General features: G+C 36.6%; 2 protein-coding genes across 2 annotated transcripts; one reads left to right on the forward strand and one right to left on the reverse strand.

Annotated features, from left to right (window-relative positions):
* Nucleotides 1-30,996: 30,996 nt before the first annotated feature.
* DDX1 (DEAD-box helicase 1) lies at nucleotides 30,997-50,342 on the reverse strand. The gene is made up of 26 exons (XM_069850478.1): nucleotides 50,268-50,342; nucleotides 47,863-47,914; nucleotides 46,818-46,881; nucleotides 46,064-46,093; nucleotides 45,726-45,822; nucleotides 44,193-44,240; nucleotides 43,962-44,045; nucleotides 43,040-43,123; nucleotides 42,535-42,611; nucleotides 41,133-41,205; nucleotides 40,978-41,054; nucleotides 40,072-40,186; nucleotides 39,457-39,595; nucleotides 38,499-38,559; nucleotides 37,735-37,833; nucleotides 36,939-37,028; nucleotides 36,184-36,372; nucleotides 35,141-35,192; nucleotides 34,554-34,700; nucleotides 33,737-33,828; nucleotides 33,185-33,257; nucleotides 32,655-32,727; nucleotides 32,500-32,542; nucleotides 32,187-32,282; nucleotides 31,641-31,761; nucleotides 30,997-31,323 (listed from the first exon to the last, which is right to left on the reverse strand). The coding sequence occupies exons 1-26, from the start codon at nucleotides 50,281-50,283 to the stop codon at nucleotides 31,193-31,195; spliced, it is 2,223 nt and encodes a 740-aa protein (XP_069706579.1). The 5' UTR covers nucleotides 50,284-50,342; the 3' UTR covers nucleotides 30,997-31,192.
* Nucleotides 50,343-53,695: 3,353 nt separating this feature from the next.
* NBAS (NBAS subunit of NRZ tethering complex) lies at nucleotides 53,696-222,956 on the forward strand. Its single transcript, XM_069850479.1, has 52 exons — nucleotides 53,696-53,848; nucleotides 58,771-58,825; nucleotides 59,457-59,493; nucleotides 61,211-61,288; nucleotides 62,372-62,419; nucleotides 63,463-63,506; nucleotides 63,895-64,028; nucleotides 64,755-64,888; nucleotides 65,001-65,099; nucleotides 72,893-73,031; nucleotides 74,202-74,267; nucleotides 77,592-77,720; nucleotides 80,427-80,490; nucleotides 81,834-82,027; nucleotides 83,010-83,270; nucleotides 84,044-84,169; nucleotides 85,178-85,329; nucleotides 86,168-86,302; nucleotides 86,574-86,652; nucleotides 87,392-87,496; nucleotides 87,778-87,914; nucleotides 99,771-99,854; nucleotides 100,497-100,650; nucleotides 101,908-102,093; nucleotides 103,100-103,273; nucleotides 104,237-104,370; nucleotides 105,106-105,168; nucleotides 105,718-105,840; nucleotides 107,220-107,322; nucleotides 109,182-109,405; nucleotides 111,514-111,626; nucleotides 114,363-114,476; nucleotides 122,329-122,442; nucleotides 124,688-124,845; nucleotides 126,963-127,061; nucleotides 134,417-134,584; nucleotides 135,190-135,303; nucleotides 135,539-135,662; nucleotides 138,637-138,713; nucleotides 139,240-139,377; nucleotides 147,877-148,106; nucleotides 154,292-154,402; nucleotides 157,750-158,000; nucleotides 160,003-160,337; nucleotides 167,548-167,766; nucleotides 168,003-168,205; nucleotides 176,212-176,301; nucleotides 178,521-178,716; nucleotides 196,366-196,505; nucleotides 204,193-204,337; nucleotides 211,553-211,681; nucleotides 221,501-222,956. Exons 1-52 carry the CDS (start codon nucleotides 53,696-53,698, stop codon nucleotides 221,774-221,776), a joined length of 7,158 nt encoding a protein of 2,385 aa, XP_069706580.1. The 3' UTR covers nucleotides 221,777-222,956.
* The last annotated feature ends 65,402 nt before the right edge of the window (nucleotides 222,957-288,358 follow it).

The following is a 288,358-nucleotide window of genomic DNA, read 5'->3' on the forward strand; positions in this document are numbered from 1 at the left end:
TACCTATTTGTTTCTACATGTTGGCAGCTCAAATAAACTGTCTGGTCACACTTCAGTGAAGATTTCTTCTAGGTGGAGGGAAGAACAGCAGTCATTTTTATGCCTTTGTTTCCTGCAAAACAAGAGCATCAGTCTCTGATTGCGAAGTGTGCCTTGCAAAGCAGGGTTAATTATTTTGATATTCAAATGAAGGTCATGAAAATCACAGAAATTGGGGAAATCCCAGAATTCATCAGTAAGAAAACATTTTTATTTCAAGGATATCATGAATTGAATAACACTAAATGGGCCTTATGAGGAACGGCTGAGAGAGCTGGGGTGGTTTAGCCTGGAGAAGAGGAGGCTGAGGGGAGACCTCATTGCTCTCTATAACTACCTGAAAGGAGGTTGTGGAGAGGAGGGTGCTGGCCTCTTCTGCCAAGTGACAGGGGACAGAACAAGAGGAAATGGCCTCAAGCTCCACCAGGGGAGGTTTAGGCTGGACATTAGGAAAAAATTTTTCACAGGAAGGGCCATTGGGCACTGGAACAGGCTGCCCAGGGAGGTGGTTGAGTCGCCTTCCCTGGAGGTGTTTAAGGCACAAGTGGACGAGGTGCTAAGGGGCATGGTTTAGTGTTTGATAGGAATGGTTGGACTCAATGATCCGGTGGGTCTCTTCCAACCTGTTTTTTCTATGATTCTATGAAATTCTGTCTCAAAAAGATAATTCGATTACATGGAAATGCCTAATCCTGTCTCCATAAAGATATTAACAGTACAAATAATGTTTGACTAATCTCTAACACATGCCAGTGCTTGAAGAGTTAATAAGCAAATGTGGTGCAAGGAACAATGTTAACAGGGTTTTTATACCACTTAAGGGGACTAACAGAGAATAGAAAACACTTCTGCCTGTGTAATCAGACTATATGCAAGAAGGGCAAAGCTCATATGGATTCTTATTCAAACCTCTGTCAAAAACCACAATTCACATTGATACAGGTGTTTTTTCAGGAAGTGACAGTGCTGTGTTCTCTGACATATTTATATATTTCTTTTAAGGGTTTCTGCTTATAATAACATCAAGTTGTTTGGTTTCAACATAACTCTTTTCTGTAATTATACAAACTGTCCCGATGTTTATACTAACTGTAAGAAGTTTGATGCAAGGTGAAGACAAACTGGTCAGGAGATTTGTTCATTTTATACTTTTTAAGTCCTGCCTTACTTGAGTCTCAGGCTTCTTGGGTTTTCACCTGTAACCCTCCAGCTCTCCTTTCAACTTGTATACATGCTTCTCTCATGCCTCTACCATCATCTTAACTTTCACCTTACATCTACTATCATTATCCATTGATCAGAGAATCCCCATTTTAAGTCTTAAGTAATCACACAGCAGGGCTTTTTGATACTTTAGAGCTGATTTTTTTTTCCTTTCAAAATATGAAATGAAACACAGCAATTTTGCATACCTTGACCCTTTTTCTTAAGTCTGTGTCTTTTTTTCATCTTCTTTTTCTTTTTAAAAGGATGAAAAAGGTTTAATTTACCAGGGAACAAAACCATAACCACATGATTCTCATTAAAAAGACATATGTTAAATATTTCAGAAAACATTTCATAAATAACTTCAAAACTTGAAATAATACTTTTTCAGATTAAGAAATTAAAACTATTCAAGCATATTTGTTGAAAAAGAAAATCTTAATTTATCTCAACCTTTTCTTGTCAGTCCTCCATATTGTGAAGCAGTCAAAATTGCTTATAAATACTGGCAATGTTTGAAAGAAGAAATTGAAATTACATTTGGAAAATTAAATTTACTCCTTTAGAAGGCTGTTGTAGAAAGAGCGAGAGAGAAGTGGATTGACAAAAGCTCAGGACAATGATAGTAAGTGGTTAATAAGCAGTAATAAAAAGGAAGGAAAAAACATAAATGCCCTTTTGTAATCTTTTGTTTTTCACTTTACTCTAATTCAGCTGTGTTATTGCACTCATGCCACCAGATAATCTGCAAAATTGAGCACCAATTCTCCTCCCACTGTGTCAGAAGCTGGCATGTGGAAAATACTTCCCTTGGTGACTTTGAAGAGGATGAAATGGAAGGAAGCTTTATTTTTAATCACCTTTACATTTTTTTAAAGTTTTAGTCAGATTTTCTTAAAGGATGCTGTTTTAGTACTCAGTTTTAGTAATTCCATTGGTCAACCTGTCCTGTTAACTTGAAATTCATAGAAAATCCTTATTAAATATTCTAGACAACCCCACAGCTTCATAGATATTTTTGATTATACTTGTACACTGAGGTTGGCGTGTTTTGAAGACAATAACATGGTCTTCATGGCCCCAGTTTTGCTCCTGTTAAGGCTTCACCTATGCAAAATATCACCCTGGATTTTTTGTGTTTAAATCTAGAGAAAATGGTAATTTGCCTATAAGCACAATGGAAGTAAGAAATGTGGCTGAAAATAAAAGGGATTTCTATCTCCACTTCCACCAGAACCTCAACTACCTCACAAAGACTTTCCAAGTTTTTAATATCCAAGTTGAAACAATATTTTTGTCTTGACTTTTGGGATGCATTTAGCAAAACTTATTGTTGGTCTCTTGCTATTCTTTTTCCTATGCTCTGTCATCAATTTCACCCTTCTGTATAGAATTTCTGAATGACCTTTCAGGTCTTGTTTAAAGAATATCAGACAGTCTTCATTCACAAAATTCTCAAATGATGGAAAATTAAAACATTTAGATAACAGCTCCTGTATGTTTTGTGTATGGAATCAAGTAATTAACAAGCAAAAATTAAGTCAATCAACTCTATAAAGCTCAAGAAAATTAACATTTCGATAAATATACTTCATAGAATATTTAGGATTCCATTTCAGTATCATGGTCATTTTGTTCAAGGAAATACTAATGTCAGGTAAATACCTCCAACATATCTTCAGAATATTACCTATGTTACAAATATTGTTATATAACTCAAATATGTGTTTGTATGGTAAAAACATCTGGCCATAACATGAAATTGAAACCAATACCAGTAGCATTGCTACCAAAATAATTCACTCTAGTGATGGGAGGAAATGACTCATAGTCAAAAAAAGGAACTGCTAGTAAAAATTCTTCATATCCTGTTTCTGATATTGATGTTCTGTGTCATCTTCTGGAAAGTCACTGAATAAGTTTTATAAATGATAGAGCAGAGGTTATGATACTTTCTTCACAGGGGAGTTGTGAGGATGCTTATGAAGTTCTATGTATCTGCAGGAAGTCACTGCACAAGTATGAACTATCAACAGCTTCTTATCATTTCTGTTATAAATAACTGATCTACTTGCCTGTTTCTATAGGATAGCTAATTATTCCTCCTTTATGGGACATAAACTAGTTGTTCTGTTAAATAATGGTAAAATTTAAGTCTTACAGATATTTTGAAGTGCAACAATATGGAAAAGGGGGGGAAGTAGACTGCCCCCACCATCAAAGTATATCCTTTGCACATTCCTGGCACTACATCAAGGTTAAGTTAAAAGCAGCACTTGAAGGCAGTTGCATGTGGTAGATTGTACAACATGGCTCATTAGCCAATGGCAAGTCTTATGTAAAGTTCTTTAATGTGGTACAATGGCATTTTTTCAGCCTCTTTTAAAAGGGAAAAAGTTAATAATGTGAAAGTTTTATTACTTTTCTTCTTTTAAAGAAGTGGCTTTTTGTAGTGAAACATTGTGGCTAGTTAGAGCAAAAGCTAGGGGAATTTCCTTCACTCCCAGAATGACTGTAATTATACAAGGGGAAGGGACCACAGCAGTAAACTGGCAACATACCAAGGTCTTAACCCCTGAGACAGGAGGTGGAGAAATAGGTGTTAGCAGTCTTACACAAGTCCTTAAAGCATAAACATATGGTAAATCCATTACCTAAACTACAAAGAATGGAGCCTTGCTAATAAACCTATTTACTACGTTAAATAAATACTGAAAGTGTTTAAAAAAAGGTGAACTGTGTGACTTTTTAAAATCAAACATTTTTCACTTGTCAGAATTTGTTGTTGGGAATCTGTGAAACATGATGGCCCTTCCAACCCCATGAACACACACAGTCATGTTCTCCCCACCTCCACTCCCAGCTCGGTGTTCACCACCACCACACGAAACCAACAGCATTTATTTGTGAAGTGACTGGACCGCTGTCTGCCCTTGCACTGTTCTGCATCACCCAATTTGGCTGCTGCCACTCACAGTGAAAAATAAAACATAGGATTCAGGCATATTTATCACCTTGTTGTCCAGCCCTGTGTTCCATGGCACGTTTGATTTTAGACAGCATAAACAAGGTCTAATTTCAGGAGCAATAATATTCAGTAGGAAAAAAATACAAATCCTCTAGTGTCTTTAGAAGTGGCGTACTGCCAGTGGCTCTAGCAGCAATTCCAGTGAATATTTTTGCACCACCCTTATTACAAAAATGTTATAAGGCAGATAATAAAGGGCACCAAAGCTAAGGAGAACTGTGCTTAACAGAAGTAGCTAAAGTGACAATTAGTTTTCCAAATAATTGCCCTTCTGCTGGATGTGGGAATGGGATATCTAGCACTACGTTTTAAAGCCTCTCATATTGAATTCTTGGATTTGTAGAAAAGAGGTGGTGTTGATCTAAAACTAGTTGAAGCCAATGGGCTGGTTCCCTGCTTAATTCCCTGCCTTTTGAAACTGGGTCTTGTAAATACATAATTGACATGGCAGTGTGATAGTTTTACAATTAGGTGTCTCCTCAGTGGGGTGGCTGCTCAGTGCCACTCCTCTCTTCTGCAGAATTCACATGAATTTTACCTTCATTTTACCAGCCTATGAACACTACTCCTTTCCTGCTGCCAGTAAGTGACGTGCTTGTGATCCAACTTGTATCACATCAGGTTCAAACAAAGTATTATTCAGGAAAAAAAAGGAAAAAAGCATTTTTAAAATTCATGTGCTTATGAGATTAGCTTGACCTAAACCTGTCTAAATGTATACCCAAACACAAGCCACTTGTTCTTGAGCAGTGTTTATAGCTAAGGAAGCAATGTGGGAGATCTATTACTTTTGCCCACACTCCCCATCAAACCGCCCTCTGTAAATACACAGTCAAACATTAACGATGACCCTCATCTGCTTCAGGTTCATTAATGCCTACATGGAATGCCACTGACATCTAGCATGGAGCCCTAGCACTAGCAGATTGGAGAGTATCAGATTTAAAAGCACTAAATTATTGTAATTTAAAAAGATGTTACTGCAAAAGATAGGTAACAAGCTGCAATTTGCAGAAAGTGCTTCAAATTATGTAATTATGATGGTTTTATTTGGAAAAAGGGAAATGGTTAATATAAAGTTGCAGTTGTAATCATTAGTTATGTGATTTTAAAGAGTGGCAATATATAAATAGTTGCCTTGTGGTAAGTTTATGTTAGGAGTAATCTATGATTTAACAAATACTGGGAGATAATTATTTGGCTTTGCAATAAAAATGTATCAAAGCAGAAAAAAAATCTATGTAGATTATAAGGGTTCATTCTTTTAAACAGTGCCATTATTTGTGATGAACTCTTGTTCAGCTACTGACGTGACTTTCTGTATTAATTGACAGCATCAATAGAGCAATGCACTCAGAATGAAAGAGGTCAAGAGAGAAACCGGGTGAAAGTTTTAACTAATGCCATTCCAGAACCATTTACATATTTTACATAGATAAGTACACCAAGGATTCTACATATACCAGCTGGTATTGGAGAAGACATTTCTTTGCATTTTGAAGTTATTTCAATACCACAGAACAAAATAACACATTTAGTGAAAAATGTGGAGCAGTTTGGAAAAGGTACCTCAGAAAGTTCTTTGATTTTCTCTGCAATATTTTTCTTCTTTTTTTTTTTTTTCATCATTTGCCTTGTTTTTAGCCATCACAGATTCTTGATGCACACAAACCCCCCCCCAACTTGAAACTGTATACAGAACAAAACAGAGCTGTGAAAGATAATTGGTAAGCATCAAGAGTTATAAAGGTGCACATGGCATCAAAGCATCTAAAAAAAAGTAGTCTGTATGTTTTTCATGTGACGTATTTGCAAATGCAATTATGTGGATCTTGCTGATATCTGTCCGAGAGGGCAGCATACTCTTTATTGGTTTCATATGATGCTGAGCATATATGTAGCATCTGAGGGTGTTGGCGGAGAGGGAAGGGTGCCTTCTTTTTGCCACCTGTCCCTCCAAATGTGCACAGGGTGATAGCAGTCATTTGTTCAATAGTCATTTGAAGTTATCGTTTCAGCTAAGCACAAAAGGGTGGGAACCCTCTGGCCAAACACAGGCATTGGCGGGTGAACAAGTTAGGTAATAAAATAAGGTGTGATTCACCAAAAAGATTAGAAAGAGATTAATCGCTAGCTGGAAATGCCTGTCTCTGTGGACTATAAAAAGAACCAGTGTGGGCAGCCCAGAGGTAACTATCTACATCATGGACTTCTAAAAGTGTCATGAAACTTGCTTGGAGCACGGAACAGCAGACTGTGCTTCTGTGAAGCCTCACGAGAACCTGGGGGTTAAGAGAAATTAAGCTCCTCTCTCTCAAGATATGGTCTCCCACAGGCAATGCCTATGGCAGGCTGATGCAGCAGAATCCCCTGCTTGACTCAAGTCATGGAAATGAACAGCAAATATTGTCTGCTGCCTTTATGCAGGGCTAGTGCTAACAGCCAAGAAAGCCCTGCTGTGGCAGACAGCAGAGCAAAAAATTGATGTAATAGTGCATTTAGTTCTGAGGTTGTTTGTAGTTTATTATAATCATGCCTAAAATTACTACTAGTACCTCTATGATATAAATATCCCATATGGAAATGCTGTGAAGGTCTTATTGTTATTATGCATGGTAAGTTGGAGCCAGAAGTACACTACAAGAGATCTCTATCAGGCACAAAGTGTGAACCTGAAAGCAGAAGTTTATCTGAGTGATCCACAAAATAACCACTTAATCACACAGGAACTTGCAAGGTGCCTTAGCTGTTTATATATTCCACATTAAGCAATTGTTGTATAAAAACAGAAATACTGAGGGGATTACTGGAACCCAGACCCATTCTTCCTTCAGTGAAGTAACCTAACCTTTTGTTTACAGAGCTAACCCAGCTCTTGCTTACTCTACTTAGTCTGATAAGATATGGAAGCCAGTCATCTCTGATCCTCAACAAACTCTGTAGCCACTAAGCTCTTGTATGAAAACCCCTTAGCTCTGCTTCCTCTTGCTATGCTCTAAAATACATATAAAATAGCTGCCTGTAAGATGTCTTATTGTAAGATTTCACTTGTTTTTTTTATTTTAATTTAGCCTTCAGAGGGATCTAAGTGAAGGCTAAAGGTAAGTATCTAAGCCCAAGGTGAAACTCCAGACTTCACAGGCATCTCCCTCTTTTACATTTCTTGGATGCCTTAAGTTGTCAATAATTCCACTGGCAGCAGAAGAGCTGCTGCACAGGACACTGTCCGTTTGGATGCACTCAGCGTGTAAACCTATCTGTCTCCTCATGTTCACTGTACTTTGAACTCTGATGTGTAAGTCAGATTGGTGAATTTTTCTCCTGAAGTGAGCACCAAGACATCAGGAGTGGCAGCAATAGGCAATGGCAAACCTGTGGAGGTTTTGGGGAAGTATTCTTAGGTTGATCACTCACTGTCTCTTTTCTTTCTCAAATGGAAAAGGTATTTTCCTTCATAAGACACTTGTGGGGCAGACTGGGTAACAGCAATAAGCCTAAAGCCTGTATGGACAGGCCTTTGGAGAAGTAAGTGGGTTGAGCAAATTAGTTTTCTTTGCCTAGAGCCTGGCTGCGATGTGTCCCACTCACCACTCTGGTCTGCAGCACATTCTTACACTCAACCCACAGGTATGGGGGCTCTCAGCAGCACTGGGGCCTGCAGGAAAACCTCTTTCTTCATAGATTTTAAACACAGCACTTCTGGGGTACTGAGTTACTCACATGTCCAAATGTAGATATGAAACAGTCTATTCCTGGTGTCTTGACAGAAGAGTGACTGGAGAAAAACATCACATGCAATAATCTATATGAGTTTGAGGTTAGCCTTAAACTGTGCACTGCAATAGGTATTTGTTTATTCTCTTTTCAGATTGTTTTCACAAGCACTTTCTAGTTGGTTTTTGGGTTTTTTTTCCCAGTTTCTATATAAAGCCCTAAAGTTCTCATGTCTTTGAATGTGTTGTCAGCTATTGCTGCATGTAATTTTCTGGGAAAGAAAATATGTTTTTCTAGACTAAACACAGAAAGATTATTTGTTTAAACACTTCACATTTTTCAGAAGAAATCACGATGTTAATAAATTCAAATATCGTTGTTTGTATGTTCCAAACAGTATGTCCTCTTTTTCACAAGGCACCTGTGCTATTCATCAGCAGTATTATTAGCAGTGATACGTAGTGGGTGCTAGTGAAGCAGAAATGTTACTTTATTGTGAATTGAAGCAAAATAAATAAACAGATCAAACTGTATGTTAGATAATTCTGGTAGTGTTTAGAGTTTTAGGATTGCTTTTGTTTTCTGCAGTTGCATAAGTTGAAAGTTTGATTACAAAGAAAATCTTTAGCCTATTTTCTCCCTTGTTTAACTCTGTTAGGGACACTGAAGTTAATGCAGAGAGTGTATTTATCTGTGCATTTTTATTATTCTAGTACAGGTGCATACTGTATTCTAGTACAGGTGCATTCTTATTATTCTAGTAGAGTCTTTGATGAGAAAGAATACATATCAATCATAAAGTCAGCTGAAGGCAAAGAAATCCTATTAGTACACATTTTAAATGTTTTTTTTTTAAAAAAAAAAGAAAAAAAAAGAACGATAACTGCAAAGTCTTGGCTCCTGCATTCCTTGCAAAAACAAAGCACTTGCTGTTTTCATTAAGTGTTTGAGAAGTGTGAGGAATGTAAGACTGGATCCTTAAAATCAAAATTATAATCTTGTCTGTGAATGTCATTTTAAAACATGGAAACACGCTCCATCAGTCACAGGGAGTTAAAGGGACAGTCAGTCTATTGATATCCAGTATTTCCAGTGGAGATGATGTTTTTTAGTGGGCAGTTGTTACTGTTCAATTACATTGTTACATAAGAGTGGCAAAGCAGATTTAGCTATTACTTTTTCAAAACAAATATAGCTTTGCATTTTACACCTCAGTCTGTTTTGTCCTTGATTAAACTTGTTTATAAACTTCCTTACAAATGCTTTGGGTTCAGAGACAGCAGCTGGTTCATAATGCAGGGTAATGGAATGAAACTTAGATGCAAAATCAAAGCAAAGATTATGAAACAGAAAAGTCAGAGGATCTGAGGTCAGAGGTTTGGCCTTTAGGTTCATTGTTTTCTTTTGTCATTCAAACAGTGCACTAGACTGCTTACTAATTCAGGCAGAAGAGTCTCTTGAGATTGATTTTTATTTTCTTGTATTTTATAACCTTTCTTGGTGTTTGCTGAAAACCAAATTACACTCCTAGGAGAAAATCAGTTTGTGTTGTAGCAGGAAACCCCCCTGAACTTATAATTAATATGAAAGACCTACTAATAACATGTACTACTCAACGTAGTTTTCTGATAACAAGAATGAAAACTATTACATATTTTTTTTACCCTTTTACAAATCATCATCAATTAAAATAGCAATGATCAGTCTTTCAGAGAAATTGCTGACTCCTAAATGAGAAGTCTGTGTTGCAACTCTGCCTGTTTCAACTATTCTTCAACAGAAGTGTCCATGCAGCACAAATTACACCCAAAGTCCTAGACTGTCAGATTTGGCAGCCAGTTTATGAAGCCTCCATATTACATTCATAAATGGAGGTTTGGAAGAATCCATTTTCAGAGGTGCTGAACAACCAATGTCCCAACTGATATTAGTTTATTCATGAAAGTATTTTTGGATTCAATCAAAGATGAGGTTTTTAATTCCCTTTCCTCAGGTGCAGCTCAGGAGGGTGTCCACCTTCTACTTGTGATTTGAACAAGCATTGAATTACCCTGCCTAACAACCCTGATTCTCCTTGATTTCTAACATGAATAATTCTCTTGCCATTTCAGTCTGCTAAAACTGAGTTCAACAACCAAATGTAATAAGATTAAGGCTGTATAATAAATAATACACCACTGTTTTATGACACAAAACATTATTGCAAATATAATTTCCACCAAGACCTGGAATTTGATATTGCAAGTGAATGTACAGTAAGTTCTTTGTGCAAATTAGGACCTGTGTGCATTCTTTATAAAATGACAGCAATTAAAATGAGAAGGCAATATCTATAGCAGCTTGATGGTTTTTTTTCTAGCAAATAAAAGATCAAGATCGATAGAAGTAGAATATATTTGGCAAAGAAAATCTAACCTGTGTCAGAAGACTGTGTAATCCAATTGCTAATAGATTATTTGTAATTTTTTCTCTTGGCATGCCATAAAATACATGAACAGCTCTCAGTGTACACTAAGGGTAAAAAGAGAAATTCATGTATATTACAGCAATATGCGAAAAGCTACAAATTACTTTACAAAGGGACTAACCTCAGAACTACCCTGTTACTACCGAGGCTAAACTATCCTCAACTCCAAGAAGAAGATTTGACTCAGTAAGGATCACAATGTTTGACTCTAGAAAGAGATGACATGATTAGGATTTGCTGCTATGTGGAATGAAAAATACATACAGCTACCTGAGGGAAAGAACTACTTAAACGCATTGAAATTTGAAGTCAATATGGTCTCCAAGAAAGTAGTTGTTAATTCAGTGGAAAGGGTTTTTTCCATCAGAAAGGTGTGCTGCAAAGTAGAATCACACAGAATCACCAGGTTGGAAAGGACCCACAGGATCATAGAATCCAACCATTCCTATCAAACACCAAACCATGTCCCTTAGCACCTCATCCATCCATCTTTTAAACACCTCCAGGGAAGACGACTCAACCACTTCCCTGGGCAGCCTGTTCCAGTGCCCAATGACCCTTTCTGTGAAATATTTTTTTCCTGATGTCAAGCCTGAACCTCCCCTGGCAGAGCTTGAGGCCATTCCCTCTCGTCCTGTCCCCTGTCACTTGGGAGAAGAGGCCAGCTCCCTCCTCTCCGCAACCACCTTTCAGGTAGTTGTAGAGAGCAATGAGGTCTCCCCTCAGCCTCCTCTTCTCCAGGCTAAACAACCCCAGCTCTCTCAGCCGCTCCTCATAAGGCCTGTTCTCCAGCCCCTTCACCAGCTTTGTTGCTCTTCTCTGGACTCGCTCCAGAGCCTCAACGTCCTTCTTGTGGTGAGGGGGCAGAACTGTCCCTGTAAGAAGCAGTACTAAATTCACCAGTAAACAACACCTACCACCTATTTTTACAAAAGAGAAGTGGGAGGGAGGGAATCTGGGGTGGCTGTTGAAGAGAAGGTGGGTGGGCACAGCCGGTATTCAGTGTCTGCTGTCAGAGGCAGAGCATGAGGTCACATTGGCCACTAGTCTGAACAGCATGAGATTTCTCATAGTCCTGTGGAATATTTCAGATATGACTGGTTTACAATAAGAAGGCTTAACATAGTTAGGGACCACATCAAGGATGTGCAAAGTTTAATATGGTATTTACAATGAAAAGACAATTTGTTAATTCAGGTTTTGTATGGAGCAATCTGTGCCTACCAAATCATAACAATTTTTTGTGAAAAAGAATGCCATATGTGAGACATGGAAAATTACTGGACCACCACCAACTTAAAACAGAGATTGTTTCTACTATTTTGATCAGCTGAATGGATTATTTTATCACTTTTTTACCAGAGGTCCATGATCTTAGAATATCACACTATTAGATTTATAAGGGAGAAGAGAGAATATATGCCTATATCCTTTAGATTTATTTGTCTTGGAGCCATCAACATACAGCCGTAGCCATACCTGTAAAAAAAAGTGCATTTCCTAACTTACAATTATTTTTTCTGTATCTATAAATGCAAAAAATACCAGAATTATGTGGGCATTTCAAAACTTTTCCTGCTAAATTGGGTAAACTACTATACTGGAAGAGTAGTAGAATTGAACATTTCTAAATAAGCATAAAAATTATCAGTAACAGAGGTTAATATCTGAGCATTTACACTCAACTAAGATAACATAATTAAATGTTCCTATTCTGGTATCCAGACTAACCATGAATAACAGATTTTAATCAGTCCTCCCTAGTTTTAGCCAGTGCTTAAAATTTTAGCCTGTCTTTTTCATAGTAAATAGCTATCACAAGTTTTCCTGTGATGCCTAATTTCAGTTGTATTTATTAATTGTTTAAATAATTGCAATTGTGGATGGAAATGCTTCACTGATTCTGTAATTAAGGAGACTGAATTTGGAATAATTTATTAGGTCTTAATTTATGTGCTGTGAAATCTGTTAGATCATTTGCTAGTCAGTATGTTATCTAGAATAAAGGCATTTCTACAAAGGGATTTCAGGGTGAGGGTCACCAACATAATCAGAAACATACTCAGTCTGGCCTCCAGCTAAAGATTATATGCTTTTAAGTGTATTTCTGTTTTGCAAAATGGCCTTTTGAAGACTTAGCCATTTCAACAAAATTGCTTTTTTTCTATATAAAAAGAGAAAGAGCAATTATTTTGCACTGTTGTTTGACTCCCCACCACCATCACCCTTTCCCCTAGATACAGACGACCCAGCTAATCAAGTGTGAGAAGCACATAGCCCTCTGGAGTGACTTGTCTGAACCTCTGGAATGAAATCTTCAAAGTTAGGAGCAGAAGTTGGCATTAAGACTAATCAGGGATTTGCTAAAGATCTGGATTTATGTGCAAGATAAATTGAGCTGAACCAATTCTTGTCTCATACAAAGGCACACTTATGTTTTCCACAATACAGAGAAGGAAGTGACATTGGTTGGCTTTCTATTGTAATTTATTGTATTCATCCACATGCTTATTATAACACAGAGGATTTGTCGGTATGTCCATTATCAAATCAGGACTGGGACTTTTTTATTGCTAAGTTCAGCTGTTACAAATGATATTTGACTGAAGTCTCAAAGCTTGTCTGTTTGTACACGCCATTGTGAAATTGAAACCTCATACTTTGAATGTCTTTAGAAATGCACATGTAGGGGTCTTTAGGGAAATAGTTGAGGCTGCTGAACATATTGCTTTGGGTAGGATTTATCTGACCAAATATATATATCTATATATCAATATAGACATACGTAGATGTCCATACGTAGATGTCAGTTTTTCATTCAATCACATGCCCTATAAAACCAAAGAGGAAAAAAGGTGTGATTCATTTTAACCCAAAGACATCAACTGTGGAGTGAGAGAAATCATGCCATATGCACATATAAGAGTATTTGCAAGAAAGAAATTAAAGTTGAACAAGTCGTAGAAATCTAAAGTGAGTTGAGATGAATTTCACCTTTATCAGTATGGTAGACTGGAATGACCTGAAGTTCAATGCTCTGAAGGTACTTCTTTCATCCTAGTAATGATCTGTTGAGGATGTTTTCCCATTGTTAATGACTTTTCTTTTAATACTCAAGGAACTTATTCTTCAGTAATCTCATCTAAAAACATTCTGTCTCTGGGCAAAGATGAAACTTACCACAGTTGAATCTATAACTGTGGTTTTGAAATGTGTGTGTTCAGATTCATTGTCTTTAGTGTAAGAAACAAAGTACAGAGGAGTGGTAAGAGGCTGAGCTTTTCACTTATCTTTTTGCCATTATGTCTCTTTTAACATTACCTTCTTTAAGAACATCTAAGCAAAGCTACCCACACAACATCACAAGTGGGAGCAAAATGATGGATTCCCTCGGGGCTGACAAGATGCTTATCTGCAGACAAAAATCATGATTATTTCTTTAACATGTCTGCTTGTATTTCCTACTTGACTTGCTGCTTTCTACCCCTTTGCAATAGTACCTGGATTCCCAGGAGTTTCCTAAATCTCAGCCAATAATCCTTACTGAGGAGGAGGATGGAGTGTTACATGTCTGTGAGAACCTTTGCAGTTTGTTGCCACTGAGTGAATTGGAATAATTTAGCTTTGAGGAAGTGATTTATACACACATATCCACCACATATAACCTGCTGTGCTCTGTTAACTCTCTGTTTGATCTCTGGAGGGTTGAGTAGATTAGGGAGGGTCTTCACACGGAGGTTTCATTAACAGCCAATCGGTTAACCTAGCATGACTCCTGTTTGTGCATTTGGATACTTTAAAGAGAGGAAAAAGGGAGTGGGGAGAGAAAGATGTTAATTGGTATCATTATTTCCCAGGTCAGGAAACACCAATCATGCTGTTAGAGAGAGTTTACTTCCTATTTTCTTGGTTTAACATTTTTTTAGTCAGTGTAGAAAACAGAATTCAGGGTTACAAGTTAAACCATTCAAAAACACTAATGGCACTATGTGAATTCTGGCAGCATCAAGTACATTTGTAATCAAAGAGAATATTAAACATTCAACCATAGCCCACAATAACTTGGGTATCACAATCCAATTTACTGAGATAGGGAATGCAGGCCAAGCGGCTGGAATTTATGCCAGGTTAATGGGTCTCTGCTTACTATCACTTGTTTGTCAGTTTGGAGGGGGAGGGAGGAATCTGATTAAGTCAAATGGTTAATTCTACTATGAAACAAAGTTAAAGAACAAAGTCAGACTCAGATAACAGTATGACTGTCATTGTTATTGATGAGCTATTTTGAGACATTAATGGCATACGGTTTTGGAACAGAATAACCAGAGTTGCAACAGTGACTCCTCATGCTAGAACAGCGCTGTAGTTTATATGAGAGGGGTATACTATTAATGAAAGGATTAAATTTCGTACTTCGTTATAACCTTAGAAAACAAATGGCTTGTTGCAAACCAGTGAAGTGCTCACCAGTTTTACAGCTTATAAAATGATGAAAACCTGTGAAAACTGTAGGTTTCTTGTTAGACTCAAAAACTTGGAAGAGAATAGGGATGTATCAATAATTTTGGGAAAATAAGTGGATGAAGCTGGCACAGGAAGTATGTGGGCTTATTAGTTGTAACTATAACAACAAGAAAAACATTTGCAATAGTTATTAATACCTATTTCAAAAACAAAACACAAAGGTTTGATGCTACTTTCTAGACAAGGTGTGATAATCTTTCAATGTTTAAATATACAGCTGTTATTAATGAATAACAGTAGTTCACTGAATCTCAGACTCTGTCCATCCTGTACTCTCTTACCCATCACCTCCCAGATGGCCAAAAAAACAGCAACATGCCCTGATATAACAGACTATTTAGTATAAAGCTTTGTAAACTTACTCTCTCTCATATTAGGGTTACAGCTCAAGCATCACTGTATTTGCAAATGTGATGATTACACATGAGAGAGAAAGACTGCTAAAGGGAAAGTCTAGATTTAGGCCTTAATAAAGATAAAGCAACCTTGACTGTATAGAGAATTTTATTGGTAGTAAGATGCTTTGTCTGATGAATTTTCCTGTATTTCCTTTACCTTTCATTACCTTTCTCTTTTAAGATTTTGCAAGGAAGTTTTAACAGTCCTATCATCAGTTTCCTAAAATGAGCACACATCTTTTCCACCATAGTAAGGATACATGCTTTATATGGTCACACTAGAGATTCATGTAATTCAATAGGAAACAGATAATGTTGAATCCATCACAATGTTTTTATTACTTCTAACAGTCACATCCCTGGATGCATGTTTATTATCCATATATAGGTATCCTACATATCCATATACTCTTCATGATATCTTGAATTTTCCTCTTTTTTTAATTTTTGCTCTGTTGATTAATTCCACTATGTCAAAAAGCAGCAACAGCTAGACTACTCCTCCATGATTAACATTGCCAATACACTGCCACTGTTCCTCTGATTTTTATCTATCTTACATATTATCTGTTGTCTTATATTACAGTTACATCAAAACTCTGTGTACCTGGGGCTGACTCTCTGTTGTGGACCAGCACATTGCTTGGGACAAAAGGCTTTATCCATTAGTAAGGCATAGAATGACTGCACGTAAGTTCATTCCATTTCAGTGAAAGTAATTTTATTCCTGTGTTAGAAGACATGAAAACAAAGAGACTGCGATCTATGATTTCTATATTTATTTTTTACCTCTTTTACAGATCTGTGTGAGATTGAGGCATGCAAGTAATGGAATTTCAAAATCTTAGAGAGTTATTTTAACAGTTCAGTAAAAGGAGTGTATTCTCCCTCAGAGGGTCTTTCCCTGATAATGTGCTTTTCTCTATGCTATATAACGTGCTTTGACTTCATGAAAAGCACATTTTAAACAGTATTTGTTTGTATGTTGGTTTCTTCTAGTGAAATTGAGCTTTTCATGATGATAAAAGTGAACAGAGGCTATGTAACTATCATGTCTTTGGAGATTTTATTGCCAAAATAAGGAATGCCTCCTTTGACCTCTCCCAGCTGTAGCAGGCTTTGGATCAAGACCCTTAGGAAACAGAAAATACATTGTCATGAAATAATGGGGATTATGTTCATTATGAAGTTACCAAAGTTGGATCCTGAATGGCATGTATTTCTGGCAGAACATGAACCTTTAGCTACCAACATTTTATAGTGGTTTGTACAAGGATTGCTATTAGAAGTTAAGCAAAAGGATCCTTTGGCTTCTCAGGTTTACCTTTAACTGAATGTGACTTCACAATCTTAAAAGGGGACTGGGAAAAAGACTGAAAAGAAGCAGTTAAGCCAGCTGGGCAGATGTAGCCTACAGAGGGAGAAAGTTACTGCCACAAAGTGATAAAGGATGCAAGCAATCTGTCTGAAGCAAGGTGGGGTTTCACATTGGAAATTAAAATAAAGATAGCATCCATTTTGTAGGAAAGACGATAGAAGATTTTGCTTTTGTTGTTTTTCAAAAGATACCCACCTTCATCCAGAGCCAGCTCACTGTGTGTTGAAACGGAGATTGATGCAGAGATGGAAACAATCAAGTGAAGCAGCAAACGCCGCAGCCCATTTCAAAAGCATTCCTTTTCCAGGCCATCACCCGCAGCAGCAGCACAGGAAGCCTGCCCTGATTTTACCACTACTGAGCGGCAGCTTGATGGTGTTTATGTATTGCAGGACCCCACCGGCAAGGAAACCTGCAGCACCAGAGCACCAGAAATGATGTTAAGAAAAATGGGTACAATTGACAATGGAGCTGTTCACAACACCAAGACTGCAAGCCCACCAAGCATCCCCTCTATCACTTTTATTGCTCATTACTCAATTTTAAAGAGGCTTTTTTATTCTGGAGAATTTAACTGAAATATTTGCTTTTCTGATATTTTTCTTATTCAGCGAATGAACATCAGGTTCGACAGACATCAGTGGGTCGAAGAGTTCACAGGTTACGTTTATCTTAAAATTATGCTACAAGGCTTACACGACACTTCCATGAAGGCTGTCAAACATGTTTGTCCTCCCCATTACACTAACTAAAACTATTTTGGCATTGGGCACTTTGTGTCCCCTTTTCTACTCTATTATCCTATACTTTGAATGCATCATTGGATGATGAAGCTGTACAGAGACTTAAGTTTTGTTTGTGGCTTCCAAATGAGCCTATAACACCATAGCTATAATTTTTACCTCAAAACTTTATCCTCTTTCACTCAAGTCCTCTGATACTGTAGCTTTAGTGCTAAGCTTGGGCTATTAAAGTGATTTCCAAACACAATTGAATGTCAAACACAAGAGTAAGGTGTTGGTTGATCCTGTGAGGAAGGGAGCCTGGAAATCAGAAAACTTTTCTCAAAAGATTATGAAAAAATCTCCAATAGAAAAAAACATCAATAACAGTAGTGAAAAAGCAGAAGCATTTCCCAAATACTTCCAAAATACATTAATGAAGCTTGCCTCCCAGCAAGTTCAGTTGATAAAACACTTCCCATTTAAATAGTAGCTCAGAAAGATACTAGAAAGTACTTGCTAAAAGCAGACAACAGCATGTCCAAAAAACTTACATTTAAATGTTTCAAAGACAGTTTGCGAGGAAACTCTCTGAGCCACTAATGTTGATTTTCAATCCATTGTGGAATACTAGAGACATTGTAGAGAGCTGAAAGACAGCTAAAGTTGTGCCAATATATGAAGAGGGCAAGTAAGATGACCCAGTTAATTACAGGCCTGTCACACTAACATTGATCTGAACAAAAATAGCTTGCTAATATAGGACTTGATTAATAAGTTAAAGAAGGTTAATATAATTAATGCCAATCAACAGAGGTTTACATCAAGCCAAACTGATATATTTTATGATGAAATTACAAGTTTAGGTAAAAAGAGAACAACAGAGAATTTGTATATTTAGACCACTTTATGGAACTGAATCAGAACTCCCTGATTTATTTATTCATGTATTTATTTATTACCTAAGAAACTATGGTGACACAAATACAGCACAGCACATATCAGTAAAACTGTCTGACTGACAGGTCTCCAAACAACTGCAAATGGACATGCAACATTGAGAATGCAAGGGTATTTTTAATCCCCACAAGTTATTTGTATCAAAAATATGGAAAAACCCAATTACTTTCTCCATAAATATATACCCATACTCACATATGTACATTAAGTTATCAGGATTAGTAACTAATGGAGAGAATGACAAAGTGGTAAAAACCACCTCATAATCTAACTGTAAGCAAGCATTTTGATCCTAAATATGGCCACATATATGTAGCACCTCAGAGATTAATCACTACTTCTAGGTTACAATCTCAGACAGTCTCTGAAAAAAAAGAAGAAAAAGAGAGAGAATAAGAGAGAAAGAAGTATCAGTGAATTATGAGCCGAGCTGGAGTTTCCAGTAGGATTCTCTACCTGAAAGGGCAAATACAATCACTAAGTACAGAAAGAGTATGTTCAAATAGTAAGGCAGGTTGCATTAAAACTTTGCTTGGAAATTGTGCTGCTGAATTTGGAACACTATGCAGCACTGGTACCCAGAGGTAAAGAACCATCCTGGGGAATTAAAGAGGTTGAACAGAAGTCACAAGAATGATGTGAGGATTAGAAAACTTACTTCTTTTTGAGGTACTTGAGAGCTCAGCTAACTAATTCATGGCAAAGAAAGCAAAGATATGACTATATTATATTCCAGCTGGAGGCTGGTCACAAATGGTGTTCCCCCTGTCGAACAGGGTTCTGTACTTGGCACTGGTGAGACCACTCCTTGAATCTTGTGTTCAGTTCTGGGCCCCTCACCACAAGGAGGATGTTGAGGCTCTGGAACGAGTCCAGAGAAGAGCAACAAAGCTGGTGAAGGGGCTGGAGAACAGGCCTTATGAGGAAAGGCTGAGAGAGCTGGGGGTGTTTAGCCTGGAGAAGAGGAGGCTGAGGGGAGACCTCATTGCTCTCTACAACTACCTGAAAGGAGGTTATGGAGAGGAGGGAGCTGGCCTCTTCTGCCAAGTGACAGGGAACAGGATAAGAGGGAATGGCCTCAAGCTCTGCCAGGGGAGGTTTAGGCTGGACATTAGGAAAATATTTTTCACAGAAAGGGTCATTGGGCACTGGAACTGGCTGCCCAGGGAGGTGTTTGAGTCACCTTCCCTGGAGGTGTTTAAGGCACGGGTGGACGAGGTGCTAAGGGGCACGATTTAGTGTTTGATAGGAATGGTTGGATTCTATGATCCGGTGGGTCTCTTCTAACCTGGTGATTCTATGACTCTGTGACATATGAAACAAGGATTTTAAGCCTTCTACATGGAAGGAAAGATGTGCCTTTCATTATCTTATACTCTGGTTAATGTTCTAACCACTAAGAGCTATAGGGCAAAAGCTATCATTGGTGACAATGCCACTGTTTGAAGAGAAAGCAAAGCATACTGCTATGTTTGATGTGGAGCACAGTTCACAAAGAACATCCCTAACGGCTATTTTTAAGAGCATCTGCAGGTAATTTAGATGGAGAAAGAAAAAATACTTCGTGGATCTTGAATATGCACTGAACAGTCTCCAGCTTCTCCACTATTGTCTTGAACTTTTGGTTAATTGCTAAAGGAAAACTTTAGGCTTCTGGAAATTTTGCAGTTCGATATGGAAATTATTTGCAGAACTGGTACAACTTTGGCCTCAGTTGAAAACTAAAAAACACTTTTCAGAACATAAGGAACTTAACTTAAAAATTAAGCTGCACTTCATTGCTGTTCTTGATCTAATCCAGAATCCCTTATGCTTTACTGTGGTACAATTCCTACACAGTAATCAATTCAGAACTGTACTTGAAAGGAAAGAAATTAAATAAAATAAAACCATGTATATTTTCATAAAGATTTGGATGTAGTCTTCTCTTATAGGCATATAGTTTCCCAATAAATAAATAAATAAATGCACATTCATACAATGATCTATAATGTGTCCTTACTATTTAATTAGATCTGATAGGCAGGTTCCTAGAACCTTCAAAATGCTAATTTTAAATCTATATTTCCACTTTTCTCTCAAAAGAAAACAAACAAGCTTCACAAATGGAACTTTCATATGTCTTTTTCCTAGGCCAGTGCTAGATTAGACAAAGCAGCCAACACAGCAGCAATCAATAGCGGTCTTGAAAATCCTGAGGGACATTATATGGAGCACAGTATCTCATCTGAGCTTTACATTTCTTTACTTTTACATTTTAGTCAGACCCTTAACTTTATTTAAATGTTTTTTGATTGCATCTATAAAATATTTAAGTTCTAATATATACAGCATCATTATCCTACACTGTGAGAAGCATAAAGTCATATGAAAGTAATAGCTTCTTTGACATATTAGGGAATTAATATGTATGGATTTAATTTTTCCGTATTCTATGAACTCACATGTCATGAAGGAACCAAATTTATAGTTGGGGAAAATCCCTCTTCCAGTTTCATCTTCCCAGGAAACTATCTTAGAAACATGAGGTATGTGTGATTCTAGTATCACCTTTGAAAATTAAACTTCAGGATGGTAATCATTAGAAAGTATATCTTGCAGGAGTGATTTTTTGGTTTTATGTTAGAATTTAATTATTAAACTTAAGAGTTTGGTCTTTTCTATGCTGTTTCAGAAAGTTACAATGCATGTAACAGAATGAAAGGTTTTAGATAGTCACAGTATATCAAGCAATTTAAGTTAAAGAATGACTACTTTTCTCCAGGAGCATGTTAATACCTTCTAGACTTAAGCCTTCCACTAAAAAAATGCACTACTAAAGTCACAAGCATTTAAAATTGATTGTCGTTAACATCTTTTAGAAAAGTCCCCCATATCTGAAGAAAGAAGAACAAACCAAACCACTGGCATCACTCAGCACTTTTGGGGTACTAAATGCCACCCATGTATAAATGCACAGTAGTATGCAAAGGCTTTTTAAAAAGTAATTATAAAAACTGGATTTTACCATTTGAAATAAATTTTAAAGTGTTAATCCTGTGCTGACATAGAATGGCAACCAGTTTTGTGTTGCTTTACTCTTCTCCCTCAGCATGTTGGCAAGAGTAGGGTATTGTTTTGCTACAATTCTTTAACTAAGGACTAATTTTTCTTAAATAAAATGTAAACAGTCCAAAGGCAATTTTTGAAAAGTTGCCACTTTGAAAACATTTGAAAATATATGTGGCTTTAATTAAAAGTCAAATCCTGTACAACACCAGGACATGAAGCCTAAAGAAGGGTGGTGGCTATAACTCTTCTTGAGAGTCTCTCTCCCAGACTGTCTGCAGTGTCATTCCCAGCTAACATATGGTAGCAGTCAAGCATGTAATCTATCTGGGAGTCTTAGTGGCAATACAAACAGGCTACATCCTCCCACTCTTCTTTAAGGACATATCAATGTGCACTTAGTTAATAAAAATGAGCATTCCTGCAATTTCACCCCACCTGCTCAGGAGATTTTTTTATTTGGCGTGAAGCATGACTGATCTGGTTCGGTCCTGTCCAGGCTGATCTCTTGTTCCTAATCTATTGGTCTGGATACACAATAAAACACAACTTGCCCATTCTGCCCTCAGCTGTTCCTTTTGAACTGTAGACCAAGGGAAAGTATGGAAAACAGAAAGTGTCAGAGATAATATTTACTAGAATGGTAATACCTTCAAGAGCATGAGTTAAAGCAATCAGGTTCTGAATTCAGTTGCATGCAGCTTCTTGTTTTGATCTCTGCTTCAGCATCTGAACTGTAACAAGCTTTGGTTCAGAGCTAAAGCATCTTATGAATCAAAGTTTTTCTTGAAAATTTTATTTGGAGTTTGACCTTGAAAATATTATTTTCCTTGGTACTTTAACACATATTTCTTTCATGACACCTGCACATTATAATTAAGCCCTTGCCAAAGAGGAAAGGAAAAGAAAAAAAAAAAGATTTTTACCAACACCTTAATCAACTGTTACAAAAAAAAAAAAAGTCATAAGGCACTTAGGAACACAAGTTATTTGGAGAAGAAAATTAAAAAATAAATAAGTAAATCAACTTTGCAACTTTGCAACTTACAATGTGCAAACCATGGAAATGTGACCTTTGCTATGAGGGAAAGTGTAAAACAAAATACAGTCCTTGTGTTAGTCATTGACTGTGTGGCAGACCACCTTAGCACAAAAGGGAATTTAGTGAGTCTTCCAAACACAGTGCAACCTCCAACAGTCGCAACTGCACACAGAGTCAGCCAACTAACCCAAAATTTAGGTACTCCCATAAGTTCTTGTCAGGGTGTTCAACTAATGTTATCACCTATAACTGACCACAGGACTTCAATTATGCTGGTAAATTATGCTAGCAATAATTATACATCTTTGCCACCATTCATGAATTACCTCTCAGGGCATGAAATCTGTTTATACTCATTTCCAACAAATTCACAGTTCAGCATGTTTGCTCAGCTATGAGGGTTCATTTGGCCGTAATGATCTCATTCGTTACATGGAGCACATGAAAAAGTATCTTGATCCACTCCTTGGTCTCTCAAAGAAACCAATGTATCTTAAGGAGAGTTTGTTTGGCACAGAAAGAAAAAAAATCTCTCTCCTCCTGGCATGGCAGAACTTTCTCACACAAAAAAAATAATTTCCACTTGCTTGGGAAAGGTTGTGTGCTGGATAGTATAGCTGTTCAGAGAAGTCTAGGTTCATCTTAAATTCATTCCTTTCTTTATTAGACTCACTACTTGTCTACCTCAATGTTCCTGCTGATTTAGTTAAAAGAATGCTTGGTAACCTAAGAGCTCATGTAATTCCCTCCTTGCAGAAATAGAGAGAATGAGCCATTCTTGACAGGTATCAGGAGGCATCACTTCTTTTCAAGACAGCACCCACCTTCCATACTGGCAATACAAGAATTTTCAAAGAATAAAGCAGACTGTGCCATGTGTTTCCCCCATTTCTCTGCCCTCATCAAATCCAGAATGATTTACAGTAGACTGCAGCTGCTCTCAATTTTGTCCCTTTATTAGGTCTTTCACTAGCAGGTTCCCTCAGAGGAACACTTTCCTGTCATAACCCAGCCGCACTGGTCCACAAGCATCTTCCCTCCCTCCTTGTGCTCTATTCCCTATGCTGCAACACGTACAGATGAACTAACAGCAAGGAAATACAACCTATTAACCAAATGGGAGACTGAAATAGGATAACTTCACAGGCTAACAACAGAGGAAAAGGGAGTATTCACATATGCCACATGGACAACAGCACTCTAAGTGAACTCTTTCTTAGCACCTTGTTAGACTAAGCCCCAGCTGGGCTACCCTTGCCCACTGCTGCATCCCATCTCCCTCAATATACCTCTTTTCTTAGCAGAACTAGCCAAATTATTAAAACTAAAGCAAATTCCTCATATTGGTTTCATAAAATGATACATGAATAATTATAGAATGGTTTACGTTGGAAAGGACTTTTAAAGGTCATCTAGTCCAACCCCCCTGCAGTAAGCAGGGACATCCTCAACTGGATCAGGTTGCTCAGAGCCCCATCCAACCTGACCTTGAATGTTTCCAGGGATGGGGCATCTACCAGCTCTCTAGGCAGCATGTTTCAGTCTTTCAGCACCTTAAATGTAAAAATTTTCTTCCTCATATCTTGTCTAACCCACCCTCTTTCAGCTGGAAGTCATTACCAGTTGTCCTATCACTAGCAGCCCTACTGAAAAATGGGCCCTCATTCTGTAGGCACCTCTTAAGTAGCGAGCCGTTGCAATAAGGTCACCCTGGTCCTTCTCTTCTCCAGGCTGAACATCTCCAACTCTCTCAGCCCATTCCACCTTTCTAATAATTTTTGTGGGCCTCCTCTGGACCTGCTCTAACAGGTCCATGTCTTTCCTATGCTGAAGACTTCAGAGCTGGATGCAGGACTCCCCATGGGGTCTCAACAGAATGGAGTAGAGGGGCAGAATCCCCTCCCTCAGCCTGCTGGCCATGCTTCTTTTGATGCAGCCCAGGATACAGTTGACATTCTGGGCTGCGAGTACACACTGCCAGCCCATGCCCAGCTTTTCATCCACCAGTATCACAAAGTCCTTTGCAGCAGGGCTGCTCTCAATCCCTTCAACACCAAGCCTTTATTGATAGCAGGGGTTGCTTCGCGTATACCTTTTGCTATAAAAACTTAGCAGAATAAAACATTTTAAGGCCCGTCTGGCAAACATAACATGAGCACTTGCTGCTGATGTAGCAGAAAGTACCTCACGATATACCACAGATAAATAAAGAACACATGCAATGCTGGTAAATGTTTCTCATTGCAACAACACCTTTGGAAATCAACTCATTCTTCTTCAAAACTTTCTTTTTCCACATAAAAGACTTGTTGGGAGTGCTGCAATTGTTCTCTTAGGAAACATAACCACCTCTGCACAACCTAAAGTCTCTGTGAAGGTTAATTTGTTTAATGCAGGAAATAGTCTAGTGGAGTTGGGGACTTCTTCAAATAAATGAGTTAGAGTTGAATTTGGGAAATATTGCCTGAGAAAGCATGGCTTTTGGATGTCATGCTTTGCACAATTGCTATACTAAAGGAATGAGAATAACGCAAATTCTATGTTAGTTGGCAGTTTATTAAGCTTCTTAATAAAGACAAAAACTGGAATGGTCTCATTTAAGGAGAAGTGGAATTGTTTCCTGCTTACTTGTGTACTATTTATTTTGTTCAGTACAAACCTAGTCTGAACCAAATGTGGCTGGGATTGGGATTTCTGATTGAGTTGCAAAGACTGACATCTTGCCAGAATACAGATGATTCAGTAAGGGGATTTTTTCATCATGGTGTATCATACCACATTATTTTAATTTACTCTAGACAATAGCAGCATGCAAGAGAGTAAACAGAATTTGTATTCACTGCATGTTGATTTGCATAGTCAAGATTATCACATATATTTAAGATTTTAAGACACCAGTCTCTGAAGCTCATAGCCTTGAAACCACAGCTTATTTGGGCATCACAAACTTAATTACTCCAAATCATGTAACTTATGGAAACACTTATTTAGAAGGTTATTTTCATACTGGCAATTTAGGTCTCAGTCAGGATTTCGTTTAATTTTAGGGAGTTTACATTTCTTCCTTGTCTTACTCCAACACATTGCCCCCCTCCCCCAGCCCATGGTTGATTTTCAAGATCTGTAAACTGAAAGCCACCATGCAAACAAATCTGTTTATAAAGGAGTAAAAGTTAACTCACTTTTCATCGGTAAGGTAACAGGAGAGGCAACCGGAAACACATATAGTCTGACAAGTAGAAAGATCACTTTATTGGTTGTCTTCTCAGAAAAAAAAAAAAATTTAAAGGAATATTACATAGGCTTCATGAAAACATTTCATATGCAAACCTATATTTCTGATGCTTTCAGTAGCCAGTGCAGTGTTTATTTGTACAGTTTCTCAGGGATTTCCTGCTTTATTAAGGAGACCGTATCCTAGAGCATAGTATTTACATAAGTTACCTACAAGATTAAATGAGGTAAGTAAAACACATGGAGGAAGCGTCTGATACCATAGGCATTGTGTTGAAAAAAAGTCTTGTTTAATGGGGCAAGATTAACAACTATTTTCCTTCTTTAGCTAAAAAGACTATTTTTAAGCCATCAGGAAAAGTACAAACATACCAGAAAAGTTAAAGCTTAGTCTGAAACTACAGAAAAATTAAGCGTGTTTACCATGTAGTAAGAATGACTGTGCTTTATAAACTTGGACTAAAGGGAGACACTAGTGTAAAGGTAACACCTGGTAAGCATGGCTCTTGGCAAAACTACGAACCAGTATTTCGGCTGCTGACAGAAAGCTTCAGATAACCAAAGATAAATTTAGGAAAAAAAATTGTAAAATTAAGTTATCTTCTCATAGCTTTAGGATGTTAGAAACAGCACCAAAGATCGGTGCTTCCAGGTGAATAGACTTTACTGTAAATCTTAGTTCTTATTAGCCTTTTCAGCCAAACACTGCCTAAACTCTTATTATATGGGAGTGAAGAGTAATTTAAGTGTGTTTTTTTTTTCCAAAAGTGTTTAAACTCAATCAAACCACCCCTACCCTCCTCTCACCCAAACCTATTGCTGCATTTTGTACAGGGCTACTTAAGGCACAATTGTGTACTGCTGTATGCTAAAAAATTATCTACTTCCTATTTTGAGCATTTAATTTAAAAATACCATTACTGTTCAGAGAAACTAAATGTCATAAGCAAATCACAAAAATTATTATAACAGAACATCTTGCTTAAAATGTAAATAACAGATAGCCATTCATAATTCTGACAATATACCAGATAAACACAAATGCCAAGAAAAGCAATTTGGATGCAATGCCTATTATTTTTTAGGATCCTTCATGTTATACTTCATAAATGATACAGTAATTTGAACGAGTTCTAACACAATCAAAGCTGTAGTTGAAAGGATGCTGGTTCTCAAACATAGATCTCTAGAAGGATAGCTTTAACCAGTACCATCCAAATCATCCATTTTGAGTTTTGTGTATTGCAACAATCAGCAGCAAAGAGAACAAAGTCCCCACTGGATAATTCTGCAATACCTCACTGCTTTTACTGGGCCAGAAGACAGTAAACAAAGTGAGACAATGGTGGCAACACAGTTTATGAAACATGAGTAATATGACATTTCTATACCCGTTAGAACTTTTTAATTAAACTTCTATATAGAGGATGGTCTGAGCTGCCTAAATGTAATCTCTTGATGCTGTTTAGATGCTTCAGGCTACCTGAATTATCTGCACAGCACTGGCAAGTAGAATATATCAGGCACCGGTGGGACACCTGTGCCTTTCTGCAGCGGCAGCGTATCCTGTCACTCACAATGGCATTACCTAAATGTTATCTAGAATCAACTGCATTGTAGCAATCTCTTCTCTATTGCTATTTGTCCTTATAAATCTTCTGCCAAATTTTAGATCAAGCAAAGCCATTCAGGACAAGAGAAATATTCTTCTATACACCTCTGGCACTCCAGTAAGCAGCAGTGCTCAGTAGACATAGGAAACGCATCATAAATGCACCTTTTATATTCTCCAATAATAACAACCATGATGAAAGACTGCTTCATTCATGTGCTGAGTATCATGAAAAGCCTTTAATGTATCACTGCTGCAAAGAAATTATGAAAGTTCTTGTCAGTCTTGGCTGACATCCAGCAGATTAGTGCATCCTTTTACCTCAGTTTCTCCTTCTGTAGATGTAGCCGTATTTGTAAAAAAATAGAAACAGTGGATGAAAAGTGTTTGAAAATATCTTAAAAAGTGATCAAATGCTCTCTCGTCATTCAGAGAAAGGGTTAATATCTGCAACTACCAGCAACTCTGCAAAGTAGCAACTTTGCTTTCAAGCAAGGTGTCAAAGCAGTATTACTGTTAAGAGGCTTCCTTACAAATAAGCCGTAAGTTTTCCTCTCCATCAACCTCTGCATATCTTTATTTTATCCATTGGCAAGTTTTTGTGTAGTTATAAAGGGTTTCTTTAAGCATCCCTAGCTTTTACACTTTTCCCTGTCTATAGTGAGGTGCAAGGTAGAAGGGTACATGCTTTGATAAAGTTCAACCTTTGAACTCACCACCTCATTTTTCCCCTTTCTATCTAATCTACTTGAGATGCAGTTATTTTGCTAACTGGCTTAAGTAGGAGCCCAGCTTATTGCATTATATGGGATATTCACATATGGAAGTAACCACAGGCCAATTACCTCTTCAAATAGACCAGGCCCGTTTATTTGTATGCGTGATTCCATAAACCCAAGAAGACTGGAGCATAAGTTTGTGTTGCCAGCAGCAATTTTGTCTGCTTTCACAGTAGCAAAACAGAGCCATACTTAAAGTGTAAGAGACCAGTGAACTCCTGTCTTTGGAGCACACTGAAAGGGGCCCCCAGTTCAGCAGTTTGGATGCTGAGTGGCAAACACCATCTGTATCCTTTTCCCTCTTGTAAAAAGGAACCTTCATAGCAGTGTAAAGGAAACCAAAGCAAGATTCCTAGTAGTAGTTATAAATACTCAAATGAATAGTTAACAATCTAATAAGAATGTGAATTTTCACAAGACACTGTACTAAAGCAAATTAGTAAGAAATACAAAGCTATTGAACAAGAGTGCTCCAAAAAGGCAAACAAGAATCTCTCCCCAGCCCAACTTTATAGCTGTTATTATAACATAACTAAGGAAAAAAAATAAAGCTTAAGACTAAAATTTTGGGTTTGCTCATTTTACTTAAGCTAATCTTGATTTTCACATATTTTCCCCTTTTTGACAAACTGAAACACAAACATGCCTACACAGGATTTGCTTACAGAGTTCTAAAGCTGATGAACTGAGACAAATACTTCTGGGGGCATTTACAAAAAGCTTATTTTTTGTGCTGCTTTACATTAGCCACACCTAGAAATCAACTGTGAAAAGAAAAATAAACACTTTTTTGATACGTACAGTGTTGTATCCAGACAAGGAACAAGATTTAAAAAATAAGTTAGTGGATTAACCATTGCAACAGCTTAAGCTATATGTTTATTCAAGCTTGGACAAAAAGTCAGCCAGTGAAGTAATAGCTCTTCATTGTGCATTTGTGCTCCACACAAAACAGTTCTAACAGCTTTAAGGGGTTTTTTTTTTTTTTTGTTTTTTTTTGTTTAGCAGTTTGTTTGTAAGAAGGAATAGGAAGAACATAATTGACCCAGTTGGAAACAGCACGCTAGGATACAAGTGGCCTCTCCAGCCATACATGAATCATCAGCACCACCACGAGGTAGCCCATGGTCAGTCACCTAACCAGACAACAAACTGCACATTTAGAACATTCACCATCCCCAATCATACACATGTAGTACACGTATGCAGAACAGCCTACAAGTATATACATGTGTACATATAAAGACATAGAATTAGGTCCTCAGTTTCAACAGTAATTTTTTCCATTTTGCCTATCACTTGGAATGACAAGATGTAAATCATCTGATCCAAAGAAATACATTAGGTCACTTTAGTAATTTCAGCTCCTTCATGTAAGTGGTACAAATCTTAAATAAGTAGTGGCATGCCTAAGGTTGTACACCTGGAGGGCTTGCATTTTTAGGACTGAAAAAAAACATGCTAAATAGTTGTAATTTGTAATCAATCATTCACAGAAGTTTGGATACCCAAGAGCTAATCCTGAAAGGTATCAGCACTTTGAATACCAAAGATTTATAGTAAATGTTATACTCTAAGAAAAAGATCAATGCTGCTAATATTTTGATTCCAAGTATTCACCCTTTCTCCTCAATTTAAAAGTGTTCCCCCATAAATACATATATCCTTTTTAACTGTTTTCACTCCTAGCTTCAGTTTGCAAACATGCACGACCCATTTTCTTCTGTATCTGAAGTTATTTTAGGCACTGCAATGTATGAATTTTGGTTCACTTATGGTCAATAATTTCATTACTCTTGCCTGATAAGAGAAGACTAATACAACAAATGGTAGAACTTTTCCTCCCAAGTTTGAATGATAAGCACCTGAGTCCTCCTCTCCCCCTCAAATCTATAAAAGGTTTTAAAGGAAAGATTTCATGATGATCAGTTTAGGATCAGGTAACACCACATATCTTACTGTAAATTTAATACCTAAATTTGTGTTTTACTTGATGAGAAATCTATGTATTTTATTATAATAGTTACAGTTACATATACCTGCCCTCTCCAGGTAACACTATACTAAAACATTTATTTCTTAGCTCTGGTTTTCATTGTTTTCTGCAAGTAGGCTGAATGTTTCATGACTAGAAGCTTTCATAAGGAAGGCAAAAGGTTACATTTATTCTGTGTTGTCTGGCATTCACAATAACCTTTTATATTTTAGGTGACAATTTGCAGGTGAAGCCACTGAAATTTAAGTGCTATAAAGGAGTCGGGAGGAAAAAAGGGAAGCTAAAAAAACCAAACAAAACTGGATTACAGTAACTTCAGCTGAACAAACTCAATCTGCCTGAAAGCAGCACAAGAGGCATTGAGTACTTCAACATATACTCCTGCCTGAAAAAGCTTTTCCTGAACATTTATGAACTTTGATACTACCATGTTACTTTCCTATGAACTCAGGAGAATTATAAAATTCTTTGTACAAGATCAGTTTAAAAAAATTTAAGACATCAACTTGTCCACTATTACAGAATCAAAATGCACTTAATCTAGATTTAGGGGTTTAGGATAACCAATTGCTTCAAATACATGCTTCAGAAACTTCTATTTTCTTCTTCAGTATCTTAAACAGCTGTCTGATTATAGATGCATCTCTAAAAAGCCGAGCATTAAAAATTACAGTACAACAGCTGGTTAAGTAATTTTAACATATATTGCACAAAGAAAGGAATTAAACTCTCTTACTCCCACATTTGCTTAACTATACTTGTATTTTCAGTAAATCAAAAAGCTATGCAAAGAATGATTCTGCAAATTAATCCTGAAAGCAAGGCAAAAGAAGACCAAAAGAAAACAAGTCAAAGATGAAATGGTTTATTTTATCAGGACAACAGCTAACAGAGCTAACAATGTTGAACACACTGCTCATCATGCAAGAAGTATAGTTAATTATAATCCTTTTCTAACTACTGCTACTCAGAGACAGTATGGGACTTTTTGTATTTGCAGGGTAGAGCATTTATTAACTCAAGCCTTGTCTCAAGTGTGGCGCAATCAGAATGTTCTGAACAGCTGGTTAGGAAGATAGCCAAGATGCAAGAAAGATGTCTGAGCCTCCTTTTCAAGAGCAGCCAACTCTTGTACTGTAGGTGCCAGAATATCCACATGGCCTTTATAGAGTCCACCTGCCAAAAGAGACCCAAACTAAATGAAGAGTTCAAAGCCATTTTTCAGCTCAACTAATAATGCTCAACCACAGTCATTTAGAAAGTTAAAGAAACTTGTTAACTGGTTAAAAAACGCAAAACCAAACCAAAACAAAACCATGAGCATACACACACACACTTTGGTCACTTGCCACCCATGGATTGCATGTAACAAATGCAGCAGACAGCAAAGAACTAGCAGGGTCTTTTCATCTATCCTTCTGTAGTTACACAGCAGACAATCAAGAAACCAAGCGCTGCATAGCAAGATAACTCAAGAGTAGCTCATTGCTTACCACCCAAAGTTCTTTTCTGGCCATATGTAACTTTCCCATCAAAATCATCTACTGGTACTTTTATGTCTGGTTCAACTTGGGCAATGGTGCAGTTTAAGTGCTCTTCAATCTCCCCCAGCAACTAAAAAAAAAATAAAAGTTAAAAAAAAAATACAGGTGTCATGAAGTATTCTTATGGTCCAAGATTTCAGTCAGACTAGCATTCGAACAGTCACAGCCAAGTAGTTTCAACAATAACTGTACATAGAAAGCTATTTGCTTGCAGACAGCACAGATTAACACAGTTGCTACACAAATGGACTACCCAAGTTCATTTCCAATCTCAAGTCTGTTTTTACCCTGGCTGTGAATACTAAAATAACCCTTCACAATTAAAGAAATACCTTACAGAAAGTATAACTTTCAAAGCTTTCTAATGTCTTCTTCAAATGGAATCAAAGTTTATAAACATCCCAAAACTACCTTGTAGTTCAACTACCCAGCTAAAATAAGAATCACACAGTATTTCAGAGGAATTAGAACATTCTGGTTAAGCAAAATGTTTACCTGCATCTCATTGTACCATATGGTACAACCTCCTTCTTCCTTCAGTCTAGTATTATAACACCCTTTTCCACGACTACTGCATACATGATACCAAACCTAGAAATGAAGAGAAACAACTTCTAAACTTTGTGAAATAGTATAGAATATTAATTTTGACAAATTATAGCATGAAAAAAGAATTCAGATATCTATATAACTTCCCTTTCAATTAAACAAGAATTTTTTCCAATGCAAGATATTGAAGTCAAGCACAAGCTGTGGACAGAACTTCAGTAAATCAAATCTGCTTGATTTTTCTTTGGAGTTTAATTACCTTTTCTTTCTCTTTTGCTACAAGGGAGATTGCCAAACCCATCCTGAAATATTAAGGGAGAAAAGGCAATGAAGTAACTATTGCCAACTCATGAAACAATATCAACAAAAAGAAAAATCAAGAAGACAAGGCAACTACTGTGAATACATCCATACCTCTCAGCTCTGCCTACTCTCCCAATTCGATGAACATAGTTCTGCTTTTCATCAGGGAGTGTGACATTGATAACTGTGTAAGACAAAGACAATCCACAGAGAATGACATTGTTTTAAAAATACACAAACTAAGATCACAGACCAGGCACCTAAAATAAATGAGATTTTGATTGCTGTAACCCCTCCCCTTAGCTCACCTACACAATTTATGTTCTACTACAGCAGTTACAGCTGTCATTACCTACAAAATCTACACTTAAGGCTTCCACTATAAAACTGCTTTCTCCATGATTAGTTTTTGAGAGGAGTGGAAAAACAAATGAAGAATTCCCAACAATAAGGAACAGCATCAAGTATTTGAGGAGGTACAGTGAAAAATCAAATTATAAGTTACCTAGTTCAAGTCTTTAACACCTACAATTTTAAAAACAAAGCTGTAAGTCACATACGTGCTTTAACCAGTTGACAGGACTGCAAATATATTGAAGCCATATGCAATTCAATAGCTTAGCTTAAAAGTTATGTCTTACCATATGGAACACCATGAATATCAATTCCTCTAGCAGCAACATCCGTGCAGATCAAGAAACGGACATCTCCTCTCTACAGAAACACAGTTGTAAAGAAGCATTATGCTAAGTAAACCAAACAAAATCTTAAGCAACAGAACAATAGTCCTTTGCATTTACTTAACCTTGAAGTGTCTCTGTACACTTCAGAACACTTCAAATAAAGCTCTTCCACAGTTTATCAGTGCTTTTTGAACATGAACAGCTTGTTCAACTTACATTCTTATTTCTTTCCCCAACAGAACCAAAGCCTTAACAAAACTGTACTCTGCAAGAGACCTTAAATTTAAGTTTTAATTAAAGAAAAAGCCCACCTATTCTGTCAACAAAAAGGTCATATTAACTGACAGTACAGATTTCCACCTACAGAAACTGTGCTTCACAATTTTAGGAAGTAGGTAGCAGAGTATTTGAACACAATTTAATTTAAATGGAGAACGAGGAACACAAATTAACGTTCGATTTCAGATACCAGGAAGTGAAGGAAAAGCCTTCAATAATCTGGTGCATCACCTTAAACCTTTCCAGGTTCTGCTTTCTTTCTTGAGGTTTTCTGTCACCATGAAGACAAACACATGAGAACTGATGTCCCTTCCTATCAGGGCCTGAAAGAATCAGTATGCATTAACAACATCACTTATAAGTTATAACACATCATACAGAACTGGAAAAAAGTACATTTTATGGGCAAAAGTCTCAACTCAGGGGCATTTCACTTTATTTATTATCGGTTAAAATCAACTTCTAATTACTCATACAGTCACTGGGGAAAAAGCAAGACAAACAATGAAACAAACACCTTTCTTACCCCTCCCCAGAGGAAGTCTCACTCCTTCCCAGTCTATATCTACTGTTTCTTCAAATGTGTATTCACCTTTCCCCTCACATGCCCCATTTCAGTAGCACCCTGCATCTTCTCACACATCTCTCCTTCCAAATCTCCTTATGCGTGTACTTTGGAACTCTCTTCTCATGTCTCCTGCCCCTAGCAACTGTTACTTTTTTATAGAAGTTCCAGCAGAGGCACTATGTACTCTTCTCATCAGTTCAAATTTAGGTGCATGATGGGTTGTTTCCAGCCATTTCATAGCTGTCTGGAACAGGTACAGGGCAGTTCATTGCCTCCTCCCACAAAGCACACCCCTGCAGCTCCCTTCTACCAAACCCTGAATTTTATGCCCCGTCAATATGTCAAAAAAAAAAATTTAAGCACAATATTATTTACGTGGTGTACGAATATTATATACATATAGGTGACCTCTATCATATAGTCTGGGCTTTGAAACAAATAGGAAAGTAAGCAGAATAAGGTTTTCATTAAAAATATTACCTCCGCCCTGTTGGATGAAGTATTGCTCCATATTATCACAATCTAATTTAGTCCTGCAGAAAATAATGGCTTGGTCCATCTTGTGTTCTTTGATTGCTCGAACAGTGTACTCTCCTTTTAGAATTTTAATAGCTTCAGACCACATTTCTAAGTAAAAGTAAAGAAGTTACTTCTCAGGTTTTTTTCACAAAATATGATGAGCCTTTGAGTAGCATATATTTAAAATTTACTCTAGCCTTCCAGTAGACAATTAAGCTTTTACTAACAGAATAAGTGAGCCGTATCTTCATTTTTTCTTTTCCCTCCCTCCTGCTCCAAGGTAGTATAACACAGAAAGAACAGAACTACTTAGGAGTTTCAGGCTACTTATTCACACCAAACATTTGTTGTCTATACAGCTGCAAAACATACACTCAAGTCTTTCTGTCTACCCCCTAATTATAGAAACACATTTCTCTTCACTACAAAAATACAGAAATAGAAATCTGGAAGAACATGACCCAAGGTCATTATCTACTACAATTTAGCTTAAGTTCATAAAGCTTAACGATTTTTTTCACAAGTTATTACTTGGTGTTGCTGATTACCTGGAGTGTTAGCGCCAGGTCGTGTATTGTCTTTTGCATGTACTTCATCAGTCTAGGAAAAAACACAGAAGGAAAAAGCCCCCAACTCATTAGTCCATACCAGAAGAAATACTTAACTCCAGTAACTTATAACTAGCAGGAAATTAAATAAAGTTTATAAGTAATCTTAGCATTCCATTCTCCAACCATATAAGCCAACGTACCTTTACGTAGAAGAATGGTCTTGAGTGTAAGCACACAAAGCTTGTTCATAAAAAAGGACAATAAAATTATTTATGCAGATAATGGATAGAAAACACTTTTGTTCAAAGTGATTTCAAAGTGATGTATTAAAAGAAAAAAACTCCACCAAACCTGAAATCAATGTACTGTAAACATAGCTAAATCATACACACCTTATCTTTTTCCCTATGCCAATCTGATTCATATAGAAACTTAAAACCCAAGCTAAATAAAATCATGCAAAGACTTAATGAAAAGGCAAAGGGAGGTTAAGGCAACCTATTGACTTAACTGCCTAAGAGCCATTACAAATGAAGTAGAGTCACAAGTTATTCAGAATTCAAAACCTAAAGACTTCAACAACAACCACCAGCTTCTCACATGAATAGACGTCAGGTTAATGTAGAATTTAAACTAGCATCTCACATTTAGTCTAAGATTAAATCCTTTCCTCTAAAATATTGTCCATATCATAGGTTAAAAACAAAACTGCTTTACACAATCATTTATGTTGGAAGGTTTACTGTCTCCTGATCAATCAGAAAAGACAGGTACTAACCACAGTTAGGTCACAGATCATTAGCTGTGAAATGAGTGAAAGGGCAGTGCAGTGCCATTGTTCTCCAGTACAAATTAGGATGTTACTGTACCGAGAACTTCCTCAATTATGTTTGTAAGACTGAGTCATTCAGAAATGGTTTTAAAGTACCAACAATATTTTGATGCGACTACCATTGAACAAAGTATTTCAGCCCCAATTCTGCAGGTTAAATAAGTAAACATGAGTAAATAACCTTATTTTTCACTTACAGACCACTTACTCTGATATGATTCTTGCCGAGTCTTTCCCAGAGTTTGTCAGCTTTGGGATTTACAGGCACAACTACATGGTGTACAGTTTCAGGGACAGAATCTTCTCCTTTCAAATCAACCCAAGTGGGAAAATGCATGATCTTTTCAGATAGTTTTTTCACATCAAAAGAGTGAAGCGTTGCAGAGCAGACAATCACCTGAGAAGAGTAAAGCCACATGGATACCACCGAAGATCAGACACTCCCAGCAAAAAAAGGTGACAGTAGAACTGGAAGAATGTTACGTAGCTGAATAGCATGATGTAGCACAACAAAAGAGTCCCTAACTGGCTTTATGAAGAAGCTAATGAAAGCCAAGACACAAAATAAGTTACTTGAATATTGTCATACAAAACCCTACTCATTTAAAAGGAAGAGAGCAAAACTACTGAGTGCTGATGAATCAACAGAGTACAAGAAATCATAACGTACCTAGTCACTCATTTTTCAGATACATTTACACCTAAATAACTAACACTGCTAAAACACCAGGCTTCAAGATCTAGGATCCTAAAAATACATATTCACATGCAATTACTGAACTTAATGAATACGTGTTAGTTTTGGACAAGACATATTACAAACTCCACTTCAAAGCAGCATGCTCCTGGCTATATAACAGTTAACAACTGAAAGCAGTGTACACCATACAAAAAAACAACCAAAGAAAAACCAAAACAAACAATATCACCAAAAAACCTTCAAACCATAAACAAATTTCACACCTGAAGTCTCTTTCCATCTGAAGTTATCTGAGGAATTTGGCTGTGGATTCTGTTTATGAAATCTGAATAACCTTGGAGGAGAAGGCCATCCTACATAGGAATAAAAGGGAATGAAAAGGAATAAAGCTTCAATTCTTATTTCTCATTTCTCAGTCTACACACTTGTGTTAAATAAGGAATACACTTGTAGTCTCAAATTCTCTCTTAATTAGCTGGACAGGTCAACGCCTGTCTGGGACATTATTCCTAAAGGAGGAAGAAAAAGTAAAAATTTGGAGTGTTCATAAGCACAGCTTCTGTGGTTCACAAGAAACTGAACATCTGTCTCAGGAGGCACATTGCTAATTCCCCAAGGCACTCCAGCTTTGTGAATATTATGCTGTACTGTAATGGATCAGAGAGAGGCACTCACTCCACAGCATACTGACTACAACATTCATTGGCTTCAATACCTGGTGGGTAATCAAGAATGCCTATCTCATATTTGTGCTTTCAAGTTCCCCGTACAATGACATGGACAGACTTCACTACCTTGTGAATACAGCCCAAAATATTTCTCTAAGAAAAGTAATTTAAACAGCTTTGCCAAAGAGGCTATAAGGAGGAAAGAAAAAAAACCATAATTACTATGGTTACAAACCCCCAAGACTAACCTAGAATAGCCTATAGGTATCTAATTGCTGTACTACTAAGGTACCAAATGCTAGAGAGCAATGACATTTCATCGACTCTTTCAAGAAATGTCATATTACATTTAAGAACAGAACTTAAGTATCACTTATAGTTCTCTACATACAGCTTCATCCAGAACCAGGAATCTAACTTGAGATAAATTAAGCTTCCCCGTTGAGACTAGGTCATCCAGTCTTCCAGGAGTTCCAACAACAATATCCACCTGTGAAACACACAAGAGTATGAATTGATCCTGTATCTACCAGCTTTGTCTAAGTTTGAGAGTTACAAGTACGATATCCTATTTTCTATGTATTATAACTTCATAGAATCCTAGCATAATCTGGGTTCAAGGAATCTCTTCAGGTCATCTGGTCTCCACTCCCACCATCACATGCAAATCAAGGACAACTTTCAAATTGCTTTAGGTGGTTGCCCAATAAAATTTTCAGGATCTTCTGGGACAGAGATCCTACAACCTCTCTGGGCAACGTGCGTTTCAGTTCTACGGCCATTTCATTAGTAGAATCTGCGTTAGGCAGGAAGCTTCCCCTTCTGTGTAGTACTGATTTGCAGTGTAGGTTGACCCTGATAATTACAGACCACTTTTATTCATATGAACATGAAGCATAAGTTAACAGGAAAACTGTCCTGTTAGTTACAAACAAATGGCAAGAAATGCACCTTTACTTTAGAACTTTCAGAAGTACTCGGGCTTCAACAGACACTGACCAAGTACTATAAGCATTTATATTGACAATTGCCACGGAAGTAAAGCAACAAATAGACCAATGCAATGTGAGCTTGCTGCCAACTGCACTCCCCAGCAACATCATGAGTTATTCGGAACCCAAACTATCAAATGATACAAACAAAAGTACAACTTACTCCTTGTTCCAGTATGGAGAGTTGATCTCTTGCGGCAACCCCACCAATAATCAACAGTTCCCTAAAATTACATCAAGATATTTTGACATTCGCTAATAAACTATATTCAGAAAATATATTAAGCACCTGGCTGAAGACTGATTGTTTTTTCAGTAGCTGACAATTAAGAGGTCTGCAGAGAAAATTTAAGAATAGTAGAAAAGGAAAAAAAAAAGTAAAAACTCTTCCATTCACATGCAGTGTATTGTATTTTAATTCAGAAATTGAAAGTTTCCTTACTGAGCTGTACTTGCATTTGATTATTTTATTGCTGTTGGTCTGCATATCTTAACCAATTTTACCTTGCTTGCCCCTCCTCATTGCTACTCCTCTGCACTTCTAATAAAAGCACTCCTGTAAACTGACTGCAGTTTAGAATATGGTGGCACTTATTTAAGTTTTATAAGCACAGTCAAAAGAGGAAAAAAAACTTTATCCCAAAGTAGCTTGCAGATGATTCATTTCACAAATAATTGCATCCTCATGCTAACATTTTTCTTGCAAACACACTAATGTAAACAGAGACTTTGTAATAACTATTTGTTGGAGATAAAAAAACCACAACAAAATGAGGGCAGGGGGAGGCGAGGAGCACAGGAAGATGCTCACAAACAAGGACAGTAAGTAGATGTGCTTTTCTGATTAAAAGCATTATCATAGACCTTTGATAATTTGTAGAAAAAAATTCAAACAGGTTTGTCACACCAGAAAGATGTATTCCATAGATAAAATACATGAAAAAAAACCCTAAGTTGTCTGACTGCAGCTGAAAAGTCAGAAGGCTGGCTGGCAGCATATATTTCTGAGCAATACAGATTACGGTCTGCTGAGCTACAAAGCGGATCACTCCCTGTTCCTCCCCCTAAAGTCATGTCCATAGATAATACCACAAATACAACTACAACAGATGTACTGTTACCTTAATTTGGGATTATCAACATATTTTTTGAACTGCTTCACATTGTTCAAGGTTTGTTCTGCCAGCTCCCTTGACGGTTCCACAATCAATGCTTTTGGAGCATTTGGGAGGTTCTGTGTTTGAACCACTTGTGCATTTCCTAAGTGAAAAACAATGCCATTGAGAAAAACTACATTCCTATCCTATTTTTTTACTGTAAGCAAATTTGGATTTTCCACTAATAATCTAAAATCTCATTATTCTAAATGCTCCAGAAAAGAGTGATTAATAGATTAATATTCAGATATTACAAGCGAATCTTGCCATGACAGTAGCTATACTGGCCATGCAGCATAATTATACCGCAGAGATTAAACTTTATTTTTAAGACAACACTGTTAAGTAACTTAGCTAGACTCCTCTTTTTATTTGATGCATTTCTAAATTCAAAATGTTAAATTATTTGTGGTTTAAAATGAAGAAAATAAAGAATACTTAAAAAAACCTCACTAATATTGCTACCGGTAAGATCATAGTAAGACCTTGGTTACAAAAGTAATGAATTAAAGTGATCAAAAAATGCTCTGTAACACAATCTGAATATAAAACTAAGAGAAGTATAGAAATTTGACATACCTGAGTGCTGTGATTTTACAACATTACCATCGGGAGCCTTGCAAAGGCCTATATAGCCATCTTTTGGTGGAAACTTGAAATCTTCTTCACCAAAATTGAATTTCAATTCAGCATTCTAGATTACAACAAAGTTGTGTCATACAGACAGGTTCAAAAGGCCGTGTAAAATGAGGAACAATTTCATAATTAATTTCCCCATGAGAAACCAGCTAGGCAAGGAGAAGGGGAAGGTGCCGTTTTCTCCAAACTTACACATTCCCCTCCCCAAAATAATCTAAAACTTGCCAGACATTTTGTGCATGGTTCTGGCTCTTAAAACCCTTATTTTCTACAAAGCACTCCCACATATACAGATGCACAGAAACCTTTTCTGGAACTTAAGTTCCATTCATTTTTTTAACAACAATCCACAATTTTAAAAAAAAAAAAAGCAAACTGCATTTTTTTGGACTTGTTCTCTGACCACCTAAAACCTTTACTCAGCAAGAGAGACACAAAACCCAGAAAGACATATTACTACACTACTGTAATGTTAGAGTTGAGAATAAATAATAGGAATTTTGGCACTTTCAAGTTATTTGCCTGTATCTGTTGACTCCTAGTATACCAAAGCTTAAAAAAAAACAAGATAGCACTGGTATTAAGAATTTGTTATTCACGCTATTCTACCCTTATATTCAAGTATTTGGACTTGAAGTTAAATGTTCAATATTTAACTTGAATGGTACCAAAGCTAACACAATGTGGTGACCTTCCTCACCCCGTAATGAAATACTAATAGACCAAAGGAAACAGAGTGTACAGGCACAACTACAATAAATGTAGGTGCTTAGGCAAATTTTATACACAGGTACCAGAACTAGAACAGTTTTCATGATCTTACACATATGATTATTCATAAATTACCTTCAGTACACAAGCTGCAAAAAGTGCTTGGTTCCTTATGTGTGGTGGGATTTCAAATGCAAGGCCAAGGTCCTTTCCTGAAAGCAGTTAGCTCAGTCAGACTCCCCCAATACAAGCATCCCAATAAAATGTCTAAGAAAGTGAATAAAACTTACCATTTTTGGAAAATTTTATTTGTCCTTTATCTAGGTCTAGATAACACCCAATTGTATCATGCATAGTGAATTCCTACAACAAAAAGAATTTTAAGCTAATTTTTTTGAGCATTCACTTACGAAAAGCTAGTGCTTACGTTGTGTTAACTTTTACAGTTTTCTCACTTCTTCCTATGAAGTGCTAATTTTCAAGAGAAACTAGTTCAATTTATGCCAATAAAACCTGTTAACAGCATGCATATTTTTATTTGATTACAAATCTTCAGCAAACTGCCCAATTTATCTTAGATATTTAACTGTTTATTGCTCCTTTAAATTTACTTTAAAACCAAACACTTTGTCGGTGATAAATTTAAGCCATCTACTTGGAAGTATTCTGCATTACGGAAAAGTACATTAATCAAGCATTTATTAGTGAATGTGAATCTGAACTTAGAGCACCAAACACAGTTAAGAGAAACGCTGTATTTTGACTATATAAGAAAACTAACTTTTGAAAAAGACTATATTCATGTTATGTATACTTATAAGTACTTCATTTCAATATCTCAATATCATTGTAAAGGTATTCAACAAAAATCTGTATATTATGAAGTGCTTCTAATTCAACAGCTGAGAAGTCACTACTATAAAAAAAAAGCTACACAACTGTCATGAAAGTCGCAAGTTCTATGGCACTGAGAGTTCACTAATACCACAAAAATACGTAAGATTCTGCTGTATTATTCATATTCCTATATGTTATGCTTAGATGTCTGAACTCAACTGGCACACTACACAAAACCCACCACAGATATTCCCGATAGATTTTCAGAAGCGTACACTGAGGTAACAGTTCTAACAGCAAATCCAACTAAATAGCCAGAAACAGAGCATGACTATCTACATCTTGTTAGCATTAAGTGTTTTGACACAGTAGAGTTGTTGGGCTACTTCTAATTTAACAACTAGTAAACAGGATACAATGCCCTCGTTGAAGACATTCAGCAGGGTATACAGGCACATTGATATTGTTCAAGCCAAGATTGAAATGAGTCAAGAAATAAATCCAAGAATCAGTTAACCTTGAACCCATAACACACAGAAAAGGTTTATCTTCTAAATAAGAGCCAACATATTGCAGTCTAGCCACAATCATAAGCCTTAAGCTGGTAACTACTTTGGTTAAATCTATTGATATGCTTTTACCAAATAATGTTTCAATGTTTCACAGTACTTCTACCGAGTGACCTTTCCTAAAAGTCAGCACTATTATGAATCATAGCATCATCAGATTGGAAAAGACCCACTGGATCATCAAGTCCAACCATTCCTATCAAATACTAACAGTTGATTGTTACACCACGGAACCAACATGCAAAACTTTTAATAATGTTTCTAACAATAACGAATTCAAACTTACCTCACCATAGCTGTCAAATTGCTTGTTGTGAGATTTCTTACCAGTGCCACCAAAGCCAAAGCCAAATTTATCAGTGCCTGAAGGCAAGACAGAGTATAGATTTTTACCTTTTGGTTGACAAGTTACATTTCCTTCCTTGTCTATCAGCAACTGAAACCTCTAATGCTACCATTTAAAGAAATAATACACAGTGCTATGTAAAGACTTTTAGCCTTGATTAATGCTACAGCAGTATTTTTGTAATAGTACGTTTATTGACTTTACTAGTCCCCAGTCATCTTCATTAAAAAAAATTGAGTAAAAGAGAGAAAGTCACAACAGACAAGAAACATTGACACTGCCTAGGCACATTTCCTCTAAAAAAGAAGAGCAACAAAAAGTTTTCAACTCCCTGATTCACTGTGCTTCCCAAGTAGCCCGTTCTCTGCAAGACCAGACAAGACAACAGGCGTTCCATGTGAATACAAGATCTGTCTATTGGATTCTTCTTTTGAAGGAAACTCACCCAAATCTAGTGAAGCCTGCATAGTCGACCAGCCAACTCTGCACAAGCCTTGGTCATGACAGGAAACTTCATAGTAGTATTTTCCTTTAAAAGAGAAAGAAAAGAGCTAAAACAACACCTAAATTTCACTTTCATCAGTGAAAGTGTTTCAGTCTGGCTACTTCCAAGACCATGCAAGTCTAACATTTGCACCCCTGCTGAGAGCGTCATAAAATCCCCTTACTGTGTTAGCATGAAAAGGTTCTGTAGATACCGGTGTATGTATGTAATGGAGAAAGATTATCAGACAGCAGCTGGCAAAAGGGAAAAGTACATGCAAAGAGGTGGTATATGAAAGGCTCCAAAGCAGTGATAAACTAGAGAGACCAGTGGCTCTATGGAATCCACAAGCACTGATAAACTCAGAACACCAGGGGTCTGCCAAATCACTACAAGACCACCAGCATGCAATAGCATCAACAACTGGTTCTGCAACTAGAGCCACATCCAACTGCCTGCTATGAACAGACAGACTACAGGATTATCTGCAGACCTGATGAAATGAGACTGAGGATCTTTCTGAATACTCAGCTAGAACCCCTGGAGTACCAGCAGGACTCTGCTTCTGGGCAGAGTCACAGCCGGAACAACCACGTAATCATTAAATTTGTGCATGCAATTGTTGTAATAAATATCGGTTATAATTGCCTTCTCCGACTAAATCCCCTACCAGGGAAAAGGTAATTCACAACATAAGGAAAGCAAAACAGGGGTATTTGTCATTCCAAAGTCTTCAGCTAGCAGTGAATTGATTAATGGCATGTTTACTCAGATGGATACTAGATTTTAAATGCAACCACCTATGCTTACAATGAGTGACAAAAGCATGCAATTCAGTCACAATTTCTAGAAGAGACTCCAAAACACTTAATTTTATATCTACCTTTAGTTACGCCTCTAGTTGCTCTGCATCCATGCCATTCTTTTACCTCTCTGCTTTGACAACACAAACCATCTGATCCAATTGCTGAAAATTACAAGACAGTTTCAGTTAAATAAATTGCCTCTCTACTTTTAAAAGACATTTTCATACATACTTTCTTCTAGTTTATTCTTTTTGCCACCAAAAAAAGATATTCAAGTGAACATTTAAAGCATCATTAGGACAACTCACCAAAAGCTGATCCTCTGTCATAGGGGTTCATTTGCCATTTATTGAGCACTAGGTTTGAAAGACAGCAACAGAAAAAGCATTAAATCAACAAGGTCAGCCTGAAAACTCAAATCATAAGTTTACATTGGCTCTACAACATTTAGCTTAACTTTCTGGGGAGACAGCTTTCTTGCAGTGGAAAACATACAAGGTCAAAATGAAGGTCTATAACATGAAAAAGGGGCATAGATGCATAATGCAAAGGCATTCTATGAAAGTTCATATTACTCCATTAATGAGAGCACAGATTATGTTACTTAAAAATACAACTGAAAACAATGAAGACATTTATAAAATCAGCCAGAACTCCACATAATCACAATCAAATTCAGCCATACAGTATCCAAAAATACAGTAAGAGCAATAAATTTTAAACGCATTTGCTATTTCTATTCCAAGTATACACGAAGATTTTTTTCAGTTAAAAAGTCATTACAGACGAGCCAAGATACACATGCATATAGCACAAAGCTCCTGACTTCTTGTTTCATGCACCTAGTAATGTGTTGCAATGCAGCCTAGAAGTTTCCCAAGGTAAGGATTTTTTTGTAAAACTAGATGCTATTTCACATATGATTACTGAGTGTATTTACATTACATTCCTTAAAAATGAAAGTCCTCCTTGGAAGTTGACCGTACTATTACCACTGCAGCAGGAGTGATAATAAAGCTGAAAAATTAGAACTTCTGTAACATCTTCAGAGTGTTGCTTGTACAGCTACTGTCTCTGACAAACCTCAATCTATAAATCCCACAGACTGGATATGGTTACTAGATTTCAAGTTGAAAGCTTATTTAAACAGATGCATAGTAGACCCTCAAAACTGTGAGAATATTATGGTTACAATACATGTGCATTTCCTGCACAGTTCAGCGTTTACTAGATCAAATCTGCAGCAACTCAAGATAATATTATTTAGCTTCCAAATCTAGCTGCTAGGTGTCAAAAGGAATGCAACAGCTTTATTCAGCACAACAGAAGTGAAATACACACTAGAGTGCTACCACAGCAACAGAAAAATAAGTTTGAGCCTAGAAGAGCTTTCTGCTCAGGTTCACTTGAGAGGCCCAACCCAGCTGTGTGGTGTCACTGCTGCTGTCTTACCCATCCCTGCAACCAGCAGATTTTTTTTAACCTTTTTTTTTTAAGCTGGACACTAGTACCATTTCACATGCTGCAAGGCATTAAACTAGTATGGCTCTCGAAAGGGCACTGAAGTGTAGTACGGATCAGTCAGCCTTAAGCTGAAGACAATGAGCATTTCTAGGAGACTGAAGTCAAATACGTTCCAGTTCTTTCCATGACTCCACCAGTTCATTTACATTCACTGTTTTATAAAATATGGGGTGAAGATATTCTATTCACTTATCCTAAATTAAGAGGAAAAATACTTGTGTACTGTCAAGTTAGGTTAACTTTACTTTGGGAGGTGAAGGAATGGACATGAATGAACAATATTCCAAACCTGAGAAGTCCAGCATATAAAAGCCTACCTGCTCCACCGGTTTTAATAGTTGCTTTCCCTTTCTTGCCTTCCATCTGGTCCTTCAGTGTTTCATAAACAATCTGGATAACTGGAATGCTAAAAGCCTGAAATGGGAAGTTATTTTCATTCCACAATTTCTGTGGCTATTTCTAGATATACAGTCAGCATAGTTTTAAGGCGCAACAACCTGGACCAGAAACACTTTATTTTAAAGACTATTAATAATACCACTTAACTACATATACAAACATACACACATTTTCTCTGTATATATAAGCAGATCTCCCCTAGTCCCTCACCAGTTAAAGTCTTTTACTTTCAGCTAATTTAGATTTGATTACTTACACCAGTTTTTCCACTCCCAGTTTCAGCAGCCTATAGGAAGAAAAAATTAAGAGTTTAACCAGAGCGGCAACTTAAACTGTAAGGATTGTTCTACAGTTCTCTTTTAATAAATCATAAACTAAGTTTACTTTTACTTCTGCATCATACAGAAAATCTTGAGAGTAATGCCACTGCTTCACACTAACTAGATGCAAATACAAACATAAAACCTTTACTATATACTTCAAAAAAAAATAAAAGGAAAAACCAAAAAAGCTCCTACAGTCCACCAGAAGAACTATCTACACATGTCTGATTTCTACAGGTGCTACAGAAGTTTACAGAAAGTGTTACTTTGGTTATGGAATCAAGAACAGAAATCCATGCCTTGATGGACAAGGCATACTAATCTGGTAACTTCAAGGTTGGCAGCAGTGAAGCATTTCTTTAAGCAGCATCAGTCATACTCCATGCAGGTCTGTGTCAGGTATTTACAACAAAAAGGAGAATAGATGAAATAAGATAGCTCTCATTCATGTATCGGTGCCTGTCCAAGTAGTCAAAAAATACAGCCTAAAAAGAATGAATTTCATCTGCAAGAACAGTTGGAAACACACCAGGAACACAAAGAGGTTTTTAGCTGAAGAATATGCTTTCTGTTGAAGGACAGGAGACCTAACCTAACTATATATCCTTCTAGAAAGAAAGGAAATGACTGCAAAAACATCAACTAAGACAACGGCTTTCTAGGAATAGAGCCATCCTGCATACACACCATAAGTACATCACCACCTCCCAGGATCAGTGGGATGGATTCTGCTTGGATATCTGTAGGAAGACTAAAGGAAAGAACGTATTAACACAAATTGATGCTATCAGTATAATAAAAAAAGGATTTTTGCTTACATAAAATCTCACAGAAACCACAGTCATCTGCAAGATAGGAAATAGTAAGTAAATATTATTCTTCCTGTCTTGCAGCTAAGGAAGCTAAAAAGATTCCATTTACAAGGAGAGCTTGGAACAGCAGATGTACCTTGACAGGAAGTGACTAGTGGATGCAGAGAATTCAGCTGCATCCTGACAAGAGGGCTACATCTCACATCGCTCTGTTAAACTATAAGAGAAACAGACCAATTCAATTCTATATTCCCCATTTTCCTTTCTTCAAGTGAGTTTTACTTTTAAAGCCACTTAAACAGCTTGTTTACAAGTTTCCTATTCAAAACTAGAAAAGAAAGTAAAGATAGTGAAATATAAGCAACATTTTCATAGATAATCATAGAAAAATAATAACATCAAAATGAGCAAAGAAGAACTAAATAGACTAAGATTATCCATACTTGATAACATTCTGAATGACAATTCAAAACAAGCTCTGGAGTCAAATATATTAGCTAAACAAGTAACTAAAACCAGGAAGAATAAATTTTGTAGCAGACTGACATGCAAGAATCAGCTCTGAAGAACACAAATTCAGACCACAGTCTGGAAAACACCACTGAACTAGGATCAATCACATGACAGTGTTTAATCCCAAAATCCCACAATACATAATAAACAAACTAGAAGCACAGAGGCTTTTATCAAACAAATGACACTGAAATATAAGCAGTCATACATTTCTTGTCCAAGTATAAATGTTACCACTGCAGTCACAATTTGTGTTCTTCAGTCATCAAAAGAAGTGCATGAGATACAGCAGCAGCTACAAGAAGACATATCTGCTCAATGTGACAACAGAGACATTTTAAGCAGCACATCTTATATTGCTGAGAAGTAAATTACAGTTTGCCAGGCCCAAACACATTGTTACTTACAGCCAGTCCATCTCCTCCACTGCTTGAGCTATTTCAGGCATAACACCCATTTCTGCCAGACAAGAAAAAAGGAACAAGCAATGTTATTTATTCAACACAGCCTAAAAGAACTCCAAGTGTCAACACTTCCAACCACAGGCAAAAATAAAAAGCATTCCTTTCAGCAACAGCACAGGGAGCCTTCTCTTTAGAACTCAAAAGATAGATAAGAAACACACTCCTTTCCCCTCATAGTTTCAACAGTTGTCCCCACTTACAGTGGAGTAAGCCAGGCATATACCAGGCAGAGGCGCAGGTGCTAACAAAGCAGCAAAGCAAACACTGAGAACCAAGTATCCCTTCAAGGGCAAGGTATTACTTATCTTGGCATATTTAAAGGAAACCGCCTATATAAACAACAGGGAAAACTTTGTTAATCATAAATATCCTGACTTTCTCTACAGCTTGAAAGGTAAACAGTTGCTTGTCTTTTTTTTTTTTTTGAAAAAAACAAAAAAACAACCAAATAACAAACTCTCTGTATCACATAAGGACTTAAATTTCAGATGCTGAAATTTATTATCATCAAATCTTGCCTTACATCCTTATAGTACACCTATGAGCTAGACAACGTGCTGATTTTCATACAACTAATAATCACATCTAGCTTTGAAAGCTTTTTTTCCTTAGATACCTCTTCTGGCAAACTCCTATCAAGATCTGATGGTTATACCTCAGTCAAGTTAAATATGAAGCCACATCATAACATTTGTATGTTGATAAAGAAATACTCTCCATTTAAGGGAAAAAACCCACCAAACACTACCAAAACTGCAGCTATTCAATAAAGAGAACAAGAAAGCAGATCTCAGTCAATCTAAATGATGGTACTGAACCATCAAAACACACGCATAGCACTAGTGCAAGTCAATTTCTTTAACTACAAACACGCACCTTTCTAAAAGGAGATTTCACACGTGAGCCGTCACACTACCACATGTTGGATTTCACACATACAGAGAGCTGGGCTGACACATATGGATGTACAGCCAAAAATTATTCTTCTGTTTGCTATAACGCAAATGCTATAAGGAACATGTTTTATTAAAGCTTTCTGAAATTGTGTAACAAATACTTAGAAGTGTTAGCCTGTAGTCCTACAAAACTAGATACTCCACACAAACAAAAAGGCTCTTTCCATAACAATAAAAATAGCTAGTGATTGCAAATTTTACATAAACCCCTACATTACTTCTTCCACTGCTAATATACTTCCAGATCATACTGTTTAATTCGATATACAGTACAAGGGTGTAGACCCAACAATGTCACGATGACATTTTCCTCAACAACAACCAAATGAATCCGCATGTCTAGCGCCTGAAGTCTTCAACAGTACATTTTCAGATTACAGTCTACAGACATATTTCAAACTCTACAACAGAACAGAGCGATGCTTATAAAACCCAGTTATTACCCACTGGAACACACACAGCAGTTATGATGAGCCTTCTCTTACAGCAACCAGACAGCCTGAGGAATGTGCCAGACTTCTAAGTGGCCTCATTTGCTGGATGGAGGCATATGACAGAATCATAGAATCACTTGGCTGGAAAAGACCTTTGAGGTCACTGAATCTAACTGTACCTGTCCACTACTAAATCATATCCCCTAGCACTTCATCTACCCATCTTTTAAATACCTCCAGGGATAGTGACTCAACCACCTCCCTGGGCGGCTGCTCCAGTGCTTGATAACTCTCCTGGTGCAGAAGTTTTTCTTAATGTCCAAACAGAACCTCCCCTGGCGCAGCTTGAGGCCAGTGCCTCCCATCCTATTTACGGTCACTTGGGAGAAGAGTCCAGCAGCCACCTCGCTACAATCCTTCTGTCAGGCAGTTGCAGACAGTAATAAGGTCTCCTTTCAGCCCCCTCTTCCCTAGGCTAAACAACCCCAGCTCCCTCAGCCGCTTCTGGTGAGACTTGTTCTCCAGTCCCTTCACCAGCTTCGTTGCTCTTCTCTGGACTCGCTCCAGAACCTCAATGTCTTTCTCGTAGTGAGGGGCCCAAAACCGAACACAGTATTCGAGGTGTGGCCTCACCAGTGCCGAGTACAGGGACACAATCGCTGCCCTGGCCCTGCTGGCCACGCTGTTTCCGATACAGCACTAAACCCTTTACAACAGGCCCTTCTGCAGGTCCGCAAAAGGCCCTCGGGGCGGGAGGAGCACCCGCAACCCCACAGGCCTCTAAGAGTCCTATGCGTAAGCCTCGCGCCCAGGGCTGGCCAGAGGAGCCGCGCACGGCGCTGTTCGGACTCTTGCGCCGCGGGGAGGTCGGGATCCACCACCCCAGCAAAGCGCCAGCAGCTCCAGAAAGGAGAGGCTCCCCGAGCCGAGTCTCCCCGCCCGCCCCGGCACCACGTACCCGAAAACGCCGCCATCTTCGCTGCGCCAGCACGACCGCGCGGGGACACCCACGGGGCGCACGCGCCGGGCCGCGGCTTTAAGGCCCCGGGTTGGGGCAGGAGGCGCCGCGCCGCGCGTTCCGGCCTCGGCGCGGCTCACGGAATCTATTCATAGAGTGTCTCGGGATGGAAGGGACCCACGAGGATCTGAGAATCACAGAATGGTTTGGGTTGGAAGGGACCTTCAAGCCCATCCAGTTCCAGCCCCCCTGCCACGGGCAAGGTCACCTCCCACCGGACCAGGCTGCTCAACGCCCCATCTAACCCGGCCCTGGACACCCCCAGGACTCTTCTGGTGTAAGTTCTTGCACTCAGCATTATTGAACCTCATGATGTTCACACAGGCCCACTTCTCCAGCTTGTCCACGTCCCTCTGGATGACATCCCATACTTCTGGTGTCATCTGCAAACTAGCTGAGGGTGTACTTGATCTCACTGTCTATATCATTGATGAAGATACTAAACAGCACTGGGTCCAATACGAATCCCTGAGGGCCACCACTTGTCACAGATCTCCATCTAGACATCAAGCCGTTAACTACTACTCTCTGAATGCAACCATCCAACCAATTTCTTATCTAAGGATCCTTATCCAAGGATCATTAAATCCAACTACTGTCCCTGTGTGTGCCTGTGCAGCCTCAGACGTGGCCCTAATGCTGACACATGCCAAAGGCAAATCAAAGGAAGAATAGTTTTTGTTCTATTTGTGGAGTTTTAGGGTATGCTTACCTTCTCACAATTTTACCACTTCTTTGAAAGTCCGGTGTGTTTCCCCCCCGCCCCGTAAATGAAAGCTCAGCTGGGACTGTACATGAAGTATGTGTTTTCAATGAGAATCCACTTTGCATTTGAATCCAGCACTGCCATCTGTTGATTTCGTTGGTGTAATTCGCATTTGCATAGTTTTCTATTATAAACATGTTTGGCAGAAACTATTCTGAGCTTTGTATGTATGAAAGTGCCTTCACATGTAAATAACGTGCCAATTTATTTTTTTCAGATGTATATTTATGCAGTACATTTTTCTCCAGTTTTTATATAAGTTTCCCCAAATTCTTCACAGATATCCTGTTTCCAGAATAACTTCTCGTGGAGTTAAAGGCAGGAATCCCTGGGATGTTATTATAAAAATATAATTAAATTGCAAATGAGTGAAAAAATACAGCTTCTGCAGTTACATCTTGAAGCAATGGTGCATTTGCCTGCTAAGTGGAAGGCTCGGCATAAAATATTACCTGCTGTTTTCCATCATGAAACACAACTTTAATCTTCTGTAAGGCATTCCTCAGCTACAAACACGTCTTGTTCAGAGGCCAAATAAACAACAGCATCTTTGACAATGCATTTTTCTTGACTACTGTGTTGCAATTTGCGTACTTGTTTTGTCCTGGACGTTTATTTCAAGACTGTTTTTAAAACACTTGCAGAGTCCCGCTGACTGTTAACTTACACTGTAGGAACCAGGTGTTGTGCACAGGAAAACATAACGAGTATTTTTATACCTTTAGTAGCAGGCTATTTGCATCACAATGGCTTCTCTTACATTAATAATTTCCTTGGGAATGTCTTCAATTAATGCACATCCTTTCTTTCACTTTTATTCACTATATCTGTAAATCATTATTTTGCTTGCTTTTGGATAAATAACAAATCTTATCATTTTTAGACACACATACGTGAATAATCTACAGATTCAACTGTGATTCTGAGAAAATGTTTGTAGGCAGACCTCAGTATTGACACGCAGTGCTGCTTGTGGGCATGGAACCCAGGGTGCTGGAACACGCCCAGAGAAGGGCGACAAAGCTAATGGAGGGTCTGGAACACAAGTCTTATGAGGAGCAGCTGAGGGAACTGTGGTTCTTTAGCCTAGAGAAAAGGAGGCTGAGAGGAGACCTTATTGATACAAGAAATAGTTACTGTTACAAAATGTGGAATATTTTTTATTTATGCTAAAGTAGAGTTAAGTTTCACCTAAGCAATTGCAATTTTTTGTAAGTTAAACAGAATGTCCCTCTAATTGCATGTTTTCTTTCAAGCAACGTTTTTCCGGACACTGTCCATTTTTTGGAGATGATAACGTCTTGTGTGCAGTATGATCTGTGCTGAACAGATGTCTCTTCTTCTGCAATCACCTCTGTTTGTAGACTTTTCCTATATAAAATGTAAGATCAAGTTGGCTCCAAAGCTCCAAATTAGCAGGAGATTTGACTGTTGTGAAGTTCATAATAACATTGCAATTAGTCCTTGTAAAGTAATAGCGTATGCATAAGATTTCTGGGGAAATTTATTGATATGCAGGTATGTGGGAAATATATTCTGTAACCGGCTTTTGTCTCATTGCACATGATGGATGAAGATCAGTCCTTCATGTTGCCCAGGCCTGATAAAGGATGCTTGACTTTCTAAAACTCCAAAATGAGCCTTAAGAGAGTTTATTTGCAGGCATTATCACTGTCTACAACCAGCTGAAATGAGGTTGTAGCAAGGTGGGTGCTGGTCTGCTCTCCCAAGTGATAGGCAATAGGATGAAAGGGAATGGCTGGGGGTGGAGATTAGATTGGGTATTAGGAAAAAATTATTTCCTGAAAGAGTGGTGAAGTATTGGAACAGTCTGCCCAGAAAAGTTGTGGAGTCTCCTTCCCCGGAACTGCTCAAAAAGTGGGCAGACGTGGCCAACTGGGCTGCATCAAAAGAAGCATGGCCAGCAGATGAGGGAGGTGATTCTGTCCCTCTATTCCTCTCTTGTGAGATCCCACCTGGAGTACTGTGCCAAGTTCTGGAATCCTCAACAAAAGAAGGATATGGAGCCGTTGGAACAGGTCCAGAGGAGGGGAAGAAATATGATCAGAGGGCTGGAGCACCTCCCATACGAGGACAGGCTGAGGGAGTTGGGTTGTTCAGCCTGGAGAAGACTCTGAGATCTTATAGTGACCTTCCAGTACCTGAAGGGGCTACAAGAAAGCTGGGGAGGGACTATTGACAAAGGCTTGTAGTGATAGGACTAGGGGCAATGGGTATAAACTGGAGAGGGGAAGATTTAGACTAGACATAAGGAAGAAATTCTTCATAATGAGGGTGGTGAGGCGCTGGCCCAGGTTGTCCAGGGAAGCTGTGGCTGCCCCACCCCTGGAGGTGTTCAAGGCCAGGTTGGATGGAGCCTTGGGCAGCCTGATCCAGTGGGCTGTCCCTGCCCATGGGCAGGGTGTGTGGAGCTGGGCAATCTTTAAGGTCCCTTCTAACCCAAACTATTCTATGATTCTATGATTCAGCAGGCAGCGCGGGGCTGAGGCTCGGGCTGGATGATCGCAGAGGCTCCGGTTGGGCGGGGCGCGGCGCCGAAGGGGTTACAGGCCGTGGCGGGGGGGGGCGGGGCCGCGCCGGCATGGCCGCTGCCGCCGGGGAGCGCGGGGCTGCCCTGCCCGGGGAGGACGGGGCGGCGGGGGCCGCCGCGGGGCAGGAGGAGGGCGACGGTGAGGAGAATATCCTCTATGACCTGCTGGTGAACATCGAGTGGCCGCCGGAGACGGAGGTGCAGGTGCGAGGCCGGGGAGCGGGGGAGGGGACCTGCCACGTATCACTGAAAGGTTTGGGTTGGAAGGGACCTTCAAGCCCATCCAGTTCCAACCCCCCTGCCGTGGGCAAGGACACCTCCCACCGGACCGGGCTGCTCAAAGACCCATCCAACCTGGCCCCGGACACCTCCAGGGAGGGGGGATTTGATGTTGCTGTGCTCACTGAGCACGAGTCATATTCTCTGTTTAACTAGGAGTATTCATGGTGAAATGTCTTCTGTGGTCTACGTAATGCACAAGTATTGTCCTCCCTTGCTCTGTGTCTGTATTGGAGGTCTCTCGCCGATTGTCTAATACCGTGTTTTGCTAATTCCTAGATTCATAGAATCATAAAATGATTTGGCTTGGAAGGGACCTTCAAGGCCATCCCGTTCCAATTCCTGCCATGGGCAAGGACACCTTCCACTGGACCAGGCTGCTCAAAGCCCCATCCAGCCTGGCCTTGAACACCTCCAGGGATGGGGCAGCCACAACTTCTCTAGACAACCTGTGCCAGGTCCTCACCACCCTCATAGTGTAGAATTTCTTCCTAATGCCTAATCTGAATCTTCCCCTTTTAAATTTAAAGCCATTTTCTCTCATTCTATCACTCCATGCTCTTGGAAGAACTCTCTCCCCAGCTTTCTTGTAGCCTCTTCAGGTGCTGGAAGGCTGCTATAAGTTCTTCCTGCAGCAGGTAGGCACAGGTGGGGATATGGGACTGTGAGGATGGGCTGTTACCTCCAGGGAGACTCAGTGGGCTCCCCTTCTATTTCTATGGGCAAAGGAGTGGGGAGGGCAGCAGGGGCAAGCTACGAATATGTCATTGTGGTCATCCAGCCCCTGTCATGGTCTCCTGTCATTAAATTCCCATCTTGTCGCCCTTGTTTGTGCCACCTGTGATACCTTGAAATCATTCTTGTTCATTTCCTGTGAACAATGTGTGCCAGGTATTGCTGCTAAGCTGATAGGACAGAAGCTGTGATGAGGTCCAGGTCTGATCTGCAGAAACCACTGTGTTGAGAGGAGTGGAAGCTGACCTGGTGAAAACTTGGTCTTTGTCAAGCTTACTGCGTCTGTATTTTCAGGAGTGGGTGAGAGGGAGAAGTATATCACTTTGTGTCTGCAAGGTGCCAAAGCTTAAAAGATCTGAAAATGTTGGTCTTCTGGTTTTGCTGATTTCTGTCATTTCTTCTTCGGGGGTCAGTGGAAAAGCTGAGAAGCTCTTCCATCTTTGCTTTTTCATCTCTTTGCCTGCAGCATGCCAAACAGCTGCCTCTGTTTCTACTCCTGTCTGATTTGGACATAGATGGTGAAAGTAATGTTGTTTTATTTCTTTCTTGTAGTAGCTTTCAAGTCCACCGCACTTAATGCATTTCCAATTAAAAGTAGTTTATGGAAGAACTTTAACCAAGTTTTATGTTCAATGAGACCATCTGAGCAGAGAGGATGTAAAAATATTACAAGTGGAAGAATGTACCTATCCATAACTATTAAAGCCATTCTCATAAAAATGTGGGTTTTTTTATCAGAGATTTTTTTTTTTTTTAATTTTCTCTCTCTTGATCTGTAAATCCTCAGTTGCAGCAACAGGTATGTGTGTTTGGAAAATGTGATTGCAGTGTTACCAGTTACTAACCTGATAGGATGTTCAGGTAGATGAGTAGATAGTTGCACTTGTTATTATTTATCATCTCTCAAAACACAGCTAAATAGTGTTTGTTTCTAGTAACATATGAAAGCAACTTACATGATTACAAACTATTTGGAGGACTTAGGTGTTGTGGCATGAAACTGATTCTGCGAATGCATTAGGGGGCGCATTTCTGACAAGAATCTCTTCACTTCTGCTGCCGTTGAAGTTGTATAGTAAGTAGATTCAAGAACTGCTTAATCTGAGAAACAATTGTGTTATTTCATTTCCTTTTGCTGAGTGGTCAGCTTGGTATTCATCTAGGCACCAATCAGGGTGAATAATGTGTCAGTCAAAGGTTGGTAAAGTGCAAGGCCTGCCTTGGTACCACGTGGGTGTGCCTGTTTAAAGTGGTTGTGGAACCATAGTCTGAGGGTCTTCATCTACCCTGATAGTCAGAACTTCTATACTTGCTCATTTCTTGCCCATTGACTTTATTTTCAAGACAAATCTCCTTTTGAATGGCAGATATAAGAAGGCTTGAAAATAATATACGATGTAGTTTGTTTGGATTTATATCTTTCTTGAAGACTGTCAGTAGCCAAGGACACTTGTGATGTTAGTTTTAGTTTTAGTGGGAAATTGATTTCATATTGTGATTCATAACCAAACAAATTATTTTGTCAGCATGTTTCAGCTTTTGCCTTAAGGTGATTTAACAGTGGTATTATTTAGGTGGCTGTGAGTTTCCCTTTGGAACATCTGTCTCTCTTAATCCTGGTTTATTCACACTTTTCAGAAAAAGTTGCAAAACACTCTGTGTCTTAGTTACTGTTAAAGTAAATGCTTTGGAATGAGTGAGGTGAGGGAAAGTAGAGAGAAAGGAAGTTAAATGCTGCACTGGGAAATGAAATTAAATGTATACAGTTAATTAGGATACAAAGCAAGACCTTAAAACAAACTTTCACAGGCCTCTATTGACTTTGGTTTCATTTTCTGTTATCTCATTTGGGTTGATTCATTTGTAATTACAGATTGCTGAGTGCTTACAGCTGTAGTTGTGGCAGCTGTAAGATGCATACTAACAAAGTCATGTTAAATTTAAGGCAGTAATAAAGCTGGCATGGATATCTTAAGTTGGATCCCCAAAAGAACTTTAATTTTAATTTTTGTTAGTATTCTCATTCACTTGTATTGAATTTCCCAAGAAGAATTTTTTGGGAGGGGCAAACCCAGATATTTATGTGAAGGGTAAACACAAGGAACAGAGAGTGTCAGGGAAGAATGATATGGAAATCAAACACTCTGTATTCAGTGCAGTCACATTGTTTGTGAACCCTGTAGTATATAACAAGAATAAAAGGAGTTACTGAGTAGCTGATCAGTGAAAATAGTGAGCAAGGAGCTGGTAGTGAAGGAGGTTGCAGGGGAGGACTCGTGGACTTATTTGTGTAAATACAGGCAGACTGAACTTTTCCTTTTATCCAGAAGACAAGTACTGTCTGTCTTCTGAAATGAATGTGTCACTTGATTATGTGAGGATTTTTTTGTTGCTATCTTATGTTTTGAGATTTCCCCACCCCCTTAGCCCCTGTAAGCTTGCTGAGTGTGCGAAAATATCCAGACCTAAGTGGGTGTCATGTCTAACTGAGGAATTCACTGAGGTTTTATTTCTGCAATACTCCAGTGAAAGAGAACTGGAAGATTTTTCCCAAATAAGAATGAATTTAAAAAACCCAAATATTGCAGATCTGGTAGCCTTTGTTGATGCTGAGTTTTAGGAATATATTATAAAATATAAAATTCATGTCTTCAAAGCATATGAATAAATCAGCTTTATGAAGGGTTTAAGACATGGAATAAGAGCCTGTACTTCTGCACTTTAGGCTCAGGAGCGAACACTCAGAATATTAAAAAAAAAAAAGTCTAAGGAGAAATAAGTGATTTTTGGAATTTTTTTTTTTCTGGGAACTTTTCTTAATCCAAGAGCTTTTAAAAAGCTCTGCCTTTAACCTCCATAGGAAATTGTAGCTCTCCCTGTCGTTCTGTGATAGCTGTAAGAAATAATTTATACTGTCACTTATTTTACAGTAATGCCTTGTTATTTTTTGGTTTATCAACCTGAAATTGGAATGCCATCTATTAGTACTGCTGTGTTGGCTTCTTACGTGCTGTGAGATGGCAGCCTGATTATTTGAAAAACTGTTTCTGGATTCTGAACTTTGCATAGAGAACTGCTACCTTTACTTCAGTAACTTAAATTTTGGAATTTGGGAGTCCAGTATTTTTTTGGGTTTTTTTTTGTTTTTTTTTTTAACATGGACGTACTTTGGAATTTTGATAAATTTGTGCATCTTTCAATATTTCTGCTTTATGAGTTGGAGTGCGAGGTCTGAATATCTCAGTTAACAAGTGATTATCTGCTCTATATATTCTGTACTGAAGGAAAGAGGAAATTGATTCATTACCTTAGCTAATGCTCAGTTTCATTAGAAAAGTGTAAACAATACTGCTTACTTTCAAGATTTGTGTGTGATGCCTTCCTTATTAGTAAGTTATCTTGTCTTCTCAGTTCAGTCCTTTCTTCCTGTTTTATTATTGACAAATAATTCAGCCTCTTACAGCTAAGAATATACATGCTATGTTTTTTTGTACGTCTTTTTGCTGTGTTTGGGGAGTGCTTTCATTATGTAGTGAGTGTAGTTGTTCCCCTCTGCCTTAAGTAGAGTGCGACTGCTGAAAAGGTTATGTGAGACGGTATGGAGTAGAGACCTGAATGACTGTATTACTTACTACCAATTGACAAAACAAGTTCTTTGTTTTTCTTAATATTTCTGAAACTTTCATGAGTTGTCTTTATGTAGCTTAGCAGTTATATATTAGCATAATATGTTGAACACCAATTGCTTTGACTTCTTCTGGGCATTACAGATCAATCTGGCATTCATTTGGCATAGAAGGAATAGTTTATAATACCTAATAGAAGAACATAATCAGAAATGTATTTTGTTACTACCCAAAGATCAAGGCAAAGCGGAATCGATAGACAATCTATAGTACACTTTGTTTATTATATCTTGGCACTTTAAACAGGCTATGAAGCAAGATATTTTAGCTTATGCAGTTAATTGCTCACTATATGAAATTGCAAATAATAGAAAATACATAAAGAAACTGTAGGCTTGCAGGCAATTTAATCAGTGAATATATGTATGACTATTGTGTTCAAGTTGAAATGTATAACTTAATTTTTGACCATTACTGTAATTGCAGCCCAGAGGCAACAGAAGACATGGTGCATCATTTATCATCACTAGAGCAATTACAGGTACATATGACTTGTTCTTAGGTTCATGACTCCTGAATATGATGGGGACTGCTTGTAAAATTTACGATCTCTACTTTGGGGTGGCAAGTGTGATGCAAGTACAGTGCAGGATGTGTTTTCAGGAATATGTTTTCTGATTATCAATATTGCTGTGTTTATATGCAATTTTTCTGAGCTTTCTTGTCTGTGCTAGCTTTTTGGGACAAACTAATAAAGCATACATTTAAAAAATTCAGAAGCTCTGTTGTGTTTTGTGAAATTTTATTGAGTTGTTTTTTTTTTTCTGTACCAGCTTTTGCATTGGGCTGTTTACTGGTTAGACAGTTCCATAAGTAAGCTTTATGTTTTCATTATATTACATTACCGTCTAGCAATTGGCTTATGCATTAACTGAACTGCATTTTCATCTAGTAGACATTTCTTTGAGAATTTCCAGATATGTGGTGATTTTTTTTTGATCTGCCATTTGCATGTACTTTTATATAAGAATTGATTGGCCAAAGTTAGGGTTTTTTTCCCCTTAATACCTTTTTCTTTTGTGGGGGTTTCTGAGATTCTTTCTGCAGTCAGCTGGAGAATGTTTTAAAACCTCTAGAGATGTAATTTTTGCCTGGTTTTTTTTCCATTGTAGGTCCTGCATTGTTTTTGCTTCGGTACCTCTGGTACAGGTAGGTTGAAAATAGTGCTTAATCTTTTCATTTTGTAAAATTTTTATGGCTTTTTGATGTGATTCAAAGCTACTTTTAATGACAGTAAAATTGAACACTTGTTTAGGATATTGTCCAAGCAGTGCTTAGAATATTCCCTTAACACAAGTTTAAGTTGTAGCCACTTGAGTTGCAGCTGGAGCCTATCTAGAAAAGGGCTAGTTTGACTACTTCGACTCCTGGCTTTTATAAGAAGCCTAAGTAAACTTGTGGTTGGAACATTTATCTTTCTCAAAACATGTGTTTGTCCTTTCCACTCCCAACTGACATATTGCAAGTAAAGCTTTTTTTTTTTTTATCTAAAATCTCAATGACAGGTATGATGTCATGGCAAGATTTGCTTTGTTTGGAGCAATCATTTGGATTTTTTTTTTTTCTCAACAATTCACACTGTTATACAAAAGCCTTGAGACCTTGTTGAGCAACCCTCATGCCTTTTATAAATTTAATTTCTGATTTAAAAGGCACTTAAAATGTCCCAGAAGCATATTGAGGTTAGTCCACTATTCCTGGAGAAATTCAGTTCTATGGTTATACTACTCTGTTGATGCACTTGGCAGGTTTGAAGATACTGGTTCTTCTTTTTTAGGAATATGTTTTTGAGATATATAGAAAAGGGCATTAACATGGCTTCCCATGAAACAATAGCATGCTTAAATGCAGTAGGCAATGTTGTTTTCCCTGTTGCTGCTATTCTGTTTTACTTTTTGTCCCCGCCTTATTTTTTGGGGATGGTGGTGTGTGTTTATGGGCTCCATGCTGTCATATAAGCCTAGTTGTAAGGATGCACTTGAAGACATAATTATCTTAGTTTTTCTTCCCTCACCCCTTGCAGTCAAATTTGAAGTCTGTTTTCTAGCTTTTATAATTGGTTCTAGTTGCTATGTTTAGGTATATAATAAAAATGTATGGAAGGGAGCTCAGGGAGGCCTGTAGTTTAAAGTCCTCTAAAAAGGAGGGAGAACATTGAATTCAGACTGTGTTTCTTAGGACCCTGTCCAAATAAGGTCTTGAAAAGCCCTAAGGATGGAGATACTTAAGACTACCTGGGCAGCCTTTTCCAGTGGTTGACTGTCTTCGTGTCGAAGAAATCTATTCCTTATGTTGACTTGGAATCTCTTCTGTTTTAGAATCATAGAATCATTTAGTTTCGAAAGGGCCTGTAAGATCATGGAAGTCCAACCGTTAGCCTAGCACTGCCAAGTCCACCAAAGGACTGATCATGATTTCTTATGCTCCTGCCGTGCACCTCAGGGCCTTCTAGGTAAACTCCTAGGTCTCAGGGAGCTGCTGTGTGATCCCTCTGAAACCTTCCTTTCTTCCAACTAAACAGTCACCAGCTCCTTCAGCTTCTTCTAGGGCAAGTGCTCCAATCTCCTGACTGTTTTGGTGGTCCTCTAGTTTATTGGTGTTCTTCTTTGAAGTAGTGGGCCCAAAACGAGTTGCTGACCAGTGTATAAAGAGTGATGAGTTCCCTTAATGTCTAATTTTGTTAATACAAACAAGGATGTTGTTGGCCTTCATTGTTGCCAGGGTGCAGTGTTGATTCATGTTTAGTTGCTAAAACCTCTCCGGTGATTGATTATAGTTGCCTTAAAGCTAAGTCCTTTAACTTGTGTGTCTCGGGTACTGCCTAATGTTTTTTAGGATACACCTAATGTTTTTTTTGTTATTTTAGCCCTGCAAAGTTTTCTCTGCCCACTGGATTGGTTCGTCTAGTTAGTAAGCAGATCAACTGGCACCTAGTACTTGCAAGGTAACCAGCTTACATGCTTTTCTTTTCCTGGCAGTAGTGAATGTATTAATACCTCCTTCCCTCCTCCAACCACTCCCTGTGGTAATGATGCTGAGTTAAAACTGTGGCAAAATCACGTTATTCTTTTTGGTCAAGAGAAATACTGGAGGGTTTCACAGGTAGCCTTGGGGAAGTAACGTCAGTCTGCTACTTAGGGGCTTCTGCACTGCTTCCTTTTATCTCTTGCTCAGGTCTGAATGTTCTAGCTTTTGAGGCAAAGTGGTTTACAGTGCTCTTGTTCTCAAACTCAAGTCCTGATTTTGATCAATTAAAGACCTATAACTTGGCAGGATATGTAATATAAATTGCTTATTGTAAAATCTGTAGAAAATGACCCATACCATCAAGACTTGTCTGCTATTGTATGTTTAGAGGAGAAGTGGGAGTTTCAAGGCTAGAACCAGCTGTTCGACAGGAATTTTAGCAGCATCAGTGAATTAACTTGCTTTTAAAAGTAATAACCATTGAAAAATGGTTCGATGAAGGTAGTATGGAATGTTTTAGTTATGTTGTATTGTGGCTGAATATGGTCAGTGGTTCAGCAAGAGCTCTGTACTGTTAAGAGAGATGGTGGTTCTTTGAGGGAAGGGATAATCTGTTTTGATGTGCAGCATGCAGTGTTGTATATTAGGTACAGACAGGAGATCTACTCTTGAGGAGACAGTGTAACTTACTCAAGTGTGAGAGTTGTTTATTCCAGGTAAAACAATACATAGTTTTTGATGTTGCTGTTATAAAAGTATCCATAAGCAACATCTGATTGTGACCTCTGCAGCAAGATTTTAGTTTTTTTTTTTCTGTTTTCTTAGTGCTACTAGAAAAAAGCGACTGCTAAATTTCAGTGACACGAAGGAAGTCCTATTACAGCACTGTGGTGGTTTTTTTTGTGTGTGTGTGTGTAAAAATTTATATTTCCCAATTTGTTTTGATTTATGAAAGAGGAAGATTGTATCTAACCTTGCAGAACAGCACCTAGAGCTCTGATGTGTGTTGTGTAAGGACTGGGCTTAAAATGAATTTTCACACTGTTTTTTTCTCTTTCAGCAATGGTAAATTGTTGGCAGTTGTTCAAGACCAATGTGTAGAAATCAGGTAACTGTGTATTGTGTGTTGTTTGTGAAATTAACCTATGGGATAGTCATAAAATATATTACCACTTAGAAAGCAGAAGCCTTCTGTTTCTTCTTGGTTCTTGTCCACTCCCCATTTAAAAAACCCAAAACAAATCCAAAACCAAACAACCTACCCCTCCTCACACCTCTCCACCCCGAAATTCTAAATGCTATGGATACATTTATGTAAGTATCTTTGTCTGGCTCTCTCTTTTCAAGATATGAAAGAAAAACAGTCGAGATGCTTTGAAGTATTACACTCAAATCGTGATCTTTCTTACCTTTGCCTTTCTGTCCCCTGTTAGGAATTCTTTTCCTAGTATGTGGGCAAGGAGCTAGTATTCTGCTTCTCTGCAGAGCAGCTGTCGTGTATAGTACTTCAACTTATTTTACAAGTAATGTGGATTGCTGTAAAGGCTGATCCTTTCCTTTTTTTCTCGTGCTCTAACAACAAGCTCTTCTTTGCCAGTTCAAGAACACATTTAGCTGTAGAACAGATCTTGATTGAGTGTGTTTACTTGCTTTGCAGAAATCCATTTACTGGAAGGTCAGACCTTCTATTTATATGTAAAAGAAGCAAGTGTATGAAAATTGTTCAATCAGAGTGATGTGAACACCATAAATGTCAGCTTATAGACTATAAGATAAATCTTATATTTCAGCTGTGTTTATGCAACTATATTCTCTCGTTGTCTCTGAAATTCTAACCTAGATAATATTGACTAGTTTTTTTTTTCTGAAGTTAAATGGTAAAGTTCTGAAATGTTGCTATCCTGTTTTGAACAGCATTACTATTAGCTGAGGGATATTAATATTTATGCGTTGGGAGGAGGGTTTCTAAAATACTATTGTTAGTTGCTGTAGCTGCTGAAGGGTGAAGGCTATTATCTGCATTTTTGAACAAGTAGATAAGTACCTGCAGGCCTTTCAGTTGTGCATCTAGAGTATTTTTATAGTGCTCTGTTTATTCTGCAGAAATTGAATAGGTTTTTTTTTTCCTCTCATTTAAATCTTTTTCTGCAGGTCTGCAAAAGATGACTTTGGATCCATAGTTGGAAAGTGTCAAGGTGTGCAATATGATAACCTCTACGTCATTACTTATTGTCATCTGAGTTTATTATTCATGCATTGCTAAATGGTGGTGCCAGTTTAAAGATAATCTAACTTCTTAAAAGCATTAGGAAGAATCTCCTCGTAATTTTGCTTTGTGATCAGCTCCTTTAACATCCCTTCCCCTCTTCTTTTTATGATGATTAACATATAAAACCTGAGTCTGAAATGAAATAATAGGTATATTAATGGATTTGGGAGACATAGCAGGTGGTGTGGGTAGGTTTTCTCTCCTCTGAGATAAACTTATAATGATGGTAGGCACTCTGCAGTTTTGATGCAGTTGTTCTGTTTAAGGGATTGTATTTATATTTCAATTGTTAATAACTTTTTTCCTTTTCACAGTGCCAAAGGATCCTAACCCTCAGTGGAGGCGAGTGGCATGGAGTCATGATTGCACATTATTGGCTTATGCTGAAAGCAATGGAACAGTGAGAGTGTTTGACCTAATGGGTAGTGAGCTTTTGGTCATTTCACCAGTAAGTGCTCTTGTAGATTAAATATGAATATAGTAGAAACTTCTGTAAGGATAAAGGGTATTTCCACTATTATCCTGACTTTGGCATAAAGGTGTACAGTATGAGTACCATGCACAGATATGCAATGAATTGTTTATCCTATCATGGGTATATTATAGTTTAACTTAAGCCATGTGTAATATTTGCAGCTTTAGTGCTGTAGAATCTAGTCAAATCTTCATCTTTCTTTTTTTTTCTTAGAATTGTGGTAGATCTGCAGGCACATCAGAGTGTGAAAGTATAGAATCAATTAGTATGTCTGCAAATAATTATGATTTGTAGAAGTAGATTACAAATCTGCACTTTATATGCACAGTCACTTTTAAATTAAGAAATATTGCTGATAGAGCAATATGAGGATTTTCTTTTTGGTATGAGAACAGATATTTGCTGCTGGTCTGCCATACACAAAATATTTTATTTTTTGCATATTCAAATATTGTGTTAAATTAATTTGGTGGGGCAACTAATGAAGGTGGGTCGAACATAATTGTTTAGTATGTTATCTTTGCAGACTTTGTAGAAATAGGCTTTCTTTAAAGTGCAGATAAAAGGGGAGTGTATTGTGTTACTAATACAAACAATGAAACTATTTTTTAATCCATTTTAATACAATGTAGTAGATGTAATTTCTTAGTTCTTTCAGTAACAAATACGCTTTCTTCTTTTCTTACTTTTTTTGGGTAGACAGCAACTTTTCCAGGAGATCTGAGTTATGCTATTGCTGGATTGATCTTTCTAGAATACAAAGCAAGTGCCCAGTGGTCAGCTGAACTGCTTGTCATTAATTATCGTGGAGAACTGAGAAGTTATCTTGTCAGGTAAGCATAAGTTGTGACTTTGAGGAGGCACAGTGAACTTCAAAGGACTTCTTTCCACTCTTCAAAGAAAATAAATCTGAAATAATGTGTGTATTCTTTTCCCCATACTTAGCGTTGGAACAAATCAAAGCTTTCAAGAAAGTCATAGTTTCAGCTTTAGCAACCATTATGCCCATGGGATAACTACTGTCATTTATCACCCTGGTCACAGGTAAGTGTTCACTACCTGACAATAATATGGACATGATGAAGAAAAAAGGCAAAATAAACGTTTAAGTGTATTGGATAAAGAGGGGTAGAAAAAAAATCTATTTAAATATTGGCATTTAGTGAATCAGTAATAACTAGTCATATATCATTGTATCTATGAAAGAAGTGTTAGTGATCTCCCTTTACCAATGGGGAATGCAAATCAAGTTACGTCCTTGACTGTTTGAGTACCTTGCACAAGCAGCATTTTTTAAAATGTTAGGAATAGTTTCAAAAGGTGTTGTTAAATTTGATGGAGTTAACAGCTGGTGTATAAGTTTGATTTGTTTTTTTTTTTTTCTGTCTGGATTTTTATTTATGTTACTGCCAGGCTTTGGTATTTGGGCTTGTCTAGTCATGTGTTTTCTTCATTAGTAATGTTTTGGGTACAGATACCAGACTTGAAAGATGGACTAATTGACTGCCCTTTAACCAGATGTGCTTGGAACAGGTCTTGATTAGTCAATTACTTATGTTAAATACGTGTCTACCTTTTTAATATCTACTTGTTTTATAGGAAGATAAACTCAGCTGCTTGTTTTACTATTTCTCGTCAGTTGTAGGAACAAAACTTACTTCTAGATATTTTTCTTCTATTAGATATAGGATTGAATTTATCAGCGTATGTTATATCACTGGTGTTTTAAATGGCAATTGGGCTTGGCTGTAGCATATTGGAAGAAACTCACACTTTAAAATTTTGTTCTCATTCTTTAACACTGAGTAAGCTTCCCTATCTGTCAGGAAAAAATAGTTATTAGCGAAGAGTAATGTTCTTACAGCTTATTACTTCAAGAGATTAATTTTGAGTATTTATTTTCTTTCTATCTAGTTAATATTTTAGTAATTCCACATAATTAATAATCATTTTACTCTTAGTATACTCTTATTCAGTTTTGAGATAGCAGATGTGGGTTGTGGATCTTCTGTAGTGCTATCTGACCACACAACAGAACCTACTCTTTCTTTCCTTCGATCAGACCAGGGTTAATATTTTCTTGACTCTTGTTTTCAAAGTTATCTTTTCTGCTCCTAATATTAGCAAGTAGGTTAATTGTAACTGTGAGTGCTGCAAAGAATATTGATTAATATTCAAAGTGTGGTTGAATAATTATTCTGACAATTCTAATAGATAGATGTGCTTACTTTTCATTTTTGGTGCATTTCTGAGTAAATGATGCCAGAACTGTTAATGGGTTCGTCCATTACAAGAGTTTAACAAGAATATGTGTAGAAAATCAGTTGATGCAATTGTCAACCAAATATCATGGACATTTCTTTGTGTAAGCTCATGTCAACTTCTGGCCACGGAGGTTTAAAAGAGGGGAGGGAGGAAAAAAAGCAAAAATGTCAAGGTTTATTTTCCTTTTTTTCTCCCACCATCAAGAGAAGCAATAGCTTTGTTTTTCCAAATATTCTTATAAGGTCTTAGGTTAATGTTTTTAAAACTTGATATTACTCTGAAATAAAAGAGCAGGAGACAATGGTTTTGTGTTTAGAACTAAACCAGTTTATTCAGAATATTAATAATTCAAGTTATCTTTTATGTCAGCTTATGGTTGGTGTAATTTTTTTTTTGTCTATGTTACATATTTTCTAGGGAGAGAAATACCCTTTCCTTATGTAAAATGATGGGTCATTTCTGGTGCTGAAGTAATAGGTTTGTGTACTGTGAATGGCATAAACATTCAGGAGTTACTTGTTTTTACCGGGAAATATTACAACTCATTCCATGAAAATAAAAATAGTCAGGTAGAGTCCCCTGTGATTGTAGTATCTCCTGCAGGGTGCAGCCAGTAAAGTTGAAAAACTGATACTTGAAAGAATGCACAATTACATGAAATGGATGGAAAGTAGAAAGATGTTTTGCCTTTAATATAGGTGAATGTTTTCTGTTTTGGATATATTCTGTGGTAGAAGACTTCCAAATTTGGCGTTAAAGAACTCTAAATTCGTTAGCAATGCTTCTTGCTGAAAGTGTCTTACTATCTGGAAAAACCCATAAGGAGTTGAGGGGAGGCAGTCTTCTTGAATTGTGCATTAAAGAAAATTCTTCATATATATGAAGACTTCCAGGTTTTCATGTTCAATAATGTGAATTTTGGCCACTTAACAAAAGTTCAACTTTGTCATTTTGTGCTTTTTTTTTTTGCATTTTATTTAGTTTCAGATGGTGAAGTTATACTGATGTATCTTCACTGCTTGTAAGCCTTGATTTACTGTGCTCTGTATTGCTATATATTTACTCATTAGCTATTACAGTGCAATAAAATAGCACTTAGGAACTTTTTCTACATAACTTGTTTGTCTATGTGTATGATAATTGCAAAGAGAATATATTAGTAGGTAATGTATCTGAATCTGTAGGAAAACGTGAAACAACAGCTTTGGGGAATAAGTCTAATAATGAGTTTAACTGCTGTTAATAAGTGTCGTATACCTTAATTTAGATGCCTAATTTTGTTGTTCCCATGATCTAGCCTTCATCTAGATGGAATTTATGGTGCATTTCAGTTGACAAAGCTTGAATGTCTGCTTCAGTGTGAGCTCTCTGTAGACTCTAGTGGAAAGTTTGACACTTGCTTGTTACGAGTATCTTAATCTGGAGCTGAATGTCTTTATTTGCAGTTGCTATAGAAAATGTTTTATATTGGAGCCTAAAATTTGTGGTGACTAAGGAGATGAAGATTAGCTGGACTAGATTCAGCTGGAATTTGCTTGTTGTACCAAAATGGCTGAGCAAAGAATTGTGTAGGAGTCTCAAGTTTTTCTTGGATACCTTATTTGAACTTGTTGTTCTTGAGACTAGTATTATAGTAATTATCTTCATCCCAACTTTGTATAAGTCTTTGAAATAGAGTACAGTTGAGGTACTGCAAGGGCAGATTTTTTTTTTTTTTTTTTAGATTGGAGGAATCTCTTCAGATCATCTAATGCATTCTTTTTCATATCAGGGTCAACTAATGAAGTTACTTGGAGCCATGTCCCTTCAGTCCAAGAGCTGCACATCTGTGTCCTCCTATTAAGTCTCAATATATTAAGTTAATGTGGCTTTTTGACCCATCCGGCGTGGCATATAACTACAGTTGATATGGTGTGATTTAAGAACCCAAGTATTTTGCCAGGAAAAGTAGTTTGTCACATTACTGGGACAAAAAAAGTTGTTGTCATGTTATTTTCTTCTTCAGACAAAGACTAATTTAAAAAACACCAACGAAACAGTAAACAAAGAACAAACCTCTCCTGTTGCTGTTGCCAGTCTACCTGTCAACTTATTATTTTGGAGTCGTCTCCTGTCTAGTCCTGAAAAAATAATTGCTAAACAAGGCCAGATCTTTGCTGAGGCTCTCAGGAGTACCTTTCATTTTCTTCTGATGCCAGTTGTGTTATTCATCTTAATAGTTTCTGTCCCTGCTGTTGCATTTTGCTTTCTGAAAAGCTTTTTAAAATTTTAAGTACGTGCTGCCATGGTGAATTTCTTTGCAGTCCTGGGAGAAGGCTTTCTGTCTTGAGTTTGTGTGTTTTGTGTGTGTCTAAACTGATACGACGTTGTCATTCCAGCTGTCAGTGAGTTTCATTTATCCTAAAAGATACTTCAGAATTATAAGTATGTTGCACTGTATATGACAGTTTTTCCAAAATTTCTTTGATAAGATTTATCTTGATGGAGGTTTTGAGAGCTAGTTCAGGCAGTTTCAGAGCTACTGCTGTCACTGTTATTGACAGTCCTTCTCTTGGTCTTTGTGCTACTATTTGTCTCTTAGTCACCTCTGGCACGTTGTGGTCAATTGTAATTGAGTTTGAGTTGCTGTTGTTGAAATTGTTAATTCAGTGGCATGTTGCAATGGAAGTTGGAGGTTAAGGAAGAATTTAGGTGCCTATGGATGGACAAGACTAGATAATTCATCTTCCAGAGGATTGTGCCCCCTGTCTTTTGGTTATTAGGAATTCCCAGCTGTGTTCTTGTGATTTCATTAAGTTCTTTTTTAGTGATATTAAATTTCATTTTTTGTACAGCTTTCCTTATGAAATGCTGTGAGACACTTGCTTTCTGTGCTAAAAAGTTAGGAACTTAATCACTTGATGCGTAATGATCTGTGTAATGTTGATCTTGCCAGCTTCTTTCAGAGTTTTAAGATGGGATTTCATGATAATGTACTGTGTGCCTAGATGTTTGGGTACCCAAACATATTTATTCTTGACTAGCTAAAATTACCATAAACTGCATCAGGTACAACACGGTAGATAATTTATTTTGCCGTGAATCCTGTTGATACTGGAAAGGAATGGCATGCTAGGTCTTTGCTGAAAGGTGGGGTTTTTTTTGGTTTTTTTTTTTTACAATTTGTGTTGGTAGAGATACGTACTGCAAGGTATTTGAAATCCTGCTGCTTCCTTCCTTTTTACTGAAGCCCCTCAGGAGAGCTACGTATTGTGTCTAAAAGATGGCTTTTGTTTGACTTGGGGGCAGCTCTTATGCTTTTTGGTCAGTGGCAGTGTGTCAGGCTTCTCTGATAGAAGAATGGTAGGCAGAGGAAGCTTGCTAAGGGAAACATCAGGCAGAGGGAAAATAAGAAGCATCCAGAGAGGAAGTGGATTATTAATTCTATGACACTTAATCTGTGAAGTTTTTCTTTTCCCAAGGACACTCTTCTCTCAGTAATCAGCAGAAAATTTGATATTAAAACATTTTGTATAGTTCTAAGAATCATGGTGTTTATTGATGGATATACCACACATGTTCTTGTTTTTCATGCTCCTTAGGGATTGATGTTCATCTCTTCAAGCCTTACTTTGTTAAAACAACTTTCTTCATGAAAATGTAACAAGCTGTTGGAGTAGCTTCTTTTTGATGTCCCAAATTTGAATGAAATTAAACTTGCTGTGTTATCCTTGTTGCTTCCGATTTCTTCAGTTGCTTGAGTATGTAATTGCTTAAATAGTCTGGTTTTCAATATTTGCTTTCCCATTATTGTTACTTGAAACCATCCTGTGCAGTCTTTAAAGTCCTAGTAACAGAGACATGTTCAGATGGGGCTCAATCTTAGTATGACTTGCAGAACAAAGTACTCTTACAAGTATTTTGCACTGAAGGGATGTCTTGTTATGTTCCTCTGAGTTCTTGTCCAAAGATTTACTTGAGGATTATCCAGCCAGCTGACCAGAATGAATTACCAATATCAAAACCAAACAGTGTTGATTGGAAACAGTTAAAATGCAAAGCAACTTTATTTCATTTGTGAAGTTTTTCTTTTGCTTAAAAGGCTTAACGCAGTATTACATTACTAGCTTGTTAGGAAAAAGAGGTGTGCGCTGTAGTAGTTCTTTGGTATTTTAACACCGGGATTGCTGTGCTCTTTGAGCACCAGTCATATATTCTCTGTTTAACTAGTAGCATTCATGGTGAAGTGTATTCTGTGATCTACATAATGCACAAATACTATGCTCCCTTGCTGCTATGTCTGTGTTGGTGGTCTCTCACTGTCTAATACTGGGTTTTGCCAATTGATAGATTCATAGAAACATTTGGGTTGGAAGGGACCTTAGAGGTCATCCCGTTCCAACCCCCTGCCAGGGGCCGGGGCACCTCCCACCAGACCAGGCTGCCCAAGGCCCCATCCAGTCTGGCCTTGAACATCTCCAGGGATGGGGCAGTCACAGCTTCCCTGGGCAACCTAGGTTGGTGCTTCATCACCCTCATAGTGAAGAATTTCTTCCTAATGTCTAATCTAAATCTCCCCCCTTCCAGTCTATAGCCATTCCCCCTCGTCCTGTCGCTCCATGCTGTTGTGAAAAGTCCCTCCCCAGCTTTTTTCTAGCCCTCTTCAGGTACTGGAATGTTGTTCTAAGATCTCCCTGAAGCGTTCTCTTCTTGAGGCCGAACAGCCCCAACTCTTTCAGCCTGTCCTCATGTGGGAGGTGCTCCAGCCCTCTGATCATCCTTGTAGCCCTCCTCTGGGCCCATTCCAAGAGTTCTGTATCCTTCTTTTGTTGAGGATTCCAGGACACAGTACTTCAGATAAGGTCTCACGAGAGAGGAATAGAGGGGCAGAATCGCCTCCCTTCATCTGCTGGCCATGCTTCTTTTGATGGAGCCCAGGATATGGTTGGCTTTCTGGGCTGTGAGTGCACATTGCTGGCTCATGTTGAGCTTCTCATCAACAAGCACCTCCAAGTCCTACTCTGCAGGACTGGTCTCAAATCACATCATCCCCCGGCCTGTATTGAAACCGCGGATTGCCCTGACCCAGGTGTAGGACCTTTTACTTGGCCTCATGATGTTCACACAGGCCCACTTCTCCAGCTTGTCCAGGTCCTTCTGGATGACATCCTATCCTCTGGGTGTGACAGCTGCACCACTCAGCCTGGTGACATTTGCAAAGTAGCTGAGGGTGCACTTGATCTCACTGTCTATATTGTTGATGAAGATATTAAACAGCAGTGATCCCAATACACATTCCCGGGAGACTCCACTTGTGATCTTCATAACCCAGTAGCTTTGCTAATTATCTACAGGAACGCTGTGATAGGTGAATTTTATGTCTTGATTTTTTCCTATGTTATTGCAAGTAAAAGTGCATTGTAGTTACTCAAGAAGTATGCTTGCTGCCACACACAGTTCACACATCTTCTATTAAGGAGTCTGAAATATGGTCTGTGCTACTTATGATGAATTTTCTTGGCTCTGATGGGAATCTCTTTGTTCCTTAAATGATAACATGGTTTCTTAGTAAACCACTGCATCATGGATGCTCAGTCAGAAACTTTGCATATTCTAAAGTTAAATGACACCTCCTCAAGGGAAAAATAATTACTCTTAGCTGTGTTGCGCTTTACTTTCTGATCGTAAGAACAATGTGAGATTACCCACTTTCCTGTTAATTCTGATAGTAGATTAAGAGTCTTTTATTGCTGTTTTTGTGGCAAACAGTGAACGATTTCTATTTTGCTGACTTACTTGTTTTGTGGTGTAAAGAGTTGCCTAAAATGTTTAAGAACCGTAACAGACTGTGGGCACCTGTGGTAGAAGTCATCTTACTGCACGTTTGTGAACAGCATGAGACCTGGGAACGTTAAGTAAGTTGACTGACCTCTTAAAGAGGATGCAATGTGCATGGAAAAGTCCTTTTTTTTTTTTTCCTCTTCTCTGCCTGCCCTCCCCCCTTTATTTTGTTTTAGTTGACTTCTGCAGGAAATTGTTTGAATGCAGTTGGATATAGCTGTATGAGTCGGAGAGCTATATGAGTGTCAGCCACTAGGTGGTACAGCATTTCAAGAGTAATGTAGACTTCGGAAATTTGATAAAGGAGTGTTCTCATGGCTGAACTTCTGCCTTTTCCAGTCTGTGCCTTTTTTGCATATACTTTACTTTCTGATGGATTGAGGTTTTTAACCAAAATGATGCTTCCCAACAAATTTAAGCTTAAGCTGTAATTGGTATCATTCTTTGGGGGTAGGAGAGAAACTCAGATTGCAGTTTTCTTTTAAATGTTCAGAATTATGCCTTATTTGTGAAGTTAGAGATGAGAATGGATAGGAATAAATGCCACAAATAACATGTGTTACACACATAATGTTTAAGTCTTTTTGCCTGTGAATAAACACCCTGAAGTTTAAAGCATATTAGGGCTGTTGGGTATCTTAATATACATAGTCTTTTTGTTGCTGTAAGCTAACTGCTATAGTTCTGACTTGTCAATTAAACATTTATGTGGCAGTACATGAAATCATAATATGCCTTTATATATTTTACAGACTTCTACTTGTAGGAGGCTGTGAAACAGATGAAGATGGAGTATCTAAAGCAGCTGGTTGTGGGATATCTGCCTGGAGAGTTCTGTCAGGCTCTCCCCATTACAAACAGGTCACCAGTTATGAAGATGACATTAGAACAGTAAGTATGTTTCCTCATTTTATTTGATGAATATTGTCACTGGCAGGATTATCTAACTGGAAGTTCTATACAAACGTCTTATTGAAAGAAAAATCTAATTTGGTGTTTAGCTATTTTATATGCTATAATGTGAATTTACAATATGTTGTCTTTTCCTGCCCAGCATCTTATGAGGAACGGCTGAGAGAGCTGGGGTTGTTTAGCCTGGAGAAGAGGAGGCTGAGGGGAGACCTTGTTGCTCTTCATAACTACCTGAAAGGAGGTTGTAGAGAGGAGGGTGCTGGCCTCTTCTCCCAAGTGGCAGTGGACAGGATGAGAGGAAATGGCCTCAAGCTCCGCCAGGGGTGGTTTAGGCTGGGCATTAGGAAAAAAATTTTCACAGAAAGGGTCATTGGGCCCTGAACAGGCTGCCCAGGGTGGTGGTTGAGTCACCTTCCCTGGAGGTGTTTAAGGGACGGGTGGATGAGGTGCTAAGGGGCATGGTTTTGTGTTTGATAGGAACAGTTGGACTCGATGATCCGGTGAGTCTCTTCCAACCTGGTAATTCTATGATTCTATGATCTGTGTATTTCTGCTTTTCCTGTAGTACTATTTGTACTTTTAACTTCATGATTACTGCTCATGATTAAAAAAAAAAGGCAAAAAACCCAATGTAGTTTAGAAGTATACAAACTCCTTAGGTGTGTGCTGGGACATGGTTTTATCACTGTTGGAAAAATTCCAGTTATTTCTGTCTATTTTTGTCTTCATAATGTTCACCTGAAATAAATGTTTCAGTTTAAGTCTGACTCTTGATTTCTTTTACTTCTAGTAGAATTAAATGCATGATTTGGTGCCAACTGCTGTGTGGATATACTGAAATCAATTTACAGTATCCTAGGATAAATTCCAGTAATTACTCTTACATAGGTATTGGTTAGTATTAAAAGTGAGCTGTTAATTTCATTCCATATGGGTAGTGCTTTTCTGTGGCATGATGCGTACCTAGTGAAATGGGCAGTTATACAATCTACTTTTTATTATTCTCACATCATTTTAAAATAGACAGTCTTATGGATGTTCAAAGAATCCTGCAGAGTTGTTTCAACCTTTAAATATGAATTAGTTTTTAGTATATAAAACAACATATAAGATTGTCTTCCATTGTGTGATGTGTTTCTGTTCTTACAGGCACAGCGAAGAGGATTATTGAGGATTATGAATTTAAGATTTTACAGCAGGCGGGGAACAGAACAGGTATTAAGGTCTAGATCTAACTCAGAAATTTTACTAATGTAATTATGCATTAATGACTGCCTAAGAGACTGATTGAAAGTAGTTCTTATTTATGCAATTTAAAAATTAACATTTCTATAAAACTTATCAAATATAATAAGCTTTTAACATTGAAAGGAGTAGCTTGCAACTTACTTAGTTTTTTAAAAAATCCAGTTAATTCAACTGCTGAAGCTTGAATCAGGTCTGGATATGTAAAATGTTATTCAAAAAGGAAGGTGCAAAAAGCCACCTAATTGTTTATTAGTGAATGCAATAATCATAGCCTGTTGGATGTGTTATATATTCTACAAGAAGAGTAGATTGTGGCAGTGTTTCTCAAGAATATACGGCAGGGAGAAATGAGGAGCTACAATGCCCAGCCTTCTGCACTACCCCACTCTCTGTAGAAAGCAAGCAAAAAGTCCCTCACCTTGCAGCCCAACATTTTCATACAATGTAGGGAAGAAAAAATGAGTAGATTCAAATACTCAGATTTTACAGTCTGTTCTGAGATTCTATGGGAACGTTTTGCTAAGTAGCTTCAAAGGTATATTATGAGTCAAATTTGTAGTACTAGAACACATGCAAACCCAATGAAACTGCTGAGCAAAACCACCTTGTTTTTAACAAAGCCTGGGTACGAGTCTGTATTCTCCTTTCCTCTGAGTTAGGGAGTGTTAAATCTGAGTGTCGTGCTGAGATGTAGGTGTGTGCTTTCTCTTGTTTCTAAGGCTTTGCAAAAAGTGCTCATGGTTTTCTTCTACATGCTGTAGGAGCTACCCATGTAGTACTGCACCACCTTCTCCTGGTCTACTAGTTGTGTGTAGCCTTTGTTTGATTCCTTTTTCTAATCTTCTTTCTCTCCTCATAAATATCTGTTTTCCCGTCTTTTGCCTTACAAGGAAAGAACAGCAAAGAATCTGTCTTACCACCCTTATTGTGCCCCCCTGAGAGGAAAAATGGCTGGTTTGAAGTCTTTGAAGACTTTGAAAATTACTTTAATAGATTTTGAGGATCTTTAGGTGACTGGTTAAGAAATTGCATGCTTGATTGGAAGGGGAAACCAAACCTTTGGAATCTCTCTCAAGGGTGTAATGGAGTTTTTATTTCACTGAAAATATGAAGGAGAAGGCTTTTTACTGGAAGGCTGGTACTGAGCCTTAGCTGTACTAAACTTTAACTTCATTGCAGTTGCTAAGCCTAAATTTATGAAGGAAAGCAGAGACTCTTACTCATCCTTGAATGTTTTAATCAGCTTTCAGAGATTATCATTTAAATGGTTGGACTCGATGAACCAGTGGGTCTCTTCCAACCTGGTTATTCTATGATTCTAAATATGGGAGGTATAGTTTATATTCTTAGTGGGGAATCATGAACAGTGTTAAGCTATAACAGGCACAGCAGCTAGAGGACTTGTATATTTGAGCTAGCTATACTGGAATTTGATTCTTAGTGTTGCTGCCTTAAATGATACTTATAAAATATGAAGTGACAATGTGCTGAGTCTTTCAGTATCTTCTTCTGCAGTTCCCTTAAATTGACAAACTGTTTACTGAGGCAGCATTGCCTGCTTTGCCAATGGACTGACTAATCTCTAGATAACAATGCTTGGGTGGTAAATTTGTATGTGTTAATGGCCACCCAACATCTAAATTTAACAGCAATGGAATTATCACTGACCGCTGAGGAAATATTTAACCCTTGTTAAGGTCCATGACGTATACCACTGGCCATTTATCTGGATGGCTTATATATTTTAGCTATATAGTTTAACAGTCTTTTAACTTTAACAGTCTTTTGTTCTTTGTCCTCTGTGCATACAACTTGATTTGTAAAGAGAGAATTGCTATTAATACGCATGTAGAATTACTTGGCAAACTATAACAGAAATTGCTTAAGAATATAGTTGAAGAACACGTAAGAATTATTTATATTAAAAAAATCATAATTGGTTGAAAAAAAACCCTAAGAATGAACTTAAAACAGCCTAAGAAATAAAAATCATAAAGGCCCCCAAACCAACCAAGCAACCGACTCTAGAAGAATATTGTTATATTCAGATGATACCTAGCACTAATGTGCTATAGAAACACCATTAAATCTTATTTATATGGACATCTAGCAACTTTTCAGAACTTCCTTTGTGTTGGGGTATTTTCCAAGAGGGGAAGCACTGCCTTAAAAATTTATTAGCTGCAGATTTGGACAGTTCTAACATTGCTGTAGGGTAGATCTTTATTAGGACATTTTAAAAAGCAAACTGCACCAACAAATGTGATTTTATAAACAATAGAATTTTTGAAAATCTATGTCCTGCTTTCTTTCAGTGAAGACTAGTCTCTCTGAGAACCTAATGATCTTTCTGAAAACATAGAATTTGTGTTGGGGACAAAGGGAATAAATTTAAATTGTATTTTCAGAAATTATTATGCATTGCCATTGGCACTAAGTTTGAGTTTAAAATTTGAGTGTATATTTACATGCTTTTATCTTGTGGAAATAGTGTATAGATGCAGTTGTAATCATACTGGAGTTTGTGAAGAATCTTAAGGAAATATTGTGTTTGAAGTACGTTTTGCAGAGCTGAAGGAAAACTTCATCTAGGAGAATTTTTATAGCCTCAATGAAATTTACTTAGAGATGTTGAATTATTTCTTCTGTAGACTTAATCTGATGTTTGCTGTATTGCTGCATATTTTACTGTTACCCAAGAAATTGTTAATTTCAGATTCAATATCCTGTAGTGAACAGTGTGCTTCTTCAATATCTTTTCATCTGTATATTTCTAGTATCCCTTTTGTTTTTAATAGTAAGGACACCCACTCAAAGGTTCGTTTCCAGGAGGAAGAGCTGTACAAAGCTGTTTGTGTAGCAGTAATCCTTGTGTAGGCCTGAGAGACAGGCCCGTAGAAAACTGAGGTTGCTGAGTGTTTTCTCTGAACAGATGATTTAAGAACAACCTGCATTTTTTTTTTGCTCCCACTAGCTCCGCATTGCTCTCTGCAGTGTTCTCCTAGGAATGCCACACTTTCAGATTTGATTTGCTGTATGACAGTGTAATACAGAAGTTTATATTACTGAAGATTTGTTGATGTTATGGTAGTGTTTTATTGTTTTATTTTATTTTATTTTCTAATTAAAGCATGCTCAGTCTTCGGGATGGAAGATTGTAATAATTCTTTTTTTTCCCTTAAAGTAGAAAAAATAGTTTGAGGTTTCCAGGTGTTGGTTTGGGTATTTCTTGAGGTGTGTGGGGTTGAATTATTTGTTTGTTTGTTACTTTACTGTCATAATGTTTGACAGGATGGAGTTTTCAAGATGAATCTTTCTCCTGATGGAGCTCTTCTGGCCGCTATTCATTTCTCAGGAAAACTGACAATCTGGACTATTCCATCTCTCAGACAACAAGGAGAATGGGACCAAACTGATCAGGTAAGGAGGGTGTAGATGTTTAGGAATTTGCAGTTGTGTGTTTTAATCTTCTGGATTAAAATTTCAGGAACACTATAGTTACTTTTACAATAATCTTTCTGTGTTTTAACTATAAACCTTTAAAAAATAAAGAAAAAGAACCAGCTGTCGCAGACTGAATTTTGATACCAAATGGGTAACACTGGTACAGGAACACTGAAATGCTATTTTTAAAATGTAAGTGGAGGCCGTCACAGGTAACTTTGAGTGGTTGAAAGCAAGTTCAGCTGTATGTCTGTGTTCATCTATTCCTTTCTCAAAGTGTACCCTACCTTCTGCCAGATAATGCTACAGAATAGTTTATACGTCAGATTGGTGTTGGTAAGTCACCTGTTTTCTATAGGAACTGTTTGCAAAACCAAGTACAAGAATTTAAGTTAGGAAATACCCAGACATCAGCAAACTTTTACATGACTAGTGTGAATTTAAACACTGGGAACTGAAAGCTAAATAGTTCTCTAAATAGAAATAGAAATAAACTAAATAGAAAATTCTGGAAGGTTCCAAAACCACAGATTTGGTTGTAGACAGTTTTAATTCAGGTTCATGCATTAATACAAAACATAAGTAGGTTTTTTTTCCCACGCTATATTGAATGTCTCTGTAGTCTGTATAAGGTGCAGTAGGTGCTATAAGGTCCACAACAAAACACTTCCTGACATGAAATACAGTCACAGGTTTCACTAATGAGGAAGGGGACAAAATGAAGGCAGATACCTTCCTTTGAGTGTCATGATGACAATGAAGTCAAATGAAGGTTTTCACGAAAAATTACAGAAAAGGTAAGTTTAAAAACTATGTAGGAAAGTTTTAAATTAGTAAATACCAATAGAGGCAATGGTATGCTGCCATCCTGGACACAACTGTGTAGTGTTATCTTTTTCATCTGACTGCAAGAGCAAGACTGCTGACTTGGAAGCAAGACGGTGTTGTGGTGTTGCATTACTTTTGGTTCTTACTGATGAGCTGGTTATGCTGTATTGAATATGAAACTATTCTGAGTCTGGCAGGGGTGGAGTTCATTTTCTTTAGAGGAGCCCATGTAGTGCTGTGTATTGGACCTGTGATCGAAACAGTGTTCATAGCACAGCAATGTTTTAACTATTGTTCGATGATGCTTACAGTGTCAAGACCTTTTCTGCTTTGCACTCTTCTACAATGAGAAGTTTTGGGGTGCACAGTAACCTAGGAGGGGACGCAGCCTGGACAGCTGAACCCATTTGACCAATGGGATATTCCATGTCATGTTAGGCAATAAAAATGGAGCAGGAGGAGGTTTTGGATAGGTAGCCATGGCTTAGAGACTGGGTGGGCATTGGTCAGGTTGTGGGTGGTAGTGAATAATTGCCTTTGTGTTACTTGAGTTTTCTTTTTTATTCCACTTGCCTTTGCTTCTTAGACTGTCTTTTTCTTGACCCACTTGCTCTTCCTATGCTTTCCTCTATCTCACTGGTGAGAGGAGTGGTTCTTAAATGCCAGCTGGGGTCGCACCACTACAGAAATGTAATCTACGCTTATTTGGGAAAGAAATTTTAAAAAATAAATCTAACCAAACAAGAAAATCTTGCTCTATTATTGATTGTGTGTGTATATATGGATCTCTCTCTTCTTTCTCTTTTTAGCCTGTATTTCCCATTTTTGTGAGAGTACAGATTTCGCTCAAGGATGTTTATAGTAAATTGTTTTAATTTTTTTCTTGATTTTTAAAGATAGTGAACTTGTATACTGGACCAGTTTTGGGGGCTTTATCATCTGGTGAGGGTGATCTAAAGGAGTAGTACAGTACTTAACTGTTTTCAGAATTATTTTTGCAGGCAAAATTAGTGTTCATGTATAATGGATATTTTCATAACAGGTGTGATTCATAATTAATTATCTCTTGGACGTTTTTGTTAAGTTGAAATGGCCCCATATTTACTTTTAATTATTAGACTTCTGTCTTCCTACTAAAAGTTTAAGCCTGAAAATCAAATTCTGCATGACCCAAAAAATGCTTTGGTTGTCTGAGTTGTATAATCTATTATACCTGCAGCTAGGAACAGGATTACTGTCATCTGTGTTTGTGTAGTTGCTATCTATTCTATTGTTACTAAACAAAGTTTAAAAAAAATGACACATCAAGAGCTTATCAGTTCTAAATTCTGCAGTGCCTCCTTAAATAATGCTGCTTATCTTACTGTACTAATATTGAAAGGTACTTTATAATTACGAGAATAACCACAGTAAATACGTACAGTACTGTTCTAGGCTGGGACTCAGCACGGCTACACAGAGCAAACAGGGTTGTTTTGGAGATTTGTCTTTTATATACTTGCAGTCCTATGAACAGACATGAAAAACAAACACTTGGTGGGCTTCTGTTTGCTGGAGAGCCTTTATTTCAGAAATTTTTAGGGTTAGTTTGTTGTAATGCTGACTAGACCAGGTCTGATAGTATTCTTGTTTTCTAATACAGTGTGTTAGGAATCCAGTAGTCATTTTTGCTGTGTCTCTGTTTTAATATAACTGTTTAGAGAAAAGTACGGTATCACTACAGTAGCTCTATGTTTTATGATTAGGAGAAGTTTGATTGTGTGGGAGCCAGCAGTAGAGTAAATACACAGATTGTCTGTGTTACACACTTTATGACATATAATAATTTTTTTCTCTTTCACTTTTTTTTTATAGCCAGGTTATGATGAGATCAACCCAAACTGGAGGCTTTCTAGTGAAAAAAGGAAGAAAATAAAAGGTACATGATACAGTTGGATCACTATTTTATACCATTGTGTAATTAAAAATATTCACAAAAATATAAAAAAACCTGAAATAGCTTAATTAAATCTCAGTTAGAATAATTGCCAAAATTGTATGTATGATTTGAATTTGTAGCATGGCATAGCTAAGCAAATGGCACAATAGTAGTTTTTTTTTTTTTGGTTGGTTTTTTTTAAATCTCCTCCTAGGAATACTTTGGTAGCCATAACCATAAATAAGATGATATTTCAGTTATTACAGGACTCCATTTATTATTAATCATGCAATTATGATGCTGTAGAATTCTGAACATTCAACAGCTGTCTCAGCTTATATCAAAAGCAAATGCATCATAATATTGTAGGTGATACGTTTGAGTCCACAGTCTGAAACCTAAACTTGCTTTAACCTTTTCTTTCTAAGAATGTCTAATAAATTTTAAAGGCTAATGTAATTCAAATATATTAGTGTAACATTCTAAACTAAAAAGGCTTTCTCGAACTAGATTTTCCTCATGTCAATGTCTCTATTCTTTTTGTCAAAATTCAGGCCATGTGCAGCTGTTTATCACCTGGCTATTTCCTGGCTCTTCCAAGAGTGCAGAGATCAATAGCTATTCCATGATCCATCCACTCCTGTGAATATATATATTTTAATAAAAGTTCCCTGTTTCTTTATACCGTTTTTCTTGTTAATTCTATGTTAACTCATCAGAGAGGTGGGAAATGACACTGTACTGAACAAACTGAGCTAACTCTCTTTAGAACTTTTTGTCCCAGCAATGTTAGACTTAATCATGATGGTCTTAAGAATGACACAGCTTCCGTCCTCGGTCATGGTGACTTTAGTTTGTTTTGTTTTATTGGTTTAATCTTCTTAACAACCTCATCTTGCAGGCTCTTTCAGGAGCCTTGTTCATAATTGTCACTTGTCTTCAAAATGATGTAAACTTTTATGATTTTCATCAGTATTATGTTTGTTGGCCAGGAGACTTGGTCAAGGATGGCTTGGGGAATATTGAAACAGATGTTTATCTAATGTCATATTTTGTGCAAGTAAATCGGTTTACTGTGAATTCTTTTTCCAAATGGTATTAAAAATTCATTTCATCCACAGTTAAGTGATTTCTTTTGTCTCCTCAACAGCTAGCTTTAATGCAGAACTGATCTAGTAAAATATAATTGTTATAAAATGCGAACTTAGTAAACCAAGGATGCCTATGTGATAGTATATGTTTGTTAAATTAAGCCATCAGGTAGAATCGTAGTTGAAGTCACTGCTGTTCTTATGTTTAAATAATCTTTGTATGGTACTTTCTTATTTATTTGTTCATTTTAGATAAAGAATCCTATTACCCACTGGTAGATGTAAATTGGTGGGCGGATAATTCTGTCATCCTGGCTCGCTGCTCTGGTGCGTTGACTGTGTCATCAGTCAAGACGTTAAGAAACTTGCTGGGAAAGTCATGTGAATGGTTTGAGAGTTCTCCTCAGGTTACTTCAGCTCATGATGGAGGATTTCTGAGTCTGGAGGTGAGGAATGTGTGCAAGCAAATATCTTTCCTGGATGCAGTAGAAACAGTTTGCTTTTGTATATGTGATTCTAAGAGTGTTAGGTGTGTGGCGTGGTTAAAGAAAAGTAAAAAATATTATTACTAATAGAAAAAGTGATTCTCTTTCCAAGTTCGGGGAAATTCTGAACTTGATGCAGCTTAACTGTCTTAATAAAAACTTCATTGTAAAATAACTTCTGAAGAGTAGGGGCAAAACTCATAGAAGGCTGAGTCTGAACCAGAGGAATCTTGCTGCAGGAAACAGTTTGTGCTGACAGTTTTCACTGCTTTGAATGTTAGTGCATTAGAAGAATACTGCAAGCATCCCTTTCTCAGATGCTTCTTACAGAGGGAGCATATTTAAAAGAAATGAGGGGCACATATTTTATTTTGAAGCAAAGAAAATTTTTGTTTCCAAAGGCCTACACTGAAGTAAGTCTTATACATCTTAAACAAAAGTTTAAAATAACATTTATCAGAATATCGGAATGTTTTTGGAAAGATTTATTATTCTGGGATTAAGATACATCCAGTGATGGGCATATTACAGCCTAAGGATGTAGTCTGAGATGGTATTTGCATTGAACAGAAAACCTTGCTTTAAATAGCCTAATTTGAAAACTTTGCTGTATGCTGCAGTAAACTATGTAATAGTGTTCAAAGATGTCTCCATAGTTCCGTTCTGTTTGTGGTGGTGTAGGACCTCTGTTTCGTGTAGTAGTGGGTCGCTAACAAGCCTTCGCTCTTGCTTCAGTAGATAAGGGATGAAGCCTCAGATCTAGGAGACAGATGCAGTCAGGGTTTGTGGAGCATGTTAAGCAAGCTGGTAACTAAAAGGTTTAAAAGAGAATGGGAGGAAGGATGTTGATTCTGAAATAAGAACTACTGGAAGCGGAGATACACTGAATTCTCATCAAACTAGTTGAGGTGTACTAGACGGATGCTTCATATTTTCTATGCAGTGTGAGATAAAACTTGTACCAAAAAGATTACGCTTGGAGAGCAGCAGGCCTGGTGATGAAGATGAGGGAGAAGATGACTCTGACTCAGATGATGAAACTTCTGCTAAAGACAGATACTTCAGCTACCTAAAGCAAGGCCTATACTTTGTGACAGAAATGGAACGATTTGCTCCTCCACGGAAGCGTCCACGTAGTATTACAAAGAATTACCGACTTGTCAGTTTGAGATCCACGACCCCGGAGGAACTGTACCAGAGAAAAGTAAGTATAGAAGGAAGGGTTGTCTCTCAATTAAGCAGCTTTGTTTAGAAAGAACTTTAAATTTATTCTTTTAATTCTCACTATATTGACGGATGGATTTAAGCACATATTTCTAAAGGTCTCTTAGTTGACCATATACTGTATTACCTAACTGGAGGTGTCACTGTTTAAAAGTAGCATTATAACATTTCGTGTGAGATGATGCTTCCAGGTCACTGAGGAGACGCTGTGGTCAGACTTGGAAGTGTACTCGTGTGAATGCTCGCAAATGATGAAATACCTAGCAAATACATTGAATGGACTTAGCTTGTTGATGGCCTGGGAATTGTTTAACTTATATTGTAATGTGAATGTAGTTTGCTTGCATGTTTTTTCAGGCATACATACAAATCAGGCCCTTTACTCACTCTTACTGAACAGATACTTCTTCATTTTTAAGACTACTCTACATGGTGCTTTGTCTTGGCCATTTCAATTGTTCTGATGGTACACCAGCCTACTCTTAGCTGTTAAGAGTCTCCAGTGAGTTCTGGAATATCATACTGGTTACCTAAATAATGTCTTCATTTCACCTAATGGAAAAATCTCTGATTCTCTAGAGATGTCCATCAGATCTGACTCTTACTCATCTGTATCTTGAGCTATTCTCTTTCCTAACTGTATAAGGATACCTGCATTAATTATCTATCTAACTGTTTCAACACACAGAATTAATTCTTTGCTGTTTAATATGGAAATCGGATGACTTCAATTTTCATGTGTTTGCTTTTTAGATTGATAATGAAGAATACGGGGAAGCTTTGTCTTTGGCTCAAGCATATGGCCTTGATTCTGATCTTGTGTATCAAAGACAGTGGAGGAAGTCAGCTGTTAATGTTGCTTCAATTCAAGACTACTTGGTGAGTTTGGGTTTTGTGACATTTAAACTTCATTAGCGAATGGCTGTGTTATGTTTACAGAAATTAAATTGTCACTTATGTTCCAATTTATGCAACATAAATTCGTAGCAATTTGGACAGCTGTCCTGCAAATTCTATTTCCTGTCATGGAAGAGAGTGATCTTGTTAACTGAAGGCCTTGGAAGTTAATGCAAAAATTTCTTTTCATCTATCTTCTGATTTCTGTTAATAGTAGCTTGCTTTCTCTGAACCCACGTGTGGCAGTACAGTGTTGCCTGGTAAATGAATAATAATTGGAAATACAAATATCTTAAATAACTTCCAAGTACTTTAGAAGATTTTGGCTTGAAAGAAAGACTTCAAACTTGCCAGGTAACATTGCCAAAGCTGCACAACCTAATGGTGCTATAGGGTAAGGTCAAGAGAAGGTCAATAGATCAAGAGAAATGTCTAATTTTTGGTTTTTTTCCAATCCAGTGTTAATAGAATGTCAAAATAAGATTTTTATAAATAGCTGTTTTCTGTGTGTTATGTAATCGCAACAGATGATCAGCAGATAAGGTCAGTAATATTTTGTGACCTTGGTGTGTCTTGTCCTTTCACAGGATTGTACTGGCACGTGAAGAGGTTGAGACTGAAAATGACTCTTGTGCTATTGGGGAATACACTCGGTTTATAGAAGCTGCATTTTAGCCACAAAGCATCACATTTTCTTTAGTGTAAGGAGGAGTGATACTAATTAGGGAATATAAATAGAAATTTCTATTTCAGTTGTTTTGAAAGTTCTGCTGAAACATTTGGCATTTCTGTGCCCTTTTCTACCATATATATTCTGAGGGATTTTTTTTTCATAATCTCACCTCTTTTATTGGTTCATGTTGTCACCAATCAGATTTGCTCGACATTTTCTTAGGTGGAAGAAACACTTCAGAAGATTTTAACATCTCTGATTTTGTTGCTTTGCATTGAAACATATAACAGCGTGTCTGTGCTCTTGTTCTTGAATAGAGCAAAATTAAGAAGCGTGCATGGGTTCTTCATGAGTGCTTGGAAAGAGTTCCAGAGAACGTTGATGCTGCTAAGAAGCTGCTTCAGTATGGCTTGAAAGGCACAGACTTGGAGGCTCTTGTGGCCATAGGAAAAGGGGAAGATGGTGGCAGGTTTGGGAAGAGTTTTTTTGTTTATTTTCTTTTTAAAGAATGTTCAATGAAGTCTGTCTTAATAATCTGGTCAGTTTTTTTATTAAACACTAATGAAAATGTTAACATGCTTTTGCAGGACATAAAGAAAGGTAGTGCTTTGAATCAAATTACTCTAAAGATGTCCACAATACACCTTTTGCAACTTTACTATTTACAAAGGGAAAATCACTGTTTAATTTATATTGCATTATCCATCTTCTCTGGGTGCCCTTTATTTTTTTCATCAGAGAGAGCTTCTGATGTCACAGTTTTTCAGTAAGAATATGTTTCTGTTGCCTCTTCTGGAAGTTGCAACTAATACATTTTGTTGTACATCTTAGTTGTCATACTCTTTTGTTGAAGTGAGAGGGGGAGAACAAAGCAAAACACAGCACGTCACTGTGAAAATACATGCAGCAACTGTTCTCTTTGGTATTCATTTTCTGGTGTTAGAAATAGAGGTAGCTGTTCTTTATTTGGGCAGTTATCTCTTACCTTTGTATGCTGTAGAGCTGTTGCCAGTCCTGGTGCTATGTATGGAATTGCAAACTTTTATCAACCATCATCATAGTGTGGTTGCTTGCTTGGGTTTTTTTTTGGTTTATTTAAGGGAGGGGGTGGAAATGAGAGGTGATGCCTTTTGTTGGCTCATGATGTGTATCTGCTGCTTTAAACCTCGATATTATAATTTTTTATAGAAGTTTTGATTTTTAGTCAAGGCAAAAATGAAAGCTGTGTGTTTATTTAAAAATAATTTAATCGTATTTTTTTTTAATTTTATATCAACATTGATTATGTTGTTGGTTTTGTCTTCCAGATTTATCTTGCCGGGGGAGGCGGACATTGACATTCCCTATGAAGACTTTTTGTCACCAAATGAAGAAATGGATACTAGAAAGGAAAAAGAGGCCAAGAAGCGTCAAGAACTACTATTATCAGTAAACTTCTCAAAGTAAATGAAATATTAGCCCACGTTTTATTCAGATTTATAGGTTTATTATAACTACAATGTCAGAAGAACATAATTACTCTCACATACGCTATTTCTAATAGGAAATTGGTTCAAACATTAATTGTTATTATATTGTGTCTAAGTTCTCAATTTACTTAATTTCTTGATATATTCCAGGGTACAAAGTCATTAAAATGTATAACTATTGTCTTCAAATGCACGTGATGTACAAGTGATATTGTAAACATGAAAATTCCTGTTTTGAACACAGGCTGACACTGGAACAAAAAGAACTCTGTCGTAGCAGGCTGAAACTGTTAACTTACCTCGATCGCCTTGAAACCTATGAGGTGAGCAAACTTGGTAGCTGGCTACAGTTCTTTTGAGTTCTCACTCCATAAGTATTCCTGTGGTATTTTTTGTCACAACATCGTATTTTTTTTTGTTACGTATTGTAGTATTGATGTTCGTAGTCTTCTTGAAATACTATGTTCTTTCACTTCAGAAATGTAAGCTGGTTTCTGTTCAAGCTGTTGTTTCTCCTGCTTTACTGTTGCAAATGGCTCATGTCTAGTGTTGAGAGGTATAGTTGGGGAGAAGCTGGCTTTAAACTTACAGTGTCTGCAGAGAATTATGCAGCTTCATGGATTGTGGAGTTGGTGTAGGATTACTGTTATTTCCCTCTGTCAGTCTAATTAGCTTGTCTATTCAGATGTTCTAACAATTTTTTTTTCCAGTATAAACTCACCAAAGTGGAAGTTTTTGAAATGCCAGACTGTTTTGTTTAGATGTTTTAACTTTTAACTTTGCAGTTGGTACCATTCACATTAGGGCTTTTATCACATGTCTTTGTAACTAATGTTGTCTAAAGCCTAATTAAAATGTCAGAGAATTGTCTTAGCAAGCCATTAATCAACAATGCATCTTTTCATCTATTTTTTTTTTGTACTGAAACAAATAAAAACCAACAGCATCTTTTCCAGATATATGTCACATGTTTTGGAAAAACATGTAGGCTTTTTGATGGTTTTACAAATCTTACATAAACCCCAATATTTTACAAGACTTTTTCTATTTCTTTTTTTAAAGGAAATCCTTGGAGGGCCTCATGCAGCTGAACAGCACTATGATGGTGAATTCTTCAAGACATTCAGAAATCAGAATATTGTACTTTCAGCAAGAACTTATGCTCGGGTATTAATATTTATTTTGCTAGATTTTAATTTTGCTTCGGTCTTGGTGTTTTAAATTAAATTCCCATTGTGATTCAATCAAGTTCAAAGGGGAAAAAAATACAGGGGATGTGTGTATTTGATTGTAAATTGATCAAAGCAGTGACCGTGATATAGTTTTCTTTATTGCTAAAGAAAATGTTAAAATTAAATGTTTGCTGCATGACTTAATCTTATTTATTGCTCATTTTCAGTCTTAATCAGTTTTAAGATAGTTTTCTAACTTACTGTTTTGTTCTTTAGGAAAGCAATGTCAGAGCCCTAGAAATCTTGTTCACTTTCCACGGACCAGCTTTACTTCCACACAGACAGGCAATTCTCTCCAATTTTCCAGAGACTACATCACCACATGAATATGCTTTCTTGTTGCCTGAAGCTTGGTAAGAATGTGTCAATGGATGCTTCCACTATTCTAACGAAAAATTATATTATATTATTAAAAATTATTTATTGCTATATACGGATATCTTTTGATGGTTACTACGTGGAATCAAGAGAGCAGTGTTGTCTTTATTTATTTGACTACTTGACATTTTCTTTTTCACTTTGTGTCACGCATGGAAGCTTTTTGGTCTCTTTTTGTTATTGTCAGGAAGGCAGAGACTTTAAATGTTCTTCCTTCAGTTGTTGGAGTGGATCCAGAGGAGGAGGGCCATGTAACACCTCCTCTATGAAAAGAGGCTCAGAGAGCTGAGGTTGTTCAGCTTGGAGAAGACGGTGGGGAGACTTTATTGTGCCCTGTCAATACTTAAAGGGAGCTTATAAGAACGATAGGGAAAAAGTTTTTAGCAGGGCCTTTAGGAATAGGAGTAATGGTTTTAAAACTAAAAGAGAACAAGTTTAGACCAGATGTTAGGAAGAAATTTTTTATGCACTTGAACAGGTTGCATGTAGAGGTGGTAGATGCCCCATCTCTGGAAACATTCAAGGTCAGAATGAATGGGGCTCTGAAGCAGCCTGATCTCGTTGAAGATGACCCTGCGCACTGCAGGGGTGTTGGACTAGATGACCCTTAAAAGTCCCTTCCAATCCAAACCATTCTATGATTCTGTTACACATAAGAGGAAACATGGCCTTTTTTCATATGAAACTCTCTAGATTTACACAGGTGTAAATACAGATCCGTAGTTGGCTTGTAATAACAGCCAGTGCTAGGAAATGAATGATACAAGTGTTTTCTCCCTGGCTATCTTTTTCTAGATTTGTTTTAAAATGTAGTTTAATACTGAAGCCATCAGTAAATTCAAAGTCGTTAATCTTTTTGTTACTGATTCTTATGCAGCTTGCTAAGGTAGAATTATGAAAAGCTTTAAAGCCAGTCTTTCCTGCTCTTTGATTTCAGCATAAAATGTTAGTTTACTCTCAGTTTCTTATAAATTTTAATAAGAGAGTCTTCCTTGAACATCATAATTATGTTCTGTGTATTAAGTAAAAGACTTTTTTTTGCTTCTAGAGTGTTTCTTTCAAACCCTTCAATTAGAAAATTAGTTTTTAAGTCTATTGTTCAGTGTCCATAAAAAATTGGTGAGTTTTCATTATTCAATATTTTACAACAGGACTTTGAAGCCTTGCTTCAGAGGGATCGTTTTTTGAGTAGCTAATAGATTTTTTTTTTTTTTGTATTGTTCCAGTGGTATAGTTTAGTCTTTCACTTCAAAGTTTTAACAGTCCCTTTTGGATAATTCTCCATTTTTATTTAGCAAGTTATTCTCCTGACATTTTGCTTAGCTTATAATGCTTATCAGTTTTGTACTTTCTGAGCAACAGGTAGTCTTTATGTCATGATATCTAATACCAGTACCCTTTTTGATGCGTGGTTATTATTAGGAACACGTTTAGTTATTTAGGTATGGTATAAAAACACTTATTTTATCCTTTTCCTTATGGTAACACTTAGTACCATGAAGAGAAATTACTGTAGTATTTATAGAATTGGTAAAATATATTCCAATTCTTTTCTCTTTTGTTTTCATAAGACTTATAATATGAGAGGGAGGGAAGAAGGATCTTCTTAAATGTGGTTTTGATATTTTGTTGGTGTTCATTAACAGGTTCTCCTTCTTTCTGAAAGATTGGTTGTTGTTCATTTTGTTTTATATATTTTGTTGTTGTGGTTGGTTGGTTTGTTTAAGAAAGTGACTTATGTGCCAGGAGTCAAAATGACAGTTAAAATAAAACATTTTACCAGTGGTCTGGTTGTAAAGATGTGAAGTTATGGGTTAAGAACTTAGTTTTGTCTGTTGTTGAAAAATGGAAGTATGTAATTTCAGTCTGTATTCCTCAGGCAGACAGAACTTTCCAGTGCTAGGATCAGGTATGAGCAGGTTTGCACTTCTCTTTTTTCAGGTTGCAGAACAGATAATACTATGTGTCTTTGAAATATTTGTTTTTGGACAGCTCCAAAATGGGGATGAGAGCAAATCCTATATACTCAAATCACATATACTTATAAAGTTATACTGTTTATTTGATCTAACCATTTTCTAAAACTGTTGTCCTATTACAAAAACAATTACTTACATAGTATCTGTAAATTACTCATATTCCCTAAAATTGTTTTGTTAATGTAATAGAATTAAATATGTATTGATTAAAATATGTATTAATGAGAATAATATAGCAATGAAATAGACTTAAGGTGTACAAAGTAGCATTTTCTTACTAATTTAATTTTTTCTTTTCTGAAATGAGGTGAATCTCTCCCCCCACTCCGAATAACTTCTGGCATGTGAATCAAAATGACAAATCTTTATACAGGATCCTGAGTTGAGAAATGACATAATCTGGTTTTCCTTTTTAAACTTCTCACTGTTGCAGTTTATGAAGTAGGGTGTATGGTTGATATCATGAGGATTTTCTACTTAAGGGCTGCAAAACAGAGAGAGATATCTCGTGATTTCTTTTAGCTGGTTGGCTTTGAAATTTCAGAAAAACAGTTGTCTGTACCAAGAGATTTCAATAGAGTGGTTGGTTTCTGTGGTGCATGTGATGAGACCACAAACATGGACATGGACAAACATGGTATGATAGTGCCTAAGTTAAGAAAGCAGCCTGCCCTGGTGGCCTTACTTAAAGAATGCCTTGTTCATACCTTACTGATGCCTTTGCTGCTTGGCTTCCTGCAACTCAGACCTTCTGTCCATCCTGGGGGCAGGAAAGTTTCTGGTGGAGCAAAAAAAAATACTGTAGTTTGTCTTTTGGGTCTTAATACATGGCTCTGTGTTTGTGTAGGATAAAGTGCTGCTGGGAATTATCCCTGTTGTTTCTGTGTATATGGAGCATTTAAAACTGTAAGAGTGTTGGCTCCCTTTTGGAGCTCTCTGAGGTGTCACCTGTCCTTACAGAAATTCACCATGTTTCTCTGTGTTCTATTAGTCCCTCCATCTGTAGAGGAATCTGGCTGAGGAAATACTTGAGATTGTGTAGTGGGCGCTGTCTTGTTTGGGCGTGGAATGCATGAGGTGGGACAAATAGGAACCTCTAGCTATCGCCAGGGCAAAAGCATTGAAACACAGTTGCGTGCTGTACACCACCACCACCATGAATGCACACAGGATGCTATGTCAGAAGAATTTTATTACCTATGAGAAAAGTTTTTGTAAAGGTTGCATTGTAACTGCCATTTCCTTTTGCCTGGAGCCTCTGGTTCAGCTGCACATAGTAAATTCTAAGTACCTAGTGAAAGAAATGCTTATTTTGCTAGTGTATTTTATAGGCATAAACCAGTTATTTTTCTTGTTCCTGGCACATGTCATTTACATTAGAGTGGCATTTAGATGCCAGTGTCACAAAAATTTTAAGGTCTTACCAGTCAAGGAAGAATTGGCATAAGAAATAGTGGCAAAATATAGAATTCCCTTTTTTCCCCTGTCTTCTGGGCCAGATTGTTAGGAAAGCTATACATATTTATTTTCCTGTACCTGCTCATGAAAGGTCTCAAGTGGTAGATATCCTTTTGTTTCTTGTTTTTGGCACGTATTTTGTAGCTTTGCATCTTTAGAGGTTGCTCTCAGAGCTGTTCAGGAGGAGGTTTGTAATGTCTGAGCAGGGGATTTATGTATTCATGAGTCTCTTGAAAAAGACTGCGAGTTATATAAGCTCAACAGCTCCCTGAGTTGAGAAGGAATCTGAAATACTAAGATGCATTGGTGGCTCTACATGCCTGTCGGCTTCAAATTGGTGTTGTGATAGACTGACATTACTCAGTAATGTGTTTTTGCAGAATTGAGATTGTAATGTTTTCCTACTTCTTTTTATATTATTTCTCAGCTTCTTTTGTAATGATGGCTCCTGAATATCTGCTGTCTCTTTGTCACCAGGATTCATGCTCCTTTTCAACGATCCATCAGGTGCACAGACTTCATCTGTTAAGACAACTAGGGTGAGGTGGTAAAAGCTGAAGTATTCAAAGATGATAGCTCTTTCCAATTTCTGTTTTAATAGCTACAGCTAGTATTCTTAGTCTATAGTTAAGACTGTCGCCCTCAGGTTTTTAAAGGTGATCTCAGAGGAAAATAATGCTTTACCACCATTATAAATACATAACTAGAGTATTTTCCATTTTCTTTTAATTTTCTTATCCTTTTTGCTACATTTAACTGCTAGATTGCAACATTATCATTCAGCATTTTTAACTCGCAGAACCTGTGAAATTCAAATGTATGGTTCCCTCAACAGCCATAAGTCTGCTATATTGCACATTACACTAGTAGTAAAAAATCTTCCCTCTAAGACAGAAACTTTTTATGTTTCTGCTTTTTTACTCCTCAACTTTCTTAAATACTTGTTTTCAGTTGAATTTCAGTTGTGAATTCAGAAAGTGAATTTTTACTGCAGAATGGATGAACTCCGTATGCCTGATACACAAGGGTGGGAACGGAAATAACTTTTAAAATCTTACTGAAGCTTTAAAAACATGAAAACTGCCAGACTTTCATCTATGAATAGATAAATACTACACAACTAAACTTAGAGGTTAACTTTGCCTTTTCATAATGCAGTCTTCTCCTGAACTAGGTTTTTAGTTATTGCCAGTGGCACTGCAGCTTCAATAAAGCTTTTACAGCCTCATCTCTTGTCTTCTTAGTATGTATATGTAAATAGGTTTGATGACTGAATGTCTGCAGAACTAATATACAGTCTTTCTTTTTTTGTGAAATAAATAAGAAGGGCATAAGTTTTGTATGCACTTATGCACTTCTTTTCTTCTTTCCACTAGTGCAATGAAAAAACTATATAGAGATAGAAGGATCAGTGTAGTCTATGTTTGAAGGATGTGTTTGAAAAAAAGACCAAAAAACAGACTTTCAGATCTCACCTTCCACTGTGAAGTAGGAAAACCCCCAAACTTTTAAGGGAAAGATTAACTGGTCATGAGGGCCAGTGTTCCTGTCTGGATTGACTCCTGCTAGGAGCTGGGAAGATTCTTGTGGTCTATGTAAAAGTTAAAGCAGTCGTTTGGAGAAAGGGATCTCTCTTACAAACTGGCCTCTGTGGGGATCTGCAGTAGCAGCAGGAGCAGCTCACTGCAGCCAGAAGGCTGCTGCAGAAAGTGAGGTGACAAAAATACTATAGGCGTTAGTTATGCTGAGTTTTTAAAGTGTAGAATGAGAACTCAAAGCTCTGAGGGAGCCATGGAGAACATGAACTGTCACCAAGGAAGGAGGGAAGTTTCACAGGAGCTACTGCACTAGAGGCAAACTGCCATTCAGACAGGCTGGAGAAATGGACCAGCAGGAGCTTTGGGGAGTTCAAGGAGGACAAATGCAGTGTCTTGCATCTGTGAATAAAGAAACTTCTGCAACAATAAAGGCTGCAGACTGACTGGCTGGGAAGCAGCTCTGCTGAAAAGGATCTAGAGGTCCTAGTGGCTACAAGCCAAACCGGAGACAGCAGTGTCCTGGCATTTGAGAAGGCCGGCAGTATCCTGGCCTGCATGAACAGGAGCATAGCTAGGGGCTGGAGCAATCAGACTGCTGCATCTGGAATATTGGTCTCTAGTACAGGAAGAACATCAGTAACTGAAACAGCTCACCAGAAGTTCTCTGAGGTGACTGGTAAGTGGAGCACTTTCAGGCTGAGGGAACAGGGTGTGTTCAGCCTGGAGAAAGTTTCGGGTGGGCCAGTAGCAACCTTTTAGATTATTCTGTCTAGGTTGTTTTAGGGGGAAAAAAAGTGTTAAAGAATAGCTGCAGCACTGAAACATAGCTCAATTTGTTTATGCAAAATGAGCTAGAATATTATTACCCATGATGGCAGAGATGCTTGAAAAGACCTGTCATTGAATTTCTTTTCAAGGGTGGTTAACTTGCAGCCAAAATCAGCTGGAATACCTTTTCCATTAGTTTGTGTGGTAAGTTTTCCCAAAATCTGTGGTGCTTTTGGTGCATAAAAAATTGTAGAGGAACAGAAACCAGCATTCATTTCCTCATTGCTGTCTGAGAAGATGCAGACTTTTGGACAAAGGAGTTTCTGAGTTATATTAAAAAATAATACATATATGTATTGTAAATAATTCTATGTAGCCTATTATTAATGCCTCCATATCTCTATGTAGTAGGATTATGGAAGTATTAATTTGAATGAGGAGTCTAAAATAATTTATAGTGTACCTATAGTAAAACATGGAAATAATAAATTCTAGTAAGTGTACAAGTGTCAGCGGGAGAAAAATATATTTAAAGGTTTAGTATCTTACATTCCTCTTATTACAAAACATAAATTTGAGATAATTTTTAAAATAAATAATAAACTTGAATCAAGCACATTCTTCAGAAACATTTTGAGTGAATAACAAAAAAAATTGATGGAAATGCTGCCTTATTTTATAGTTTTGTATCTTTCACATATAGCTTTTTCACCTCCAGCAGATCAATATTTGGTGTCTTAAAGGTGTTATATTCAGAACCATTCCAGTATGTAACAAACTTCCAAATGCAGAATTAGTATTCATAGTGCTATTTTTTCCAGACCATGATTAAAAAAAAAAAAAAATAGAAAAAGTAAAGATTCATCTGCTTCCAGAATATTTTAAAGGAAACTCCAAATCTCCTCTTAAAAATGTTTGTCTTGCAGCATAAAGATACTGCCTCATAATCGTATTGGGGCAAATTGCCTTTTGCTGTGGAGTCTGGGTTCGATGTGCACAAGTTTACAAGGGAAAAGATGGTTTTTAAATTTCTAATCCTGAGCTAGATGAGTGTCAGAGACAGGCCTGCTGTATGAAATGCTTGTAGAAAAAAAAATCCCATACACGGAGTTGCCACTGGTAATAGAAAGAATTGGATTCTGACCTTAAAACTGAATTAGACCTTCCTCTTGAAAGCCTGTCCTTGGAGAGAAAAATAATCTGCAGGTTTGAATAAATGCAGCCGCTAGGATACAGAAACTACAATAGCATGGACCTCTTTTGTCAAAGCAAAAATGGGAAGAATTGTCAAGCTAACGTAAACAATGAATTGAAAAGAGCAGTACAGGAAAAGTTGGCTCTTTTTGAAGAAATAGAGTTGAATGCCTCCATAATCTGCCCATTTACTGGGCTCCAATCAAATTTATGCTACTGTTGAAAAGAGAGGAAAGGAAAGGGTGGGGGGAAGCAGTGGCTTCGGAGAAAAAAAAAACCCAACTCTGTGCTAATATTTGTGTAGAGTTATGGCATGGCACCGCTCAATTTCAATTTTAAAGAAGGCCACCTGATTCACTGACTAGTGATCTGTCCTCACATCTGGAGTTTTGGGTCAGTGCCCACCGCTTATAGGCAAGTTAAGTCTCTGAAGCTCTGTGAGATTTCAGTTTCCAGAACAAAACTGCAAAGTTGTGTAACGTAGGCAGAGAGACTGATGAATTCTGGATGCAGCAGCATAGGGTGTATGTTGCATTTATGGTGAGCCTCCTGTGTATGCTACACTGACCACTCCCAGCCCAGTTAGACTTACGCATTGTGCACAAGGTATAGGTTCTAATGTGCCCCAATTCAGCTGGGTTTGCTGCTCACCTGTTGTTAACAGAAACATGGCAATAAAATGGAAGACCGTATCTCTTGGCATACACGGCTTTGTATCTGTATCTTTTTTTTTTTTTTGGTTTGCACACCCACTTCCCTCTGTCTCATGGGTATTTGTGGTTCTGAGTTTGCAGGACGCAGTAATGTTTTGTTACCTGAAGGCTTTTTCAGCTGACTTGCTTCCATTTTAACAGCTGCTTTTCCAAAGTTTTGTTGCTCTGTTTCGTGTGAGTCACTGCAGTTACTGGTATGGAAATTCGAGGGAGGAAAAAAAAAGATCTGTTATGAACAAAATCACCAGTTAAGAAAAACCTTGTGATAAACGTTGATGTAAATACAATGCTTTAATAATTTCTTTACCTTTATAAGGGGCCTAGGTACAAGCATCTCCCATCCTTTGCTAGTGTCAAGACTGATCTATTCCAGTCCTTGTTTTTGAATTGAAATTACAAAGAGTTTTTCGAAACTCTTCATAATGAGGAGAGAAAGTTAGGACAGTTTGATGCAGTTGGGGCAGGAGGGAGTTCTGAATTTTCTTAGTCTTGTAGTGAAGGTGAATGAAGTTAGCAGTTCTGAGTGGTGTGGGTTTCGCTGTTTTATTTTGTGAACTTAGCAAGAGATGCATCTGTTAAGACTGACGTTCTGTAATTGCTGATTTCTGCTAGGATGAGATTATTTTCCAGTTGTTTGCTTCCTTTTGTTGTTGCTTTCTTTAAGCATTTAGATTACTGAGTGCTGCTTGACTTTTAGTGAGAGCTTTAAAAATTGAAAATTCCTCTCTCAACTTATTCCTGTGGTGAACGTGAATATGTTTGAAACGGCAAATAGAGCCACAACAGAAAGTACTTTAGAAAAAATTTTCCCTGACTAATCCATACACCTGACTCAAAATATGTAACTAACTTTTTCTGCTGGGGTGGAGAGGAGAGATAGAGTAGACATTTTCCAGCTGAGATAGCAGTACATGATGATTCTTTCCCATGAACTGAAAAAAAGTCTTCTGTCCAACATTTGGTGATGAGGTCTGTTAATAAGCTTTTATGAAAAACTTTTGAAGTATACTTATAGTATTTCTTGAATTGATGTGCCTGGACAAGTGCAGGTTTTATTCCTGCAAAATCTTTTGCTGAAGCATAAGATTGGTCTTGGTAGATTTGGCCAGAAGGCAGGTGACCCAGTACAGTTGCCAAGGCAAAAAAAAAATAGGTACAGGCAAGCACATTGCAATGTTTGCCTCAAGTCCCTATTATGTTTTCTATAATATGTGACTCGAATATTCCTGAACTAGATATTTTCTAGATACAGTAGGTTTTCATGACACTTCATTGCAAGAATTCATTCTATTTTTGAACTCAAATATACCTCTTTTTTTTTTTTCATCTTCTGTGCTATGCAGCAAGTAGCTAATAGCTTAGCTGCATATGGTGTAAAAGAGTATCTGCTGTTGCTTATTTGAAATGAGGCCCTGCTAGTCATCAGCGCTTGGTGTTGTGGGAAGTTAGAACAGTGAAATGTCCTCTCCTATGTAAGTGAAACAAAAAAGTGAACAATTTTATATCAATCTTACAGTATTGGTTGTTTTCTTTCTTCTAGGATTCTTCAGTCTGTTCTGGCTTTCACAGAGGGATCATCATGCGCTTCTTACCTTTAGTCATTCACATTGCTTGTATCTATACTTTTCAACTTTTTTCTATTGTACTCTGAGTAAGGTTGCAAAGGGAGGCAGAGTTGCATGTTGCTTCCTCATTTGATGGATTTTAGAGGTGAGGGCGAAGGAGGAAAAAAGCAGCTGTCAAAGAGAGCAAAGCCTCTCTCGAGTGCGATCTTTTTTCAGTAAGCATTTTTTTTAAGCAGTAAACTTTCCAATTTAGTTGAAAATATACGTCATGATGGGGTGTTAGAGAAGTTATTTTGGATAGATTCTACACTTAATCCATGACTTCTGTTAATTGTAAAGGATTCTATTTCAAAATGTATTTTTAAAAAATATTTCGGGCACTTAGAATTTAAAGGCAAATACAGGTATATTTTGGTTTTTTTGTGTTACATGAATAGGGAAGAAAATGCTTACTTTTCGATAATGAGAGGGAAATACAGATTATTTTCTGAAGTGGGCTGGGGAGAAGGGCCGGATAGGTGATTGCATCAATCTGCAAAAAGAAGCGTTTTTAGTAACTCTTGGTTGCATAAAATTAAATTGTTCAGTCTCTAGTGATTGTTTGTCGAGGTCAGTAAAGGAACTCAACTGTGTTAAGAGTAATTGAAGGGAAGACACGTGTAATTTATCCTCATGTTCAGGTCGGTTAAGAAAAGCTGCAAGTTTTGCCCACTTTAATTATAAACATTTTGTTCTATTGAATCTGTTGAGAAACATTTTCTTAACTCAAGCTGTGAAATGAAAAAAACCCCAAACTGAAACAAACAAAACAAACAGCCCTCCCAAAATGTCATCTCAAGCCTACTGGGAAGTGGATGGAAAACTTTTACTATGAAAAGAATTGTCTTGGGCAGCAAATTTTTGTCCAATTTCCTTTTATGTTTAATAGACCATAGAAAAGGAAAGCATTATTGATTCTAACATGAATACCTGCTCCTACTGTCCTGATTTTGTATTATGGAAGGGAGCATAATTGCACTTTGGCTCTTCTGTTATTTGACATTTCAACTGATAAAGAGAACTTTTTCACTACAAACTGGGCCTTCTGTAATAACATTCTCTTGTATGACATTTGAAATATGACCTTATTAAATTAGTTTATGAACTCAGTTTTAAATATTAATGTTAACATAATTTATCAATCATTTGTAATCTAAGACTTAAACAAACAGGGTTCCCCTCCAAAACACAGGCTGATGATGAATCTCTCCAAAATCGAAAGGTGACTTTATTCCTGGTGCTTATACCATAAATTTTAATCTGTTCTTTGCTTTGTTTTTCAGTGATATTCCTACGTAGTGCCTAATTACAAAGATAACTGTGGAGCATTTTGTCTGAGGTGGAATTGAACACAGACTTTTCTATAGCAGAGGCACAGGAATTAGCAGTTTGCCATCTTCTCCTTTCCTTTCTTTGCCTTTTATAGCCCACAAATCTGTCTCTGCCAATTTATTGGTGGATTTCTACTGCATGTTTCATCTGGGGGGTTGGAATTGCTGTGATAAAATGGGGTTTTATTGCTAGGAGGGAATGGAAGGGTGGCTAACCCAGGAGAAATGTGTGTGTGTACAGGGTAGTTAGAAGGGACATACTTGGCTGCTTTGAACGTTTTTGGTGTCTTGCCAGATGAGATGGAGCTGCTTTAGTTTGTTGTTTTGACTCTTTATATATTATGAAATTGATTTGTTTGTTGGAGTTGTGTTTCTTTTTAAACTACCGAGTTACAGTGCTGCTCTTCAAGCAGTGAGAAGATGGTGTCAGCTGTTAATTTATAGACAGGGACTGTCTATGTAGTATTGCTCTTGCTGTTTATCATCAGGGTCAGGAGAAAATGAATGAGATTTGAAAATAGTTTATTGCTCCGGCATGCTGGAACCTTAATATGTGTGATTTGTACATGATTTCTTTCTTATTTCTACAAGTGCCTGAGCCTATGTGGCTCCTCTCTTTTCCCTTAGTTTATATTCTGTATAGCTTGACATGGTTTGCTTGGGTTTTATTCTCCTCAAACAAACTAGCCTAGAACAGTGAGCCATAACTGATCTTTCTAGTAATAGTTTATGGTGTTCTTAACCTACGTCTTAAATGGATTTGTTTTTTTCTTTAGCTTCTTGTAGTCAGAAAACCACATTAAACTTAATTGTGAAGATCAGTACAGCAGGGCATATCTTGTTTTGGTTCAGTACAAGGATTTGTGCTAAAATATGAAGAACTTTTTTTTTTTTTCACCTGTGAAGGTCATAGGTTTTGAAGCATTTCAGTCTTGAGTGACAGTGTATCAAGGCAGAATACTTACAGAGAAGCATAAGTTTTGATTTTTTTTTTTTTTGAAGGTACAGTCAGTAAGAAAATCTATTTTTTTAGCGGATCTTTAATGGTGTAGGTAGAATCATACATGCAAAATCACACTTGTATAGCTGCATTAAGAAGTGATAAATCTTAAAAAATTGTAATTGAATGTCATGGTTATTATGCGTTCACTGAAGTACCTGCATATGCTTTGTATTGCATCAATAGAATGCCATCACAATTTAAAAAAAAATAAATGTGTAAAGCTTTCTTCTTCTGTTATACCAGTTACAAGCAGGGGACATTGAAAATTCTTCCTTGGAAGGAGAAGAAACATCGTGAGGAAGACTGGTGTGAAAAAGCGGAATGCAGGTAAGTATATAGACAAAGCAAAAAGTTTTTTCTATATTTATGTAGATTTTGGATAAAGAATTTACTCGCTAGTTCTTATAATGTGGGAAATATCCAGTAAGACCTACTTTTTATTTTTGTGCACACTGACTTGTGTTTTCAGCTTTCTTAGTGAGGCTGACTGAGCAAACTCTTTTTCATGTTATAGCACAATGTTCAAGGTGATTGTGATGAGTGACTTTCACAAATGCATGTGAGTTGGGGGGAGTTTATTGTTGGAAATCATGATTTATTTTTTTTTTCCCCCTTCTGCCCTGTTGTCAACCATAATGTTACCATGGCAGTATTAATGAATCACAAAACTGCCTTTCGCTATGAGGAGCAGATAGAAAGCATAGGTTGGGCATACCTGTGTCTTTAGTGGTGAGGATTCTTCCTTTCGTGGCCTATCTCAGTTTTTGGAATCTCTTACTAGTTACTTTATTGACAAAAATGAATGCTTACTGTGATTTGCTTTTGAGGCTCATCAAATTATTGGTGTAATGTAGGTTGGTTGTATCATTTTCTTTCAGAACAAGCGGAAGTTTTAGGAAAAAGATTGATGTGAAAAAAAATGCAAGCAAATGTATACTTAAGCCTATATGTACTTTTCATTTTTAATAGGAAGATTGTTGAACCAACTTTACACGATGAAGGTGAATTTCTGTATGAAACACAACCTGAATTACTGAAATACAGGACTACTGACCTTTCAATAGATCTCGCTACTGATTGGTATTTGAACAGAGCACAGGAAATTGAAAAATATGCGATGCAGGTGAGAATAGCAGTGAGGAAATGGTGGGGGCTGACTCGAACTGATCAGCCTTCTTCAATAGAAGCCTATCTTAATGTGTATTGATGGGTCACTTTTACCTCAGTAATCTACACCGTGTCTCAATCTTCATTATAGCTTTTGTAGTATTTGTTTTTTCTTTTGCAGTGTACTTGTGCTTGTTTTAAAGTTTAGCTAAATAGTTGATCCGTAGGAATGAATAGGAAGGCAGCTGATTCCCTTTTACTTGGCTTACCATAGCAGACAGTAGCACTTCTGCAGTCCATGAAAAATGTTTTCCATTACATTTTATGTTTGTAACCAAGGGAGGGAATGTTGTGCACAGGGTATCAGGAAACATGTTTTATTATCTGTCACATGATACCGTGCCATATATATCGATATGTGGCAGTCACGTGTCACTCGTATGCCAATATGTTAGTACCGTCGTGATTTCTTCCTGGCAGGTTTATTGTGTGTCTGCAGGACTGCCATGCATCTTATTTTTACTTTATTTTCTCCATATTTTAAAAATGTTTGAAGGTCTGTGTGCTAGAGATAAGCATTGAAAGTAAGAATAGAGCTCATCACTTACATGCTCTTGTATTTTATTGCTTCTCTAGCCAATTTATCTGTGTGAAAAGGAGGTTGACTGGTAGTATCACTATGAGTTAGTTCTGATGGGCAAGCTCTTTTATTCTTCAAGTTTGCAGTCCTCCAAGGCTCTTTAATCGTAGTTCTTTGTGATCTTAACAGCCTATCAGTGAGTGTGAGAATAAAAGAAACTTCCAAGGATCAATTAAATTACTAACATATAAATGAAATTGCTTTCTGTGCTCCCAGACTTACATCTGCCTCACTGAATACGTACAGCCAATATTGCCTTCTTAGAAATCGAAACAGAATCTTTCATATGAAGGTATTGACAGTCTTTTTCCCTGGTGACTGAAATTATCTTCTGTGAAATAAAATGCAATGATTGAAATTATTAATTCATGGGAAGTTAGAGAAGTCATGTTACATGCCGAACTATGCATAGCTTCAGTCACTTAAGTGATCATCTTAGTTTAAAGCTATCATTTACCCATTATCCATTAAGATTATGAATTTAATAAAGCTGAGAAGACCAGTCTGCTTAGGAATCCATACAGACCACAAAAACTTCTAAGAAGTTAAATTGCCTGTTAAGTAAAAGGAGCAGACACAAACAGGATACAGATTTCAAGTTGGTTTTTGGCAGGGGATTTTATTTTTTTTCAGGTGGACTGTGCTCTATCCCTTGTTCGTCTTGGCATGGAGAGGAATATTCCTGGTCTGCAGATTCTTTGTAACAATCTGATCACCCTTGAGACGATAGTTTATGAGACTAATGGTGATAGAACCTTAACTTTGAAGGAACTTGTAGAGATGGAAGACATTGAAAAGCTTAGACTGTTGATGAAGAACGTAAGTATTTTGAATAGATCAGTAAATATACCTGAATTTCCTGTAATTAAAAGTTACACTAGATCCAATGTGTATAAAGATACTGTTAGTGGCGGACATTTTTCTAATGTACCTTCATCTTTAATTCAGCAGGAATTCGGCACTTTTACTGTTTCGTTTATGTTGTAGATGGTTTGAGTTTATTTTCCCTTTGTTTATTTGTGCTAAAATAGCCCAGATTTCTCCAAGACCTGTTTCTTTGTCCTAGGCACAGGACTAAACATCAAGAAATCCAGTATTTTGAAAACTATGAATTGCTTTTTCATTGCCTCTTTCTAAAGGACCTTTAGTGTGGCTGTTGATGACACTGCAGATACAACAACATTGAATATTTCCCTTGGATGTTTTTTGATGTCCTTGAACATTGGCAAAAAAATTTTAATATTGGCCTGTACAGCATATTTGTATTTTTCCGCTTCACTTTGTTTAGCCTGTGCATGATATTTCAGAATAGAAAAAGACCTTTTGGTGAAAAGGTTGAAAAGTACCTAGAGATTGAAAAAGACTCTGAAATTCCATCGAAAGATATGTAAGCACCAGAGGAGAATACTCATGCACTTGAGGCTCCTCAGGATTTTCAGATTTTTGCTAGGAGTTATGTAGCCCTCATAATTTATCTTTCCATCTTGCTTTTTTGCGTACTGAAAGTAATGCTACTCTAACATAAACACAGGCTGACCTTTCACTCGTTCTGAAATTGAAGGTGGAAGACAACTAGGCTTTCCTCATGTAATGGGCTTTACTCCTGTACTGCTTGGTGTCCACAAGCTGTTGAATAGCAGAAAGATGATGGATTGTTTCAGAGCTTCATGATGTAGTGGTCTGTGCAGCACTGGTGAATGTCAGGTTCCAGCTGTTTTTGTGATAGGATGAGATAGTGTTTCAGTTATATTGATCAGAATATGTTCTGTTTGTTTTGGCCAATGAAGCTGAACTTGTTTTTTTCTTTGTAACTCATGCTTTCCAGTCCTCTGATGAAAAATATGTGAAGAATGTTTATCAGTGGATGATTCCTTTTCTCCACCGCTGTGAAAATCAGTCCCCTGGTCTGGCAAACTCACTTTTTAAAGAATACTTAGTAACACTAGCAAAGGAAGACCTGACTCTACCCCTGAAGATATTTCAGAATTCAAAACCTGCTGTAAGTGTAAACCCCTGATGATTCCGCTGGTTTCTTTGGAAATTCTTAGTCTGGAGAGGTGAATTCATAAATAGAGTTAGTTCATCTCTTAAATCACATCATCTCTATAATCTTTCTGTTCTTCTTGCACCCAAGATTTGTTATCTTTTAGAAAACTTCAGTTAAAAAGTATTATAATATAAGCTGGAATGCCACTAAGCTATCTTTGATAAGATTGTCAAGCTAATGTAATTAGGATCTTGGCCTTATAGAACAAAAATTATTGTGAAGAGTCTTCTTTGAGGTGATTTTCTGCTGATGTGTTTAATGTAAATTCCTGGCATATTTGCTTTTTAAAAAAAATGATATGGAAGTGTTTGATGATCTCACTAATCTTTTTTTTCCTGAGTAATTTTACTAGCAGTTGATTCAGTGCCGCCTCTTGTCCCTCAAGATGAATGTAATAGAATAAAATGGGGGCCATTAGGGTGGAGCCGAGAGTTCAGTGAGTAAGGGTTGAAGTTAGCTTTCCATGCGAGTGTTTCATGCTGCTTCTACAGTTTAAATAATTATTCCAAGGCACATAAGCACATTTTTACATACTATTTTACATTCTATATCTATGGACAGAAATCAACTGGTGAAGGAAAACCACAGCTATTTTCTATCTGTTGATACTGTTATACATATTAAAAAAAATCTGACAAATGTTTGCAGCCCTGCACCCTGTCCACCTCTCAAATTCAAGAAGGTTATACTGGCATAGCACTGTTCTTTCCAATGTCTGCAGTGTAGGAAACTACCTGAGTCATGTTTCAGGTTGTAACTTCAACAGGTACCTCACTAAGTTGTTAGCAAAAAACCTAATTACAGCTAGAGACCATTTATTTACCTGGGACTATTCATCTTTTTATATGCAGAAGAAATGTAAATGTTGAATTAGAAAAAGAAAACTAAAAATAATGTGCTTTTTTTTCTTGTTAGTGTCTGCAAAAAATTATTCCTGATCAAGACCAGCTTATGATTATGGCTCTGGAATGTATTTATAGTTGCGAACGAGATGACCAGCTCTCTTTCTGTTATGATATTTTGGAATGCCTTCCACAGAGAGGATATGGGTAAATGTTTTCAGCGAGTTATTTGTAAATATTTCAGATCTGTTAAAGATGGTTGTGAATTAATGCTTTAAAAATAGTTACAAAGTCACTAAAATGGAGGTGATATTACTGGAGTGTTATAATCCTGTCTAAGTTGTCGTGTGTATGCGTGCTTGCACAATGCATGTATTCTACCAAATAAGGTAACAAAACATGATTTAAAGTAGCAGCCTAGACCAAGACTTCTGTATTAGTTTCTCTAGACTTCTATATCCTAGTGAAGTGAGACCAAGTGTTAGCGCTATCTTACTGGTCTTTTTGGTGTTGTAACTTTTAGTGGTGTCTGGCATGTACAGCCATATTGCTGCTTATAAGCCCTGAGAGAGGTCTCTATGTGGAAAGCCTGCGTGAAGGACAAGTAATTCTGGAGAAAGTGAAAGCATGAGTAGGACATGTAAACTGTTCTCCCATAATCTTTTACTTGTAAGAGGGAATGAACTTGAGGAAAGTCTAAGGAAGAAAGGAAAGCTCTGTTTTTTAGAGAATGAAGAGACTGAGGGACCCTCTCAGTTTAGCTGTCATTGTTATCTATATTTTTAGCTATTCTTCCAGCAAGAAGGCAACAGTTTTCTTTTAAAACAAGAATATATTTCATTTTCTTCAAGGAATGCTTATCTTTATATCTAGGTAATATGTGTTACATTAAGAAATTACAAGTAATATGTATTTAATATTAATTATATAATATCTTTGCAGGCCTGAAACAGATAGATCTAACTCTCTTCATGATGAAGTAGATCAACTGGAACAAATTCTCAGGTATTTAATTTAGCTAAAATAAGTAATATATTCTTACAGAAGTCACTAGGCATAGCCAAGAACAACTTAGTGACAGAAAAGCAGCAAGAATATTTAGCTTGTTTTTTAGTGCTGTCAACAAGATAATCTATAAGGCTTTTTATATTCAGAACTTAGAAATTTTGAATACTTTAGCTATTTGAATATTCTAAAACTACACAGATACTCTCCTTGGAATAATTATTTTTAATTTCCTTTTTTTTTTTCTTTGGGAGAGAGGAGGCTACTTTTGAAATTAACAGGAAATTTGTTTTGATCTTTATACTTTGTAATGCTTTAAGTAATCAAAACTATAAGCTGTGAAGATATGTCATCAGGTTCTTGCTGATATGCATTTACCCTATTATATGAAATTTTTAATAAATAATGTTATTCTGGTTAATCCATACTGTTACAGACTTTGTGGAGACTGTGTTTGCGGTACATAGTCTGAGTCAGCTGTAAGACTGCTGCAGCAGGGGTAGTTGTACAACTGTGCAGGATTAAAAAATGTTGACTGTTCATTTACAGCGTGTCAGAGCTGTTGGAGAAACATGGACTTCAGAAACCTGTTTCCTTTGTGAAAGACACAAAAGACAATGTGGAGGAGGCACGGAAGCTGATGATTAGGCTGACGAGGCATACGGGTCGCAAGTTAGTATTCAAAGGGGAGTGTAAGATAAGGGGGAAGGGGCAGTAACATAACTACTTGCCATCAGAGAGTGCACCTGCCTGTTTTGTTGCAGTAGGGAACCACAGTGTTCAAACTGAATAGTGTATATAAATCACATTTGTTAGCCTGATGATTAACATGATTAGGGTTTTGGCTGCATTCTCAATCTCAACACTCAAAATCTTGGTCTGGCTGCAAATGTTTGTGTTCAAGTAAACAAGCCTAAAAAGCATTGCGGCTGCAAAATACTGCAAAAAGAACAGTAAAAGTTTAAGTGACATCCTTTAAGAACTACTTAATTTTACTGAGAGGGTAGAATTTGTAAAATAATGCTTTTTTTTTTTTTTGGCATGTTTTCTTAGGAGCTCTTGTAATAGGGTAATTTATTGATTTTTTTTTTTAATGTATTGATTCTTATTCTTATATATTTCCACTAGAATGTTTCAATTTTTCTGTTTAAGAACTACTTTACCTCATTTAACTCTTCTTTCAATTGTAGATGAATTATTGCACAGCTCTTGGCATAAGCAGATAAAAAGATTGAACCCTAGGAAGAAGAGCCATCACTGCGGATTTTTTGGTTTTTCTTATTTAAAGTAAACACGCACAACAGTTTATCAGTGATGGTAGAGTAGTATTTAACTTGGACATGCTGTGAAAGCCTTTTAAGACTTCTAAAAACTTTTAGGAGGATTAAGTCAATGTCTCTGTAAGGAAAATGTTGATTTTTCAGTTGTTGTAGAAACCCTTTGCTTTTCCAAAATTAAAGCTAATGCCACATAAAGAAATCACTATAAGCTGAACCAGCTTGTGTAGTTTAAGAGTCTTTTCTAATCTGAAAGGCTTAAGATAATGTCAGAATACCTCCATAGTGATTTTACTAGTAGAAGTTTTGATAGAGAACGTTAAGTTGTATAGGAAGCGTTGTGGATAAACAGAGATCTGTGGATCCAGAGAGCTGAGAATCTGAATACCATTCCCATTTAAGGAACCAAATAAACTTGCAGCCCCATTCTCTTGTTATTGCATGTGATTGATTAGTTCTTTGAGATTACCTACAATGGGCAGCACTTGAATGATTCTCAGTTGCTATTATAAAATCTATCCCACAGAAAATGAACAGAAAAGCACTTTGGGTACTGCATTGTTGTCATCAAACTATTTTAACCCACAGATATTGTTTTAATGTTAATATTAAAAGCATTTTGTCTTTAACTCACTTTTGGTCAAATGTCCAATTAAAGATTGAAGTAGCATTTGAGAAATCGTATTTTTTGAGATGGAGCTATAGTATTATCTACTGCTGCATTTCATTAACTTTTTAAATGAAGAAAATATTTAATTCTAAAAATGTTTTTAGGCAACCACCAGTGAGTGAGACACACTGGAAGGAATTGCTCCAGGATATGTTAGACATGCAGCAGAAAGTGTATACGTGCTTACATTCAGATACCTGCTTCGAGGTGAGTTTTTATTTTCCTACTAATATATGTCCCAAGTAAGCTATAAATTTTCATTTCACCCTGTTGCTCACAAATGTAAATGTTTTCCGGTGTTGTGTTACATGATTGTCTACTGGCTCTTCTATGGTATTTTCGTTCAAAGAAACTTCCTGTGTTAATTCATTACGTCAAAAGCCCCTCTAATAAATGTCCTTTATAACTTCTAGTAGAATTCAACTTCTATTAAACCGAGACTTCGTGATTCTATGTACAAATGTGTTTAGCAATAAACAAAACTAATGAAAATAAGCAGTCTTTTAGATAAATGTTTTCATGAGCCAAGCATTTCTTAAACCTGAAGTTCTGGCTTGATGATATTATCCAAGATCGTTAAAGGATTATGGACGTTCTGTTGCTTGCAGTTGAAGTAAAATAATGTGAGATGATAAACCTAATTTAATTGAAGGAAAAAAAAAAAACCAAACCACTGTATATGCATGAACCCCAAATCTATGCCATGAATATTTGCAAAAAACAGCTATTAGGCTGATGTAGAATTTTCTGTGACAAGTATTGTTTGTCCAAATTTTAATTTTAATATTTTGCAGATTATTACAGAAACAGTGCTGTGTTCACTATACTAGGTGTTTAAATAGTCACGTCTTTTAAATGTTTGAGCACTTTATTACAATTTGCAGATAACTTAAAAATTTAGAAATTGCAAATTCTTACTGCCTCGTCAATCACATGTGAAGTTTATATTGGGATCTTTTTTAGCACAATGCTTATTCTTTTCTTGCATAAAAAGTAAATCCTGGCCTCTTGAAGAAGGATTTAATGTCCATAAATTTTGAGGGGTAGATTATATGTATGTGATCTTTAAGGAGGAAGGGTCAGCTATCGTACTTGGCATCTTTCACTGTTCTTTGAAGATTAATATGTTGCAAAATAGAAAATTATCCAATTATGTCATCTTTTTTTTTTAAGAAGCACTGAACTATGTTCCTTTCCAGAGCAGAAGATGGCTTAGGGAGGTTCTGCCTAGTGAGAAATATTTTAACTTGAAGATGCAATCGTACTGGTTGCTAGATAATTCCTTCTATGTCCCCTTTCCCATGGAAAGTCTGATCAGATGATCTTTTGAGGTCCTTTCCTACCTGTGCTCTTCTGTGATTAATTGATTCTATTTAATTTGTTTTGAAATGTAAAACACTTGTTGAAGGCTGTAGCATTGCAGCTGTGATATTTCCTGAAATTATAGAACACATCTTTGTTAGGACAATACTGACTGTTTAAAAAAAAACACCGGTTTTTTTTTGTAAGGTTTTGTGATCGTTTTGTGTGTTGAAGTGGGTGAAACTTGACCTGAAAAGAAGTTAGGTATTTTGTGGCAGATGCAGCATTATGTTAGTATGCGTTCTTTGAAGATGGTCTTGATTGAAACACAAAAAATATATTATATGCACATTTCTAAAGATTTTTAGTTTTTTCAAGGATACAAAATTTCTTCACATATGTCGTTGGTTTTAAGGTCTTACTACTGAACCACCTTTCACATTCTTATATCCTATTAACACCTGCGAATGTAGTTGTAAATGATTTCTGATCTGTAAGTCCTGCTGTAAAAAGGCAATTAATAAGCTTTTTTTCTGCAGAAAGTAGAAATAACTAGCTACTAATCAATCTTAGCTTTACTTAAATAAATTTTGCTGATATTGTCCTTGATAGAAGTTATATTTTCTGCTTGGACTGAATATATTTTTTTGACTTCAAAGATCTTTTTTATTCAAAGGAGTTGATTCCATACAGTGTAGATAAGCTTAGTTGAAGGTGCTGTGGCAGATTAATTTAAAATTATTTTTTTTTTTAATTTATTTTAGATATTCACAGAAAGTCTTCTATGCTCGAGCAGTATAGACAATATCCACTTGGCTGGGCAAATGATGCATTGCAGTACTTCATCAGTGCATCTACCGAGTTCATCAAAAGGGAAGCCGCAGTACAGAGTCAGCTATGAGAAGAGTATCGAACTGGTTTTGGCTGCTGGCAGAGAATATTTCAATTCTTCAACAAGTCTGATGGATAGCTGTATGGATTTGGCCAGGTATATTTACAATAATCATATACATAAGTACATAATGCTCTTTTCATTGAAACTTGAATTTTGTTTTCCTTATAAGAGAGGTTAAACCTTAAATGGGTTTATTTCTCTTCATGTAGGATTACATGGCAAACAGAATATCTGTGGCTTCTGAAAGATATTTTTGGTGTTTTTTGGGGGAGTTTTTCTTTTGTATTATTTTACCCTACCTTGCTTTGTGTATATGTACGCTATTTCTGTCCCTGACTGCTGGAATCACCTGTTACAGAATCCAGAAGAAGAGCAAGTCTTCCTCTGTGGATAAGAAGCTTTTCATATGTTGTTTGAACCTTTTCAACGTTACAGCACTGAACCACAATTGTGGGCCCAAGTTATTCTCACAATAGAAAATAACTTTTTGCCAATTCATTCATTTCTTTTCTTACATTGCTTTTCCTGATACAGAAAGTTCATTTGAGGTTATCTGTCTCTTTGTTATGTTAAGAAATAATTCAAGCATAGAGCAGTCTTGGAGGTTGCAGTGTAGGTGTTCATTCTTGTATAGATTTAGATAGCAAGTATCTTCTTTTACAGTTTAGGTGCAGATAAGTAAAATAATTGGGTATTACCTATGTAAAAGATTGATGCCTTAACTTAACCTAATTTTTTAAAATATAAGTTTGTCTTAATATTCCCAGCCTTTCTCTTTTCTTCTAAGAATTTACAGTTTCATTGATATTGTTATATGTTAATCCAAAAGAGTTTTCTTTTTTCTTTCAAAATGACAAACCGAACATCAAAAATCCCATAACCAAACAAAAATATTTGTCTCGACTACAAAGGAAGATTTCTTTTTAAAAGTACTATTTTCACTAAGACATGGGTGCACAGTGCTCACTTCAGGAGGATTAGACTAGGTGACCTTTAAAGATCCCTTCCAACTGAAACTATTTTGTGATTCTATAACCACTATTTTCTTGTCCAGTCTCCTATTGAGAGTCTCTTCCCTTAGCTCTGGAAATACAAAGGATTGTTGTTTTTAATATCTCATAAGGGTCCTGTGATTAACTTCTATCTTACAATTTTACACGGTTATTTCAAAATATGTAGTTTATAGATTGACTACTTGCTGTGAGTGTGTGACTGTTTTTGTGCTGTTTAATAAGAAGTTTTGGTTCTTTTCCGACTTGTCTCCAATCAGTTGTTTGATGGTAATTTAACTAATTTCCATGAGTGATTATTACACTCTGTAGGTCTCATAGTAACTTTCCCGTATGAGTTGGTTTAGGTGGAATATATTTGTTACACCTTCAGCTAGCTCACCTTCTTTCACTCCTGCTTTAATCCCCACTTCACCCTGAAATATTTGGCAATGCTCCTGAAAAATGTGGTGGGTTCAGGTGGGAATGTAGCTAACATACAATTTTACTTTTGATGTAAGCATGTCTATTTGTAATTAATGTGTAGAGATAAAAGCCAGATGACAAATTGTATGAATAAAATACTTCCTTGATTTAATGTGCATGACAAATTAAGTCATTTTGAATCATTTACTATTTGTTTTATAAAGTAGGTATTACTAAAACTACATATGAACATACTGTACTGGAATGTAAGTTTTATTTAAAAATTGCGTCTAGAAGCTGATGATGTCCATGTAATATGCATAAAACGTTACTTAAAAGAAATTTTAAAACAATGTGTTGTTAATAATTGTGGGCATTAATTAATTTTCAGAGTAGTTTTGTGGTTTGATTTCATGTGCTGAACCAAGCTGAGGAAACTGAACTTGTGACGACGACTCTAACATTTCATTACAATCTCTTTTTTCGAGATTTTGCGTTTATCTTCTAGTATATGGCAATACCACAATACTATAGTGATATGAGAAGTATTTCTCTAAATAATTTCATATTCAAGTACGCGTGTCTTTAATATTTGTTGTTAAATTCATTGCATATCTAAATTCAAGAGGGTTTAGGCAATGTTCATATCAAAAATAGGGAAAGAAGATTGCAGCAGTTCAGGGATAGAATTTGGTTAAAGTATTTCCCCAGCCATCGAAGGAATATTGTGCCAAACACTCACTGTGTGTGTTACAAGACTAGTGAGTATATTTCCTTCCTATTTAGGTGTTGTCTACAACTTATTGTAGACTGTCCAAGTGCTATTCAGGAGGAGCTAGACCTCATTCGTGCTCTCGGCTATCTTGAAGAATTTGGTGTGAAAGTACTACCATTACAAGGTACTGCTTATTTTTATTCTTTATATGATTACTTGAGATGAGGACAACTCACACTTTTCCCTTGCTCCAGCCTGCGGTTCCTCCCATGGGAAACAGTCCTTCATGAACTGCTCCATTGCGGGTCCCTTCCACAGGGTACAGTCCTTCAGGAATAGACTGCTCCAACATGGGTCTCCTATAGAGTCACAAGGCCTAACAGCAAACCTGCACCTGCATGAGCTCCTCTCTACACAGGGGTCACAGCTTCCTTTAGGCACATTCACCTGCTCTGCTATTGGATCCTCTGCAGTCAGCAGGTGTATATCCGCTGCACCGTGGACCTCCACGGACAGCCTGCCTCACCATGATTTGTCCACCATGGACTGCAGGGGAATCTTTACTCCAGCACCTGGAGCACTTCCTCCCCCTCCTTCATCACTCACCTTGGTGCATAAAGGGTGTTTTCTCTCACGTATTCTTACCACTCTCTTTGGCAGCAGTTACTGTTTTGCAGCGCTGTTTTCCTTTACTTTAAATGTGTTATCCCAGATGTGCCACCACTGATGGGCTTGGCCTTGGCCAAGTCTGTCTTGGAGCCAGCTGGCATTGGTTCTGTTGAACACAGGGGAAGCTTCTGCAGCTTCTTACAGAAGCCACCCCTGTAGTCTCTCCATTACCAAAACCTTGCCACACAAACCCAATACACTTTATTAACAAAAAAACTCACTTTTCTAAATGAAAGAAGAGAGCTCATCTACCTGGCTTTCAGTGAAGCTGGTATATGCGCAACTGTGAAACTGCATGAACATGGATATTGAAAGCACTCTGTGAGAGCTGCCTGAGAAGAATTGAGAGTACAAATGAAATGTGCTAACGGCAATGTTTTACTTGTGGCATTGTGCAGAGAAATACTGGAGTTTATGGACTCTCTCTGTAGGTTTATGTAAGATGAAGCAGATATTCTTAGTGACTATTGTTACATTATTTTGATGTTTTCTTTTTCCTTCCAAGTGACCTGGTGCTCCATATGTTATAGTCAGAAATCTTACTGTTTCTGGACTGAGAACAAGTATGGTTTCTAGATCTAGCAGTATTGTACCGCTGACTTCTAGAATAGAGTTATGTTTTAGTCAGTTTGTTCAGCCTGTAGAAAAATAAAAGTATATTTTCTTCATGTTTTTCAATGTGGATGTGAAGGTATCATTTTTTAAAAAACCAGCAACTTTTAGTGTTGCATTAACAGTGTATGTAATACAACTAATATAGATTAATTAGAATATGTGAAATCATGCCTGTAATTTCATTAAGGATTCTGACTTATCCTTTCTTCAGTATCTTTCATGTAAATTGAATTAATCTAATAAGATCAAAATTATGCTTTAAAGTTTTAATGAAAGCCTTTAAATGGTCAGTTACTTTGATAGAACATCATTAAAATAACTTAATGATCAGTTATTCCCACAGTAAGAATTAGCAATAGACTTCTATTTGCACTTTTATGTTTAGTTTTCTGTAGAGCTTTGCCCCCTACTTGTGTTTTTAGCAAACGCAGCAGTTGAGGTTGCGAACTACTATTATGATGTATTTTACTAAGATTTGGTTTGGAGGCTCCTTATTAATACAAAAGATGAAAAAAAAAGTCCGTCTTTAATGAAAGTGTTTGACCTATGGTGGTATTTTAGGTTACTTTCAGTTATGTTAGATATTTCAAAATATCTTGCTAATACAATCAGCGAATGAAAACATTTTACTGCTATATTATTCTATCACATGTATATCAGAATAAAAATGAAGTGTAACCTATTTCTGCTCCTCCAATTTTAAGTCATTTTAGTCTAATTTGATTTCCAGATTAATAGAGTTTTCATTATGTGAGTGCTTCCTTGCTCATGTTGAGAGGCCTTATATATTGTTTAAGCCCAATATGCTAATGCTGAGTTTATCCCCCACACAGACATTAATGGCTTACTGAGTGTTAAATGGAAGATCTACTTGCAGTTCCTCTTTGTTCTGAGAACTTGCGTAGTACAAAAATGTTAACTTTTTAAAGCAGCAGCCTGAAGTTGCCCACCCACTAAGTAGCTAAAAAGAGCACTGAAATCAATTTATTACATTAAATTACACAGTTAAGGTAATTGCTTAATTCTTGGTAAAATCTTTTTTGAAACACAGTACTAATTACAAGCTTCTCAGGATATGGTTAACATAACCTGCTGATTTGCAGGCTATCCTTCCACTCGATAAGAAAATATTTATGTGAGTTAAAACAGCCTCAAGAATTGAGGGAGTCTGTGTGATGTATCATGTCTACACTAAAATAAAACAGAGCATGTGGTATTAGTTAGTTAGAATATTCTGGATGGAAGTTTTCCTGTTTCAGCGGTCTTTCCGAGAATGTTACAAAAATGATATTTAAAAAAAAAAATTATACAAAGCCATGTGGTTAGTCATATAAATTTAAAATACTGAATCTGAAAACGTGAAACAAAAATGAGTTGTCATTGAGGTCAGTCTCCCTCTTTTTCCTCTTTTCTCAGACTAACTTGCCAGCGATTGCAGCTGGATATATTGTAGTGTTATTTTAACTTTCTGTTTAAATGTATAATTGAGGATATGCAAGTAACTTTGGGCTGGTTTTCAGACTGCGTTTGCATTCTTATACAGCCTAGCACTTTTCCTGTGTCTACATTTTTTAACCAGAAGTACAGTAGTAGGGTTCATTTGTATGGTCTTTAACATGAGCTGTTCTTTCAACAGTACGTTTATGTTTGGATCGACTTAGCCTCATCAAGGACTGTCTTGCTCCGTTGTCAACGAACTATAAGCAGTCTGCTAAGCTCCTGGGACTTGCAAATTTGCTAAGGGTTGCAGGTAAGCTGCGATAATAAGATACTGAGTTGCAATACAACATGGATTTGTGTTATGCTTTAGGACATTTGAGTTGTTCATTAGAATGTATTCTCAAGAATATCATTAAAAAGTCATCTGGAAGAGCAGTCATTGGGAGGAATGAAATGTTTTACAAGGATGAAATATTTTATCTGTCAAACAGCTGATATTATCGGCTGCTCTGACATCCCACTAATACCTTAAATAAAAACAGCCTTGTCTAACCTGAACTTTGAGTAAAAACGTGATTCAAATTGGAGGAGTTGTGGCTGAGAATATTAGAATATTTTGTCTTACACTTAACAGGTAGTACTAAAATTCTGGGAAATCTTGTAAAGTGGTTTGATTTTAATAGTAGTCCCACATACATTAGAGGGTAGAAAAGTTATCTGTAATGCATAAACTTCAGCTGTGCATTAAACTCCTTTGTGCATTAAAAATAATGTATTTTGTTGAGTATTCATTTGAGAAGCTGAACATCTTCAAGGATTGAATCATAAAGATATTGAATTTGTTTGTTTTTTAGACAGCCTACTGTGTCTGGCAGGCCTTTTGATTTTTGAAAACTACTTTATCAATGCAACTGCAAATACAATACTGCTATATTTTTATGATGTAGAAACAGAATATAGAAATATAAAATGAATATTTCATGCAGAGTGGTGTATAATATCAATGCATTCTGGCTTTATCACTGATGCATGCCTGGCTAGTTCCTTTCTCTTTCTGTTTTTAAATAATTTAAGCATTTTTTTCTTCCGTTTTCAGGAAACAGTATTGGCTTTTTTTGTGTGGTATTATAGGGAAGGTGGTATTCAAGGGGGTTGAATGAGGTTATGAACAGAGTTAAAGCAGTTAGGGTGTTGGCATCCTGAGATGCCTGTGCCCTAAAGAAAAGGAATCATTGGGAACATGAGTTTAAGCTCAGTGCTCCTGTTACATTTTACCAGTGTTCCTGTTACATAGTACTGCAAGTGGAGGGAAGGGTGCTATATGACGTGGCTGGATCCGTTCTACGTATTTGTTGGTTTTACATATAATCTCCTGTTCCTGTATTAAAACTAGAATGACAGTCATAGCTTCTCTTTTTTTCCTTGCTTGGAAGACTTCTGCAAAAAAAATCTCCATACTTTTTGAGAAGACTAGAGTGCTGTACAGCTCGTTCCTCTGAGCTTCCTCAAACATCAAGTTAAAAATCTGTCAATTTTTCTTCTTGATAATCTGGGATCTTTAGGCTAATGCTGATTTTTCTTTTGTTGTTTTTTTTTTGTTTGATTGTTTGTTTTGCCTTCTTTTTGACTCTAAATTATTTCCTTTGGGAGAAGGAGAAGCAAAAAACCTAAGTATATTGTCCAGTAGTATGATCCTAGTGTCTTAAGTTGTAGATCAGCATCTACAGTGCTCTGTATATATCTTTGAGCAGGGAACAACCTTGTGGCTCCCATCTCCAGAGATTGAAAGATGAGAGGCAATGTGTATTAGATAGAGAACATTAGGAAATTCATATAGACCCTATTGATATGGTAATGTCTGTGTGCTAGTGTTATAATCGCAGTGGCACTTACTGAGGCACTGCTGAAAAGAGACATTTAAGAGGGAGATTTAAAGCTGAATGATGAAATAGCCTCTTCATTTTCGTTTCCATGTGGTTACTGGGCTGGAGAAAAACAGAAGATGAATGTGTGTGGTGGTTAATTTTTAAGCAGGTGAATGATTTAAAATCTACTATACGCTACAAATTACGTATTTATTCTAAGAGTGTTGGGCTCTATCCTTTTATGGTTAACCTTGGGAATAACACTAATGCCTGTTCCCATGTTAAGTATGGAATTTTAGTAAGAAAATGTGTATTTCATGAGTGAATATTGGTGAAAAAAAAGCTACTTTGACACTTGCTTTTCTTGTCCCTTATGCTGAATAAATGAGTAACTAATTCACTTTCAAGGTTATCTTTTGATTATAGAATAATATTTGTTTGAAAGGAAATATAGCAAGAAAACTTTTCCTGTAATGATTTTCTGTAGTGGTGGGTGTGGAGGCATTTGTTTTTTGTGTTTGGTTGGTTGGTTGGATTTTCTTAGATAAGTAATTTTAAGCTTTTGTGATTAAAAACCATTTCACTATCACTGATGGATGACTAGTCATGTTACTTATATAGAAAAACTTTTCTGTGTAGGATATTCATTTATAAGCAAGATATGGATGCAGTACGAGAATGCCATGGTTGTGAATTTTATCTAAGTTATTTATTATAGGAGATGGACTATGGGAAACAGGTTTCTTTCATTTTAAGAAACTCGGTATTTCTTTAATCTTTTTTAGTTATTTCTGGACCTGAAAGCTATAAAGAGCATACCACTAATACTACAGGGTTTTGACGTGCCTGACATTCCATGCCAGTGACTAGTATCCAGAAAAGTATCCAAGAGCACACAAAAGAAATGTGATTGTTATCGTTATTTTGTCATGCATGCAAATGCAATATTTTTTGGACAGATTTCAGAGAGTCTATAGAACTTTGCTCTTTAGTTCTCAATTACTGCTTTATGTGCTTTCAGTGAGTCCTGGAATAGGTAACCTTACACTGAATTTAAAGTTGCATATGATTGTAATGGCTGGGTTAATAATACGTTTAAAAACAGGTTTTAAGTGGAATACTGACATAGCCTAAATCGTAGTCTGTAAATCAAGTCTTGTAAAATTTAATAGTATTTAATTTGGTTTTGGGTTACAATTAATTATTACCATGATGAAGAGTCATGTTAGGACTTAGTAGCCGTAAACATGATAACAAACACTAATCATTTCAGAAATGCAGCCGAAGGCGCAGCTCATACATACAGATTTTGAGATTTGTGTATAAGTATATTTTATTTTAAACTGAATATTAGAAAAGGATAACCTTCATTGCACTTTTAGAACAGGTGCTTTTTGTTAGTAGGTTTAAACTACTGGGAAAGGTATCTTGATTTCTAACAGCTTATGATGAAAGGAAATGATATTATGGAGATATATTTGGATTACTCTGGATATTGAAAAAGAATCTAGGGATTGAACTTTATGGACTTGTTTAATGAAGAATTAGATAAAGTGCTGCTGGAAGAAATAATTATTTTGGTCCCTAATTGGTTTTCACTACTTAAACAATTATCCTGATTTATGAGCCACCTTTGCTGTGAAAGAAGTTCTGATTTTGCCTTGTGGAACATGCTTAGGAGTATTGGTTATGCATGCTTAAATTTGCAGTCACTTCTGTTCCCAATTCAGCATATTTATCTACCAGTAGAATGCTTTCCTGTGCTTTATCTGCTAACTGGAAGAATTTTTTTTAGTATTTCCCCCCTCATTGCTCCCTCTACCACCCCACTCCATGTGATTACTGATTGTGAAAGACCTGCTTGCTACATCTATCCATACCCATATAAATTTTATACATGTGTATATAGAAAGCATGCCGTATACGCTGTTTTATACTACATATGATACAGCCTGTGAAAGTACTGTGAGCATATGTATGTTAATTGCAATTCTCAAAGAATGCATACAAGGGCAGAATGGATGTGATGATCCTCAAAAAGCTTTGGAAGTTGTGTTCTCTGAATTCACTTTGTTCAGAGAGCAGCACTGAAAGTGAGTAATAGAATTTATATTCGTACTTATCAAAGCTAAAATATTGCTTAGGTAGTGATATGTCATCTAGCTTCTCAATTTCTTTAAAGTATTTGATTAATGGCAGTAAACTCTGCTTAAGACTCGTTACTACCTCTGTACATTAAGCACACAAGTGGGCTTCACAGCTGGGCAAAGAATGGAGGGAGAATGTTCTCACCATGATAGCCAGAAAATCTACACCTGCTCAGGGAGCCAGAACTTTTCTACATCTCACCATCCTCACTTAATCCACATTGTCGGTTAGGAAAGTTTATGTATTAGAAATGAACAGCAAGTTCTCTACTGTGTACCAAAAACAGATGGTCGGCATTGCTCTTCATTTCTTGAGTCAGGCTTTCTAGAAATGTTTTTTGTTAAATATTCATTTTCTCACAACTTTTGTTAAGGTCCTTCAGTTAATTTTCAGATCCATAATAAGCTTTGCTTATATTCCTAAATCAAAGCTTATTTTTTAAATCCTCCTTCCTCAACAGTGACTTTCTGGCTTAATGCATGTTGGAAATAACAGTACAGATGGTTGCAGATCTCCTATTTAGGAGACATGGAATTTCTAGAGTATACATATAATTTTGATACCATTTGACTTTTAAGTTTTTATGACATAGTTTCACTCAAGGTAATGTTTCATCTACTCACAAAGTGTGCATCTTAGTCAAAGGATTATCATTAAGCTTTTTTAAAATCTTTATATGACACAAATTGGATCCAAACTTTTAAAGAGTATTTGAACATTTTTCTTTATTCTTACTGTTCATTCTTATTATTTCTTTTTTTCTTTATTTCTCAAGAAAAAATATTTTCTGATTATTTCTGAGCATCAGTATTTTTCCTCTCATCCTTTGTAATTGAATCATAGAATAATTCAGGTTGGAAGAGACCTTTGAGTTCACCAAGTGCAGCCCTTAGCCTAACACTGCCAAGCCCACCACAAAACCGTGTCCTTAAGTGCCACATCTACCCATCATTTAAATACCTCCAGCGCAGCCTGTTCCAGTACTTGGTAACCCTTTTTGTAACAAAAATTTTCCTCCTATGTAGTCTAAACCTTCCATGGTGAAACTTGAGGTCACTCTTTCATGCTATCACTTGTTACTTGGGAGAAGAGACCAACACCCACCTTGCTAAAATCACCTTTCGGGTATAATGGCATATCTGCTTGTATCAACTTCTGTCTGAATGATGAATACCATCGAAAAAAACGAAGGATAAGGAAAGAGATTCAGAGACTTAAATCTTACTGAGTGGAATAACCCTTAAAATATAAGTGCATTTTCTTTATGATCTAAGGAGGCAATAGTCCAAAGGAGCTGAATACTCACAACATTTCACCGCTAATAAAAGGGAAATAAAAGCTAAGGCATCCTTTCCAGTTGCTAAACTTGTTTTGTTTGAGTCTGAATGTCAGATATTAAAATTAGGGCTTAATGAGGGTATACTAGAGAAGGACTTGAGGGTGCTGATGGATGAAAAGCTGGAGATGAGCTGACAATGTGCGCTCACAGCCCAGAAAGCCAACTGTATCCTAGGCCGTGTGATAAGAAGCGCGTACATCAGGTTGAGGGAGGTGGTTCTGCCACTGTGCTCTGGTGAGACTATACTTGGAGTCCTGCATGCAGCTCTGAAACCCTCAGCACAGGAAAGACATGGACCTGTTTGTGCGAGTAAAAAAGGCTGAGAGTTGGGGTTCTGCCTGAACAAGAGAAGGCTCTGGGGAGACCTTATTGTGGTCTTTTACTGTTAAAGGGGACTTACAAGAAAGAAAAGGACAGACTTTTTAGCAGGACCTGTTGCAATAGGACGCGACATGGTGGCTTTGAACTGAAAGAGGGTAGATTAAGACTAGATGTAAGGAAGTGCTGACACACTGACATAGATTGCCCAGAGAGGTAGTAGATGCCTCATCCCTGGAAACATTCAAGGTCAGGTTGGATTGGGCTCTGAGCAGCCCAATCTAACTGAAGATTTCCCTGCTAACAGCAGGGGATTTGGACAAAGATGACCTTTAAGGGCCCCATCCAAACCAAACTATTCTATGATTCTGTGATTCTACTATGTAATATCATAAGGTCACCATTTTAATGTTTCTTCTCATTGACCTTTTTCTTGGTTTTAAATCTTGGATGTATGTCAGAAAGGCAAGGGGAACAATTTATAATTCAAAACTTGCACTTCTATGAGACTTTATTATTAAATGTATCTTCAACTGAGAAATCACAAAGCTGAAGCAGTAATTTTTTTTCATGTTTGACTGTGCCACTAATCAGCAGGTAGTATTTTCAGTGAGTGCACTGTTGAGGCAATGAATTCTGCTTGTGAAAAGGGCTTGGGCTGTGTGTTGCAAGGGATTCACTAGCCACGTCAAAGCTGATGGTTGTTCTTTGGCGTAACAGCATGTGTCAAGGTAATGGAAGTTTGTATGAATGCACAGTGGAGATAATATGAGCAACTGTAACCATGGACTGGATCCTCATATTTTATACTTGCTGTTTTGTAAAATGTGTGAAAGAGTATCCTTCTGCATTAAAAACTAATTGGCCAAGACACTGGCGATTGGGGATTTGTCAGCATACTGCTGCTTGAGCACAGTTAAGAAAGCCATTCCTTGCTCCAAGGGTTCCTCCACTCTTCCCTGAGATAGCGCTGATTCTTAAGTAGTGATAAATAGCAGTGATTATTTATCTAGCTGAAATCCAAGGGACAATAGTTTGATTTTTTTTTTTTCTCTTGCCTTTTGTGTGTCTGCTACTTAGTTAAATCTCTTCATAGTGGTAAAGCTGTCAGGGGGAAGTGGGCATTGGAAGGTGGATGGGAAGTATGGATCTCTTGCTTATGGAAATGACAGTTCACATTTAGCTTGTGTAGATAGAAACACCTCTTTGTCACCTGTAATTGCTCCAGAGGGCAAAAAACCCAAATTTTTTGGTTCCAGAGGGCAAAATTTTGCAACAGGAGAGCCCTGGATGTGATTAATTTGCAGCATCATGTGTTGGCAGTATATGAAGCAGGAGGCCAAAAGATAAAATGATTGGGAAGTCAACCTGTTCTCCCAGCTGAGTTAGTTATGATGTGCTGGGATTAGGGGAATCTTGATTGAGTTCAACAATTACGGTAATTTCACTTTCCTGAAGTTTTAAAAAGAAATTTGCTTTGCCTGCATTGATGGACCTGCAAAGTAGAGTTAAAAATAACAGCTTTGCAATTTAAGAACGTGTACTCTTTAATGGTTTTTGGAGCTGTGTCTGTTTAACCTTCTGAAATATTTGCATTTCACAGGTTGTAGTAATTCAGTTTCATAAACCAGTGCCCTTTTCAAATGACTGTAACAGCAATGACTGCATAAAATTGCTTTTAATAATATGGGAGAGACATGAGCAAGAAGCTTGTATTGAAAAAATCCACTCATTTTTATTAGCTTCTTGCCATCCTTCTTTCCTGAATTAAAATGAATAGCATGAGATTATTTCTCCTGTGTATCTTTATTCACCTTCTCCTATAGCACATGGGCATAAACACTGTTTTCAGCACGACTGTACCAACTGATGTCAGTAAAGTAAATAACTTCTATGAGATCAGTAGTGTCTGAATTGTTACTTTTGACTGGGGAAGAGACATTATCCAGTAGGTCTGGTGGCCTAGATGCCAGTATAGTGTGAGAAAATAACTTCAGTTGTAATCGCTCGATTTATGAGGGTGGGGATTTTTAAATACCTCTGTTTTCTACATCTCATGAATCATTTGGCTCTATGAAATGGCAATTTAAAGTGAGGCTTTGTATACTCTAACAAAACAATTAAATTTCAAAATTCTTTTTCTATTACAGTTCACAAGTTTCTATTACAAGTTTGGGTTTTTTGTTTTGTTTTTTTCTTCTAAGTCAGGCTTTTGATTTATGTCACCTTAAATGTCAGCTTTGATCTGTCTTGGTCATCATATAAATACAGTTTTCAAAACTTTAGATATCTTTGTAAACTAGACATGTTTTTCTTAAAATACATAACTTTTTTTTTTTCTTCAGGAAATAGCAGTTAATTTTTTTTTCTGTTTCCTTTTCAATATGGGCCTTTCATGTTGTGGCATATAGTTTTCTTGAGAAATAGAGTAGCAGGTTTAAGTTGACCATTAGTTCCAATTAACTAATAAAAAATTCGTATTTTTCTTACAGGAGATGATCAAATGGAGAGAAAAGGTCAAGTTTTAATACTTCTAGTGGAACAAGCTCTCAGTTTCCAAGACTACAAAGCAGCTAGCATGCATTGCCAGGAGCTCATGGCCGCAGGTGAAGTGAACAGATGAGGGTGGCGTGGAGTGATGGCAGTAGAAATCAGTGTTGACTCTTGGCTTGCTGTGAAGTATGGTATTTCAGATTTGTCCATTTCATTAAAAAAATCAGTTACATTTTTTTAGTTGAAGTCAACTGACACCAGTAGGTCAAATGCAGGAGGCAGCTGGTATGAAATACGACAAATCCTTTTGTCTTGGAGGTGGAGTTCCAAGACACGGAACTACAAAATACTTAGGCCACAGTGATTTCTGAAGCCGTATGGGTCTTTTTCTAAGTTGGTTTTGTTCATTGAGATCTCTCAACTGAAGTTGCATACTGTCATTCAGATAATCCTCTAGTTTTTTTGGTGTCAGAAGCTTAAAATGTATCCCAGTAGGAATTTCTTTTTTAATTCTCTCCTCAGTACTTTTTTTTCTTGTAAGAAATCAAAGGAAAATGTTTTAATTCATTGTGTTGTTTAAATCACAGTCGTTAGGTTTTCTTATTATGTTTTTGTTAATGAATGTTCATATATCATGCTATTGAGATTAAATGGGTGTTGGTCCATACACATTGTCATTTAGAAATAGTCATGTTTCTTCTCTAAAAAATTCTTTATTGAAACTTAATTCATTACCTTTTCTAAGGTGTGTTTCAGTTTGCAAAAATGAATTCACATGGTACAAAATCTTTTCCTGCAATTGGTATCCGACTTGTTCACCTCTGAAAATAATTATGAGAAATACAATTTTGTTAGCCAGCTGGGGTAGGGGTATTGCATTTAGTTTTGAATCTGAGAACTATATTATAGGATGTAAGAAGTGCTGTCTTCTGTTTCTTACTAAGTTGTGTGCACGTTTTAAAAGACTGTTCATGAATCTTTAAACTGGACCCATTCTTTTGGATAGACATTTACCAGGTCCATCTGGCTATCTCCAAACTTAATTTCTTGGCGTTCTGACAAAAGATGAGTGTGATATATAGGAACTGATGAGATGAGATGACAGCCAGATTCCTGTAATCTTCTAATGCAGGGAAAAATGGATGTTAGCTGTTTGATATTCCTTTTGCCGGACAAAACCATGCAAATGCTTTTGCCATATCTAATGCACAAATACATGAAATAGAGATGTACACAGCAAATACTGTATGTAATAAGAAAGTTACTAAATGATTAGACTTGTAACATAGGGGGCTTTTTTCTATGCCTCCAGGAACCACTATTTGTCATTTGTTCTGCACTGTGCCCCTTTCAAGCATATGTGACTGCAACTGCTAGGAAGGTGCAGGTCTTTTAGATGTCTGCCTTTCTATCAAAATTCTTAAAATATTTGTGGTATTTATGTAATTTGCGTATTTGAGGGTTTGAATGGAGGTAAGTGACATATATGTCAAGATGCTAAGGAATATGAGATTTGTTTATTTTTTTAGCTTTTTTTTGTTTTTGACTTGTGATTGATGTGAGGGAAATCTGAGATGAGCAGAGGTTCTTAAAATTAAATCAAGTGATATATTTTACTCTGCCTCTCCCAGCTGCTCCAGTAAAGTCTTTTTCGTCATTGATATAAATATTTAATTATATTCATACTGGCCTTCCAGTACCTGAAAGGGGGCACACAAGAAAGCTGGGGAGGGACTTCTTACAAGGACACGTAATGATAGGACGAGGGGGAATTGCTTTAAATTGGAGGGAGGAAGATTTAGTCTAGACATTAGGAGGAAGTTCTTCACAACGAGGGTGGTGAAACACTGGAACAGGTTGCCCTGGAAAGCTGTGGATGTCCCATTCCTGGAGGTGTTCAAGGCCACGTTGGTTGAGGCCTTGAGCAGCTTGGTCTAGTGGGAGGTTTTCCTGCCCGTGGCAGGGCAGTTGGAACTAGAAGATTTTAAGGTCCCTTCCAACCCAAACCACTCTATGGTTCTATGAATCTACGCTCTGAAGTAAATTATGACTTACTGCAACATTTAAAAATATAGTGTGTAGGCCTACCAGATACTTATTATACTGATACCTAGAACAATATTATTGTACTGATATCTACAACAATATAATAATGAATCTTCTATTCATTTGGTCAGTTTTATCAGTTGAGTTACATCTCTGTTTTATAGACTCTTGATATCCTTTCTCAGGGGAAGTGAAGTGTTGACAGGAATGGCAGATGCTCTCCATTATCTAATTCGGTGAGAATTATACAGAATAATCCTATCACTTGTGAAGCTTACCACCCTCAGAAGTATGTTTTATGTTCCCTTGTAGGTTATTCGAAAAGCTGGGAAGTATGCAGTCAGCTTGGGCAGTCGGAAGGCTACCATGATTTGGGGATGCGTCAGGAACTCATGGCTTTTGCTCTGACACACTGTCCCCCAAGTGCCATAGAAGCATTGCTGGGAGTGAGCAGTTCGTTGCAAAGTCAGGTTGGTGCTTCTGAAACTTCTTTCATGCAAGTTCAGTGCTTAAAAAAGTAAAAGAGACTTATGCTTATAAATAAGTTTTTTCCTTTAATTTCCACTCCCCGGCAGGTTTATATTTGTTATACTGTATTTTTCTACTTTCACTGTTATGTTTCAAAAAATGAGATCTCTTTTATAAGCATTTCTATATGATGAATAGGCTTCTCAACTACAAGTGCAATTGTATCCTTGATCTTCAGTACTTTTAATTTCTTTGTTTATTGCCTGTTTTAAACATTTTATTTGCAAATGCAGTTAAATAATTTTTGTCAATGTTTTCCAGCTTGTCACCTGTTCACACCTTGTAATGCAACTTCATTAAATGCTCACCTAAATATTTATTAAATGTTTATTCTTAAATTTTTATGCTCTCTACTCAATATACAGTGAAAATCTTTTCACTCGTTTCGACCATGTAATGGTTTTAACAACAGACTTTGTCTGAGCCATGTTTATTAATTGTACTATGACTGACTTAATACAATCAGGTATTCAGCTGATTATGTTATATATGTAAGAACATGTAATTATAGCATTTAAATACAAGTTAAGGCAAGATGTCATAGCAAACCTTTTGAAAAGTTTTATTTTAAACTGAAGTGTAGCAATTCCAGTTGTCAAAATGTTACATTTCTGTTCAGTGTAATTGTGGCTTGGTCTACGTACTGTTACTTGTTTAAGAGCTCATATTTGTCTCAGTTGTCTAAGAGTTCACAATGTTCATAGATTTAACCTTTTGTAATAAAAACAGCTTAGAGGGCTTCCATTCTGTGTCTGAAGAATGAGGGAGAAGGGAGCAATAGCTGCAGTACATATGCAGTCGAATTAAGCCAGCTGCAAGCATGTAGCCTTTTTCTTTACAAAATTGCTTGTATAGCAATGTATGTGACGGATACAGACAACGTAGAAAGGCAGATTGTATTGCTTCAGTAACAGGATATTATCGGAACAAAATGCTACAAAGGATTTAAAATAGTCTAGCTCCTGCAAGCTATTTAGTGGGTTTTTTCATCTTGAAGCACTCAAATTTGAGAGATAAAAGTACAGTGATGAGCTTAAACGCAAGTGGAATCTTTGTAGAATTTATTCCTGTACAATACAGAAATAAAAGCTTGTTTACCCTCTTATGTGACTATTCCTTGAATTAGAATTTGAAGTTAAATAAGCTTTAGGCATTTGTGTAAGCTAAAACTTGTTAAATTTTCTGTCAGTTCACTCACTCTGTCATTCTTGTTCCTTCTAAAGGCTTCGTGTCCTGTTAGTTGTAGTGCAATGCAGCTGCTCAGCCACTGATTATGACCCTCTCACATCCCACTTTTCCAAGGGAAATTATTCTCTCTTCTCCATCATAAAGCTGGAGACTGAATTTGTTGCCTAGGTTTCCTTGTTAGTGCAGTATAATGTGTAATGAAGGTGCAGTGATGATTAATTTAGTATTTGCCCCAGGAAGCCGAACCCGTGTCATGATTTCTGTCAAAGCACATTTAATCAGTTTCTTCTGCAATTACTTTCTCTATAAACTTAGCGTGAACTTTACAGCTCTGTTCATTGATGGTCCTACACGTTAAGTCCAAACACTTTGTATTTAGATATATACATATATACAAAAAATCTTCTATCAAGTCATGCTGACCAAATGATATATACGTAAGTATCTCCTGTGGACCTTTATTGGTTCTGTGGCCTGTGGAAATTCTGCTTCCAAAACTGTTATCTTGCATTACATGGGCCTCTGTGGAGTTGCCCAGCACCTCAGAGGCACAGTTGAGGTAATGGATGATTTTCATGGAAGTTCTTTAGCCTACATTGTGCAGCAGAGTGCATGGAATTAAACCTCCGAATATATTCTTACATTGCAAGAAAAATATCACACAAAAATCACAGAGAAGGGAAGGCCTTTTTCTCTAGGGATTACAATGGTGAGCGCATGTCAGAGGTACCTATGTTTTCTTCTCCTGCAGCCTTGTTTTTCTGTCATGGAAGCTTTGACATCAGAATTTCTTGGGTTTCCTATGACATAAAGTGTAATCCTTATTTGATTATTTTACTGGTAAGAGATTTCATTTATTTTGTGTTTATAGATTCTTTATCAGGCTGTGAATTACCAGTTTCTTCCTTCAGAAGGAGGTGAAAATCTTAATACCTCTGGACCATCTTCATTGATCAGTAAGAATACAGAGGTAAGCTTTAAGGAGAGTTAAAAGTAATAATAATTTTGTTCTACATTATACTGAAGAGCTGAACTTGAGTTTTTAGAAACAAGAAGATAAAATGCACAACATTAAATACATCTACTAATTTCTATTGTTAGATTGTTTTAATTTTAAGGTTTTGCTTCTGTATTTTTACTTAGCATGTTCTGACATTTTGTTGCTTCCTCCAACACGCTCTTAGCACTACAGGGGAAAAAAATGTAAACCCAGAGGAAGAGTAAAGGGCAACAAAACCTGTCACAATCAAATACGTTAATGTTGGTTTGATTTTTTTTTTATCTGTCCAAATTGTAAGACAAGACATTTGAAAATGAACCTGAGCTATGTAATTGCTTAAAAAAAACCCTCTTAAATTGAATTTATTTTTCCATTTTGTTCTGTGCATCATGAAATTTCTGACTTCTTTGCCATTTTCTAACTTTCATATATTGCATGCAAAATAATTTTTGTGTGTAAGATTGGAAGGAACATTGAGTGTTTTGTGGGAAATAGGGACAGGAGCCTTGGGTGACCTGCTCTAATGGGATGTCCCTGTCCATGGCAGAGGCACTGGAACTAGATGATCTTTAAGGTCCCTTCCAACCCAAACTATTTCATGATTCTGTAAACACTTTATGAATCTGCTGGAATCATTGATGTGAAAAATGGGACTGTTCACTGGCACAAATGCTTTCTATTTTCTGGAAATTGGTAAATCAGCCTCTTGGAGAGGAAGATTATTAAGTAAATGTTAAGAAAATTATGGAACCTTATGATGTGAGTGTGTATACATACATTTGCAATATTTTAATGTGCATTTTTGTCGCACATCACCTTTCATATGCTGTAGTACTATTGACTGTATGTTGTGATGGAACAATTATACGTGCATATAAATTATTCAGAAGCTTATTGCAGGTTTTATCAGAGTTGGGTAAACTCACTAATTAACTTCATTATCAATTCAGTTTGGATATCTGAAGCATTTTTCATTATGCTTGGGAATTTATATGCAGAAAATTATTCACTCTTATTTTCTCCAATATATCCTTCTTTTTTTTCCCCCCATAGTTGTGGTCGGTTGTCTGCTTAGAATCGGAAGTAGGCAGACAGTTGACTGTTGCTGCATCGAGGTGTTTTTTTTTCTTTCTGTTTTAATACAGCTTCTTGGCATGTTGTTTCAGACTGTTACACTATGAAATGAGTTGTGTGTGTTTGCTAATTATGTCTTTTTGTTCTCTCCCAGTTGACTTATTAGGGATTTATAGCTTCTTTCATTGCTTGCAATGACATGGGAGGAAACACAGCCAAGAATTTAGTCACTTCATAACGCTTTCTTTGTTACAAACATCTGAAATGTTAGAAAAGCAATATATTAAATAATTCTCTGACATAACTGAATGCCATGACTGCAATTCCTATGGTTCCACTTCAGCTGATTCTTCATGCTTCACCTTCATTGGCTTGCATGGAATTGCAGTTTCTTCAAAAAAACCCACCAAACTATGAAGGTTTTTTTCCCCTTTTTACTCTTTTCTTTTTCACTTATGAGTTGATTAACTTAGAACACCTTTTTTCTCAAGGAGATGGCAAGTGTCTCCCTGGCCTCGTTAATTGATACCTTTTCAGCTGGTGCTCTAAATGTCATTTTCTTTATCTTGACTTGATTAAGCTTCTTCTGGCATATATGTGTTTGGGCATCCCTTTCTCTATCAAATTAAAAATACCTATCTGTCAATACATCAATTTTCCCTTTCAAAGCTTTAGTGACTTTTTTCTCCCTCTTCTTACCTTTATCTATTATTGAATCATAAGTTGCCACTACCATTTTTTTCATCATAACAACCTGCCTCACCAGCTGGTCATACTTGTCAGTCATTCTTCTCTTGATGAACTCTCCACTGCGAATGTCTAAAGTAATTTATTTTTTGTTGTTTTTCCTCTGAATTTTTTTCCCCATGAAGCAGCTGCCAACGTATCTTCAGATTGTACAGAAATGTGTGGTTTAACACTGCTGTCATGTTGACAGTCAGTATAACTTTTCTCCCAAGTTTTTAGTGGTCTTGCTCTGAAGGAAGTTCCTGATTGCTATCATAAAGGTGCATGTAGTTATTCTGCATGAACTAATGCATTTGTACAAGGATGCATTTATTGCCAGCTTGTCACTGTTGATTGAACTTGTGGGATCTGTTGGAGAAATTCTTTTTTGGAAGCTACAGTGATACCAACATTGCAGATTTTTTTTAAGCAACTTGTTAAGTTTCCCCAGTCCCTCTCCTTTTTGTCATGTGCTGCAAATGCTTCAACAGCTAAACCTGGGCTTCTCAAACAAAATGTCTAGGCGAGAAAATGAAGGTCTTAATTCATGAAAAGCATTTCAGAATATTTTTGGTAGCATTCTTAGATTAAAATATAATGCTTAGTCACGAGATGCTAGTTGTACATAAACAGAGCTCTGAATTTGTAAAATCCATGTAATATTTAAAATACACGATATGTCTGGTTTAATTATTTGAGTTATGTATTACATATCTGAAAGTTAGAAACTTAATTACTGTGAAGGGGCACATCAGCACAAGAGGAATTTGTGGTTTCAAGTTTCCTTGAACCCTAGTTCTTTGATAGGAAAGCAAACATAGATACTCATCTTCTAGAGGAGAGTATCTTCAGATTATAGGATTGATTTTCTTGAATGTTGCTTGAAGAAAAGAAATTTTACAATTAGCAGAGCATTACCATCATCTTTGCTTTTGCCTTTTTTTTCCCAGGACTAGATCTGGAAAAGACAGCATCTTTTAAAACATTTGTAGGCATTAAATTGGGATGTCATGCATTTTTATCTCTGCTGGTTTGAAATGATGGGGTGATGTTGTATTTACGTACTGGGAACTCTTCTACCTTGAGCTTTTGGAACCTCAGGGCAAAAAATAATGTTCTGGCTGCTCTTTCAATTAGTTGTGGGTTTGTGTTTTTTTCAAAAAACTTGTTTTTTCGCGATAACAGCTGGAGCTGGTTTGTGGTTTAGTAAGTGCACTGGTTTTTATTCTGTAATAACTAAATTAGAACAGTTCTTATAGGGAGAGGTAGCTGTAATTCCTGAAGGAATCCCTGGTGGAACTTGAGGCCATTTCCTCTTGTCTTATCACTTGTTACTTGGGAGAAGAGACCAACACTCACCTTGCTACAACCTCCTTTCAGGCAGTTGTAAAGAGAGATCCAGTGGAGATACAGTCAACGGTGCACAGAGAATAATGGAGTTAGTCAGGCTTTAAGTGCTTGATTCAGTTACTTAATCATAGACATCAACAGTTTGAGATGCAGTAAGTAATCCTCTTGTCCTTTAGCTACTGACCCAAAAAGTATGGGTTCTCTATCAGATTTGCAAGTGTTGAACAGATACTGCTGTGTATCTAAGGCAGTCATCAAAGCCTCTGTTCAAGAAGTTGAGCCAAATGTATTTTATATGCTTAAGGCTGGGTTACCTTTTCAGTTCCAGTGCCATTATAGCCTGAATAAGAGCTTAGACATCCAGTGACACTTGAATTTTAGTGTTGTCATCTTCAGCTGAATCTTTTTCCAAAGTCTCTGATTTAGGGTCCGGTTTTATCTTTGCACGACTGAAGTTTTCAGTTAGACAGTTCATTAGCTGTAATGTACACTACAGAAAGGGAAAACAAAACCAAACAAAACCCCCTCAAAACAGAACCTTCAAGGTACAAAACATGAGTACGGAATAAACATGAATATGTAGAATAAACCATGAAAATGTAGAATAAAAATAGTTATATAAAAGTCACTGTTTCAAATTCCTGTTTTTCAATGGGAGTGCCAAAAAGGGAAAAAGAAAAGCTAATACTGAATGCGCTGTCTTACGAACAGAATTTGTCCCACCTCACTTTGTGTCTTTCATAATCTTAATGCATAATGACTATTAATGCATAGAATGTATACAGTGTATAGTTTTTTTGCATGTTTTTATCCTTGCTACTTGAATAATTGTCATTAAAGACCATGCCTCCTTAGGGAAAAAAGTAAAATCTATGATGCAGGTGGTGTAATGTATTACTCTCCTTTTTGTGGCTTACTTAAAAAAGAGTTGTCTTTGTTACTTGTCCTTGCATTAGATGATTGGAAATATATGCTCATATGTACACATATGTATATATAGAAATATCTTAGCTGTTTGATTATCTTGATAATTCAGAACGTGTTGCCTGACTATTTTTTACATCAATTTAGATCAATGCATATTTTTAAGCTGCAAGTTTAGGATTAATATATTGTTGTTATTATTTTGGTTTTAATCAGAAATGCTTCTTACAAAGGATATCAGGAAGAAATTTCCCGTAAACACTCCTCAAAAACTATAAACCATAACTTCTTCCTGAAGATAGAATTAAAAGGATAAAACTCCGGTTGCCTTCTGAAAAGGAGACTTCCAACAATCTTTAAGGAATTGTTTATTTTATAAGACATAGATTCAGGATAGGAAAAACTTATAGCCTGAAAGTTTGCCAGTTACACAGAAGAGTGGTTTCAGAAAACAGAATTCTTGTTCATGTAGAAAAGACTGTAATTACTTGTAAGAGTTTAAATTCTTTTTTTTAGAAATAATCAATAGAGTTGATCTGATAGCAGTAGAGCTATAGAAGAATACACACCAGCATTCAAGTTAACATGTTAGTTTTCATGGTGCTGAAGGAGATATACTACAAAACTCTGTGTTGTTCAAATGTAGATGAGAGCTTGGGGAGAATTTTGGTTTGGGTTTTGAGTTGTTTTTTTTTCCCCATAAGGAATCAATTAAGTGTCCTACAGCATCTGCTTGAAAATGGAGGCAGAGAGAGAAATTAGTATTAAATGTATAACATTTAAAATTAAGTTACAAAATCTTTCATACTTAGTGCTAAGAATGATTTATTTAAAACACACACAAACAAGAAATTCTTCCCCACCCACAAAGCCACCAGACCTAGGATTTTCTGTTAGTTTTTACTCTTCAGAGAAGTAAAAATTCTTTGTTGTTGTACTTGGCATGTTCTTTCTTCATTTGGTGAATTAAGACCTGAAGTTTCCAATTTAGCCAGTCAGTTCGTTAGTGGTCCATCTGTGAAATGCAGAATATGATTTCAGAGAAGATTGAAAACTACTCTGAAGCCTTAATGGAAAGAAGGACTTAGGACAGACTTGCTGCTTCAGTGGTCAGCTTGAGGCAGTACTTACTGCATACTACAGTAAAAGGTACTACTAAGTTCGTCTACAGTGGAGTTCTGCCTTATTGAAGCTAACATGTTTTGTCTCTGAAGTTACAGTGGGACATAATTCACTTAACTTGGCATCCTTTTGCTCTGATAGCTGAAAATCTGTCTTATATTAGTAAGCTGCAAACCAGTGCCTCACATTTGATAATACAGGTAGAATTTTTCTGTTTAAATACCCATCAGTGCATAGGGAAATGAATAATAGAGTTGTTAGGGAAAAACATTGGATATAAAACTGTTGAAGGAAACTGTATGCAGGAAAATATTTCTATTTTTTATTGCTGAAGACAGTGTGTTTACATTAGTATGCTAATTATGTATTTGTATAATGTGTAAGTTTGTAAAGCATGCAATTAACACAAGCCTTCCAGAACTGAAGCAGGACAGATCAACCAGTATGGAAGACTGACTATTCAAGTTTGGTGATCACGTGAAACTGGGGGGAGCTGTTGACACTGTTGAGGGAAAAGAGGCCCTGCAGAGGTATCTAGACTAACTGGAGAGCTGGGCAATAGCCAAATGAGTGAAGTATAACAAGGAAAAGAGTTGGGTTTCACACTTGGCACACGACAGTCCTGGATATACTTACAGAATGGGGAGCGAGAGGCTGGAGAGCAGCTCTGAGGAAACGGGATCAGTGGATTCCAGTCAATGGCAAGTTGAACATGAGCCAACAGTGTGCCCTTGCAGCCAAGAGGGCCAACCGTGTCCTGGGGTGTATCAAGCATGGCATTCCTAGCTGGTCAAGGGAGACAAATGTCCCGCTCTATTCTGCACTGCTGCAGCCCCGCCTTGAGTCTTGTGTGCGGTTTTGGGCACCACAGTATAAAGAGGGTATCAAGCTACTGGAGAGTGTCCAGAGGAGAGTCATGAAGTTGGTGAAGCGTCTAGAGGGGAAGTCATATGAGAAGCAGCTGAATTGACTTGGTCTGTTCAGCCTGGTGAAGATGAGACTGAGTGGGGACCTCATAGCAGTTTACTGCTTCATCACAAGGGGAGGAGCAGGTGCTGATCTTTTCTCTCTGGTGACCAAGGATAGGACCTGAGGGAATGGCAGGAAGATGTGACAGGGGAGGCTTAGGTTGAATATTAGGAAAAGACTCTTGGCTCAGAGGGTGGTGGAGCACTGGAACAGGCTCCCCAGGAAAGCAGTCGTGGTGCCAAGACTCAAGATATTCAAGAAGCATGTGGGCAGTGCGCTCAGACACGTGGTATAAATATTGGGGTTGCCCTGTGCAGGAGGAGGAATAGGACTCGATGCTCCTAGTGGGTCCCTTCCAACCTGGGTCACTTTGTGATTCTGTGGGTGTTCTGGCTATTATTTAAATGTAAATGCTTTACATGAGGAAGAACTGGTACAGAATCCTAAATTTGTGGAACATGTCTTCTGTTTTTAAGAATTGACTTATATGTGCGTTTACTGAAACCGAGTGAAGATTTTTTGCAGGATAATGCATAGAATTGTATGTGCATGTATTGCAGAACAGTTTGGGATTGAGAATAGACTAAGGTGTCAATTATTTTTAGCAATATTCTGTATTTGGTATCTTGTAAGTGCTGACTGCAGAATTTCAAATCCTGATGATACTTTTTCACTTGGTGTGGGGATGTTTATATCTCTTCAGCATTTACGCTACTGAGAATTCAATTTAATTAGTTTACAAATACAAGATTGTATCTACTGTCAGCTTTCTTGAGTTATTAATGTTTAATTTTAGCATGTTCAATCTCCTTATTTGTACAGAGATCATTATTTTAGCAGAAGCCTTCAACAATTATGTGAAACGTTGCCATTGTAAACTTTGGAAGTAAAACCAGCTGGTGTCTGTCGAAACAGAAGCTACAGCTGAGTAAAGGGACTGGGTGTTCTACTGTTCACACTACGCACTTCAGATTGAAATTTCTCAATCTCTTTTAACTTGTCTTCTGTTTGTTTTTATGACAGCTGTTGCTTAAATTAATGATCATTAAAATATGTTACTAACATAGCGTGCCTGATTTCTAATGTGTTTGGCTTTAGGTCTTTAGCCAAATTAAAGCACTAGACTAACACTCACCGTTGTGTGTTGGATATGCTCACAGGATGAAACCAACGTCTCTTCTAGCCAGTCTGGTGATTTGTTTTACTGGACGACGTCAAAAACTATGAAGGTGTTGTCTAACACAACTATGACTACAAAAGCCATGCTGCATGCTGTCGGTGATGGACAGTGGTGGAAGAGATCATTAACTTATCTTCGACCATTGCATGTAAGGGATTGCTGATGTATCTGCAGGTGTTTACACATTCTCTGATACATTATTATAAAACCTGAGCTCCTTTATTGGTACCTGATAACTGAAGACCTCAAATCGATAAATGGACTGGAGATATCAAGGGATTTCTTGCATGCAAATCCCAATGAAAGAAAGGGTCTGAAGCTGTTTCCTTTTCTTGTTTTCTAATCTGTTTTCTCCTGCCTTTTTAGTGTAGTGTGAGAAGGCATAATTGACATTTGGCAGAACTGCCGAACCTTGGGGAAGAAAGTGCAATGTAGTCCACTCTTTAAGTACTGTCATTTTCTATTCAAAGCTGTTCCTTTATAGGTTCTCTTTTCTACATTCTCTACTTGAGTGGATTTTCTGTAATATTTATGATACTAGTTTCTCTGATATGGCTTTTGAGCATGGTTCTCCTTCAGTTTTTTTAAGAATACCGGACCTCATTTGGTCTTGATGCCTGTAAGATGACTCCTATCTCTCTCCCACTGAATTAAATGATATTTTCATTACAGTTGATTTTCTTCTGAACAACAATTACGGACTTTTCAATTAGCTTTTTTTGTAACTAGGCTTAAATATACTTTTTTTCTTAGGGCCAAGATTTTGGTGGTGTGTTAAAAAGTGATCCTGGAGAAAATGCCACAGTGGAAAAGCAAGGCTGTCATCCCTTTTATGCATCTCTAATTGCTGATCCATATGTTGCAGAAGTAAGTTCCTGTTACACAATTCAGAAGTGTGAATTAATTAACAATATGGGTTTTGGATTGTTTGTGTGGCTTGCAAGGATTTGAAAACCTGTGCATCAGTAAGAAAAATTCTAGCATTAAACAGGAAGGAAGGCAAATGCAAGACCTGAAGTAGATAACTGCAACTGATGCAAGTGGACTAAATATAACTGCAGGTTGTACTGTGCCTGTGTCACTTACCTTATTTTACTTCTAGTTTGAAAACAGCTATGGCACATACCAGAACAATTCTTTGGAAAGCTTTGCAGAAGTATTACTGAGAACAGAGAAACTAACAGAAACAAGAAGTGAAGGAAAAGACCTACTTTCAACTACAGAAGGTATGAGTGCATGTAATTACTATACAAAGTAAATGCAGGAGAAACTATGGTTGGGTTTAGATATGGAGAATTGTGCACAATCATCTGAAATACTGTCTGGGTATTTTGTACGAATTATAATCTGTTTCAGTATCTTACACTGGCAAATAGTTTTCATAGAAGTACCTACAGTGATTTCAGGAAAAGTGAATTTTTTTTTTTTTTTGAGTCACTTAATAAAGACTAGAAATCTGAAACCCAATAGTTGACTTTAAACAAGCAAAATCTCATATCTGGGAGCTGACCAAGATATGAACTTTAAGGGGGGAAAATTGTACGTTTCCCGAGTACTAGCACATATGGAAACATAAAAGGAAATTTGCAGCCCATGATTAATGTTATTTATATGTATGCCTGTGTATTCATTTGTTCAGATTCTGTGCCATTGTTTATACAGCTTGCAGTTTTGCAAGGTCTTTGCATTATTTTATTTGCTAATTAAAGTTTCAACTGCAGTTTCTGGAATCATTAGTACTTTGTCTTTTTCTGCATTTTTTTGCATTTTATAGTTTATACTTCTTAATTTGCTAACTTAGAGTTTCATCTTTTTTGAAAAAAACTCAGAACTACCTATGATTGTCTTTCCTTTTGTCTGTCTCCTGCTGGTTTAAGAAATGAACTGTTTAAATATTTACATGCTGTTACTGTCTTTGAAGGAAGATATCTGTATTATAATTCATTCTATGCTAAGCTCTGGCATGAAAAGTGAGTGTATTAAATCACTTGCAATATGAGAAAAGTTTCGTGTGAGACTTCTTTTATAAGGCTCACGGTTTTATTTCAACTATTTAGTGAAAACCAATGTATTTCTCTTACAGGTATAGGATTCAGGAGGTAGTTTGAAATGTATGACATTTCTGCAGATAACCTATACCATTTTAATATAATAACATTGTGTATTAGAGAAAGTCAGCAACAGCTTATGTAAAGGAGAATAGACTCACATTTTCTTCATTTTATGCTCTCAGAGAATCCCTGTAGGGTCTTACTGGCAGGCAGAAAACTGAAATTAGTCTGTATGTATATGAATGTGTTTGTGTATATGTAAAGTAGGCATCCATATATGGATACACAAATATATATCTGCGCACAAGCACACGGAATATTTATATTTGTCAGTACAGGGTGTAGGGTTTTTTTTGTCCCAGAAGGATTGACAGTGGAGGCAGATCATTCTTCTTAAGTACATTCTGGCAACTGGGATGCCTTTGTATTGAGCTTCATGCAAGACTAAGAATAAAATAATTTTATATTCTGGCCTTGTATTGGAGCTGCGTCTTTGTCATTATTGGTATCTGAAAGGTGAAGATAAATTTTTGCTAGTGTGGTAGGTAGCATGTTGGAGATGTTAAGCTGGAAGAGAATCCACTTTTTATTATGTATTCCTGAGGCTTTGCAAAGTAGCTTCACTTGTGGTCAGAGTGAAAAAACACCAGTTTTGCGAATTAATTCATCAAGTTTTTAATATTATATATTTCTAGAGTCATATTATCTTTGCTTGGAGAGCATACAAGTTATTTTGTATGTAGCGGAAAGAAGCTGTCAGCAACACAAAACTGTTGGTAAAAGCTATTTCAAGCATAGACCATAGGTGCTCTTGGACAGGCTTGTATTTGCAGTAACTGCTATGTGTTGCCATGTAGAGAGCCTCTGTGGTGATGAGTCACATTAGAAATTTGCATTTTGTATTTGGCTGAGGACCAGTAGGTAAATCCACTTCAGGCTGGTGGCAAATTAATGGTAATCTGAAAATTGTAATTGGTCATTCAAGCCTTTTTATAAATGATTCTTTGGAACAAAGAACTCACGGTGGGGCTGTGCGTGTAAAGTAATTGGGTTTCATGACAGTGTGCCCTCAAGAATAGTTTCTGTAATGCTAAATTGCTGGAAGATAGCTTCTACTGATTGTAATAATAACAATGACGACAACAACAATATTATCATCTTCTATAAAGAAAGGCTAACCATAATGTTGTTTTCCTGGTATGCTTAGAATTTCTTATGTAGTTTCTGGTCCAGGTTTCATAAGATTTTTTGCATTTGTACCTAGAACTAATATTTTATATTCTCTATGCCTAAAACTTAGTATTGAGTGTAGCACATGGATCATTATTCTGTAATTGCTGGAACTTTCATAGCAACCTCAGTGGTGCCTTACTTAAATACAGAAGGATATAACTGCATGAAGGAAAGTTCCTCTTCCTAATTAACACAACTTGGTTGCTCACATTTTGTCTCCTGTTTAAGTAATGTAAAATATAGTGGGCTTTTTAAATCAAAAAAACAATTCAGTATCTATAGTGTAGGAAAGCCAGGTAATTTTCATGTCAGTTTTGCCATAAGTATATCTTTTTGCAGTCAGAATAATTATCCTTTAATGCATTAATTACTATTACGTTGTTGTGCTCTGCACAGTATGTGACAGAATTTGGTTTTGGTGTTTCACTGATCTTGGTTAAAAATCATTTGACACTTGCAGCTTTTTTTTTAAAAAAAATTAAGACATTTTTTAATATGTTTTCTCGTCTTTAATAAGTGAATTAGAGCTCAGGCTTGATGAGAAGACATTTTTTTACCTCTCCTCTGGTTGGTATCTTCAGACACAACACTCCCTTGGTTTTGCAAGCAAATTAGTTACTTGGTGTAGATCATTACAGGTGATATTTTAGTGACTTTTAGCATCTGTTACTGCATAGTCTTATTCTTGTTTGGTTAATGCATGAAACGCTTTGCCTGGAAGTCAAGGTAAAGCTGTGCTGCGGTTTAATTACACATTATCTGTTTTTGGGTTACACTCATAAGTGTTTAAGTATGTATAGAATGCTTCAAGCTAATATCTAATAAAATAGTTTCACTGAAAACATCTTGTTTGCTAGCTGTCAGGGCTAGGTGGGTCAGTAATCAAAGCTTTATTTCCTCTCCCTATGTGCTGCAGTTCTGCTACAACTGGCAAGTGATGCTTTACCAAATGATACGGCCTTGTCTCTTGCCTATCTACTTGCACTGCCGCAGGTATGTTGGTGGTGATTTTGTTTTGTTTTTGCCAGGAAAGACTGTTCATAGCATTTCAAAATTCCATATGAAAGTGTAATTGCCTTAGGGTTTCAAAATCTGTCTTTGAATTCATTTAAATATATCCTTTTATAGATTGGGCTGGTGTATGTAAAGCATACAGGTGCTGTTGGACTTGCTTGTGAGCCTGGCAGTGGCAAAAAGACACATTTTCTTAAAATAGTTGGGCCACCTGACTGACAGCTCTAATGTAGCTCAGAAATATGGATTATATCTTTGTATTATAGGAGCAGCAAAACTGTAGTTGGAAAATAATTTTCGTTAGGTGGTTGTGCAAGGGGGTGAAAACATCATAATGTAGAATTATCTGTGTGTATGTGTGTGTGTAGGTTACTAATTTACTTCTTTGCCAGAAAAACATAGTCAGAGCTATTTCTAAATCACAGCAAGTAGCTTTTGAGAAAGTTTGTGCATTTAATATAGTATGCTTACTAATTCTTTCATCTAAATGAATGCTCTCTCCTAGGTGGTAGACGCCAACAAATGCTTTGAAAAGCAATTACATTCTGCGTTATCTCTCCAGCTGGCAAGTTATTACTATAGCCTGCAGATCTATGCTCGTTTGGCACCGTGTTTCAAGGACAAATGCCACCCTCTCTACAGGGTTAGTAGTCTTTTTTTTTTTAAAACTGTATTCATTAATGTGCAGCATTAAAGCTATTCTAAAAAGCCACTACATGAGTTAAGCCTGTTAAGGAGCTGATCTCACTTACACTGTGAGCAGCCTGTGAAGTTACACGTAATTATTCTTCTACAGTGCTGTAAACACACAAGTACTTCACAATTTGTTGAAGAGTTTTTGAAGCACAATAATAAGTGTCATTTATAGGTAATAGCACTATTGGTCTTCAAAGTAGTTTAAAAGCACTGAGCAATAATGAGCTGTCATCTTGCAGTACTGATAGTGTGTAGTACTTTCCTGGAAGAGTCAAGTGTCCATTTCAACAAGAATGGTGCTATTCAAAAAGTTTTCTTAGCCTTCCTCGATGTGTGTTGTTCTGTATTTCATTTTACATATGGTGTTTTGAAATTTCATCTTCATCCATTGATGAATTTATTGATTTCCTTTGACAAGCATCTTTCTTTGAAATGGCACAGCTTTGCTTCTTATTGATTGACTTCGATTGAAACAGTTACATGGTAAACTCTGAACTAAATAATATAAAAGTTTAGTAAGGGATCAATTTCTATTCCTACTAAGATACCTGAGTACAAACTCTTCTTTGCCACTTCAAGAGAGCTTTTCTGAATTCACACCATTTCTTTCCTCCAGAACAGAAGCTCTCTAGACATTAGTTTTCAGCCTAGCTCTGTATTACAGTTGGAACAACTCTTCTGGTTACAAGCTATCTGAATACAGAGACCACTTATCAGTAGTGTGGCATGAGAAGAGATTTTGTTTCCATATTCATAATGTCTCCTGATGTACAGAGGAGAACCCGTTTTGATATTCTCCTAGTTCTGCAATGAGGCAGCCTTTCATGTTCCTGCCGAGATCTCCATTGTGGTATCTTCTGATTAGAAGCTAAAGGAAAACTTGGCCCACAGCTGAAACTTGTGAGACCTGTAAAACATGTTGGTTGTGAGGTATTCATTCAAATTTCTAAAACAGCTTTATTTGAGCCTAGGTCCACCTGCTGCAAGACACCTTTGCTAAAACAAAAAAAAGTTTTTTTTTTTTAATTTAGCTTTTCTAAAAAGTCTTGTTTTGTAAAAAGAGCTGTGAAGCTCTTTTAAGGAGTAGGTCATGGGGACAGAGATGTTAAATTGAACTATTTCTATTCCAATTACTATTTAAGAAATAAAGTTTTATCAATAGTACCATGTAGTTTATCTCTTACTGATATGATCTTTGGCAAAATCTTTTGCTGCATCTTGGTAAAATGCTATGTGTGACTGTGATAAGCTATGGCTTGTAAATTTTTTGCTAAGAGGAGTATGTAATATGTTTAAGTGGTACTCTTAAATAATAGTTTCTGAAAACAACTGTATGAGGAGAGATCCTGAGTGAGCAACACACCAAGGAAAAATTAAAAAAAAAAAAGTGAGGCTGAACACCCAGTAAGGAAACAACACAGGCGAATGCATTTCTTTTTACTAATTCCAAGAGTATCCAGTGAGGGAATGTCATGGAAGTAGACAAGGAGAAATAGAATAGATACTTTTGAGCAAAGTAAGTACTTTTTTCTGGAGTGGCAGGGTAGGGAGTGGGTGGGGAGTGTTGACCAACCTCTCCCTGCCCCAGTTAAGTCTCCAGTTTCTACTGTAAACCAGCCATTTGTTTAAATCTGTCTTTGATGCTGGTAGTAAAGAATGTCTGCTTGCAAGTTGCTTTCCTCAGTGCCATACCAGTTCTATATATGGGAATAGATCTAGCCACGGGTTATATTTTTATATTTCCTAAGAGTTGTGGGGGCTTGGGGCAGGAATTGATGTTCAACATTTATGGTACAACCACCTGTGAAGATGATAAACTCGGTGCCGATATCACTCCACAGTAGATTGTCTTCCAGCTCATGCTACTAGTTCCTTGCATCACCTTTATCTTCTGATTGTTCCACGAAACAGAAATGCATCCCTAAGCAAAATAATTCAAAACTTTGCTCTATTCTTAGAAGATGAATATGGTTTTGTGGATGAAGGTGAATAACCAGTCTTTTTTTCTGTCCTGTTCTAAACCTTTACTTTACATAGTAAAATGTCTGACGCTTTAGCCACATGTTTAGAAGGTGGTTTCTCATCTACTTCAGTTTATCAGTATTTGAGCCACAGTATGTGCGATTTTCATAGTTCTTTGAATCAAGCATCCTATCTGAAAACTCTAGCTGAGTTTATAAGAAGCTGTATAGAAGCATGGAAAAGCTTCCTATGTTTATTTTAATGTAACATTGTATAAATCTTTCAAAACAGTATATGAGTACCTCTGGCATAATGAGCAAAATGTTCTCAGAATGAAAATTACAGATGTGTTGTAAGGATGATGAGGAGCAAGGGAGGAGAGTTCATCTTCTGCTGGGTAAGACAGACTTTTAGGATTTGCTGGTTAGTTGAGAAGACATTTTGAAGGAACAATTGCGTCTTTTTTAAGGTTTGGGGTTTTTTTTTGCTGCTGTGTTACATACTATCAGCTAGTATCTGCACATCACGTCATAAATTGCCAGCAATTCTCATTAAACTTTTTTGACTAATGATATCCAAAAGAAAATCAGCTTGATTATTTCTATTTCAGTTGAAGTTATTACTTTGCTTTAAGGAGAAATAAGAGATTTGAGTGTAAAATACTGCTTTAGCTTTATACTCAAGACAATTTTGGATTTTAGTTGTTATAATAATATAAACATAAGAGTTACAGTTTAGGGCATGTGAGTTATATTAGTTTCTTATCCTGAAGATGATGTTAAAGGAAGTTGACAACCCAATGAAACTACAGGTAAAGATCTGTTAGAATAATGCCAGACAGAAGGAGAGAACAGAATTTCCAGAAATGGACTGGCTATAGAAAGCATTGGTGTGAGGACACTCATTAACCTTTGAGAAACTGTAAATTTAAGGTCTGTACTGGGCCTGACAGGGGTGGAGCTGGCTTTCTTCATTACAGCCCCTCTGGTGCTGTGCTTTGCATTGGTGGCTGGAAGTGTTGGTAACGCACTAGGGTTTTGGCTGCTGCTGAACCTTGCTTGCACAGCATCAAAACTCTCTCTCCATTGCCACCCTAATTCACTGCGAACTGTTTCCCAGTTTTGGTGAATTATAAGAAAAGCTGTACAGCTGAGCAAGAAGTTTGCTAGGTATTTTTTGCTGTTAACATCTTATCTTCTGATTTTCCTATCCTAGTGATCTGATAAGTGACCGGAATAAATATATCTGGGGGATTGTTTAGTCTAGAAATGAGTGAAAAGGCTTAATTACTCTAAGGTTAATTAATATGTTATGTTCCTGTCTTCATGTTAGTAATCTAACACTAAGGTGTTTCTGCAGTTTTGGTGAGAATTATTTTACTGACCCAAGTTGGGGGACAATCTTTTTCTTGGAGCATCAAGCAACAGTTCTAACAAAACCTGCTAGGTTGCACAGGGGAACAGGAATTTTGCAGTTAATACCAGATGAAGGAAGTTACTGTTAGCAGAGAGTATGTAGATTCTTATCTTATTCCCTTACCTTTTATTTTTATTCAGGGATAAATAAATTTTATCCCTGTCCTTTTGTGTATCGCAGCTGGCAATGTGTTGAAACGGTAACCTCAGAATTTCTCCTTAGTGATGCTTTTGATGCAGCCTAGAGTTGGTGAAGGAGCTGGGAGTTCAGTTCCATGAGTTAAGTAGCCTGATGTAACTGGCTTTTGAGTCACTGTGTGAAAGGGTGCATTTATACAGTGAACTTGTGCTCTGTGCACTTAACCTACTTCCCTTTTCTGTTGCTGCTAAGGGAAGCCTTTATTAATCTCTCTGTAAGAGGCAGAGTAGGTCTGCTTTCACCTCACATAAATTCACTATCTACAAAGTAGGGGTGGGTTTTTTCTGGTTTTGTTTTTTATTTTCTCTCTGTATATCACAACTGCTGTATTTTAGTTCCTGTGCTGTTTCTCTTTATTCCTGTCATTGTTAGACCACTGTTTCTGTCTATTCACATCTTTCTTCACAGAACCGTATTTATGCTCTCTATACTGCCCTCACCACAGTGGCATCTGTAGGCGTTGAGTACATTAAGTGGTTCTGACAAATGTCGTGTGTCTTATTTTTTTCTCACCTTCTTTCCCATAGGGGAAGACCAGCATGTGGAACAGTTTTAAATTTTTCTATGCTGATACGTGTTTATCTCTTTTTGCATTAATGAAAGCAAAGTTGCAAGAAGAATGCTTTGAACTTGAGACTGAAAATGTAGAAATCTGTATTGATCTTTATGGGAGTTCATTCTGCAGGTTTGACCTGGCTCCCAAGGCAGTTCTATTGCCCACTTGTATAAAGTTGACCTTAACTGTAAATGGAGTTACATTAAACCAGAGAAGCAGAACTCCCAGCCATGGTCCTTATGCCACAACTTTAGGTAAGAAGTTATTTTCTAACTCAGCTAGTTTTTCTGAGCTCTCTCCACCGTATCGTCTTCAGTGAGGGCTTATACAAAAATTTCATTTATTTTCCTTGCTATGGACTTACCCATGAGTGCCTCTTTCACGCTTTTTCATCAACTGATCTTATGACTTCTCTGTCTGGCTTCCTTAAATTGAGCAACTTTTCAGAATGTTTTGCTATCAGCTCTGCTGTTCATCCCAAGGCACTTTCCAGGTACTTTTTTAGCCCTTTTAATTTCATGTTTTATGACTATTTAGTGACCTATCACATTTTTAGTTTTCCTCATTGATTTGCTATTTCCTCAGTGATAGCTCAACAAATAAACACACTTTTAAAAAAATGAAGGAGTGTCTAAGTTAACACAACTTAAGAGCTTTCTAGACGCTAATACACTCAAAAGCTTAAAGCTCAAGTAACTTCTGAACTAGCAGTCATTTTGGATGTTTTTGAATGTCTTCCAGTGTGATCCCTGAAATAGTAATCCAGCAATTAGTAACATCACATCAGATTGTTACAGCTATGTTCTTTTGGTTGAGAAGTGTTTAATATAGATAAGCCAGTGTTTCACAGATCCTTGTATTTCTTTGTAAAGCACACAACACTACAAAGCATTGGCTTTCTTAGTTGGGTTGAAATAATATTGAGGTGACTCAGAAAAGAGCTATTGTTAAGTAGTTATCTGTATTGTGTCTCATCTCCCGCCCCCCCTTCTTATTTCTTCACGATAAAATGTGCTTGAGAAATGAAAAAAAAAAAAACAACAAAACAACACTGTATCCATCTCTTTTTTAAGTATTATACAAGCTATTCTGTTAAATTCTACTTCTGAAAGAAAAGCAAGTGTTGTTCTTGAGCCAGCCCTTCAGAAATACTCTTTTAGAAAAGATCTTCAAACCAGCCTTTCATTTTAGTAGACATTTAAAATCTAGCTTGCCTGTGTTTCTCTGGAGACATGCTTGTGGCTTTTCATGCAAGCAAGGCAGTTACTATAGGTGCTGATGCTTTCCTTCTTTCAAAGGGTTTTATTCCTCTCTGGGCAATAGTATAAAGGAGACCAACAACTTCTTGAAGCAGTCTTCCCGTAGTCATTTTGCTTTATCTTCTCTTTTACTTTCCTCTTTTTGTGCTTCTGTAACTATTTTCTCCAGTCAGTCAGCATCATTAATTTCACAAGCAGATGATTTGAAATCTTCTGATCATCTTAGAACACAAAATATGTTAGCAAAATTTTATTCATCTGATTTGGCAATACAGGTAATGTTTCAGGCAATGCTGAATCTCTGTCTAGTGAGAGAGTTTGCTCTTTTCATCTTTTTGGGTTGTGTTTGTTTGACTGTTTGGTGGTGGGTAGATTTTTTTTTTTTGGTTATGTTTTTCTTTAACTTATTTTTTAATTACTTTTATTTAATCCTGGAGAGTTGAGGGTAAATGCTAGATTGGCCTCTGTAAATGTAACCTAAGAAGCTATTAATGAAATTGTATATTGCAGTAAGTGAAGGTGGTCGCTGAGGAGTTCATGCTTGCAGTCAGAAGTGCTAGCAGTGTTCCTGGATTACAATGAAAAAATATTTTATTTCTGGCATTTTAATAACTGTCAAAGAAGAAGAAATTGTGTTTTGTAACTCATCATCAGATATTTAGTTTTGAAGCTTTATATTCGTAAGATATTGAAATATTTGCGTGTATCCAGTCCAGTAACTGCACAGATTAAAAGGATACAGTGTAGTCCTTAAACTAAAACTGTATCCTATTGTAGTGAATAGGAGTGTATGTTTGTCTTGGAGCCTGTGCATGACTACGGCTGCTGCCATATAGATCAAGATAAAGGACATATTCTAAAAGAAGATAGAGTAACATACTTTATTCAAAAAGAAAAGGAGATAGACAGAAGGTTAGGGCTATTACTTAGATTGTGACATTATTTACTGAGAGTTACACTGACTACAAATTGGAAATTAATAATGTACTATGAATTCGATTTGCACTTCACTGAAAACCATGTAGTAATTTTCTGTTTTCAGAGGTATTCTTTCAGTTGACATTTTAACCTTTTATATATCATGTGTTAGTTCCACTAAAAGAAGCTGTCAGGTGAAATGATAAGATTTTTCTAACTAAAGCTGAGTTATTAATATCCTAATCAATAAAAGAGAATCGAAGTGCAACTATGTCTGCAGCAGGAGTTTTACACCCTGCTCTCTGCTGTCTCATGCTTTGCTCATGTCCTATCATTTCCTAGTTTTGTTAAGCATAAGGGTTTTGCTTCGTGTATGTATCTGTAGCATGATCTTCCTAAAACGGTTTAGGACAAATGTGGTGTTACAAGGATCTAGCCACAATTTGATGTGTCCTCTGCCTTCGTATTTGGATTCCTGTGCTTCACTGAAGTTGCAGCTTTTGACCATTATGGAAAGATTACAGTTCAAAAAATGATGGAAATGCTTTGAAGCTTTAATCCAGAAACATCATCTGATCCTCAACATCAGTTATGAAGTTTGGGTGATTATCAGCAGATTAGCCTCAATAATCTAAGCAGCTTTTCTCATCAGTCTTCCTACTCATTTCTGTATTACAGTCTGAAGATCACTTATGTTAAAAACAATACCAGAAGAATAATGTTCCTTTTAAGAACAATGGGAAAGATTCTTGGTCTTCAAAGAAGTAAACAAGCTAAATAGTCTTTAAATGATCTAATATTATCTTAATGACATGTTTACAGTAGAGCTTTTTATTATTTGTCTCTCAAACTGTAGCTGTAAAATTGTTGCTGCTTCCTGAGCAGAAGAGGAACAGGAGGAAAAAAATGACTCAGATTAATTTTATTTTCCTTATGTTTATGGTTGAATTAAGGCTTTTAAAGAGATTGAAAGAATAAAGAAATAGCAATTTTCTGGGATGAGGGTGGGAAATCAAATTGAAGATTATTTTAGGGATCAAGATGAAGAAATTCGAAGGTCAAAACCTCTTATCTCTTTTAAAACCAATGTTGCTTTTAACATATTGCAGTGACATAAAAATTCTGAAGGGTTTCACAAGTGTAACTCCCTGTGGATGGCCAGAGAGAAATCTTGCTTTAAAACATCTAGTCAGGTGGACCACTCTGATCCCCAGCTGAGGCTTACTGGCAGTCACTGGTGGTGCAGTATGAACAGTAACTTGTGCTGATCTATGCTGAGTAAATCACACCTAAACATCTAATAAAGTGAAATTAAATTAGCTTTGTGCTAATTGTGTGATTTGTGCTTTTTTTCCTAACTCATAGGCTGTCAGAGGGAACTACCTTTCTCAGTGGACTATACAGAGAGTTTAGGCAATTATGTTAAACAGGTTTCATCTTGCTCTGACTTTGCCTGTCTCCATGCTCTATTTTGTAGTGTATCACCTAAAATGAGATACCAGGGTACATAATAAGCAGTGGATTGGTTTCCAGCGGGTATAATTGTATTGTAGAGACACTGCTCTGCTTGCCTAACTCTTTTCTGAGGTTTTATTATTCTGTTATCAATCTCCTAAGCAACCCTTAAAGAACTACTGATGTTGTTTATAAAATCAATGAATTTGTAATGTTTAGAGTGCTTCAGAAAAATATCATGTGGAGAGGTAAAAGGATGCCCCGTAGCACTTAATAAGACTTGGCAATCAGCCTGTCAGGTGAGACTTGAAAGGAAAAAAAGAAAAAAAAATCAGCAATACTGTCCAGTCATAGAAAAAATCAAGTGCCCCTCTAGGTTTAAACATTTGGAGCATGTTTTACCCTGCTGTACACGGCAGTTCATGTTCCTAATTTAGCTTCTAATTTAGCATAATGATTCTGTAATAAAAATGAAGTCTAAGTGTCCTGTAAACTCAATATTTTTGAGATTACAGTGAATATGGAATTGGAGATCACTGAAAATTTTGAGTTCTGTAGTACATAAAATTGCTTAGAAATGGGAAAAAAATTGCAGTTCTGAACACAGGGTTCAATTAAAAAACCATACATTTTTTTAAGAAATTTACAGGGCTTTTTTAGTTTGTTGTCAATTATTTTTCAGGCTGATCCAAAAGATCTCATTCAGATGGTCACAAAGCATGTTACTCAGTATAGCTCTGTAGACTGGCCTGAAGAAATCACAACTTTGATAAATCAGCTGCATTACTACAATGAACGGCTACTGGATTTCACTCAAGCTCAGATTCTGCAAGGACTTGGCAAAGGAGTGGATGTGCAGAGGTTTACAGCAGATGGACAGTACAAAAGAGAAACAATACTAGGATTGGCGGAGTAAGTAATGTCTATTATGTTTATAATCTTTATTTAGAAATTGAATTCTTTTAAGCATTAAATCAGGAAAGCAAATAAAAACTAGTGCCACTGACCTTTAGAAGGGTTAAATTACATGTTGCTTTAGGTATTTACACTTTAATGCTGCCACGGTTGGAGCCTGTTCTATTCAACTACTCCACTTAAATGAAAAGTTTCTCAAATAAATGGATCAATAACATTAAATGAAAGCTGTAACTCTTTGTTTATTAACTGCTAATATTAAAGTTATCAGGAATGAATGAAGTCAGAGCATAGGTCAAGGCCTAATCTCTTCCTTTCAACTCTTGTAAACCTGCCTTAGCGATTTGTAGGGGTATGCCTAGGCGTCAAAGCTTTTAAGCAGTTATAGTTTGGTTGGTTGGTTTTTTTTTTAAAAAAAAAGATTAGTAACCTATATTGTATTTGTAATAATTTGATTCAAAGTATTGTATATTATAATATTTTTCCCCTGGAGTTGTTTGGACATACTGAAGCTTTCACTGCACGTTTTGATATTTAGAACCCTTTTGTCTGGTTTTTTTCTGTTATCCAGAACAGAAGAGAAGGAATTATATAGGATATTGTGGTCTTTTGATTTTAAAAGTACCTCTAAGTAATGTCCACATACAGGGGCTTTAAGCTGTGAATAAGTCCAGCATATACTTTAACTCTGTATGTTTTGAAGACAATCACAGCTGAAAAGCTGATAGGTTGTTAATGGGAGAGTTCTGTGCAATAAGAAGCTTTTAATGTAGTTCCTAACCTAAACTGCTCTGTTCAGAAAGCTTTTGAAGAACATGTTTAGATGTTCATGGTGTTCCACCCATGCAGCCACTCATAGCTACAATTCCAATAGAAATTTACTAGTAAAATAAACATCTATATAAAATGCTGAATAAGAATAGTATAACCTCACCTTTTGAATGCTGTGTTGCTGCTTTGCCTCTGTAAAATCTAGACCTGCGCAGTTTTTGATGTTGCATTCATAAAAATAGCTTGTAAACATCTTTTAGTGTTTCTATTGGAGTTCCCTGTTTTGTATGAATTGTTCACTGAGTGCACATATCAGCAGTGCATCACTAGGTGAATGCTACATCATTATGATTATCTACAGTAACTGCGATACAAAAATCCTGCCATTATTGCTCTTTATTTTGGATCCACCATGCTTGCTTACATTCTCATCCAAGAGTCCTTTAGATACTGTCTTTCATAAATAAAGTAAATATGAAGAGAAAATTCCTTGCAGTAAGTAGTGATCAAAACACAACGTGAAAGGATTAGTAAAAACTAAAGCTTCATAACATGTAGATGAGAGTTGTAGTTCTTATTAGGCAGTTGCAAAGATCCAATTAATTGCTTATTCAGCTTGACGCTTCCTTGTTTTAAATTTCTCAGTTGAGTTAATCAGCATTTTCTAGTGGAAATGATGTGCAAATTCAGTATAATTGTGTAGCGTATTTTTTCTTATTTTTAAATTGTCATTAGGTTTTTCATCTTTTCTGAAGTGCTGTTTACAGGAACAACACCTGGAAGAGATGGTATCTTGTTGACAAAACAGCTTTATACCGGAATGAATAATTTGCTAAAACTACTTAACAAATAGTTGTCAATTTTAACTTCTATATTTGGTGTATTGTCATTAGAGCTTATTATGCATTATAAATGAAATATTTAAAGACCTGGGCACGTCACAGACTCTATCTAGCTTAGTTCTCAAGCAGTTAACAATTTATTTGGGCAAAGCAGACTCAGAACGTATCTGAAAGGGAATTAGGGAAACAAGAGCAATTCTGAGTGGGAATTCCTGAGTAACTGGGTGAAGTCCCATGTAGCTTCAAGCTAGCTATGATGTATGAAGTTTCTAAGTTATTGCTTTACTTGAGGTCAGCTTTTGGATGGCTGGTTTTTTTTTTTTGTTTCTTCCTTGCCTTACGTTACATATTGGAAATAATGTGAATTTCATATCTTAGCTTGTGTGTATTGGGTTCTTAGAATGATTTTGGTACATATGAACTAGATCCTTTTGAGAAGACTAAACCAGATCTTGTATAAAACCACTTTGAATGTAGTTCTGCTCTTACTAGTGACATCATCTGCTGAACCACTGTTTATGCTTTTGCCATACTGCTCTGCTCAATTGTCAGTGTAGACACAGCCTTTTCATTGTGATGCATTGCTGCTGCAGAACTTAACAGCCGTGGCTTCCCATCTTGTTTTTCCTGCTTCAAATATGAGAAGAAACTAAAGGCTCTTGGCATAAATCTTCATTTCACTTCTCAAACTTAGAATTTGTTTGTTTGTTTTTTAAAAAAACAAACATTTTTTGAGGATGGGCAACTGGAGAAGTGGATTGTGTTTCCTTTTACTGTGATTGAATCCAGTGGTGGTTCTAATGCTTTGCAGCTGATTGATGTCAACATAAAACGTTGAAGGCAGCATTTGTGAGAGAACACATGCACATGTATGATACAACAGAGGTTTTAGAGAACAAGATAGAAAAAATGTGAAATTGCTGAGCTGCCAAACCTTTGTTTCTGTGAGCTTGAAGATAGTCAGAAAAATCCCCACTGAATACTTCAGCACAGGCTTGTTTTTTGATACTTTCACAGGCATATTTTTCAAAACTTCAGAAATGAATGCTAGCACACAGACAGGGAGGCTAAGAACTGTCCACAAGAACAGTTTCTGACGTTGTTTTTGCACCAGTCTTGCTACAGCATCACTCAAGAAGTACATCCAAACTGTGCCTGCAACTGAGCCTTCAGTGGGGATTTTTCTGGCAGTCCTCAGAATCTCAGACAAGCAGTTAGAGCAGGGCATGAAAAAAGGTGTGTAAAAGGAAATGAAAATGTCTTTTACAAGGTAATGGCCGTTTTTGCAGCTTTTCATTGTGTAACAAGTACTTATTCTTGTCTTGTCAGTGTTATCTTGACAATGAATAGCTTGTTACTGGTCTTCATTTATATATTTTTTTTAAAAGTGAATTGCCTTATGCTGCCACTACATGCCGCCCTTAAGACAGGATTGTAGTAAGGTTTATAAAGTGCTGGAGGAATTGATCCCACAAGCTCCGATAGCCACTCCTGATATGAATGATTGACCGAGTTATTGTGCAGCTAAAGGCTTCGTGTCCTCTTCGTGTTGCACTGAATCACAGAGTTGCAGGATGGTTGAGGTTGAAAGGGACCTCTGGAGATCTTGTCCAACTCGCCTGCTAAAGCAGGGCCACGTAGAGCCAGGTGCCCAGAACTATGTCTGGATGGCTTTTGAATATTTCCAAGGATGCAGACTCCTTAGCTTCCTGGAAGACTTGTGCAAAGGCTAGATCACCCTCACTGTTAAAAAGTGTTTCCTGATTTTCAGAGGGAACTCCCTAGGTTTCAGTTTGTACCCATTGCCTTAGCTCCTGTCACTGGGCACCACTGAATAAAGCCTGGCTTTGTCCTCTCTGCACCCTCCCTTCAGGTATTTATATGCATTGCTACGATCTCTCCTGAGCCTTCTTTTCTCTTGGCTGAATAGACTCAGCTGTCTCAGCCTTTCCTTATAGGAGAGGTGCTCCAGTCCCTTCATCATCTTTGTGGCCTTTCACTGGACACTCTCCAGTAGCTCCATCATTCATTTCAGAACTGCTCAGTTCATTTCAGGAGTTGTTGTAGGGTCTACCTTTTAAGTAGAGGGTTATTAGGTCATTCCTGAAGACCATCTTTTTCTTGTGTCAAGATACTCTGTAGCTGAATTAATGATACAAGGAAAGTAATGCATTGGACGGTTTTAATTAATGGAAGTATTGAGATTAGCGTTGAGGACTAGTTTGCAGAGTAGCATTGTTAACTTCGTCATATCCAGTGTAGCTTTTCCTAAATATCCCATTATCTTCCCCTTAGCCAGTGGCATACTTGTTGTGCAGTTCTTTCATTAATCTTCACCTTCACTTTAAAAAGTAATCCCCTTGTGAACAGTACATAAAATGATTTCTGGAAAAGGCAAAGGAATGTATGTTTACATGTGTTGTTGTTTGGCAACAGCTGTTATATATCCCTGCTTAAAAAAAAATATGCTTTTATGTACTGAATAACAACCTGCACAAACTATGGCTACTAATCTGCAATTTAAAATGTAATGTTGTCACAGTACTCTCCTTCATGTCAGAAGAATAGCATAGACCATCTGCCTTTAAACATTAACCGACTCCTGTTGAGTGTCGTTGAAAAAGTTTAGATCATCATCCTCTAGATACATGGATCATTGCTGACAGAGTTAAAAAATGTTATTGTGTGTGCTTTGAAGAAATCAGTTTAGGTACAAGAGGTTGGGTATAAGAAGCTGTGCTGTGCTGGAAAATCACAGGGAAGACCATTGGAACAGGAGAGACAGGATAGGGGAGTGGGGTGGTGGTATTATTTTTTCATTGTTTGTTCATCTTATGTGTATTTCAATAAATATTTTTATTTATATCAAAACCCATTTCTCTTAATGCTGTGTTCTGCCTCCTTTAATTTGCATGCATGTTATACAGTGTAAGGTGCCTGATGTTTTTCAGGATTTATTACCAAGACTCATTACCGTTTTGTTTTTTTTTTTTTTATTTTTATTTTTTTTTACTATTAGGGCAATAGTTATAATGCAAAGACTTTTCTGACAGCTGGTTGTGAAGATTTATCAGCATTTTGTTCTTTCTTGGCAATTTGCTTTTCTAATCTGTATTCTAGATCTTATTAGTTCTGCAATATCTATAGCAACTGTTGCAGTGAATTGTAATGATATGTTGAATTGAGTATCTAAAAATCAGAATTAAGGTGTATGGGTGTATCAACTGTTCAGCAAGGGAGGAGAGAATATCATAGCCTTCAGCTGTAAGCTTTGTTTAGCATGGATCAAGATATAGTATAGATATATATTTGTAAATGACAAAAAAACCCTCTGGGAGGATACTGTCTCTAATGGGGGTGGGGAGTGTTGTTCTGCTTTCATTTTATTGTCATACACAGATCATGATGATAATATAGAAAACGTACTAAGGATTGTTGTTGCTTCTCAAAGTGTCCACCCCACCAGTGTTACGTCAAGGGGAAGATGTTAAACATAATGTGCTAAGGTCACTAAAGTTTATGGAGTGAAGTCTTTTTAACATGAGTCTGTAGAAGTGTGATGTTAATATAATTTTGTAAACTAATTTACTGACAGTTGCAATTGCATTTTATGACATTTCCTGTTCTGTAAACTTTTCTTTAGTTTCTTGTGACTTTTTAATTAAAGAATCTAAAACTATATGGTCAGAACATTCGCATGAAATACATTTCTTTTAAACAGTCATGACAGGTCTGTTAGGTTGTAGTTGTAAATGAATTTTAAAAATTTTTTTAATTATTCTTGGAGAAAAACCCCGAAACCAAACCAGAAACAGAACCCCAAACCCTGTGTCTGGCTTAACAGTTTTGTATTGCACCTATACTAGCATGAAAACAAACCTCATGTGTGTCTGAGCCATATTAGCTTCAGTGAATTAGTAAAAATCAGTATGAAATGAACTTCAAGCTTTCATCGCTCAACAGATTATCTATTTATTATTCTGTTAAAGGGGTATACGATAACAGAAAACCATCTTTTAATATTTCTTGGGCCTTTACAGGGTGGGGCTGGACATTTTCACACCTTCTTTTAGTCTGCCAATACTGAGAGTGTTTCTGGGTATCAACTTCCAGGAAGAGCTTTGAGGACCTACATAGCAGTTGTGCTGAAATGCTGTAGGTGTTGCAACTAAATAGAATAAATGCTAACTGTGACACCTTACGTCCTTTATCATTTTGTAATTCAAATGAAATCAAAACTGAATTTTTTGCTTTAGCACAAAGGTTAAGCAGAAACGGTTGTTGAGAACTGAAGTATATGTGGAGCAGGTGCCTGTCTTTTAATATCTCTGTAGCTTGATTATTTTCTCTATTTTTTCCTCCCACAAATGCAGCACTGAATATAAGCAAATACAAGAAGACACGGTTCAAGTATTTTTATTTAACTATGATTCTAGTTTCTTGGTTTGTGAAATGAAAAATTAAAAAGAGATCATTACTTTTCCAGTGTAAATATTGATTTTGATATCATTTCTCTAGGGGCTTAGTGTGTGTTTTCCTTTTTTTTGTTCCATGTCTCTCCTCTATAAGAACACTTGAAGAAAATGTCTACAAGATTGCTGTTTCTTTGGCTCAGCGATACAATGTTCCACTTTGGGAAGTTTATATGACCCATCTGGAATTTTTATTCACTGACAGCGGGTATGTCATCTCCCCAGCAAATACACATAGGATTCTGTGCACAGACATATGTACTTAAGCTATGAGAAAATAGAAGTATATTGGGGGTAGAGCTTGATTAGGTGTTATCATATTTCTTGTATTGTGATAGTTTGGGAATGTTTGTCTTGTCCATGTGATGCTTCTGTAATCAGCCGCAAAAGTAGGTATAAAAGGGATGAAAGTCCATATGTGTCTTATTGTTTTTATAAGTATCCTAGGACTTACTTTGTATATAGGTTTCCATAACTTTGAAACTTAGTGCTCTTCTCTGATTGCAATTTATTTTGTAGTTATTTCTGCAGTCCCTTGGAATATGTCCTGAAGTTTGATTGGTTTTATGTAATTTATTTTAAATTTGTTTTGCTATTTATTGATCTCTTCTACATAATAGCAACGGAAATAAATGGAGCTTCCCATTCACATTGTTCATCTATTCCTTTCAGTTTCTGAAGCCTTTTTTCTCTAGTGTTTCCTTGGAACAGTTCTAGTCTACAAGGTTATGGCAGACTAGACCTGGGCTTGGTGGGGACATGGTGGGAGGGGTGCTTTGCTTTTTTTATACTGAAGTTGGTTCCAGGGCTGTTTTGTCTATCTGTTGATCTGTCTGTCTATTTATTTTAAACTTTGACATCTTGTCAGTCAGACATGAGTTTTTTTGCCCAGTGGAAGGTGAATAAACCCATTCAATGAAAGACTAAAGTACTTGCCTGAATAGTGCATTTGCGTGAGAATGATGTAGAGACTGCTGTGTAACAGAGCAGCTCTTATTTACTGATCTGACAGACATGATCAAATTAGTCTAGTTTGTTTCAAATTTTAAATTGTGAAAGCAGCTTTAGCTTGCAGCAGTTTTTGTACCTCTCTTTACATTAACTATTAATTAAAAAGCATTAAAATGTTTTATAAAACATGAGGCATAAAAAAACCAAAGACTGATAGATGTTGGTGCAAGATCTGAGAAGATGAAATAACATTCTGAGATTTTCTTTGCTTCCTTCAGAAACTAGATAAGTCATACCCTCTGAATTTTGATGCTGCTAAATTATTTAGTGCATTAAACAAAATAGACAGTCAGGGTATAAACATGGCAACACTGGGGTAAATGTAAAAGAGACAGCTTACTTCTCTGAGACTAGAATATTGCCTAAGGTATTCTGCAACAGTTTTCTGTAGTTTTCTTTCTTCTTGTCGTCCATGAGTTAGTATTCATAAAATTCTGAAATCGTTGAAGTACAAAGTAACAACTGTTTCCCTAATGAAATTCAAAAAAGTCTTCAGAATTGATGTATAATAGCATAATATGCTGCTGAGCATGTTTTTGTTATATCATAATCTCATTTTAAAGTTGATTGACAGCATATGGCCATTATAGTATATATCAGTCTTGGGATTATGGCATTAATAATGCATGCCCGGTTATGCATTCATTCTGAACTGAAAGAAGTTTATTCTCAGACTTAATCTCTTTAACTAAATATGCAGTATTTCCATAAGCCCCATCATGCAGAGAGAAGCTCAAAAGAAGCATTTACATAGTTTGTATTAACTATTTCTTTGGTTACCTGGTGGCAAATAAACATCACGTTTTTCTGTTATGCTGTGAAATTAAGTCTGATGAAAATTGTTTACAATTACGTTTCTTTTAATTCAATAGAAACTTGTTTCTTTTGAGGAACTTGATCATATTTGATCACCAAACAATCTATAAAATGCATTCTGTTATTTTGGTGACAGGAAATTTTGTTTTCCTGTCACAGAATCTGTTTATTCCAGAATCTTTCTGAACAATATCATGAACTCTTCCTGTCCACTACTAGCCCTGCCCCAAAACCACACCACAGACCTCTGTAGATTCTGTTGATAAAATATAGTGTCCATTTATCTTTTAGTTGAACTTTGAGTGTGGACAGTAAGTTGTATTCAGATCTTGAAATGCATTAGTTCCTGGTGTCTGCTTTCTTGGATATTAAAGGTGAATGGTGTTTTCTTTCCATCAATATCATACTTATTTCCATTATTATGGTAAAATATTTAAGAAATAATAAGAGTTTAGAAAATTAGAATAATGCAAAGAAGGTTTACAACTCAACAGGGGTAAGTTCTAGATGTAAAAATAACTCAAAAATAAAGGATTCTCCCTCAGAAATCAGAAAATTATTTTTTAACTGACAGGAGGTTGTGTTTCTGGTATTTGCTGAAAGAAAGTAGGTTTTAGGAATGAAATGGACATATTTTACTTGGATATCAAAGACAAACCTCATTTATATATGGCATTTATATTTAGGAAAAATTGATGTTGAAATTCTAATTTAATCAATTTTAAAGCTAGAAGACAATAAAATGGGATTAGAAGACACCAGATTTCTAAATGAAATATGCCACCTAACGTAGCATGTGATTGGACTCTGAGGAGAGTCAAATTGGTAGTTATCTGTGGGTTACTTCTTTCCTCAGATTTTAGGGAAGAGCTTGGGAACTGCATAAAGTTAACATGAGACTTCCTTGATATGGACCCAATTTTCTCTCAGCTGAGGTAAAAAGGAGTGATTGCATTCAGCTGTCTTCTATGTATTTAGCTGGAGGTGTCTGAATTCATGCTGTGAAAGAGCTAATGTATTCTTTTCAAAAGGGCCAGGAAAAAAAACTTCCTGAAGCAGTGAGACTGGCTGAGGTCAACTCAAGACTTGCTGATATTTTCATAAGCTTTCATGGATGACAATTTGAGAAGCGACTTGATAAAACTGTCAAATGAAATATGCCAAGCATGAACAATAGTGTCAAATAGATTAACTAGTGGGCAAGAGCCAATTTTCAGTGACAATATCTCTGAAAGCATGCACAGGTGCTCATTGAGTACAGAAAATAGAATGTAATTGATTGGGAGAACTTCTAAGGCAATAGGATTTTCTACCATCATTCAACCACTGGTATTTTTGTGTTTGGACGTTATTTTATTTTTTTTTTAGGAGCCTTTCTATAAACATACTCTGGATATGTCTGCCTTTACATATAACTATATTTAGAGATGTGAAATGCTGTTTTGAATCCCACTTCATTCATTACCCTTCATCTGCATGTCCAACAAGATCAGGAAATACAAGAACTCCTTAGCTTTTGTTTATGGAGAATAGAAACAATCTAAGTATCTGTGAAAGAGTATTTACTTTTTCAAATATCTTAGAAAATTGAGTGTTAAACAAAGGAAAGGGGGGTGTTTGATTTTTTTTTTTGTTTGTTTTTTTTTCGTCCTGTCTCCCAAATGTGCAACTGAAGAGTCTTTTGTGGTACATCCAGGCCTTTAAAGCCAAACTTCTTTCTAAATGCAGGTTATCAACACTGGAAATAGAAGAGCGAGCACAAAGTCTTGGCCTCTTTGAGACTTTGAAAACCAGTCCTGAAACATTGTATGAACACATGGTCAAATATGTTTACCCAAGTATTGAAGGTCGAGATCACCAGCGGTTGCTTTATTATTTTACGCTCCTTGAAAGTTGTGGCTGCTCAGAAGTGGTGAAGCATGCTGTTAAACCTGAAACTCACATCCGACTCCTGAAAAAATTCAAAGCAGTTGCACCAGGTAGGAGAGTTTGTTTCTTTTCTTTGTATTATTCTGTTATGTGAATGCTGACATGATTATGCTTATCTAGGTTGTAATCTCCAGGTAATATGTTTTTTTTTCAATAAGCTTATCAGATGAATGCAAGTAATATTGTATTTTATAGGAGGAAGTTCCTTCTCTTTGTGTTATTGGAAATTTAATTTACTCTATCACAGCAAGCAGGAAAATATTTAAAACCAGATTTCTGTTGGCAATGCAAGTTGAAATTGTTACCAGTGGCTCAAAGTATATTTTTAAAGAAAAAAATGCAGACCAGGGCATAATTTTTAGCATTCCAAGTTTCACTTGAATATTCTCAAATAATTTAACTGTTTACTTTTCAAAAGTCTGAATTACATACTGTATCAGTAACTTTAAGTATTTTGTTTGTTTGTTTTAAAGAGCGTAATTTTGTTTTGTGTTTTATCCTTGATGTTATGCTTTCGCAGCACTACAACATTATTTGTTCTACATTATCAGACAAAGATATAAAAGTCAGCTGCTGGAAAGCACTCAAATTCTAAATGCTGGCTTCAGTATGCTTGTTAGTGAAGCATTAGCAGTTTCTTGAATTGCAGCTGAATGACTCCAGATCCAGTTTCAGAATGAAAAAATATGCACTTTATGGGATTACCTGTTGTGAAGATGAATTAATTGTTCAGTACTGGAACCTCATGTGTATCAAAGACTAACTTTGCTACAGAATTTGGAGAGATCGTCCATATAAAGTCATGTATTACAGGAAGAAAAAAAAGGCAGTATTTTTGAGGGGAGGAGGAATGGCCCTCAGTTATTATTCATGTGTTTAATGACTTAAAGTTTTGTGGTGCTTGTTGAAGAAAAATCTGTCAAGAAGTTATTTGCCTTCAAAATTATTTTTAAATGTTACTTCAAAAAAAGTCCTAGGACAATATATCAGACATAAATTAGTTACTTTGTAAGACGAAAATTTAAATCTGTCATACCTGTACTACAATTTTAATTGAAATTACAGAATCACAGAATCACAGAATAACCAGGTTGGAAGAGACCCACCGGATCACCGAGTCCAACCGTTCCTACCAAACACTAAACCATATCCCTCAGCACCTCGTCCACCCGTGCCTTAAACACCTCCAGGGAAGGTGACTCAACCACCTCCCTGGGCAGCCTGTTCCAGTGCCCAATGACCCTTTCTGTGAAAAATTTTTTTTTCACAGAAAATTTTTTTTCTCCGTGTTTGCGTAGTTTATAGATAGTAGGCAAGGAACATAATTGGTGTGTTTGTAGAAGTTATGGGCGCTGAGTATACGAAGCAAAACATAGCAACAAAAGTTGGCTGTCTTAGAAATTAAATGCTTAAAGAATAAAGTTGTGTTTTTTCTAGAAATATTTTGTTGCTGGTAGAATGAATTGCAAAAAGATTTCTTCCAGAGGGACCAAAATCGTAACAGGGCTCTTGTATTATATAGATAGTCACGTAAATGGAGCTACATGCCCTGTTTCTAGTTGACCTTGCTTAGTTAACATGTGATTAGTGCTTTGCATTTTTGCTGAGATAGGTAGTAATTTTCAACTGTAACATGATCAGAGTACATTTTTTTAATTAATCAAGACTTACGGCTTGCAGTGCATGAGATTTTCTAGTCTTTATAGTAAAAAAATAGTATCATGATTATATATACTATTACAGATAATCTTACTTCATTGAGAATCTGCTTTTTATTTTATTTCAATATATATTGTTAAAATATGTGCCAGGGATTGAGAAATTTCACATACATCAGAACATCATAATATCTTAGTGTTACCTGTATACAAACCTTTCTTCCTCCTCAATCTGTTGTGTCAGTATGTATGATTATGAAAGGAGATGGTGTAGAGTCCTTAGTTCTGTGAATACTGATTTAGTACTGATTGTTCTATGGAAAAATTTAATTTGAGTTGATTTAACTATGAATAATTTCTAATGTAGTTTGCTTCTTTCTCCTTCCTTCCATAGGTTTTAATTACAAAAAGCTAACAGATGAAAATGAAAACCCTCTGGAAACACTGGAACCCATCCTTACAAGTCAAAATATTTTATCTATTTCCAAACTGGCTCCCAAAATTCCTAAAAAAGATGGCAGCATGCTGTTACCAAGCTCTGTTTATACTGTCTGGTTACAAAAACTTTTTTGGAATGGTGATCACCATCTCATTAAAAAAGTACCAGAAACCATGGATGAGTGGCTCCATGCATATGATATGTGTTCAAAGTACTTGGATAGACTTGAGCCAGATGATGTTGTTAGTTTTATTGATGAAATTACCTTTTCTCCAAAAGCTGTCACAAAGGTAAGCAGATATATCTGAAGAATTCCAGGCCTCAGGTGAGGTGCAGTTGAATATCATGTCAGGGAGAAAATCTCAGCAAATCTTTACTTTTTTATTGTTATTCTATAGATTTTAAAGATAAATTCATAAACCTAACATCCTCTGTCTTTTTATGACTACCAGTATAAAAGAAGATTTTTATTCAGTTAGAGGAGTTATCTCTGTGGATAAGAGAGTTTTTGATGGAACCCTGAAGTCTGTGTATTATGATTCAGCAGAGAATAAGATATTCTTCTCATGTATTTATTTATTTTACTTGTGCTCATCCTAAAATTCTTTGTGCCGCAGGCTTGTGTTTAGTACCAGGCTTTTGCATTCTGAATAGGATGCTCCAGAGAAGTGTTCTGGGCCAATGCGTATGGTTCCTAGGCACTGCAATAATATAAATGATAAACTCTGCCATAGTCTCCATCTGGCTGAAAGCCTGTTACTGAAAGAATGTGCTTCATGTCCGTAGTACATATTACCTGATATGCAGTTTCTTTTTGCCCAGTGAAACATACTTATGAAGATATTTCTAACATATAAAGTTTTACACATGCTTTCTTATGTATCTTTACTACACACAAAAAGGAGATAAGATTTCTCAGATATTTCCTTATGAAAAGATCTTGATGTCTTCACTATCTTAAGATGAAGTGAAAAGATGATAAAGGGGAGGTGTTTTGTTGGGTATTTGTGTTTTATCTCCACTGTTCTGGATTGTGCTCGTTTTTCAGAGGTATTTTTTCACTGCATTCGATAAGGTCTTGTTTGTTCCGTCTCTGGATAGTTTTAGTGTTCCCACAATATTAGTATAAATTCATTAGAATCCATCTAACTTCTATCTATACCAAAATTTGGTGAAAAAAAATACTGTTCATTGAAATCCTAGGAAAAATGAAAAGCTTTGTCAGCACGAACTTTATGCTTTGATATGTCTGTCATGCTGTTCCAACAGATTTTATCACTACTTCCAGCATCTGTCTCTGAAGCCTATTCAGCAGAATCGCTGTCTTGTTTAGGTGTGTTGATCCTTTTTACCACGTTAATCGTACTGTTTCATACTTATCAGGAGTGATGCTCACCCTGAAATCTTGGTTGCCAGGACTAACCCTGTTCTGAGGTTGCCAAGGGATGACTCTTGTCTAATGAGAAGGGATACACTGTCTTCATGTATGATCACTGCTAGTGATGCCTACTTGATACTCTTGCTGTTAATATATCTTGGGCATTTCAGGGTTATACCCTATTTATTCCAGATCAGTGATGCAGTGAGAGGATGGATAGCCACTGTTTATTTTCCTTTCTTTATTTCTGTTCAGGATTCTAATACAGTTTCTTTATTCTCTTAAGATGAGTAGCAGCAGCAGGAAATAAATTCTGATGGCAGGATTATTGTGGTTGGTGGCGAAGCAGAACTTTGTAGCAGAAAACTGTTAGCTTTTTGGCCATGAAAGCTACTTGAAGTATTTGAAACAGTTGATCAAATCAACTGACTTAGTGTGTCCCCTGCACTGGGTTTAGGAATGAAACAGCTGTTTAACCAGCTTGCAACTCATTTTGCCTCAGGATCCCTTCCAGTTTTCAAGTAGAAGTATACAATGAAAAATTATTGTTGTAAAAGCTGGAAACTTATTTCTCAGAGATCTTTCTCCTAACTTTGATCTGAAAAAGGCTTAATATGTAATAGCTTCTTTTTGGCTTGCACCTTGTAGTTAAAATTTTACCCTGTTTTGAGGCTGCACAGGTCATTTGATCACTCTTAATTTCTAATTCAGGACTTCCTTCCCAGCCCAGTTCTATGGCCACATACTTTATTACATCAGTTTTCTGTCCAGCAGATGCACATATCTATATATCATGGAAGTGCTGCTATTTAGTGTATGTAAAGGACCGCAAAAAAAGTGGTCATTATCATGAAATAATCTTTGCTGTCACTGAGACAACTGAATTTGCTCATGTGTGGAAAATCTGAGGAGTTCTTTTCAGTAGATCTTGAGAGGCAGCTGGAAGTGAGAATGTAGGTAGGAGTTTATCCTTGATGTTGTGCTTTCGCAGAAAAGAGAGCTGAGAGCTAAACTGGTTCCCCCTTTGCCAAACCCCTCTCCTAAACTGCACAACTGCTGCACACATAGCACTCCCTCCACCCCCTTAAAACTTCAGACAGAGAGGGTTCAGGGAGGTGATGATATGTACTCCATCATTATCCTTGTGGAATAACATCTCCATCTAAAAGCCCCTCTTGATCAGAAAAGATCACAAAAAGTCTTGAGTGATGAGGGGTAATGGGAGGAAGGTTGCATCACAGCATGGGCTACATAAGTTGAATTTCAGGTGTGCCATTGCTGTTGTCACTGCGTAGGAACTTAGGAAGCAGACATCAGAATTTCCCCAGTGTTTCAATATATCAACAGTAGTAAGGAGAGGAAGGTGGCAGGCCAGCAAAGCAATCATAGAATCATTTAAGCTGAAAAAGATCTTAAAGATCATAGAGTCCAACTGTAATCCTAACACAATCAAGCCCATCACTAAACCATGTCACTCAACACCACATCTACACGTCTTTTAAATACCTCCAGGGATGGTGACTCAGCCACTTCCCTGGGCAGCCTGTTCCAATTCTTGATAAATCTTTCAGTGAAGAAATTTTCCATAATATCCTGATCTTGGGAGGTTTTCTACTCTTATGGTGCTTTGGTGGGTTTTAGGTTAATACTTTTTTAGGGGGGTGGGTTTTTTGGTTTTTTTGTGGTTCCCCCCCCTAGCTCTTCCATTACTATCACAACTCTTCTTTGGATCTCGTATATCAGCACCTGTCTTCAGCTGAAGAAGGTATAGATTAATGTAATACTCCTGTTGTGTTTATGGTAGATGAAACAGGTGGAGTCCTTTGCTCTTCGTCGTTAGCCTTCTCAGGCTGAAGGAATGAAACATTGATCCTTTTATCACAGGAGCTTGCTGCTTGTAGCACTTATACTCAGAAACGCTTTTAATTCTGAATAAGTACTCAGATTTTTCTGACCCAATAATAATTCAGTCCACCTCCGTAGTTGTGTGCGTAGGCTATTTGCTTTTATGGAATAGATTTCTCCTTAAAAGGAAGGTATTCAAAATATTCAGTGGAACTACTGCTTGCACTTTTGCATGCACTTTGAGTCTGTCATCTTTTCTTCCAGCAGCTATGTTTGCTTTTAAATAATGCTGACTTCATAGATTGTTAATTATAGTAATGATCGTATAAAGTTTATCTTGATGATTTCCCATTTATTCCCGTTTGTGTGATCTATGTGAAGCATTTTAGGTATTCTGTTGGTTTGAGGTTTTTTTTTAATACCTCTATTGCCATCATTTAGTTTGTTCTGCTAGATAGTCGATTATGTTTTCAGAGAACCATATGTTTCAGAGCCCATAGGTGCTTTGCCCAGGTCATTGCCCTGGTGCTGGTTAATTTAACATTACTATGAAAAAAAAGCCCAACACAAACCCCCCATTATTAAACAGGCACTATAAATGGATACGTACACAATATGTTGATTAGGAATTAAAAAACTACAGCAAAAGTAGATTAAAAAGCAGTGGTGTCATCAGTTAGGTCTTGAATAAAGAAAGCAGAGTTGATATTTTCCTTACACAGACTCTTCATCACAGCCTTCCATCAGCTTGGCTGCATTAATTGAAACTATGGCTCAATGACATTTTTTGTTTACTTTTCCATCCTTTATACATTCTTTTCCAACATGTGATGCTGAAGAACTTTGCTTGTAACTCTATGTTGCTAATTTAAAGGTTGAGTCAGTAATGCTTTTTTGACCATTTTCTTCTTACTTAAGCAGGAATACATTGTCCACATTTTGACTACACACCAGATGGGTGTGGAATGGGAACCTGGTACAACCGGATATTAACATCCATCATTTTATCTTCTAATTGCAATGTCTTTAAATGTCATTTTGAATAACTGTATAAAAAGCTCAGTTAAAAAAAAGACGCTCCAAGTAATGTTCTATATCTTTTGTCTGCCTGATTGACTTCTAACACTGTGTAAAATGCTAAGGAAAAAGACAGGGCATGACATTGCCTGGAGGTGTACAAGAAGTGTGTTGAGAGTGTTCTTACATAGCATGAATGCATTCAGATGTTACATTTTGAATTACGTGGCTTCTTTTTATCACTTTTTATCACTGTGCTCCAGTTTAGTCTTGTCTTGTCTAACCTTGTTTTCTTCATGGGAATTGACAGTACCTCTTTTTCCTGATGTCAGTATGTTTTTAGATACTTTCTTATGCCTTCCTGCTAATATAGTTATTTTAATTAAATCTACTTCAAGGCTAGGAAACTTCATGAATAATATCTTTAACTGGTTCCTTACATACATCAGAAGTTTTACAGCAATCCCCAGATGCACTCTACTGGGTGTGGAAGGAATGGAGTTAACTTTCCTCACAGCAGCCTCTACGGTGCTGTGCTTTGGATTTGTGGCATAACCAGTGTTGATAATACACCAGAGTTTTTGCTGTTGCTGAGAGCTGCTTGCAAAGTACTAAGCCTTTCTCTTTTTCTCAACACCTCAACCCTGAGTAGGAGAGCAGGGAGAGGACGCTGCCAGGACAGCTGCCAAAGGTCCTTTCTGTGCCATGCAATGTCGTGCCCAGCAATGATAAACAGGGGGTTGAATGGTGTTGTCTTGGAAATTAGCTGGATTTTGGTCTGCTTGTGGGAGGTGACAAATTATTGCCTTTGCATCACTTACTTTTGATTTTTTTTATTTGTTTTTTTGTTTTTTTATCCTCTCTCCTTAAGCTATCTGTATCTTTGTCCACAAGTTTTCTTTGCTCTTCTTTTTCTCCTTCTCCCCCCATAGCAATTTGGAACCAGCTTTTGTTATTCTGTAACGATTTAAACTACTTCTGAGATAACTAATGTAATTTGCTTTCCATTCTATGATATCTGTCTGGTTGGCTTGTGGCTAAATATCATTTGGTTGGTGGACTATGTAAAACTGGGACTTAGTGGCAGAGATGCAAATGCATTGAACTGTTCTGTGTGAACATCAAGAAACTTTTTTTATTATGAGGGTGACCAATCACTGGCACAGGCTGCAAAGAGAGGCTATGGAGTCTCCCACGCTGGAATTATTAAAAGGCACCTGGACATTGTCCTAGGCGACTGGGTCTGGGTGGCCCTGTTTGAGCAGGGGGATTTGACCGTTGCCATCCAGATTTCACTTGCAACCTTAGCTGGTCTCTGTTTCAATGTTGCTGTGGCATTAAAAGGAGGGAAGCTGTTTCCATAAGTGCTTGCTAACCACTGGCAATATGAATGGCAGGGTCAACATCATGTGCAAATAGGTGTTACTTGTACAATACTTTATTAAGAAATACATCCGTATTCTGAAAGAAATGGATTTCTGAGATGAGTTTTTACCCTGAGGAGAGAAAGCTGTTTATCTTGACAAGTATGTGATGTTCCTTGATTTTAACATGAAAGAAAACAGATTTTTAGTATTTTCATTACATGTTATAACCTATAGAATTAAAAATCTTTTAAAACTGTAAAAGCTTTTTGAAAAGAAAACTTCAATTTGCATGCAAACAAAGATTGAACCAGCCCCTAAGCTACTTCTGTTTTATTGCTGGGTATGATACCAAATCTCATTTATGAAGCTGACAACAAGTATGGAGGATAGCCATTCATGTTTTGGAATAAAAGAATCAGGGAAATAATATGTTGGTAGTGCTGCATTTTGGCTCAATGCAAATATGAAAGCAAAATTTAGAACAGTCTTGGGAACAACCTGGGGTTTTTTTTGTTTTTTCTTTTTCATGCTTTATCCTGTCTGTGCTTATGGCATCATGGCTTCTAAACTGGTGCATTCATATTGTTCTGTAGGGTATAAGTTGGATGTTATACTTTAATAGTTTGCCTTTTGCATCTCTCTTAATTGCATTTTGAACACTGGCAGGTACAGTACCAGGGAAAAATGAAATATGTAGCTGTTTTCATATTTATGGTGTTGACAAAATGGATATATAAATCCATCAGTCGTCATTAAATTTTAATGTGAAGAGTATCACTTTTTCCTTGCTTATAGTAAAATCTGATAGTGAGACGTTGTTCAAAGTAACGGAATCATACTTAATTACTTTTTGTGGGATTGGAAAGGAGTTGCATTTGAAATTGAATGGTAAACTACCCTTTCCATTTACCCTGTTAATACTGACAAGTTTTCTTAGCTCTTACAGTAAAGTTACCCATTTTGCTTCTATTGCTAAAAATGTCCAGTAGACAGTTCCTGTGGTTCAAAGCAACAGCATGAAAGCCAGGAATAAGCCCTACATATTTCACTATTTCACTGTGGGTTTTTTTTTTTGTTGTTTTTTTTGGGGGGGGGGGGGGGGGGAGAAAGGGAGAGAGAATTGTATTGGTTGTAAAGATTTCCACTAACTAATCCTTATCAAGGATAAGGATTAGGCTTTCTGTGGCTTTACAAGCAGATCTTTTAATTCGTGATGTAAACATCAATTTGACTTTATGAACACTGCTACAAGAGTTTATTTTTCTTCTTTCTGTGGTAATTCAGCCTATTTCCTATACAGATTCAAGGTTTGCTTTCTATTTCTTATGTATTTCAACTTGAAAATTAAAATTGCTTCTATGCCTTTGTCCAGTATTACAGTAACTGAAACACTTGATGAGAATGCTGTGCATTCAGGCAGAAGAGACCTCAGCAAATTAGAAAGTGTATTGCAGGCATCCTTAAAACTGTACTTGAAGTTATAAATTAACAATTGCATATGAATTTTTGAAGTCATATTTCAGATTTGTTTTGGGCTTATAGCTGTATCTTTGATGACTCTAAAGCATAACAGTTTGCTGCTCCATTTGAAAATTCAAACTCTATGAGAAGTATAATGGGGGAAAAAAAATGGACCTTCATGTTTCAACTTAATGGTTTGATACATCTAGTTATAGGATCTTTCAAACTGGTAATCTGCTATTTCATCTAACTATAGGTTATTTAAAAGTTGTAGACCTACCTTTTTTTGTTTTATTTTGGTTTGGGGTTTTTTGTTTTTGAGTTTTATGCTGTGCTGTAAAACAGGGGAGCCACCTGACCTATAGGTACTACTGTAATACAAATTGTAGGGTACAGATGATAAATGATTAAATATCAAGTTATCTTTTTCAGCTGCCAATTGAAGTCAGGATAGAGATGACCAAGAAGGCTATTAAGGCAATTAAACATCTTTCTGAGAAATCAAGAAAAAAACCCTCTGAGAATGACATGGGAGGTGCTGAAAGGTCATCTGTTGCTTATGAAGGAACTCTGAATCACTTGCAGCAATCTCTTGCTCATCTGGAAACACTCACTCATAGTTTTATCACTTACTTGAAAAACAGCGAACAGGTAATGTTTACTGATCAGATGCTTTTTTTGAGTGTTACCATAACTTGCAGTGATGGACATCAATCTCTTGTCCTATTTTATTAATGTTTTGTAGCTGTGTTTTTGCCCACCTGGCTTTTGAAAATTCATTTCCAACAATCTTCTTTTTCATAGTGTATGTTAAATCTTAGTAGAAAGAAAGATATAGCCTGGTAAACAAAGAGTACACTGATTTGTATTCAAAAATCTGTTCACAGGATACGCTACAGAAGTATGGCTATTTGTATGATTTGTCAAGGTCTGAGAAAGAAAAAATCCATGACCAAGCAGTGGCTATGTGTATGGATGGCCAGCCCCTGGACATGATACAGCAGCTGATACAAGTGGCTGTTGGAGATCTAGGTCTTTCTCCCAAGGATATTGTCCAATGTGCTATTAAAAAAATTGTATGCATATTGAGGTAAGGACACTGTCACAATTAAGCCCAAAAATCTTTCTTCTGTGTTTTTTTTCAATTGGTTACATTGGTTTTGGTTATTTTGTCAGTTCGTTGGGTGTTTTGTTTGTTTGTTTTTTTAGTGAGTGCTTGTTTGCTTTTAATGTCTGGATTTTGCAGTAATTTGAAAGGTAACAGGAAATGAGTTCTTGGATCATTTATGCTCCTGTTTACTTCTAATTTCTTATTCAGATGAGAGGGTTATATTTTTCTGAGTTTGGGAAATCTGGGCAATCTGAACAAAGCAAGCTGTGGAACTCATCCTCCTCACTGGAAGACACTTTTCAGTTAGGAACTTTGGCTTTACAATTTTGTCCCATTATGTGTGTGTGCATTTGTGATTTTTTTGGTAAATTTACAGTTGCATGTGATTTAAAGAGAGCAAAAAGTCATGTTTGTTGGAAACAGTGAGTACCTCATGCAGATATTTGAGCAATAGATATCTAACAATGGCTGTTGCCACAACATCTAGTCCTACAGGAAAAAGTATGATTTCCATCTTTACAATAACTTGCTGGTATACTTCTGGGAGGGGTTGATTTCTTAATTCGTCTTCTATTTCCAAGGTTTGGAAAATTGTGTTTATCTTTAATTGGAACATAGGCTATATATTTTTTTCTTCTTTGTTATCATAAAGAATGCTCTTTAGAGCTTCTGTTCCTCTTCTTCCCTCTTCCTTTGTGTCACATCCTACCTCCAAATTAAACAGTAAGAGTGAGTGCTTTATACATCCTGCAGCTTTTAAAGGCAACAATGATACCCTAAAACTCCCCCCAGCCTGCTAACCTCTTGGAAGGAACGGATTTCTAAGTAAGAAGCAGGATTGTTTTTCTCAACTCTTTCAGAGTTGCCATTCTTACTGTTTCTTTTTGTCATTAGTGCCATCATGCTATGAGCAATCCCACATACTGTAGCAAATGCAAGGCTTCATCTACCATGTTTTTCTGGAATTTGCAGTCCCAACCCTCAGCAATTGTCTTTTCCATGGCATGCAACCAAATAATCAACCTCTTCATGGAACCACAGCAAACTGAGGCATCCCTTATTTTAAAATTAGGAAGAAATGGGCTAGGAGAACAGAAAATGCAAAATAACTAGCTTTAGCACAGTTTGTACTTCCAGATCCCTGAGTAATTCTGTGGAGATCCAGGCAAGACCTGGATGGTACAAAGGAACATGAAATGCATTTAATGCTGACCATCTTAATCTTGTTAATAGTGAGTTTAAAGTTTGCATTAACTTCGGCATCATGATATTTTATTCGAATTATATTCTTTGTAATCTTGCATCCAAATTACAGTTCTAACACTTCTGAGGAATAGTCAAAAACTACTCTAGTCATTCTGCATTTCTTCAGTACTAGTCATGCCTGGGGCAAGGGAGAGGAATTCCTGCATTGAAGTCCTGCCTGTTTGATTAGCTGCAGCCTCTGTATTTCATGCTTTATAGTTTGGAAGGGACATGGCTTTTCTTCACAGGTTTGAGGCTGAAACTGTTTTAAGTTATCTGGTATTCGGAAGAATGTAGTCAACTATTTGAATATAGAACTGTTAAAAATACCTGCTTATGGACATGTTTGCAGACATGGTGAGTGCGTGGGCACAGGTGAGGGAAAGCTAAATATGTGGTTTGAAAAGCCATTCAGTCACATAAGGTGCTTTTTCTTTATTCTGTTTGATGCTCATTTCTAGCTCAGCTTGCCGTTTGTAACACCCTCTGTAAAGCTCTGCTAAGAGATTCGAACACTTTCTTAGCTGTAGTGGTTATAAAATTCCTTTGGCATGGAATGTGAGATTTTGACATGGCTTTTAGGGTTCAACCTTTCTCCTGTCGCAGCAAAACTGAAGATATTTGTAAGGGTTTTGAGGTGATAGAGGATGTGATTTGGGGCTCAAGGGACAATCCATGAGGCAAGCGTACGTTGAAAATTATTTCTTAGGGTTGAACGCGTCTGTGATGGTGCCATTATTCTTTAATAAGGTTTACGATATGTGGAAGTTCATGATTTTTTGTAGCCAGATAAGAGCAACCTATTTTTCTGTCCTGCAAAGGAGTTGGCAGCCTTCTAACCCAAGCCTTAGCGCAATGGAATCTGTGTCTGTCTTGATGTTCTCTGTCAGAACAACTTAACTGAAGAGCATGCTCAGTCTCTCTTGTTGTTGGATTAGAGCTGGGATGTGAAATTCTCAAGACAGCAAGCAGAGAATGAAGTTCTGCGATTTTACATCTACATCCCTGTCAGTATTTGTGTTCCTAGGGTGAAGAGAACCTGAGATTTTTTTTTTTTTCCATCATTGTTGACAGAATACCAATGGGCTGTTAATAATCCTCCTGTCTGTGGTGCTCTTTCTTCTTCAGAGCAGCATAAAAGTATTTATTTTGGCACTTCTCTGGTGTCAGGTGAAACTAATTTGTCAGAGGTTTTAATTTATTTGAGGAAGCTCTCTTGGATTTCATGTTGATGAGTGCTACCTGTTGCCTCTTCTTGGCTTGGTCTTTGATGTGCTGAATATTCCAAGTGAGATACCACTGTGTCTGTAACCAAGTGATTTTAGTAGAAGTATTTTTCTCCTCCCTGCCCCCTTTTACTGGGGAGAGGGGGAAGAGGGAGATAGTTTCATATCATCCATGGTAAATGAACAGATACTTCTCATTTAACTATACATATTCTTCTGAAGTATTTCTGTTCCAAAGAGATAATGCAGGAAGTAGGAATGAGTGTTCCATTGTTAGATGGCTGCTAGACACTGTTTATCACTTTTAAGACCAGTTAAGAGAGATAAATTCTCAAAATTTTATCTTCTTCTTCATGCAGAAAAATTATGTGGGCAGGATGATCTGAATGCATATACTAGAAATAGAAAATCATGGAGAAAAGCATTCAGAAGAATCTGTGGCTCTACCTTTTCTTCAGCGTGTATGTGTATATTACAGCAGGCTGAAGTGCCTGTCAAAGCGTCTGCAGTCCTTTTTGGCAGAAAATTTATTTATCTTGTCATTCAGTTTAAGAGTGTTCATAGCATCCTCAATGATGGTAGAGCTTTAGCGCAGCAAGATAAGTAGTATTGTCTTTCTTGTCTGGATTTGGCCATTTGATGAAGAATAATTTGGCTTTAAATAATCCCTCTCCTGCTGTTTCTGACGGGAATTACAGCAGTGTGATTCATCTGAATATAAAGCTCACAAAGTCCAGTCATTTCAACTGTAATGAGACTCATTAACATGCAAAGTATGAGAAATCTATCAAAATACTCCTTTCTACCCTGCTTCTTATCTGCATTCTTCTGTGAGTTGAATTATTTGTTCTTTATATGCATAGCAAATCTGGAATACGTACAGCCTGATTTGAAGTTCTGGGGCCATGAACAATAACCCCTATGCAGCACTTCCCAGTAAATAAGGGAATGCCTGTCTCTCCAATAGAGAAAACTGTAGTGGCAAAAATGGGAGAATTAGTTGGAAGTTCAGATAAAGTCATTTGGGTGTGTGAAGTGATCAGTAGAAATCTTCCCCTCACTGTGGGTGGAAGGGGAAGATCATTTCATATCACAAATGATAAAAGAGCAGGTAGTGACCTATAGATAATTTCTTTACCACAATGTTAAGGAGCATTAAGTGAAAAATCTAACATAAAATAAAAAAGAAAATACTTAAAAATAATATCCTCCCTGTTATGAAATTCAGTGAGAGGATAACATTATAGGGTAGCATCACTCTAAACACAGGGAGCAATTAAAAAAAGATTGTTGCTTGGCATCTCTTAAGCCTGTTGATGTCAATGTTTTTGCCATGGATAAAATTGGATGCATCTTTATCCTGTGCTCAGATTTTAGCTTCCAAGCTAGACTATAACACAGATTAAAATGTATTAGCCATATTTCATGCAATACTTGCATTTCAGGGTTAATGGGCAAAAGCTACAATTAAAGAAATCATCTTTCCTTTGTACCTCCAGTGACAAACTACTCTTTGATAAGTGTAACATTTCAAGGGAAAACTCTTCAGGTTTATTTATTGGAGCTTTGAAATGTTACAGAGTGTGGCTGTTTTATACAATAGTTCTGAAAGAGATCATGTTGGAAAATTCCTTCTTTGACAATTTACCTTTGAAGTAGCTGTTGTAAAGCTATGACACCGAAGTTGGCTTTTCTATAGCTGTGGTGACAAAGTGTACAATTTAAGATATTGTAACCATAAGTGAAACCAGCCTGTATGGATGTGAAAAGCTGTGGCAGTGTTGGTGAAAAATAGAACATAAATCTGCCACTTATGTGATTTTTTCAGTTTCATAAGTACAAACCCCCTTCAAACGCAGTAAATGATCTTCTGTTATTTGTATATTTACGGAGTATTGCAGAAGAAACTTCTAGAAAGTATTGCCTTTGTGAAAGATTGAGTTATTTTTTGGCTTCAGTTTTCAACAGCGTTCAATATCATAGGTATAACTCTCACACTTTCTCAGGAAGAAACCTCTTGTTAAATGTAACATACAGTTATTTGCCTAATATTAGGTGCCTACCTATACTGTAATTTCAAGAGCAGTATTATCCAGTTCTGTTAACTACTTTAATCTCCCTTGACTCTTTAGTTCTGGCACACAAAATTCAAAGTAGAAACTCTTACACTGGTACGTATGAAACCTCTCAAGCAGTATTTTATACAATATACGTATTGGGTGTTTCCTTGTTTGCTTATGCTACTATAAATAAGTCGGTTCCTTCTTCAGTAGAACTTCTGAAAAACAACAAAAACCAGATTTTAGTAATGGTGCTAGTCAGATTTGACTTACCTAAGATTCGATTTATTCCATTACCTAATATTACTTGCATAATATACTGGAGACTTTCTCTGATGCGTGACTGTAGACAGTTTGTGGAAGACAGTATGGAATTCTGCATTTGCACCTCCTAAATTTCTTATATGAGGTGTCCATATGGATGTAGCATTTCATGAAAATTTGGAGGTATTCACCTGGCAATGAGCGGGAAAGGTTGTTTAATGGCCAGTATTTTGTGAAGAATGTAAAAACAGCCTTATTAGACTGAGTAGGTAACTGAGAAAAAAAACAACCCAGATTTCTTACTGTCTCATGTAACTTTTGCAGAGGTCATAGAGAGTAATTTTGTAACTTAGATATCATAATTTCATGGAATTTCTAATGGAAATGATGCTCTGGCTTTATCTTTTTTTTATCAGCTTTGAATGATCGCTTCAACAATATATTATTTTCCTTTTTCCTGATATTTAGGGGAAACACTAACAGAAAGAGGAAAATAAGGCTAGATAAATAAGACTATATCAAGTATTTTCAATGAATACTGTAATTATCTTAAAAGATTTAGATGAAGTTAATTTATTCTCTTTTCAAGCATTCTTTGTACTTTATTGTGTTTGAGGAACTTGATCAAATATGCATCACTTTCTGAAGCTGAACTGAAACCAAAATAAGCCTTTATCAGAGTAATTACACAAGGCTTATACCTAGGAGTTTCGATATGAACACTGAATCCTGTTCTCTTGTTAAAAACATGCAAGAAATACCGTATGATCTGTGTGGAAGACTAATCCTTCGTTAATTATATTTGTTTCTGTTAGTAGCTGCTTATTTTTAATCATTAATTATTAAGAAAAGAACAAGGCAAAAATCTGTGGAAACTTGACACAATTATCTGTTTCATGAGCTCTAATCTCTTTTTAGTTTCCGTAACCGTTAGGCAATATTAAGCTTAAAAAAATGCCTGCTCTCAATTTTTCTAAGCTTCTTTTAAAAAATATTTTCATATTGTAAATAACCGTAACTTAGATTCTCCTTTCTTCCTGCTTAATAGAAAGTACCTGCCTGTGTATAGCAGACTTGAAGCTTTCTGTAAATGTTCATACATCCACTGTACTTGAGAACTGGTCTTACAGCTGTACTGCCTGAAACAGCAGTTTTCTGTTTTCAGAAATACCCATTAACCTTTGGGCACGTTTCTTTTGAAACAAGTCTTTTGAGGTGCTCAGAGCCTGGTTGTGATAGGCGCTAAAGAATTTCCTCTTTAATTAGAGGAATGAAGGGCTTTTGAAGAGCAAGTGCTAAGGCTGTTCAGAACCAGTCTCCAAAATTGAGGGTGCCCAGAATGTAAGATTTGTTTTAAGGTCATTCTCCTTTGATATGAAAGTTGCTTAGGTACACTAAATGTAATATAAGGAAAGTAGAGCTAGTCAGAGCTCCATTTCTGCTGCCCGTGTTCTCTTTTATGTTTCAGACAGCATCGTTCCCTTCTTAATATGGAAGATATTAAGATGAGAATATCTAAAGATATCTTTAGATATGCCTGTTATCACCCTTTGTGGATGTCTCTTTATTGCAAATTTAGTTAAAAACAAATCCCCAAAAGCATAATAATAAAGGAAAATTTAAATTTGGCCTGTGACCAGAACATTATTCGAGTGGTTTATGTCTGCCTTCACTCTGGGCAAGTATCTTAAGTTTTCTTAGCTTTATTTTATTTTAAAACAAACTTGAAACCATCTCCTAAAGCAGGTAGCATTAGTTTAATACTGCTGTTCTCTCTGCTATTTCCACACTTCTGCAGTATCAGTGTGGTCTAAATGAGGAGAGTTTTTTTCTTTTTCATTGTTTTGTTTTGGTTGTTTTAATAGAGCATTCATTCCTGTTATTTCTTGTTTTCCATGAAAAATAGTTCTTTTCTTTCCCTCCTGCTCTCCCCTCTTGAGACTTAAATTTTTCATGTGTGTTGCTTTTGTTGTTTTGGGATTTTTTTTTTTTTTTGGTGAAAATAGAATTTTATGCTTTGGACAGTCATTATCTTTTGGAATCGGAAATCCAGGATAATTCTGTACTGTAAGCTGTAAAAACTGTGATTTGATCATTACCAGTTATGCTGAACATGGTTAGAAAAATATCTAGATTTGAACTTCACTCTCCTTAAATTTATTTAGGTGCTGTATGGTGGCATTGGTATTAACAATCATATTTCAGTCACTCATACGTAACATCATTTTTTGAGGATAAGTCTGCTGTTGCAAGCTTTCTACTTTGGACTTCTTAGTGCAATATAGCAATGAAAAATGCCTAAGGTGAACAGAAGTTTCAGCATGTAACAAACCATATTGTATCTAGTCTGCATGGAATCACATGTCGATTTTAAATCTAATGTTCACTGAAGTGCTGGTCACCTGTTAAGATAAAAGTAAAAGCATAAATGATGAAAGCTCTGAATGCAGGAGGATGTTGAAAGTTATACAAATTCAGGTATATAGTATAATGATTTTTTGGTCAATAGATTTACTGAAGTAATAATGACAAAATTATGAACACACAAATTATGATTTTCTCCCCCCCCATTTATTACCTTTTTACTTTTTACCTTTAGAAGAACATTATTGTATTATTGTGTAACTGGAGCAGATACCATTTGATGGGTAGTTTAATCCTGCCTTTCCCACGTGCTGTTCTTGACCATATGTTTCCTCCCTTTTAATTTTATTGGTTCTGGTAAGCATTGACTTGGTTGATCGAACTGAAAATTAGTCTTAAATAGGTGGGAACTGAATCAGCAGGTAGGATGCTTTTGAATCAGGTTACAGTCAGGTTGGTTTAAAACAATAGTGATACTGCAGTATAATATTTGAGAAGAAAAGATGGTGATACTTCTCTGTAACTTTTAGTCGATATTCACGAGACTTTAAGGTAATGAGGTAACATGGATATTATGCTAATCAGCACTAGAAATGTCAAATTTTAACCTTTCTTTCAGTTTTCACCTAAGTATTTTAATATTTCTCTTTCCTGCTCTTTTCTTGTTCCTCCTCCTATTACTTGACAGGAAAATAAAGGTACTAGTTAAGCAGGGAAAGTGGAAAATTGCTATAATTATTGAACAATTCATGTAGATCCTGCAGGTGGATGTAAGTAGGTATGATATTAAGGGCCATTTTAATCATAATCTCATGTCTTTTAACAGTGGAAATGATGGCTCATCTACTTCAGTGAAAGATCCACTTGGAATCCTAGAAGGCATTGTTTCTGCAGTGCATGCTAGTGTTGAGAAGGGGTAAGAGCTTACTGTATGGATTCTTTGTTTAAGACTTTGAAAGATACTTCTCATGAAAGCATTGAAGGTACAATACTGAATATGGATGTTTTATCTTTGTGGATGTATATAATGGATTTGCACTTAATTTTCTAAGAATTTATTCTGGAACAGATGGTCATTTGTCAGGTTAAATACCTGAGCCCTGACAGAAGCCTTTACTTGATCATTGGGATGGAAGCAAGTCACAGAATCTAAAATTTAGTTAACTGTGTAATATAATGACTTGAGACAGATTACATATCTACTAGGAGTAGTTCACTGCTATTGTTTCAGTTAAGTAGTTAAAAAAACAAAGAATAATGATTAATTTTCAGATATGTGAATTTAAATATCTAAATTTGTTAATATTTGTTGGGTTTAATGCAGAAGCAATTTCATAAATGCTGTATGGTGCTTCACTATGGGTTTTTTTCCTCCTGTTTTGGGGATGTTCTTGTTATTTCAGGTCACATAATGATATGTATGTCTTGCAGACATTTTCTATTGCACTTGTAGTAAAGACAAAGAATTAAAAAAAAAAAGAGTTTTCTTTTCAGACCACATATATAGACTAAGAACTCATGTCTGGAAGCCCACAAGAATAATTACACTGTTTTGTGGGGGCATCTTCACTAGCATTAAATTAGTTAAATATTGGATACTGAAGTAGACTGAACTGATGTCAAAATGTACAATAAATCTCATTTGCAATATTCTAAGGTAGAATGGCAGCGCCTGTACTATTTTATTCTGAGATGCACTTTCTGGAGTCTTTTATTTGTACACTTCATCAAGATTTAACTGCTGAAACAATAAGCTGGAGTGAAAGTCATTGTGATTACAAGGGATTGTTTACACTCATGTAAATACTTGTTTATTGCCTTAAACCTCAGCTATTCAATTTACAAAATATAAATCTTTCCTTTGGGAAAACATATATAGATATCAGGTGTGAGCTCTGCAAAACTCTGGCAATATTCCTGTAGGTCCTCTTAATTCCCAAACTTTTAATTTACTGTTTTAATGCCACCTGTTCAACAGAGGCATGTCTAATACAGCTCATGTACTGAGCTAACAGCATCATTCAGACAATATAAAGCCTAAGTAAAACTGAAATCCTTGTAATTTGAAAACCTAAGCTGTCAATGTTTATTATTTCACAGCTGCTAGACAGGTTAAATTGGTGTTTTCTGTCTGATATTACTTCCCCATCTGTCTTGTTAAGACAAATAAGGGAGCATTAGTTATAAATCACACTCCACCTGGAACCACTTTCTTGATTTTTTTTATATTTTTTTTTAAATAGCTTTACTTTAAAACACAGCAGAAAGATAGCAGAATAGCATTTACTGATTTGTTACTGATTAGTCTCTATGGGGCATAACAGATTATTCTGTCTGCAGTTGGTAACTGATTGGTGAGTTCATGGTAATCCGTGTACTGTAAATGCTTTCACCCAGTTAGAATGTGTTCAATATAATTTTTGAATCAAACTATTTAAGTTTTTCTAATTAGATGAGTCAGGAAAATCCCCAAAATAGGCTTTCAATGTCTGTTTCATTCTTTCTAGAGATGAGGGGTATTCTGCAATCATTATCATACTAGAACGTAAAATAATCAACCTGACTTGAGATGGTACAGAAGAAAATAAAAAATGGCTAGGGCTACAATCAGGAAAACCCAATTTGTGTATGTGGAGAATAAAGAAGAGACTTGCAAGGAAAGAGAATATAGGGCAATATGAATAAGCATCAAATAGAAGAAGATATAAAAATATTGTATTTAAAATGAAATAAGTCAGGCTGCTTTTCCATGAAGTTAGATAGGGTGGAAGCACAGGCATCAGTCAGGAGCAGACACCATAAAATGTCTTGTATTTTCAGGTGCTGGAATCTAGCACTGTTGTGATACAACATTCAACTGTATAGATGGATTTCAGTGGTGGTATATGGTTATTTTGAGTTCAGAAAAGGTTCTTAACACCACTGAGCTTTAGGCATCTGATTTATGAGGGGTTGTTTCTCTGCAGCATCACATGATTGATGGGTTTACTTGATGATCCAGTGGGTCCTTTCCAACCTAGTGATTCTATGATGCTATGTATTGATTGACTGTACTATCTTAACAGCTTTGAAAGTACGTGTAGTACTTCTATTAGGATTTCTAAAGAAGTTTAACAAAGTATTGTTTAATTACAGGGAGAAAATAGTTTCTTCAGATGACCTTCTGGAGTGGTTGAGACCTTTCTGTGGTGATGACTCCTTAGCAGTGAAGCCTCGTATCAGAGTATTGCAGATTCTGGAACAAGCCTTCCATCTCAGTGATGAGGATAGCAAGCTACTTGTGTACTTCAGGACGCAAGCTGTTCTCAGAGCTTGCTGGCCTGAAACAAAGGTATTAATATTGATTGCTATAAATGATAGCATAAGGCTGGCTTTATACAAGGATTATATGATGAAATGTTGGTTTACAACATATGGTTGCAATGAATCCTGTTGGTATGGGAACTAATCCTACTTTCCTTTTGAATCAGATTTCTAATACGTTATGTTTCTTTGAAAATCAAAGTTATGTGAAGTTATTGGATTCCTCAGCTTTTATTTGGGACCAGGAGTACGTAATACCTAACTTGATTAAACAATAATGATTTTCCTCTGTGTCCAGCATTGCTTTGAAGTTCTTGCATATGCTTCCTGTTGTTATGTTTTCTGTCAATTTTACCTTGCCTTTTTAACCTCTACTTGGTATGACATAATAGGCATGGGATCTTTAAACGTAATTCCATGAATATGTAGTAGGAACATTAAGAACATTTTTAAATGGAAAGACTTAATTGATTGAGAATGCATTTGGTCGTAGTTAGTCTGTTATTGTCTCCTAAGAGGCAGCACCTGAAAACTGAAAGACAGTAGTTATTTAAAAATGATTCATACCTTTAACTGACCAAGTGATAACTTTAAGTCTTCTTCATTGTAAAGTGTCGGGGGGAAATAAGGTAAAATCATTGGTGAGAGAAGTTACTCATAACTATATATTTGTTTCAAACTAAGAGAGACAGAATGTTTCTAGTTCAAGTTTTCAAGTCTAAAACAGGTTGAACTTTTCTTCTGAATTAAAGGATGACAAAATGCCCAACTTTCATTTTTGAAGTATTTATAAAGGTTGATGTAAGACTAGTGAAGATCATCTAGTGCATGTTCTTAGGCGTGAAAATGCTCGAGTTTGTCAAGTAGCATATTACAATTTCCACATGTACAAAAAGGGTTCTCTTGTTGGTTATTCATTAATATTTTAACTGCTTTTTTTTGGTGAAGTGCTTAGTATGAACATACCTATTCTTAGAGGTTCTGCATTTCTAAGTACAATGAAAATGCACAAAAGGTTTAAAAGGTAGAAGTAGTCTTGTCTTTGAAGCTTGTACTGTTTTGAAATCATACGAGTATCACTTGCTGCATGTAGAATTATTCAGAAATAGTTGCTTTTCATCCATTTTCTAAATGCCTCTCTCCCATGCCAAGACCTTATGGAACTAAAATAGAATATTTCTAATAGTTCCTTTAAAAAAATCTGTGTACAAAACCAATTTATCTTCATATAAAACAAAAGCAATATCTCAGTTTTATCTTACTGTGCTAAGATCATCCAAGGGAGTAATCATAATAAAAATCTTAAAAGAGAAAGAAAATGCTTATCTCTTGCTTTTTTTTAGAAATTACTTTTTCTGTTGCATTCACAATAATACCAGCACTTAACTCCTCAACTGCTCTTCAGGTATCTGTCTGTGATTGGATTCTTCATCTTCAGCTCAGTCTTTTGTCAATATTTGCCTTGCCTGTGACCCGCTTTCCAATCCAAGAGCATTTCAAGTTTAAAGGATTAAACTAGAGTAGGTTTTAAGAAAAATGTTACAGATAGATGTGGTTGAAAGCTATTGTTGATGGAGACAGAAAAAAAGCCTGTGTTTGACAGAAACCATGTGAGACTCATTAGTTTTGTTTGAAAATTACATAGGATAACCTTTATTTTCTCCCTTAATCTGGTAGGTCAAAATGTATATAACTTTACAATGTGAAACTTGCATCTGTTTGCTTTTGTCTTGTGATGTTTTAGGAATTAATGACTGCATTACATGTGCTGCTGGTTTGTTTGTAGCTCCCTGCCCACCAGGACCCCTGAGGCCCTCTCAGCAGAGCTGGTCCCTAGCCTGGCTGTCTCTGCTCGTGCTCTCCTGGATGGGGCACAGCTGTTAAAGCTTGTGTGATTCTTGTTGGCCCTATCTCCCAGCCTGCTTAGGTCTTTCCATATAATATGCTAATAATTTGTCTTTCCTGAAGTGGTGGAGTTTTAGAATACTTCTAGTTTCAAGCAGGAAAACATACCTGTTTTATGCAAGAGAAGAAGCAACAGTCTGTGATCATAACACAGGGCTGCTGATCACTTCAATACTTGTTTGCTGATGAGTAAGCAAGTGGTGCAAGAAGCCGTGCAGCAAAAAACTGAAGTGCTGTGCTGGATAGGCTCAAACCTTTTAGAGCTGATTGTATTAAAATGTGTATACCATACTGCAGGATAAAATTATTTGTCTAAAGTATTTATTATTTAGTTAAGTTCAGAAATAGTTTTCAGGCTTAGCAATCATAAAAGCTGTGCTCATATGTATGTGTATAAAAACCATTATTTTTTCATGCCAATTCCTGCTGCAGAGTGTAATTATAAGAATGCAGTTGGAACATATTTAAAAGTTATTCTAATTTTCATGTCAGTTCAATCTAAATGTGATAGGTGGGAAACTTTTGCTTTCGCTGAATATTTTGTTCTAGGTATCTAATGTGTGATTTAGGCAGACGATTCATATTGGTCTGTCTGTTGGGTACCAGACATTTTTAATTCAGAAAGTAACAAGCTCAGTCATGAAAGTAAGATCATCACTTGCTTTTCCAAATAACAACCTGGAGACTAGCATTTGACATCAGCTGACTACAAGGCTGAGGGGGAAGAAAATAAATAGTCTAAGTAGCAGATTACTCATTTGAGGAAGTCTGAATTTCAAACAAGGGAAAAGCATAATAAAATAACATACTGGAACCTATATTCTTGAACGGGGGAAAAGCATAATAAAATAGCATACTGGAACCTGTATTCTCTGTATTTTTGGTAGGTACATTTCACAATCCTTCATGCTGTGTTAGTGAAACAAAAATGCTGCAGAATTCAGTAGCTAGGTGACTGCTGAAAAGTGAAGAGAGATTTGTGTAAGAGCTTCTGGCAAAGCATTAATTAATCAGGTTTCTTATTGCAAGTTAATGCTTCAGGAACAAAGACCTTGAAAAGCAACGTCATTCTACAGAAGGGATGTTGAAGGGCAATTGAAAAGTTTTATCGGGTTGCTGGGTAATTCTGGGTGAGATGGAGTAAAAAGTAGACACAAGGAATTAGATCTCTGAAACATGCTCAGAGTGAGATGTCATTCTGTCTGCCTTGTCAGTCGGTATCAGTTTCTCTAACATCACTGCACCTTTGTTAATTTTTCATTCAGCGAAGTAGTAAAACTATTGATCAAGTTTGTTTTATTTTTTTTTTTTTTTAAGGAAGGTGTGGGTGAATGAAATGCTGTTTTTAGCTTGTAGAGGAATTTATTTAAAAGTTTGTTTGGGGTTTGGTTTTTTTAATGAACTTTAAATCATACATGTTTCAAAAATGTATTCATCCTCTTGCTTCCAGATTGTTTCATTCTTACTTGCTTGATGTTTCTTACAACCTTTTAGGGGATCCCTCTTTGCTTTTACCATTCCGTGGTACAAAAAGGGACAGCAGATATTTTAAAGGATTAATATGGATTTCTATACAGTAAAGATAAGCTTAATGATATTGCAGTGTTCAGTTACCAGAAAATGTGTGAAAGCCACCCTCAATGTGACTACTAATCCTCTTACTCAGACTTTGCATACATCAAGGAGGGACTTAATATTTAATTATGCTCTAGGTGCTGTAAGTAGTGGTCCCACAAATCAATGTGCTGCTGGGAAACAGGCCAGCTCTTACAAAATTAAAAATGTTCTTTATGGAAACAGCTACCTATCAAACAGTCAGAAACACAGCAATTTCCAGTTCTCTAATGATTAGTTAACAAAATTAAAAATTCAGGGGTCCTCATTTTTCAAAGGCTTGAGAGTCTTTAATTCACGTTCCAGTAGCATCCCACGCTGCTGGAGGAAGGAGGCATTCGTTGTTTTAATCCCCTTGATGAATTTTATCTGAGCTCTTCAGCTTCTGTAATTTTCTAGTTAACTGGTGCATGAAAAATATGGGTCAAAATACTGACATTTTTATATATTAAAAAAATGTTGGGGGAGGGGAGTGAGAAAAACATGGTTTAGAATGTTCGTATCAAAGATTAGCTTTATCCTAAGATGGGAAATTAATTTATTTTCATATAATATATAAAAGTGTAGTTTATAATGACTCACAGCACTGTCTAATGTATGTAAAGTATCAACTAGCAGTTTGTGTGTGTGTACATTCAGTTCAGTGACCAGTTACAAGGCGTAAGTAGCAATAGTAAGAGTTAGGAGTTTGCCTCAGGAAGTTACAGCAGCACTAACACAGCTCCTGCAGGTAAACCAAGAGTTACTTTAAGATACAGAAGCTTCACAATTAGTAACTTCTTAAGACACACTTTGTCCTAAAAAGTTCATTTCATTATGATGCAAGTACAGAATGTATTACTATTTGCATGCCACTTAAATGCAAATAGTTTTGTCATTAAGAGAAGGTAATCTCATTTAGCCTTTCCCCTCAGATTGGTACGTTTGTTTCATGGTCTTGGGGTGTATAGAACTGCTGAAGGCTGAGTGGTTTTGAAAACCAGAAGGGATATTTAGTATGAATTTAAGATTGTGTCTGTAAGTACTTTTCTTATTTTATCTTCATTCTATTTTCTCCCTAAAGTTTAGCTTTGAAAAACTGCCAATTTATGTTCTGTGTACATCCCATGTGTTTTCTTTTCCTTCTTATAGGTAATTTATGTATGCCGTATGCAAGTTTTATGTGTCTCAGCAACCTTAGCAATGTCTACATGAGCATAATGACTTTCTGAGAAATTGAGTATGGCTGTCAAAGCTCCATTGCTCTTTTCTCCCTCTTCCCCCAGTGTATGAAAAAGGTATATCCATTTACACGGTATTTCTGCATGTGACTTTATAGAGAAAGGTCTCAGTGGAAACATTTCAGTGTCCTGTGATTTTCAACTTCTTCCCATGGTTTGTACTTGCGTCAGCTACATTTAAAACTAAGTATTTGTAAAGCAGAGTGAGACTTAAGAATTCCCAAGCCGTTTTGCTGAAGTAATTTATCAGGTAACAGTTACCTGTATTTAGCTTGATCTGGCAAAATTTAGGTGAAGGAGCTGCATTTATTTAATCCTCAGCCATCTTGTATTTGTGAAACATGCTTAATTAGAAGAAAGATTTATGGTCCTATCAACTTTGAGTAGACTTGTTACAATGTTGTTTGTAATTCTAGAGACATTGTTTCTCTACTGGTAATGCATAAATATTAAGTTTAGGAATTTAATTTAAGTTTTAATTAGTATTTTGAAACACTAATTTCCGCTCCTCGAAGATGCAATTTATCCATATGAGAACATGTGAAATGTATTTTTTCTGGGAACATAAATTGTAGCGTATATGATTAATTAAATACTTTACGATGCAAATGAAATATTTTCCATTAACTGCACAAGTAAAATGGATAAGACAGTGGAGAGAAAAGCAGTGTAGCTTGAGTGAACATGATGGTTTTGAATACGAGCCCTGGGTACTGTGGTATTCTGTGGCTAACAGCAGTTGCTTCAGAGGAAGATAAGAGTGCCCTGATTGGATTCCTGAGGGATAGTTCACTTTCTGTAATAGGTCTTTTGGAATGAAGGTATTAGTGGAGAATAGTTTAAACATTGCATACTGTATATTTATCTCAGCTTCAGAAGAAAGAGGAGCTCATTAGTGATGTGTTCAGAGTTCTGTTCTTATGTTGCGAAGGACTTGGTGGATGAACTGAGGTTCTGCCTTGGTTGTATCTTGCTAAATGCTTGGTGTTGGTACACCATGCAGCATTGAGTGCAAAACACATTGAGACTTTGCAGAAGGGTTTATTTTATTTCTTTTTTTACCTCTTTATATGATTTGGTATGTGGTAGTTTTTTGTGTTTTGTAGGATCCAGAAAATCCCTGCTCTGTTTTAGGTAATTCATCACTTTTTTCCTTATTCTGTTGTTTACTTGGTTAGAGTAAACAGTTCCAGTCATGCTCCCTCATCCACAGGGCTTTTTATTGCTGCAACTATTCTTCCCTATATCTCAGAGCCCACTGTGATATGCAATATAACTTCCTGAAAGGAAGTAGTTCCAGGAGTGAATGTGATACCTTGTGGATATTAACAGTCCATGCTTACACATCCCAACACCTTGATTGCGCTCCTGACTTCAGTAGTAGGTTAACCAGAGGTCTCTGAATTTCATTCAGTGAGATTCAGGTTCCTGTTTGTACTTGATGAGGCTAATTTAGCATATTGTAAAATGCGATGGCTTTACCATTGTTACGTTTTATTTGCCATCATATGGTCGTTTACTTAGCTTATATTTTTTTAAAAAAACAGCCAATTGAAGGTTTCTTTCTACTGTGTCCTTGACAAACATAAGCTAACTCATTTGTGTGCAGCATTATCTAGTTCTTACTTTGTAGTAATTTTATTATAGTTCATGTTGATTGAGGGAGTGAGGCTGTCTTTCCATGTCATTTGTATTATTACATGGGGACCCAGCTATGATATCTGTGACTGCTAGGACTTTCACTACATCAAATAACAAAGAAAACCACTAAATGCGGTGCTTATGTAATGCCATCCAGTTTGACATTTGCACGATGCTGCCTACCTTCCGATTAATTTTTTGACTGCAGCAGAGATACTAATTTATTTCAGGTTTTACAGCTTAAAATAATTTTTTAATATCCATTCATTTGGTACCTTAGGTGCTCCTGGTCCTGATTAATTTTGCATTAAAAATGTAAGTAAGTCTTTTTTTTTTTTTTTTTTATCTGAAAATAGCCATACTGGAATAGTACTTAAAATTGGAGTCAACATCTCAACAGTGAGTGTCCTTATTGTGGGTTGAATTTTTTCTGTAACTGCATCTCTTACTTTCTCTGTTTAGTCTGTCTGCAGGGTGACATTTTGGAAGGATTAATTATTACAAGTTTTCATTTACATGAAAACCACTTTTAAAATATTTTTTCATTTTTCAGCAAAAATTGGAGACTGATTATCACGGCAACAGTTGTACATGTGGCTGTATACTAGGGGCTTGTGTGTGGACTGCTGCTTGATGGTGCTGTAGATTAGGAAGGGTAAATTGAAGAGCCACTTGCATAAGGCAGAGAGAGAAATAGCTGACACTAACAGCTTAAAAGTAATAATTAAGGTTCTGATTTCTAGGCTGTCTTCCAGTACTTTTTACTGTTCTAAATGTAGAGTATCTCTGTTATGTAAAGATCATGAAATATGAAATGGTGATTAGTGATTACTTCCATGTTTTTAAGTCCTTCATGTTGCACAGGTGTTAGTTTTTGCCATACATACATTTACAAAGATCCAAATTTTGAGCTATTAACTGACATTTAATAAATATACATTTTAAGTTGTATATATGTTAATTCTGTCTCATTCAGGTCTAACTAGCTAGGCACATATATCTTTGAAATGCATATTTTTTCTTTATTTGCCTTTATCTCTCTATCAATACTTATGTACAGTCTTCAGAGTTTTTTTTCCATGCTGAAATGTTTTTGCAGATTAGGGCATAGTCTCCTGCAGAATACAAATGAAGGAGGAAACTGCACGAGTTATGCATTTTTATGCATTAGGCAACACATTTGTGTTTATTGAGTCTATTTGCATTTCTTAGTGAGCTGCGTATCAAGCAGATAAGGAATTAAACAATACATAAGTCAGTTCAGATGAAAAAAGTTCTTGGGTATTTCTTTTGTAATAGATTGTAACTTATTGTAAGAAGGACAACTCAACATGTGACTGAGCCTTTGTTTAATTCATCACCAGTAGACTTCCGGTTGATTTGGTTTTATACATGAATCCCATAACTTGCTTATCCTGTTCACTGGCTTCAGCTTGAGCAGGATTTGACCTATGGGATTATGCACATCCCTTAACTATCTGTATGCAGCAGGCTTTCGTATGTGGTCAGCACTCAATATTTGTAATAATTTTAATATATGACGCTAGCTTTGGGGGAAAAGTGCAGGTAAGCATGACTTCAGAGTTCTCTGTCCTTTGGGATAGAAGGTATGAGTTGTGAACACAAAGTTTGTTATACAAAACTCTGACTTGATTTTTAATTTTGTGTTGGTTGCTCTAAGATCACTGTCTTGATAGAAGGCTTTTCTTGTCTGTCAGGCGGTGGCTGTTTTTCTGGACTTTCATTTATAAAGGCCCACATTCTCTCTGTGAGTTCAGGACTTGGAATATGCTCCACCGAGAAATCCTGTCTCCTTAAACTGAAATGGAGAGGAGATGTAAAGTAGGCCTTTGCATCACTGTCACAGGTTGTATTCCCCTTAGTAACATTATGGAGAAGAATCGGTCCTTTTCGACCAGTGTTGGGTATAAATGTTGCAGTTCTTGGTGCATTTTGTTGGTTTCCTGGCAATATTTTTCTGCTGTGATGGTTTCACCAGGATTCACAAAGTTGTAGTGAACAATTCCACATGCCAACAACCAAACAGTGGCCGTAAACTTCTTTTGATGTATCTTCAGTTTGGGGGAATCTTTGATGTATCTTCAGTTTTGGTGCTTCACTTTGGTCCAGCCACTGTGTAGAACACTACTGTTTGTAGTATAGAATCCATTTTTTTGTCACATGTCACAATTGGATAAAAAAATGGATTGGTTTTATTGCACAAAAACAGCACAAGCAGACTTTGTAATGGTGATTTTTTTTGGTTCTTCATTCAGCTCATGCAGCACCCGTATGTTGAGCTTTTTTTGATTTTCTAGTTCTTTGTAAATATCGAACAAATCATAAAAGGTCAATGTTAAGTTCTGTAACCTCTCAAGATGTTTTGTGTGGGTCTGTTTTACTCGTGGCCCTCAGTTGGTTGTTGTCTATCGCAGAAGGGCGTCCATGACCTTTGTCATCTTCAATGCTCTCTCTCTTCCGTTACAAAATTTTTGGAACCAGTGTTGAGCTGTGCATTTGTTGACAGTCCCCCCGGGCAATACTTGGCTGCAGTGGTTTCCGCTGCTTTATGTCCCCTTTTGAACTCTTACAACAAAATCATTTGAGTTTGCTTTTGTTTGTGTTTTGTTTGACAGAGTGATATAAGAAAGGATAAAAAAAGTGAAAACAAAGCCATTAGCATAAGTAAGTAGAGTGAATTTCATGCTTTAAAATGGTATACTACGTGAATACAGTTAAATAAAATTTTAATCCTAAATAAGTACCACACTTTACAATGACGAAACCAGCAATTATGCTTGTACCAACCTCATATTTTTTGTTGGTTGTGGTTTGTTGTTTTTTTTAAGTGAATACTCCTCAATAGAACTTTTCCTTTTTATTAACTGAGATAATGCCATAAGCATAGCTTCAAAAATGCTTATTTCAAGCAAGGGAATTTAATCTACAGCGTTGGCTGAGGCTCCAAGCTAGATCATGTTTTTGCTACAGTGGTTTCTTTTTCATAAAATAGAACTAAATTCTATCATTAAAGAAGGCATTTGTGAGTGCAGTAGAACAGGTTTTAAAAAGTTACCATCTCTCAGCTGTGTTGCGCTACTATGTAATACCTTTCCATTTACCATGATGCAAAATGAGTGGAAAGGATTATCCATGTGAATTTGGGCAGATGGAGAAAGTAAGATGAAAAAGTCTCATTTAAAACTGACAGGTTCCTTTGCTGGGAGGGAAATATGTTTAGGATACATTTCTGAGAATGTAAAACTCCTCTGTGCTAAAGAAAAGATGGACTTCTCAAATGACACTTTGGAATTCAAAATTTTTTATGGAACCTCATGCACAGGATATGTTTGAACTTGTATGTATGTGCTCTTTAAATTGCACTTTTCTTATCCAACCGTGGTGTGAGTAACAAAACGCTTTTATATTCTAAATCACAACTTTCCATGGGTTTTCTCGAAAGTAAAAGTTTTTGTCAGATTTCCAGAAAAGACTTTCCAGAAATAGGAAGTAAATGCAGTCGTAAGACTGAACGCTCTGTAACGAAGCAGATCATGTCAGCGCCTCATAGTAGTCATTTGGCTGTATTCCTTTCTTTCCTAGGAAATCTTTTGAATTTAATTCTAAAACATTGTGAATATTTAAAGTGCATAAAAACTAGTGCTATATGAATGTGTTGATAATTGCCTTTAACTCTGTGCATGGTAATATGGTGCTAAGGCATGGAGTGAAAGGTGCTACATCATTTTGTTGTTCAAACTTCAAAATTTCAGTGAGTACTGGGGAATAACTTTAAAGGAGATGGTGAGTTTGCTGTAAAATATGTATTTGAGAAGCAACTTTTGCTTGACCTAGCTTGTGAGACTACATGTTTCATATATTGAAAATGGGAAGGTTGCTTGAGTCCCTGTCCGAATAACACAGTGATTCATTCTTCCAAGCCTGTTGCTACTCTCCCCAGCCTGACCCTCTTATGTATTTGAGGATTTCCCTCTCAATTAAAATATAAAAGTTTTCTATTTAAAGAAACCCCGGGTTTGATATCATGAGATGCTGATAGTTTGTAGTCAAATTCAGCACTTATACTTTTGCCACAGGGAGTGATGGACTACGGGTTGACCCTCAAAATGGGAGGGTTAATTTCTTCAGTGACCAACCCTGTCTGGCCTCTTTGTGCAGGAAGGGCAATATTTTCTTTACTGATTTACCTAATTAGATTGTAAACTCCTTACGGCCAGACTTTTGTATTTTTGTGTTATGAACAGCACACCAAGATAGCAGTTACAGAAATTCTATCAAGTTCTTATCAGTCCTTTCAGTCATTGTTTGTAAACCATGTTAAGCCTTGTCTGATGAGTGGAAACAAGTTTTAATATCAACTATCTTGAGTGTGAAAAAAATCTTTTGTATCAGATGTATCTATTATTTTAAAATGCAGCATAGATGAATTCTCTACCACAGTAGAGCTCGGGGGTGGTGAGGGGAGAGGGGGTAAACAAATATGTAGTGCATTTTACAAGAGTGTCCTGAAAATTGAAGATGTGTTGTAGCATTAAGGGACTACTCAAATGCTTACTTTATTGTTTCTGTTTGCAGTGCCTTAATAATTCAAATTTATGCTGCACTGAGGAACATGAACATATTTTGAAATATTTACATTTATAATCTGGTGGACATAATAAAATGAATTTTGTAGTCACGTAGATCAGTAGGTTTTTGGTTGCAGCTCTTGGAAATCACAAGTGGCTTTAATATAAGGAGTTGGCTTTAAGCACAGATGTAGCTTTACTCAATAAACAAGTGATTATAATGAAGGCAAATATTTTTCTAGTTACTACATCTCAATTCTTTGTCTACAAACACCCTTATCAGTTATTTATTTGGAATGTACGTAGTGAACAGAATCTGTTGATGAAAACCATGGCTGCTGTGCTCACACAGAGTAGAAATTGGGTAGAAGAAAGTAGTGGTCTGCCTCCATTACTTTTTCTGCTCACCGTTCTGGTATGTAAAGGGAACTATAGAGTGGTTTGGGTCAGAAGGGACCTCTAAGATCATCTGGTTCCAACCCCCCTGCCATGGGCAGGGACACCTCCTGCTAGATCAAGTTGCTCAAAGCCTCATCCAACCTGTCCTGAACACCTCCAGGGATGGGTCATCCACAATTACTCTAGGCAACCTGTTCCAGTGCCTCACCACCCTCACATAAAAGAAAATTTCTTCCTAATATCTAATTTAAATCTACCCTCTGAGCTTAAAAACATTACCCATCATCCTATCACTACAGTCAGTCCCTGGTAGAGTCCCTCCTCATCTTTCCTGTAGGCTAAGTAAAACAGGCAGTGCTTTTGTATTTTATGTCAAGACAAGGAGAGGATTGGATTGGCTGGATCTCTGTATTGGCATTTCCAATAAAGCTAACCTCTCCCTAGTTTATCAGCTGAGGTGGTCAGTGCCAGATTCTCAAATTGTATAGTTTAGCAATAAAACATTTACAACTCTTTACAGGTGTGTCTGTCCTTTAGGATTAGGAGACCATTATGTAGTGGATAGCTGCACCCAGGGACATAATTCAGATACGTAAAAATACCACTGTTGCTGTCAGTAGTGATTTTAAACTAACTTCACTTTCAAGACAATGAACTGAACTAAACAACTGATCCTGCAGACTGCCATGCCAAAGGTTTTCTTTATCAAGCATGTCTCATGTCCGCAACGTTATTTTAACCTTATCATTCTTCAAGTGTATCATTATATAATTTTTATAAAATACCAGTTTCTAAAAGCTACTGAACAAATTTTGGGGGAATTTTTCGTATTTGGACTCCTTGTGAGTCGCATGATGAGTATATATAAAGCAATAACAAACCTTTGGAACAAAATGATGAGTCAAAACTTTGTTCATTTAAAGTGGATAAAGCATATTAAGTGGTTTCAATATTTTGGGCATCTAATAGGGTCTAATCTGTGAGGGAGAAGAGCTATATAAATCTTGAAAAAAAATTATTATCAGGCAGAACAGTTTGTGGTTTTATTTGAGTAGGGATTTTAAGTGCATTAAGTTTTTATTTCTGCACTGGGTATAAAGAACATGCCTTCCAAGTTAGTTCAGTTTGCCTTCCAAGTGCTCAGGAGGAGAACATACAATTAAAGAGGAGTTTGCTTGCACTGGTTCAGACAGCTGGTAGTACCTAATGCCGTTTTAAGCAACACTTAGTGCAGTTTGTGTCATCTGTGTTTTGCTTTGTTAATTTCTTAAATATATTTTTTAAGGAACATTCACATATGCAGATGTTTGCTTATTCTTGACATATGTACTCCCTTATTGATAATGAAACGGTGTATTTTAAGTTTCACATATGCTTTGTTATTATTTAATTTGTCTTTAGTTTTATAATCTTATCATGAGTATCAGAAGAAACTTTTTGGGGAACTTTGCATATTTGGAATTCTTGTGAGTCACATGATGAGTATTTATAAGGCGATAACAGATCTTTGGAACAAAATGATGAGTCAAAACTTTGTTCATTTAAAGTGGATAAAGCATGTTGAGTGGCTTCAATATTTTGGGCATCTAATAGGGTCTAATCTGTGAGGGAGAAGAGCTATATAAATCTTGGAAAAATTTTATTATCAGGCAGAACAGTTTGGGGTTTTATTTGAGTAGGGATTTTAAGTGCATTAAATTTTTATTTTGGCACTGGTTATAAAGAACATGCCTTCCAAGTTTGCTCAGGAAGGCTGCTGTCAGATAAAGGGTATGTTTGTGCTCAGGCAGTGTACTGACAGTGTATGTACTTCACGTGTTTTTACGTAAAACCAAAGCTTGTAAGAATCTTGTCTGATGTAACTTCCTACTAGCAAAATTATGACAGAACTGAGATTTTTTGGCTGAAGTTTTGATAAATAAGTGCACTCTAGCAATAAATTTTTCAGCAGTGTTATAGTTTCTTAAGTTCCTGTAAAAGGATGGGTAATTGAACATAAGGTGGGTCAAGTCTCTGCAACTGGTAAGCAGACTAAATATTTGGAAAAATAGTTGGTTTGATTACTAAAATCATGCAATTCAATGAGTTGTGTTGTGTGGCCATGCTCAAAGCCACACTAAATAATATGTATCAGATAAACAGAAAATATTAATTTTGTATTCTGGCATGCCATAGCTGCATGTTGTAGCTGCAGTTTGCCCTCCCATTGAGAAATGTGGTTAATCTTGTGTCTTGGTCCATATTTGAGAAAGGTTGAGTGATTATTGCCTTTATTAAGCAGCGGTAATACGAGATGAGTCAGAACTCCTTTATTGGTCATGCTAATCACTGCTAATTAATAACAGGAGAAACTGTAAAAAGATGTAAAATCAAAGTGCTCAGGAGGAGAACATACAATTAAAGAGGAGTTTGCTTGCACTGGTTCAGACAGCTGGTAGCACCTAATAGAGTTTTAAGCAACACTTAGTGCGGTTTGTGTAGTCTGTATTTCGCTTTGTTAATTTCTTATATATTTTTTTAAGGAACATTCACATATGCAGATGTTTGCTTATTCTTGACATATGTACTCCCTTGTTGATAATGAAATGGTGTGTTTTAACAGTTTCACACATGGTTTGTTATTATTTAATTTGTATTTAGTTTTATAATCTATCATGAGTATAATTTCTAAAATTAATTCCCCTAATTGAGTTTCCCATTGTGGTAAATATTTGTGCAGCCGTTTATTTTAATGAAAAACATTAAGCCAGCTGTGTTCTGCTACCAAAATGAGGGCATGAAGCTGGGGAAAATCAAAATAGAATTTAACAAGTCTATTGCTAAAACTGAAAGTCTTTGCTTTCCTTTTCCTTGCTTTTGTTTTTGAGTTTTTTTTTTTCCTTTTTTGTATTCCTTTGGGATTGTCTGAAGTTCAAACATATTCCTTATTGCCTTGCTGTAGGCGTCATTATTCTGTTTGGTGACGTTTCTTTACAGGCACTTTTGCTATAAGGGCTCTGAGCTGTTCATGGCAGATTACCTTTGCGTAGCCTGTGAGTATTTTAGAAGGATGGTTTTGGTTTTGGTTTTTTTTTTATTTTTAAAAAAAGAAAGAGTACAAGCTGAGTTACAGTATCCAATTACTATAGTTGAAACCTGGTCATACTGATAAAAAGGCAGTTGTGTTCTATTTCAACACTCAGTCATCTGAATACCTCATTCAGTCACTACAAAGAGAGTGTTCAGTTAAAAGTGGAACTTTTAATCTTTTTACTGTGTTTTTACAACAAAACCGCAGGCTTAACAAACCATGGCAACTTCATCTCAGCTAGTTTTCATCTCTGTTAAGATGAAATTTCTACCTTTAATCACAGAATGTGTTTTGTTTCTGGTGTGTGAGGTGACTGCTTCCTCGTCATGTTCTACCTCAGCCTTGTAAAGTGGAGGTGATACAGAGGACAGTCTCTGTTCTCTAGGTGTTTGTGTATATATTATGCGCACACATAAATTTTTAAAAAATAAACCTCATTTCAGTGTGCTGCTTGAAGATATTGCTTTCTTGTAGCAACAAACTATCACTTTTATCCATGTATTTGATGATGTTTTCAGCTTGGGAATATTTTTGAAAACTATTCCTGGTATGGTTGACTATGACCATTGTCACATGTTGTCAGGCATTCTCAGTGTTAAAATATGGGTTTGCATATTTCTTCTTTTAAAAGAAAAGTTAGTTTAACAACCATATTGTCATAGGAATGAAATAATGCTTAAAACGTACTTGAACTGACAATGACTGATAGATGCAACAGAAGGATAAGACACATCGAAGAGGGAAAAATAGCTAGGATTTAAAAGATGGAGGGATGGGGAGCCTAAGGGAGAAGACTATGGTATTTTTTTTTTCTAAAGTAATTATACTTGTCATGTATCCATCAATACTTATGTATTTTTCATTTGTTGCTCTTTTACTACTCTTCCATTTTCTCTGTCTGCAGTGCTGCAGTTTTTTAGATCACTGTGTGCACTCTTAAAGGTATGCATACTTTGGGGCTGTGTTGCTACCTTCTAATCTTGCCTGTTTCACAGTAAATGGAAATGACATGCATTTAAAATGCCATGTAAAAAGTTAGGTTTATAGTTTTCTTAGAAACTATAAATAACGCTATAGAAAATCCACTTTATTTTTATTACTTTTAGTGGGAAATGTGGGCGACTGGAAAAAAAAGGCTGTTGTGGAAAGAAATGTTGCAAGAATGCATGCCATATTGAAGAACAGAAAGTTAATTCTGATTTACTTTGATTGTATTAGTATGTATTTTGTTACGAGCAATCATGTTGCAGAGATCCAGCTGTCCAAAACACAACATTGTAATGTTAGATTAATTAACCTAATTAAAAAATGCAATCCTGAGTCTGTACAGTTACATTATTAGGCAGAATTATTGGAATTCAGTTCATGTGGAATAGGATATCTGATCTACTCTCTGCTACTAACGGCTCAATTTCTGTGACAGCTTTTCTCATCTGTTAATACTATCTATGCCATTTCTTGCTATTTTTATGGTTATCATTAGAGACATCTGACATTTAGTCTGTGTTTTGAAGTAACATGCTGTTTGTGCAAATATACTAAAATGTACTCAATGGACCATCCAGAATGCTAATTGGTTTAAATATTTAAAGAGCTAGTTGTCTGAGAATTGAGTTTAGGGATAGATGAAGCATTGTGAGAGCTTATGTTGTCTCAGTAGCGCGTAATTTGCTATATTGCTGAATATTTTTGATCCTTAGAGGTTAGCGTGTCTCATGTCCCTTCTACCCCTTCCTGTTCTTCTCCCTTCTCTTTTCAGCCTTGTGGTTTAAATATTGAAGATTGTAATATTTTATAGTAACAATTATAGGTGTAATTTAGGAATATTACAGGTGGGTAACTGATGTCTTCTATGTGACACTTGCAGTACAGAAAAGTATTTTAAATGGGCAGATCGAAGGAATAACTCTTCACTGTCTAAGTTATTTTAGTGTACAGTGCTTTCAGATGTACCCTGGGGACAGAAGTGAACAGTTTTTCAACACTAAATATTTTAAAGTCACAAATTATTTAGGCAACTCAATAAATGCATCAGTAATCTTTGTTTTCCAGCCTCTTTTGAAAGATTTGCCCTTGAAGTATCAGAGTCACTTTGAAAAGATAGGCATGCGATCTTTAGTCTTTTAGTGTGGCTGTAGAACTAAGGAAAACTTTGTCCATGTTTGATGTCTTAGAACTACTTGGGCTGAAACGGAAAAGTTAGCTGTTATTCTACTGAAGACATAGAGCATTTATAAAATGAAAATGAAGTGTTTGATATCCTGGAACTTTCGAACTTTGGAAGAAAAAAATCAGTGCTAGTGTTTTAATAGCTCAGAGGAAGCTACCTTGTTATTGTAACAATTTATTTTTAAACCCTAAGAACTTTTGTCAAGTAGACAGCGAATAGCTATTCCATGTTTGAAAGCCCTCCTAGTGTGATAGCCAAACTTTAAGCAGGAGCTGCTTCTCATTTAGTAGAAAGTTGGTTCACATTTATAGCAATCTCCCTTCAACAGTCAGACCTTTTACTTCATTCTATTTTACCATGCAAACTACAAGCAGTAATTATCTGTAAAAGAAACTGTCATCAGCTGAAGTCAACTTCAGTCCTGGCAGAAGCTGCAGGTTTAAAATTAGATGGACAGTTTTCCTGAGAGAAAGTTGTCTAGTGCCTGGCTGATTGGGCGTGGGTTTTGTTTTTCTCGGGTCAAACCTTATGCAGAGGAAATATTAACAATACTTGTCAGCAAATATTCTTCACTGGGTAAATTAATTTAGAGCCTTTCAGGGCTCTTGCCTGTGGGAGAAAAGATTAGATGCTGTAAATTCAGATAAAAATATTGGATTTTCACAGGTAAGCGGGAGTAATATATACTAAGGAAGAACTAGATATACCTGTTCTTCAAAATTACATATGTGTGTATAATCTAAGAAATTTTTTATTGTTTGAAGAACACAGAGATAAGATCCTCTGAACTGATCAATGAATGCACTTGTGTGGGGTTATGTTCTTTTAGGAACCTACACCTAAGTCACTTCCCAACAAGTGTGTGCTCTCGTTTTATTTGCATATGATTGAAAATGAGAAAATGAGAGGTAAGAAAATGGGTTTCTGGGAAAATTATGTTCATTGTGTTCCTGCATTGTTCTACAATGGTGATCTCCTTCACGGGCAGTTTGTTGATAGTTTCTAAATCCTTGATTTCTTAAAAAAAAAAAAAAAAAAAGAAAAATGTGGGATTTTTGTTCTTTTCCAGGTAGAGATGATAGATGTTGAAAGTGAAGAAAAAAGATATGATCTCTTCCTGGGACTTCTGGAGGCTAGTCACAGTCTGTCTGAGTTTCAGCACTTGGTTTTACTCCTTCAAGCTTGGCCACCAATGGACACGAGCAATGGGTGAGAATTTCTTCCAACAGTTATGGCACAGAAGTGTTCTAAATCTTCTTGCTTGATAATATAATTTAGTTTTCAGTCAATGAATTAAAACTCGGCTAAGAGGAATGTGACCTTTGGAAAGAGTCGTACTGGGAAAAATAAATGGTTTATTTAAAGCAGAATTGAATCAGTTTGTTGTAAAAACTGTATATACCTATGCAGTATGCATCATGGAGGATGCAGAAAACCATTTTATTACCTGTGCTGTTGCACAAGAGGGTTTTCTGTCTACTTAAATTCAAAGTTACGTATTTAGCACATTTTTTGGCATATATAAAAAATCCATAAAAAGGAATAGAAAGTTCTGACTGTTTTTCCATTCAAAGTTACCCTTTGCAGAAAAGAAACTTTGAAAGTGAATGTTCAGATATCTGTGGTGGAAAATCTGCAGATCTGTGATGATAGTGGTACCAAGCAGTGGTGCTTCTCTTCAGTATCTATAATTTCTGTCTCTGAATAAAGTATTTGAAAATAAAGGATATATAATAAGGTAGGCATATCCTAGTCCAGAAATTTAAAATGAAAATAATTACTTATAACTTCAGCATTACAATCATCAGAATAGGTATTTATTGAAAGTGTTAATTTGGAACATATTAACTACATTGTTTTTTACCACTTCTTTGACTTTTTTTTTGTCTGTGACTTCCTGAGCACATTTAAAGTTAAAGTTCTATTTTATAATGATAGAATCATAGAATAGCCAGGTTGGAAGAGACACACCGGATCATCGACTCCAACCATTCCTATCAAACACTAAACCATGTCCCTCAGCACCTCGTCCACCCATGCCTTTAAACACCTGCAGGGAAGGTGACTCAACCACCTCCCTGGGCAGCCTGTTGCAGTGCCCAGTGACCCTTTCTGTGAAATTTTTTTTTCCTAATGTTCAGCCTAAACCTCCCCTGGTGGAGCTTGAGGCCATTTCTAAAATATAAGGATTGATATACTCTTATGTTATGAAGCAAAAGTCACATATATTTCAAGTATATGCCATGTTTTCTCTGACCATAGTTCAGTTAGAGACATTAAATGATGCTTAACATTGTATTGCTTTGGATTGTTGATTTGCATCTGTTTTAACACAGCGACTACACTCCCCAAAAGTGTTTCTGTGCATTGTTTTGTCAGAGAAGTTAAGACTTACCTTTTTACGAAAAGTAACTCTTTTGTGCACTGATAGAGAACTAGTCCATTTGAAACTTGCAGTTTGTTTGCAATTTCTGGATGAGCATTAACGTAAATTCTTTATGATGGTGCTATAAGACAAAAATTGTCTTCAGTGCATTGAAAAGTACAAGGACTGCTGTGTGATATATCACAGTTATTCAACTTTCCTTTTTAGTTCTGTTTTAATTGTAATTGAAAATTGGATGCCTCACAGTGAACTGTGACAGGGAACTGTCAAACTTTGTTTAAGGTTGTGTTTAGATTAAAAAAATAAAATTTTAAACTTAAGAAACTAAGGATCAAGTGAAATATTGCTGCCATTAGCAAAATTATTTTTCCTTGAGTTGAAGAAAAAGACTAGAGATTTTGTGAAAGGAGAACACTTCTTGTATATAGGCAATTCTTGTCTACTGCTCTGTGACAGAGGAAATTAGTAATTGTTTAATTTTATCTCCCACTTGGTGTTCTGTTCCATCAGGCTGATTTTCTAAAATGAAGAAGAGAAAACAAAATAATGATTAAATGTGATTTGTAGTCACTACTAACAGTGGATTAAATTTCAGAGGTGGAATATCTCTTATTTCCAATATAAGAAGAAGTCTGAAAATTTATGCGAAATACTTACATTACCTGTGTCATAACTCATTTAAGATCTAAAGTAATTAATATATCTTCTAGGCATTTACATTATCACAGTTTTGACGTAAATAAATCAATTTGGCCAAGATAAGAGGTAGGGGAACAGGATAAATGTATTCACATTTTTATATGCGATTCTGTGATTTTCATGTGGTTAGCAGTAGTTTGTCAGAAAGGATCTCTGAAGACGTCTACTCCATCCTTCTTGCTCAAAGCAGGGTCAGCTAGAGCAGGTTGCTCAAAGGCATTGCCTTGAGGTCTTGAGTATCTTCGAGACTGGAGACTCTACGAGTAATACAACAAAGAGGTTTCTCTTACATTTTAATAAAACGTATTGTGTTTCTATTTCTACCTGTTGCCTTTTGTGTTATCATTGGAAATCACTGAGCAGAGTCACGTTTCCTCCTCTTTACTTTCCCCATCAGGTATTTATATAATTGATAAAATTCCCCCAAGCCTTCTATTTTTCAGGCTGAAGTTGTTGCTACTCTCTCGTCTTTCTCAGCCTCTGCTCATGGGATATATACTCCAATCCCTTCAACATCTTTGTGGCACTTTCCAGGATTCACTTCAATATGTCTGTCACTTTACTGGGGAACCGAGAACTGGACTCAGTACTTCAGATGTCTCACTGGTGCTGAGTAGAGGGAATTGATTACCTCCCTCACCCTGTTGGCAACACTCTTTCTGATGTGGAGGGTGCTTTTACCTTTCTTTGCTCTGAAGATACATTCCCTACTCATGGTCACTTTGTCTGTTAGGATCCCAGGTCCTTCTCTGCCAAGCTTCTTTCCAGCTAGTTGACTCTCAGCCTGTAGTGGTGGTTGTTCCTTCCCAGGTAGGGAGCAGACTCCAGATTTCCTTTTGGTGATTGTCCATTCCTTCAGCCTCTTAAGAGCCTTCAGCCTCTTAAGTTACCACTGACGGGCAGCATAACCATCAGGTGTATCAGCCTATCTCCCAGTTTTGTATCATCTGCAAGCTTCCTGAGAGCACACTCGGTCTGATGTTTTTTGGTCCTCAATGAATACTGGCCTGGAATTGGAATACTGGCCTCAGTATAGACCCCTGGGGTCCACCAGTCGTTACTGGTTTTCAACTGGACTTTGTGCCACTGATCACAACTGTTTGAGCTTGGCAGTTCAACCATTTTCAGTCTGCCTCACTGTCCACTTACCTAGCTGGTACTTCATCAGTTTGTCAATGAAGATGTGGCAGGAGATGGTGTTGAGAGGCTTGCTGAATTAATTCAAGGTACATAACAGCTGCAATTCAACAACCCAGTCATTTCATTGTAGAAAGTTATCAGGTCGGTGAGGCATGATTTGCCCTACTGAGGTCCATGCTGACTGTTCTCAGCCTACGTATTGTCTTTCATTTGCTTGGAAATGATCCCAGAAGGATTTGCTTCATCTCAACTGAGGTGAGGCTGACCAGTCCTTGTCTTGAGACTGTGCTAAGAATAAGCCATAAATTTAATCATAGAATCACAGAGTCATAGAATGGTTTGGCTTAGAAGGGGCTTTAAAGCCCATCCAGTTCCAACCCCACTGCCATAGGCAGGGACACCTCTCACTGGATCAGGCTGCTCTCCTGTGATTGGATTTAAAAACAGAAAAAGTGATGATTTTTATTATTAGTAAAACTTCAGTGTCTCTCTTCACAGCTTTGATTTTGCTGGGGACATTGGCCTTCAGGAGAAAATTGCCCCCTTTTTTTCACTAGTAACAGGTAGGCCTCTTATGTTTCCCAAATGAGAAATGCAGTTCAGACTCCTGACTGGTTTTCCAAAGCTCAGCACCAAATTGAGAGTAACTTTCCCCAGGAAATAAAAAATAGTTCAGATTTACCAAATTTTTTTATGTTTATCTGTAATTCTACACAGAAGCAAAAACATGAAAAAAACCCCAAAACCGAAACAGGCAAGCAATTGTGTTCATAGAACAGGAAATGCTTTTGGGGGGTTTAGATTTTGCCTTTTTTTTTTTTTGACATGGTTGTTCTATTTTTCAGTTCTCTCTGCTAGCTTAAAGGGTGGGTAAAAACATCAGTCTGTTTTCTTCCCTGCCTTAGAGAAAGAAGTCTCAGAGATGTAGTTCTCCATCCTTTTTTTTTTCCTTGGTTGGTTTCTTAATAGGAATGTTAAATTGTCTCTCTGCCTCTTCCAGTAAGTCAATGCTGGTTCAGTTTTCCCTGCCCTACTAAGACTTGTCCTGATAGAAAAATATATCTAAGCAGTGCATTTTGACTCCCTGGAGTCTTTCTGTGTTTGTGTTCCTATTGCTTTCCCTTTATTATAGCTTTGTTCCCATCACTAACGATAATTGTAAGACTGATCATATTTGCTAGCCTTGGTTTTGTTTTGTTTTATTTTTTTTTCCTGAAATTGTATTTTGGAAAAACCTGCCGTGATGACTTGGTTGAAATAAGAAGCAGGAACATTATTGTTAGTGAGCTTTTCAACAATCTCATGCTAAAGTAAGTTGTAGTAAGAAATTCTCAACCAAAGAGGAAAACTGGAAGCAGTTAAGCCAATTGTTTAGCCATAGGTATTAAGATTTTTGTTTAATCTTTTCTTATTTGTTCCTGCTCTGCTTCAGTAAAGGGCTGTTTTTGCTAACTGATTGTTTACTGCCAATGTAATGGTAAGTGCAGGAACTGAAGAATTGAAGTCTGATTTATCCAAATACTTAGAATTTCAGCTTTTAACCAAACAGAAAATATGAAATACTCATAATTGAAACTAAAACTAGAAAATACAGTTTACATTCTATGAAGGCTCAAAAGAAACAGTTGAAAGAATGGAAGTTTGAGGTTTTTCTGTGGACCTTTCTCTTACTGAAAGAATATTTTTGACCTCTCTGTTAATGATAACTCCATGCCTTGTAATGTTGGTTTGAGTTCTTGTATTTTAAAATACTTGAGCTAGAATAGAGCTCATTATTCACCCTCAAAAATTATTCTTTTCATATCATAATATGCCATGTTGACTGTGGGGAAACAGAGGAGGTAGCTTGGTTGTTTCAGTCAGCGCTCCTTCAAAACAATACATGTTTTAAAATTATATTTACACTCTCTTTTGCATGCATGCTTTTCTGTCTCGCTGTCTCATTCAGATGTCGTTGTAAGCATTTAATAACAATGTTTTTACAGAAATTGATTGACAGTACCTGAACCTCTGCAGTCCTTTGGAACTTGCTGCCTACATTCAAAAGGCTTTTTTTTTTTTTTTTTTTTTTAATATTGATAAGGTGTTTTGGAACTCATAAAGACCAGCTTTTAGGGACATAGTGGCTTAGTTCACCTTTTTGTTTATAACTTGTTCCGAATTTTCCCTCTTTTGGTTCTGGTCAAAAAACCCTCATGCTAATTTTATGAAAATATTACTTTTTTCCCATTTGGAAATACCGTTTTTAACCACAGTTGAACTAAGGTAAAATTCAAGACAGAAGAAAACTGAATTCTACCTGTAGGTGTCAGATTGTTTTTATTCTTGTTTTATTTAGAGATGTCAGATATTTGTCAAATAGAATCATAGAATGGTTTGAGTTGGAAGGGACCTTAAATATGATCTAATTCCAACCCCTCTGCCATGGGCAGGAACACCTACCACTCGATCAGGCTGCTCAAAGCCCCATCCAACCTAGCCTTGAACATCCTCACCTTCCCTGGGCAACCTGTTCCAGTGTCTCACTACCCTCATTATGAAGAAAGTCCTCCTTACGTCTTGCCTAAATCTGCCCCTCTGTAATTTATAGCCATGAACAGAGCACACAAGGATTTGAAATAATTATAAGGAATTGTGTCAAGAAAGTTTTATATCTGCAAAGTACAGATGTGATGCTTTAGTTAAATAAATGAACCAGCACATGGCAAGCTTTGGCGTTGCATCTTTATGGTTATTTCTAGCTTCTGACTTTTGTAGTGTGATTTTTGTTTTCTTTTTCTCATGGGAAATTCTTCTACATTTTCTTAATGTACTCTGGAGGCAGCAGCTATAAAAATGGAAATTCATTATCACACTGCATGTCTCTGAGCAAAGGGTAGATCACATAGCAGGAGCTATCAGTTTAACCAGTGAAAAAGATGGGTTTGCAGGGGGCTTTTTCTTCTCCTAAACTTACTAGGGGTTCGTAGATTAAGTGCATGATGTTCTGCTTGTTGAATAAGCTGGCATCTTTGGGTTCAACCCATCAGGTTGGAAGGAGAGGGGAAGAGGAGCTCTGGTGTTCCTAGCCAGACTTGTGGCAGCTCTGTGCTCAGTGACTGTGACTGATGTAAAGGCTCAATTAAGTTGTCAGAAGGAATAAAGATGATGACTTCCATTTAGTTTGCATTCACAGTTACCCATTCCTAGCATCTCTGTCTCATTTTCATGTTAGGATATAATGTCAGCTTCATGTGGAGCTGGTTTTATTTGTTTACAATATGTACTTCTGAAAGTGGAAGTAATAGAGAGCTTTTATATATGAAATACTGCTGATTGACCTCTCCAGTGAGTTTTCAGATGCATTCCTTGGTATGTGTCAATCTAACAGACTCTCTTAATGGACTCCATTTATAGTGATATTAATGTGTTACTTTCAACAATTGCTGCTAAATAATAGCTTTGAAAAGCAGGACTTTGACAGCACTTTACTGCTTCTTACCACATTTCCTGGATGAGTGTCTTAATTTACACTAAATTGTAAGACCAACCTGCCAGATTTTGTCTTGCTGTGATTTCTTTTTTATTTTAGCTTGAAGAGAAAAATAAAGAAAAAGTTTCCCATATCTTTGAGGTGCTGATTAATGGCAAAGAGATCAATGGGGTGATTTTTTAAACCATTTTTTGTGCCTTCCTAAGTTTATGCACAAGTGGTTGTGTTACTAAGGCTCTATATAAGCATGATCTAGGCTGTGATTGTGTATGATTTTAGCCCATTGTAGTTGGAAATTGAAATCCATTAACTTAATTCATGTGAGGAAAATGGCAGTGTGGATGCGTTCCAGTGTTACGCTTCATGCTGACATTTAAAAGCTCCATTGTGCTACCCATTTCTGTCAGTACATCCAGTTCTAGCACGTACACCTACAAAAGTAGCTAAGCATCTCCATGAGCTAGCAAATGCAGCTATAGGCCAAGAAGTGTTCCAGCCACAAAACTTTATAGTAAACATTACCTTTGCCATCATGGATGATACAACTACTCTCTGTCATGTATTTAAGCCTGACTGTGCACTGGTGACGTTTCATTAAGCTCTGTGTGGAATGAAAAGAATATTTTACGTAATTAAAAATAAATGTATCTGCATCTATAAGAGACAAGTATAGATGCATGTACTTTTGCTCCCCTGCCCTGTTCAAATGGGCTATAAAATAAAAGTTTATTTTTGTTTATATTTGTTGGACCTGAAAATTAAAATATTAATCTTGGAAATATTTTCTTCACTCAGAAGCAAGAGACAGATACTTGAGAGATAGATACTGTTAGGCTGTGATCAAAGCAAACAAAATTAGGAATGCTGGATTCCTGTCACCCCTTCCTCGATACCATTCTGCTTGGTAAACCAGCTGGTATAAAGCCAGAAGAAGCTGGTCCTATGCTTTTCCATTTATCTGGTGCTTGATTCCTCAGGGATTATAACAGCATGTCATAATTCAAAATACGTTAAATTTGTTAAATTGAAAGAATGATGGCGTAGTAACTTGTCTCAAAACTTTTTCTCATTCATAAGATTGTTGTACTTTAATTCACCAAAAAAAAAAAAAGTGAAAAAACCCAACTATCTACAAAAAATGGTGGGGGGGTGTATGTATATTTATATCCTGTATACATATCTGTTTTTTTCCTGGATAGATCATGCACAGATGGTAACCCTTGGGTGAATCTGGGGACTGTTATGCTGCAGAGATGCCCACCTGAAGAAAAGGAGAACACAGGAAATGAGATCTTGAAAATTTGCCGTTCTTTGTATGAGACGAAGCACATGCTCCCTGTCAAGGTGAGTTTTGACTTTGGATGTCGTGGATATGAGTCCTGTTTTGGGGTCCCAGCTACAAGAAAGATACTACCATACTGGATAAAGTCCAGTGGAGAGCTAGAGACATGATAAGGGATCTGGGCACAATAAATGCAGAGAGGCGAAAAGAATTAGGTTCATTCTGTCTTAGAAAGAGATGGCTGAGGGAGATTTTATTGCTGTGGTGAGGCAACGTGTAGTGAAGATGGAGCCAACATTTTCTTTGAGATGCTCAGTGGTAGGATTTGGCAATAGAGACCAAGTTACATCGTAGTAATTACATACAAAGAGAATGTTTATCCGTGTTAAAGTTGTGTGCATTAGAATACGTGGATGCCTAGAAGAGACTTGGATTCTCCATCCTTAGAGTGATCCAGAACTTGACTGGATCATTTCAATTCTGTCTTGTTGGAATTGCTTTTAGTAGGGAGCTAGTTGGATTGTCTGACCTTTAGAGGCCTTGTTCACTGTAAATTATTCTTCAACGTATTTCTAGAAAGGCTTTAATAGTGCATTGTCATTTATATTAGTGTATCAAAAGCTGTTCATTAAGTAATCTGTAATTTTCTCACAATAAATGCATAAAGATTTAGTGAGTAATGCTTTAAAAATGTATTGGTGACAAAAAGGCTAAGATAGAAGTAATTGGTTTGTAATAACCATGGTGTCCTGTCTTATTTAACTACGTATGCATGCTTCAGTGCAAGCATCTCCCAAGTATAAAATTATTGAAGTGTTTTGTACATAAACATTGTATATGAATGAAGATACATTTGAGAAATGCTTAATAAACTTTACACCACTTTAAAGTACTTGTGCATATTTTTAGTAGGCTGTTTAATCCCATATAATCATGTTCACACAATCACAGTCGGTTATAGAAAATAGCTGGTGTTAAGACTAGAAGCACAACAGAAACAACACATTCTGTTTAAAATACAGACAGGTGAAGTGTGGTTGTTTGTTTTTTTTTAATAGTCAAACATACTGATTTGATTGAAGTTTGAAATCAGTGTAAAACATGATTCCAGAAGGTGTCTGTAAGCTGGAATGATAAATACATTTATTAATTCATTCATTCCACTAAAACTTCTGGTGGAAAGCAGGTCTCCCTGTCCCTGGGACCGGTGTAGGTATATGTAGCTTTTCTTTACAAGGCATTGAATGGAACATCATGGCTTGTAAACTCATTATCTTACTCATATACAGGAGTAGTCAGACTTTGTCAAGGCAGAATTTTCTGACTCATCTCGGTGAACCAGGAAGACACATCCCACTGAAGCTCACTGTCATACAGTGGTCAGTATACCAAGCGTTCTGCTGAAGAACTGGTCATGGTTTGCTCAGTTCTCTAAATTGAGTAAACCTTTTCCTGAAATCCGTAACAAGTCCTTATTTACACAGTTTTGGTATTGGTTGGCAGCTTTGATTGGAGATGCATTCTTTTTTTAACCGTACAGAATGTTGGAAGTGCCATCTGTATACATGTGAATATATATAATATGAGGATGTTGTGGTCCTCAAGCAAAAAGTAGTTTTACCTATGTAAAATATCTTTTTTTTTTTTTGTGACTAGAATGCTGTGCAGCAACAGGAATTTCACTAAAACATGTAATTGTACAGTTACGTACAAACACACACTGTATTGCTTTAAGTCTGTACTTGGGAAGAGGGGGAATGACATAGATAAATTTAAGTAACTAATTTGTATGCATGCTGATGGTACTTATGTGCACAAATTAGAGAGCTGAGATCGAGTGGCTGAATAAGATGAAAATCTGATTATTGGCAATTAACCTGTTTAGATGACTTCACATTTCAATAAATACGTTGATTAAGAAGAGAGACCTAGAATGATGAAATTCTAGCAACTGAGAGATCAGTTTGTCACCATGAATAACATTTACCATTCTGAAGTCCAGAGAATGTGACAGAAAAAACATTTAGCTCCAAGTGTTGATGGTCTAGAAGTTAGAAAAACTGTTTCTTTGAGTGTAATTGGAAAGGTTTCTCTCTTACTTTATTCAACATCCTGATGGTCTTTCTAGTTTTTACAGACAAGTTATTTTTTTAACGTTTTTTTGTGAAATTCATAGTTTTAATCTTTGTGTCTGTGTATATCTGTGAAGGGAGGTGGTGTAGGGGAGTATTTGCATTATTCATTGAATAGAATTTTCCATTACTCTTAGCTGAAATAAGGATTGTTTTATTTGCTTGGAAGGCACATATATTTGGACTGTCTGACATCTCCTGTGCTGCCTGATTAATCTCTTTAGAAAGGGGCAAATCCTTCTCCCCCCAGTAACTGTTGAAGAGTGACTCCTCTGAATAGCTCATGTTTTTCTATCAGTCTGTGTGTCATGTGGCAGTTAACATAAACACCTAAATGACAGAATGTATCTAGTCTCTTATCTGTAATCACCCTGGGGTCCTAATGGCCATTAGATGCTTATCTCCTAGAATAATATCACACCCAGTTGATCTTTTTTTTCGATTTCTATAGCTAGTTCTTCCATGTTTTATATATGAGTTTACATTGTGTGTTTATCTCCATTCACAGTTGTCTCTGATCATTTTGTTCAGATAATTTTGAGTTTAAATGCTGCCCTTTCATCTGCTTTCAGCCTCTCCAGAAACAATACTGTTTGTACTCATTTTCTAGCCCTTAAGCCATCTGTGAAAATATTGAATAATACCAGACCCAGAACAGACTCTTATGAAATCCATTTTATATGCCTCACTAGTGTTACAATGAACTATTGATAGTTGTATAACTAAATAGAAAACAAAATTAATCTTGCAGAAGTTTCAGCTAAATCATGGTAATACAGGTTTTGATTTAGGACTTCCCTTGTTCCTCTCATAGGTAACATCGTAGCCCTCTAAGTGCAGCCTCTCGCTGCAGGCAGGCAGACGCTCAAATGTTTTCAAGTGCTTATTGCAGAAAAGAAAGCCACTTGTATGGCTCTGAGAAGGGCTGTGAGTGGTAGCTTGGGTTGGATTTCCAATTGCTATCCAGAGCAGCAGTGCAGTCATTTGTGGCAGATGTATAAGGAGGTGTTTGTACTATTTGGACAGTCTGCTTGGCAAGTTGTCCAGTCCCTTCCTTTGGGAAAAGGGATGGCAGCCACTTCAAGGGTTTGCAAAACTGGCCACACTTACTCTACACCCTGTTTCCCTGCTGTGTTGATGGCCTTAACTACAAAACCCTTTGCAGAGGCCTTCAGGAGCATATTTCTCTACCATGTTTTTGGCTTTTTCATTGTATGTTTTGATGGTTTTCATAGACTAGGAGTGTCTTGATAGGGTCCATCTTATGTTTCCCCTTGCGTACCTGCTTTTTTCTATGTCTGAAAGACAGACTGTATTTATCTTTTCCAGTCTTCTGTAACTTGTTGTGTTCTCATGGGTGATGTCTCTTAGTTTGATTTATTATTTCTTTAGCTGTTATGAGGTGAATTTCTCAGCCCCAGAAATATCTTTTTTTTTATTTGATACTGAGTTTTTTGATGCCGGTCTCACTCATTATTATTATCACCTGTTAGTTGTTCATTTGCTTGAGATCTTTTAATAAGAATCAAAGCAAAAAAGATATTTAACACTTTGCTTCTCTTGGCTTTTTGTTACTGACTTTCTTATACTAGTATGTCATTAATCATGATGTTGTATCGTAAGTGTACGAGGAAAACAAGAGACAGTGCAGTCTTATTCTATAAGAGGTATCAAGTGAAGAAGTGTGTATAACAACCTTTCTCCCTAAGCCACTAGTGAGACTGGCATTAAAATAAAAACGTCCCATTAGTATAGCTGTATTTTAAGAGGATACTAAAAAATAAGAGGCAGTAGAGAAAACCAGCAAAAATTATTGCATGGGTGAAAATACCTTGAAGTGGAAGACTGAAGGAGTGCAGTGTATTAGCAAAGCAGAGATCAAAAGGTGATTGATTTTATTCTGCATATATTTTTAGATGGAGCAGAAGCTAATAAACCTTTGTTTTGATTTACCAAGAAGGGTGTAACAAGAAACAATGAACTTTATAACATTTCAAATTTTAACATGATATTTTGACAGTAAGTAAAATTAATTGTTGAAATGTGTTGGAATTGTATACTTCTCCAATAGAGATGATGGATTTTGTAGGCGAGTCTGGATATGTCTGCTACACACATTATCAAGCACAAACTTACTCAATTCATTTGGCTGGTACCAACCTGAACTGTGGTGGCTTTGGCTTCAAAATCTGCGAGTGTAAGTTAAACAGAAGTTAATTGCATAGCTAAGACTGTGTTTTCTTATGTGGAGGCCTTTATTGCCTCTGTGGTGAATTAAACACGTTATGTTCAAACATGACCAGTCATAGAGTATAATTGTGAAGCATCTAAGAAGAAAACAACACGTTGGCATATCATCTGAGTTAAATCTTATTGCTTTGAAAATAGAGATGTTAATATTGATATTATTGTACTTGCTTACTGAGAGATAAAAATTTTCTTTATTTTAAAGTGGCTTATTGAGACTGCAAACTCTGATTCAACATCTGCCTACCCTGTTGCTTTAAAAATGCACTGTATGTTCTTATAGTTTACAACTTGCTTAGTTTCCTTTTCTTTTTCGCACAACCCCAAACTACGATTTGAGGTTCTTTTAGAGAGCGGTTTATAGTTATAGGTTATTGCTTATGGCAGTGCTTCTCTGATTGGTTATGAGAGGCTTTGAGACAGAAAAAGTTGCCGAGCATGGTAGAATTGCGGGTTTGTTCTTATGACTCTCAGAATTTATTTTTCTGATCATAAGTTGCATCTAGTGCTGTGGATCTACCTTTGCAAGAAAAGGAGATGTATAGTGTGACTTTCACTTTGCATTTATTAAGTTTTCTGCTATGGCAGTTATACTGTGCAAGACAAGTACAATGGAATATGAAATTATCAGAAGTTGAATAAGCATATGACTGATCAGACAGAGCTTAGTGTATTTGTTTAATCATCTTATTCCTTATATCCTTCATTGCAAGCATCATCAGTGGCAATACAGAATACAAATTTAGAAGAACAAGTCTGAGTAAGAGAACAAGCCTTGCCTCAGTGTCTCAGAGCTAGCTCAGTAGGGTAGAATATATCCTTGCTGATAGTGTTTCTTGAAGGTATAAATTTAGAAAAGACTGAGCAACATGTGGCCAGATAGCTAACTGTGCCAAGCAAGGCCAGGTGTCAGTGCAGTACGTTAAACTTGAAGAAGTTAACATATCTGCATAGAGTCATAGAATCGTGGAGTGGTTTAGTTGGAAGAGACCTTAAAGATCATCTAGTTCCAACCCCCCTGCGATAGGCCGGAACACCTTCCACTAGATCAGGTCACTTAAAGCCTCATCCAATGTGGCCTTCAATACCTCCAGGCAGGGGGCATCCACAACAGGGCGTCCTGTTCCACTGCCTCACCACCCTCACAGTAAAAACTTTTTTCCTATTATCTAATCTAAATCTCCTTTCTTTCAGCTTAGAACCATTACCTATCGTCCTACCACTGCACTCCCTTATCAAGTGCCCCTCCCCAGCTTTCCTGTTAGCCCCCTTCAGGTACTGGAAAGTCGTTATAAGGTCTCCACAGAGCCTTCTCTTCTCTAGTCTAGACAACCCCAGCTCTCTCAGCCTGTCCTCGTATGGGAGGTGATCCAGCCCTCTGATCATCCTTGTAGCCTCCTCTGGACCCGTTCCAACAGCTCCATATCCTTCTTGTGTTGAGGATTCCAGAACTGGACACAGGACTCTGGGTGGGGTCTCACAAAAGAGGAACAGAGGGGCAGAATCACTTCCCTCAACCTGCTGGCCACATTTCTTTTGGTGCAACCCAGAATACAGTTGGCCTTCTGGGATGCGAGTGCACATTGCTGGCTCATGTCCCAGCACCCCCCAAGTTCTTCTCTGCAGGGCTGTTCTCAGTCACATCATCTCCCATCCTGTATTGAAAATGCAAGGATCACATCCCTCAACCTGCTGGCCGTCTTCAAATTATTTGTTTAGGCTTTTAGGTTTGCATCTGCTAAAACTGTGCTGCTGCTGCAACTATAGTTGCATTTTAGTTGTCAGATTGTTAAGACTTGTCATTAAAATTTAAAAGATTAAAAAAATAATGAAATTACTTGAATTACTTGCATTCTCAAAACTTAATATTTTTCTGGTAAGCTCGTTTGACAATTTCTCCCTAAATGTTGGAGTGAAACAGAGAGCACCTTGAAGAGTTGGATACCATTTTCAAGGTGACTGTCATATAGTACCCAGAGTACTTAATGTAAATTGTCCTTGAATACAGGACATCTCCAATGGGCTTCATTGGGAAATGGTTGTGATAAGTGGTTGAAGTTCTTGGAAATGACAAAAACCGAAAGGGAAGTTATAATTTGATTTATTACAGAGTTTGTAAGTTGAAATACTTTTTAACATACCAATGAATAAATCACTGCAATTTTGAGGAAAAACAAAACCACAAGTTACTTGTAGATTTTCTATCTGTTTATTTATTTATTTTAAGCAAAAGGCCAAGGTAGAGATTTGGAAATGCACAGTGGATTTGTTGTTTGTTTGTTTTTAAGATGTTTCTCTGAGCAATTTCTTCTTACAGAAGATTTATGAAGCTAAATTTGTGCTATATTATAAAATATGAGAAATTAATTGAATGAGGGAAAGTTAATCTGCTAAGCGTTAATTGTTTATAGCAATTTGTATAAAATTTGAAAAGATCTTGTGACAGATCTTTGTAATGTTGAACTCTGGTGGGTACTGTTATTTCCTTTTTATTTTGTTTCACTTTTATGATTGCATAGTTGAGTTACAGAAATGTCACAGTTGTCTGTTAAATTTCTTTCTCTGCTTTGCAGTATTTCAGTAAGCACAAATATATTAGCCCCACAGAGAGCTGTGATTGCTCTGTTGTTGTTTCAGTAAAACTCAGGGTTGTAATGGTGATTCAGTACCTGCCTTGTCTTAATATAGCAAACATTGCATTTATAACCATGCATCCAACACTTTTTTAAAAAAAAATTTCCCCTTTCACGTTTCAAGAGAGTTATTTCCAACACGGAGTTCATTTGTTTTAAAAGTTTGTTTTCATTTTACATTTGACGTGGAATTTTCATAAATTTTAGTGTGAATGATGATGTTAGTATCTCCAGGGATCTCACTGAATTTTACTTTTATTTTCAGTGTATAAAAGAATTATGTTTGCTGCTGCTTAACCAGTCCCTCCTGCTGCCGTCCCTGAAACTTCTGGTAGAAAGCAAAGATCAAGATCTTCATGCTGTGGCACTGGAGCAGATAACAGCTGTTGCAAAGGTATGAGCAGTTGAATGAAGCACCTTTCAGAGTCTGAGATAATAAATTAGCTCTTTTATCTTCATATAGTAATCAGAGTCTATAGAAACCCTTACTGTTATTAAGATTTTCCACAGCTGTTTTCCACAGTGAACAGTAACACGGGGCTAGTAAGGTCTTTTATATATACTTGAGATGATTAAAACTCATAGCACTTTTATTAAATTATTCAGAATGTTATTTTAAGTCAGTGTGGTGGAACAGAAACTGTTCTGTTATATAAAGTAGACTTTTATCTCTGTGTTCATATTCTAAAACTTCGGAGTTTTTTTTAAAGTCATAATAGTACATCATGTGAGTTACCTTGTTCGTACACAGGTGGAGAGCTGTTATATCACTGGTTTGTTGTAGAAACGTTAAAATGCACGATGGTATGTTTGGAGTCTTTTGTACAATTCTAAACAGGTTTTATTTGATGTTGCAGCAGAGTTTCTGGACAAAAAACCCCACCCAATATACTGTCTTTTTCTTATTGGACAACAACTGAAAGACATTACTATGTATTTCTCAGTTGTTATAAAAAGTGTGTTTGCTTTTCAGTTAAGAAGGAACACCTAAAAAGATGAAAGCTAGTTTCCTAGACAGAAGCATTGTATTATCTTTTTTTTTTTTCTGAAAACTGAGGTGGGTTTAAAACTTATTCAAGCTCTTAATCGAACTTATGCATGTATGACTTGACTTTCTTGAATTTTATTAGCTATGGTCTATAATCTGGCAGTTTGCCACAGAAGAAAAGGAAGATATTGTCCCAGACCTTCATATGAAAGGGAATGGCTTTCCCATCCGGCGGAATTAACTGCTTTGAACTTTTGCAGAATAATAACATTTAGGTAGAAAACTCACATTCCTAATATTTCCAAATTCTGCACCATATCTTAGGGAGTTCATGGTTGTGTATTACAATATAAAATAAGGATGGTAAATTTCCAGTGTGCTACTTCAAAATGAAACTGCCTATATGAGAATAGAAATGGAACTGTTTGTATCTTTTTCAAATAAGCATCCACAAAACACAAAAATCTTAAAATCGTGTTTTGTAGGAATTGAAGGTGAAATTTCAACATTTTTCTGAGACACACAAAGTAGGCAGAGATTCCCCTGTTTCTGCAGGAGCCTTCTAGGGCAGGCCCTCTGCTCTAGTTAAATTAACTGCAATAAACATCTCAGTTTTCTTGATTGCAACAAACTGTGCAGTCCTATTCCTTACTTACCATTCTTTGTTCCCTTGGAAAGATGCTCTGCATCCTGCTCTTCCCAGATTTCTCCCTTAAGTCTCCCCTCCTCACTTATTCTTGCCCTTGTACTGTATCTTTCCTTCTTATGCTGCATGTTGCATTCCAGAAGCTTTCTCTTTTTGCATTCATTGGATAGCATGAGAAAGGTTTTATCTCTTTCGCCCTCAAGAAGACTCCAGAACATAGCAGTGAATACCACTCAGATAAGCAAGAGGTCTGGAAGCATGAACTCCATCTCAGATGTTGCTAATTTTCCTCCAAAAGGACTTAATTACCAGAATGGATGAAGCACAAGCCTTTTTTAACTTGTTCTCTATGAACATTTAAAATGGTTTTGTGGAAGGTGACAGGGCATGCAATATGTAATACAGATGTGCTTGTATGAAAATTCCATTCTAAATGAAGAACCACAGGTTTTCTAAAAAAAAAAAAATAAATTCTAAACCCCATAAATTTTCTGAATTTTCCACGAAACATAGTTTTATAAATGTTAACCACCAAAACAATAGTAGATTGTCTTCAATATATTGATGTTTTTCTTTTACCATCTGCAATTTCAGATTTCGTGTCCACAAAGCAGATCAGAAAAAAAACAAAAAAACAGTTGGGGGTCTGATATATGCATTCACTTTCTCGTCTGTATGTTCTTGTTAACCTTTTAAAATTGACTTTTTTGTTAACAGATGAAAGCTGCTGCATAAGTGACTAGCGCTGAAGCTTGCCAGCAGGAATTTGTGTCCGAGTACATTTTATTTAACTATTTTTTAAGTGGAATGCTGTGCAGTAGCACTTTCTGAATGACTGCTAATTGTCTGACTCTCTTAACTGGCTTTTCCTTTCCAGTGTGCTATTGTTTTCAATTTTCTACACTCTAAGTCGATTACATTATATTAAAGTTTTGGGGACAGGAACCATTATATCTTCTTACTAATATGAAGTACTTGGTTCACCTATGCATACCTAAAATAATATTTTTTGGCTTAATTATGTAGGAGGCACCTTGATAAGTTGTTTCTAATATTTTCCTTCTAAATTCAGTATTCACTTGAGCACATAAGTTCTGTAAGGATGCTGCATAGCCTAGAATTTTCAAAGAATTTAGCTTTGGTCTAGTGTTTTGTCTTCAGTCAGTGGAAATTTAAGTACTGACTTCATTACATCAAGCATAGTTTATCCAGTACCTTGAATGTGACATTCCACCAGCAGTGTTAGAAAAGCAAATAGTACAGAAGAGTGCCATGCTAAATTTACAAGCTGTTCTTATAATTTAGAGCTCTTACTCTGTTTTATACGCATTTCTTATGATTACATTAGTTAGTGTTGTACTAGAAGTTCATATATTGCTTAGGTATGTCAGTGATGTTTATTCAGTATAATCTTGTACGCGTATTTTTTCCTTTTCAAGAACAGTATTCAGACTGTTAATGTTGTTTGTGGGATTCTTAATGAATTTTCATAGGAAGCCCATTCCTGCTTGCATTAAGTAGGAAAAGGATAAATAACATCTGGCAAAGGAAAGTCATAGCTATTGATTCTCTGACATAATGCTAACACAGCTCACAAACATGGCTGTGAGAAAAATACAGCACTTGCTTGCTGATACGATATATTAGTTAGCCATTTGTTGTATGTCGCTGACAGCTTTATGGATGTTTACAGTTAAGGATGATGCTGAAGTGCTGATACTAGGAATTGTGTAGCTTTTGCCTGTAATAAAACAACCAAGATTTTGTGTAAGCTTTTTTGAAATTGCAGACCTCTCTTTTTATTGTGTATCTTATAAACTACCACTTGTCTTTTTTTTTTTTTTTGATAACAGGAATAACTGCTTCTCATCTCTGTTGTATGAATAATTTTAAAAATCAGTTTTACTTAAATAAGCTTATTACTGCCAGTAGGGCTCAGAGTTTGCCCTTAAGACTATTTTTGACAAGAATTTCAGTGTTGTCTGTCCCTTGGCTAGCTTACGAAGATTAAGACTGATTTTTATATTTCTGACAGAGCCAGTAAATACTCTATTACCTGCTGGTAGTTATACTGTTAAAACAGCTAAGAAGTGGAAGTTAATATAATCAGTGCAAATACTTCTTCAACTAACACTTTAATAGAAAGCAGAACTAGAAAATGTTTTTTGTTTATCTGAAATAATACCTTAGCTCAGTTTACATACTACACTTTCAATGCTGAAGTACTGAAACTGCCTTTGCAACATGATTTATTGAAAATTGTAATAAGAGAAATCAAAAAGAATGTGTGAAATAATTTCCGGTTTTCTGCAGTGTCTTATGCCATTTATGACTTCTCACTTGGCGTGTCTTACCTTTTAAAAGAAGTCTTCTTAAATTACATGTGTATGAGCTAGCGGTGATTATGGTAAAATCTCTCTCTCTAATTTAGCTTTCTAGGGATTTTCATATCTCTTTTTCTTCTCCCCTTATTTGCCCTATAGCTATAGACTCCATTTGAGAATAAAATGAAAAGTGTTTTTACCTTTGGTAATAGTGGAGAGCTAATACTTTGGGAAATAGCAAGTTCAGTTCTTTTCTGTTGTTACGTCAGCAGCAGCCTTTATCTTTCTATTATTATTGATAATTCATAATGCATGGATTTTATAATGCATAAGTAATGGATGAAATATTGCTATTACTAATACCAGAATCTCTAGACGCCTGCACAAACAATGCTGACAGTGAATTGCCCAGATGCTGACTTGCCCCTAAGTTAGACAAAAGATACCACCTGACCTACACTCACTTATCTGAAACTCTAATTACAGGAGAGAGCTGGTTTTTTTGTCAGATACACAGCATTGTTGCAAGTGGTGCTACGGTGTTCATGTCATGTAGTCTGTATTAGCAACCAGAAAAAACACTGGATACTGATACCAGATGCGTCCTTGGTCTTGGAGAGTGGATCTACAAAATTCTTGTGTTCATGGTCACATGAATTTGTGGAGGCTTCAGTGATCTATCAGTAAACCTTTCCACATGCCTCAAGTTCCTCAGAAGAAGTTCCTCTTCTTAACAGAAGAGCTACCACCTGTGGCAAAGCTGATCTTCACCCACTTATTTCACACAGAAACTTTCTTCAAACTTTTTTTCTTAAAAAGCAGGCTCCCTGTCTCGGCTCACCCAGGGGACTTGCTGCATCAGTGAAGCCCAGTGTGTCAAGCCTGAGCCTATTTGCAGTTTGTAACACAGTGTCCTGGTGGCAAACCCCCAGGCAGGCATGCTTAACCCTTGCTAATTATGCATTAATAGCGTTGAATTCAGTGTAAGACACAAGCTGTTATTCTGATTCACAAATACAGCAGTTAGCATAGAGGGGAACACGGGTTGTTCAGCTGCTTTGTGTTCAGGTCATTTGCTTAGGGTGTCAAGGAGAAAACCTGAATCTGCCATCCTTTCCAAGACTCGCGTCTAGTAGTCTGGAATAAGGCTTCTGTCCATCCTCCTGAAGATGTACAGAAAACATATAGGACTTCTGGAGACAGAGTGCAAGTGGGTTCTCACTTCTGTACCTGTTGTGGAGAACCTTGTTGTGACATGGTTTTCCAGTTGCAGATGCTGATCCATTTATAAATTCTACCTTAAAGAGAGGTTTGATAAAATGCACGGGCCATATTTGAAGCCGACCACACTAGGACTGCTTCACTGGAAATTACGAGAGCATCTGTTGCATTTCTTCTTCTATTCTGTCTCGCTTTCTAAATGAATGTGCATTTCGCTAACATTGATTAGGTATTGATCATCACAGTGTAAAGGAGTGGGGTAGTCATCAGAGATACCACTTGGATGCCTGCATATTGAATGTAAATTTAAGCCAACACTTATACGGATATGTAAGTCAAGGAAAAATACCTTTTCTTCTTTTCTCTCCCTATTATAAGTATCCCCATTAGTTCTTTTACTTGTATACATGTGCGTTGTGTGGGCACCAGACTAAATCTATACTGTCAAATCCTACTGAAGGAGAGGTGGATACAAAAAAGCATTCTTCCATTTAAACCTTCCAGAAGTAACAGATTTTAAACTAATGAAAAATTTACCACCCTCAGCATGGGAGTCTAGATAGGCACAATGATTTTTCTCCATCATCGTATATTCTCCAAGTTTCTCATTATTGTGGTTTATAGTGTATTTACGAGTTCATACTGTATGGGAAGTGGTTGTGTATTTGTTTCTGCAGAAGATACCTGCACCTCTGAGACTTGCTTAAACGGAAGTCAGCTGCATCCCATATTGATGGAACAGTGTTTCTAGGATCAGCAGTAAACTTTGCTGGCATCAATGTTTTAAGATTTATTTAGGATCTTGGGATAGTGAAGGCTCTGCAGATACTGCCAGATCAGAAGTGAATCATTAATAAGATCCTACCTCTGTTGTTTCCTCAGAAGCAGTTTTCTAACAGTGGGCTGGTTAGTTTGCTTTTTAGTAATTCTCCTAATCAGATTCTACTGTCGTGTTTACAAGTCTTGCCCGAAGAGCAATTTTGGAAAACGAATTATAGAACCACTTAGAGAGTCTGTGTCTACTGTGTGAAATTTGGTATGCGTGCTAAAAGTGTATGTTTATGGACCACCTGTGCTAATTTAAACACTTAAAATATGATCGAAATCATTGACCAAAAAAATAACCGTGAAGATTGTGTTGAATTAATATTTTTGAAAAGGTAAAATTAGGAGGATCAAGCATCCTTCTGGAACAGTAACCTGGTGACAAAAGAGGGGAAGAATTATAAGTCTAACAAAGGGAAAGAATAGGGCAAATGCATAGGCTTTTTTTCTGAGACAATGCTCTTGCAGCTTCCAGGTATTTTCACCTGTATTAGTGAACTAAGTAACTGCCAGTGGTTTTGTTCCTTAGTTTTTTCCTGTGTCTACTTAAACTTAGACGAGCTTTTACATTCTGCAGTATGATTTCACGAAGAGTTCAACAGCGTAAGAAAGCTATTATTTCTTTTATTTACTCTGAATTTGATCTTACTTGATTCATTTGATGCTTTGTAATTCTTTTTTAAATGAAAGAATGTGTTTAATCTATCCTGTATACTCTAATGATGTACTTATCTGCTGTATAGCCTTGAAGTTGCCTGTTTTCTAGATTAGGGAGTCTTAGTTTTGCTGAGTCATTTCTTGCTCAAGCTTCAATTTATACTCTGTGCTGTATTTTTTACTTTCAAATATATGCTCTGTATGTTTACCTTTGGTTTAGTAATTTTTAGTTTTAATGCTCGTTATTCTAATTTAAAATTAATTTTAAATACATATTGTCTTAAAGAACATTTAGATTGATCTAATTCTAAAAAATAATATAGTTTTATATAAGTCTGTAAGCGGTCTTAATTAAGACTTAAAAAAATACATTAATTTATTTGTAATTCGTATAGGTGCTGATAAGGATTTTAGTGTGTGCATTTGTTTTTATTTCGTTAAACCTTGGTTTCTCTGTGTTCCTCCCATATCTTTCAGGCTTCACTTAGATTGACCAAAGACTTGCAGAATAGACAGTGGCCTTAGCTGCATGGAATTTGTTCGCAGGATCTGGTTGGCATCTTGTTCCTCCAACCAGTTGTCTGGAGGCAATTACATTACAAGGGTTTCCTGTTTCTGACCAGGTCTTCAGACAGCCTTGAAGTCAGAAAATGGAAAATGTTAATCTATTTAAACCTGTTGGAGTATTTGAGCTTAAGGATGGGCTGTCAGAGATGACCAAGAACCTTTTGTGTGCTCTTTTCTTATGTGTAAAGACATAATGATTTCATGTGCATGTGGGCTTCTTCTTCCCCCAGTATATTTCAGGTGTTTAATGGTTTTATGATGTTTGAAAAGATCTTTTACTTCAAAGCTGTCTCTCTCCAATTTGTAGCTTTTTGACATATGAAATTGCACTCTTCTTTAGGACTTTCTCATTAACTGAGTAATAGCCTAAAAAACTAACTTAAATCAGACCTCGTGTTTGCATTTTATGTTCATAAAATCAAACACAAGCCCTGTATAAAGTTGCACCATGCATCCAGGTCGAGAATAGGGCACATGGAGCTCAGGGGTGGGGGCAGAATATCCCTCCAGCCTCCCATTTCAGAAAAGGTGAGTGCTGTTTGGATAATGGTTAAGCATGCTGCAAGGAATGCTACAAGATGCCAACAATTCCAGCTAGAAATTTCATTTAATCATCTGCCTGTCCTCAACAGGAAAACATGTCCCTAATTAACATATGATGATTTAGAGGAATTATTGACTAATTAAAGACTCAAAGAGCAGACAGCTTAAAGACTGAATATCCCTGCAGTTCTTGGGACTGTTTAGTAAACTAGACCTAGAACTGCTACCAACTGTTGCATTAGCTTTGTAATCCACGAGAGGTTTGTGTAATTAAGTGTGAAAATGTTGAAGACTTGGAGGAAATCAAGTCTATTTTTAAGGTTTCAGTGGAAATAAAAATACAGATATCTAAATGAAATAAGGAAGAAGTAGCGTGAAGGTGAAATAGCAAACTCTCTTCCTGGTGAACATGATAAAGCCATTCTGTTTTTTCTGGAAAGCTTCTGAAGTTCCAGAGGAAGTGAAAATAGTAAATTGAAAGTAATGATTATGTGTTATTAATCATAAATTGAATGATAAAGAGCTATTTGGAGAATGGCTTCACCTGGAGTCTTTTATCTAAGGATTCATGCTTGATAAAGTATAGCAATTTTTAATGCCATAATATTTCATGTTCTGTCTTTTCCCTTTTTAATTATATTTTATATAGCGTAGAGTGCATCTTACAAAATAGAGCAACAAATTGCTGTGTTTCTGTTGTTTTATCACATTTATGCTTTCAATCATCATACTGCATTCAAGTGAAAATTATGTACTTGTTCTGATTTCTGGTTTGAGGATCCTGTTTCTGGTTTGACTACCTGTATAGGGAACCTGGAGGGAGTAGTCTTCCACATTAGATGGTTCATGTTAAATTGCGTGTGTGATCTCTCACATTGTATGTGTCTGAGTAGATAAGATTTTTACTAGTACATTTGATTGTCTGTGCTAAGAATTGGTAGTTATGTTTAATCTTTCTGCAAAAAAACAGTGATTAAGCCCAACTGCAAATTGACAGTGTTACCTGTTACTAAGAAATAATTGTGGAAACCTCACAGAACAGAGAATTGGGTTGTAAGCAAGAGGTGCCTGTTACAGTGTGCTCATGGTGACCGTGGTGAGGGCAAGGGGTTGATACAGCCCATTGCACATGAATCACAGAATTACAGAAGGGTAGTGTGTTGGAACGGACCTTTTGAGATCATCTAGTCCATCCCTCCTGCTAATGCAGGTTCACCTTGAGCAGGTAACATGGACGTGAGAAAGCACAGCTATACATTATTTTAGCTTGAACTAAAACAGACTGACGAGGAAACTATAAATGAAAAGAAACAGGGTTAAATGTCCTATTGTACTAATTAGATCTGAAATTGCTTAATTTCAACTGTCAGGTGTCAGTGTTAAATCTCTTGGTGTACAGTAGTCATTTCATGGGGGTCCCAAAATAATAGCAGTTGAATTGGTCTTCAAGGGCACCATATCGCTGGAACACAAGATCTTTATTACTTGCTGATACCCTGATACTAGCCACGTAAAGTTGTACATCACTTTTATGGAAAATGAAGCACAGGCTAAACAGACAGATTTTCTTTGAACTGAGAAGTGGTTTTAGAAATGTAGTACAATTTGATTAGTTTATTTATAACTTGATAGGATATGGTCATAGAAAACGGTTGTCTGCCCCTTCTTTGGGTTTTTTGTTACATGTATTTGTTTTATTGGACTTCCTGAAGTGATAAGACACCTAAGCTGATTTAAAAAATACTGCATTTCAAGGAACCTAGGAAAGACATGTCAAAATTTACTGAAATAGAATTTAAAGTTTTCTTTAGTGTTATTTGTAAAGCTACAGACAAGATTTTCAAGAGAATATCTGCTCTCATGTATCAAGTAACCACATTTTTTAAAGGAATCCAGGATGTCTCAAAGAGGTAGAAGCTCTGTGCTCCAGATCTTTTAAAATATAAGTTGTATTCTTCTGGAAATCTCATCCATGCTGCAAGTACTGAAACTCTGGAAAATCTGATTTAGTCTGAAAATGTAGTTATTATATTAATTGGTGAAATGTAACATATCATAAACAAAAAAATACTAACATGTAATATATTCTACTCTCACCTTCCTCAGGCTGTCTTTCTTGGTATGGAGGTAGATGGTGTGGTCCGTTCTGCACTTGGGCTAAGGACCTGTGAAAATAATCCTAGCCAGGTTGTTAAGCATCCTTATTGCTTAGCTTCATGCAAGTCAAAGATTTATATTAATGTGATAGAGACTGTTTAAGATATACCTTTACGTACATATTCTGGCACACACAGAGTGTATATTCCTGTTGTTAATCTATATGCAACACTCATCTTGCTTTCAAGGTCATGCTGTGGAGTTAAAACAGTCTTGACGTGTTCTAGTTGATGGATGTATCTGATAATTAATATTTAATTACTTCGAATTTTTCTTTATTTGTAGGTTGATGATACCAGTTGTGATCCTGAAATACTTTCCTTGCTCCTTGATGCCAAGTTATTGGTGAAGTGCGTATCGACTGCCTTCTATCCTCACCTTATTGACTACTTACTGGCTAACCAGGCAGAAGGAGGCTGGGATGTAGAGGAAATAGCAAAGCAACTTAAAGAAGCGGGTTTCATTGCAGAGGCCGGATCCCTCTTGATGTCTTATCGAGGGACTCATCCTGCTCTCAGGACTTTTACTACTGCTCTCCAGGCTATTCAACATTGGATCTAAAAATGTTGGATTTGTGCATTTATCGGCCTTTATGCTGGAGATCTCACACAAAAGGGAGAAACTGTTGTTCTTGGTGAAGTAACAAAGTTAGTTATTACCTACAATTTGTAGAAAATATAGACAGCATACTTACAGTGAATTCCCATATGCTTATAATTGTAAAAAAAATTATTGGTGTGGACTTTATCATCCTATTATATGACTAGCAAAACATTTAATATAATAATCCTTTTCAGATCAGAGAACATTGTGAAATGATTACACTCTGTGACATATATGAAACACCTGTAATCTGGCAGGTTATATACAATTTGTCTTAATTTCTGTAAGTAATTTACTCTTGTCATCGTGTAAAACTAATGTAAAAATATAATTGTAAAGATATATGGAGCAAAACAAAATTCATGAGTAATTTCTGAGAATTAAAAAAACCTTAAAATTTGGTATTGAGCAATATTGTTACCGCAGCTTTTGTTTGCAATAAGTAAAATATTTTGCATTTATTGTAGTCTCTTTTTTTTTCTCTCCTTTTAGAAAGATAGGAAAAATATTTTCTTTCTTCGGTCACTTTTTTGAATATTGCTGTCTCTACACAGTCTTATCCATAGGGAAAAATTGAGCTTTTTTGAGCTTGCACACAGTTCTAGTCTTAGAAAATTTTTTCTCTGCAATTTGGAAAGTCCCATCTCCAATCTTAAACTTTTGTTGATACCTTTTGTGAATGCAGTTTCAAAGTATTTTACTTATATTTTTAACCGTGTTCTGAAAAATTACATAGGTGTGTTTATTTCCAAATGCCTTTCTGTCTTAATAAGGCATAGTATTTCTTATTGTTTTCTGAAGTTCTTTAACAAGGGAACTGTCACTTTATTCCACCTCATTAACAGTAAGTTTGATGTTTCCATGTGTTTACAAGAGTTTGTTAAAAATTCATCTGCAAGTCTTTTGCCTAATCTGGTTTTCAGTGGTAATTTTTAAATTCTGCATAGGAACAGTACATGTGATAGAATCATAGGATAACACAGGTTTGAAGCAACCTATAGAGGTAGTGTAGTCTAACTTCTTTCTGAAGGCACAGGTCCTTTGAGCAGGTTGCTCAGGGCTGTGTTCAGTTGCGTCTTCAGAACCTCCAAGGACATATGTCCCTGTGCTTAGCTGTCCCCATGTTAGGAAGCTTTTTACATGTGTCCTTTCCATAGTTGGACTCGATGATGCGATGGGTCTTTTCCAACCTGGTTGATTCTATGATTTGTTTGAACCTGTCTCATTACAGCTTCTGCCCGTTGTCTCTTATCCTCCCACCATGCATGCTGTAAAAAGACTGACTCCATTGTCTTCATAACCTTCTTGTAGGTGTTGGGTCCCCTATAGCCTTCCCTCTTCAAAACAAAGAAAAGCCAAAAGAAGGCGAAAATAGTTCTTGTGCAGTGATTGCAGCTCATGGGTGATTTAGCTGGATGTACCTTGCCTGCAGTAGAGATGCTGTTGATGGATTCCATTAACACTGGTAATGTCCTTGGCAACAGAGGGATCCACTTCAGATGCAGTTGGTCTGTGCTTCAGTAATAACACTCTTGCCTGAGCATTCTGCTTTTTGGGATAGCTACTCTGTTCATTATGCAATATATTAGTAGGAACAAGCTGGCTATTAACAAGACAGTCATTTCTAAAATCCTCCTATTTCCTAAGCGTCCTCCTAAATCATGAAAAAGGAAGAGGAGCAGATTAAAAGCTTGAAGGTAGTTATTTAATTACAAATTTCTATTACTGAGTTCTTTCCTGGGTTTCATGATTTAGAAATAAGTGATGACATTTGTTGAACCAAAACTGACTCTTATTAGCATCATCTTTGGCTTGGGATCTGCTTTATTTTGTTGGCTTTTACTGACTGTGAAAATGGTTCCGATGTTAGCTTTACTTCCTACCTTATGTTGGATTTTTAAGTTTTTTAACGGTGCTTTAATATTTCAGACTGTTGACTTACTTTTTGTGCTTGCTAGTTCCAGCTATCCTTTAGTGTTTTATGGGTTTTCTCATCCGTGTATATGATGTACATATCAAATTCAAATTTATATCATTCAGCTGTATTGCCTTAACTCTCTTAATGTTAACAGTCCCAAGAGCTCCGGACAAGTAAAGCAAAGTATATTAGAATTGCAGAGAAAAGAAAAACTTAAAATAGGTATTGTAACTGGAAATCAGTAGATGGAGGCAAACCACAAGGCATACCTCCAGCAAGAAAACCTTGGATTATTCTGTGGAGGGTATTTCTGTTCTTTCTGATGGAACATTTTGGTCTGTCTGCATGTTTTGTTCTCAGGTTAGTAAGTTCAGTGCTATTTTTTCTGACTGTTCTTGTTCAGGATCATGAAAAGTTTGTGTTTAGTGTCACTTTCGAGCTGAGCTGTAGATAAAGCTCTAATGAGTGTTATTGATCATCTGTCCATTTTTTGTTTTGCTGGCATTACAAATCCATGATAAATGTTTCCCTTGTAGCCAAGACTGCTCCTGTTTTATTCTGTATTGAAAAGGTTCATCTGTAAGTAACAGTTGTAGTAGATACGTCCAAGATGATCAGCCCACATTAGAGTGTGTTCCAAATAAAATAAGATTTAAAGGGAAAAAAATGGAAAAAGTCAGCTGTCACGTGTTGAGGGACAATGGATGCGACTGACATCATGAGTGGGAAAGTTCAAAAATATATCTGAGAGACTTCAAAAGGCAAGTTTACTAATCTGTTTAACCCTTTAACTAACAGTGTCAGAAGGGCAAAATATTTATATATCACCCAGCCTGCCAGCCAGAGTCCTTCAACCAACAGTGCCGTAAGGACAAAAAAATATGTATAATCTAGCTTGTCAGCCAGAGTAATTAATGTAGCCATAATGCAAGGATAATTAATATCCAGCTTGCTACATACATAATAATTAATGAGCAGTAACATAAGGATAACAATATCCAGTTCGCTACATACCTTTTCACTTTAAATTCAATAATGTTGCAAAGACAATAAATCTAGTCTAGCTTGTTAAATTTTGGATTAGAAAAAATCCTTTAAATCTCTCTCAGTATACAAATTGGTTGATTTTTATTAAGAATAACAGCTCATGGCTTAATAATGTTCAGTAGCAGCTGCTGATCTCTAGAGTTTCAATGATATTTTTCCCTCCTCCCAAAACTTTCCCTTTGTTCTAAACTATTTATAGTAACTTAGTTATAGCATAGTAACTATAACTATAGTAACCTTAGGGGCAGACTTTAGGTTGAAGCTTGAGTGAGTGAAGTCACTTCATCAAGCCCTGCTGATGGGTGGAGAGAAGTCTCTCTTCGTGTGCCTAAATTTAACTGCAAGCCCAGTAGATGTGGCCATGGGAGCGGTTTGCCTCAGAGGCAGGGAGGAGGTGGGTAGCCTTAGCTGTGGTGGTGTGTTTTAGTATCATAATGATATTACAGTGATGAGAACAGGTCATCTGTAGGTTGGGTTGTCAGACCAGCAGCTGCAGTCCATCTTCTCAGAAAATAATTGGGCTCCTGTCCTCACAAGGGCCTTGCTGATAAGCAGGAGGTAGCTACGTCTGCTTCTAGATGTCTCATTCCCCACTTACTGATAACCGATATGCCCTTGATGCATTCCTTTTTGTTGAAGGCCTTGTACTTAGCCCATAGCAAGGTGAGAGGGCAAGAAAAAGGCAAGGAAGAAGCACCCAGTCCTGTTTCAGCCCCATTCCGGTATTTAGCTTTTATTCTCACATTCAGCCTTATTTCCACAGCAGCACATAACAAGAATATGTGTATCCAGTGTCAGCCTTTCAATGTATTCTGTATGGTAGAATAATATTTGAGGCTCTGGTAGTGACTGAGATACACTAGCAAACACTATTGTGTTGTATTGGGATTTGTTTTGGGTTGAGTTTGTTTTTATTTTTAAGATTAAGAAACTCACCTTGATCTTATTAATAGTACTTAATAAGATGCTGAACAGGCACTTGAGACAGTTCAGTTTTGTCAGTTTAATTTGCACTTGGGATCTGTTCAGAATACAGCATGAGCTGACTTTTGGGTTTTTTTACTCCACACAAGTCCATGCTCTGGATATACTCATGCTCCCCAAAGCACATGAATAAAGAGTTCAGCTGTGTCTCCAGGAACAATTCTTCCTAGGGCAATTAATCCTTGTTTGGCTGAAAAACGATGATAGCATTTGCATTTTTGAGGAGCTTTTTTGCTGCCTACTAGATGCACCACAGCAGGAAAATATATCATCTTTCTTTTGGATAAGTAGAACCAGAGATTGGAGAAGAAAGATCATAACTCACAGTTTCTTTTTCTGCTGGAGATGGTAAGTGAGAGAGTACATCACTGCAAACAGATGCAGAGTGGACACTTCTGTATTTTTAAACAAAATGGTACAATTCAATGAGTGGAGTGGCTACACTTGAGTCAGATATTTTCCTTATATAGCAGTTCTTTCTGTGATTTATTTTTTACAACCTGCACTGTGAAAAGATGCATTGAGCGGATGGCCGTAGAATATGGATACCTTCATCAAATGATACTCCTACACTTGCAAAAACACTATCGTTTTTCAAGTTTGTTTTGTTTATCTCTACTTTCCCTCCAAAACCCAGCAAACTGGGCAAATACTCTCTGCAAGGTCAGATTTTACTGTATGCAGACAGTCACTGTGCTTCTGTTACACAAAAAGCAGGGGGTGCTAGGTGGCACCTTGGCCTATTTGCTCCTGAGAACAGTGATGAGTAAACACTGAGCCAGCCCTTCTCCTAAAGAGCATGTCAATTATGCATGAACGTAGGATGACAACAGACCACCTAGGAGCTGAAGATTTTACCTTTACCAAAGGGGAAGGCTCCAGCTAGAGAGCAAGTCAAGGACAGGGCAACATCAAAACAGCCACAGCAATTGAAGTAAGTGGGAAAAAAAGGGGCCAAGGGAAGGATATTGCCAGGGTTTTATTTCAGTGCAAAACATACAGCAAGTAACATTTAGCACCTTGCTGGCTTATCACACTGATTGATGACAAATAGACGTTCTGGAGGAAGGGAATAAACACAAAACTAGTGTTCCACCTTCAAAATGAATTTATTATTGTAGCATTTCCCACTGTGTCTGCCACATTTCCTACTTGAAACCATGTTCCTAAATTCTAGTATTTATAAAAGAGATTGCACATTGTCAGTAAAGACCCGGTACTTGTCTCAGTTCCAAGGTTGTATGACTCGATCTGTCTACCCAACTTGTCTATCAGAAGAGGCACCTCCTTTACTTATGTTTTCATCTTTCATTTGTTTCAAATAATATCCCTATTTCTTCCATCAGGAAAAAAAAATGAAAAACTAAGTTACTGCTCACTCTCTTTTTTTTTTTTATGGACTTCTAATGCACTCTATTGTATCTTTTTCAACCTGTTGAGTACTAGCGTGCTTCATTCTCTATAACCTTCAGCCATCCTCATTATTTATCTCTGTTTCTTTTTTGAGACATGGAATGGAGGAGCCAAGCCATGCCTTGTATCAAATGTTGCAGGCATACCAAAGGTTCATCTAGTTGCTTAAAGAATGTTTATCAATTTGATTATTTAATTGTTACTGAGCATTTGAGGTATCATTTGCATAGGATTATTTGGTTTAACCCAGAGCTCTCTTTCTACATTGGTACCATTCACCTGAGATTACATTACTTTATATGCTTTTTGTTGTTTGTTTTAAGATTATTTTTCTCGTGCATCATCATAGTTACAGAGTCAAGTCCATATACCAGTTATCTCCCAGACGGTACAATTCATTAAAACTTTCAACAGCTTTTCATTCAGCCTTCATTCTTGCTCAAAAGCTTGTCTTCATTAGCACTCTTCGATACCTTTTCTAGACACAGAAAATAGTAAATTTGAGTCTCTTTAGCAACTGCCTGCACTCAAAACCAGCAAGCTCATTTTGTTGGATATGAGGCATGTAGATAAAAGCAGAAGAGTAGATAAAGGTCCTACAGATGGTCAGAAAGAGGCTCTCTATTTTAGCTTGGTTAAATCAGCTGCTGACATGGTTCCATTCCATGAGAGCTCAGTGCTTTAAACTTTCCTATGTTTGTTCTCGGTGATGCTCTGTTGCATTAGATGAAGACGGAGTACTGAGTTTCCAGAGTGTATGAGCATCCATCGTAGAGCAGGAAGATTTTAGCAATGCAGGTACAGAGCCTTGTCTTTCCTGAGTGCTTAGGAGAGTTGTTTTTTAACTATGACCAGTATTTTCAGTAGGCAATTATAACAGCTAAGACTTTATAGATAAAGGACCCCAAGCAACTATCTTTTAACCTCATTGACTGCCATGACATTCAGAAACATGAAAATCTTATTTACTTTGAGGAGTTCTTATAGGGATGAATGTCATCTGTTGTTTTTCTTCACTTGCTATGGGATTGGCTAGCAAAGGGGATGGCTTGGTTCTCATGCTAATGACTATGCTATTTGAACAAAGCAAGGTGTTTTATCATGTTGACTGAACCTTCATAGGCTACGCTAAGCTGTGCAAACAGAAGATAAAGTCTGAGGTTATGTCCAGCTCAGCCATAGCTAGATCTGACAACCTGGTCAGCATTTCTACATAAAAAATAGAGACTTTCCTGGAAAAGACCCCACCAACTCCACTGTTGCACAGCCATGTCACTACAAACCCCAGCTTTCTGTATCACTTATCAATAACAGAAACATGACAGTTAGTAGAATTTTTTATGTATAATCAATTTATCTGTGGTTGTTACTGAAATAGCTGTTAGAAACAGGAATATCTGATTTGGTCAGCCTGCCTAACACCAGCAAAGCTGAGTATTAAAACAAGATTCATTCTACTGAAGATACGAAATGCTGAAATATTTCATGAAAGCAGTTGGTGCAAGTCAAACTCTTTTCTTAGGGCACTAAGGTAATAAAGTACTAGACCTGGTGCACTGTTTATGAGGAAAAAAAGGGAGACTGTCATAATATCTGAAGGATATAAGACTTAATGGTGGAACTCAGTATATATAAACCTTAATGTAAAAAAAAATGTGATTACCATTAAAACTGAATTGATTATTTAATATGTATTCCTCTCCCTTTGAAATCAGCTTCTTCTGCCAAGGTGTGCTGACACCCTGTCACTGAATGTCAACCTAGTCTACCCTCCTAGGCTTCCCTTGCTTGCAAGGCATGGTAGCAGGGAAAGCACCTTCACATAGAGCTCTGATTTATAGTCCAGTGTCCTTTGCAACACAGATAGAGAAAACTGCAAAACAGCCTTTCTCTGTGAGGATCTTTAGCTACACAACGCGTGTGTAAAATATTTATTCTAATGAGTGAAGCAGATGTATGCCATTTAAAAATAAAAGGTTGTGCTTGAAAACAAATAAGCAGGAATTTAGCCTAAATGGGAGAACAATACAGAACACAAACCATGAATAAAACCAGGAGGTGATTTTAATTAATCTGGTAGTACCATCTGTGCTGGTTCTGGCTGTAGAGGAAGAAAGACACAATGGTGTCTGAATGCAACTTTCAATAGTATGTACATGAAATATAGATAGGCTGTATCATCTTGAAAAGAGAATGGTAGAGTAATTTAAGGTCCAATTCTGGAAGCGTTTCTTTTATGACCTCTTCCATCCATAAGGGCACGTAATGAATTTTTGTCATAGTGCAGCTTTAAATGTTATTTCTGGTAGAGAGATTGCAGGGAATAGTGGACCAGAAAGTAACCTAGTTCATTTCGAACTTTGGAGCTATCAATGCTACAGCTGTTCTGTAACAAATATGTTCTTAAGATGTGATTTTTTTTTTTTTTTTCAGTCTTTGGCACTTTGTTAAGCTGTTCAAAATTGCTGAACATAAGTGGATGAAAAAGCCTTGAGAAGAAGAGGCTGAGGGGAGACCTTATTGCTCTCTACAATTACCTGAAAGGATGTTGTAGGGAGGAGGGTGCTGGCCTCTTCTCCCAAGTGACAGGTGATAGGACAAGGGGGAATGGCCTCAAGTTGTGCCAGGGGAGGTTTAGACTGGACATCAGAAAAAAATTTGTCACAGACAGGGTCATCAGACACTGGCAGAGGCTGTTCATAGAGGTGGTTGAGTCACCATCCCTGAAGGTATTTAAAAGACCTGTAGACAAGGTGCTCAGGGACATGATTTAGTGGTTGATGAGACTGGTTGGACTCAAATGACCCTGGAGGTCTTTTCCAACCTAGTTATTCTGTGGAAAACAAACAGTAGTTGTGAGGTATGGCTTCCCATAGGAAGTAAGGTCTAGTTAAAGATGATTCAGCATTCAATATATTTGAAGATTTAATTGTTGGGTTGTTATTAGCACCATATCCAGATATAATCTGCATCTCTTCAGTGACTTGATAGATTGCTAGAGGAAGGGGACTCCTACATAAATATTGAAGTCATGTATTTAGGTTTTCCTTTTTCCTTCTTCACAATGATGGAAAAACAACTGGAATGACCACATCAAAATATTTTAGAAAATTCCACGATTAGTCTATTAAACACATGCAATTCAGGAGTTTGAGGGTCTTGGTCTGGAGATGATTGAAAGTAGTATATCTTGCTTATGGAGTCTCATACTTTGAAAGTACTGCACCTCTATGACTCTGCAGCAGAAGTTTTACACTATATGTTAAAGATAATGTGCTTAGGGAAAATAAACAGCAAAGACATTGTAATGACATGTGAATTATCTGCTTGGCCATACAACCATGAACCATACCAGGCTGAAGATGTCTTTTCTTTTTTTCATTTTGTTCATTAAGTTGGGTTTGTTTCTTTCACCACCTTTATCTAATGATTTTTACCTGAAACAAAATTTGGTTTAAATATGCCAATTAGCTGGGAAATATACTACATACTAGGATGGATAAATTGCCTCTGGTTAAATGTCAGTGCTCCGTTTATGCTCTGGATCTGGGCAACCTCACTCTTTCTTTCAAATAAAATGAAGGGATATCTGTAATGCTTGAAGGGCATGTTTATTTAGAAATGAACAGGAACTTTTTTCAGAACTTCTTTTCCAGTGATTTTCGGAGGGATGCGTGGGTGGGTGGGGGATGTGGAAAATAGAGTTCCTTCAGATTTCAGTCAAGCAATATTTTATGAGTGTAAATGGAGAAGACAACCTAGTTTTGACTCAGAAGGTTAGTTTGCAGAAGTCATAGTGAAGCCATCCCTTCTCTCTAAGGCTGGAAAGAGTACTTCCTTCTTTTTCTTATCATTTCATAACCATACTTATGTATAAAATTGGCAATATTGAAAAACGAAAGGGTAAAGGAAAAATAACTTTTGCATTTAATTCCTGCAGCTATTAAAATGCTTTTTAACACATTTACATCTCATTTCATGAAATGCCAATAAAATACTTTTCAGTTGCCCACATGAGGCCTCTAAAAATAGTTGGTATTTTCAATAACTTCTTGGTACTGCAAGATCCTGCTTTAAATGTGATGAGTATTATTGACTTAAAAAGTTGGGTTTTTTTAATCCTGTAAGCTAAAAAGTCAGAGAAGAAAAAGAAAGAGAGCACAGGTGGTGCTTATGCAAATACCTTAGTTTTGGCTTTATTGTAGAGTACTGCCACTGAAAACTGAAAGGCAAAGTCCTTACGCAGCAAAGTACAGGTAGCTGCAGCTCAGTCTGTTGAACTCCAGACCTGAAATGCAGGGAGCACCTTCTAGAGTGTTTCCTTGTTTGCTCAGATGCTCACTGATCTTGATTTATCCAGCGCATATTAGAAAAGTCTCAAGGTCCTTAGAATTATCAACAGAGGAGTGAAAGGGGGAGCAGGATCACCTTGCTATGTTAAGTTCCCCGCTGTTGCTCTGACTGAAGAAACTGACATCTTTTTTTACTGCATCCTTTTTGTTTGTTTCTCATAGCATTTCATGACATTTGAGATTTTTATCAAGGGCTTAAAGCAGTTCTGTGCTTTTGGGACAGGCCTCTAGTGGTACAGAGTAAATATTCTTCCTGGCTTGCAATACCAGTGCAATATATTGTCCTATGGATGTAACTTTTCCCAAGAGAAAACCAACTGGTACCAGCAACTAACTAACTTGAGAAGAGCTCCTTTCATTACCATGTTATATATTGCAGCTGTTAGTTTCAGCTTCTGTTTTTAAGCGCAGTTCGGTAGTTAAGCATTAAATCTGCAAGGGAACAGAAATCAGCCAGCTGGATTTTGTAATCATAAAACACCTCTGTGCTCCACCAAATTTTGAATCTGCAAAGGCTTAACCAGAGGAATGTCCATAGACAATGCAGCGTCGTAATTGTGGGGAAGCATGGTATAATTCCTGGCATCCCTAGGATAAGTTTGAATAAAACAACCTCCAGTGTTTACAGAGCTGCCACTGAATATTACTGAGAAGTGTTATACAACAGCATATGGGAAGTGGTGGTTGACAGCCAACCCCTCAAAGCTCTACTTTAGTGATGAGATTGGCTTAGCCATAGGTCTGAGCGCTCTCCCCTCTATTAAAGACCAGCATTTACTCTTTCTGTGGAAAATAACGTTTGGAGGTGTTTGATGTCCAGAGTTTTAGCTTTCAGTTCTTGGAGCTGGCAGCTTTTCCAGCTCTTGAGGGCTGCAAATCAGTTTGCGTTGCTTAAAACATTTGTAACTTTGAGACATTGACGTTATGGGTTGAAATTCCCTTGTCTGTTCTTTGCAGTTAGTGGTTTGCTTGGTGAGCTGTAAAAAGAAACTGTGGAGCAGAGGAAGGAAGACTGTGTGGTAGCCTGTTGTCTTGCAGTCTGCCAAGATTTTTATTAATTGGCCTGGAGTATCCTAACAGTTATTACTACTCCTATGGCCCCAGGGGTGTACAGTCACAGCTTCTGACATTACCAAAAATTAAGCAATCTTTAGTGAGCCAAAGTCTTTGTCTCTAAACTGTAGCTGTAAATCCATTAATGTATTTTGGGTAGTCACTTTCTGAAACATTCTCTTAGGAGTGACTTAATCCTACAGCCTAGTGAAGAGCTCTAAGATTGATAGAACCAACCATGATTTGAATTGTGTTCTCTTCAGTGACTTATCAGTGCTATTTGTACTAAGAGTATATTGTATGCAGCTTCCTGTTTGTAGAGTTTATAAGCGAAAAGAAGACACTTGTCCAGAGGGGTCACCAGACTGCTGCTTAGCCAACTGGCTCCTCGCTTTAAAAGCAACCACTAGAAACTGTGCCCTCAGCCAGATTATGGATGTTTTCCCAAAGATGGACCAGAAGAAAGAACAGGACCTTTGGCTCATCTTTTTAAGTCTTTTTAAGAAGTTAGAACGTAAAGTGGAGAGAAGATAGGTTAGAGAGAGGTAAATTATTTTATGTAAACGTTACTTTTAATTTCTGAATGATGGCATGGTTACTTCGTTTATGGGTGCTTATCCCGGTTGTTCTTTTAACCTCAGGATCACTGTAAACCATATGAGGGCTTCAAACATTACATGTCTGAAAGAATGGAAGTAAGTACCTCTTTTTAGAGATATTCGACATATTTGTAATGGAAAATTAAATGAACTGTAGCCTGGTTTTCCTGTTTGAGTTACATACAGACAGGCTTAGATTTTTGCTGTTTTTTCTTCTTTCAAATATGTCAGTGGGTATTTTTACACAAGTTTCATTCTCTAGACTACTTACAAAGACCCCTTACTTTTCTGAATTTCTAGTATTTTTAATTGATCTATTCATTTGGCTAAAAGGATTTACAAGCCCAATAGAAGCTGTTGTTTCTCTTCAGGGTTACTTAGCTAAAGCTCTTTTAATTTTTGTAAGAGGAAGACAAGATGGTGGTAGAAGTGCATCAGAATCTGTGTTATGTAAATTCCATAGATAGCCATGTGTATAGCAGCAAAAATCTCCTTTACAGATGTTCAAAATTAAATTAAAAGAGCTTCAGACCCTAGTGCTATGAATTCATGTCTTGTCTCCTAAAGAGTGTTTGCAAATCATTTATGACTGGGCCTGGGAGAATGCTATGAAATAATCTGTCTGCCAATAATTAGGTGATGTTACACAGATGTATTAGCTTTCTGCTTTGATTTGGCAATGATTTCTGTCTGGCCTGGAACTAACTCCATATAGTGCTTTTTCCTGACTTGTTCGAAGTTAAGGGGTTGTCCAACCTTCTGTATGTAGGCTGCCACTGAAAAGATGAGTGAAAACTCTTCCACGTAAAAGGGTGGACATAGTGTCTGCTGTTCCTGTAGGCAGGTAGAGATTAATGTTATCGAAACACTGTCCTTACTTGTCCTTTCCCATGTAGACCTCATGATTTCTGTAAGTCTGGAGTTGCAGTTCTGGATGGTCCTAGGCAGAGAGCTGGCCCTCAGCAAGAGGGAGAGAAGTTCAGGTCCCACAGTGTGTAGCCAAGCAATGCAGCTTAAGGGACGAGTGGATGAGGTGCCGAGGGGCATGGTTTAGTGATTGATAGGAATGGTCGGACCTGATGATCCAGTAGGTCTTTTCCAACCTGGTGATTCTATGATTCTATGAAATACTCCATTCTCTCTCTATCACTTCGAGCGCCGAGCTGCAGCTGGTGGGGAGCTGAGGGGAGGCCAGGAAAGAGGTAGGCAGCAGACCGCCCTTGAAGACTTTTTCATTTGGGCCACCTGAGGTTTCATTGCTGAGGATCCACCAGGCCCTTGGGTAAGCTGATGGTCAAAAGCAGTGTTAGGAGAGAGACAAAGCCTAGAGTTCCCTTTACAGTGGGGTTCCAGGAGGCTTTCAAAGGAACATATTGACTGCTGTGAGATTATTCCACTGAGATTTTTCAGATGGGCTAATGATGGGGGTCTTTGGACAGAGGATCAGCCCATCCTTTATGTTTAGATTTTTCTTTTGGTCCACTGATGTGGCTTATTAGTTGATGTCCTTTTAAGCTTAGCCCCATGCTATTATAATTAGATAGCTTCCAGCCTGGTTGGTTTCCCAAAATGCAGGCAGAAAGGACATACAGTGTCAATTTGTGTCACACTGTAAAATGTTGTGAAGTCCTGTACACTGTGAAAGCCAAAATAAGACATGCCTAATATTATTTAACAGTTCACTTTTTTTAGGCACCTAACATAAAGGCTTATCCCTAACAGAGAATAAATTTACATGGGAGACATTTATTAAAAAACCTTAACACTAAACATAGAAATCCACTTTGTAGTCCTGTCACATTTCTACAATGCAGAAGCACTTTGACCTGTGGGCAGGGAGTTCCCTGGGGTTTTGCCCTGCTTCAGATTTGTACATTTCCATTTCTGTAATCCTGCCTTCCCTTCTCCCGCCCTCCTCTTGCCCATCCTTCTTAATAATCTTCTTGCTAGAAACTCTATAGCCCTGTTGCCCAGTTACCAGTGCAAAGTAGTTCCCTTTGTTTTGCCTTGGTTTTGTTGTTTGGTTGGTTTTTTGCTTGGTTTTTTTCCAAACTGTGGGAAAAATATTTTGCTGTTTAATAACTTCTAAAAAATTCTAGCTCAGGTCTAAGTTTTGTCAAATGTCACTTCATCCTTATGCATCATGAACTTTATGATGCATCTGTCTCTGCTAATTGAGCCTTTCCCTTATAGCTACACCTGAACTTTGAGATATTATTTTCTCCAACTTCAAATCCAAGTTTTCATCGATGTACTGGTATCTTATTTGACAGAACAGTGCAAAATGTTTAGTTGAGTTAATGAAATGTGCTATCTAAAATGCAAAACCTTGGAAGAAGAATCCAGAGGAAGTGACACACGATATCTACTACTGTCCAGCTGCTGTGTTATTTGCAGAGTTAATGTAGGAGGAACTCAGTCTGCATTTAGCAAATTACAAATTCTTGCCCTTCAAGTCATTATTTAAAAAGTATCTCTCATAGCCTCTCATAACTAATCAATAGCAAATTTATAGTACAAATAAATTCCATGCGGAGATCAGTTGTTATCTAAAGAGAAACCAGGTCAAACATTTTCAATGCTCAGACAGTACACTTGGTTGCAACCGACTGAAACTAGGCTCTGCATTATTGGGTATTTACATTGCCGCTCTGTTTAAGGCAGTGATTGGACAATAATAGAGGCCAAATTAGAAGCTGTGCCAGATACTCTACAGAGATAATTAGTCCTAGTACTTAACTGTCATCATGTTGAATAGCTTTTATTTTTATTTTTCATTTTCAAAAAAATGTAATAGAAATATACCTCTTTCCTAAATTTACTGTTAACATTTTGGAGATTACTTCAATGATGTTTGTATAACTTTTTATATTTTGAAAGGCATTTTAAAAAAGCTTCTCTAGTTTAAACAAACATAATTTTTTCTTTGCTTTTTCTATCTTCTCCCTCCCTCTTTTTAGAATGTGTTATTTGGTTTCTCCTTAATTTGTCAATTTTTATTTGAAATATTGTACCATGGTTATGGCCTTATTGATACCTTGCAGAATGGAACAGCTCATTTTCATGATCTTCGTGTGATGCTCCTCTATCTTCAGTCCAGAATTAGTTTTGCTCCATGCTCATGTTCTCATTATGTATGTGGTTTACCATAACCTCAGCTCTGTTTCTGCAGGATGTTGTGTAACCAGTTACTCACATTCTTTGTATTTACACTTTTAATTCTTTCTCAGATGTAACATCTTTTTGATTAAGTTTCATGGTATTTCTTTGATACAAAGATTTAACCATGTCCTTGTGAATCTTTAAGGCATTTGCAGCTTCCAGAAATTGTTTCTGCTCTATCAACCATGGAAATTCAGAATATAATTCAAGACCGATGACATAGCATCCATTTCATCTCCCACTTTTCCAGGCTAAACGTAACTATTAATAACTATTCTTTGAACATGCTGTTTTCTTACTATTTTCTATTTATTGTGCAGGCATTTAATATTAACTTCACCTGAATGACAGAAGCCTTACTGAAGGCAAGGTGCATATGTTATCACTAATCTGATATCTCTGTCAGGGAAGTAAAATTGATTAATGTGATATCAAGTAATTTAGATAATCCATTTTTATATTCTTGCCCTGTTACTATCATCTACTGGTTTATAAAATAATTGTTTTGTATTTTTCCACTTTTTTTTCAGGTATTAGATATCTTCAATTCCTTAGTTGTTGATGGATTTTTACTTCTTTCCATTTAAAAGAAGGTACTTTTTTACTCTGGAGTATCCCCTAACTTCCTTGAGCTCTTGGGGATCATCATTAAAGATCTGGAGTTTGCTTTGGCTTGTTTCTTAGATACATAGGGTAAATTTTCATGAGGCTTAGCTGCCTTGACAGTTTCTCACTTATCTTTGTTAAATGTCTTTCATTGTTTTGCCTTGTTTTACTATTGCCAGTTACAAATGTTGAAAATGGAAGCAAAAATGCACTAAGTATTGTGGCCTCTGTCATGCAAAGAAATCCACAGCTCTGCACGTGGGTTCTGTCTCATTTTCTTTTGGTCCCCTTTTCCTGATTAGTAATATCTAATTCACAATCCATTACTGTGAAAGGATACACTGATTCATGTTTCTCAGAACTTATTTTGCTTGCTTGCACTAGCTAGTCAACATATCAAGATTCTTCTGCAGCATTTCACAGTCAGGTCTTTGGTCTGCCATGTGCCACGCTATGAAGATTTTGCCTAGATTATTCAGGGTACAATAAAGATCCTAGCTTAAGATTATAGGCTGCAAAGATCAATCATAGAATCATAGAATAACCAGGTTGGAAGAGACCCACCGGATCATAGAGTACAACCATTCCTATCAAACACTAGACCATGCCCCTTAGCAATACCTATAGTGAGATAACTGTCTACTTACCCATCCCTTTTTAAAATTTTTTTTTAATATATTTCCCTCCCTTTTAACTGTCTAATTGATGAGACAATTTGCTTTCTTATAACTTATTTTTCTGGGGGAATCTGAATTGATTCCATCAGCCAAATCTCTGTGTCCATACACTCTTCCAAAAAACTTCAACAGATTTTTAAGGCACGGCCTTTGTTCATGGCATATTTGTGGCACCCAACATTAGACATCATCTACACAGATATCTATGTGTGAAGAAATCATCCTGTCCTTCCAGAGAGAAAAATTAATAATCTTGGTGTGTAATTCGATTTAACAACAAAAGAAAATTATGATACTTGTTCAGGTACTGCAATCTTTCCCAATACTTGATATTTACCTGTATATCTACTAACTACATTGTTTTTAACAGTTTAAGTTGTGCAATTTCTGTGATACAAACACTAGCTTTATTGGTCTGTTGTTTCTTGAAACCTCTGTCTCCTCCCTAATTTCTTTCATGATGAGCACTGTTACAAGGAACTTGTGTAGATTTTCTGCTATGGCTGTATGTTTTCTGAGCAGTTATTTTGCACCTTGGTCATCTAGTAGCCCTAGAGACACTCTTGTCAGGCTTTCTACTCCTTCTTTGAAAGAATAAGTACGATTTGTTTTTATGCCTCAAAAAATATTTTCCTTATTTTTTTTGTCTTCCTTTAATTTTTCTTCCAGATTTTATTTTTTTCTATACTTCCTCATTTGGACATGACTCCAAACACCACCTTACTTCTGGCAACTTCCCTACCTTTCTACTTCACCCCTGTCAGCTGTCTAGTCTTAGTTTCTGTTTGAGGAATGGTTGGTTATCATTTGAAATTTTAGGGTGATATATTCATACCATCTCTATTGTAGCTGCAAAACTGTAATCTTTTGACTGTCGTTTGTAATCTGAGAGTAAGAAGCTCTCTGATTTTTATGCGGTGTCCCTTTTGAGATGAACCACTCCAGAAGGCATGTGGAGGACCTGGTGATTCTGTGATTCTGTGGTTTTTTTAATATGCTGATTAAGTGAATGCGTTTCTGAAAAGCAAGTGCACTGGCTAATATAGCTGTGGTTTTGATTTTGGTGAGAGGTTTGTTTTTGTTTTGCTTTGGAGCTATTTTTGTTTTGTGGGGATTTTTTGTTTTTGGTTTGTTTGTTTGGTTGGTTTTGTTTGGTTTTGTTTTCTGATCTCTGTGTAGTTGTATGTGCATTCTTCATCCAATTTCCCAAATTTTCAGGTGCTGTTTAAGGAGTACTATCTTTGTTCAACTCTGGCTGAAATACTTTCCTGTTTGAGTTTCGCCATCCTCTGTTCTATTCTTTACTTGAAGGCACACAGGTTTTATGAAATCATCTAGTTTCTCAGGTTTGCGTTATGATTTCACCTTATGGCCCCTGTCCCACTAAGGGGATGCTGCCGCAAAGCTCCTGGTGTTTAATGACACATGTAGTAACTTGTGTTTTACCTCCAGACCATCACTTTCAACATTTAGTGTTTGATAGGAATGGTTAGACTCAATGATCCAGTGGGTCTCTTCCAACCTGGTCATTCTACGATTCTATGATTTGCCATGTCATAGGTATTTCAGCTTACCATGGGCTGGCAGGGGCAGGGAGTGATTGTTCCTTTGTACTCGGTGCTAGTGAGGCCAGACCTCAAAAACTGTATTCAGTTTTGGGCCTTTCACTAAAAGAAAGACATTGAGGTGCTGTAGTGTGTCCAGAGGATGGCAACAAAGTTGGTGAAGGGTCTTTAGCATGAATCTTATGTGGAGAGGATGAACTGGTATTGTTTAGCCTGGAGAAGAGGAGACTGAGGCGAGACCTTATTGCTCTCTACAACTACCTGAAAGGAGTTTGTAGCGAGGTGGGTGTTGGTTTCTTCTCCCAGGTGATAAGCGACTGGACAAAAGGATATGGCTTCAAGTCGTGTCCAGGGAGGTTTAGACAATATAAGGGAAACATTCTTCACCAAAATGCCTGTCAAGCATCAGAACAGGCTGCCTAGGGAAACGATTGAGACACCATCCCTGGAAGTATTAAAAGATGTGTAGGTATGGTGTTTAAGGACATGATTTGGTGGTGCAGTTGGCAGTGCCAGGTTAAGGGTTGGACTTGATGATCTTAGAGATCTTTTCCAACCTAAAGGATCCTATGATGATGATGGTGACCTATGATAACGATTGTTATGTCACTGGATTTCCTCTTAAGTTGCTTTGTAAAACTGGCCTTCCTCTTTCCACCCACCATCAGAAATGTCACCAGAAGGCTTCTTATAGCATCACAAACCTTGTCATCAGTGTTCTCAATAAAGGAATCTTCCATCTTTATAACCTACCTCACCTTCCTCTGTGAAGGTGAATGTGTTGCAGGGTAGTATGTGGCCATCAAATGGAGAAACTGTCGTCATGTATTTGATTGCACACGGTCATCTGAAACTTCTTTTCTTCCTTTGCATGAGTATTGTGAGCCTGGATTGACATCACTTTACATCATCTCTGAGCAGCATTCTTCCTTTTATTCGTAAACTCTACAAATAGGAAACTACATAGATAAATGTAGTCTTAATAAAAGTGACATTGATAACTCATCCTATAGAGTCACTTAAGAGAGTGAAACCAATTCAAGTCTTGATTTGTTCAGTCACTCCTTCAGCTACAAAACCATCTCACTTGACCACAGAGAAAACACAGTGTGCCAGTAATCCTCAGACAGGCAAGGTGAGCATGAGGTACCTCATTCCCCTGACATGAATGTGAATTAAGAGCTCAGCCTGTTCAGGAGCTGAGCAAATCCCACCAGCTACAGTTTCAGGACTCTTAATACCTTGGAAAACTGAATCCATCAGACTTACATTGTGCTGTGCATAGGTGAACGAGGCTGGTCCATGTGCTATATGAGTAAGAGATTTGATATTCAAGCAATTTCTGGCACAAGAGAGCTGGAACTATGTTAGGCAATCCAAGAGGTCCTGATTCTCACATCAAATTCTGAACTTTTCTTTTTCTTCTGTTCTTTCTTCTGAACCTAGTGACCTGTAATAGATTTTATTTCTGTTTCGGTGCCCTCTGCTGTTTGTATTTTTCTTTTGTTTATTTCTGGTTTCTTCTTTCTGCATTCTTATACAAGGAGATATATTTCAGCTAAATCCCTTTGTCCTCTGCAACGTTCTTTCTGACAGATCACATTTAAGAATACTGTTCTGTTCTCCTTTCAAAAGTGTTTGCAATGCCCTTGGCTTGCGATATTTATTTCACTCTGTGTCTTCTTTTCCTTTCTTTGTTATTTTTTTCATAAACTCTAAAAATCTGGGGTTTATTATTCCTTGGACCACGCACCTGCAGTAGTTTCCATGGCAACATGATTCTGCAGCCCCCAGCTGCTTCATTCCTGATTCTTATTAGTGGTTTGCTAGATGCTAGTAAAAATGTTGTTGGTTCGGAAAGGCAGCCTAGTAGCTGACATCACAAGCATTTAATTACTGGTTGCAAGTCCAGTCCTTTTGCCTAGGATGAGAACATAAGTCAGCTATGACTATTTAGTAATCTCATCTCATTAGTTGTGGTTTCTTGTTCTCTTTGCAATTACATGCTTAAGTTGATAGCTCATACTCAATCCAATTATTTCTTATGATCTAAGCACTTTGAGATTTCACTGGTTCTTCCTAAAAAAATAACTGCATTCCTTTAAATAAAACTTTTAAACAACTTACTGTAGAAGAGTAAAAGCTGGCTGTCAGACCCCGTAAGTACCTTCACGAAAATACCTCCATCCTGTCCCTGAAAGTAAAGTCCTAATTACTTTGAGATGGAGTTTTGAGCTGGGATTGTACTGAAATAATAGAGCCTACTTTCTGCCTGCAAATCTGTCTTAGTTTTATGCCCCTCATCACAGTGGAATCTGAATGTCAAATGAAGAGAAACGATCACCGAGGACACGAGGAGAAAATCAATCTCCTTTTCCATTTTCCCTACCTACTTTCTAATGACGAAAGTCTAGTGGATTAACACCGACTTTATTATTGCAGGTAAAAAGCATGGTACTGTGATGACAGTGGCTTTGATTTCACTGTGTTTATTTCTTTTACTATTCCCACAAAACAAAATGCAAAATAAATAAATAAAACAATAATTTATTCTAGTTTATTTGTAACTAACTTTGTAATCTCATAAGACACTATGCATAAAGTTATGTGTCTAAACAAAGACACAAACGCGCACATAATTTGAAGCACCAGTGGCATGAAAGATAGGTTATAGCTAAAAGAGGAGTACCAGTCAAATAAAAAGGCAGAAAATCCTCTCACCATAAAAACTCTGGTGTCAGACTTTGAAAAATCAAGTTATAAGAGAAAGCAATAGGGAAGAACAATCTGGGAAGCTGGGAATTTTAAGACAGCCTAGTAGCAGTTTTTGAAATTTGGGGAGATGCCAGAGGAAGGTAGGTAACTGAACCACATTTCTGCCTTAGCATGAAATACTAATGTATTGAAACAGAAACTTTACATTGAAAAGGGTTCTTTTGATGACTCTTTCAATAATCTTTTAAAATAGTATAGAAATAAATATAAATTTGTTTCAAAATTACTTCATCAAAAGAATTATTAAATTGTAGGAATTATTCAAATGCTATATCATCAATGACACAAACAGATTTATTACAATTTTGAGGTGTTTTGTTTTGTTTTCTTTAGAATTTGTCTTCTGCTGAGATCCACAAAATTATTTGGAATAATAATCCAGCTTTCAGTCTTCTGCTTTTGGATATATTTATGAATTTGTAGATTTTTTTTCCTATATATTGAAAACTAGACTGATTTCATTTCTATTTTACATGAAGAAATTGTATTCTGTGTACTCTAAAAAAAAGTAAGGGAGGCTGACGTATCAATATCCATCATTCTTAAACTAAAGGTAATATTTAGTAAAATTTTTAGTGTTTTCCAGTTTGCTTTTCTTTGCCTGTTGGAATGATAGTACAATTTTGAATTAAGGATTCTCCCTTTCCCTTTTTAGTGAGATCATTAGTGGACTTTAAGGAAAGTGGTTTTTATTATTTAATGATAATTAAATTAATTATTTAATGATAAAATCATTAAAAACTGTTCCCTGACATTGCCCATGCATTTCATTTTATATTCACCATGCCTTGGGCTTTCAGTTGAAAAACCCCTTTGCTTGAATTGAATTCTGCAGAGATAAGCTCTGGTGTTTCTGAACGTTCAGAATGTTGTTAGTTTCTATTTATAGTAACGTGTATTCCTGTGTTCCTGCTAACGTTGAAACAAAAGGCTGGAACTGGCTGAAATGTTGGTGGTGCTAACAGCTTCAGCATCACTCAGTTCTTACAGATGATGTAAAGATGTGCAAGGGCAAATGTCTCTTCTGTTTCCAACTCAGAAGTTTCACTAAGCAAGTAGTAAAAAAATGTTGCTGCTCCCTTCAAACCCACAAACCAGCCTGGGATCTGCAAGCCCAGCTTGATTCTCCCTTCAACCAAAGCACGCAATGCTGTGTGATTTTACAGGTTTGAGTGTGTTTCCCACTCCACTGACAGTCTTGTAGTCAGACCCTCTTCAACTGAATCCTTGGGTATATCTGTGTAACTGTAACTGTCTTCAAAATATGGAGTTTTCTAGGTTTTGCATATGCAACTGAGATATTTGAATGACTGGAAATCTTTATTCTGTTTTTTATACGAACATATATACACCCTTACAATAAAATTGGTGTTCCATAAGCACAATTTTTGACATCTCACTGTTTTCATGGAGTGCTTAGACTACCTCAATGTCCCCTGTAAGCCTGTCAGTGACCTCTGGTGGGAGGTGTCCACTGCAAAGCTGGATGTCTTGATGGATTTAGTGTGTACTTTTTCCTGAAGACTGAAAATATCAGTCAGGTTGGACAGTTGCAGCCAAGGCTGAGGATGTGAGCACGGCGTGGCTAGTGCCCAAGGAGGAGAGATTGAAGACTGGAGGAGAGAAAGCGTGATTTTTAAGGCTCAGATATATCTCACTGGATTTGTGTTTCCCAGGGTTGCCTGGCTATTCCTATGATTTCAATTTTGACTGGAATATTGGACCTGTGCACTATTCTGACCAGGTGTATCTATCCAGCACTTTTGTAAGTCAATATATTTTCACTGAAATTAATTTTGTTTTCAGAAATATGTAGTGTGTAATTTGCTTCCCCTTTGGCAACAGAGGTAAATTGTTTCAGCCTGCACCCACTGGTACTTTTCTCAGCATCTGATGTTTTCTTTAAATTATTGTCCAATAGAGCGGACAAAAGACCTTGACAAGTAATGAATTAATTAATTAGTTATTCTAAAATTAATTCTAGTTCCTGGTTTACAAAGGAGAAGCTCTGCAAGGTTTAGTGTATTGCCTTTATTTCTGCCCTAGTAAAAAACTGTGTACCTGGAGCGTATTGAGAAGGATTTGCTTACTGTTAGCAAACCTTTTGAGGCCCTACTGACTGGAGAGAGCAGTCATTTGTGTATATATTCTTATGTGGAGTAAAACGGTTTATCTGTCAGAGCAATTCCACACATTATGGTAAATACAGGATTCAAAAGTGCAGCACTTACAAGAAAAAAAGGGAACATGTATGGAGTATCCCTTTCGGTATCCTCAAAACCCATAAACAGATCAGCAGATATTGCGTGGAGGACATGCTTTTTAATTTGTTTAATTTGGTATGGATTTTGTCTGCCATCAGGCTGGAAAGGGTCACAGAAGGCAGAGAAGACAGGTTTGAATCAACCATCCATAAACACCAACTTCTCCTCTGCTGTCCCCTGCAATGTCAGCCTACTGTTGGTGGTGAATGAATGAATGAATGAATGACTTCATCCAGGGAGGAACAATTAGAATTTGTTTGGAAAACTTTTGGCATCTTAATAGTAAATTTTTACTGTTAAATGGAAAGGGATCCTATTGACAGCACTTGCAGAATTCAGGTCTTCTGCTGGAAATGACAGCTATAGTATTTTAAGCTGACAAAGTAGCCACTGAGATAGTCATATAACTGGTTTATATGAGCATACTTCTATGGATTTTTTTTTTTTCAAAACATGGGTGAGTGGAAGTATTGAAAAATGTGGACATTGGTCCTGACATTTAGAGATGAAAGCAGCTAAAATTGGCCACTGATGTCTTCTGGGATCTTTGACTATTTGATGTCACTGCACCTCTGCCTGCGCTCTGAGCTCACCTGTACTACAAAGTTTTCTGTGCTATTTTTATTTTTTTATTATGCTGCTGTAAGTGCCACCTCCTCTGTGTGCAGAGCATTGGACTTACCTGCAAAGGAGGCAGTGATGGTCTGTATGTAATGCTCATGCTTCACACAATATGGAGAGATTTCATGGCCAACGTGCTGATGGATGTTGTCACACGCAGACCCTTGCAGAACAGTCAAACAAAATAAAAAAAAACTCAGAAACTCACTGAGCATTGTGGAACAGTTGTAGGACCATCTGTATGATGTGAGAAGAACAAAAGCAGTTACAAGTTAATTGTTTTAATTGGTTTGGTGGAATAGGAACAAAATGCTGAATAGCATGTTAAGAAGTAGGTAGCAATGTATGCGCAGCTTGGGGTAAGGAGACAGTGACTTCAGCTGGCCATAGATGTCAGCTTGAATTGAGACTCTCCAGATTTCTCTCCCATCATCTGGGCAATTCAGCACAACAGCTAGTTTGGATTTGCACCTCTTAGGCAGTAAGCACTTTCAAAATCTTCCAGTACGGGTGCAAATATTGAAGAAAAGGATAATTGCATAGGAAATGTTCTGGAAGAAACGAGATTTCCATGACAGCTATGGTGCTACAGAAAGCATTCTCTCAACTTTCTTCCTAGTCTTGGTTGTAACACCTTTGTTCACGTTCACTAAAACTCCTCAGACTCACTGGAACAACTTGTCTGTCACAGAATCACAGAATCACAGAATAACCAGGTTGGAAGAGACCCACCGGATCATCGAGTCCAACCGTTCCCATCAAACACTAGTTTGATCTGTCCCAACAGATAGGAACGCTGCATTAAGCAGGAGATACTTATCTTAATTTCAGACTTGGATGAGGATTAGAGTTATATAAGTAAGTGTTGACAGGAGTGCTTTTAAAACCAGAGTTTTTAATATCAGAGACTAGAGCCTTCCAATTCTTGGGCACAGGGCTCTGTCTCATGCAGGGGAATAACCTTTCTTGGCTCTTCTAAATACACATCTAGCAGTTACATTTCTTATCAGATTGCTGTGGCCATGATTTACATGAATTTGGACAGGTTGTAAGGGAAGTCAGGAATGGTCACGAGAAACATGTTTAGTTTAACAAACTAGTTAGAAGTGCTGATGCTCTGGAAAGGAAGTTCCTTTTTATTGTACATTGGACACCTAGTGAGATTCAGGGTAACAGCTACCCTTGTGAAAGAGAAGATGAAATAAAAGATGATTTTATTACCTGAGAAATAGCCTTACTTCCATCTTACCTTTCCACGGTGGCATATAAACCTTCTGTATGTCTTGGCATCAGAAACAGATAACAATGAGTAGTTTTTGTTGTTGTGTTTTTTTGGAGAGACCATCTGTGCAACAAAATGTAGATCTGCAGGAATGCTTACGTTGTGGAAAATGGAACTGGGAAATGGAGTTGAACTTTACACAGTTAGGTTTAATCTACATATAGAAATTACTTTTCTGTCAGCAGTTTAAATTTACCACTTCAGAAATATTTAAGAGAATCAGATTCCTTCTTTTAAAATGAAGTACAAGCTACATATAAATGACCTTGTGCTACCAAAAAGCTCCTCTTTAGTACTACTGTGTAAGACAGGCTTGCAAGGATTTATTAATTACCTGACTGTGGCTGTGGTCGGAGGTCCCAGCAGAGCCCAAAGGCCGATTGTACTGGCTTTATGAACAAATGTGTCATCTACTGCTGTCTGCGCCATGAGGAAATAATTCAAGGTAGGCAGGAGACACAGGGAAAGGAAATCAGTCCCAAGGATTCTTTTGCAAGAGGAAAAAAAATGCAGTCAGAGATGCACAGACATGTGCCATTTACTCCTTATTTGTGTTTACTAACAATAACAGTCAATGTGCTTGGCTGGTAAGTGAGGTCAGAAGGAGCAGGGTGGGACAACATACTCAACACACTCAGGGTGGGAATGGTCCCTTTTAAAGCATAATAAGATTCAGTAAATTAATCTGGGCTTCAAGGCTTAACATGATTTTAATTGCTACTAAGCACATTGCTCTTTAATAAAAGGTCAGCATTACTTTACAATAAATACTATGTGAGACAGCAAATTTTGCACTGTTTGTATTTTGAATGCATAGTATATGCATAATAATAAAACCCCTCAGACCTATGACACATCCCAAACCACTGCTGAGTCTTCTGGACAACTATCCCTGATCTTTCTGTAAGGTGGACCAGACACAGACCTATCTAAGTAAACATTCTCTTGGAAAAGCAGGAAAAGAAGTCTTTTCCCTTTAAAGAGAGCACAGTTGAAAAGTATGCAGCAAGAATCTGATTTACTGTTGTATTGAACATTTGTTTTAAGTATAGCGCAGATGAAATTGTGCACGGGCCCTTTGTAAGCTCAAGTTGCCATCTGTAGGAAGAAAAAAATATTATGCTGGATCTAATTACATGACTTCAGGGATCTTGCAAAAGGAACATTCAGGGGATCCTCCTGGCAATCCATTCTTTCTCACAAATCAAAGAAGGTGAAGAGAAGAAAATCCTGGAGCCAAGCCAGCATTCATGTGAATGATTTAAAACTAAGTCTTGTTTCTGAAAGAAAGCAGTGCCCTGGTCTGGTGCTTCAGCCAAAAATGGTTGTAAAACTGGAATTGTTCATCTTCCCTTGAGGGCACTAATTCTGTCAGCCCACAACTATCTGGGACAGCCACAAGTGTCTTAAAATAGCAGCATGAAAAGAGACAAAGTAAGTATTAGATAAACTCAGTCTTCCATGAATAAGTTGAATGAAGAATCATTTGGCTGGAAGTTTCTGTTTCCAGGGGTAGAGTTGATCACACGCAACAAAGCAGTGTTTTCTTCCACACAGTTAGAAAGTAGATTTGCTATGGATATAATAAACCTGAAATATATTTAGAAATCTTCCTTTTTTCAAGTTTCAAATAATTTATTTTGTCACATAAAATGTCCAATGTTTTGCTAAGTGAAATGTTTCCAGTTTTCTTCAGGCACTTCTAAGAGCAACAATTGAAATGAAGAGTTGGATTGAAAAAAAATCCATTTTTACACGTGTTTTTAGAATCTGACTTGCTTATCTCAGTAAATGTGGTACCTGTTGAGTAAACTTGCTAGTGCTGTTGTGCATATTTGTGTGCTGGCATCTAGAAGTAGATGTCTTAATCTTGAGCTGAATTGTGATTCCAGCTTTCATATGTAAATCTCCAATTAGAAAGCAGTGTTTGAGTGTCATAACCTAGAACTAAATCCCAAGTATAATGTCACACTGAAAGATGATGTTCTTGGAAAGCAATTTGTTAGTATATTGCAGGACCTTGCAGTGCAACGTGCTATGGTGGAACAGAGTAACTTGATCTTTGGGTGCTGGGTAAGGATAGTAGCAAGTAGGATAAGAAGGTGATTTTCGTCTGGCGTTGCGGAGTCAATGGATTTGTCACTTAGGGCTTCACAAATACAATAAAATTTGTGAGAAAATAGAACTTATTGATAACTATAAAAAATGGCTTGTGTTGAGAGACTTAAACAGCTAAGGCTCTCTAAAATATGACTATGAGATGATTTGGTTGTTGGGGATAGGACTGCTCTAAGTAGAGAACAGAGTGCTGAAGAGGCTTTGTTTTTGCAGAGAAGGGTAGAAATATCAGTACTTCAGAGAGTTTGGCTTAGACATGGAGACTTATTTTAACACTAGACAGAATTAAGTACTTGAAAAAAATTTAGAAAAAGGTAATTTCTTTAGCCTTTTAATATTTTTATTGGTCTTCTCTCAAATGACAAACGTTTGTTAAAACTCAGACAAAAATTTCTGTAGTAGATGCAAGGAGTAACCAGTAACATGTTGTCAAATGAGATGATTTACCAAATTCTTTCTTCTAGATCCTAAATCTAATTTAATGTCTTCTTAGACTTGGTGCCTTTTTGTGAAAAAGTGTAGATCTAGGCACATAGACTACGTTCTGCAGATACTGTTACTCACACGTACATTCAGGTAGGTAATGTTCTTCATAACGTTGAAGCACATTCTCTCTCTTATAATTTATATGGGCAGTTTTCAGAACTACTTTTTGAATGATTTTGGTGCACTTGCTATGATTTTATTAGCTGAAATAAAAAACATCATGCTTTCAGGTTATATTACCTGTACTCATGTGATTTATTTACTTACTTTTTTCCATTTAGAGATGTCACTGCTCAGTAATATCAGTCTGTGTTATTGTAACAGACAGACTTCCAGAATATAAGATTTACTTTGAGGTGTGAGCTAAGACACGTAAAATTACAATTGCCACCATAACTACAAAAAATGCACTTGCTAGTATAATATTTAGTAGAAATAGTCCTTTTCTTTGATACAGCAGAAATATTGCAGTGCCAAACTAATGCCATTATGCCTAGGTGTGAAGACCTCCTGTATTGGAGGGCTATTTAGAAAAAGCTTTTCTGTCCCTTGAGGCTGAAATCTATTTTGTTCTTCTCAGCTGTGACCCTGCAGTCACCCAGTGAGACTACCCTGGAGGAAAAACTCTGACCGTAACGGCAGAGCAGAGCTCTAAGCATCATAAGTCATCCTTGAGAAAGTGAGCAGGGAGGAATAATGAAAGCCGTAGCTCCTTCCCTTTCATATACTTGAAGGTCCAGACACATTGTGGAATGTGTGTCTTGTAAGTCACAAAGCACAATCATTGATCCAAAGCTTAAATGGACAAGAGAAAGGAAAGAAGAAAGAAAGATGTAATTGCAAAGAGAGATTAAATGATTCACCTACGCTGGAACCTGACAGAGTATGACCGCTGCCTTCCCTCTGCTCCCAAGACCTCTACAAGGGCTGAGGGATAATGGTTAGAAGCACCATACTGGCATCTGTAGGGGAGAGAGAAGGTGTGAACAGGAAGGAAAACATGAGGATTTTGCTCTTGGAAATTTATTCTGTGGCTGGAAGGAAAGTTATTGTCCATTGCATATGTGCTTTATCAAATCTGTATAACCGACCTGAAAATAAAGTCAAATGCCCTTTTTCTATATGAAAAGCACTTCAGTAAAGCCGGTTAGTGTGACTATTGAGATTGGAATTCAAGCAAAGTGTTTTCATGCTAGAAGTATTACTTTTTACACTATTTGAAAAATGACAGAGGAGCTGGTGTTTAAAATGTAGCATCAGAGGTGAGTTTGGAAGGAAAAACAGTTGGTGTCCTCCTCTTTGCTTGTCTAATGCTGTTGTGTTCCGTACAGTTAATAACAATAATATTGGCTCGCTGGTAAAATGACTATATTCAATTTGGCGGATCAATAATAAACCATATAGTATATAGCAAAAGTGTGATAGCATACCTGTGCAGGCATTTTTTAGACTCAAGTGGATTAAATTCAAGATCTTGGTTCTAGCAAATTGCTTGGTAAATTGAAGCTGTTAAAAAGCATTGTTTCATATACTTGAGGAAGGGTGGGTGAGAAGTACTGTAATATATAAATATTTTTGTTGTAATTATTAAATTTTAATTTTTAAACTTTTGCTTAAGATAGAAAAATGTTTATTAAATACTGTAGTAAATTAATAGTACTTTGCAGTTAACTACAATTTGTTGCCAAATGTATATTCAAGAATTTCCGTTAATAATTTTTAATCTGCACATTTCTGAAAAACAAACTGCTTTTAAGGGTTCTGCAGGCAGTGGTTAGAATTTTTATTCTCAATTGAACATAAATATTTTTAATATCTTACTAAATATTTTATCTTTTTTTTTTAAACAAAACTGCTTTGTCAAATGTTCTCTTCCTACAAACTCATTCTTGCTACAGATATGAAGTAGGTTAGCATATCAAATCAATACCAATAATGCAGGGACATAAAAAATTAAGCCAATAATTTGTTTTTCTTTTTAATTGGAGCCTATATTAAAAGAAATCTGCTATAATTGCAATTTCCCTTTACCTTGTTGCCTAAACTGAATTTTGATCCGTTAAGCACAGAGCCTTAATAATATTGTGGGGTTTTATTTTGCTTGTTCCAGTGGAACCTCCTGGGGAGGTTTTGTACTTTTTTTAGAATGAAATGCATTCCACTTCATCCGTGAAATGCAGCAAAGCCGGATCCTAATACCTGAATCTGCTGGTGAAGAAAAGGTAGGAATTTTAAACTACTAATATTGTCATAAATTACTTAAATAAAGGAAGGCTGACAACAAAACTGGAAAATATAGCAGGTGTTTCCCAAAACATTAACTAGCCATGAATCTCTAATATTTCATTCTTAGCATTCCAGAGGTAAACAGTTTACGCTGCAAATATTAGCATCCTTTTATGAAAGCATGACTTTTAAAAATTGAAACCTGTGTTGTAACAGATAATCTTGCATTAAAATTGTTCTTTATTGTAGCTTATACATATGCATCATTGAAGATTTCATTCCAAAGGATGTGATGGCAGAATAGGGCTATCGTCAGGCATTGATCTGCAGGAAACAACTTAGAAATGACATAGAAAGCAGTTTCTTTGGCCGCAGACTTCTGGTTGCCTCTGGCTCCAAAATGCCATAACCAGATCACAAATGCTACTTCAGAGGAGGTCACAAAGCCATTGGTGATACCAATAGAAAGGATGGTTTCAGTATAAACTCTGGGAGGAAAAGCTGACTATTTCCAGAATCTATGCTTTTTTTTTTTACATAATTCATTTATTTTTTTACGGTTTTTATTATGAATGTCAGCTTGGTCACCCCTCACTTCTAGCAATGTCAGGGTGAAGTGAATCAAACCAGTAAAGGTGACTCAGCAAACTGGAGAAAGGGCAGCATGGTTTAAACAGTGATGCCTGACTATGGCAATTCAGGATTGTTGCCATTTCTCAGTCTTCTTAAAAAACTTAATTTCATATCATAGATCTTTTTATTTTGGGAAATCTGTTTTACTATTTAATGCTATGTGCCTCCTACATCAGGCTTATGAAAGGGAGTAGCTCTCTCCTGGGCTGAAGGCTCAGCCTTACCCAGCTCCTGATGCAGCCTGAGATCTCAATAACTGCTGCATCAAACTTGTAAAAACTCCCTTAAAAAGTGCTTTAGAGTGTTTGCAGAATGCTGCACCAATACCCAAATCAAAGCTCTGTCCTCTCATACTTCCACTCTAGAGATTTGTATCCTCTGTGTAGAGGACAGAAACTCTGTCAAGGCCATTGAGATAGTTTCTTCCATTGTACATATTGGTATCTTTCTTTTGATAAGTTATGCTAGTAAAGTTTGTTTAGTCTATAAACTCTAAGGCATAGCCTAGGTTTTTTATCTTATGCTAACAAACTGGTTATATTATCTTCCCTCATGTTCATCAGAAGCTTTCAGTGATGCTCACTAAATATGAAGCCTCTTAGACAAATTCTGAAATAACCCCTAGAAAAAAAAATGTAAATGCAAGATGCTGCTAAACTTTATATTTAGCCATCAACACTAGGCTTCATCAGGTTTGCACCTTTCAAAGACACTGTTTCTATAGAATATTAAGGCAAACCAATTTGACTGAAAGCACAGAAAATAAACACACCATGGCTGAAAATATCCAACAGTAAATTCAGACAGCAGAAAAGGAAAGGTTTCAAAAATCAAAACCCTCCTCCCCTCCACCACACAGTGGAGCAAGACTTGCTTCATTTAGTATTGATTTCTTTTTCTTTATGAATTTAGTGAGAAATTTTCTTCATATAACTAGGATATCTGTGTTGGGTTCCCTTTCTGTATTTGTGATGTTGTTTGAACTGAAATAAAATAATACGTCTGCTACTAAAAAAACCCTTCAACAATCAAACAATTTGGCTCAAGCACAGTGTAATTCCCACTCCCATGGGAATTTAAGGAATTAAGCCCGGTTTAGTAGTATTCCTCTGTATGTGCTATACTGAAATAGGAAAGAAATTGAGAGTATGATACAATCTAACTTGATGTTGCTTCTAGAGCATAATCTGTTTTTAGCCAGCATCTGCTTTATTTCTATTAGCATACATAGATCTCCTTCTGGTCAAAGATGTGATGATGGAGGTTAAATCTATTACAACAGTCATGGCAAGGACTGGGTGTAATTTGCAAGTTAGTATATATGAAATATGTCCTTCTTCTTCCCATCACAAAGGAGATAAATTTTTTGCATATTCTGCACATATAGCCTGATTTGCTAGCTCAGACTGTTTATGTTCTCTCTCCTTTCAAAGACTCTTATGTCAGTGAAGCAGGCAATCATCCCATAAACAATGTCATTTACTACTATTTAAGAGGATCTTTTCTCTGCAAGATTTTTGCTACTTGCTGGGAAATAATCCACCAGGCTGATTTTTACCATGAGGATTAATATTTGTCTAGCAGTTTAATATTAAACTGTAAAGAAGTCATTCCTGCCCATGTCATGTGCAGTGCTTTAATTTAACCTTTTTTTTTTCTGCTGCTCAAGCACTTGAAAATGAACAGATCTTTCTAAGTCTAATTTCAGAGAATTTACATGATACATATAGAAACATATGTACTGAATAATGAACAGTGCTCTCAAATTGTCCATTTCTTGTTTTAAAGACTGATCTTATAAACTAATGATTTTACTTTTTACAGTAAGTTAGAAGCTATTTTCCTCACATTTGGTTTACATATTCTCCTAGTTAAGGTTGAATAAAATACATTTAGAATCCTAAATAAACTTTTTTTTTCCTTCTGTCTGCATTTATAAATTGAATTAGCTCATTTCAGTCAACCATGTGCTCCAATTTAAAACTGTCATCATAAACCATAATTACAAGAGATACCTTGATAAGCAGGCTCTGATAATCTAGTTCCTAAGGTGATATTTCAGAGGTAGCACACTTCCTTTAATTTTTTTTTCTCAAGAAATGTTTGAATATAGGCTTCTACAAAAGAAACTTTACAAGAGTAAGACCAAAACTCTTTAGAAAATAAGATACTTTTTATAATTGCCCATCTTATATGTGCTCTCAAGTAAGCAAATAAACCAATTGATCTTGCTGTGCTCCACAAGCTGGCTTCAGCCACTAAATGCTCAAACTCCTGTAGCTACAGTTCAGAAAGCTTCAGTTGTTCAGACCATAATTGACTTGGTCTTTATCTGGTTTTTAAATATTATGGAACTGTAAATTTACCAGAGAACTGGACTAAGGCCTATTCTAATACACAATTTGATGGCATTTTCAAAGGTTATTTCTTGACTTCCAGTCCATTGATTTCTACTGACTCCTTTTTTTGCTGTCTTCTCTGCTGAATTAAGTCGTCTTGCCTGGTACTGTCCTTCACCTCCAAAGAAAGAATCCAGTGGAGAGGTAAGCAATGGAGATGTCTTGCAAAATAAGGTGCTCAGACTGTCTGTTTAGATATGTGGGAGGTCAGTTCCCAGATTTATAATCAAACAGGGAGGTAGAAGGTGAAGTAGAGGGTGGCTAACCAGTCAGAGACTACAGGGACGTGAAAACTGAAGTTATAAAAGCTTAAGGTGAGAGAATGTGAGGAGAAGGAAAAAGAAAGCTGGGGAACAGTGTTAAATGGAGAAATATAAGAACAGTTTTGTCTTATTACATACAATCATAAAATACATGTATACTTGATTTTATAAACAGATGATTTCACATTCTGTAGCATATTCTATAACAAAGAAGAAGTGCTTTCAAATACAGTTAAATAATTTTAAAATATAAATCTGAAGTATGTAGTACTGACATTATCTAAATTAAATATGTGACTTTGAAATTGGGACTATGCCAAATCTCAGAAATGTATATCTTCATGGAGCATGGCATATTATAATCAAATTATTTTCACTTAAGTGGGATGTATACCTACCTCTTTTGGTTGTAGTGTTAAGTAAATGTGCTACCAAACTCATAAGATGATACTATTGGACTTTCTTCCTGGTCAGTCTCTGTTACAGTTTTTTACTTGATCTGTAGCATCACATGTTGTAGTTCCTGTAAGAAATGTACCTGAAGTTTGTACTGCTAAGCACCTCTGAAGAAAAACAAAAGACAGATTTTCTTCATGGTAACTTGGATTTAGCAGTCAGACAGTGATACCAAGATAGAGAAAAATATTGGAAATAGATTTTCAAAATGAGGTTTATGATAATCCTGAAAAAAAAAAACCACATGAGAACTTTATATGCTCTGACTTAAAAAAACTTGTGTTTTCCATAAACTCAATTTTGTGTTTTATCTCTCAGTTATAGCAATGGAAAATAGCATATGAGTAAATTGCAAACTGAAGGGAAATAGAGATAATTTGGCTTTAAAATAGAATTCCAAATTCAAAGGATACAATAGGAAAAAGAAAAGAGTATTATATAACTTTCTAGATGAAATAACACAACCTTGATTCTCTAAATAGTTTTGAAAAGTTTATTATGGTACATTAATTGTTTTGCCACATAAAAATTAAAAAGTGACAACAGTAAAATAATTGCCTAAGCTGTTGAGAAATTGTGTATTTTCCAATATGAATTTATTTTCAAGTTCTTACATTTGTTAATTTTAGCAGAAGCTTAGTAAATTGATCATTGAAAGCTAAGTGACTTCTTAGCCAAATGTTTGTGTAATTAAAAAGAAAGTATATGAATACATAAAACAGAAAAGGTGCTTGTTAGTTCTTTTGAAGAGGGCCATAGTATATTTATTATCTTTTTACCATTTTGGCTCTTTAATTTCACTATTCCATGATAAAAACCTTATAATAAAAATAGTTATAATAATTTTTATAAGAAATAATAATAATATAAGAAGGCTTTCTTTTGGCATTAGGATGTATTTTTTTCAGTCCAGAGAAATGCACCTGGAGAGGAGAAGCATATCTTAAATAAGAATGGCTGTAGCACATAGAAACATGTTATGTTTATTGATGATACAAATTCCCACAGTTATTTATAGTAAAATGTTTTAAGTGGCAGTTGGATACTTTGTTAGGAAGCAACCTTTAAAATATCACTTTGAGGGAGATGACAGAGAACAATCTTCACCTCTGTCTGGCATTTATGAAAGTCTTTGCTTTGCAGATTTCACTACCAGATGATTCAGCAGCGAATGAAACTTAGATAGTTCTATTTAGCATGGCTTTCATTTTGTGTAAGTGAAACATTACATGACTAACAAAAAATTAAATTCCTGGAACTCTGAGTTTTGGGTCTGTCATTCTAAGTAACATGGGTTCCTTGGCCATATTTTGTAAAATGTACATATAGTGATAATTTATGTGTATTCTTCACTAAGAATTCAATCAAAGATCTTCTTTTAAAGTATAAATAAAATATGTTAAAAACATATAATTATAAATTGCATTTTTTTCCCATTTCAGCAATTTTTTCCAAGCATTTCTATTAATTTTTCAGCCAGATAATAATTTACTTTCAAAAAATACAGCTGTGTTTTTTAAGGAGAGAGCTATGTACGTTATTAAAAAACCCAGACTTTTAAAAGCCAACAACACAGTCTTAGGTCTAAATATTAAAGAAAATTTAAGGGCAATTTTCTTCTATGATTTACTGCATCCCTCTGGCTTACTGTACGCTGATTTAGTTACAGTTGCATACACTTTTTCCACCCATAAGGTTTAACCCAGCCTTTCAGATAAGGTCTGAAATATTTGTAAGAAAATTACAAACATTATTAAACTGTGCAAGTTAATAAAAGGGCCCTTCTACAGTCCAGGACAAATTTCACATGTAGCTTAAGGCTGTGTAATTCTCATCTTCCGCAACAGTGCACACACCACTGTTTGCATATCTCCTATTTCCTTGTGGACTCCCATCATGAAGCTTTGCTGTCACCGTTGATCCTGCCTGTGCTCAGCTTCCAAGTTACTCTTACCCAGGATGGGCTTTACTTAACCCTTCCTGCTTTTTGTTTCTAAGGTGAATTGAGTATATAAAAGTCTCTGATGGCAGCTTTGTGAAGAACGTCTCTTATGCATTTATAAACAAATTTAATACTTCATGAAGTTGTCCTTAAAGCCCATGAGGTCTGTAAGAGGATGGCGAGGTGTGTTTCACTTTGACAATATCAGTGTTAGGTATCTCACTGGCTGAAAATGGGGAAGATTCACCTCTCACGAGTACCCACAAGAACCACTTTAGGCTCATGGCCACCTATTAGTTGTATTTGAGGTGGTGACCTTGACATAAAAGCTTGTCTATCTGAAAATGAATCTTGAGATTCAGCTGGTTCTTGACACTTCTGCTCTTTATCACCTGTGCTTTTCCTCCACCAAGAAAATGCTGGGGTCATTCACATGTCAGTAACTCCTGGGAATATAGCTCCTACACGTTTTTTACAGAGCTCTTAATACCTCTGTCAGCAGCAGAATTTCTCACACTGTCTGGTTATCTGCAGGTGGCAGCAGGACAACTCCATATGCCCAGAGACTGCCAGTCCCTGTCTTACTTTGCATTTATGAACATTGTTTTAATAGCTTGTTCATGGGTAGATCTATTCGTTTGCTTTTTAAAGTGTTAGTAGTTTTACAGTATTCTCTGGTAATGTCTTATCATCTTTATAGAATACAGAAAATTGACTTTGTAGCTCTGCAAGTTCAGCGGCTCAGAAGAAAAACATCCTCTCCATGCCTTCTGCAGTAGTACGTACATTTGAATTTCTTTGGATTTGTCAGAAAAGACACTTTCAAGGTAACATTCAAGTGGTTTCAGGTTACAAGTTTCATAGGTATTTCTCAAGTTCAAAATAAAACATTAAGTGTTCTTGAAATAATGCACATAGAATGTAATGATCTAAAAGTAAAACTTTAGTTGTTTGCTGTGATCTCACATACAAAGCACAGGGCTCAATGGTCCTGAATTTCCCAGAGAGGCTTCTCTTGGGTCTAGTTCAGGGTTTATTTACCTCTGTTGAGGAAATCTAGACTTTTCTGTCTCCCGTGGAAGAAAAACAGAGAAATCCCAATATCAATCATGTTTTCTTATTTGTTTTACTCTGTAAATTAATTTCTATTGCCAGACTGAAAAAATAATACAGGGGTTGTTCTCTGGCCTGAGGCCAACTGGCAAAGACTGTCTCTTTTCAGGTCAATTCTCCTATACCCCAAACTAGGATGACTGCATAAAAATTGTGAACTGGGGCTCAGCTAACTCCCAAACTACGCCAAGGCACTGGAGGGAGCACAGCCATCCCACCCCAAATATTTCTTTTTCACTTTAAGATATTTTGTAATAAAAACTATATTGATTCAGTCTTAGTTTGAGGATTAAATACATAGAAGTTTTAGTAATTTTATTTTTTCAGAATAATTTGTCTTTCTCCTTTGTATTTTATGAAAAAAAAAAGCCACCCCATAACCCTTCCTCCCCCGGAAAGCTCTAACCCCTGTTACCAGCCAGTCTGCAGAAATGAAAAAATTCTAGCATTCTTTAGCAGTGGTCTTTGCCAATTAGTCCCTTTCAGAGTGACTTCAGCTAACAGGTGCATTAAAGTTCAGTGTGACAGCCTTCTTTGTAGTATCAGGGAAAAAGACAGCTATGTGTCTTTCTGAATTAGACTTTGAACAAATAAAAAATCTAGCTCTGTTGCCTAGCTGACAGTGACATTGAAAGCCAGTCCTGCAGAGGCTGATGCGACGAGAGTGCCTGTGATTGGGAAGTGCATGTGTGTCTGAACAGAGAGATGGAAATCAGTGAAAGAAACGCTAATTAGCTCTTATGAGTGTTTTTGTTTTTGAATTGCCTCTCGAGAGAAAAAAGTGTCTTTCCCTAGATTATAATGAGACTACAGAATAGACACTTCTCATTTCAGGAATTTGTAGAGTTTCTGTTGATGTTGTGTATAGAGGAAGTTAATATGTGCATGATGAGGAAATACCAATCATGTGGCTGTACATTTGTGTATGCATGTAGATTTGAGCAGTCACATTTTAAGAATGACCAACAGTTGCTTATATGATGGAGCATGAATGTGATGTCATTTACATTTTCTCCAGTATGTTAGGCAGGATATAAACATAAACCGTAATGTGTCTCTATCTATATTTACAGCTGTAAAACAAGTCTAAAGAGGAAATAAAGGGGAAAGAAATCCATAGTTTTAATGTTATTTTCTACGTGCCTACACATCTTCAAGCTTAAATCTTAATAAAGCCATTTTACATGAGTAAATTATTAAAGCCTTCAGACCTAGCCAGAACAAAGACATGTCAGAGTGAGGTTTTGATTTCAAGCTTTGTCAGTTTTGAATGTAACACTCAGATTTTTGTTCTGTGTCATTAGTCAATTTTATTGTAAATTCTCTGTCAGAAGATTCACTGGTGTTACTTATCTTATGTAAAACATAAAACTCGTTCTCTAGTGGAGGATTGTTTAAAAGAGAAATTATTGTGCAGTAAGGTAGGCTTTGCAGTCATGGTATCCAGCATTAACTCCCCATCAGGCTCTGCCTGGCTCTATAGGTATAAAACAAGCATGATCAGTGATAAACCCTGAGCACTGGTGTGTTGTCATATTGGTAAACTATAATCGTGGTCCCCAGCATGTTTTTGGCCAGTGTCAATCAGAAACGTCCCCAATAATGTATGGTCATGATTTAGCAGTTTGCAGAGTTGAGGAGCGAATCCCATTCACACTGTGTTTGCTTCCCTCATTTGGATGGGAACGAGTTCACTTCTGCCCTGCCATGCTCTGAGCATAAGAATGGAGGTTTTTTTTTTTCTTTCTTTATGTATGTGTACCTCCTCACTCCACGCCAAACATGATCTGGTTTCCTCCATTTTTAAAGTGAACCAATATGTTTAATAAAAAGACTTTTAAGCATCGGATATATTGGCAAGAAGTAGTGCAGCATAGTACCTCTGATCTAAAAATCATTTTCTTAATTCCTGCAAAAGAATTCTTAGGTGAAGAGAAGGCCTTAACAGGTAAAAGCCAAGACTTAATTTCTTAAATGTAAAAAGATGGCTTTAGTAGCCAGTTAGAAGGTTTGTCTTGTAGGTAGGGCAAATTCTGTGTTTCACCACCTAATTGTAATTTTTCTTTTTCTTTTTTATTTTTTAAACTCAGCAAAAAGTGGATTCCATGTCAGTTCCCTGTTTTGATGATGCATATACTTTTCTTCCAAGTCTCTGTTTCTGGGATAATCAAGCAGATATCATATTTCCCATGAACACAAATCTGAGTTTTCCTTCCACACATGATACCCTGCAAACTTCTGTGAGATGCTGGCTGATTTTCTAACCCTCTGTCTTGCACTTCTGAATCTTAAATTCACAAACAAAATCTGCTGAATGTCTTGATGTGCTATACTAACTCTCTGCTCTGTTATTCCAGGGTTACCTCTGTCTGCAAAACTTTATTCCTGGTATTTCCCACAGTCCATCTTACTAACTCACAGAAGGAACTTATCAAGTTTAATTTGAAGATTTTGTGCTGACAAATCCTCACGTGTCCACACCTTTTCTTTCTCTCCCTGTTTGCTGACACTGAAGGTGAAAAACTAAGGTGAGAAAAAAATCTCTGCTAGGATGTTTCATTTTTACTTTTAGCTGTCTTCAAGTTTTGTGTCAGGAAGACTTTTTCTATTAAACTGCACCTGATAATTAAGGGACTAAAACTAAGAATGGGTCAGAAAAATATGAAACTATCCTGGTCCATAATAAGTATGTTCTAAAGTTGGAATTATCTCACCCGAGTTAAGATTTTTTTATTGCAGGATTTACTTTCTCTGATTCTCTTTTCAGCTATTGAGACCCAGATGATCTGATTTGGATTTTTAGCAGGAAAAGAATTCCTGAAGCCATAAAAGTAACATGAAAAATGTGAACAGGAGAAGGAAAATAATACCAAAGAATCTTGTCTGCTGCAGAGGCTACAATGTGGACTTTTTTGCTGGTGGGCAGTAGAGAATTCACATGCAAGGTAGCTTTTTTAAGTATTCCCAATTTTGAGAAAAGATGCAATCACAGCATCAGCCGATGACAGGCATGAATCCAGACAATCCAGGCTTCTCCAAACTCTGGTGTTCATGGACTTGTTTTGTAGAGCAAAGTCTGTGATTCAGATGAACAGAAAATGAAATGCTGAAAATTAAACAACGTGGTTTAAAATATGCTTATCCAGTTCTGCTACAAGGTTTGGAATAGACCGGTATGCAATTTTGTGAATGTGACATTTCATTTAATATATTTTTTTTCCTATGTTTTCCATGTCTTCCATCATATTTTCTACATAGCCCAAACTGCAAATGGAGAGTTGGTACAAGCCACTGTGGTCCTGACATGCTGTTATGACCAACACCTAACTGTCATAAAGTAGAAATTAGGCCCATCTGTCCTGGAATGTAGTGATGCAGAACTGGGGCATATGCTGGTTTGGTTTTTTTCTTAAAGTGTAATTTCTCACATTGCCCATAACAAAATAATTAGGACCTTGGAGAACTCTTTCATCTTAGGATTTGTAAAACACTGGCTGAGACAATTTCAGAAAAATTCTCACTCATAATTTCTGAAGGATATATGAAATACCAGAAGGCTAAAACCAGGCAAATACAGCGCGTATCTTCAAAGAGGTAGGAAAGGGAAAAGAAGAAGGGTTTTATAAACCAGACACTTATCTTCAGTTTTGTCAATAGTTCTGGAAGGTAAGAGATCTCTCTACAGAAATAAATTGTAGATAACATATATCCTAGCTTTGGAAAGGCTTTTGGTACTGTTTCACCTGGCTTACATATAAACAAGCTACTGAGACATGTTCTTGAGAAAAGTACTATAGATTGGGGGCAAAGCGGTTGTACGGATATACAGAGAAAGTAGTTTCCACTGTTTTTTAGGGTTTTTTTTTTCAAAATTGAAATGTAGATTATATGCATCTTGTGTTATTAAAAACTTCTATTAACTACTTGAATTATTGCTTTTTCAGACTACCTAAAACCAAGGGAGAATTAAATTATTTTGGAGGAAGGATTACAATTCAGCAGGTCTGAAGAGATTGGAGATAGGATATGAAAATAATACAAAGCTCTTCAAGACAACACAAGGTATTGTAATTCAGCAGGAACAGCTGACTGCAGATATGGATCTGTAAAGTGATACGACTGCATTGTCTAGTACAGGAAAACCTGCCATAGGAATGCTGTGTTCTCTTCTGGGCACCAAATGAACCTCAGGAAAGATACAGACCAACAGGAGATTTTTGAGACATAAAAAGCTAATTCAGACTGAATGCTTATTAGACTTAAGAGATATTTAATAGGAACATGATTACTGTCCACAGACATACAATTGTTTTGCAAAGAAGAAGAGGGAACCTTTCCTACAGGTTCAGGGCAGATAGGACAAGAAGTAAGCTGTTTGAGTTACAGCAAGAAAAATTCTGTTTACACTTTGGAAAAATATTTAAACTGTAAGCATAATGTAGTGTTGGAATAAATCTCCCAGGAACGCTGTAGATTCCATGCCACTGAGCAGCTGCAATAAGAGAAAACATCCAAGACCTGCCAGCTGAGAATAGTTTTTGAGGTTTATTCTTGTTCCATTTCTACTAAAGTTGGTGAATATGGTAGGATGTGTTTTCTGTGGGAAGCATAATTTGAATATTTTCTGAGTATGTGTGAATTGCGTGGCTTCATTACTGGCTGAACATAACTTCTGGCAGTGGCCAGTTTTCTCTCCTTATTTGCCCACAGAAAAGTCATGATAGCAGTAGCTGTGGGTACACTCTTTCTTAAAAAATGTTTATTTTTTCTTAAAATCTATTGTTTTGATAAGTAATTACTGAAAAGAAATTTACAGAATGGCTGTGAAATCCTATGTGATAACTCCTAAATGGAATGTGTTTCTTGATCCAGACCAATGATTTACATAAGCTGAATAACAAGCTGGGTTTTGAAAATGCTCAGTTGTTGCATATAAGGTAACAGGTGGTTGACTTGTTGCCAGTCTCTTCCTGCACTTTAAATTCCAGGGTCAATTCTTATATCCTTTCTTGTCTATTACAGTTGTTGTTTTTTTTTTTATTTTATTAGCTACTTGTCAAGAAAACAACCTATGGCTTAGAATTATCATCAGAGAAAGTAAAAATTTCTATTGCTTAGTATTTTTTTGACTTAAAGTTTTTACTGCTTCACTAGCATGGCAAGTAAATAAAATGAAATATGAAGAATGCAGTATGGAAGAGACCCAGCTCAAAATTAATGATATAAATCATATGTAGCACACATTTGGTGGGATAAGAAGAGTCTATCTGTTAAAAGATTTAAAACACGTTTTGTAGAACAGTTCACATATGTTTATTTGCCTACAGATATCCTTATTAGCTGTTTGTAGTGATCCTCAGTATGGCTACAGAAATTTGTTTCGATACAGGATGCTGCTGCTATCTATTGCAACTGAGACTGAGAATAAAAGCTTGGTTTTCTGCCTATTTGAATTAAATATATGTCACAACAGAATGGTTGGGGTTTTTTTGTGAAGAAGAACTCAGATGTTTGTAGTAAATTTTTTTAATGGCTTCATCATGAAGAAATATGTTGATCCACCCATGGATGAAGACTGTCAGTCCTGGTTCTCTTCTATGCCTTTACATATCCTTTACATGTCCATAAAGGTTTTGTAGATGGCAATCACATGCTATCTATCTATCTATGTATGGCCAGCTATGGAATATACAGCTGCTCAGCACCTCACCACAGGCAATACAATGAAGTTATTAAGTAAGGCAGAAAATCTGATTCTCACAATGAAGTGAAACTGTTTTGACATGTAATATAATTTGAATCTTTAGAACAGAAATAAGGACATCTAACACTAACCTGTATTTGGTTTTTTACTTCCATTAAGTTTCTTTGCATTTTTAGTTATATTTCATATATATAAATATTGGTCACTCTCTAGAACCTTTCATCTGTTAAGTGATGATTTGAATAATCAGGGCACCCTAATCTAGTGGGATATCCCTGTCGATGGCAGGGGCGTTGGAACTAGATGATCTTTAAGGTCTTTTCCACCCAAACTATTCTATGATTCTATGGTATTTCTAAGCTCTCAAACTTTACTTGATACCTTTTCTCATATGTATTTTAATTGCTTTACTATCAATTATACATCTTTAAAAATCAATGATTTCATCCTTTGTTGTGTTTCCTAGGAAAAAATTAGCTGTCTAATGAAACAATAGTGGAGAAAAGAGAACATTTACAGGCCTGATACACCACTGCAAAAGCAGTAGTAACAAAAGCTACTGGACTGGAACTTGTCAGAACAGCTAGCTTGGGGCAGAGTTTGGAGGGGAAAAAGTGAAAACTAGGTAGGCCAGTCTGCCTTCTTGAATTTGTTCCTGAAGTTCATATGGAGCTCCAGCTTCTCTTTTGGATGTTGCATGGGAGCAATGTTCTTCATCATTGCAGAAACTCCTTGAAGCTGGATTGGGTTGTGCTAATTATCGCGGGAACCAGAACTAGGTACTCTCTTTAGGTTCATAACCTCCTTGCCACAGGTGGAAGACATGTAAAGTCAAATGGTCAAAAATTAGAAAATGAACATATCTGTTTGGCCATTTCCCAGCTTCAAGTCAGAAGCTCTGTGCAGACAGTGTGTTATTGACTCTAGATAGACACTTATGAGAGTTTTTTCCCCCACTGAATGCCTGCCTTACACAATGAAAAGAACAGAAATGCAAAGGGAAAGACCTAAGACTGTGCATGCTAATACAAACCTGACATTTTTATTTGAGAACCCAAACAGTTTATTTTCATTAACATTAATTTTAAGTATGTAAACAAGCATAAGCAAAAAAAAAAGTAACTATGTACAGTAAGAAGTCTGTACAGGAGACGTATTAATGTACAAGGGATTTATCGGTTATCTTTGACAGCTGTTGTAGACTTCCCTGCAACTTCTTGTGTAGCTGTTCCCCTACACGAAACACATTTTTCTTTCTTGCTTCTTTGCTTATTTACCCTATTCCCAGAAAAGAAACCTGCGTAGTGCACCTGGGATATAAATATGCTTTGACACACTCATGTCTTATATTTCATTGTCTTTTGGTTGTATGGCTCTGGGGCTGATTCCCCCCCCCCCCTCTTTTATTTACAGTGTAAAAGAGCAGCATAAAGAAGAAAATTGGGGACTTTGTGTGCATCAGACAATAAATATTTATGTGTCTAATAAACAATGTAGCATTGGGTTTGACACATCTCATGCAGAACTATGTGCAAAAATGAAATTGAACATAGTAAGCTACTGGAAGAAGAGGATCTGTTTTAAAAAAATAAAAATAAGTCTAGAAAGGTATTAGATGTACTTTTAGATGAGAGACAGTTCCACCTGACTTTTCACATACATTTTCTACATGGTTTACAGGTCCCTTATGGAATGACCTGAGAATTCAGCCCTACTCACATAAGTAATAAGATGTTTTTAATAAAGAGTTTTAGGTTTTTTTTAGATGATCTAGCTCTGAAACAGTGATTTCAAAAAGAAAATGTTCATGTCCCATTAATCTCTCGGTATTACATCTATGTTGTGGCACAATGGGAGTTTTGTTAGTTTTGTTCTCTTTTTATAATCGTTAATTTTTATGAGAGTAGTTGGTTAGTCTTGTTCTCTCTTTTTTTCTTTCTTTTTTTTTTTTTCCTAGGCTTGGTTTGGAGAATATAATGAGGTATGGCAGGGAGAGTTATTAATCTATTTAAGAGGAAATTAATTTGCCGTGAAGAGCCTTTGTTTAGAAGAGCACAACTGCATTGTCCTGCATGCCAGAGGCTTTCTGCTTTGAAAATTTATTCTTTTGACAAGATTTAATTAAAGCCAATTCTACATACTCTTGAATGTTTTACGATTTCATAACAAACAGTATCATTAGTATTGGCTGCAATTTTTGTCATGTAACTGCCTTTATGGTATTATAAACAGGAGCCCATGACTTCCTATTACAAGCCAGAAGGAAGAGGAGGAAAAGATTTGGTTATATGACAGAGAGAGGGAGCTTTATTGCCATTTGAATACCTAACAAACTTTGGACACGATGTACAGGAAAACCTATTCACAAACCATTTGAATGAATATGAAATCAATACTTTCTCTGATGCTTTTATCTCATTCAAAAGAAAAATCTATTTTTTAATACATCTCAGCCATTAAAGCATGTATCTTAAAGTATCTGCCAACGTTTACGCAGTAATATGCCTAAATATCTATTCGATTTTGGTTAGAACCACACCAGAATATGATTTCATAGAGAAATCCTTGATGTGCCAACATATCCACCCTTCTCTGCAGTGACATCCACAGCTCGGTTACCTTGCAGACCTGACCTGGGCCTGAGCTCTGGCAAAGCTGGCACTGGCCTCAGTGCAGTACACTCCTCTTACAAATATTGCTGTTCAGCTTCCAATATTTCCCTGTATTTCCCCACAGATTGGGTTACTCCCTGCTCTCCCACCCAGACTTCTACAGCAGTCCCAGTGCAGGTTTGGAGAGACTGACACTTTGCTCAAACCATTGCCTATGTACACATCCCCTGCAGCCCGGTTACCAGCAATTGCCTTAATTCATGCACCTTCTTGCAGTCTTGCCCCTAAGCTGTTTTTCTCTAGCCAGTGAGCCTGAGTTGGTTACATTGAAGAAGAAGTAACCTTGTTGTCGTCTCACCATGGTGTAGGGTGGATGGAGGAGCTGGCGATGAATCAGAGCTACTTTTGTTCTACTCACATCCCTGTAACTACTACCTGTTGGCTCTGGGTCAATACTGGACTCTTCCTGGGGCAGTCACAGGGCAGAGAAATTCCAGTAAGTAGAGTAATCATGAGAGAGAGGGACACATAGAGAAGAGCAGAAATGACTGTTAGATGAAGTCTTCTTGGGGCTTGTTAGATTTTGAAGAAGAATTACCTTGCACTTTGAGAACATTTAAATGTTCTTATAGAAAACTGGTTTATCTAAATGCCGGATATTATAGCTTTGGAGAATCAAAAGGACTGTTCGAACTACTCAGAGACCAGATTGGGGAGTGAATTTTTCAGGCATACTACATTTGTTGTCTTACATTTAGAAAAATAAAAGATCTGGAGTTCAACTTGAGCATTTGGGATAACTAAATATGAAATGAACATGCTAGGATGAGCAAGGTGATTCATTGTCCACCAACCTGCATTGGTCTCATGTGCAGCTAGGAAGTCTACATCAGAAAGAAAGCATCAGAGTGACTTAAAATCCAGAAAGAAAATTTTTTTTTCATTCCAGTTAGTGTCCAAACAACATCAAACTTTCTGGTTAGTGGAAGAGTTCTAATTTAAAGATAACTCAATTTTTCAAATGGTTTCAATAGTTATTAGGATAAAATATTATTGGTATTTTTAAGATATATGGGTATAATGTGTTTTTTTTTCTTGGTCTGTTGATACTTGTTAGTAAATAGTAACTTCATATTAAGTGTATCTACAGAGATTACAGAAACCAAGAATATTTCTGTGGATGTCAAAATCTAACATTCCATTTCATATTTCTAAATCCCAAAAGCACTTGAGAAAACAATAAGTGTTGTTTTACTTCCTTTTATACCTGCAGAAAATAAGCTACAGTGAATCCTACACAGATTTCACGAACTGTCAAGACAAGCTTGGGATGAGAAGCCAGCTTTCCACTCCAGTGATGTATACCTTGGTCTATGGCTCCTTATTTTCAAATACATTTATACTGTACAAATAGGATGAAATTTTATATTTCTAGCAAATTCGGTATTCATGCCGATCAACTGAAGATGGAGGAAGAAGCAGGAAATGGAGACTTAGAATTGAACAAGGTGTACAGGGTAAAATCTATTATTTGTAATTCAATATTCTTTCTTGGTTTAAAGGTAAAAATCTGTAAAATGTAACCGTTAGTTCTTAAAAAGAGCAATTTGTAGATATTCTATATATTTTCAAATACAGATTCTTGCTCACACACATCTTAACATCAACTTAAATAAATTAATAAAAATGCAACAAAAGAAATATCAACAAAATGATATTTACTGTACAGGTGAAGTGAAGGTTCCCTTTCCATTAGAATATTTATTGTCTTGAAGAACAATTTGCTGCATCTGAGAAAACGCTCACATGTATTGAAGCACAAAAAAATGGAGGCAGCTGAAAGTGTGATTTAAACATTTTTTGAATTATAGTTTTGTATCCTAAATGTCCATATTAAAACCCAAGAACTGCACCTATGTTTTAAGAAGGTGTAATTATCCATGCACTGCAGTATTTGAAGAACTTGTACCACTGCCTGATACTGAGGAACAAAAGACTGGAATTGTCAAAAAACATGACTAATATTGTAAGAACATGGATCTTTAAACTTCATGGCTGTGCAGCCAGAAAGAAAGTAAAGAATCATAATACATTTGCAGATGAAAATAGAAAGTTGAGCTGACTAATTTCTTTTGACAAATGTGATAATTACAAATCTCTGCCTTAAACTTTACAAGGCTTTAATTCTTTGTTCTTTGCCCAGCATTTCTGATATTGCTCATACCTAATTATAATATGTATTTCCCTTTAATCAGTGATGCATAATTTATTTTGTCATGCTCCTAAATGTGCTTTTCAGGCATGTTTATTGAAATACATACAAAATATCTTCCCTTAAAACAAAATATTCAGGCTTTGATGCTATAAATATTTATAGAATAAAAGAAAAATTAGTTGTAGTTTTGTTAATTTTTTTCAGTTTTTAATAGGGGACTTCAAACACAAACCAGAAAACTTTAAAATCTTTAAATTTAATATATGAAAAAAAATACTCAAGAGATTTCTTCCCTATGTGCATTTAAAGATGCAAATCTGTTGACTCTAATGACAATACCCATATATGTTCTCTAATTTTCCTTGATTGTATTGGAGGCCTCTCACAACAGAGTAAGATGCTAAAAATCACATATAATAAATTGAAATATTGTTTAGGTACCAAATCTGGGGCATCGTTAGGAGCTTTAGAGCTCAAAATGGTGTTGCTAAGGTAATTAATGCTAAATATTAATACAGTGAAATTAAAGCTGTATTCCTTTATTTTCTTATAGGTATAAATGCTACATCTATACCATTGAGCTGAACAAGGCTGGGACATTGGCACAGTATTGGCATGGGATTGCTTATACTGTTTAATCATTAGTGCACTCCTTAGCACATTTTTGGGTTTTTTTTTGCTGATTAACACTATCCCAAACAGTGCCTTTTTGGGGTGGTTATAAGATAAATTAGGGACTATTTCTAAAATATAGTATGGATGAAGGCACCTTATTTTAGGCTGAAGGAAGCTGAGCGTTACAGAATTAACTAAACTGCTCTGCTTGGTCTCAGGGTGAACAAACAGACCGTGCTCAGGACCATGTCCGGATGGCTTTTGAATATATCCAAGGAGGGAGAATCCACCATCCCCCTGGCCAATACGTGCCAGTCCTCACAGTGAAAAGGTATATCTTGATGTTCAGATGGACCCTCTCATGTGTACGTTTGTGCCCATTCCCTCTAGTACTCTCACTGGGTACCACCGAGAAGAGCCTGGCTCCATCTTCTTTGCACTCTTACTTCTGGTATTTATATATGCATTGATGAACTCTCCCTGAGCCTTCTCTTCTCCAGGCTGAACAAACAACTGCAGTTTTGTCAGCATTTCCTTATAGGAGAGACTCTCCAGTCCCTTATCACCTTAGCATCCCTGTACTGGACTCTCACCAGTGCTTCCATGTCTTCTATTGAGCAGCCTATAATTCCAAGTCCAGAACACAGTATTCCAGGTCTGGCATCACCACTGCTAAGAAGAGGTGAAAGCATGTTGTCTTTCTCACTGTGAGCTCCAATCACAACCTAACAGTTTACATGCTTTCACAAAATCCTGATCTTCTAATCTTGAAATGTCTTTATCTGCCCATCTATGCTGAAGAATTATAAGGTAGGTTTTGACCTTTATCTAATTCAGGATTCAGCCAAAAGACAGAAAGTTAGTATTGTCTGTGAGACAGTCTGCTGCTTGCTGATGCTGGGCCCTGCCACTGCACAATGGTTTCATCACCACAACACTGATAACTCTTAGGCCCTGCTGTATCTAACTTCTAGGTTACTTCTTGCAACACTGGATCCAAGCTGTTTAGTTTCCTTAACAACAGATGGAAAGAAAATATACGTTCCAGACTGGGTTCAACAAAAAGTACCAGACTGAACAGGCAACTTACTGAGAATGAAAATGAAACCCCAATCTCACTCCTTTTCTCATTCAGATGCCTTGGTCATTGCTTCTTTCTAGTTTTTTTTTTAATCATGAACTGCTGCCTTATGTCTTCTCTTTAAAAAATATTCCAGAGAATGAGTCTATGCTAAAAAAACAATTAATGTGTATTTTTGGAAGGGGTGATGATAATGTTCTGTTCAGGTTCTAAGGAGATGGAAGATGTTTCTAGTTTTTCTGAAGAAGCAGTAACGTTAGCCATGTGGGTATTGCTCATCTCCTACTGGACCTTGAGATAGCTTGTTTAAAGCAGGCTTGGCTCTGCAGTGCCTTCATGGGAGCAATCTAAACATTATGTATTTGTCTAAACTTGTCATCTGGACTCAAGGGTTCTATGGAGAGAAAAAAATATCACCTCTGGAGAGCAATCATCTACTCATTGATGAAGAACCACAGATGACTAGCTTAATTTAGACCTTAATTAACAATCTTGCCAATTTCTCTGTTTCCCACTGCCAAAAGCACCAGATATATTTACGGGCCACCTTAGCCAAATGCAGCACATATTTAAAGTAATCTTTTTTCAGACTCAAGCAGATGCTTAAGTCACAAGATGTAATGAAATCTGTAGATGTAGATGAAACTAAGGAAAGGCTTAAAGATGTTTTTGAACAGTGCCTTAGTCAGGAATGTTATGAGATTCAGCTTGCTACTTTTCTAGCCATATGTAATAAAACGAGCTGAATAGATGCAGGATTTTGCCTGAAGTCTTGCTGCACTTCATCCAACTTTACCTGTTTAAAACATTACTTTATATATTGCTACACAATATGCTGGGTTTCTAGTTTTCAAGGACAGATTTTTTTTTCATTTTATTTTTTGTAGGCTGCTTTATTTCTGCAAACCATATAATCAATAATAGGTCTTAACTACCTATTCAAATACCTCTTCATACAATTATGCAGGCCTTAATGGTGTGTTCCTTCATAACCATTTTTAAGGTGAAGTTGTTTCAAACCGTTTCAAATCAGAAACGTCTTTTTCTGACTCTTTTTCCATTGACCTGTACTTTATCTGAAATGCAATCATCTTGAACTTAAATGCTGGCAAGGAATAAGGTAACCTCATTCCTCCTAATTCTGCCCTTTCTTCACATTAGATACTGCCAGCAATTATTTTATGTATAGTTACACTATTAGCCTCACAACTCATCTTCCTGCTTGCTTTTCAAGCAATCAATTTACTAATATATTTCTATAAATGCCAATTCAGAATCACTTAGCTCAAGACTCAGCTCATCAGCCAAACATATTTAATGGATCTATCCTTTAACTTTATTTTTATCATAATAATTTTATCTGGGTTTGGTCCAGACAGTTTAAAGGAAATTGTCAATTTTTGGCTGCCAGGAATATTTCTTCTGTCAGTAGAAACCTAATCAAACCTAAAAAAGTACTGTACTTATTTGGCTTAGATTTCAGCCAAGGAAATGCTTTCCTGATTCCTGGTCTCAATCTTCCCTACCCAGAAAATGACAGGAATTCCAGAATATATACCGTAAATCTTTCAGAATTTTGTCCAAAAAAATTGGTGACATATAACAATGTTTCTAATTTTAGCAGTCTGAGACAAATCTCTTAAATTTGAGCAACAGATAGAAAAATGTGGAAAATGTTGTTATATGTTGCTTTCTAAGAAAATACATGCATCACTTCAGTGTGTAAGTCTCCAACATCTGGAAACCTTCACTTTTCACAATTTATGAAAATCTAAATGTGAACGTGATGTTACCACAGAAAGTCATTGCACTTTCCTGTCATTTCACAGGCAACAACAGTGCATTATGAAAGACCAGCAGGTGCCTGAACAAAAAAGTAGGATGATAGTAGTCTTAAGGACTGCTTACCTTTGCCTCTGACAGATGCAGCAAGCTTAACTGGAGCAGGAGGCACAGCTTGATCTTCTGGCAGAAGTTTCCTAGAAGTAGTCTTTTCAGACAGTGGGAAATGAAACTGAGATTACCTCTAATTTCACTTTCTGTGGCTTCAGATTTAGTCCATGTATGGATGCTTACAGAAAAAGCGTAGTTATTCATCTAAAAATAGCTCCATAAATAAACTTTTATTTAGTGTCTTTAGTAGGCTATAGTAAGCAGGCAGAGGCCAGGAAAGGGCATAGTAAAGGCAGAGAGTAATTTTGTAAACAGGAGAAGAAAACTTTCTGGATTGTCCCTTGCTTCACTACATTCTATTATAATGCACAAGCTTAGGGGACAAGAAAATAAGCTTTCATAAGAGCAAACTAAGAAAGACTAGATATTTTTGTTTACAAACACATAAAGGTTCATAGCTTTCTATGGTCCCCTTTCCATTGGAAAAAGGGTAAAGGGCAACACAGTGACGAATTTATCTGACACAGCAAGTAAAAGTTTATTTTAAGTTGAGAAAAATCAGCCAGGGAGAGAAAGAGGCAAAAAATAATTAAGATATGAAGATGCAAAACAGACTTTTTACAATTTTATCATTTTGTTACTGTGTCAAATTGTAACAGCCCACTTCCAGAGCAGGATGGTCTGTATCTGCTCATTTATGAGGTTGTACTGAAGGCGCCAGGAGAGAACAGCATGTCCTACTCCACTAAGCCCCAAATGCAGTCACCTCTCAAATAGGAGATGGGGGCTGGGCTGGGTTATGTATGCCTCTTAAAATGAAAACTGATAAACATGCTGGGGGCAACTCAGTGTTGCTTAGGGTCTGACATGCACAGAATGTTTGCTTTCCTCTTATAGTCATTGAGCTAGTAACCTTCCCTAACTGTGTTACTGGTGTTTCGGTGCCTTTTATGATACTCCAAATCACTTTGGAAGCAGAACATAGACAGGAATACAAAGCAGTTATTTATTCACTAACATGGGCAACACACAGCTGGGACTCGTGGTTTACCGGACTGAGCAGGAGTATGCTTGCTGCCCAAAGTGAATCTTTGCTGGTAGGGCAGTCATCAGCCAGCTGGACAGAGGTGGGTCTGCGTTGCTTCTTGGAATGGGTTGCTTGGTGCTGCTGGGCTGCCTTCCTTTTCTATGCCTTTTTTATTCCTCCAGGAATTCATCCCTCTTCACATCAGTATTTTTCTACTTGGATGCTAAACCAGCTTTTTACTATCTCAGCAATTACCCTCTGTGTTTTCACTCATCCTGTCTTGCATCCTTGCAGTTTCTCAGCAGAACTAGAGCTAATGCAACACAGCTGTATTGTACCAGTGTTATCTCGTGGCAGCTCGCCCTTCAGTGTATGTGTATATATATATATTTATACACACACACCCAGTTGCTGAGCAGCCAAGTGCACCACTAACTGTATTGACTAGATATTCTTCAGCTATAATGGGTGATTAAATACTCTGGCCACACTTGAATCCCCATGGTAGATATAATGACCTTGAACAGAATCTCAGTTTGTCGATTTGGTTTCTTTCAACCCAGTTCTTAACTACAACACAGTCCCACTAATCTGATTGTAGTCACGTGTGCTGTTTCTTTCTGGTGCACTTTAGTACAGTGCTAAGATTATGCAGAAGCTGTTATCATCAGAATTCCAGCATAACAAAGAGGGTAATAAGGCACTACTCTTGTCTTCATTAATTATGGAGCTTTATTGTTGGTGACTTTCCTGTTAAGGGCTTCTGGGAAAATTCTATCCAGTTTCTTCTGTTGAAAAAATATTGAAATTGGATAACTTTTTCTTTACCTAGAATAAGTTAATTCTCCTTTCTGGTTTACAGTTAATTTCTTGTACTCTTTTGGTTTCCTTCCAGATGTTTCCAGCTGTTCCTATGAAGATATCTGAACATAGCATTTATACCTGCTCAGACACTGTAATTTTCATTTTCTATACTTCTCTAATGGAATCAATTGATATTTTACCTTTTAATGTGTTTACTTTTCATATTTCTTTTTTTGTTTTAATTCTGTAGTGATCAGAGGAGGTGCCTCATGACCCAAGATGTTGTTTGGGAATGGCCAGCAAGTCTTCACCATGGGCAAATTTGCCTGACTACGGTCATTGATCACTGATGAAGTCATATTGCTGTTTTATCCCATGGCAGATCCCCAGCCAATTTGGTAAGATATAATTTAGATAGATGGACAATAATGTAGGCAGAAGACTGACTAGTGAGTACAAGAGAGGACCTGGACAGTGAAACATCAGGTACTAAGTACCCAGTCCCCACTTTGGAGGGTTTATTTTCAGTGAGTTCTCATCTGACCCAGGGACTGTATGAATCATAATGAGAGGAACACAGCCAGCATCCCTGAAATATGTCTGTTTCATTCTGAGAAGACTGAAGTTTCCTGAACAATACGTGGGGACAATTTGGAAATAAGCTTGAAAAAGAAGCTCATTTCTGATGTGAGCTAAAACAATATTTAGAATTATATCATGCAGGGGAGAAACTGGAGAATTTTTCCTCATAAGAAGGATTTTTTCTGAAGATGCTAAGTCTTCATGTGCCACTAATGGCATGTGCCACTAATCTGTTTCGAAAAAGCATATAACAATTTTGGTCTTAACTTTCATGTGTTATTTCCTTCTCCTCATAGTTTTGGGGAATTTGTTAGTTTGTTTGTTTCAGGTTTCTTTAACTTGGAGGTTTTGTAAGTTTTTAGTTTTGTTCTTGTTTTTTTTTTCCAAAAATAGCATTAAATTGTTTAGCTGCTAGGAGCCACATCACAAGCAACCGCTTACATGGATTGAATGTTACTTTGCAGCTTCCCAGAGGATGTATTGCAGGACTAATATATTAGGAAAAAATAGTATGAATCATTTAACATAGACACAGCCATCTGTAAACCTCTTTGGTTTCTCATGAGACCTCTGAGAAAACAAAACATTGTGAGCCACTGAGCAGAAATAAGGTAAAAAGAAAGTTTACTTAATAGCACAGATCTATTTGGTCATTTAGAAAATCAGTGCTTCAAAGCACTTTGAAATACTATGATATGTTCATAGGTAGCTATCCAATTCCTCTGGACAAAGACACTCACTAGGGATGAAAAGAACTGTGAACCATATACTTATGATTTTTATTTTGTAAGATAATTGTCCCTTTCTGTACATCAAACAGTATATTTCTCTTAGAAATGCTTTGATGCATCATGCTGTACTTTGCTGATCCTGTGTTAGAAATGTGCTTCAGTATTTTAAATATATTCTTTTGGGAAGAGGTGGAGAGCAGGGGAATATGAGGAAAAAAATGGAGTCTTGCCTGGAAAAATAACAAATTCGAAGGAAAATTATATTTATTTCAAATGATATTTCTAAAGTGACGGTTAGACATTGCCTGTAAATCTTTTCTCTGAATATGAAGAAAAGTAGCATTTGCTTATACTCGTCTTAGAGAAGATAAAGGAGGCAATCTTGTATAGACAATGTAAGTTATCATTAACTGTGCAAAGCTTTAATAATTATGTTTTTTATCCTAAAATTATTCCATTAATTCATGCATAAAATCTTTTCCTCAAATAATGTACAAGTACTGAGCCTTACTGTCGTTCAGCTGGTGAATATTCTATCAGTACTTAAACACTGAGAGGAAAGACAGAAGAAAAGTTACAGTTTTCAGGCAAGTATTAAATATGGCATGGAGGTTAATGCAAAACTTTGTTATCCACTTCCACGCACACCGTTAATGTTTAACTAGTTTTTCTTGGCACTTTCTTTCAGTTCTGGAAACAATTTGTCACACACAAGAATTCTTAACCTATTCATTTTCTTTAACAATGAGGAATATTGCCAATGATTAACTGAAAGTTCAAAGAAGTAATAAATGAAAGTTCAAGCAATTTCCCTTGTAACTTTTTTTGATACCTATAAAAATCATGATTTATCAAAGAAGCAGGATTTTTCATTTTAGTGGCTTGGCTGGTTGTTCCTATTACACTGTGTTCATTTAGAAATCTTTCTACTTCTAATATGTATTTTAATCAATGCTCCTGATACTCAGTAAGACATAATTTACAGATCAGTTTTTTCTTCACTTTTAAAACTGATTCTCTTTAAGTTAAAATACAGGCTCTAGTTTTGATAGCTATGAGCTATCATGACCTTCCCAAATGTTTTTTGGAGTTATAAATCTACTTCCTTTAAAGACTGAAAATATGAGTGGTTTTAGCTTGTTACTGCTTTTGGGTTTACACTAAAGCTACAACAGTGGATACTTGCCTCGGTCTTTGAGGTATGATACCTCATACCTCATCTTTGAGGTATGATAATTCTTTTTAATCAAAACTTAGTTTTCTGAGAAAATGTGATGAGATTTACTGTTGTAAGCAGCACTGAGGATGAAGATAGTAAGAATAAAATTATTTAGATTTTATTTTATGTGTATATATATGTGTGTGTGTGTGTGCATTGATATGTATATATATATATTTATAAATTTACATCCACAAGGGTATGCTCTGGTGGAAACTTAAAATGAGTGAAATACTGAATGAGTTACATATGTCATCTCCTTACTTGCCAGGTTACCTCTCTGATCATTGAGAAGAACTTCACAAAAACATGAATGGAGTTAATGTTTTTATTAAACAAACCATGTAGTGCGGTGTAGGTAAACTGGAATATGAAAAAAAAAATTCTTCGAATGAAACACAAAGACACAAACCCCTGTTCAATAACACAGGAAATTCTATTCTCAGATATCCACAAAGAATCTTTTAGTCTGGTTCCTTACCTACAAAACTATCAATGCTTTCAAGGCCATAATGTATATTTCTTTAATAATTATTCCAAGAATATCATAATGTCTTATTGTAAAATAAAATATTAGGTGTCACATTTTCTCACAAATAAACAAAACAGTAGAAAGGAAATTATCAGATGAAATCTTTAGATTCTCATTTTCCTAGATGTGCAATACTGTACCTTGAAGTTTATTGATTTATGTTCCATTAACGTTAAGAGAGTTTGTATTATGGAAGAAAAATTTTTTGATTTTATGAGGATGTTAGTCCTAATTGAAAACATGGAAAACAGCATAATTTTTCATAAAATTGTAATATAAAAAGCCCCAGAAGACTGAAAAAGACTAACCAGCTTAATTGTCTGAAAATTTTAATGAACAGTGATATGTAGGGATTCTTTTGAGTCACTAATCATAAATGTTTAACAGTTAATTCAGCTCGAGCTTATAATTGTGCAAAGCAGGATTTTGATAATGCCATAACGAGAAGAAAAGAAACAGTAGCACATAATACTAATTAAGCAATCTCCTCTCAAATATACTCCTGAGAAGTTATTTAAAACAGAGACAAATTATTTTCTGTAAGACAAACCAATAGATTTAAAAGACAAAAAGGACAGAAAAGAATGGATGTGCGAAATAAAAGACAATGAAAACAAACTGGCACAATCTATTATATAATGTATCTCCATTCCAGCTAGAGAATGTAAGGAAGTAGGTATGCTGTCTTAACAACTGTTCGGAGTACCACCCAGCACTTAGTGAAAATGATCATCTAATGCTGTCCAGTACCATACAGTACTGCCGTTCTCTGAGCTATTGAAATGCCAGTAGTCTCAGTTGGGATGTGCTTAGTGGCAGTTCTGATTTTGCATCACCATAAGCATCATCATTTCCTAAACTGAAGCTTGAACATCACCACTGTAGGATCAGCTTTCTACTCCAGTGGTCTGGTAACTGTGAAATAAAAAAATCCTCTGCCACTGTGTTCCCTGTTTGTTTTTGTTTGGTGTCCCCCCCCACCATTTACCCTATAGTTGTGCTCCTCAGCCACAAGCAGTTTATTAGTATTGTGCTTTCTCAGCACCATGGAGGTCAGAATATGATTCAGGTAACTGATTCTACCTATCCTGTACCACAGGGATATCTTCACGTTATGCAGCAAGGCCATTACTGTCCCATTACAACATGTCATTTTTTAATTCATATATTCTGCATCGTTAACGGAAGCACTACTCTGTAAAGTGTTATGAGTAGATCTGTGATGATTAGATGTACACTCTCTCTTCAGCCTTCACTATGCTCGATTCATAAAAAACATTAATTCTCTTTCCTTCAGTCCTGATGTATTAATATGATTGGAAGTTGGAGGTGGAAATTTAAGCTGTTCTTTTGTCTCTACAAATTAGCACGTAACAAATCTCTGTAACTACAGTGATGCTTCTGGTGAGTCCTATGCCAACCCATCATCTTCATATGATTTTTAACTGTCTACCATCTGTGTTGTAAGTGGTGTTGCACATATTCAGACTACAGTGGTCATCTAGGCACAGCAACTGTCCCACTGATGATAGTCAAATTGGAAGAAAGTCCACTTTACTGCCCCCATTGGGCACCACAGTGACCAGGTTAATAATTAATACAACATTTTAGTATGTATTAACTTTAGCCACCTTAGTCTCCAGGGGTATTATTCTGCTCAAAATTAAACGTATTCAGAAACACTCTTGAACTTGGGATCAAACCTTTTATATTGCCGACATATTCCTGTAGAGATAAGTAGATTTTGTTTGAGATAGATACTGAAATAAGATAAGCTTGTCTTTCTTAAAAGAAAAAAAAATAGACACAGTTCACTATTACAGAACTAGATTTCTGTCCCTTAGCCGTTATTTCTGTCTTTTATCCAATCAATGTCTCATTTCAAAAGCATAAAAAGATCCGGTATTTGGAGCTCAAGTACAAATATCTTGCCCTGGTCTCTTGTTGAATAACCTGCTTGCTAAATTTAAAAGATTATGCTGATATGATAGTTCATGTGTTATTGACATCCTGGTACCACTCAAATAAGATGAGGAAAGTCACTTCTGTTCAGGCTGTTCTCTAGCTCCACTGGTACAGACACATTTTCCCCGGGGAAACAGGGAACATGGATTTTAATTGCCTCACGGTGATGAATGGATTACCCACAAAAATAGGTACCTCTCTATATTGTTTCAGAATGGTAATGGCAAGGTGCTCTTTTTCTTGATGGATTTAGTACTGTTTGTTTGATTTAGTGTGCTCCCAGTATGCTTGCCGGGCAAAGGCTCTCTGCGTTGTCTCTGGGTTACAATCAAGTTTAGAAGAGAAGGGTAGGTGTAAAATGTTTGCCTGAGAATTTTAAAGTCTCCTGTGTTTTAATAGACACAGCAAATGAGATTTTTGCCCCACCCTCTTGTTCTTAGGTTTCTGGTTTTAATCCATTTCTTTTTCATCTTGACCGAAACCTCAGTAAAGGCTGTAGTTCTAGCAGTGAACCATAGCTTCCAAACTCAGTGATCTGCGAGATTTCTGAAAAAAAGGAAGTTATTAAAATGCATCCAGAGATCTTTCTATGTTGAAAAGATGTGGGGTAGAAGGGTGAAGAAAGGGGAAAGATAAGTGCTTTATGTACGACTGAAGAGAACCTATACCAAATATGGGTGACTTGGTAAACTGGATTAAGTATTACTGCCAGACATTGTGGCTGTAAAATTATTTTAGCAATTTCTACAGTAAGCAGTATGACAAATAAATGTATAAAGGAATTAATTCTGAGTGTTCCAACATTCTGTCAATGATGATAAATAAAAACTGCTCTGTGTAAGACTGGCAGTCTTATACATTTACTGGTGACTGATTTAATCTTCTATAATTAAGTGTAAAATTGGAAACCAGAAAAATGTAATGAGGAGCAAAATTTCATAGCTAGGTTTCTGAGTTGCCAAATGTTTTAGAAAGCTACAATTTTGCAGCAAGATTGGCTCCAGAAGTGGAAATTAGACATAAATATATCCCAAGTCTGGAAAGGTAAATTAAAAAAAAATAATTAAGAAATACATTTTGTCCTAATACATTCACTATTAATAATTCTAAACTTATCACAAACCAATTGCTCAGAAATTTTATAAAAATATCTTTAATAAATTAACTTCTGTGTCTAAGATTATTTTGGACAGTTGGTCAGTTTTGGTGAATTATTTCATGATAATTGCACATAAAATGCCCTGGATGTGTTGGCTGCTGAACAAGAAACATTATGTCTACTACAAATCAGTTTTTTTCAAGTATTATACAAGTATTCTAGCACCCTAACTCATCTATTGTCATTGACTAATAGTGCATTAACTTATTATTTTTTTGTTATTGTTTTTGATGAATGGTCTGTGTTTTCCATTTGGGATCTTATTATCATTAGATCCTATTTATCAAAGGAAGCTGTGGGAGAGAAAAACTCTTCCTTTGTTCCCACACTAGCTGTACCTAAGGGCTGTAATGGGTACCATGGCAGCAAAAGGAAATCACTATTCCATGCTCATGCAGTTGGCTTGGAGACATATTTAAGTCTTTGGACTGGTTTATTTTTGTGCAAACGCAGCACAATGAATGTTTACATTAATGTATTTTTGTTACAAGTTACAAGTTCAGTGGACTCCTTAAGGCAGTTAGCAAACAAATAGTGATTCTAAAGATAAACAAATAAGGAAATCCACTATAGCCAGTGATGGACTCGATATGGAAACAAGAGCTCTTTCCTAAGAGAATTTGTGTCAATACCAGGTGTACAACATATTTGAAACTCCTGTCAAACCAAAGGGCTCTGGCACAGAAAACTGCTGATTATAGGAGATAGCAATTGACTTAGTTCTGTACTAATTCTGTTTGAATAAAACTCTGTTATTGATGGGACAGAGTGATGGCCTGGCTTCACTCTTGGGCTGAATATCAGATACTTTTAGGAGCCAACCTTATTAACTAGTAGTTGAGTGCCATCAGCATGTTTGAGATTGGAAGCATGCAAGAAAGAAAACAATATGTTTGAGCGTGCCAATACATTGTGAATCAGAAGTCCAGAAAAAAGAAAGGGTAGCAAAAGGTGAGATAAGTCATAAGTTAAATTGTTCCAGCTAGACAATCTTAATCTGAATTTTAGAAAAAAATAGTTTATATTTAAGTGGGAGTGCTTTATGATTTTTGTATAGAACTTTTTAATTGTTTTTAATTATTAAATGGCTCAAAATAATGTTTTGAGGGGAAAAAAGAGCAAAAATGATAGAGAGAAAGAACCAAAAGTAGAAAATCAAATAATGGTTTCACAGAGAAATTTATAAAAAGTCTGGATAAAGATGACAAAACTTTTCAGTGGAGGAGCTAGTTTGGTAAATCCAAATAACAATAAAAATGGTTTTATAAAAGAACTGAGGCTTCAAATTCTTTTATTGCAACTGCCTTGCACAGTATTTGGTACTTCATTGGTAAAAACTGTATACTTTCTTTTTTTAGTTCTGCTTATTTGTTCTGAGTTTTATTTTTGAGGATGAGTTCTTTTCATTTATTTGTTTAAGATTATAGTGTTTACATTATTTTAGTAGCTAGAGTACATAACTAGGCTGGATGCTATTTCAAACATTATGTAGATACGAGTGGGAAGAACAATTGAGAAAAGTGATCAACCAAAGAGTGGGATTGATAGCTACAGAAGTGATAAGAGAAAAGATGAGGAGAATGTTAGGGTGTCTCATGGAGTCTGCAGAGAGATTTCAAGCTCCGTGGGCCAAAAAGACCTTCCAGGAGATATGAAAAAATCCACTGCCTTTTTTTTTTTTTTTGGACACTAAGGCTTTATGCACAGATGTCCTGTGTATAAATCTCGTTGATTTGGGCATATACTCATGTGTATCATAACAGACATTCAACAGATTGCACAGGGTAGTTCTCTATACAGCACGGTGGTTATGGCTATATACTTATTTTGGCTCATATCTTTAGTGTGACATGTGAAAGTGCCTGATTCCTAGGAAATGCTTCCAAAATATATCACATGCTAAGACATCTATGAAATGTTTTATTTATCCATATTTATGTGTGTGTATATGTCTATACATATAGATAGATAGATAGATCCCATTTAAGTAGAACATCTCAGTTCACGTACCTCTACATTCCATAATCTCTGGATGCTGCATGAAAACAATTTTATTTAAAAATCTAGAGATTTTATTGTGGAAAAATTACTGTGTGCAAAATACTGACTGTCTGAGTAGTTATAACAGCTTCTCTCTTACATTAGCTAATGTGTATCTCTAAATTCAAAATAGCAACAATTATTATAATAATTATAATTGATGTTTTGTTTTATAAGTACAATTGGGCATACCGTTCACTTGTAACAACACTGTGTTTAGCAAATATAAGCTGAATTCTACTTTAATGTCTTATCTGAGAGGAGTCAATATCTCCTCTCTTTTAAACAGAGAGAAAAAAAGGCACTTGTGCTCTTAAATGAAGATTTCAATACCAAGCACTGAATTAAATTATGCAGTTGAACTAGTAGAAAAAATTTACACTAAAACCTGGTTGCAGGTATTTGCAAGTCTACAGGCAAACATCTGGCTGCATCTTTGTCCTTCAAGTATGATAGATTTTGCTAGAAACAACACTATAAAAAAAAACCACAAAAGCAAATTGGCCTGGGAGAAAATTAGAATGTAAGAGAAAAACATCTTTATTTATTCATCTTACCTTGACTTTTTGTGCCACTAGATTTGCTTGCAGTGAATTATCTCAGAATTGAATTCTGCTTAGTGCTTATCTTAAAAATGATTATGTTCTGTGCAGTTTTTTAATATTTTCTGCTATAGGAAAATGTACTGGTACTTTCCAATAGTTGTTGTCAGTTAACATTCAGTAGTACTAAGGCTGTGGATAGTGATCCCATTTAAAAAACCAAAATTTACATCAGATAGGAAATGTATTTCTTACTTTGAAAAAGGAATGGATGTAGGCTAGAGACTGTCAGTTACTGCAGACAGCTTATGGAGATCATGCCAGTATCCAAAATCCATTTTGCCCCTCCCTTCACTGCGCTATGTATTTCCACTGTATTTGCCTTGCATGTAAAACAGGATGGCACAAGCCATTAATTGAACTTCATGGTCAGGTTATATATTTTAACTGTTTTTTTCCAGGAATGAAAATCAGTAAAGCTAGGGCGTCCATCTTAGCTTGTGCAAATAAAAATGTGTCCATCTGCTACTTGAATTGTACTGGGTACAGTCGGAAGGCAGAAGAACATGTTCAGCCTATAAGCTGTTCTGGAGGAGTTCGTAAAAACTGTAAATGTCTTTTACATACTTATTTCAATTTCAAAGTAAGTAGTTATTTTACTTAAATATGTGAACGTGTATTTTTATTACATTGATGATGAAGATACATAAAGATGTGTGCATGTTCTTGAATTTGATTGCCCATCTGAATTATTTGATTTTCAGTATAAGATAGAGTAATATCAACATTCATCTAGGAAGCAGGCTCTCTGATCAGATTATGACTTTTCAAGTCACTTACTGTCATACCAATATAGCTCCTATATCTATAGTGAGAACCCAGTCCAAGGCACAAAAGTCTGAGCTGGTTAATGTCCAAAATAGATGAAATATTTGATACCATAGTACCTAAGCTCCAGGAAACGTCTAAAGAGCATGAAGATATCAAGGTCAAATTCAAATATCCCATTCTACATCGAAGTGCAATGTCTGAAGAGGTTTTGCTCTGGCACATTGCTTGCTGGCTAGACAAAACTGGCCCATTTCATCTGCTGATGGAAGGACTGTTTGAGCTCTGCAATTTGCCATGCTGTCTGTTTTTATTTATGTAGTTTATTTTGTGTGAAACGCATTAATCTGTACTTACACTGTCTTTTCTAACGGCATAGTAACCCACTAAAGAGATAACACAGAGCTGGGGAGGGCACTTTCTTTGATGGATGCTTCCATTTGTGAAGTAGATGCTCTAAAATTCCCAAGAAAGTTTTATTTTGATCCAAAATGCAGTCAATACTTTACAGGTAAAAGGAAATATTTTGGACATCAGGTTCAATCCACTCACAAATATTCAGTTCTCTAGCTCACATCAGAAGTATTGCCATGTCTTTAAAAACCCGTAATTCTCCTTCATTGCTCAGTCCAATTGTTCTAACTGAAATGTAAAATAAATTGGCAAATACCTGCTTAAGGCAGACATCCAGAAAGCAGGTTTTCACCCACACTGGTTGTAATCAGTGGTGGCAAAGGAGGTCAGCAATTAGAAACAATGATTCATAATTGGAAGTGAGGGGTAACCAGCTACAGTTTCAGTAACTTTGACAATTATGCAGGGCTAGAACAGGTATTGGATACGCTTGTCCTCTAGAGATCAGTTGTAAATTCATTATTTATTGTTCTATGCTTAGATTTAAAAGCAGAAGATTAAATATGGAATTTCATTTGAAGCCTGCTGTAAAGACCAATGAGCAAAATATAAAATCTGTAACGTATAGGTTGTTTATCAGGGAAAAGTTTTCTGACAGTGAAATTTATTATGCTTCAGGATTGTCCCAGAAGGCAAATATCTGAAGCCTAACTTCTTGGACCATACTACCAAGCAGGTAAAGGTCAAGAAATGTTCTGTGAAGCAGTCTCAGAAAGCAGGAGTATGAGGTGATGATCTGAGAATCCTGTCCATCTGTGAATGCTGTGACTCTGATTCACTTTAAAGAATGTTAGTGCTTCATAGAGAAGTTTCTGCATCGTCAAGGGAAGATGAGAGACACTAACTCAAAAGAAAGACAAGCAGCAGCAAGAAAAAACTTCTCATGTTACTAATTAACATGGTGTGAGTTTTCTTTCAGTGGCACCTTCCTTCCAACAACTGACATATGGTGCTCACATAGCCTGCTGATTTGCAGTACCACATCCATACAGCTGCATGTCAGGTAGGTGTTTTGCTTTTGTAAGCTGCTGGCTGGGATTCTGTGAGGGGAGTTTAACATAATGTTCACCCAGGATTTACCACAGAGGTTTAGGTGAGGGAAGGCAGAGCAGAGTGTTCACTAAATCCTCCCTTCTCCTATTCAGCCCATTATCTGCACATTTTAGGGGCAGATGTGCAATCTGGGAAGTTTTCCAAATTCATTTTTCAGAACATTAGGTGCTCTCAACATTAGGCACACTAAACAAATCCCTCTTTGTAACAATTTTGCCACCAGCACTGACTATGATCTGCTTTCAGAATGAAAATAGATGCCCAAGAATTTGGGCCAAACCAAGAAATTTGGGGGAAAAAATTAGCTGGTTTTCATTCCTCCTCTCTGTTGTACTTAGAGTTTTTGATGACTTTGAGCACTTACACAAAAAGGCTTCTTATATGGAGTGTTTCTGAAAAAAAAAAAAAAGATAATACATGACAAGAGGCTGAGAAATGTTTCTAGAACAATTCTATGTATAGGACAGTGAACCACCTACTCAAAGCTATTGATCTGATCAGAGTTTCTAAATATCCAAACTTGTTGCTACTTAACCTTGTTATTTTTCTAATTTGTCGGAATTCTTTCTTCGGTTTTTCATGCCCTAGAAGATTAATTTCTATTTTTTCCCCTAATAAGAAAAACAGAATCTTAGAAGACTAAGTAATACTGAAATAGACCACTGTGTTTCAGATGCCTCAATTTTTGGTTTCCTTTTCTACTGCTTTAATGAGATTCCCAGGTGGAGTTTAGTTTTCTTGCTACAATCTTTGAGTTTGGAGCAGATTCCCCTCTATCTGCAGTAGCTCGAATGTGTGGACATTCAATACAGTTAATCTTTTTTCCTGTGCTTTTACTGAACAGGTTGGAGAGACTGGGATTATATATTGGTCTATTGTTCTGTTTTGCTGTATTTATTGTTACATATGTTCACACTACAGAAGACACTGACTAATTACATAGTGATTTGTTGTTAGCTTTTCTGAAAAGGATTTTAAAGGTGAAGCTCATAACGAAGGTGAGAGAAGAAAAGAGAGACTGATGAGCTTGCCGTTAATACAGGGTTACCTGCTCTTGAGTTGTTCAGAGTTGTGAACATGCCCAAGTAGAGGACAGGCTGTATATGCTGTTGTCTGTTATAGGTTAGCAGAATGTTGTCTGACTTCATTCCTCCAGTACTGGTTGTACACATCTTTTGCTCTCTATACTATCCATCTTCTACTTTATATTAACCAAAGAGGGAAAGCTACCTTTAAAAAAACTCAAGCATGAACCTCAGCAATTTGATAGAAGTGAAGAATTGTCATATTTATGAAAAGGCACGTAGATACTCCGAATCATCATAATCATAAATAATCAGAATCCACAACCTCTCTGAGCGCCCTGTTCTAATGTCTCACCATCCTCATCACAAATAAATTCTTCCTTATGGTTAACATAAGTCTACTCTCTTTCAGTTTAAAATCATTGCCCTTTTTTTCATCTCTAAGGCCCTGGTAAAATGTCTCTCTCTATCTTTCTCATAGGCCTCCTTTAAATATCGAAAGGCTGCAATAAGGTCTCCCCAGAGCTTTCTCTTCTCCTGGCTGAACTACTCCAATTCTCTCAGCCTTTCTTCATAGGAGAGATGTTCCATCACTTAGGTCATTTTTGTTGCCCTCCTCTGGACTCGCTCCAATAGATCCATGCCTTTCCTGTGCTGTGGACCCAGAACTGGATGCAGTAGAAGGGGAGAATCAAATCCTTTGGTCTGCTGGCCACATCTATTTTTATGCAGTAAAAATGAGTAAGCATTTTACTAAATTTACAGTCTTTTTTTTTTTCTGTTGTTTCTGTGTAATGTCCAATGTAATGGATTGCTATAGTATTTATAATTTACAGCACCATATCAAGTGACAGTTAAATAGAAGATGGCCTATAAACATACTCACGGAAGGACAGGTGTTTCCATTAAACAGCCTTTCATTATATAAGAGCCCTAGCAGTCCAGCAAAGAAGGTAAGAATCCTTACATCAATAACCTCAGTAATGGCCTAAAGTTGTTGATTTAAACATGTGCTTTCAAGTTAAGCATTTGAATAAATATTGCTTAAATTGGAGCTGTGTTCAACCAAGGGAACAACAGTATTATATTAAAATATTTCTCCACAATAAATTTTAGTCCATATTGGTTTCTTAATACTGACTACTGTATAACATAATTAAAAGAATATTCAATAGAGGTCTCAACAGTAGTGAAAAAGGTTCCTTGTGTTTTATAAATGGATAACATTAATTACTTGAGCTTACAGCATCCCTAATAATTCCCAGAGCAGGAACAACATGTCCATTCTAATAACTCTAGGGGGGATTCTATGTTTATACCTAAATTATCTCTAAATAATTAAACAGTGACATTGCTGTTTGTGTCATAAAATGGCTGGCGCCTCCTGGACATGAGCAGCTATGGAAAAGTCTTCTAACTATGCAGCTGCCTTTAGGTATTGTGCACTGAGCAAGAAAAAAGGGAAAGAAAAGCGGGGAACTGAGTCAAGGGGATGTCAGCCTGACATTATAGAATTAATTCCCTTAGGAACTGAGGTTAACTTCAAACCTCATTTTTTACTACTTCCAAGTGTGTGGCACATTTCTTTGACCTTATAATTTCTAATAGAACAGTACAGGAATGTACACATAGATGTCATTTAAAAAAGCAAACAAGAAATAAAACAAATTAAAATGGTATGCAGCATTTTTTCCCCTGGGATGATGATATGAGGAAAAGTGAGCCATGCATATCAGATGTTAGACACATTGCTTTCATGCAGTAGTAAAAGGTAGGGCTGAAGCTGTTCCACTTTGCATAAAAAATGTAAGCAATGAACATAGATGTACATGGTAATGTAAATTATCTATGTCCCCTAGCACAGCTGAAACTAGTATTCAGACAGAGAATAGGTCATGCTAGATGCGTATTTTCAGTAGCCAGTTTTGAGGAGAGCTACCCTAACCACGCAGAAGGGAAAAATATGGGAAGGGTTTGGTGTGATGCCTAAATAGTGGCCTAACTCAAAGCAGTTACTATTCTCCCTTCCTTTCTCTGGGTATCCAAAATATTAATCTGCGTGCAATGTTAATGAGATAATTCTTATTAATTTTTAAAAAACCCTCAAATCTAAGAAAATAAGACCCGAGATATAATCTGCTCCTTCACTACTTCAAAATAGTCTAATATTCTAGTGGCTAAACGATTCAAATGTGATTTTAAATTCCTTATTGAGAGTAAGGGCTTGAATTACATCATTTACAGCCTATTTTGCTACAGCTATCAATATTGGGCATGTTTCACTTAGTTTGGCTTTAGACATTTAACGTCTAGGCAAAAATCTAAGCAAATTTTGTTATGTTCCTTCTCTTTGAAGGATCTGAAGGGTGACTTCAAGTGACTCCTTGCAAAGCAGGAAGATAAATAAGCTTTTTTACTGTTAGGGTGATCAAACCTTGGCACAGTTTGCCCACAGGGGCTGTGGAGTCTTGATACTTGGAGAAATTAGAAACCCAACTGGAATGCTACTTTGCACTTGATTTTTCTCTAGAGTGTACTCACTTTA

Source organism: Phaenicophaeus curvirostris, chromosome 2 (assembly GCF_032191515.1).
Source record: "Phaenicophaeus curvirostris isolate KB17595 chromosome 2, BPBGC_Pcur_1.0, whole genome shotgun sequence".
In the NCBI taxonomy this organism is placed as follows: Eukaryota; Metazoa; Chordata; class Aves; order Cuculiformes; family Cuculidae; genus Phaenicophaeus; species Phaenicophaeus curvirostris.

Bases quoted from the DNA above. Each gene is read 5' to 3' on its own strand.
- DDX1 (XM_069850478.1), bottom strand. The intron at 40,187-40,977 runs GTAATTTATGAA...GTTGTAATCTAG, and splicing joins TTGCAGCTTGTGTACTGAAG to AATGCTGAATTGAAATTCAA. The intron at 39,596-40,071 runs GTATGTCAAATT...TTTTTCACTTAG, and splicing joins TGTAAAATCACAGCACTCAG to GAAATGCACAAGTGGTTCAA.
- NBAS (XM_069850479.1), top strand. From the start codon at position 53,696: ATGGCCGCTGCCGCCGGGGAGCGCGGGGCTGCCCTGCCCGGGGAGGAC. The intron at 111,627-114,362 runs GTACTGCTTATT...TTCTTTCAACAG, and splicing joins GAAAGTACTACCATTACAAG to TACGTTTATGTTTGGATCGA. The intron at 138,714-139,239 runs GTATGTTGGTGG...GCTCTCTCCTAG, and splicing joins ATCTACTTGCACTGCCGCAG to GTGGTAGACGCCAACAAATG.